The sequence below is a fragment of the Stegostoma tigrinum genome, chromosome 3 (assembly GCF_030684315.1).
Source record: "Stegostoma tigrinum isolate sSteTig4 chromosome 3, sSteTig4.hap1, whole genome shotgun sequence".
Lineage (NCBI taxonomy): Eukaryota > Metazoa > Chordata > Chondrichthyes > Orectolobiformes > Stegostomatidae > Stegostoma > Stegostoma tigrinum.
In genome coordinates this window covers 13,924,039-14,206,130 of record NC_081356.1, presented here as the reverse complement: position 1 = coordinate 14,206,130, position 282,092 = coordinate 13,924,039, and the positions used below count along the sequence as shown (strand labels likewise).

General features: G+C 41.4%; 2 protein-coding genes and 1 non-coding gene across 7 annotated transcripts; 2 read left to right on the top strand and 1 right to left on the bottom strand.

Annotated features, from left to right (window-relative positions):
* The first annotated feature begins 40,312 nt into the window (after nt 1-40,312).
* dusp4 (dual specificity phosphatase 4) lies at nt 40,313-64,978 on the top strand. The gene is made up of 4 exons (XM_048525383.2): nt 40,313-40,720; nt 52,660-52,796; nt 56,386-56,605; nt 61,820-64,978. Exons 1-4 carry the CDS (start codon nt 40,333-40,335, stop codon nt 62,203-62,205), a joined length of 1,131 nt encoding a protein of 376 aa, XP_048381340.1. The 5' UTR covers nt 40,313-40,332; the 3' UTR covers nt 62,206-64,978.
* A 14,109-nt stretch (nt 64,979-79,087) lies between these two features.
* On the bottom strand, nt 79,088-208,953 carry tnksa (tankyrase, TRF1-interacting ankyrin-related ADP-ribose polymerase a). Of its 2 annotated transcripts, XM_048526801.2 has the most exons (28): nt 208,561-208,953; nt 186,036-186,260; nt 170,899-170,994; nt 161,559-161,595; nt 157,308-157,383; nt 151,367-151,414; nt 134,663-134,757; nt 127,871-127,937; nt 126,977-127,163; nt 124,899-125,020; nt 122,747-122,838; nt 122,113-122,191; nt 118,463-118,634; nt 117,308-117,387; nt 114,254-114,399; nt 112,082-112,247; nt 110,414-110,633; nt 107,838-107,947; nt 106,597-106,785; nt 106,190-106,427; nt 104,768-104,850; nt 103,717-103,837; nt 93,988-94,085; nt 89,353-89,427; nt 87,275-87,380; nt 86,053-86,239; nt 84,882-85,038; nt 79,088-83,765 (listed from the first exon to the last, which is right to left on the bottom strand). In XM_048526801.2, exons 1-28 carry the CDS (start codon nt 208,898-208,900, stop codon nt 83,679-83,681), a joined length of 3,699 nt encoding a protein of 1,232 aa, XP_048382758.1. In that variant the 5' UTR covers nt 208,901-208,953; the 3' UTR covers nt 79,088-83,678. The 2 variants fall into 2 exon arrangements, with proteins under 2 accessions (XP_048382758.1, XP_048382759.1); XM_048526802.2 differs by lacking the exon at nt 151,367-151,414.
* Nucleotides 208,954-209,230: 277 nt separating this feature from the next.
* On the top strand, nt 209,231-267,104 carry LOC125451148 (uncharacterized). 4 transcript variants are annotated; one of them, XR_009445627.1, is made up of 4 exons: nt 209,231-209,408; nt 231,611-231,804; nt 240,283-240,368; nt 265,109-267,104. It is a non-coding gene; the product is annotated as an uncharacterized LOC125451148 (transcript). The 4 variants fall into 4 exon arrangements; XR_009445626.1 differs by lacking the exon at nt 265,109-267,104 and adding an exon at nt 241,198-241,281; XR_009445629.1 differs by lacking the exon at nt 240,283-240,368.
* The last annotated feature ends 14,988 nt before the right edge of the window (nt 267,105-282,092 follow it).

Genomic DNA, 282,092 nt, shown 5'->3' with positions numbered 1-282,092 from the left:
CTTTTCTGCTTTGTTTATTTTAAAGTATAAGATAAGCCATTGCTTGTGCGCTAGTTAGCCAATGTGTACCTCCTCCATCCGTATGCATTTAACCTTCGTTTATAAAAATAACACAAGGCAGATGGCTTCATATTTGTCCATTTTGAAATCCATTTGCCAGTTTTGTCAAATCACTTAACCTATCAATATATCTTTGTCATTTTATCTTCTATCTGTTTAACATGCAAGCTATTTTTTGTTATCGGCAAATTTGGACATCTGGCTTTCTAACTCATCATCTAAGTCATTCATAGTTCTGATGAATAGTTCCAATCCCAATATGGATGTTTGTGGGGCATAATATTACTTTAGAGTTTTTGCCCTTTATCTCTAATCTGTTTCCCGGTCACTCAGCCAATTTCCTAACTGTATCAATAACTTGGCATCATTTCCATGAGCTTCAACTTTAGCTAGCATTTGCCTATTGGCGTTATTAAATACTTTTTAGAAGTTCATATACATGATGTCCATTGACATTTCTCTATTCACTATTTTAATCATTTCTTCAAATACATCTTCTAAGAATTAGGGTTTTTAACCCTGAACAAAGGTCTGAAATCAGGAAGCACCTTATTGCACAAAAGGTGGTGAAAATCTGGAATTCTCTTCACCAAAAAGCTGAAGATATTGAGTCAATTGAAAACATTAAGACTGACATTGATTTTGTCTTTGCTTGGTCAAGGATTGAAAGAATATGAATAAAAAAGGATGACTAAGCAACATTGAGGTAAATATCAGATTTGAACAGAATGCCCTGAATAGCTGAGTCATACAATTTCTACAATGTGGAAGCAGGCCATTTAGCCCATCAACTCCATAATGACCCTTTGAAGAGATCCCACCCAGATCACCCCAACCCTGTAACCCTGCAGTTGCCATGGCCAGTCCACCTGACCTACAAATCTTTGGACTGTGGGAGGAAACCAGAGCATCCATACAGAAAATGTCCAGTGCAGTCACAGTCGCATGTGGCCAAGTGATCAGAGACTGGCTTCGGTCCTTGGATTTGCACGAGGTCTGGTGTCATTGATAGCTTCAGGCATGCACTATGGATGTTTCTGGGCCAGCCATAACTACGTTGGCATGTGACGTTTTCTTAAAGTGGAATGTGCTGTATTTGACCCTTCAACCCCAACACAGCCCCTTGTCCCTCAGGCAAACAACAAGTGCTTTGCAATCTATTTTCTAGTATCATGGACTCGCTCAACGCAGAAGATATGAAACCCACCCTGGTTCCAGTTATTCCCAACATTCCCAGTTTCTTTTATCCATTGGAAAGCCTAATGCATCCTTTTACTTCCTCCCTTATCCTCCATCTCCGCCCCCTCTAATCAGCTAGTTTGCTTCAGTAAACAAAGAATTAGCTGCAAATAAACAACGGAAAACATAACTGTGCTCAGAAAACTGCAAGATCAAGTTTGCAATAATGCAGGAACTACACCTTGACAAGGCCCAATGACTCATAAGCTGTTGCCATGGCAACCATGACTCAACATTCCCATTTATCTTGCATGTGTTGCTGGAGGCTCATTGTGAGCAGAAAATAATTTTTCACGTAGGAGTGCTGCCAGGGCCAGATCATTGCTATCAGCTAATGTCAGCCCTTCATTGATGGAGATGTGTTACTGATCACGCTCCCAGCATGTGCAGAGTCCCATTAATATTCAGTGACCCACAGGCAGCATCTTCTGATGGTCTTGTTTGTCAAACTGCCTCTCTGGAAAAGAACCACACAAATTAGCCAGCAGACAGGACTAATTTACCACTTGATTGTGTGCAACTCAGTTTGAAAATAAGATCAACCTAGTTCCTTGGCCTTAACATCTGTACTCCACAGAGCTGTCAGAGTTTATACAATAATCAATATACTTAACCAATGGTTAACTCCAGAAATGGGGTGAGACAGTTTAACATTTAATCATCATTTTTATCATAACATTTTTGAAGCATGAATACTAAACACATTGTCAAATTTCAGGTCAACGATTCCTGGAGGAAATTGTGGTTCAAATTTACTGCTCTGTCACCTTATGATGTAATTTGTGGGTAAGCACCATGACCTGAAGTGTTCTGAGTGCTCACCACTGTTAGCCCTTGTAAATTATACGCTGAAGACTGAGTTCCTGTTGAGACAGATGCCTTGAAATTTATGAAAAACATTATTTACAATGCGATAAGACCTCAAACTTACACATAGGGTGGATTCTAATAGGTACCAGAATGATGTGGGCTATTGCGAGAATGTGGCAGAGTTGCTCAATAAGTTCAAGGAGGACCATCCTTAAGTTGAAAGCAGCTTGCTGCAACCTTTAACTAATTTCTACATATCAAAGTGAGAGCCTTGATAGCCAGCAGCATATTAGGGGGATTACTGCTTGTTGACAACCTTATTAACTGCAGATCTTGCTTCATTAAAACACAGCTTTTTTACTACACCTCTTGCCACATGCAAACTCGTTGCCAAGAATTCACAACATGGAGGTCAGACTGAGCACCCAGGTATTTTAGCTCACTGCTTGTTCCAAAGCACCTCCATATTGGACAACAGGCATTAATGCCTCAGGTTATACTCCACGGGCATTGGCCGTTCACACCCCACAGTCAAAGAGATTAGCATCCAACATATGATAGCCTCTAGGAAACCTAGACATCACCAATCTGCTTACAGGATGGTTCAGCACTTCTGTGCTGTACCTTGGATGCAACAGCATTCCCCATTATAATACTGTCGTCAGGACACTTTGTACTCAATGCATGAACTGGACCAGGCTGCACCTCCAGATTGTTTGCTTGCTCTCTTAGTGCTCACTCACTTTGAGCCGATTTGGATACCCACAGCATCCTTGCCTTGACTTTTTGAGCCTTGCCCTAAGCCAGAGATATCAGGCTGACAGGGCTGCTCCGTTGCTTTGTCATTTAGTCCAGACTCACCTCCTCACTCCCCAGAGCCTGCCCACCATCTACAAGTCACAAGTCAGGACTATGATGGGATATTTCCAACTTGCCTGGATCGATGCAGTTCTCACAACACTGAAGAAGCTTGATTCCATCCGAGCCAAAAGAGCCCACTTGATTGGCACCACATCCACAAACATCCACTCCCTCCACCACTGACGCTCAGTAGCAGCAGAGTGTACTACCTCCAAGATACATTGCAGAAATTCACCAAAGATCCTTAGTCAATATCTTCCAAACCCGCAAACACTTCCATCTAGAAAAACAAGGGAGCAGATGCATGGGAACACCGCTATCAGCAAGCTCTCCTTCAAAACACTCGCCATCCTGAATTGGAAATATTTTGTCCTTTTCTTCAGTGTCGCTGAGTCAAAATCCTGGAACTCCCCCCCAACAGCATTTCGACTCACAGCAGGAGGACTGCAGTGGTTTAAGAAGGCAGCTCACTACCACCTTCTCAAGGGGCAACTAGGGACAGGCAATAGATATTGGCCCAGCCAGAGATGCCCACATCCCACAAGTGAATAAATAAAAAGACATGAGGCCAGGGGCCTTATTGTGGTAGACATAGTATTCTGTTACATCCAGGGAGATAGCCTTCACTCAGGGGATCCTGGCACGGTGAGATGAGAAGGCGGTGGCAGTTACACTGGCAGCGTGGAGAAGTTTATTCATCTTCCTACAGTGTTGTGCATTCTTCAACACAATTAAGATCTGTACTGGGTGGCATTCTTGGACCATGCTGGTATAGTCTGGGGTCACAGCCTTCACTGCTGGTCCTGGGGGAAAAGAACATTTTGGCAAAGCAGCACCACATCCTAGAGGACCTCCACAAAGGGAGGTTCCAGCTCTTCAATGGCTGGGGTAAATGTCAGGAACCAATGCAAGGTTGCTCTAGACTGACAGAGTTTCATAGAATCCCTGCAGTGTGGAAACAGGCCCTTCAGCCCAACGAGTCCACACTAACCCTCACAGCATCCCACCCAGACCAATCACCCCCCCAAACACCCTAATCTACACATCCCTGAACACAATGGGCAATTTAGCATGGCCAATCCACCTAACCTGCACATCTTTGGACTATGGGAGGAAACGCATGCAGACACAGGGAGAATGTGCAAACACCTGAGGGTGGAATCAAAACCGGGTCCCTCATGCTGTGAGGCAGCAGTGCTAACTACTGAGCCACCATGCCGCCCCTCAGCTCCCCAGAACATTAGCTTAGTTTCAAGGGTTAATAGTCTAGCAATAACACCACTCAGCCATCTTCTACCCCAGCTGGGTGCTCAATCACCTTTCAAAGGTGGCACAGGTGTAAGGGTTGCTGGTTCATTCCTGAATATCCTGGCAATGGTCATTTGTTCCAGGTAAGGGAGACTGGTAGAACTGGGTACGCAGTACTCCGCAAAGGCAGGGTGTGTAGTTAATGAGGCCAGTTTGGTAAGATAGCGTGATTTGATGTGATTTATTGTAGTCATATGTACCGAAATACAGTACAAAGCTTTGTTTTGTGAGCAGTACAGACAGATCGTAGGGTGGTCAGACAGAGCGAGGCAAACAGGTTATGTAGCACATGAGGTGCACAAAGCAAGAGCAACATTATTTGAAGTTAGAGAGTCCATTCATCAGTCTAATAATGACAGGAAGAAGCTGTTCTTGAACCTATTGGTCCACGCGTTCAAGCCTCTGTGTCTTCTACCAGATGGAAGAGATTGTGGGAGAGCGTTACCACGGTGGGAGGGGTCTTTGATGATGTTGGCAGGCTTTCTGCAGCAACGAGAAGTGTAAATGGAGTTCATGGATGGGAGGTTGGCTTCCGTGATGGTCTGGGCTCTATCCACCACCTTCTGTAGTTTCTTATGGCCCTGGGCTGAGCAGATGCCATACCAGGCCGTTATGCACCCGGACAGCGTGCTTCCAGTGGTGCATCTGTAAAGGTTGGTGGACTCCTTATGGACATGCTAAATTTCCTAAGCCATCTGAGGAAGAAGAGGCATTTTTGTACCTTCTTTACCATCGCATCTATGTGGGAAATCCCGGACAGTTGTCGGTTATCATCACTGCTGGGAACTTGACGCTCTCGACACCCTCCACCTCCGCTCCGTTAATGTGGATGGGGGTGTGTCCTCCCTCTTTTCTTCTTGAAGTTAATGATCAGTTCTTTTGTCTTGCCAACATTGCGAGAGGCCTTGTTATCCTTGCATCACGACACCAAGCAGTCTATCTCCTTTCTGTATTCTGACTCATTGCTGTTTGACATCCATCCTAGCATTGTGGTGTCATCAGCAAACTTGTAGATGGCGTTCATTTGGAATTTGGCTACACAGTAGTGGGTGCTCACGGAGCACAGTAGGGGGCTGAGGGCACATCCTTTGGAGGCTCCAGTGTTGAGTGTTATTGTGGGAGAGGCTCTATTACCTATCCTCAGATTGTGGCCTGTAGGTCAGGAAGCTGAGGACCCACTTGCAGAGGGCAGAGTTGAGACCTAGGCCTCAGAGTTTTAAGATTAGTCTGGAGGGAATAATAGTGTTGAAGATGGAGCTGTTCACCTACTCAGCCTTGCGTAGGGAAACCATTTTCATAGGTGGCCTAAAATACAGAAAGGATCCACCACATGGTCCTATGCTTACTATTTACGCAGAGCAAAGACACTGTGATACAAGCAAGACCCCAATGTTCTCTCTTTTTTGTCACTGTGTGGTTCTCTGAGATCACAATGACTGCTTAGAGGGACTGTTAGCCACTACAATACTGAAACAGATACTTTTATACTGGAACATCATAACATCATCAAACTGTTATGCACTGCCTATTTGGTTCGGGATCTATGCAACAGTATAACACCCTGCACTTCTCACTCCCAACTCCAGAATGACTCCAGCTTAGCAAATGAACTGACTTAAAATATGTTCATTCTGATCGTGGAAGTATGTAGGATTCTGACGACCATTGTTAGACTGAAGTGGGCAGAATATGGGCTCTGATCTGTATTGATAGGCAGCCCAGCTTAACTTCTGTGGAATGGAAGGAAGTGAAGTGCAAGCACAGTCCCCACAAAGCAAGCTTGGGACGCTGCACTGATTTTATCCTTTATGAAGAGTGCTACCCCACCTCCTTTCCTTTATTCCTGTCTTTCTGAAATGTCAGACCACTGATTATTGAGTTCCCAGCCTCAGTTACTTTTGTCTCTGAGAGGATGTGATATGCTAAACATAAATCAATGTCCTGTTCCTTTTTCTTCATTATTTTTGATAGTTGCAGAAGATTGCTTTGAAAAATCATGCTTCTATCTTAGAGCAGTTCTTCCAAGGAGAGTTTACTCCCATTGAACATATGAGAATAGCTGAGTCAACAGTTTCTCAGAATATTTTAGATCGTTTCAACATTTCCAAATTAAAGTCAGCAATGTTACTCCCCTTCTTTTTAATGAACTTTATAGTTATAGTCAACTACTCTCAAAAGACACCATAATCACAAACAATATTAATCATCATAGAACAAGGACAGGCAATGTTAGCAGAGGACAGGGACTCATCGTAGGGTACATTTATCTCATCACCGGAGATGACAAGTAGGCGTTGGGAGAGGACAGCGCCAACTTACCTTCTCCCTGTTTCAGCAATTAAGTGCAGACTGAGAAGGTCCACTGGGAGCAACTAAAGCCCTTAAGTGATCAATTAACAGCTGCTTAAAAGGGCTTTGACTCACTACTGGTTCAATCACTTGACTAATGCGCTCGGTCATGGTCACCCTCCCATAGGAAGGAGATTGTTAAATTGGAAAGGACGCAGAAAGGATTTGCAAGGCTGTTACTGCGACTAAAAAGTTTGAGTTATAAGGAGAGACTAGATAGGTTGGAACTTTATCCCTAGAGTGTGGAAAGTTGAGGGGTGATTTCTTGATGTTTACAAAGTCATTAGGGGCACAGGTAAGGAGAAGGTTTGTCCCCAGGGCAGGGGAGTTCAAAACTATAGACTGTAGGTTTAAGGTGACAGAGTAAAGATTTAGAAGAGACATGAGGTACAACCTTTTCGCACAGAGTTGTGCTTAAATTGCATGAACAGCAGAGGAATTGCTATAAGCAGGTACAGCTGCAACATTTAAAAGACGTTCGGGTAGGTACATGAATAGTAAAGGTTTCAAGGAATATGGGCCAAATGTAACCAAATGAAATTCGTTGAATACAGAAAATGAAACATCTATGACTCCATGGCCATGACCTGCCTTGCCAACCGCTAAGGAACTAGGATGACCTTTCTGCTGGGCAAGAAGGGGCCTCCATTTACTCCAAATAGGACCAAATGGGGCAGGAATAGAGAAGATTAAACAACTGGTTACAGACAGCCACACCAGAATGTTTGCCTCCATCCCCTTTACCTTTCTTTTCTCATGACCCCTTCTCTGCAAGACACTAAAAACATTATTACCAATTGTCAAATTTCCATGCTTTCTCCCCCATGCACATTGTACATTACTTTGTTTTTATCAAAGTAATTATTCAATTCTCTCTTGAATTCCTTGGTTGAACTTGCCTCCACCACACTTCCAAACAGTCCATTCCATGCCCTAACTACTTGCTGAGAGAAAAGGTTTCTCCCCACTTATTAACAGAAAAAACATCAAAGACAGCACAGTCATATTTGAAGATGCTCTAAAAGCTGTAGATGGTGGATTCTATTTAAGAAGAAATTTAAAATTCTTGAATGAGTAAGATGTAACAAAAGGGAGAATCTGGAGACAAGCTCATTAATGACGTCTACAGATTAGAAGCAATCTGTCAATATGGAGCTTTAAAATCAGAAATTGTAAACAAAAGTAATTTTGGAATACTTGATGAAACCTCATCAAGTTTCTCACAGTCTAAAGAAGATTTAACTTTGGCAAAAACTACTCAAATCACAGGGGAGCCAGAAGCAGAAAGAGAAATAGACAGATTCTGAGAGAAGACCAATAGTACCCTGATAGAGCAACAGAATCTACGAACTTTATATGGTTTGGGTTCTCTCAACAGGCTCATGACAAGCCTTTAAACAGTGGATGCAGAGGGGAAAAAAAAATTAGCACTGTGGCACAAGATGGCCTCACAGGTACAGAGAATGTCTAACCATCACTAAGGAATATATTAGAAAAATTGTAAGGAACAGTGGAACTATCAATCATATATGTTTTAAGGTCTACAGAATAGAAAACAATATTTCAAAAATCCCTGCATTATGTGAGAAGTCACTATTGGAGAAAGAACCAAAGCATGCCTAGGGGAAAAAAAAACTAATCCAGATGAGCAAGGACAGAAATTGTCTATCAAAGGCCATTCTGTCAATTTTCTGTTTGACAATGGAGCAAATGTTACTGTCCTTTGTCAGAACATGCTGAGCACAAATTGATTGATGTGATTCTTCATTTTACAACAGGGATTATACATCAAAAGTAATGCATGGAAAGTATTTTGGACCATGCTGAAAACTCTCTTTAAATGCAAATTTCTCTCCATCTTCCAGGGAATATGTTGTTCCTGGAAACTATTAAAGATCATCTTTTGCAAAGAAAGGAACACAGAGAGAGACAAAAGTTTTCAAGTCCCAAGATCTTGTCTCCTGTTAACTCAGACAATATTATAAAGCAGACAAGACTGACGCCTGCAATGATATTTCTACTAAAGTAAACTCATTGGCATTAGTGTTTGTGCAATAAAAAGTATGTGAATTATACCAATATGTTATAAAGTTAACATAGACCAAACTTTCCTTGATACCTTTAGAAATCTCCTCAAAGTTGCCCAATTGGCAGTACCCTATAGTACCTGTGTAGTACCCTATAGTTCACTGCAATTTCTAAAATAAGGCCCAAATATAGTCAAACGTCAGACTTTCTGGTGTTCATAGCCAATATCAAACCCTGATGTGGAGGTGCTGGTGTTGGACTGGGGTGGACAAAGCCAGAAGTCACATGATACTAGGTTATAGTCCAACAGGTTTATTTGGAATTACACAAACGTTTGGGAGTGCAGCTCCTTTGTCAGGTGCAGCGAGCAAGCAGAGCACACAGACACAAAGTTTATAGGGAGAGAGATTATGGGCAGAGCAATCAAAAGATCATACAATTGGTTTGAGAGGGGTGTCAGATAACAAGTCTCTGTAAGTGACCAAGAGTGTTAGATGGTGAGTAAAGTGTTTATAAAGTCAATGTCACTGTTGTGCAGTCATGACAATCAGGCAGAGCCATAGGAATAGACAAAAGGTGACATCTCAGGTCAGGCACTGAATTGTAGGTGTGAGGCTTTGTTCAGAATCTGTCTCAGAGTTTTAACCTGAAGTCAGGCCGGTTTTATTCCGAAAGCTGGAAATTATACAATGCCACACTAATGCCTCCAGCTTTATTCTCAAGTCAGTGAGGAGTGGTACCTACCAGGGTATCTGCAGGTACTTTTTTTAGAAAAGTGAGATTGAGACTGGGGCTGCTGTAATTTGGACATTGAGGAAGATGGATTAGAAGGACACATACACTTGCAATGTGGTGTTGAGAATAACAAAGCTGCTCTGGTTGCCTCCACAGCTGAGTTTGTAATAAGCACTTACTTTGTTGGTTTCAACTTTCATTCATTCATGGGATATGAGCATCGATATCTCATCCAGCATTTAGTTTCTGTTCCCAGTTGTTCTTGAGAAGGTTGTGAAGGACTGTCTTCTTGAGCTGCTATTGTGTAGGTGCACCCACTCTGCTGTTGACCCCATGACAGTGAAGGGGCAGCAGCGACGTCGTTCCAAATCAGGGTGACTTGTGCAGAGATGTAGATGTTGTTCTTATGCACCTGCTGCTTTTGACCTTCTGAGTTGTGGCAGTTTGGAATGCCGTGTCAGTGGATCCCTGTGCAGGTTCTAGATGATAGACATCACTGTCACTGCTGGATTTCTTGAAGCTGCCTCAGAGCAAACCAGCCTTGACTTCTGAGGAAGGGTCACCAGATCTGAAACATTAACTCTGATTTCTCCTTCACAGATGCTGCCAGACCTGCTGAGCTTTTCCAGCAACTTCTGTTCTTGTTCCAGCCTCACAGTGGAGAGGTCAAACAGGAATCGTGTTCCTTATTTACAATAGCCACGGTTCTAATCCCTATTGCAGGAGCGACATACCGGGATTTGTTTTTTTCTAGCTTTAGGCTTTGGATGCTGTTTAATACCCAAAACAGATACCCTACAAATAGCTGCATTTCTAGGTTAGACTACATCAACAGGCAACTGCCTTATGTCAATCAACAACACACAAGAAAACATTAATTGGTCTTTTCCCTTATTCTCTGTTTGCGGAACTTTGTATTCTGTCATGTTCACTTACCAATGAAGGAAGCTGTATTCCAACCGTTGATTGTGAAGCGCTCAATTTGTCCTGAAGTTAGGGTGAAGCACTGTCTTAATCATGAACGGGCTAGTATCTGTCTACAATCCATTCCATAGCACTGTATTATTGCTTTAGCCTTCCTGCTCCTCTGATGTTGCTTGGCCTCCTGTGTTCATCCAGCTCTACACCTTGTTATCACAGTATTATTGCTGCCCTCTTTACTTGTAGAAGTTCCCAAATATCCCATTGGCACTTGTGAACAGCCAATCCTTTCCTGAATTAATTTGTAGGATGGGATATTACGGTGAGGTTTACACTGATTACCCATTCCCTGGTTTCCCTCAAAATTCAGATGCCTTCTTAAACCGTAAACCTTGTGTGATGAATATAGCTTTCTAAGGCAGTGAGTCCCAGGATTTTGACCAGAAGAGATGGAGACCATCCCTGATATAATTCCTTTTCTTTCTGTGTCTCACTACCTCAGTCTATTGCTCAATGAACAGTTAGAAATTTACATTAATGACTAAATGTTGACAGAGTAGAATTGAAAGTTTTCTGAAAGCTGTCGGAATCCATGTGAATAAACATATCACAAAAAGAAAGCGATGATAACAATGTAAATGAATAGACATGGGAGTAGGCAAGATGATGAAAAAAAGAGAAGAGTTGGCACTGGGATGTAGCCAGTAAGCAGTGATAATGACCTAAAGATAGCAAAACACTGAAGGCTGGAATGACTAATGATTGACAAATTACTGTGGGTAAGATTCCATTCTAGGTAGGTGGTGCAATGAATATTGTAATTGGCATGACTTGGTGTAGTTTCCAGATAAAGTAAATTTTATAAATATCAGGTTGAAGCAAATCATGGAATTCCTAGGCAGTGGAAGCAGGCCATTTGGCCCATTGAGCCCATGCTGACTGCCACCCCCCCAAAAAAAACCTCACCCAGACCTGCCCCCCTACCCTATTCCTACATGCCCACATTTCTCCATGGCTAACCCTCCTAACTGACACGTCCCTGGAAACTTCAGCATAGCTAATAGGATTGTGGGAGGAAACCCACACAGGCACAGGGAGAATGTGCAAACTCCACACAGTCACCCAACAGTGGAATTGAACCCAGGCCCCTAACACTACAAGGCAGCCATGAGCCACTGTTTCACCCTCAGGTCATATATGAGGATCAGGTTAGATCTGTTGTCTGCCTGTAACTATGCCGATCTGCTGCCGAGACTGACAGTATGTTTTTGTTGTTTATTCCAATGTCTGCAAGTCCCCCACTGTCCATAAACATGAGCTGATCCAAAACTCAGCTACAAATATCTTAACTTGCACCAGATCACATCTTCCATCACCCTTGTGTTCTACTGGCACCCAGCCTGGCAACTCCTTAATAGTAATACTCTGGCCCTTATTTTCAAATGAAGATTTTACCCCTCCCTATACATTCGTAACAGTCTCCAATAATATAACTCCCTGATAATTCTGCATTCCTCCAATTCCAAGCTGTTGCACAAGCAGCCATGCTTTCAGTTGTCTAAACTCAGGAATTCCCTCATCAAAACAGTCTGCTTTCCCAAGCCTGAGAATCATTATTATTTAATATAAAGATGATAGCCCCAAATTGCCTGAACTAGGTTGGAATCCCAACTGCTAACCCAGTTCAGACAAAAAGTTGCCTAATTACATTTCTACAATCTTTCAGTCTCAGTTTCTGCTGCAGGAACCATCCCAAAAGATACAGTGCAGCAAATCAGACAGGCAGTATTAGTGTGAATCTTTACAGAAGCTGCATCTTTTTTTGGCAGAAAATACTGAGAGAAAAGCAAAAAGTACCAGTGAGGAAATAGGGTGGTAGCTGGTTGGGTGAGGCACTAAGATGGCTCATGGTTAGGGAGATAGGATGAAGGGAAATAGATGAGGGAGTAAGATTGAAGGTACGTGGGTCAAGGAGTAAGATGGCATTTGTGGAGCCTGCCAGGTTAGGTAAGATGATGGCGGCAGGTGTGACTCCAACCACCAGACAGTTTGCCACCAATACCCACCGATTCCAGTTTTACTCAAGTTTCCTGATGCCACACTTGGTCGAAATCTGCCTTGATGTAAAGATCAGTCACTCTCACCTCACGTCAGCTCAGGAATTCAGCTCTTTCAAACCATTTCTGTAATGAGGCCGGGAGCTGAGAGGATGTCGTCACTGAGCAGGTTATTGCTGAGCAGGTGCTGCTTGATAGCACTGTTGATGACACCTTCCATCACTTTACTGATGATTGAGAGGAGACTGATGGGGCAGTAATTGGTCGGGTTGGATTTGTCTTTCTTTTTATATATAGGATATACCTGGGCAATTTACCACATTGCTGGGTAGGTGCCAGTGTTGTAACTGTACTGGAAAAATTGGGCTAGGGGAGTGGCAAGTTCTGGAGCACAAGCCTTCAGTACCAGTGCTGTAATGATGTCAAGGCCCATAGCCTTTGTAGCATCTGGTTTCTCCAACCATTTCTTGATATCATGTGGAGTGCATTGAATTGGCCGAAGACCGGTATTTGTAATGCTGTGGACCACTGAAGGAAGCCGAGATGGATAATCCACTTGGCATTCTGCTGAAGATTGCTGAGATAACTTCAGCCCTGTCTTTTGCACTGATGTGCAGGGCTCTCCCATCATTGAGGACGGGGATATTTATGGAGACTCCTCCTCCAGTGAGTTGTTTGATTGCCCACCACCATTCACAGCTGGACATGACTATACTGCAGAGCTTAGATCTGATGCACTGCTTGTGGATGCATTGTGCTTAGGCCTGCCTATCACTAAATGCTTGTGCTAACTGGCACACAGGTAGTCCTGTTTGGTGGCTTCACCTGGTTGGCATGTCTTGAACAAGTTAATAAATTTCTCATTATTTTCCACCTAAACATGGATCTTCTGTGATTTATATCACTGGAAGCAAGTTGCTATCTTTTGCTATGATGAAATCTAAGGACGATTTTAATTTGAGCATTCATTTGGCGCAGTAATCAGGTGGAACATCTCTGTTACACTTTATAGATCTTGCTGATTTTTATTCCATTGATTCTACGTTCTACATTACTTTCCACCAGCACTGTTTAGCAAGTAAAATTTATTTGGGGATGAGGTGCAATATTTGGATTTATTTTTGAGTGCCAGTCAGAACCAGCAGAGTTTGGTTGCACTGGTACAGGGTGACTTGGTTAAGAAATGGGAAAGACTGAAACCACGCAAAGGGAAACAATGCAGACACAAAATCAACAGGAATTGCACTCTATCCAATTATGTTAAGTCCCAGGTTTTTTATCCTTCCCTCCTACTGATCTCGTTCCAGTCACACTCTCTCCTACAAAGCTGTTGCAGCCATTACTCCCAGTCTATCTCATAACCAACTCCACTTCAATCCCGGTGCCCTACCTGTCTCTGTGCAGTCTCCAGATGGGCCCAAAGCTCTTATCAAGAGAATTACTCTAAGATTTAGTCTCGCATCACAAGTTCCATAGTTAGATCCAAGTACATCTGATAATATCAAGGCCTGCAGTATGTCCCATAACTCTACAATTCTAACAACAGTGTGATTCAACCATGAAGATGCAGAAAATACATGAATTATTATTCCACCAAGAAGGTTTTACACTGGGACCACCTGTGTAACCCAGAAGGTAACCTGCCAGCTGCTTATGGAAGAGACTTTCAGCAAATTATTTGACCTGTCCCTCAAAAGAATCTCAGAAGAAATTGGTAAATTTTGCAGATTTTTTTAGATATAAAACAGATGAATTCACACGTATGCAACAACGAGATGGGCTGGTGCAATATACACAAGCCTTGGTCCATCTGTTTAATTCATATTCACATTTTTCAGTCATTTCAGGCAAATACCAGCTCCTTGAGTGTTGATGAGATATATACTTCCTGTTTGGAGATTCCCATGGAGAAGTGTGTCAATCCTAAACACAGCAAATGCAGAATCTTGGGATTTCAAGCATTCAGGCTGAGGCCATGCAAGCTTTGAAGAGGAGTAAAGGATTCCCCTTTGGTGCACTGCCCAATATTTATCCCTTAAGCAATATCACTGAAAAAAACAGCAGAACATTCTTTTGTTGTTGTTTGTGGGAACTTGCTGTACACAAACTTGGATGCAGAATTTTCCATATTACAACAGAGCCAACCCTTCAACGAAACTTGGATTTAAAGTTGGTTGGGGCATTATAAAGCCTGATAGTTGAGTAAATGCCATTTCTTTAAAGAAATACAATGCGTCACAATGTTAACGTACCTTGAATTTGAAAAATACAGAAAAAGTTTCCAAGCTCCTTGATATGTTTGTGACTTGCTTTTATCCCACTTGTAGAACCCCCATCATGTCTGCTCATGTACAAAATCTTGCAACATAACCATTGCATGAGGAGGCTGCAAAGGACAGGGTGGGATTGCTGAGGGTGTGATCTAGTTTATTTAACCCAGGCTGACTCAAGAATAGTGGCAGATTCAGAAGTAATATAAAAGGAATGGGCGAAGACTGCTTCTGCCAAATTTTCCTGGCAATGTTAACTAAGGAGGCTTATTGACAGACAACAGGTCTGTAGGTCTGCAAAAGGTTATAATATCTTTATTGTCTCTACTCAAGCTAAACCTAAATGTTTGGGTAGGGCAGTGGTTCCTTCATTAAAATGTTGTATTCTCCTACTGGAATTATTAGGTATACACAGATTGTGGAAGGATGATGACGATGCTTTAACAATAGACTATCAGCTTAAAAGGATCGCTCAGTTTAACTTGCTGTCTTCATGTGGCATATTACATATAGAAATTCTTAATTGAATGATATGTTTTGCATACGACTGTCAATTGAATATAGCTTAATTTGGCACATTTGATATGCATAAAGCACCACACAATTTTGTAGAATCCCTACAGTGCAGAAGTAGACCATTCGGCCCATCAAGTCGACTTTGATCCCCTGAAGAGCATCCCACCACCCATACCCACCCCCTCCTTGTACTGTACTTCCCATGGCTAACCCACGTAGCCTGCACATCTCTGGACACTATGGGTAATTTAGCATGGCCAATCCACGTAACCTGCATGTCTTTGGACTGTGGGAGGAAACCAGAGCTCCCAGAGCAAACCTATATACACGGAGAGAGAATGTGCAAACTCCACACAGAAGGTCGCCCAAGGCTGGAATTGAACCTGGGTCCCTGGCGCTGAGAGTTAACAGTGCTAACAACTGAGCAACCATCATTTCTCAATTTAACACGTTATGTGGAACTGCAGTGGCTATTGTATGATAGGAATAAAGCCCCTATGTTAAATTTACATCCAGCACTCTATTAGATTATGAACCCAAAGCTCTTTACTGTCTTCATAAGTTACACAAATAGCCAATCAGGATATTATTGTTGTTATTATATGAAGTTGAGTTTATAAATAAACATGAGAAATTCCCAGTATGTGTGTGCAATTGCGACAAAAACACTGCAGATGCTAGAATCCAAGGTAGACAAACAGGATACTGGAAGAACACAGCAAGCCAGGCAGCATCTGGAGGAAAGGAGCAGTCAACAATTCAAATATTACCGTAATTCGGGGCTGGATGTGGGGGTAGGGGGAGCTGCTGATAAAGAGATGGGCTGATAGAGGAATGATGGTGATAGGTGGACACTGGTAGTAGGTACGATCTGGTTCGTTAATGGGAGGGATGAATCTGGTTGGTGCCTGGAAGGCAGGGTCAGAACATGGAATGGAAGGGAGGAGGTGGGGCTGGAAAGGGAGCCAGGAGATGGGTCGGAAGATTACTTAAAATTGGAGATCTTACTGCTGAGTTCTCCGGGCTGTGGGGGTGCCCAGGTGGAAGATCAGATGTTGTTCTTCAAACTTGCGTTCTGAGTCATTGCGACACTGGAGGAGGTCGAGGACAGACATGTCAAAAGGGGGCTTGGGGTGGGGGGTAGTGTGGGAGTTGAAATGGGCAGTGACCAGGAGGTTAGGTTAGCCGTTGCGGGCCAGGCAGAGACGCTCAGTGAAACTGTCACTTAGTCTACATTTGGTCTCATAGACGTAGAGAATATCACATTGGGAGCACCAGATGCAATAGGCTAGGGTTGGAGGAGATGCAGGTAAAGCTCTGTTTCACTTGAAAGGGCTGTTTAGGGCACTGGATGGAGGTGAGGGAAGTATTGCATCTTTTATGGTTACGGGGAAAGGTACCGGGTGGGTTGGAGTGGTTGGTGGGGAGTGCGGCAGGAACTAAGGAGTGGTGAAAGGAATGGTCCTCGTGGAAGGCAGAGAGGGGTGGGAGAATGGAAGATGTTCTGGTTGGTGGGGTCTAATTAGAGTTGGCGGAAGTGTTTGAGGATGATACTTTGGGATGTGGAGGCTGGTGGGGTGGAAAGTGAGGACAAGAGGGATCCTATCTTTTTTATGTTTAGGGGAGGAGCTGGTTAAGAGCTGTGGAGAGCAGGGAGCGGACATGGCGGGGTGGAGGGCTAGCTGGATGACAGAGCAGGGGGTTGGTGGAGAGCGTTGTTTGAAAAAGGTAGACATCCAGGATGCTTGGGAGAAATGCATTTTTCATAGTTTCCTTCAGATTCAGTCCGATCTTGTGCTGTATAAAAGAAAGTAAAAACATAACATTCCCTGGAGAGGTATGAGCTACATGAAGAATCTTTTTGGCATTTTCTTGGAGGTGTGTCCAGAAATCTACATGAGCTGCAGGAGTTGACGCTCCCTGCAGAGTAGCAGTAATTTGAATCCACATATCTTCACATGCCTAAACAAGCCTAAGCCATGACTAAACATTATTAGTGATAATGGGAACTGCAGATGCTGGAGAATCCAAGACAACAAAATGTGAGGCTGGATGAACACAGCAGGCCCAGCAGCATCTCAGGAGCACAAAAGCTGACGTTTCGGGCCTAGACCCTTCATCAGAGAGGGGGATGGGGTGAGGGTTCTGGAATAAATAGGGAGAGAGGGGGAGGCGGACCGAAGATGGAGAGAAAAGAAGATAGGTGGAGAGAGTATAGGTGGGGAGGTAGGGAGGGGATAGGTCAGTCCAGGGAAGACGGACAGGTCAAGGAGATGGGATGAGGTTAGTAGGTAGGAGATGGGGGTGCGGCTTGGGGTGGGAGGAAGGGATGGGTGAGAGGAAGAACAGGTTAGGGAGGCAGAGACAGGTTGGACTGGTTTTGGGATGCAGTGGGTGGAGGGGAAGAGCTGGGCTGGTTGTGTGGTGCAGTGGGGGGAGGGGACGAACTGGGCTGGTTTAGGGATGCGGTGGGGGAAGGGGAGATTTTGAAGCTGGTGAAGTCCACATTGATACCATTAGGCTGCAGGGTTCCCAAGCGGAATATGAGTTGCTGTTCCTGCAACCTTCGGGTGGCATCATTGTGGCACTGCAGGAGGCCCATGATGGACATGTCATCTAAAGAATGGGAGGGGGAGTGGAAATGGTTTGCGACTGGGAGGTGCAGTTGTTTGTTGCGAACCGAGCGGAGGTGTTCTGCAGAGCGGTCCCCAAGCCTCCGCTTCTTTTCTCCAATGTAGAGGAAGCCACACCGGGTACAGTGGATGCAGTATACCACATTGGCAGATGTGCAGGTGAACCTCTGCTTAATGTGGAATGTCATCTTGGGGCCGGGGTTAGGGGTGAGGGAGGAGGTGTGGGGGCAAGTGTAGCATTTCCTGCGGTTGCAGGGGAAGGTGCCGGGTGTGGTGGGGTTGGAGGGCAGTGTGGAGCGAACAAGGGAGTCACGGAGAGAGTGTTCTCTCCGGAAAGCAGACAGGGGTGGGGATGGAAAAATGTCTTGGGTGGTGGGGTCGGATTGTAGATGGCGGAAGTGTCGGAGGATGATGCGTTGTATTCGGAGGTTGGTGGGGTGGTGTGTGAGAACGAGGGGGATCCTCTTTGGGCGGTTGTGGCGGGGGCGGGGTGTGAGGGATGTGTCGCGGGAAATGCGGGAGACGCGGTCAAGGGCGTTCTCGATCACTGTGGGGGGAATGTTGCGGTCCTTGAAGAACTTGGACATCTGGGATGTGCGGGAGTGGAATGTCTTATCGTGGAAGCAGATGTGGCGGAGGCGGAGGAATTGGGAATAGGGGATGGAATTTTTGCAGGAGGGTGGGTGAGAGGAGGTGTATTCTAGGTAGCTGTGGGAGATTGTCTTTCTGTACCTTCATTGTTTTCTTTTATGTGAATTTTCAATAAATACTTGACAAGGAATAGAAATGCAGTGATTGATCCACTGCTCTCAGACCTTGGACAATTGGATACATTGAATCTGTGGAATAATATGTTTTGGAAGAGAGAAAGTGAATCTGAGGCAGAAAGCTTTTGAATGGAGGTGAAGAACTTCAAATTTCATAAACACAGTAACTTCAACAGCATGAATAAGGCTGTTAAAAACTGCCAACATCATTGAGACAAATGATTGTCCAGAAGTAAATATTGGGACTCAAGTTGCACACATTCATCATTCATAAAGAAGGTGAATCAAGGGCAGTAGTATAGATTAGTTGTAATGTGGGGATGTTGGTGTTGGGCTGGGGTGGACAAAGTCAGAAGCCACATGACACCAAGTTATAGAACAACAGTTCTATTTAAAATCACAAGCCTTTGGAGCAGTGCTCCTTCGGGAGGTGACAAAGCCCACTGGAAAAGGCTCAATGTTCCACTCTGACCTTTCTGTCCATGCTGCATTGCAATATTCCACAGAAGCTCAGTGCTAGCTCAAGGAACAGGCCCTCAACTTCCAAAGGTCCCTCTATCTTGTGTTTAACATTGGAATCATAGCCTCTGCTGCTGTCTTATTGTACCTTATGTTTCTTTTGGGTGGATTTTTTTGTAGCTTGATCTTATTTTGTTTGTTATTCCTTTGTCACTATGTTACTATTCACTGCTCATATTTTGCATCCATTACCACTCTCCTTGGCTTTTGTACCTTGAAACTTTTGCCAATTAGTCTCTCATGTCCTCTACACCATTCCATACCTTCCCTTTGTTCTTCCAACTACTCTTCGCTCCAGCATACCGTCCCCTTCAGAACTGACGATTGATGTTTTTATCTTTCGTCAGTTCTGATGGAAGGTTATCAACCTGAAAGTTAAATCTGCTGTGGATTTTCACCACAATGACAGACTCTCCAGCTGCAGAGTTGATCAGAAATCATAAGTCATGGCCCTTGAACAAAGTACTTCCCATATTGGGGGTAGGTTTGTGTGGGATTTGTGCATGAGTGGCCAGAGCCAACCTGCCATTTAAATCATCAGTTGCCTTCACTACAATGGAATTTGGTGGCGGTCAGGTGCCCAATGTGGGAGATAAGTCCTTTGAAATAGTTAAAAGTAGGAATGTATCAAAACTAACTCAAAAACTTGTCAGAATACACATGAAACAATATCTCTAGAAGACCAGTCAAATGTGTCAACAGGCCATGCTAAAATGTTAACGGGACTTATCAAATGCATTTTTCAAAGACAGATGTCAAGCTGTTCAGGCAGTTTAATGTTCTGCACTTCATATCATTGAATAATCTCTAGAATGATAACTAAATAGTTGATTGCTATTTGACTGTACTTGTCGATATGAGCCTGTGTGTTTCATTCCTGGATTAATGCTGCATGGCTGATTTCACAACCATCCATTATCACAGAGAGGTTCCTGTAATCTCTCTGTTTGATTGACAGCTATACATCTTTGATGTCGGTCTATTTTTGAATTTCAATGCTTGTTGTTCGAAGGGATTATACACATCAATGAATTATGCTTTCCTTGCAGGAATATAAAGGTCATAAATCAGTTTCATGAATTAGTATTTTTTTCAATATAATGTTGTCTGCCATAGATGCACAGATCTTTACTTGGGAGAACTTTATTCAATCTCATCTCTACATGTGTCCTGATGTCTGCCCATGTGGTTATTAGGTGAGGTTTTGCAGTAAGTGTAAGGGCAGCGTCTTAATTTATGGAGCAAGGGTTAGCATGAAACAAAAACAGAAAGTATTGAAGATACTCATCAGGCGTGGCAGCATCTGTGGAGACAGAAACGAAAGTAACATTTCAAATCCCGTGTATTTATTCTTCAGAACTTTCTAACACTGGTCTCTAAAATACTTTTCATTTACTTAAGGGCTAGCATGATTTGGCACTAATTTGGCACAGGAGCTACAATTATCCATGGGGTATGGGTGGAAGGGCATAGGTGGCATGTTGGTTAGTTAGACAGGCATAGATTTGCATGCAAGATGGGGAGGGGCATAGCGTGCTTGGTGGCATGGAGGGCATGAAGGGCAGTGTTTTGTATGCATGAGCATGAGGAGCATGTAGCTGAGAGGGTATATTTGGGATGAGAGATGAGGGTTTTTTAAAAGGTAAACTTTAACACAGTGCCAGCGCACTGAGGCAAACTTTCTGCATCTACATCTGGCAGCCTCCATTCTCACAGCCAGGTTACCAGCTGATATTCCAGGAAATTCTGCCACCACAAAGCAAGACCCAAACTTTCAGGCCACCTTTTCTTGCGTTGGATTTACACAGCTGAAAATGTCTAAAATCTAAACTAGCATTTGCTTCTCTCAGATGCTGCTGTGTATCTCCAACATTTTCTGTTCTTAATTGCCTTCGCTCAAATGACAGTCATAAAGTTTTTTTTTATTCATTTGCAGGATGTGGGCATCCCTGGCTAAGCCAGCGTTTATTGCCCATTCCTAATTGTCAACCGCATTGCTGTGAGTCTGGAGTTACATGTAGGCCAGACAGGGTAAGGATGGCTGTTTCATTTGCAAAGGATATTTGTGAACCAGATGGGTTTTCAAGAATGAATAGTGGTTTCATGGTCATCATTAGACCCTTAATTCCAAATTCGTTATTGCATGCAAATTCCACCATCAACCATGGCAGGATTTAAACCCCAGACCCCAGCATATTAGCTGAGCTTCTGGGGGATTAACAGTCTATAGATTATGTCACTGGCTAACACCTCCCATCATCCCTCAGCTGCATCTTGTGACAACCTCATATCTCACCTGTAGATTTTAATGTTTAGTGAGGCAGGATATGACTAATCTAAATACCTCTCTTTGATTAAAATGACGTCTTAATTCTGGGACATAGATTCAGAACAATGAGAAAAGAATCTTTTTTAATTCCTATATAGATAACACAGTGTGGAGCTGGAAGAACACAGCAGGTCAGGCTGCATCAGAGGAACAAGGAAGCTGATGTTTCGGGTGGGGCCCTTCTTTCTGAAGGGTCCCAACCTGAAATGTCAGCTTTCCTGTTCCTCTGATGCTGCCTGGCCAGGTGTGTTCCTCCAGCTCCACACTGTGTTATCTCTGACTCCAGCATCAGCAGTTCTTACTATCTTTTCTTTAATCTCCTGTTGTTTGGCTTGACTATAACTGACCACTTCATGTTTGTCTTCTATTTTTCTTACATACTCTTCCCCAATGCTGTGCTGCGTGTGTATCCAGTTTACTTTGAAAAGACAATCTCTCCTTTTCACGTCTTAATTTACGCTCTTGTTACATCTCTTTTTTCTCTTTCACCACTTTTAAAAACCTCTTTATCTTTTGCACTAGGCCTCTACACCATCTGCCCCCTTGTTTCTCCTCTGCATCTGTCAAAAGTGTAAAACATAACCTACTTTCCGACACCTTCCAGTTCTGAAGAAGTCATAACAGAAGCTGTCGGACCTGTTGGAGTTTCTCCAACATTCTCTGTTTATTCAGATTTCCAGTGTCTGCAGTATTTTGCCGTTGTGCTGTTTCGACCAATCTCAGTACAGTTACAATCTCAGTTTGAGGCAGAAGGACATGCCTTTCTGAGGCTGAAAGCATGGCCCAATGTTTAGAGGAAACTTGATTCAAAATGATAAATAATACCTTAGAAACTTAGAGAATTATTAGGGCATATTGACTCAGCATTCTTTAAGTTTAGAAAAATGAGCTATGATTTGAACATAGTGTTTCAGGGTAGGTTAACATAGGACATAGAACATAGAAAAGTACAGCACAGTACAGGCCCTTCGGCCCATGATGTTGTGCCGTGGGTTAATCCTAACCCAAAATTAAAATAACCTAACCTACATTCCCCTCAATTCACTGCTGTCCATGTGCATGTCCAGCAGTCGCTTAAGTGTCACTAATGACTCCGCTTCCATGACTACCACCGGCAAAGTATTCCATGCGCTCACAACTCTCTGGGTGAAGAGCCTCCCTCTGACTTCTCCTCTATGCCTTCCTCTGAATGACTTAAAACTATGACCCCTTGAGGCAGTCAATCCTGCCCTGGGGAAAGTCTCTGGCTATCGACTCTATCTATGCCTCTCATTACCTTGTACACCTCGATCAGGTCACCTCTCTTCATCCTTCTCTCCAGAGAGAAAAGTCAGAGCTCAGTCAACCTCTCCTCAAAAGACAAGCACTCCAGTCCAGGCAGCATCCTGGTAAACCTCCTTTGCACCCTCTCCAAAGCCTCCACATCTTTCCTATATAGGGCGACCAGAACTGGATACAATATTCCAAGTGTGGTCTCACCAGGGTTTAGTAGAGCTGCAGCATAACCTCATGGCTCTTAAACTCGATCCCCCTGTTAACGAAAGCCAAAACACCATATGCTTTCTTTACAACCTTATCCACCGGGGTGGCAACTTTGAGGGAGCTATGCACTTGAACACCAAGATCCTGCTGTTCCTCCACACTGCCGAGAATCCTGCCTTTAATCCTATATTCAGCATTTAAGTTCGACCTTCCAAAATGCATCACTTCGCATTTATCCAGGTTGAACTCCATCTTCCATTTCCCTGCCCAGCTCTGCATTCTGTCAATGTCTCGCTGAAGCCTGCAATAGCCCTCGATACTATCAACAGCACCTCCAACCTTTGTGTCATCAGCAAACGTACTAACCTACCCCTCAACCTCCTCATCCAAGTCATTTATAAAAACTACAAAGAGCAGAAGCCCAAGAACAGAGCCCTGTGGGACACCACTCAGCACTGACCTCCAGGCAGAATACTTACCATCTACAACCACTCTCTGCCTCCTGTCAGCCAACCAATTCTGAATCCAGACAGCCAAATCACCCTGTATCCCATACCTCCTGACTTTATGCATGAGCCTGCCGTGGAGAACATTATCAAATGCCTTGCTGAAGTCCATGTACACCACATCCACTGCTCAACCCTCATCAACCTGTCTCGTGACCTCCTCAAAGAACTCAATAAGATTTGTGAGGCATGACCTGCCCCTCACAAAGCCATGCTGACTCCCTTTAATCACGCTATGCTTTTCCAAATAGTCATAAATCCTATCCCTCAGAATTCTTTCCAAAACCTTGCTGACCACAGACGCAAGACTGACTGGTCTGTAATTTCCAGGGCTTTCCCTATTCCCTTTCTTGAAAAGAGAAACAACATTTGCCTCCCTCCAATCTTCCAGTACGACTCCCGTGGAGAGTGAGGAAGCAAAGATCTTCGCCAGCGGCTTAGCAACCTCCTTTCTCGCATCCCGGAGCAACCTAGGATAAATAAGAGAAATTATTTCCTGTGTTGGAGGAATCAGGAATGAGGGAACTTAATGATAAAGCCAAGTCATCTGGAGAGAAATCAGGGAGCTCTTGTTCACACAAAACAAGGTAGAATTCTAGGATTCTTTCCATAAAAAGTGTGCAGATACTGGGAGGATCGGAACTTTCAAGATTGAGATTGATACGTTTTGTGGAATAACAATATCAAATGATAGTAACCAAATGAAGTTTTTTTCAAACCGAATTGAAATATACATTGAATTTGCTGGGCACGTTTGAACTGCTAAATTATGTGCTGCTGATCCTATTGTTTCTTTCCAACCGTGCTGCTTTGTATCAGGTGTTTGAGTGCTTGTAGTGGACACTGCATATTCATAACGGAAAGGACTCACATCACTGAGCATCAATATATGAAAAGCACGTCTTTAAGAACTGCCGTGTTAAACTGACAGAACCATCTGTGCATAATCTCAAAAAAATTAGATTTAATTAATAACACTGGTTGTCTGAGGCCACTGAAATTTTAGAAGGCAATTCAAACTAGACAAGTCTTGTCACTGACCATTCAGTAGTAAACTGAGGAACCAAATTAACTGGAGACTTTGAGCTTTGGTTAATTAGATCGTGATGTATGCTCTTGAGACACCATCGGCAGTTTACAGCTGCCTCCATACTGATTCATCATTTCCTTCCTGTTTTTCTCCAGCTACTGTCAATGGTTGTTTTAAGCAACAGCTGATGCTTGAGGCATTTGTGCAATTGGAGAAGATGATGAGTATCCACAAAGATATTACATTGTTGAGGCTTGTTTAAACCTGACCTGAAAGCTGTTAATTAATATTTGAAATTGTCATGTGAAACTGCACAGAGGATTTCTTTTTTACTTTTTACAACCCATGATTCTGTCTCAAAAACCAAGTCAGAATTTAGCCTTAAGGTGTCTAAAGATGATCGTATAAAAGTAATGCTATTGGACTTCAAGTATGGAGAAAAGTAAGTGTAAAATAGCAGCCAAAAGCATATCAGTATCTAACCTTTCAAATAAACGGCTAACCTAGCTCACTAATGAAACAAAAATGTAATGGCACCACTCTAATATTATACCTGAATTGTCCAACAAGTTCCAGTAAGGTGGGAACGGGTAGAATGTTCTCTGTTTCCTTTGAAGCTCTCAGAAGAATCCTTGCTTTGGAACTTTCCAAAGAACTTATCTTTATATTGTAACTTTCACAGCCTGAAGATGGTAGATTTCATTGTCTAGTCATTGTTGTAGGTAAATCCTACAGCCACAATTTGTACATGGCGACATTACATAGCATTAAATTAATTGTGTAATTATTCTGTTATCAAAGGTGGTAACATTGGTGAGGCGAACAGCCAAAAATGGTCTTTGACATCTCACTTGAAGACAGATGGAACAGCCCATTTATTGGGAACAGGACATATGAGCAGTAAATGTCATGAGAACTTGCTATTCTATTTCAGCTTACTTTGTGCATGGAGGAATGTTTAGAAGGGAATGCAGGAAACCTGACCACTCATTCTGATGTAGGGGTCACTCATTATGCCCAGTTTGCAGTAGACTGGCCACATTAATCATTTTTTAAGCTGTTAGATTTCATCTGCAAGTGTTCTTGACTTCATCCTGTTCTTCGAAAAATACCCAGGCACCTGTTCTGAGATGCACATCAATCAAACTGCATGCAGAATAGTAACTTGTAACTTCGGGTAATGAATTAAAACCTGCAAACCTTGCTTCTTAATGCTCCGACTTACACAATGTTATGCTCCACTTCAGATGTAACAAGCAATGTAGATTAAGGGGATCCTGTAAATTTAGTTTACCTGGACACCTGGAAGGAATTTGATAAGGTGCTGTACAAAGGGTTATTGTAAGAGGTAAAATCACTCGAGGTTGGGTGTAATTTACTAGCTTGGATAGGGGATTGGCTAGCCAACAAAAAACAGAGAAGTTAGGATTAAGGGGCCTTTTTGTGGTTTGGTGAGACATACATTGTGGGATGCAACAGGGTTCAGTTCTCAGGTCCAAACTATTTAAAATCCACATTGATGATTGGATGTGGGGTTAGAATGTACAATAATCGCATTTGCAGATGACGCTAAAATTGATGAGAAAGTAAGTTGCAATGAAGATATATAAAATTTACACATTGATATGGATAGGTTAGATGAGTGGGTCAAAATTTGGAAAATGAAGTTTAGTGTGGAGAAGTGTGAAGCTTGGTTGGAGGAGTAGAAACGCAACTTTTCATCTGAATGGACAGAAGGGTAGGTGCCATCTTCACCTGATCCGACCCACGTGTGACTCCAATAAGGTGGTTTATTCCAAGCTGCTCTTTTATATGGCCTAGCTATCTACTCAGTTCAAAGGTTAAAAAAAGGGATGGACAATAAATGCTGGACTTTCAGTGTGCCCATCTCCCATGAAAACAAATCTGTGAAATTCCTAAATGTTAGTGAGAATTGTGAGGGTTGATTCCAAGTCGTCTGTCAGATTTTATTTTTATGGAACCTGTTGTAGCAGTATCATAAAACTGGGTGGCTTGTTGGCTGTGTTGCAGATAGCTATTGAGAATCAACTCATTGCTTTAGTTCTGAATTCACATATATAAACCAAACAACCAAAAGTGGAAGACATGGGAGCATGCATAAGTTATTTGAATGGCAAGGTCCTTCACCAAAAGGACATTAATGAACCTGAAGCATCTTGATGACCGTCCTGTAGCTTTATGATTGCTGTTGCTGTTACCAATTTTTATCCCAGATTTATTTAATTAAATATCCATCAACTCCTGTGGTAGTATTTGAACTCAAATTTCAGGTCATCTATTAATGCCTATAGATTACTAGTATGTTATAGGAGTGGACAGGTTTGCTGGGATAGGGAAGGATAATGCATGGAGAAAGTTGAACATAATTTCGAATGTTACAATCAAGGCTTTTATAGGATGTAGAGCTAAATGAGGTCAGCAAGCTCGTTGATAAATATACCAATTCATTAGAATAGCTCAGACTTTCTCTATCTTATGGATTATAGCATTATTATTCTTGCAATGAGACTTTCCAATTTCTCATCTATTTATGAAATTATGCAATTTAGATCTTCAAATGATTCAAAGGATTTAATCATTCATGCTTGATCCTTGTTACCAGTAAAGTAGCTTTGTTTGTTGATTAATGGTGAAGACAAAATTCTTTTCACTTTATTTAAAACAATAGAAAAGTCACAGCACTGAAAGACACCATATTGTCCAGCTGAAGGGTCTAGGCCCGAAACGTCAGCTTTTGTGCTCCTGAGATGCTGCTTGGCCTGCTGTGTTCATCAAGCCCCACACTTTATTATCTTGTCCATTGTGTCTGCATCAATTTAAAATGCTAAAACTAAACCAGCCAGTTATTTTAATCCCACATTCTAGCACCTGAACTGTAGCCTTGCAAGTTACAGCACTTCAGATGAAGATCCAGGTTTATTTTAAACAAGTTGAAGATTTCTGCCTTCACCACCAACCTGGGCAGTGAATTTCAAACACCCAGCACCCTCTGGGTGAAAACGTTCTTCATGTCCCCTCTAATCCTTCGACCACTTTTCCTTCATGTTAAATATGTGACCCCTGTAATTAACCTCTCTGCCAGAGGAAACAGGTCTTCCCTGTCTATATAGACTCCTCATAATTTTGTACACCCCAGTTGTTACTCCTCAGTCACATCTTTAAGGTATCCAACCCTAGCCTGCCCAATCTTTGCTCATGGCTGCTATTTTCAATCTCTGGCAACATTCTTCAGCACTCTCTCCAGAGAAATTACCTCTATTTTTTGAACAGAACAATCCACAAAATTCCAGTCATGGTCAAGTCAGCATTTTATTCTGTTCCAGCATCATATTCTATATCTCATCCAACAAAGCATTTTGCATGTTTTCCTTACCACCTTGTCTATCTGTCCTGCCACCTTCAAAGACCCTGTGGATATGCACCCGAAGTACCCCACTTCCTCTACTCATAGAACATAGAACATTACAGTGCAGTACAGGTCCTTCAGCCCTTGATGCTGCGCCGACCTGTGAAACCAATCTGAAGCCCATCTAATCTACACTATTCCATTATCATCCATATGTTTATCCAATGACCATTTAAATGCCCTTACAGTTGTTGAGTCTGCTACTGTTGCAGGCAGGGCATTCCACACCCTTACTACTCTCTGAGTAAAGAATCTACCTCTGACTTCTGTCCTATATCTATCACCCCTCAGTTTAAAGCTATGCCCCCTCGTGCTAGCCATCACCATCCAAGGAAAAAGGCACTCACTGTCCACCCTATCTAATCCTCTGATCATCTTGTATGTCTCTATTGTCACCTCTCAACCTTCTTCTCTTTAATGAAAACAGCCTCAAATCCCTCAGCACTTCTTCCTAAGACCCTCCCTCCATACCAGGCAACATCCTGGTAAATCTCCTCTGCACCCTTTCCATTGCTTCCACATCCTTCCTATAATGCAGCGACCAGAACTGTACGCGATACTCCAAGTGTGGCCGCGCCAGAGTTTTGTACAGCTGCAACATGACCTTATGGCTCCAAAACTCAATCCCGCTACCAATAAAACCTAACACACAGTACACCTTCTGAACAACCCTATCAACCTGGATGGCAACTTTCAGGGATCTATGCACATGGACACCGAGATCCCTCTGCTCGTCCACACTGCCAAGAGTCTTACAATTAGCCCTCATTCAGATCATTTATAAAAATGACGAACTGCAGTGGTCTCAAAATAGATCCTTGTGATACACCATAGCAACTGAACTCCGGGATGAACATTTCCCATCAACCACCACCCTCTGTCTTCTTACAGCTAGCCAATTTCTGATCCAAACCGCTAAACCACCCTCAATCCCATGCCTCTGAATTTTCTGCAATAGCCTACTGTGGGGAACCTTATCAAACGCTTTACTGAAATCCATATACACCACATCAGCCGCTTTACCATCATCCACCTGTTTAGCCACCTTCTCAAAGAACTCAATAAGGTTTGAGAGGCACGACCTACCTTTCACAGAACTGTGTTGACTATCCCTAATCAAATTATTCCCTTCTAGATTATTATAAATCCTATCTCTTATAATCCTCTCCAACACCTTACCCCCAACCGAAGTAAGGCTCACTGGTCTATAATTACCAGGGTTGTCGCTACTCCCCTTCTTGAAAAACGGGACAACATTTGCTATCCTCCAGTCATCTGGCACTATTCCTGTAGACTCCTCTCCATGTTCTCCTGTCTCTTGTGTATTCCCTAGCTTTGTCCGACTTTCCCAAATGTACTTACTCACATTTCTCTAGCTTGAATTCCCTTTTCGACTTTACCCACACTCAAGCAAACCTTCTGCAGTGGGCAGCAATTCCCTTCTCTGTCAACTCCATGACCAGGATTTGTGTTCTCTGTGCGTATTTCTCAATCATGCCTCCCACTCTGAAGTCCAAACTATTAATGCATACAACAAACAGCACAGGGGACCCATACTTTAAAAAAAGACCTAGCCATTTTTTTTGAATCTTTGAAAAACTAATTAAGTAGCAAAAAATGAGGACTGATTGCATGCTTAATAAGGCCCCTTTTTTGCCTTGATTCTCTGATCCCCGGCCAGTTCTTTTTAAATTTTAAGCGATCTTTGATTCTTATGCAAAATGAGAAGCCAAACGGGTTTGCGGATCCAGTTTCCACACACAAACGGAGGAAATTGTTGACACAATCTCTTCGCCCAGATGTCAGGAAGGGAAATTGGAGAAGGTTCTCTCCTATTGATCTTGCTTTTGTGTTTTTTTTTCCTAAGGAAGGTGCAATTTATCCCAGAAAGGTCTGGAACCGGGTTAGCATGTATGTGACAAGACAACTAGAGAGAAAGCTACCAGCGACATGTGAAGTGAGCTCGAGCGGTGATAGCATCAAACAGATAGGATGGTCTGTGACTAGTGTGAAGTCTGACAGCCCCTTGTTTGTTTGCACCGCTGATCGCTTCCTCTGCTATCTGTCCCAGCATCTCCTGCTGAGTCCGGCTGATCAGCAGGTTCGGGACACAGCTTGAGCTCCTGAGGTAAGCCCTTTAACCTCTTCGTTCTCCCGAATCGACACGAATGATCTACCTGAGAATACTGGTCCCTATCAGAAAACTCAGTTATTATCCAGGCGCTCTCGGCAACATCAGACCCACTTCAAACACAGCACTGGAGTACAAAAGGGACACAAGTAGGAATCCTCTGATGAAGGGTCTAGGCCCGAAACGTCAGCTTTTGTGCTCCTGAGATGCTGCTTGGCCTGCTGTGTTCATCCAGCTTCACACTTTATTATCTTGGATTCTCCAGCATCTGCAGTTCCCATTATCACAAATATGAACCCAAAATCTGTTTACCTTGTGTGTAAACAAAGGCGGCTCACACACAAAAATTGAGGCCGGGGAATCTTATTCGAATCCAGCCACTATAGTGATGCAGAACAGACGGTGCATACTTGTGGGTAACGGGCAGGGATCCTTCCTCAGAATCGGGTCAACGAATCCTGATTTCTCTGCACAGCTGCTGCCAGACCTGCTGAACTTTCCCAGCAATTTCTATTTTTGTCTCTGATTTACAGCATCCTCAGTTGTTGTGCTCCTGAGATGCTGCTTGGCCTGCTGTGTTCATCCAGCTTCACACTTTATTATCTTGGATTCTCCAGCATCTGCAGTTCCCATTATCACAGCATCATCAGTTCTTTTGGCTTTCAGCAAGGGGTAATACTGGGATAATGATGCAGGGCATGGGATAATACTGGTGATAATATAGATAATGTTATAGAGCCGAGGGCAACACACAGATGATGGTAGTATTAGGGATATGGTAATGTAATGGATGGCCATACTGGGAATAATTATATAGAATAACGGTGATACTGTGGATAATATAAAACATACTGTAATGTTGAGCAGTGAACAATATTGGAGACAATGACAAAAAACTGGAGAAAACATAGAACAGACGGATACTGCAGATAACGATACAGAACCGAGGGTAACAATGCAGATTTTGATACAGAACAGAGGGTAATACTGGGGGCAATATTAGAGGGTAAAGCTGTGGGTAATGATTTAGAACAGGGTGTAATCCTGGGGTAATGATGTGGAACAGAGGGTGATGCTGGGGATAAGGTTATAGAACTGAGGGTAAAACTGTGAATAATGATATAGTGCAGAGGGTGATACTGGGGATAATGACAGAGAACAGAAGGTACTGCTGTGAATAATAATACATAATAGAGGGGAATATTGGTGATAGTCCTGAAGAGAGGTTAACACGGCAGATAATAACATAGTACAAAGGGTGATACTGAAGATAAAGATATTGGACAGAGAGTGATCATGAGGATTAAGAAATCGAACAGAGGATAATACTTGGGATAATGATGTAGAATTGGGTAAGACTGCAGATAACATATAGAAAAGAGCATAATCCTGCAGAGAAAGATAGTGGGGATAAGGTTGTAGGACAGATGGTAATTATGGGGATACCGATATAGGTTGAAACTAATAGTGGTGATAATGATTTAGAACAGAGGGTAAAAATGGAGAAAAAATAGAACAGAAGGTAATGCTGGAGAAATGACATTGAAGATTGTGAAATATTGATGATAAAGATATAAAATAGATGATGATATTGTGGAAATATAGAGCATGGGGTAACTGTGGGGATAATAATATAGAACAGAGGGAAATTCTGTGGATAATAATACAGAACAGAGGGTGATATTGTGCAGTAATATAGAATATAAAATAATCATGCAGATAATGAGACAGATGGGGGTTATAGTATGGATAATGATAGAGAATAGACAATAATACTGTGTATAATGATATAGAGCAGTGGGTAATATGGGGGATAAGTACATAGAATAAAGGGTAATGGGAAGCAATGGCCTAGTGGACTGTTAACCCAGACACCCAGATATCATTCTGGGGACCTGGGTTTGAAACCCACCATGACAGATGGTGGAATTTGAATTCAATAAAATATCTAGAATTAAGAATCTAATGATGATTATGAACCCATCAATGATTGTTGGAAAAACCCACCTGGTTCAAAGAAGGAAACTGCCATCCTTACCTGGTCTGGCCTACATGTGGCTCCAGCCCCATAGCAATGTGTTTGACTCTGAACTGCCCTCCGCGCAATTAGGGATGGGCAATAAATGCTGCCTGGCCAGCGACACCCTTGTCCTGTGAATACATAAAAAAAAGGTATACTGATGTAGGTCTGAGGGTCTGGGAGTACTGACATAGAACAGGGTGTAATATTATAGATAATGATTTGGAACAGGGTGTAATTGTGGGACCAAGGCTATAGAACAAAGGTTACTACTCCAGATAATATAGCACAGAGGACAATATTGGCAATAACAATACAGATCAGAGGGTAAAATTAGGGATAATGTTATAGAACAGAGGATAATACTGGGGAGTACTAGGTTTTATAATATCAAACAGGGGGCTATCAATTGGCTACTCATGTATGATAAAGGTATTACTAGGGATGATGTTATAGAATCATTTTAAAATAGAAATGTGGAACAAGAGTAACCCATCAATCCTTTTTCATCACAGGTGATCCTCAATTTCTTTTAAAATTCATTTGTGGGATGTGGGCACCACTGGCTGGCCAGCATTTCTTGCCCATCCCTAATTGCCCTTGAGAAGGTGGTGGTGAGCTGCCTTCTAGAACCAGTCTACCTGCAGTAGGTTGACCCACAAAGCTACAGGGGAGAGAATTCCATGTTCCCATTCTCTCCCCAAACCCCTCACCATTTTGGCGTTTAGAAGGCCATCTCTTTATCTTTGTCAAACAACAGCAACTGGTACAGGAAGATATAATGCAGCCAAACTGCTGTTTCATTTTCCATTTGTTCATTTGTATGCTGGAATGTGAAACTAATGTGTTTGTTTAACAAAAGGTGTACTTAGGTATATTCAATGGCTTCACCTCCACAGTCCTCTATGGTAGGGATTTCCGCAAGTTCACAATTCCCAAGAAATATCTCCTCATCATAGTCTGAATGGCTTATCCTGAGACGGTGACTCCTTGGTCTGGGCTCCCTGATGAATGGAAACATTATCCTTGTAGCTACTCCATACAGTCCTTTCAGAACTTTACAGGCTTTAACAAGATCCCCTGTCATTCTTTTTACCTCCAATGATTCCAGGCCCAGCCGACCCATTCTCTCCCCATATGCCTCATCTGCCATTCCAAGAATCAGTCTGGTGAACTTTAGATGCATTCCCTCGATGGCAAGTCTATCTTCTCTTAGGCAAGGAGACTAAAACTACACACAATACTCTCGGTGTGGTCTGATGAAAGCTCTGCAGTAAGACTTTCCTACTCTTGTATTCAAACCCTCTTGCAATGAAGGCCAACATACCAACTCCCTTTCCAACTGCTTGCTGCTGTTACGTTTACTTTCAATGACCACTGTACAAAGACACCCATTCCCTTTGTAAATAAACCTTCCCCAATCTATCGCTATGTAACCAGTGCTCCCCCACTGAGGTGTCAACATTTATCAATGTTATACTATATCTGCTGTGTATTTTCCCACTCATTCAAATTGTCTCAATCGTTCTGAAGCATCTTAGCACTCTCCTCATGACTCCCACTCCCACCTAGTTTTGTGTCATCAGCAAACTTGTAAATATTACACTTGATTCCCTCACCCACATCATTGATACATGTTGTGAGTAACTGAGGCACTGATCCCTGCAGTAGCCCCGTTGTGACCACCGTCCACTCTGAAAATGGTCCATTTATTCCTACTTGCTGTTTCTTGTACACTAGCCAATGTCATGCCAGAATATTACCACCAATCCCATTTCTTTGATTTTGCACAATACCCTTTTAATCAGGAGTTTATCAAAAGCTTTTCTGAAAATCCAAATACACCACATCTATTAGTTCTCCCTCATCTAGTTATTTCCTCCAAAAACTTCAGTAGAATTATCAAGCATGATTTTCATTTCATAAATCCATGATGGGTTTGTGTAATATCACCGGTATTTTTAAGAGTCCTTGTAATACAAGTGGCTGTTAGTGGGAATATTGAGATAATATAGGGGATATTACTGATGATTATGATACAGAATGAGGGCTATTAGTGGTGACAGTGATTCAGAATGGGAATGTTATTGGGAATAATGATATAAGATAGAGACACATTGCTGGCAATAATGGTATCGATATTGCCATATGACAGAATATTACAGGGAGTAATTATAGAAAACAAGGGGAGCTTTCCTCCATTAAGCCTACATTTACTGGATAGCGTGCATAGATTTTGAAATGGATCATAAAACAGTGGAATCAAAATACTGAGTGCAGTGATGTGAAATTCCCATAAATGATCTTTTATTTATTGCTTTCACATTATAACGCAACGCTTCATGACGTCAAAGTTTGGTTGACCTAGAAATTTGATGATGCCTTTGCTCATTTTTTACATGCTAACTGTATAACTAAACCTTATAAACTATAACCTAAGTCACTATTTTTCTACAGTTCTGTGTGAAATAATGCTTAACCTTTTAACTGACATTTGTCTTACTTTGTTCCCAAACTTTTTTTGTGCCTAGATACTTTGGTACATAAGATAACTCCATGTGTGGTGGAATTATACACTTTTCACTGTACTGTTGTACTCCTGTACTAAAAATTGTACAATCTAATATGTCAAACAGAAAACAGCCCTCTGAAGCTCTGAAGAAGGGTCCAGACCCGAAATGTCAGCTTTCCTGTTCCTCTGATGCTGCTTGGCCTGCTGTGTTCATGCAGCTCTACACCTTGTTACCTCTTTTTAACCCACTTCAGCTCATGCCTCATGCCTAGCATTCAATAACCTCCTAAAGACATTCCTCTGACCAGCTTTGTCCTTAAATTATTTTGCTTCCTTTCCATCCTTCTCAGGTTTCATCCTTAACTTAGTAGCACTCTTGCCTCAAAAATAACAAGATGCTATGGGTCCAAATCCCACACCAGAGATTTGAGCTTATATTCAATGCTGATGCACTAGGGCAGTATCAAAGGAGTACTCAGAAAAACCAAGATCCTCATTTGTGCTCTCACTTGGGACTTTTTAAAGAACAGGAAGGAAGTTCTCCCTAATGCCCCAGCCCTCACATGTCAGAAGCAATGTGAGCAATAGATTATCCAGTCATTAATACATGGTTGTCTGTGGAATCTTGCTGTGCACAGAGTGGCTAGAACGTTTCTTCCATTATAACAATGATCACCCATCACAAGCAAATCATTCACTGTGAAGCATTTGAGTGCCCTAAGGTCATCACAGACTAGGTATCAATGCAAGTCTTTACTTATTTGTCAGGGCATTCTCTGAGGGAGTTTTGGATGATCTTTGTGAACTGCCACAAAAGGATGACTTAAAAATCAGCAGAAGTGATTTGCTGCAACTACCTGGAGATAAGACTATTTCATTTTCAGCCTAGGCTTTGAGCCACATTTTGTAAAGACCAAAATGATAGTGAACAGCAAGGGGGTGTATAAATTCTGGGGCATCCATTATCAGAACTTGTTCAGATATAAAGGGTAAATGTACTAGTCATACGTTATTCATTCAATCAGATATCACATGAACTGCTAACTGATTCCAAAAAATGTAGCCATAGCAACAAGACACAAAATATCAATACTCAGCACTGAACTCATCTCCCTGGTTTGACCAGGTGCTACAGTCTATGTTTGATAGTGTTCATGCCCGTAAATAAGTTGGTAAGCATGGTATATCTGATTGTGACCTGGCCCATTGCTAATCCGCCTATCTCTTTATCATTTATATCTTCCACTGCCTAAATGCGGATCTGCGTTTCTATATGCCTATGCATACCAAAAACAGTTCAGTACCAGTTTCAAATTTAAAAAAACAATTAAATGAAATAAAGCACAATAAAGATGATGGCGTAGGTGAGATATTGCAGCTGTAACATACCTACAATAAGAACCTGCAGCTTGAGAAATTGGAGAGTAGGGATGATAAATTGGAGCTTGAGTTTCAGACACTGCGATATATCAGGGAGGAATAATATTATCTTTCTTTGCTTTCTTAATTTCCTTTAACTTTTAATCCTGTATTCTACACTCATTTAGGCTTTCAGTAGCTTTGAGCTCTCATTATCTGAGAGGTTCCTTTTCTCACTTTATCCTTTTTAATTTTGTCTTTGTTATTTAGGGAGATCCACACTTTTTCTTTGTCTAAATGTACTTGTTCTATATTTCATCCGTTAATTCTTCCCATGTGGCTCACTGATTTAACTTCAATTTGTTGTTTCAATCTACCTTTACCAAATAAGACCTTGGTTTAAGAAAATTGAGTTTTGTCTGATTTAATACTTTTTACTCCCTTTTACTATCTTTGTCATTTTCTACGACTATCTACATTCTGGGGATTACCATTGACCAGATATTGATATGGATCAGCCATGTAAATGCTATGTCTGCAAAAGTAGGCTAGGATATTTGTGGCAAATAACACACTTCCTGACTCTACCATGGCAAAAATCAGCAACACGATGGACTACTATTCACTTCTCTGATGGGTGCAATTTCAACAATCCTCAAGAATCACAGCACAGTTCAGAACAAAACAGTCTGCCTGACTGGCACCTATTGGCCACATTAAACATTTCCTCCCTCCAATTTTCAGTAACAGCAATCAGCATCATTTTACAAGATGCACTGCAGCAGCTCACCCAGGCTTGTTCAAGAGTTCTGTCCGAACTGATAACCTCTATCAGCTAAAAGGACAAGCAGATACGTGGGAGCATGGTCATACAGGTTCCTCTCCAATCCACCATCCAGACTTGGAACTATACCACTGTTTCTTCACTGTCACTGGGTCAAAATCCCAGAAGGTCCTTCACAACAGCACTGCATACTGCCATAGATTGCCGCAGTTCAGTGAAGTCACTGCCTTCTCAATGGCAATCAGAGATGAGCAATAAATGATGCCCAAGCCAGTAATTACATATAACCAGTGGACAGTGAAAGACAATCATGCTAAATCTAAGTGAATTAAGAGTATTTCCTTCCAGCTCCCATGCGGTAGTACTTTGTCACTTGCTGGAATTAACTCCCTAGAACTAAATCCAAATGCCTACTTTGTCTTGTTGCATTTGCCATGCACCAGTCACAGAGGTTCTCCAGAACGCATTTTAAAAATTCTACACCACCGTACTTTTTATACAGATTTTATCCAGTTAATATTAGAGTTGTTCAAATTCCTCACTATTACTGCCCTTGAGATGATCTTTAATGTATGATTATTATGACAGAACTCGGGTTTTAAAGCAAAGGTGTGTTTTTGTTTTACAGTACTGTAAAGACCTGTAAACTTTTCTAAGGGTCAAAAATTCATTTTTTTTTAGTAGTGGGTCAATATAGTATTTCTAAGAAATCATGTGACTTAAGCTGAATGACTAGACAAGCTATTCGCTGAGATAATTGCAGAGTGTTTACTATGTTAAGATTTCTGACCCAGAGAGAGATGGATGGAGAGAGACCACAAGGAGCTCAAGTGCAGAGAGACAGGATCTAAGCCAGTTTTCTCTCCTTGAAGCACTCCTTGATTTGGTTTGATAGCTACCTCAGCAAGGAATTTACAGCTATGGCACAGTATTTCAACATTTATGTTCTTTTTTTTCTGAGCAGAAAATGTCCTCAGGAGCCAGATTCCAGTTTTAACATTGATTCCTATGGGAAAAGATGCTTCACTTTAAGTAGTTTCACTTAAAGTTGCAGTTTTCAGGAAATCAATCCTGAATTTAAGTAAGAACACCATGTATTTGCAAATATTTATCTGTGCCCCCTCTCATCGCTTTCATTCAATATACTCCTTTTTTTATTCACTTGTCGAACATGGGTGTCGCTAACTGGCCAGGATTTCTTGCCCATCACTAGCTGCCCTTGAGAAGGTAATGGTGAGCTGCCTTCTTGAACTGCTGCAGTCCATATGCTGAAGGTGGTCCCACAATGCCCTAAAGGTGGGAATTCCAGGATTTTGATCAGCCATACTATATAATTCTCCCTAGTAATTCCCTCTGTTCTATATTATTCCCAGTATTATGTTCTGTTCTATATTACTGTTCCCAGAATTATACTTTTTTCTGTATTATCATCAGGAGTATCTATATCTAATATTATTATCCCAATATTACCCTCTATAGTGTATCATTACCCCCAGTATTACCCTCTATTGTGTATCATTACCCCCAGTATTACTCTCTGTTGTGTATCATTACCCCCAGTATTACCCTCTATTGTGTATCATTACCCCCAGTATTACTCTCTGTTGTGTATCATTACCCCCAGTATTACTCTCTGTTGTGTATCATTACCCCCAGTATTACCCTCTGTCGTGTATCATTACCCCTGTCGTGTATCATTACCCCCAGTATTACCCTCTGTCGTGTATCATTACCCCTGTCGTGTATCATTACCCCCAGTATTACCCTCTATTGTGTATCATTACCCCCAGTATTACCTTCTATTGTGTATCATTACCCCCAATATTACTCTCTGTTGTGTATCATTACCCCCAGTATTACCCTCTATTGTGTATCATTACCCCCAGTATTACCCTCTGTTGTGTATCATTACCCCCAGTATTACCCTCCGTTGTGTATCATTTTCCAAAAAAGTTGCCCCTTTTTGCTTCGCACCTTTTGACAGACAGAAGTGGCTAACGAGATAACAGTTTCCTCCCTTGTTTCTCAACACAGCTTAAATCCTACAACTGAGATAACACAGTGTGGAGCTGGAGGAACACAGCAGGCCCAGCAGCATCTCAGGAGCACAAAAGCTGACCTTTCGGGCCTAGACCCTTCATCAGAGAGGGGGATGGGGAGAGGGTTCTGGAATAAATAGGGAGAGAGGGGGAGGCGGACCGAAGATGGAGAGAAAAGAAGATAGGTGGAGAGGAGAGTATAGGTGGGGAGGTGGGGAGGGGATAGGTCAGTCCAGGGAAGGCGGACAGTTCAAGGAAATGGGATGCGGTTAATAGGTAGAAGATGGAGGTGCGGCTTGGGGTGGGAGGAAGGGATGGGTTAGAGGAAGAACAGGTTAGGGAGGCAGAGACAGGCTGGGCTGGTTTTGGGATGCAGTGGGGGGAGGGGAAGAGCTGGGCTGGTTGTGTGGTGCAGTGGGGGGAGGGGACAAACTAGGCTGGTTTTGGGATGCGGTGGGGGAAGGGGAGATTTTGAAGCTGGTGAAGTCCACATTGACATCATTGGGCTGCAGGGTTCCCAAGCGGAATATGAGTTGCTGTTCCTGAAACCTTCGGGTGGCATCATTGTGGCACTGCAGGAGACCCATGATGGACATGTCATCTAAAGAATGGGAGGGGGAGTGGAAATGGTTTGCGACTGGGAGGTGCAGTTGTTTATTGCGAACTGAGCGGAGGTGTTCTGCAAAGCGGTCCCCAAGCCTCCGTTTGGTTTACCCAATGTAGAGGATGCCACACCGGGTACAATGGATACAGTATACCACATTGGCAGATGTGCAGGTGAACCTCTGCTTAATGTGGAATGTCATCTTGGGGCCTGAGATAGGGGTGAGGGAGGAGGTGTGGGGGCAAGTGTAGCATTTCCTGCGGTTGCAGGGGAAGGTGCCGGGTGTGGTGGGGTTGGAGGGCAGTGTGGAGCGAACAAGGGAGTCACGGAGAGAGTGGTCTCTCCGGAAAGCAGACAGGGGTGGGGATAGAAAAATGTCTTGGGTGGTGGGGTCGGATTGTAGATGGCGGAAGTGTCGGAGGATGATGCGTTGTATCCGGAGGTTGGTGGGGTGGTGTGTGAGAACGAGGGGGATCCTCTTGGGGCGGTTGTGGCGGGGGCGGGGTGTGAGGGATGTGTTGCGGGAAATACGGGAGACGCGGTCAAGGGTGTTCTCAATCACTGTGGGGGGGAAAGTTGCGGTCCTTAAAGAACTTGGACATCTGAGATGTGCGGGAGAGTAACAATTCAGTTAATCTGTTCCACTCGGAAACCCAGCGGCCTTTTTTTTTAACCGATACTGCCACCCCCAAACCCCGCGCTTGCCTTTCCCCTGCTCTGAAACAGTTGTTCATGTCACCGAGAGCCGGAGCGGGTGTGCCGTATGCCTCTGTGTTTGTATCGGACTGCGGTGTAAGGTGTATGTGTGTGTCTCCGGGTTTATATCTGGCACGTCACTGCCCATACATGGGTCGTGGAGCAATGCTCCATTCATAGGATCCGTGCATAAAAATGAAGGAGTGGCCTGCGGCTCCCTCATGGGACCTTCACAGAGCCTGTGTCACTGGAGTCTGTGAGAGACAGGGGAGGGGGGGGGGGGGTGGTGTATCAGCCTGGCGTCTTCCGTGTCTTCACAAAGCAAGGGGCTAGCAGCCAGATGCGGCTGGATGGGACAGCAGTGAGGATGGAGGTGTCGGATGTCGAGTGTAACCAGGTGAAACGCTTGCTGAAGCAGGGCGGCCGTAAGTCCCTGACCCTGGACTGCCGATCGTTCCTGGCTTACAGCGCGGGTCACATCAGCGGCTCTCTCAACGTCCGCTGTAACACCATCGTCAAACGCAGAGCCAAGGGCTCGGTCAGCCTTCAGCACATCATTCCGGCCGAGAAACCTCGCAGCCGGCTCCAAGCCGGCTTCTACTCGGCCCTCCTTCTCTACGACGACAGGAGCCAACGGTTTGACTTGGTCAGGCACGACAGCACCGTGAACACGGTTCTCAACGCGCTGCTGGCCGCCTCCCACCCACCTCACATCTACTTCCTTAAGGGTAAGGGCGATCACCGTTTCCCCATTCAGGTCAGCTTTCCCCCACCCGCGTCCATCCCGCTTTGTCTCCTGTTCAGGTTAGGACTCAGTGAGCTGCTGAGGGAAATTGCTCTGACATTAACCAACCTTCGTTAAAGCACATCACGAATCTAGGGGGTTATTGTGATGTTTAACAACGAGGTTTTCAGAAACTGCACTACGGTATGAATCTGTGCTGAATTAATGCCTGTGAATGCTGTTCTCCAGGAACGTGTTCCTTGCTAATGATAGAACTTACAAAGGGGTCCGCTGTCCATCTCAGAATGTCTCCTGTTAGTAATTACAGATAAAGGGTAACAATGTTTCCTGGTCAGTTTGCAATGTGGACAGTATTTCTTGGTAACAATAGGGATAGTTTTCATTGTGTGAAGCTGTTCACATTGATAACAGCGGCGCTTTCACTGAATCCTGTTCTTACATCTCTCTGAAATGTCCCAACACCATCTTTTCAGGCAGGCAGCTCGTGTAACAAGCGACGTTTTCCTTCCCTCAGCCAGAAAGCGAAGACCAGGAGACGGAAGAGGGGGCTCGGTAGACGGTGCCGGACTGTCACTGTGCCGGGGGCACCTGCTCCCCCAGTTAGAGCCAGTGTCCTGCCAGCTAGAGCGAGGAAAGCGCACGGGAAGATGCCAGAGATTAGCCTGAAGAGCAGTCCTGGGGGTTGTAGATGGGGAATGAGCTGAACAGGAGATAGAAACCGGCTCTCTCAGTTGGACATTTCATTCTCGGAGGCGGTGTGGGAGGTCTCCCATTCCCTTCATTCATAAGTGTAAGGAATTTTCCCTCTCCCCAGCCGCACACACACCCCACCCCCTTGTTTACAGCTGTACTCCTGCTCTCCTTAGGCATCACAACACCAAGCGGAAAAATGCAGCAAAAATAAACCCACAGCCGTTACAGAAAACACCCCCCAACATGTGAAAGGAAACGATCTTTGCAGTACCACCTCATTCATTCATGAAAACCACATAGCTCCCACCGCGCCCCCATCATCCGTGTTTAATACTGCGGAGTGTGTATCCCTCCTGCTATTACATCTCTCCCCTTTGGGTTACCAAGACTTAACAGCAAATTGCGACCAAGTAGTTACTGGAAAAGAGACACTGATGTTGTTCGTTAACTATTTGGTGAGAATCAATCCACTGGAGTGCGGGCTCTGTGTTTTATTGTTTTGTTTGAATTTGATTCCTATCTGGTCAAGTCTTTATCACAACCCCTTCCCGCTCCCAACTGTGAGCGAATGAGTTGAGGAGCATGGTGTACGTGTGTCTGTAAATATTACGAGTTTGTCTTTTGTGTGTCTGTTTCCCCGCTGTATGCAGGAATCGATCACTGTTCACTGACCATGTATAAAACCTCCCCAGGAAGCTCCAGGCTTTGCTAACACAGTAACAACCCACTCCTTATCGATTTCCTTCCTTAAAGCTGAGAGAGGTCGTCAGCTCAGCTCCGTTGTTCATTTAATGAGCAGTCAAAGGCGACGAAAGCCGATCGCGAAGACCATTTTCAGGAAGGAGAAGCTGGTGATCTGATTGTAATCTCAAATCACCAAATCCTGCCTGCTTCCCGCGAACCGTTCGCCCCTGCCTCACAGTAATCTATTCACCCCCGCCTGAACAATATTCATTACCTGTTTCCACAGCCTGTTCAGGAAGAGATCTTCAAAGACTCAACCCTCTGACGAAAACAAAATTGCTTCATCTCCGTTTTAAGCCTCCTGATCTTTAAATGGAGACTTCTTCCTCTTCTCCCCTCAGAGTAAACACATATACCCCATCAGAGATAATGGGAACTGCAGATGCTGGAGAATCTCAGATAATAAAGTGTGGAGCTGGATGAACACAGCAGGCCAAGCAGCATCTTAGGAGCACAAAAGCTGATGTTTCGGGCCTAGACCTTTCATCAGAAGGTGAAGGGTCGAGGCCCGCTTCATCAGCTTTTGTGCTCCTGAGATGCTGCTGGGCTTGCTGTGTTCATCCAGCTCCACACTTTATTATCTGAGATTCTCCAGCATCTGCAGTTCCCATTATTTATAATCCAGCAGTCGATTTATTCAACAAGTTCCCACGGACGGTAGTGTGATAATGACTGGAGCAAACTACAGCAGAAAGATTGTGTCTCCCTGATAGATCCCACACCATCTCATTCCACGGCAGATTCTGTCACAACACTTCGCGGTTTTCCGGTCTGCATTCTATCCAAATGCTATTTTACAGGCAGCTGGTCCAGAAGGTCAAGCCTGGTGAGGTTTGTAATATAAAAAATAAGGTGAAGTCACCACAGTGCTGTCCGCTCATTAGAGAGAGATGACTGGCTGTCGTTGACCTGAGGGTCGCCACAGCTCAGGCAAGGGGAGAGGCTGAGGAGAGGGTCCTTCATGGCAACATCAGCCTGTGTGGGAATTGAGCCCACTCTACTGGCATCACTCTGCAATGCGAACCAGCCATTCAGCTAAATCAGGTCATAATATTAATGATAACAGTAATAGAGAGGGCTGTGTATAGATGTGTGATACAAAGTTTCATTCCTTCCTTTCCAGCCTCCTGTACTTTTTCTTGTGTAGACATATCCACCCCAAGACTGGAAGAGACAAAATTCCACATTAGTTTAAAGTTTTTACTAGTTCTATAACATTTCATGAAATTAGATTTTCATTTGAGGTTCTTTCAAATTTTCACTTTATCCAGAATTTAAATATCCACCTTCTCTAGCCAAATTCCCCTGAGGCCACTTTTCCATAAGAGTAAACAAATGTGTCAGAGTTTCTCTAAGTCACAATTCTGTGATTCTTAAGATGCGTGCTGTGGGTGGTGGGATTGATCTTCACAGTCATGGCATCAGCATTGTTGACCAGAAAATGACTACTGGAAGTGAAAGCTGCATAGGAAAAATTCAGTGAGCTGGCCATATAGAAAGGAAGCAATGATGGAAATGAGTGATTCGGAAACTCTGGAATCAATAAATCTGTCAGCTCCCCAGAAAGAGGTATCTGTCATCTCCGGAATATCATTATTTCCGTGCTTCAGGCAGGATCAGTCTAATTACCTTCCTGTGGCGTTATCCAAAAAAAGTCTCGGATGTGACTTGAACTGAACCAATATTCACCAAGTACACTGTTGCAGTCTATATGGTCCATGGGTCTACAGCACCAGCTCTCCAACAGCACTCCTTCCCTGTAACTTCCATTACTGAGAAGAACAGGAGCTGTATTGTTGCAGAACAGAATGATTTTCATTTCTATTTTAACATTTGTGATCTCAGGACACGCCAAAGCACTTTACAGCCAAAGAGCCAAACACAATAACTGCAGTAATGTTGGAAACATAGCAGTCAGCTTGTTTTCAGCAAACCCTCTCCAATAACAATGTGACAATGACTGAACAATCTGTTTTTGTGATATTGATTGAGGGATAAATGTTAGCCAGAACACTGAGGATAGCTGCTCTGCTCTTCTTCAAAATGGAATCTCTTACATTCACTTAAGATGGCAGATGAGGCTTGATTCAAGATCTTTTCCAAATGATAGCACCTTCAACAGTTCAACAGCTGCTTGGTACTGCATTGAAGTATCAGCCTGATTCTTGTGTTAAAGATTTGGAATTAGACCTGAACTGACATCCTTCAGATTTGAAGAGCTCTGTCATCTATAACTTTTCTACCAATTTCTATGCCAGCTGTTCTCTGACAGATACTGCTATTTCTTCACCATTCCTGATCAAAATATTGCAACTTGTTCGACTCTGTACTAAATTCATATTTTTTTCTTTTTTTATTTATTCATTCATGGGATGAGGGTGTTGCTGGCTAGGCAGCATTTATTGCCCACCCCTAATTGCCCAGAGGGCAGCTCAAAGTCAACCACATTGCTGCGGGTCTAGAGTGACATGGGCCAAACCAGGTAGGGATGGCAGTCTCCTTCCCTAAAGGACATTGGCCTAGCAAGGCACTTCGAGTGCAAAGATAATCCCAGTTTCTGTTTTGTACGGAAGGCTTTCTTTGTAAACTCTGCTCTCCTGTCGTCTTCACCCTCACCTCCAACAGTTAGTGTGAGTAGCTCATGGATTTCATTCCCAACATGACTGAAAGCATCTAATCAGCTACTTTTGCTACTTCCTTCCCTTTTGCTCGTTCACCAGGGCCAAACTTCCTCTGAAGTTCTCCCTGCCCTCACCTTGAGTATGCATCTGTCTCTCTGTCTCTCTCTCTCTAATTTCTCTCTTATCTCCCTGTAACTCCTCATCTTGTCCATGAGATCCACTTCCTGATTCCTCAACCATCTTTCCACTATATGCTGACAAATCAGCTTCCCTTCTTGGTCCCACGTTAAATTATCCTACTGTTAAGGTTGCTCACATTGGCTCTTACCCTTTTCTTTCAATCTGCCTCCATCACACCTCTTACCTCTAAAAGATGACACTGAACCCATTTATTCCGGGCAACTACAATCCAAAGTCCAGCTTCACCTTCCTCCCCGAGGTCTGTGCAAATATCTACAAAATCTGAGCTGGGCATTCTCAGGACTTTTGAAATATTCCAATTCAGTTTCTTCCCAAGGATCAGCACTGGGATAACTCTAATAACTTGACACTTGTTATCTTGTGTGTCCATGACAAAGATAAACCATCCTTTTTTATCCTTCACAATTTGTCTTAGTCTTTGACAACACTGTCCTACTTGAATACATCTCTGCTGTCATCCAGCAGGACAGTACTGAATTTGTCTGCTTTTATTCTTATTTTACAATAGCCAGAGAATAACCAGCAAAGGCCTCTCTTCCTATTGTCTGTCACCACTGATGTGCCTCAAAGATCTATCCTTGGTCCCCTCCTACTTGGCATCTATATGCTGCCTTTCTGGAACAGCATCCAAAAACACAGTGTTACTTTCAACAGGTACCACTAATGATACTGAACACTACACCAACACCACATCTCTTGGCAATGATACAGTCTCCAAACATCAAGTAAGAATGATTGCTCTTCACACCATGGCACACTCAGCCATGTATGGTATCAGGAAGCCCTGTGAAAGCTGGGCCCAATGGGAACTGGGAGGGAGTCATACACGTTACAAAAGGCTGCGGTTGTTGGAAATGCAGCATCTCAGCCACAGCAATTCCCCAGTGTAGTGATCCAGGGTCAATCATCTTCAGCTGCTTCATCATTGACCTCTCCTCCATCCTAAGGTCAGAAGTCAGGACGTTCTCTGATGATTACATACTGTTCAGCACTATTCCTACCTCCTCCAATGCTGAAACATACACGACACAAATGCCAGGCAATGATCATCTCCAAGAATCTAATCATTGCCCCTTGATATTCAATGGTATTACCAGCACTGAATCATCCACCATCAACATCCAAGCATTTACAATTGACCAGAACTGAACTGGTCTGACCATATAAAACTGACCTAACCAAATACATTCAACCTACAAGAATAGGTTGAATGATTGGAATTCTGTAGTGAGTAATGCACTTCCTGTCTCCCCAAATGCTGTAATACTGTCCTCTTGACTGAATGGTGCAACTTCAACAACATTCAAGGAGGTTAAATTCACCCAGGACAAAGCAGCCTGCCTGACTGACACAGCATCCTCCATCATCAACATTCACACCCTCTACCAGTGGCAGCAATGTATTTTGACTTGATAGAGGTGTACAAAATTATCAGAGGTATAAATAGAGTAGACAGCCAGAGATGTTTTCCTAGGGTGGAGGCAGCTATTACGAGGGGACATAGTTTTAAAGTGAGTGGAGGTAGTTAATAGGGGACACATCAGAGATAGGTTCTTTACTCAGAGGGAGGTAGGGGCATGGAATGCATTGCCGGAGACAGTAGTGGAGTCGGCCTCATTACGGGCATTTAAGTGGCTATTAGATGGGCATATGGATGAAATATAAGGTAGGGGTGGAGGTTAGATAGACCTTAGGATTAGGGTAAAAATTCGGCACAACATTGTGGGCCGAAGGGCCTGTACTGTGCTGTACTCTTCTATGTTCTATGTTCTATACCATTTACAAGATACGCTACAGTATTTCAGTAAGACTTCTCTTCCAAACCCATGACCTCTACCATTATGAAAGACAAGAGCAGCCGATGAATGGAAACACCACTACTGACAAGTTCTCCTCCAAGTTTTACACTGTCCGGAACTTGGAATTATATCGCCATTCCTTCACTCTCATTTGGCCTAAATCCTGGGATGTCCTTCCCAACAGTACTGTGGATGCCTCTACAAATGAAGGAGTGTACCAGTTTAAGAAGGCAGCGCACCATCACCTTCTTCAGAGCAATTAAGGATAAGCAATAAAAGCTATCCACATCAATAACACCCATACCCCATGAACAAATCATTAAAAAGGAGAAAGCCAGACTTGCCATGCATTCAGTACTGAATTATCAGAATTTTTCTCCAACTAAATACTGAGAAGACTAAACAATTTACAGCACCCCACCCCCAACAATCTGCATTTCTTTCCCTCTGACTCCCTTCCACTGCCTGATCACTATCTCTCCATGGCTGAACCAGCCTGTTTTCAACCTTAGTGTTGTATTTGACCTCTGTCACATACGTGCAACAATACAATAGGGAATGGCCTGGTGGTGTTGTTGGACTGTTAATCCAGGGATCCAGGTAATGTTCTGGAGTCCTGGGTTTGAATCCCAACATGGCAGATGGTGGGATTTGAATTCAATAAATACCTGGGATTAAGAATCTAATGATGACTGTGAATCTATTGTCAATTGTTGGGAAAAAACCCATCTGGTTCACTGATGTAGGGAAGGAAACTGTCATCCTTACCTGGTCTAGCTTATGTGACTCCAGGCCCACAGCAATGTGACCCATAACTGCCCTCTGGGCGATTAAGGATTGGCAATAAATGGTGGGCTAGCCAGTGATGCCCTCATCCTGTGAATGAATAAAAAAAACTAAAACCACCTGCATCCACCCTTATTACATTGCCTAACCCCGCACCAGCCTCGGCCCATTGTCAAAGCCCTCACCCACACTTTTACTAACCACTGCACTTTGAGTATTTAAATGCCCTCCTATCTGGCCTCTTATTCTACCCTGCATAAACTGAGGTTATCTAAAATCCTCCTACCTATGTCCTAACTTGCACTAAGTTACATACACCCTTCACCTTTGTACTCTGTTCTACATGGGCTCTCAGCTAAGTATCATCACAAATTTAAATTCTTTATCTTTGAGTTTCAATCCTGGCTCAGTTCATTATCCTGATGCCTCTAAGTTGGAAGGCTGTGAGTACAAATTTGGCTCTAATACTAATATTCTGGATTGATAATTCAGTGTAGTGCTAAAGGGGTACTGCCCTGTCAGAAATCCTGTCTCTTGGATGAAATGTTATTAAGGTCTGTCTGCTTTCTCTGGTGATGCAATTCAATCAGGCGACTCAGTGCAAGATTCATTTACACTATATGTTGGAAAAGAGCGGGAGAATTATGCCTGGCACCTTTACCAATACTTACCACCCAATTAACATCCCAAAACAGATTCTCTGGTCATTTTCACATTGCTGTTAGTGGGAATTTGTTTTGTGTAAATTGGCTGCTGTATTACAGCAGTGACCATACTTCAAAAGTACCAATAAGGTATAAAACATCTTGGAATAGATGGTTGTCATGAAAGAAGCTTCAGAAATGCAAATTGTTTGTTTCATTTTTAATCCCTTCATTGTCTCTCCTTCTCTATTTCTGTAATATCTTTCAGCCCAAAACCCTCCAGGGTGATTGCACTCCTCTAATTCTGGACTCATGACAATCCTACTAATCACTTTGTAACTATTTCTCCAATCCATAAATTTTCTACCTTTCTTTCTTCCTTTAAAATATTCCTTCACCAAGCCTTTGGCCATCTTCCTGATAATTCTCTTAAGTTGGTCAATGTCAAATTTTGTTTAGATTTAGATTCCCTACAGTGTGGAAACAGGCCCTTCGGCCCAACAAGTCCACACTGCCCCTTGAAGTATCCCATCCAGACCCATCCTCCTATAACACACACACCCCTGAACACTGCAGGCAATTTAGCATGGCCAATCCACCTAGCCTGCGCATCTTTGGACTGTGGGAGGAAACCAGAGCACACAGAGGAAACCCATGCAGACACGGGGAGAATGTGCAAACTCCACACAGACAGTCGCCCGAGGCAGGAATCGAACCCGGGTCCCTGGCGCTATGAGGCTGCAGTGCTAACCACTGAGCCACCGTGTCACTGCTTGTTGACATTCCTGTGAAAGGAATTTTACTCATCTTATACAGTAAAGGTGCTATGTAAATGCAGCTGCTTTTGTTGTTAAGGATTTTATCAAATTGTGAATTTTACTTGCCACTCACTTTCCAGGATTGCTCTCTCTTTTTCCTTTTTCAGCCAGCTTAACTCAGTGTGCCTATGGCATTCAGGGTCAGTAAGTCATTATTGTCTATTTTCAGGTGCATAAGTGACACTGCATTGAATCAGGATGCTCAAGGCTTGTTATAAATTCAGTTTTGGCGATTTCTAATTATGGGGTAAAGTGGAAAACTCTTCCAGAATCAATTACATCATCTAATTTTGACTACCTACAACGATCCTCAGGTAAATGGACAGGAGAATGGGAGATCATAGAGTCATGGAGGAGATGTTCTTCAGAGGGTCAGTGTGGACTCGATAGGCTGAGTGACCTGCATCCACATTGTACAGTTTCCAAAATTCTATGATTCATAGACCATGGAAACAGACCGTCTGCTTCAAATATCCCCAACTAAACTAGTCCCATTTGCCTGCATTTGGTGGGAGATTGTAACTTGGCAGTGGTGCTCAGAGGCCGGAAACCAGACTCAACATATGTATTGCCTCAGAGATTCTATGACAGGTATTAGACCCCTTATTTCCATATGCAAGGGGCCTAATCTACATTAGACAGACATGATGGCTGTCCAAGCAATTACCAAAACCAATACAGTGGTGTCTGTATCCTGAACATTTTGGGCTGTAACATTATTCCAAAATGTAGCTTTTTAAATCTTGTTTTGCTGCATTAAAATAGGGGCAATGGGGTCTAATTTCTACCTTACCGCTCCTGAAGTTTCCTGACACTAATCTGGCCACTCTTACTCCTACATTTCTTGCATCTCATGTTCTCCTAACTTGCATTTAAATCCTGCCTTTTTTGCTTTTTTTATTTCTGCCCACTTGATTTCAAAATAATCAGTTACCCATGGGTTCTTTTTCTGAATAGCCCTCTTAATCTATTCAAACAATTTCACATTGATTTAATAAAATGTTGTAGTGTCATAGTATTAATATCCTATATTTCCTGTCACCGATCTTCATGCATATTGAATCCGAAAACTTCTCCCTTAAGGATATATTTAGCCTCTGACAAAGTCAGCTTCTTACAGGCTAATAAAGCAACCCCTCCCCCAACTTATTCAACACAGCCTACAATACGCATTCTGTGGCCACTCTACATCATATTAAATAAAACACACATACTGTTTCCCAAATTCATAAAGAGCACTTCTACTGCACAGCACTAAAGGTGTACTTTGTACCCTCCAGCGTCTGATGAGCGCTTTATGTTTGTTTTCATTCTTTTAGTTTTGAAGCTTATGTCATCTCATTGACAGATGGATTTGAGTGAAGGTAACACACATTAATGCGGGAAGCAGTAGAGATGTGTACAATGAAGGGTATTTATCAATAAAGTGAGGTGATCCAGAAGAGGGAAGCAGAATGACAATGCTGATAGGCCAACATGGGGAAGATCTGCATCAGTGCAGCCACTGCTTTCAGAAGGTGGTGTGCAGAGGTGCTGTTGTCAAGTGACGTGACTAGGGCACTGAACAGCCATTGGGGTTAGCATGCATCTGTGGGGCACAATGCTATGTCAATATCACACCTTCAGCATGTGCCAACAGTCTACATGGCAAATACACCACATGTGCTCCAACCAAATTGTCACATCTGTAAGTCAAGGGAAAGCAGTGCTTGGGAGAGCATTGATGGACTACAGTCAGTCAAGGGTAACGTCACAGTCAGGAAAGTTTGATTCCAGTCGAGGGGGTTAACCACATTCAGTCCGGTGCATGATTCTACCAGAGTCAGGGATAATGGGTCTTTGTTGTCTCAGAATCGGGCCACAGCCCATCCTGCAATCTGGGTATTACATACATCTAGGTCAGGGTGTAACGGAGGCATCATTCCAGGGGCTGGTCAATTTTGCCTGCAGTGAGAAGGAGGGAGGGATTAAGTGTGATGGAAGTCAGTGGGGGAGTCATTGGTGATGATGCAAGAACACGAGAGGTTGTGAGTGAGTAAGAACATGCAGAAGGTCAAATAACGCCTTGGAGGCCAGTATCCCATCTCATCACCAAGTCACCCTTTGTTTACACGTGAAGAGTCTTTGACACTGATCCAGCTCCCTTCCCTCAGAGCCAGCTCTCAGAGTGAACAGGATGTCTGACACTCCTGTTTGTACCTGTCAGCCAGGGCTCCCTGATTGGACCAGATTTATAGCAGTCAAGGAATTCATATTTTGTGAGGTTCACTTGGCTGACCTCATTACAATCAGTATAGAGGGCAGGAAGCATTTGGGAGGATGTGGTGAATGAGATATTTCGAATGGACATGTCATCTGCAACAGTGAGAGTTTCAGTATACGTGTTTTGGTGAGAGGCGTGCCAGTGTTAGAGTGAGTAAGGTTAGCTCTGCGAGTGTGAGGGAGCAGAGAGAACATGGTGGCACTCTTACTCTGGTGGGGCACAAAAGATCATTCACTTTCTTCCTGCCTTGACTGCATATTAACTGGGTCACAACAATGGCCCAGTCTGCTATTTAATTTCAGGCTAGGTTTGGGGGTTGGACTTCCTTTGCCAGTCAGCTGGATATAGCACTGCCCTCCACTACACTAGCCCACATACCATTATTTCAAGGTCCCTTAGGGGTGAAAGTAACTTGCCTTTCTGGGTGATAGCCTCAGTGAAAATAGTTATGTACCACAGTATGAAGGGCAGTTCCTAGCTTGCAGCATCTCATATATATTTTTCTCAAAGGTCAAATTGAAATGACATGAACCAACTCCCGACTAAAGCAAGTGATATACCAACACAGTTGCAAAGTATCTGGATAGGAGATTAAAGTGGTTGATATATCCAAAGAAAATTAAATGCATTTTAAAATGTCAAGGGTGTGAAATTGGTTTGTAAGGTAGCATGAACATTGCCAAGTGAATCTACAGCCCGTTTTGAACCCAACAAAGAGAAAGATGTGTGATTCACTATTTTTGCCCTTTTTTTTCTCCTGCTGAGGACCAGTTTCGATCTCCTTGGGTTCCTCTGTGTCTAGAACAGATAGCAAGCAGGCAGAGATTAGTGAATGGAGAGGTGGTCTGATAAATACCAAGGGACATTTTTTCCGAACTGACACTGACGTGGGGGTGGTACAGCACATGACCAGGCAGGGCACAAAAGGAACTTCATGGGTCAAATAACCATTTCTTACTCTGTCCTGTGAGGAATCCAGGGATGAAACTGGTCTTGCACCATGGCAGAAAATGACACAAAACCAAAAATTGCTGGAGAAACTCAGCACCTGTGGAGAGAAAGCAGAGTTAACACTTTGAGTCCAATGATCCTTCTACAGAACTTTGTCAGAAAATTGCAGCCTGTCTCGCACTTTTCCTGATTTTCATTGTAATCAAAGGAATAAAAATTTGGGTAAAAGGGATACTGCCACCCAGTTTGTACTCATACCCAAATATATCTCACATACTTTTAGTGTTTGGCATTATGTAATGTGTATTGTTATCAGTCCCTCACTCCATGAAGTACAGTCACCTCAGAAAGTTACGTAAAATGAACAGTGTGCACTGACACTATGCTTCGTTACTGATGCAGGAGGATACGAAAGATTTTCTTCCGAGTATCCAGAGTTTTGTGTTAAAGCGAAAAGTCCTTCTGGAATCTTGTCACCATCCAACATTGAGACACCAGGAACAAGTTTAAGTGCCTGTGGGACTCCCCTCCATGACCAGGTAGAATCAGCTTCTCTGTACCCATTGTCTTTCACCTCATTGTTGTCTTTTGGCATTGATAACACGGGGTGGGACCCATACAATATCTGATTTGCTGTGAATGTTCCAATCTTTTGACTAGCTCATTAATAACTTGTAAACAGAGATTGCTGGAAATGTTCAAGTGTCTACACAGAGAGAGAGAGAGGGAGACAACGTTGAGGTTTAAAATATTAGATTTCCAGCATCCCAAATATTTTGGTTTTCTACCAATAGTCTGTCCTTATTTGCAGCTTGTGGTTACTCACAAATGTTTTAATAGTTTTAGCTCTGTTGCAAAGTTGGGTGGAGTACTTGTGGACTGGAAGGCAGGATGTCAGAACTTGTTTGTAGAATGATAGGGAGGAGGAGTGCATCATCCCTTTAAAAGATGATGTGTTTTTCTAGGCTTGGTGATTTTAAAAAAATGTTTGCAGATATACAGAGAGTTCTTGAAATTGAAACATTTTTTTATCAAAGGCTGTATGGTTAGAAAAAAAGCTGTTACCTTGTTTTGTTAGCAAGACAACCAGTTTGAATGTCAACCAATTAATTTAAACCAGGCACTTACAGACCAAAAACCAATTAAATTTTGACAACCTAGGACCAATCCAATTGTATGATATTGATAGGATATCAAGGGTATAAAAGAAGATGGTATTTGAAAATTGGCATGAAGGCAAACTGCCAACAGAAGAGAAACTCACTGGCTCCCACAGAAATCTCAAAGCTCTCAGACTAAGCACCATCCAAATCAAGGTACTACAGCATTCTTAGCTAATATTCCCAACAAAAGAATTTGACGGAGAAAGGCCTTTCTGAGTGGAGGACACCAGAGAAGATGAATAACATTCCGGAGGACACATCCTGACTGTACTTTTGAGAGATAACAAGGAGTAGAGCTGGATGAACACAGCAGGCCAAGCAACATTAGGAGGTGAGGGGGTGGTGGGGGGCCTGGGGGTCAACTTACAGTGAGGCCTACCACTGAGTTCGGATTGTAAGAGGTAATTGGTTGGCAGCTGTCAGGTGTAGGGCATCCTCGTCCTGTCTGCCTCTCTGCTCATTTAGCCCCACTGTTAGTGGGGGGTATTTCCTAACACTGTTGCCCAGTATCTGACTTATCCAAATTGGCTATGAAACCCAGACCCAGACAGAACCACCACTGCCCAAACCCCACCTGCTCTTTTCCTGATAGTACCATGAGGACTTTCATACCACACTGAGAGAGGGTAGAACCAACCTTGGTTTGGCATCTCATCACCACGAACAGCGCAGCAATTTTTTTTATTGGATTGTCAGTGTAGACCAAATGCTAATAGCGTGTGACTTAGACGCACAGCCCTTATGACTCAGAGCTCACAGTGCTGCTATTGACCCAAAACTGATGCCTGACTCACAGACTTGGGAGCGGGTAGGGGGTGGTTAAAAGCGATGGCTTTGACCTAGGTGTAAATGCATTCCACTCCACTGAGTACGCAAGACAGCGAAAGCTGTGCTTCTTAACCAGTTTTGAAAATGCATGCTTTAGAAATAGGAACATGTAAACGTGAAAAGACATATTTTTGCTGAATGATAATGCCTTGGTCTCTCTCAATCCTTTATAGTGGTGGTCTTGGCATGGTAAGTGCTTGTATTTGTTCCTTTAGTTTTTGAATGAAACACTGGGAAGCCAATATGATGTGGAGAATGCAGAAGTAGCCAGCTGGAAGCCAGAAGGTGTTGAACAGACTCATGTCTCAGGGAATGTGACCAGAATTTTCAATCAACATAATGCAACATAATAACTATCACCAGAGGCTGACGTAGGCATGACAGGGTGTACAGGAAGATGATTTTACCAGAGTTCCTTACAGTTCATTGCTTTTACTTTTAATGCTTTTCCCTCAAACCTTCTGACAAACTCTAAGGTGCCAACTGGGTCTGGAGAGACAATGTTTGCAAGGCTGATGGTGTCAGATTGCCTGACGTCATAAAGTAATGATATAATACTTTTCCCATGGAATAGTGACATCAATGCACGGCTGTTGTCCGGTTGCCACTATACTTCAGCATGCATCTGACAGCGTAAAAGAACAGGGTCAAGGCAGATTTTAAAATCTGAAAGGCAGTCACACTGTCACCATCTCCCATTTGCCATTTGCCTGCAGGATTTAGAGAAGCCAAGCAGTCCACATTCAGTCTGTACATTTCCCACAGCAAAAGTGTGAGGCTAATTGGTTAGCATTGAAAGGTTTCACAGCAATTCCTAGCCAGCAACTTGCCAACTCTTACCAAGTATAAAGCTGTGAAGTAGGTACATCAAGCCGGACATGATCAATAATGCAAAAGTTCTTAAACTTTTCTTTAAAGCGTCCAGCAGTTTTCAGCTTTACGCTATACTATAGAGGATTTGGTTCTTTGATGCAATCTTGCTGGTCTCTGTATGATCTGATTTCATTGATCTCCTGGATGATTGAGTGAGCAAACTGAGGTGAAGGAACACCAGATAGAGACTCAAGAATGAGGCAAAGCCATTCCCAAACACACAGAAGTATGGGTAAAGGAACTAAACAGGTTTTCAAAGAGTCTTTTGGGTTCAAGAATGAAGAGAGTGCAAGAAGAAAATTAGGCCGTTCAGCCCCAACAGCATGTTTCACCAGTCAGTTAGATTCTGGCTAATTTGTGGTTTAATTCCATTGATCTAGCTTTGCCTCATACTTTTATTAGCCTTATCCAACTAAAATCTGTCAATCTCAACCTTGAAAGTTTCAATGGACTCAGCAACCAATGTTTTGAGGAATGAGAACTCAAGACAAGAAGCTTTTAAAAGTTGTCCAAGCTGATTGGACCTTACATTGGTCCAATGGACATTCGACAGAGAGGCATTACAAACTGAAAACACACTGCTCATCGTCTCGTAACCTAGGCCTGTGTGAGACCCAGGGATTATGAAGTCAGGTCAACCTGGATCTTTCTCTATTGGATGTAAAATCACTGCCGTCTATTCTTTAATGTTCCATGGTGATGTGTCAGTGTTTCTGTTGTGGCGTGACATAGTTACACTCCAGGTCCAACTGCATTGTGAGCCTTGTTTGTTAGCCATACGTAACATGGAATTAAGGCCCATGGCGGAAAGTGAACTATGTATATCATGTTTGCCACCATTATAGAACATAGAACACAGAAAAGTACAGCACAGTACAGGTCCTTCGGCCCATGATGTTGTGCCGTGGAATAATCCTAATCCAAAAATAAAATAACCTAACCTACGTTCCCCTCAATTCACTGCTGTCCATGTGCATGTCCAGAAGTCGCTTAAATGTCACTAATGACTCCGCTTCCACGACTACCACTGGCAAAGTATTCCATGCGCTCACAACTCTCTGGGTGAAGAACCTCCCTCTGACGTCTCCTCTATACCTTCCTCCTAACACCTTAAAACTATGACCCCTCGTGGCAGTCAATCCTGCCCTGGGGAAAAGTCTCTGGCTATCGACTCTATCCATGCCTCTCATTACCTTGTACACCTTGATCAGGGGGTAAATTATGAAAATGACTTATTTAAACTGATTTGTGTTTTTAAATCTAGGGCGGCCCAGTGGAAATTCTTCCTTTTCTGTACCTTGGAAGTGCGTATCATGCATCTAAAAAGGACACACTCGATGCTATGGGCATTACAGCTCTCTTGAACGTCTCCTCTAATTGTCCAAACCATTTTGAGGATCATTATCAATATAAGTGCATTCCAGTGGAGGATAACCAGAAAACAGACATCAGTTTCTGGTTCATGGAAGCAATAGAGTACATCGGTAAGATACAGGGTTCTAACTTAATGTTCCTCAATGTTTGCTGCTTGGTAACTCATTTGCTTTTACTCAATAGCTAGTGTTTACACCAAATAAAAACCAAAAAAAACTCTTGATGCTGTAAATCAGAAACAAAAACAGAAATTGCTGGAAAAGCTCAGCGGGTCTGAGGAAGGATCCATCGCCCGAAACACTAACTCAGATGTATTTTCCACAGGTCCTGGCAGGACTGCTGAGTTTTTCTAGCAATTTCTGGTTTTGTTCCAGTCAGTGTTTACATGGCAGGGGATTGTTTCTGGCCTAGTTTTTCATTCCAAAATAAAAGGAATAAATATCCCTGAAGCAGGCCTGTGGCAGCAGAACTGGGTCCATCTGGAATACTGAATAAAAATTAAATGGCATTCTCACTCGTTCACTTCCAAATTGTGAACAAATCCTCTCAGTATATGAACTGCAGAGAACAAGCACTAATTTATAAAAAGCATCGACCGTGGTTCAATTTTGTATAGAGTTCCAGAGCTGGAAGACTTCCTGTCTTTAATCTTGTATTTACATTTCAAAACGTGACTGTAATGGGTCTAAAATCATAAGGAATACAGAACATGTTTATTGTGGACTAACTGATGTAGTTCTTACTGGTGCTGTTCTCATCACAACATTGTGCCAGGTCTTGGTTCCACTGCCTTGGCTATTGATCAGTTTAGCCTGTTGTTTTAAGAGACAGTTCAAGGGATCCTCAGCGTCATGTTGCCCAATGGGAACTTGGCATTTTTTTTAATGTCAGCCACATGTGGCTTTTGAAGATTAAATGCTCCACGTTTAATGTGCTCCCGGCTGTAGGTGCTCTAATAATTCTGGCTGCAACTCTGAATATGTGTTTCTCTCTAACTGAGACTTACACATGTACCTCCCCTCCCAAGGTGTTAGCACGTCCAGCCACTACTCAGTTGTGCTGCCTCCTCCCTTTGGGAGTGACAAACTGCCCACCACTGCCCCAATGTGCACACCAATCCAGAATCAATAGACAATAGGTGCTGGAGTAGGCCATTCGGCCCTTCGAGCCAGCATCCAGCCCCTGTTAATCTAATTTCTACATGTTGTAGAAGTTTAAGTGACCTAGGCACCCTCAGAATTGAGGCGGTTGTGTGTTTGAACCAGTATCATATTCCATTGATCATCTGTTATTGGCCACTATCATCATTCTGTAATGTATTCCAATCGAGAATGTAGTTGTTAAGAGACAATGAATGTGAACAGCATCTTGAGGGGGCTAGGAGTGAATAGGCTCAACCCACTGCATAAAGTGCTCTTTGTTGAGCAGCTGTAGCGGAGAAGATTGTGAGGATTCCAAGACCCTGGCTTCATTTAGCTCAGGCAGGAAAGCTACTGCTTGCAAAACAGGATTGAGGCATCATGATTAGGCTGGGTCAGTCACTGGGAACCAGGCCTGGAGAGAGATCCCAGACATGAAAGGGAACAGCCCAGATCAGTTCTATGTGCTCTGCAGGAGAAGAATTCAATACTTAGCTTCCCATCATTCACATCTCCTCCTCCCCCACCATAATATACATTATTCACTACAGTCGCAAACAAAGACTTGAACATTGCATCACTTGCAAGAAAATTCAACTTGCATGACTGTCGTCATCGTATTTCACAAACACAACCCTCATCAAGTATGCAGCCCAAAGACAAGAAGCTGTAAATTACAAATAGTGCAAGCAATATAAAGTTCTTTGTACAACATGCTTCACTCTGAATGTCCCATAATAAGCATCAGGTCACGGTTTGGCTGCTGGTGAGAAAGGCCCTTTCTATCACATCCTTCCTATGAGCCTGGAGTCCCAACAACCCACTTCACCTGCACATCAGGGTGGGGAAGTGACTGTTGTCCATCTCCTTCTGAAATTTATGTACCTCAGCAAAGAAGAGCTAGAGAGAAATGCAGTGGTTCTTTTTGCTGGGCTTCATCCTGAGCAGCTCCATGATGCTGGGCTCACTGCTCTCTGGATAATTCCTGGGAACACACACCGGTGCAAACATCAAAGGTGCCTGAGGGATTAATCTCTCAGAGAAAGTCGCACTTTGATCTGCTAAGTCTGCTTCTCCTGGACCTAATGTTGCAGATTGCCACACTCCAAGGCTCGGGACTATATATTGAGACACAGTCAAACTTTGGGTGAATGTTGTAGAGGCACAATGGGGAAAGCGTGGTGTCAAAGTGCTTTCAGCCAGAGAGTCATAGAGTTTTCCAGCATGGAAACAGGCCCTTCGGCCCAACTCATCCATGCTGACCACGTTTCCTAAACAGACAATTATAACTAATGCCAGCATTTATATAATTACATTTGGAAAATGTAAGATCAATTAAAGATTATATTTGCGATTTATTGGTACAAGAGTTCCAATTCCAAATGCAGGCAAATGGGACCAGTTGAGTTTGGGGATATTTGATCAGCATGGATGAGTTGTGCCAAAGGGCCTGTTTCTGTGCTGTATGACCATGACTCAGTAACTAGTCCCATTTGCCTGCATTTGGACCATATCTCTCTAAACCTTTCCCATCTATGTATGATACACCTTAAGGCTGGAAACTTCAGGCTGTCTACCTCAAAGAATGTATATTGTAAATTAAGAATATCATAAAAGAGATACATTTTTAGTCACATGGCCAAGGTGCTTTGGATACTTTTGAAAAGGAACCTGCCCATAATATTGGATTTAATAGGAGAGGCGATGGCCCAGTGGTAATGCCACTAAACTATTATTCCAGAAACTCAGCTGATGATCTGGGGACCTGGGTTTGAATCCTGTCACGGCAGATGGTGGAATTAAGAATCTACTGATGACCGTGAATCCATTCTCGATTGTAGGAAATACCCATTACGTTCACTAATGTCCTTCGGTGAAGGAAATCTGCCATCCTTACCTGGTCTGGACTACATGTGACTCTAGGCCCACACCAATGTGGTTGACTCTTAACTGCCCCTTGAAATGGCCTAGCAAGCCACTCAGTTCAAGGGCAAGTAGGAACGGGCAGTAAATGCTGCCAATCAGTGACACCTACATCCCATGAGTTAATGAAAGAAAAGGGGTTGAAGTTGCTAGCACCATTTCTGAAGCTGTTGCCACCAGGCATAAGCATTTTAAATTGACTCCAGCGAAATTTGCTCTGTAGCCAAGCTGAAGTAATCCACACAATTGAAATGATGGTGCTGCCAGCAGCCTTAGCATCTGGAGGTGTACCTGCCAGTGGTGGATCATTTAAAAGCAGTGAGGCCCTGTTTGGAGGAACACAGAGATCTCAGTCAGTTGTATAGCTAGAGAAGGTTACAGAGATGGCTGTGCTGAAGCTAAGGAGGTGTTTAAAAGCGAGGATAAGAACTTTAAGGTTGAGCCATTGCCAGACTGGGAGTGAACATTCGTCAGTGAGGGTGAAATGGGACTCAGGATAACAGGAACGGGGTTTTAGATCATCTCAAATTTGTAGATGATGCCGGGTGGGAAATTGGCCAGGAATGTTTGGAATAGTTGAGTGGAGATGTAACAAAGGCGTAGATGAGAATTTCAGTAGCAGATTCATTGAGGCAGTGATGGAAATAGACAATTTCCATTGATGGACAACATTTGGGCTCTGCCAATATGATGCTAGGATTGTGTATAACATCAGACAATGGCCAGGGAGGGTGACAGACTCAGTGAGGTGAGTAGAGGAGAATGCTTTTGGAGAGGTCAAAAACAATGACTTTAGTCTTTGCAGGATTGTGGTGTGAACTGAATTGAATCCAAACAGCTACTGACTGAACTGGCAATGTTTCGGATCAGCACGTTCATATATTCCAGCTGGGTTTTCAAGTTGGCTTTTCATATCCATCCTGCATCTATCGTGTTGCAAAATCTCATCGATAAACAAAACCTATGTCCTATTCCTCTCAGAGGAACCATTTATTGATCCATTTTCTTTTTAAAAATGCCTGGCAATCAATGCTTTGTTTAGATTGTGAAATAAGGATTCAAAGCAGAAAAAGTAACCATAGGAACAGACGAAGAAGGCCATTCAGCTGCTTCAACCTGTTCTGTCATTTAATTAGATCATGACTGAGGTCTACCTCAATTTCATTTATCCATATTTGCTGCCTATCCTTCAATACCCACATGCAAAAGCCTTATCTCAAGGGTCTACAAACCTCTGTGAAAACAGAAACTAATCAATGTCTAATTATCACATACTCAGAACCTGCCAGTATCTGCATTCACAGCGTAATGTGTGCAAGTTTTGTCATCTATAGATACTTATTGAAACATTTCGTGTAATTCCCATAGCATTCGGCTAACCATTCAGTAATCACCAAATTATTCTGTATTCTCTTCTGTATAATTGGAATTGATATATAATCGATAGTTAGATACTATTCTCGTAATCATGGAGATCCTAAAATATTTTTCACACTAAATAATTCACTTTCAAAACTTCCTTAGAGCATGAAGTGTGGTCCATCTGGCCCGGAGGTTGGGGGTTTTCATCATTCATATTTCTGTTTGACACATGGCAGCAAACAGTGAGAATTAACAGTGGGAAGGAGTCCTTCCTGAATGTATTATCTTCAAAATGTTAACAAAGATAATGTCATTTTACTTCAATCCTTTGGGCAGACCAAGACCACAGGTAGAATTATTAAATAGAATGGCGTGAAGAGGCAATGTTTAGGAGGGTCCATGACTGCAAATTTGTCTAACTGTGAAGGATAGGCTAATAAATAACTACTGTACCAATGGCATGATATTTTACATCGGCCACACATTTCAAAAAGGGCTGTTTAGGTTTATATAAGAAAGGCAAACTTAACTGTTAAGGAATTGATTGCTTCAAAATTCTGCATCTGTGTACGTGTGAGAGCGTGTGTCAGGATGTGGGTGTGGGGCTGGACTGGGAGTGTGGGTCTGTGCTGTGACTGTGTGTGTGGGCCTGAGCTGGGTGTGAGTGCAGGCCTGAGCTGGTAGCGCTGTCTGGGTTGGGATGTCTTTGTGTTGAGAAATGTGTGCCTGTGTATTTACTGCACTTGTGTTTGCAAATTAGACCATCTATTCATTCGGGTTCAGTCTTGTTTGGTATTTGTTTATTTCCCCTTTTCGATTATATTCAGACTCAATCTTGCCACACTTGCCAGTTTTTATTTGCTCAAGCTCACCTACATATGATGTTCTTTCTCATTTTAGATTCTGTCAAGAAAGGTGATGGCCGGATCCTTGTTCATTGTCAAGCTGGGATTTCGCGATCTGCCACCATCTGCCTTGCTTATTTAATGATGACTAAACGTGTGCGACTTGAGGAGGCCTTTGAGTTTGTCAAGCAGAAACGCAGCATAATCTCGCCCAACTTCAGCTTCATGGGACAGCTGCTGCAGTTTGAAACTCAGATCCTGGCTCCCTCACGTCCTGTCAAAGCATCCAGTCCTTCAGCAGCCCTCAGGGAGCAGAGCAAATCTTCGTCAACTCCAACATCTCAGTTTGTATTCAGCTTCCCCGTCTCTGTCAGCGTTCACTCAACTCCAAGCAGTCTCAGTTACTTACCCAAACCCATCACAACGTCACCAACTTACTGATGGATGAGTTTACAAACTCAACCAAACATCCATAACTTATTGCTAATAGAGCATCGAGTCAAGTAGTTTGTTAAACAGTCTGAACCTCTTATTTTAAAGGGGCACAAGATTTTCATTCAGTTTTGACAACAATTCACTTGTAAAATTATTGGCTACATTTACACCTCACTTTCTAAATGTCAAGGCTAGAAACCTTCTTTCGCAATAAGTCACTTTTGAATAAACATTAAATTTTCTTTGACTCACTAATTCCTCAGTATTGATATCGCAACTACTGATTAATGCAAGCTTCTTTCTCTGTTGAGCAAGGTGCCAGTGTGGGACTCCCATTTTAACCTGCTGATAGGCACCAAGTTAACATCTCTGCACCTTTGTGTGAATTATACACGCCTTTCTCTCCATCAACGTCAGAATCTAAAATAAACAAAACAAATACAAGGGTCACTCTGAAAATTGTAAAAGCAAGACCTACTGCACACCACTCAGTTCATTTCATTGATGCCAGGCCAATCAAAGGAAGCCTCCCGATCTTCCTGTCACATGCCAAGCAGGAAGCACCACTAGGTGGGACTTTCAGGGAATCTCTTTCCCATTGCATCTTTCAATTTCTCTACTCAAGGGTCAGTTTGGGACTTGGCTGTGATGATCTGCTCTGTTTGTGGAAAAATAAATCCCCACAGTCTATATCAAAACATGGAACTACTTTCTCCCATTATGAGACACAACAGCCCTACACATGCTGGAAAACATCAAAGTGTAGGAACAATCTGGATTTCCCATTTACACAGACAAATCCTCATCCACAAGCCAGGTTAGCTTTGTCTATCAGCATGGACAAGTCATTTAGGAACATGAGACATTTCACAAAGGGACTACCAATACTGTTGTATTTGCCAGAATCCCAAGTAATCCTGTACTCTACCTAGAAGCCAGACTGCACCCTACTCATTTTATTGGTTCTCGTGTTCAAAATACCAGCAGATAACCACGATTCAGACAAAAGATGAAATCGAACTAGCTGAGAGGCGCTGCCCAGCAGCCAGTTTACATGTGACATTTGACAATACGCAATCAGTAAAAAGGGAGAGGTGCCCAGGGTCAGCACAGAAACATGTCAAAGAAACATTGTACCTTTAAAAAAATGCAAAAATAACACAGAATTGAAAGCACAATTTAAAAGAAAAATGATGTGATTCAAGAAAATGACTGGAACCTGTTAATTCACAAAGACGAGAGACTGGACAGTGAATGACCAACTATCAATCTCCAACACTGTGCTTGGCTATTACTGTTTCATTCTGTACTGGCCACAGATCTTTTCTAAGCTGTAATTTGCTTTCAATTAAATTCAATACCGACTGAAACTCGCCCTGGACCATTTTGGAAACTATTTCTGGTTGGCTGGTTTGAAGATCAGAAATGAATCTAATCCATCTTCACTAAATAATACTTTGTAAAGTCTTTGATGCTAAATGGTTTTATCTTAAAAAACACCTTTTCAAAGCAGTTATTACTCTAGTTCCTACGTAGGACAGATTGGCTTGTACAGGACCCTTTAAAAGCACAGTCTTGCTCTTAAAGTTTTATTTAAGTCATCGAACAGAGTGCTGTGGTTATTTTTTGTGTGTGTGCAATATTTGGCGACTGGCCAGGCGTTCTGGAGTTTAAAGCTCCCTGGCTGAGCGTATGCTCGGAAAATTAATCATGTGCCTCAGGTTCATACATTTTCAGTGTTTTTTCTACTTCTCAATATTCCGTCCCAGATTTTGATAGGAAAATAACAGTGAATTTAATGTGTTCGTCGCGTGGTGAGGAAGAGACACACTATAAATTGTGAATCACCACACAAGTTGCTGGATGTTTTGTGCCATTGCGTCTAAAAACTGAAACCTCATCCACAATCTTATCGTGAGTTTAAGGAATTTGTTTCATTTGTGTCGTAAATAAGAATTAAACTCTCAGTGCAGAAAGTGAGGAGTGCTGTTAACGCAGTATAAAGGTCCAGTTAATGATTTATTATCCCAATAGGCCACTCATCCTTGAAAGGCCTGTAAGGAAATAATTGAAAGTAAGGAATCTCCCTCTCACTGGTCATAAGCTGTTCCAATAGAATTTTTGATTTTGTTTTCATCCTTAATGCTTATTTCAGTCCCTTGTTTTTCTCTCTCAATCCAATCATATTTTCCCTCTCTTTATTTCTCTTTTTCTGCATTTTGTTTGACTTCAACATATATGATTCTCTGCTGCCATTTGCTCCTTTTTTTCTCTGCCCTTTGGTGTTATCTCATAGTTCACCACAGCCTCAGAAACCTGTCCGACCACTATTAGTCCACTTCCAAGATGCTCCGCTCCAGCAAATTCTGGGCCAATGAGAATACTGTTTCAATCAGAACTTACGAACCATTGGTGAGATCATTGAGAACCCAGGACTAAAGGGGGATCAAGACACAGAATCAATGTTCAACCATTTTAGCCCTGTCTGCAACCTACACTCCCAACTAGCAATGTTTCACACTGATTCAGAGTGTCAGAAAAATATCCGTAACGCAATATACCTGAGTGAATGTTTTGATATTTGCACATGTTTTATCCAACTATTTATGAATAAGGAGCAGTAAATGTTAGTTCAGAAATTGCTTGAGAAAAATGTACACCAAGAATGTGTTGTGGTATTTTATACTCTATATGTATTTCGTTTCATTTGTCACTCAATGTCAGAACCTCATTCTGATTTATTTATTGCCCATGTTTGTAAAATTTAAGAAATAAAATTAGACCGTTCCAACTTTAATTGGTTGCCATGTGTTGGTACGTTTATTTCAATAACTATTTTCCAATACTACTCTCAATTAAAATGGGCAATTGTGACATGCTGCATTCTTCATTTGGTGTAAAAGTTACAGGAAGAATCACTATAGTCTGAGTAGATCAGTGTAGATAGGTGGGAGCAAACAGGATGGACTGAAGGGCCTGTTCTGTGCAGTATGGCCATTGGGCTGTTCTCTCAATACAGACCAGGAGAGATGACTGGTGGTCGTTTAACCCAAGGGTCACTACACATCAGCCAAGGGGCAGGTTGAAAAGGACTCTAATGGTGACTTTAGCCAATACGGAAATTGAACCCATCACAGTTGTCTGCATCACAAACTAAGTGTCTAACCATCTGAGCTAACCAATTCCTTACATTTAGTGTCCACGGATCTAGAATGCAGTTTTCGATGTTCACAATGGCATAGCTGTGACTTGCATTTATATAGAGCTTTCATGACATCTAGAAGTCTCAAAGCACCCAACATTCAACAAAGTACAACAGTGACCACACTTGCAAAGTAATGTAGGAAATGCCAGTTTGTGGGTTGGGGTAACGTAATTCAGAGGTTCAGGCTAATGATTGAGGACAGAGGTTTGAATTCCACCGTGAGATCCGGCGAAATTTAAATTCATCTGGAAATTGAAAGCTCGCCTCAGTGACCATGCAACTATGATCAATTATTGTAAAAAAAACTTCTGTTCACACATGTTTTTTGAGAAGGAAAATTAGCCATTCATACCTAGTGTCCAAACTCTCAGTAGTGTGGTTGACTCTTGACTGTCCTCTGAACTGGCTAAACAAATTGCTCAGCTCAAGGGCAATTGATGATGGGTTAAAAATGCTGGGTGGAATCACACCCTCCAGAAGAGCAGCAAGTGAACGCTGGCTGCTGGAGCACATTCATCACATACCAGTCATCCAGCCTCCTGAGCTTACAAACTCCCAAAGTATTTTCAAATCAACCTGTTCAGACGTAGAACAGAGCCTAACAGCAACATGTCCACCCCCTTAACTGGTCACTGCAGACAATCAGGATAAGCTGCCTGGCTTAGTGACTATGCTAAAAGGCAGGTCAAAGCAGAAAGTACTCTGAGCCTGTTAGCACAGGCTGAGGAGTGGACAGGCTGTCCAGGTTAGTACAGTACAATTGTTTCAATCTTGTAAGAGCTCTTATCTCGGTTTCTCAAAAGAAATCTAATTTATGTATTCACCGTAATCCCAGTCTTCCAAAAGCAAATTGAATGTCCCGGTTTCCAATAAAATTGCTTCATGTTGCAGAGTTTGTCCTTTTGCTAAAGAGTTTTCTAATAGTTGTGAACTCAAATTGATGAGAACTCACTATATACCATTTGCTTAGTTACCTTCCTGGATGAAGGAGTCTGTTTTTTGAACTTCTTTCATGGGATATGAGTATTGCTATCTAGGCCAGTATTAATTGCCCAATCCTAATTGTACAGAGGACAGTTAGGAGTTAACCACATGAAACTGGAGTTACATGAAAGCCCGACCAGGTAAGGATGGCAGGTTCCCCCTCTGAAATACATTAGCGGACCAGATTTCTATTAAATTCAAATTCCACCATCTGCCGAGGCAGGATTCGAATACAGGTCCCCAGAACATTACCTGGGTCTCCAGATTAACAGTCCAGCAATAATACCACTAGGCTGTCACCTCCCCTGCTAGTAAGAGTCAATGAGGAAAAGTGATTTTAAAGTGGTTTTTACCCCTCTTCATTTGTCTGCAGCATTTGGTGTGTTTGAAAATACCATCCGCTTCAAAGGGTCTCCTCCATAATTCGGCACCTCAGTACTGCCCATCAGCCATGATTTAAATGGCAGAGTGGACTTGATGGGTCGAATGGCCTTACTTCCACTCCTATGTCTTATGGTCTTATGAATCTCAATCCCTAAAACAGATTAAAACTCCTCTAATCGTTCCTCTTTTTCTCCTTATTTTCCCCGACATACACCATGACACTTCCTGGGCTCCATAAGAACGTAGGCTTTATGTCCCCCACCAAGCCCATCCCATCCTAAACTTCATGCAGTGGCTTTGTGGTATTATCCAAAGGCAAAAGCTAAGCCTCTTCATGTGAAACAAGAACAGATACTGCTGGAGAAACTCAGCAGGTCTAGCAGCATCTGTGGAGAGAGGAACAGAGCTCCAGTGACCCTTCCTCTTCCTGTCTCCACTGTTGCTACCAGATCCGCTGAGTTTCTCCAGCAATTTCTGTTTTAGTTTCAGATTTCCAGCATCTGCAGTTGTTTTATTCAAGCCTCTACATGTGCACTGTTCATAGCCTGCTCAAACTTTCCACCATTTCCCATTCCCCCACGACTGTTTCCATGTCAGACTTCTTTCCTGATACCAAATCTCAGGCAGCCACCTTCAGCTCAATGTCAAAGCTAAATCCATTGTCTTTGGCTCCTTCATAAACACTGTTTCCTTGCCTCTGGCTGCAATCAATCCTGGACAATGTTGCAACAAGGAGGGACTACTCACAGTGGCATGGAGATTACAGGCAATATCTCACACATTGAAAGACTGCTTACTACTAACTCCAAACTTTGCAACCCCAGGAAACAAGGCTGCTAATGTCCCTATTCACCTCAATTACTCTATCACTTCACTCCCAACCTCCACCCTGTTGTACCCCACACCTGTAAAGACCATCAACTTTGAAGGAGGACATGATGACCTAAGGCTTAAACCCATCAATAATTGCCTAGTGCAGTAGAACAGAGACACCTAGGGGTTCAGGTTTATAATTGTTTGAAGTTTGTGTCACATATAGGCTATGTGGTTAAGAAAGTGTTTAACACACTTTCCTTCATTGCTCCGACCTTTGAGTTTAGGAGTTGGAATGTCACCTTCAGGTTGTACAGGACGTGGGTGAGGCCTCTTCTGCAGTACTGTGTCCAGTTCTGGTTGCCCTGCTATAGGAAGGATATTATTAAGCTGGAGGAGGTTCAGAAGAAATTTACCAGGATGTGGTTGGGAATGGAACGTTTGAATTATAAGGAGATGCTGGATAGGCTGGGACATTTTTCACTGGAGTGTAGAGGTGACCTTTTAGAGGTTTACAAAATCATGAGGAGCATAGATAAGGTGAATGTTGGGTGTCTTTTCCCTAATGTGGGAGATTTCAAAGTGAGAGGAGAAAGTTTTAGAAAATACATTAGGGGCAATTTTTTTTGCACAGAGAGGTTAGTGTGTGGAATGAACTTTGAGGAAGTGGTGGGTGAGGGTACAGTTACAATATTTAAAAGACGTTTAGATAAGTACTTGAATAACAGGGATATGGATCAAGTACAGGCTGATGGGTCTAGTTTAGTTTGGGATTATTGTTGACATGGAGTGATCAGACTGAGGGGTCTGTTTCTGTGCTGTATGACTCTATGACTCTTCTACTTGGCAGAAACTCTAGAGAGGATTTTAAGTTTAGAGCCCTTGGTGGTATACCAGAGATGCCAACAATTTTGAGAAGCTACTTCAGAGAACATCTGCAGGTGATCTGGCATTCAGAAAGAAAGCCTGAATTATAGGGTTCCTCCTTCAAGAATGGTTTCCCCTCTATGTCATTCCTGCTTGAAAAAGAATATTGTACCAGGGAAGACATTGACTTTAGGAGGTATTGTTTCTTCTTGATAGTGCCCCAAAGTCCACCAATTTTGAATACTAATTGGAAAATGTTAAATTGGGTTCTCTGCCACCCACTGCTACAGCTCAGGGAGCAGGGGTACGAGCGACATTCAAGGCTAATTACTTTCAACGTACCTGTCTGCCAGCTCAATGAAAGGTGGTGAGCATAAGCTGACGATTAGGGACTGTTGAAAAAGCCGTTAAGAGTGCTGACAATATTGCAAATTCATGGGAAAAACGTTTTATTGTTGTGTACAAATAGTATGGGTCAAAAAGCATGGCCCAGGTGTACCTACGGCACTCAAGAAGAAAATCCCATATTGGAACACCATCCACGTGAGTATCACAAACAACTGTCAGGAGCTTTCAAACTGACTGAAAAAATAACGGACATCTTCACCACTCATGATCTGAACAGAGCAATCAATGATGACGTCAACATCTTGATTTTGATACATTTATTTATTGTCACATGTATTTTGTGACAAAATACAGTGAAAAATGTTGCATAGTGTCCTCAACTGTCTGGCGCCATCTTAAAACACAGAAAAATAAACCAAACCATAGAACATAAAGGCAGAAGAATAAAGTGATAAAGAAAATGTGTCCAACTTCAGTCCTTCTTGTTGAGTGCTCTGTTGTGGACTATGGGCCTGGTGGATGGCAGGTGACCACTGGAACAAAAGTCACTCAGTCTTTGGAGCCATCTCGCTGTACCTCACCAATGCAGACAGTACCATTGCCGCAGAGTACTGCAACAGCCCAGACCCAACTCTGCTGCTGCCATGTCCCATTCTTTGGACCCACCTCACCAAAGCACCCACTGCTGATGCCACCAGCTCTCATACTGGGCCCAAACTTGCCTCCACCATCAGTCGGCGCTGGGACTACCGCATCAATGCAGAAGCCACCGAAAGCCCAAAGTTGCCAATGGCATTGCTGCGACTGAGCTATGCAACAAAAGACAAGTGAAATAAAAGGGAAGAAAAAAAGAATGTGAAAGGAGAGACAATAAAGAAAAGAAATGAAAGGAAAAGTGGATAGAGCACAGGGCTCACAAGCCCTCCTCAAGGCGATGCACCTGGATCTGAGCAACAACCTTTGGATACATTTTTCAAGGACATTGTCAATCCTGTTCCGTCATCCCAACAACTCCAACAGGGCCTGGCTGTTCCACCTACATGTTCTCCAATTCCAAACAAAATCACTCCAACTTCCAGCCATTGAGCTCCTCAGACAGAAGATTCCTGTGAGTGCACTCCTTCAGAAGCAGTTACAGCAATGGACCTGTTCACTAAATACCCAGAAATCAAAGATCTACTTCTAATCAGGTCCCCCATTGATTAAGACCAATGTTGAGAACTGGAAAATGTGGACCATTTGCCCCATGTTGTGAGCCTCCTCTCCACAAACATGGAAGAGCAAAATTCACCATTGCCTCCAATGTCCCAAGTCATTTGATCAAAGGTAAGAACATTTGAGGACCTGGGTCATAGTTCCTTGAAAGTGGGGCCCCAGGTAGACAGGGTAGTGAAGAAGGCAAGTGTACACTTGCCTTTACTGGTCAGTGCATTGAGCACATGAGTTAGCGGGTCATGTTGTAGCTCTACAGGACATCGATTAATCCACTTTTGGAACACCGTGTTCAGTTCTGGTCTCCCTGCTATAGGAAAGATGTTGTTAAACTTAAAAGGGTTCAGAAAAGATTTACAAGCATGTTGCCAGGATGGGATGGTTTGAGCTATAGGGAGAGGCTGAAAACACTCAGGTTATTTTCCCTAGATTGCTGGAGGCTGAGGGAAGAACACATAGAAGATAATAAGATCATGAAGGGCATGGATAGGGTGAATAATTCTCCCATGGGATGGGAGTTCAAAACTAGATGGCACCAGTTTAAGGTAAGATGGAAAAAATTTAAAATGGACCTAAGGGGCAACTTTTCATGCAGAGGGTACCATGTGTATGGAATGAGCTGCCAGAGGAGGTAGTGGAGGTTGGTGTGATTACAACATTTAAAAGACAGCTGGATGGATATATGAACAGGAAGGGTTTAGGGGGATATGAGTAACTACTGGCAAATGGGACTAGATTAATTAGGTCGGCATGGACAATATGGAGCGAAGAGTCTGTTTACAGGCTGTACATTCCTCTGACTCTTTGACTCTATGACCAAGATCTCAACCCGAGATGAAAGTCACGGTTTACCTGTCAACAATGATCCAGAGTCTCCTAAATGTTTTGGAGGCTTGGACAAATTAGAGCAAGCATCTGTAAGCACTGGAGAAACCCCACAAACATTGCCTTCACAATGTCCTTCAAATCTGGTGGCAGGAAATGTGCTTCAGCATTAGTGTCCTCTCTCAAGTTGCTATATCCAGCATTAAGACCCAAATGTGTCCACTGAAACACATTGAGGAGGTTGTCAAACCATTTCTCAAGTCAAACGTCCCCACCAACTCATGGAGGTACCTGGCGCGTGACAGACAAAAATGGGGAAGGTTCATTCAGGAAGGTACTGAACACACAGAGAAACCTCCCAAGGAAGACACAGCAGTGAAGTCAAGGCATTGGAGAAAGTTCTGAAACTTCCAAACAACTCAGCTACACAACTACCCAGGCAGCACTTGCCCCAAATGTGGCAGAGTCTGTAGATCACTTTTCAATAACCATGTCAAGACCCACCAAACAAAATGAGAACAAGCTATTCTTATCCTGAGACTACTTGAGAAGAAAACAAGATTGGTGGATGTTCTCATTATAAATTTATACTATATTAATTTCATATTGAATTTGTGTTATTTCGCAAGTTAATTAATTTAGGAATGTACAGTACGTGAACAGTAGTGTTTCAACTTTCGATTATTTTTTCTAGATGAGGTACATCCAAAAAGAACCAAGCTCCACTTTATAAGATGACAAAGTGTGGAGTGGGATGAACATAGCAGGCCAAGCAGCATCTCAGGAGCGCAAAAGCTGATGTTTCGGGCCTAGACCCTTCATCCTCTCAGCCCAAAACGTCAGCTTTTGCGCTCCTGAGATGCTGCTTGGCCTGCTGTGTTCATCCCACTCCACACTTTGTTATCTTGGATTCTACAGCATCTGCAGTTCCCATTATCACAAACTCCACTTTATGTTTTGATTCCTAAGGGAGCCTCTGATGTTGTTTCAGTTAAAGCTGTGGTTTTGAAAAGGAGTAATGCATGAAGAATTTGTGTACTTACCTAACTGTAGATACTAGATTTATTATTTTTAGGGACCAATGAAAAGGCATAGGGTTTGACATTCAATGCCACCCAACCTTCTTGCAAATAAAAACCTATGGAGTACTGGCCCCTAGCCAGAGCTTTGGATAACTTGGAGCTCATTATGGGAATGGGAGCTCATGGTTGGATCAAGTGTTCATTTTGAGAGCAGGACATTTCAAGGATTTGAAGGGGTAGTAGGAACTGCAAATGCTGGAGAATCTAAGATAACAAGGGGTAGAGCTGGGTGGACACAGCAGGCCAAGCAGCATCAGAGGTGCAGGAAAGCTGATGTTTCCGGCCTAGACCCTTCTTCAGAAATCCATTTCTCCTCTGATGCTGCTTGGCTTGCTGTGTTCATCCAGCTCTACACCTTGTTATCTCAAGGATTTGAAGACTGCAAGCAGTGCCTGCCTTCTGTTTATTTTTGTATTCCCCATCTCTATTCTGACTGTGCAATGCTTTGCAGTACTGTGAGAGGTTATACATATTGTCTATACTCTTCAATTGTTTTCAAGTAACCTAGTTGTCAACTGAGCGTCCGAATTGCATTCAATAACCTTCCCTTAAAATATCTTTGAATCCTGATTGACCATTGACTCATCCTTCCCCTAAATTCCTACTGGGCTATGAACACCTCACAGTTTACAATTTGCATTGTTCGGCCAAGTCAATTCTCTTCATTATACTGAAAAGTTCAATTAGAATAGCTGGTGGTGACATAGTGGTAATTTAATCAGATCTAATAAGCTGACATGCAGGGAAAATAGGTTCAAATCCCAACATGGCAGATGGTGATGCTTGAATTAAATCAAAATGTAGAATTAAAAATTAGCCTAATGGAGACTGCATAAACAGTGTCTGATAGTGAAGGAAATCTACCATTCATGTCTGACTGATGTGTGACTCCAGACCCACAGCAATGTGGTTGACTCTGAAGCTGAGAACTGTGGATGCTGTAAACCAGAGACAAAAATAGAAATTGCTGGAAAAGCTCAGCATCTGTGGAGAGAAATCAGAGTTAACATTTCAGGTCGAATGGCCTGAGGAAGGGTCACTGGGCCTGAACGGTTAACTTTGATTTCTCTCCACAGGATACCGCCAGACCTGCTGAGATTTTTCAGCAATTTCCATTTTTGTCTCTGATTGACTCTTATCTGTCTTCCAAAATATGCTAGGAAGCCAAGCAGTTCAAGGGCAATTAGCAAGGGAACCAAAAAAAAGCAGCCCAGCTAGTGACCTACTCATATTATGAATGAATACAAAACAAAATTGCTTCAAAGCTTTTCAAATCTTGTTAACCTAGAAGATCTCTTCAACCTCAGAATACTCTCTCAAAGACAGTATCCTTCCAGTATTACATGAAACAGAGGAGAGATACATTAACAAAGTGGGGAAGTCCAAAATTAGAATGACAATAATGACTTATGATTCAGAGCTTTACCATGAACAAAATAGGCTAATGATAGTCCTAACAACTTGTTATAAATTGTTCTGAATAAACAATAGCTTCTTGCTCGGTACAACGGTATATAAACAAGCTGTTCTGTCCTAAAATTGGATTTGCTACTATTAATGTAAGAGTTCCAAGGATTATTTGTCTCTAAAGATTGGGTGGATTATTTCAGTTTTAATTTAATACATGAATTATATTTTCAGCTTGGTTGCATTACTCAGAGTTCAACATCAAGAAATATATTAAATCAAACAATGCATCTTTTTTAAAAAGGAGTAGCTGTTTGTTTTAATCATGCCACTTGCAGTCAAAATGAACAGAAATAAGATTTAAAAAGTCAAAACATTATTGAATTTCAATAAGTTGCAAAATGCCTATGACTCAAGTATGTGGCTTTTTCCTGCTCTCTAGAACAAATCTAAATTTCTGAAAATAAAACAGAAATTGCTGGAGAAATTCAGCAGGTCTGGCAGAATCTGTGGGCAGAAAGCAGAGTTGGCATTTTGAGTCCAGTGATCCTTTTTGGGGGGGGGGGGGGGGTGTGGGGGCACATGTAAGGAGTAAACGATAGGTGGAGCTGGAGCACAAAGAGAGAGAACAACAGGTGGACACGCCATATAAATGAGCCTTGGAGCATGTGGGAATGGGTGATTGTGCTAAAAGCAATCCATGTCATTAACAGGACTGGGTGTGGAGTAGGCAAATAAAAACATGGATGAATGGAATGAGGCTCTAAAGTTATTCAACTCGATGTTGACACCTAGAAGTTGCAGGGTCTCCAAACGGAAAATGAGATGTTGTCCTTGGGCCTTGCAATGAGGCTCACTGAAACACTGCAGTAGGCCTGTGGCTGAGATGTTGGCATGGGAACATGATGCTGTGATAATTTCTGCTTCTTTGCAGTATGCACAGCATGACTGGGACACTGACTGTAAAGCCTGTGAGGCTATGGATTAGATACAGCAGCTTACTGATGGGAGAAATGAACTGGCTTTCTTTAGCCTTCAGTCACACAGCAACTGTACCTTCAGGAGCCCCTTGTTTCTCCCCATCTATTCACAGAGTCAGTGTTGTACAGCATGGAAACAGAACTTTTGGTCCAACTCGTCCATGCAGATCAGATATCCTGAATTTGGCCCATACCTCTTTAAGCCTTTGCCATCCATGTATCCATCCAGATGTCTTTTAAATGTTGTAACTGTACCAGCCTCCTGCACTTCCTGTGCAGCTCATTCCATAAATGCACCACCCTCTGTGTGAAAAGGAGGCCCCTTTCAAATCTTTGCCCTCTCACCTTAAACCCTTGCCCTCTAATTTTGGACTCCGCTACCCTGGGAAAATGACCTTGTCTAGTCACCCTATCCATTATAAACCTCTATAAGGTCACCTCTCAGCCTCCAACACTACAAGGAAAACAGCCCCAGCCTCTCCCTGTAGCTCAAATCCTCCAACCATGGCAATATCCTTGCAAATCTTTTCTTTACCCTTTCAACTTTAACAGTAGCCTTCTTGTACCGAGGAGACCAGAATGGAACACAGTATTCCAAAAGTGGCCTAACCAATGTCCAGTACAGCCTTTGGTGCTGCAGGGTCAAAATCCTTGAACCTGTTCCCTAACATAATTATTGGTCGATCCAAACCAAACAAACTGCTGTGCTTTAAGATGGTACCAAACCACCACGTTCTCAAAGGCATCAAGGTTGGGCAATAAAACGTGGCCTAGCCAGTGACATCCACATTCTATGGCACCCACATTGTCCTTACCCTAACGCCCACACCCCAGGCCTTGTTGTCACAGACTGCTATTACACACATTATTAGCCACTAACAGCTATCGACTCCTTTGTTTTCTTTCCAAGTGTTCTTCTCTCTCTTTGGGCTCTGTCCCCACCTATCATTTACTCCTCACCCCCTTACGCCCCACCCTATTTTCTGCACATAAATTGACATTTGCCTGCCTATTGTCAGCTTTGCGGAAGGGTCACTCGACCTGAAACATTAACTGATTTCTTTCAACAGATGCTGCCAGACCTGCTGAGCTTTTCCAGCAATTTGTTTTTGTTTGCAACAATATCAATATTTCACCTCCCACCTGAAATGTTCTAGTTATAGAATGACTGTCTGCCCATTCTTTCATTTTCACTCTGCATGCTCCCAAGTCTTTCCAGAAATGTGGACACGTAATCCAAAATTGTGGTTTCATCTTTTTATTATAAGAACATTTCCACAATTAATTTCAATGGACCTCTGACGTCATGGTCATAATTCAATTCAAAGTGACTAAACACAGTATTCATTTGGGGAATTTCTTTTAGGAAACGGTAAGAAATTTACCCCTTTGTCCCAATCCTGTAGATACTCATAACATTTTCTCTTAATTGTGACGTCAAGAATCTGATTGTATCTTGCCAAAACTCCCTACGTTTACAGATGATATACAATTTAATTTAGTTGTTTTATACTCAGCATGAGGATTTCTTGTAAAACTTTAGACATATATTTATAATCTGATCAGAATGTACCTCAATTGGTAATCCATAAATGAGTAGAAGTCTGAATTAACATTTTTCAGAACTAACTTAGCTGTCGTGGCCTTCAAAAGAACAGCTTCTGGAAATCAGGTTTTCATACCCATAACTGTGGGAATAAACTGATTTCCTGTATTTGTTAATGGTCATACACAAACTGCTAATACTTGATTGAATAGTTCTTTGAAATCTGACACAAATATCAAAAGTGATAATGGGAACTGCAGATGCTGGAGAATCCAAGATAATAAAATGTGAGGCTGGATGAACACAGCAGACCCAGCAGCATCTCAGGACCACAAGCTGATGTTTCGGGCCTAGACCCTTCATCAGAGAGGGGGATGGGGTGAGGGTTCTGGAATAAATAGGGAGAGGGGGGAGGCGGACCGAAGATGGAGAGAAAAGAAGATAGGTGGAGAGGAGAGTATAGGCGGGGAGGTAGGGAGGGGATAGGTCAGTCCAGGGAAGACGGACAGGTCAAGGAGGTGGGATGAGGTTAGTAGGTAGGAGATGGAGGTGTGGCTTGGGGTGGGAGGAAGGGATGGGTGAGAGGAAGAACAGGTTAGGGAGGCAGAGACAGGTTGGACTGGTTTTGGGATGCAGTGGGTGGAGGGGAAGAGCTGGGCTGGTTTTGGGATGCAGTGGGGGGGAGGGAACGAACTGGGCTGGTTTGTCCTCCCCGCCTATACTCTCTTCTCCACCTATCTTCTTTTCTCTCCATCTTCGGTCCGCCTCCCCCTCTCTCCCTATTTATTCCAGAACCCTCACCCCATCCCTCTCTGATGAAGGGTCTAGGCCCGAAACGTCAGCTTTTGTACTCCTGAGATGCTGCTGGGCCTGCTGTGTTCATCCAGCCTCACATTTCACAAATATCAAAAGTGCTGGTTTAATAACATGTTGTGGTCTTCATTCTACCTGCCATGCGTGACACATTGCACAGAACTGCACTATGTCCTTAAGTAGTCACGGTCATGTAAAATACCTGTTTACCAATTCACACGCCCTCTATAGTGCTGCATATTGGGGTGAGTTTTACTGCCAGTAGCAAACATCTCCTCACAAGTAGGGTGGGGCACCACTACTTAATAAGCAACTGCCCAATCTTCATCTAAGAGGATATTTCCACTTCAGAATTCCTCAGCAGAATTGTTTTCAATATAATAGTGTTCCATACTTCCTTCAGCCTCAGCACAATCTGTGTGTGTTCATTTATTTTACTTCTGAGCCTAAAACACTTCTTTTGAATTACCACAGTTCTTAAAAAGACAGTTTTGGTCACAGTAACATCTTCTTGACCTCTGGAGATGGACTTTGTTTAGCTATTTCTCTGGTCACTACACACGTTGGAAAAATGTCCTGAACCTGTTCTTATAACTGTTCCACTCCTTTAGCCCCATTTGGACTTTGTGGTTATAGCAAAGTTGTAAGTTTCACTGTTGCGAAACAATTTCTCAGCAGGACATCTATCCAAGAGTATTTTTTTAAAATATAAAAGTATCCCGATTACTAAGAATCCAGATAACAACTCACACTCCAATTAGACTTTGTACAATTATTCCCTACCTATCCTGTTTGGCAACAATTTGGAACCTATTGAACTCTCTGGAAGGAAAACTAAAGCCTTCTTCAGTGAATGAGTTTCAAAAGCTGGTAAGATCATAATTTACTGGAACTAGGCAGGAGGAGACAATAAGCAGAGAACTAATAGCCAGTTAGCTTAATATCAACCACAGGTAATATTTTGGATTCTATTAAGGCCATATGGGGGCACGTAGAACATTTCAAAGCAGTCAGAGTCACCATGGTTTTGTGTAAGGAAGAAACTTATGTTTGATAAATTACTGGAATTTTTTGAGAAAGTAACAAAAGTAATGTCAGTAAAACCCTGGGTGTGCTACATTTAGGTTTCCATACAGAATAATGTAGGAAAATTAACGCACCCACTGCCATCAAAAAAAGAAATTAGCATATGATTAAAGCTGATTCACCACAGAATTTGAAGGTACAGAGGGATCTGGGTGACATGGCATATGAATCACAAACATGGTATTGCACGTGAAGCTCATGATTAGGAAGACAAATGGAATGTGACAATTTATTTAAGGGAATGAAATACAAGAGTAGCAGTAGAGGAGTTGTACAGCAGTATGGTGAGGCCACGTCTGGAGTACCATGTTTTGTGTCTCCACTAAATGCATTAGTAGATCAGAAAAGATTCATTTGATTGATTCCTAGGATGGGGAGAATTATTGACGGAAAAACGTTGGACAGATAAATTATGACTATCCTTGCAAGTTTAGAAGACTGAGAGATGATTCTACTGAACATAAAAGGTCCTGTCAAGTCCTCACAGGATGTTACTTCTTTGCGAGGGGTTAGAACAACAGAACAAAGTTTAAAGTCAGAGGCTACTCAGATAGGGAGAAGAATTTTTTGGAGGGTTATAGATGTTTGGAACACACTGCCTCAGACAGGTCGAAGTGTGAAAGTGAGGCCCTAGGAGATCTGCCATCTGTCAAGTAGCAGAACAGGCTCTGGGGCTGAATGTCCCTTCCTAATTTGCATAAGTATGTTTAGTGCTCCATCAAAATTAAGGTGTTTAGGCTATTGCAGCTCAGAAAAATGTCATAATCATGGGAACAACAGTAGGAGAAACAAAATATTCATGTATTAATAACCTATAGAAATTCATTCTAAAATTATAAAACTTTCAGTACAATTGAAGCAAAGTTCCCTATATAGTAACAGAATGAACACTGAGCAAAAATAAAACAATTTTTTTTTCCTGATGAAGGGTCTAGGCCCGAAATGTCAGCTTTTGTGCTCCTAAGATGCTGCTTGGCCTGCTGTGTTCTTCCAGCACTACACTTTGTTATCTCGGATTCTCCAGCATCTGCAGTTCCCATTATCTCTGATCATAGTTTTATTTGTTCTCACTGGCTTTGAGCCTAGCTAATGAGTCTGAAACATATGCAAGGTAATTGTTCAAACTGGTTTTATTTCAATTCACATTTTTATGAAGCCAAAAATAACTCCCTCCAGAAAATTCAGCACCTGAAATATACATAAATCATGTGCACGTGCTCTGTGGAAAAAAGGTTTATAATTTTAAGTTTAAAATTTCCGCTAGCATTAAAAAACAGAGCATAAAGTACTAGAATTCAGCAAACGTAGGAGGAAAAAAGTCTCAGACAGTAAGGAATTTCATTAAATTGGCATCATTGCAGTTTATTAACAGTTACTTCAGTACCACACACATCACAACCTAGCACATCTTTACAAGTCAAATCTTCCACACAGCTGTACATTCTGAAATCTAAGAATAATCAGAGACTTAAATGAAAGGATAGGGGGGAAAAATAACCAAAATTCTAATTAAAATAAAACATCTATTTATACCAGTCAGGTTTATATCTCTCCTGTCCTTCTTGTTGGTGTAAACATATTCACATTTCCAACATTATTTTCATTGATATTACTACCAATACATTTACAAACTAAAATACATATGTACATTCTCCGTTGTTTATACGTACAATTTCAAGCCACTGGAAAAGTAAATGGCATCTATATTAAATTACTCAACACCCATTTCAAGTGTTCTCCTGCAAAAACATTAGCACCTAGTATTGACAAAATGTGCATATTAAAAATACCATAATTACAAAGTAAAATACAAAACAGAAGGTCACTTGATTTATCAAGTACAATACATAATACATTCCATAACATATACTGCAAATGGTAATCTAGGGCAAAAATACAGCTCACTCGGAAGGAGGAGGAAGCTTGAATAACTTAAACCAACTAATGCATTGATTCTTTAATAAAGAAGGTATGTGATCTGGTGAATTCTCTTATGGACTGAAATCAATCTTTTTTTCCTTGAATTTTGCTTCATATGTTACTTAAATGACAAAAATATTTATTTACCAAATGAACTGATTCATTAAGAATTCAGCAGTGTGTGTTTGGGAGAATCCTATCTAGATATCATTGACAGTCTATGCATGGAACCGTCAGCAACATTTTACAGGCTGCACAGAAACACGTGTTTAAAATTTACAAATACCTCATGCTAACAATTTGGGAAGTGTGGATGCATTTGACAGGAAGCTATCATATTCAATAGTGTCAGGAATAAACCAAAAAAAGGTTAAAGTGTCTGTTTTAAGGAGGATTTATAAAAGTGAAACATACACTGCTTTTCTCCTTCAAAATGTTTTTCAGCTTTAAATAGGGGTTTCTGATGATGCAGCCCTGTTTCCCAGCCAGCAGACGGTAAAACTGCATTACCAATAATGATCTGTGCAATTGTCTTGCATATAACACCATCTGCTGTCTGCTCATTGCTAATTCTTTAAAGGCAAGCAAAAATGTTGCTAGATTTGCAATCTCAAAATGCCAAACCACTAAGTAAAATATGCTAATATAACTCAAATTGCTCTAAAACATGATTATCTGTGCAAAATATAAAATTAATGGATACACTAATGTAGCATTAATGTGAATTGTTAAATATAATAGTAAAACTAATGTGCAAACAAGGTCATCATATCAAAGCTTTACTGCAGTGATGCTGATGGTAAAACAATCATGAAGCAATTATTCTCTGGGCATTAAAGCAGACTCCGTTTAAAAAATAAAGTTTTAACACACTTTCAGTCATGCTGCAAGCAAGCTTTTCAAAATGATCACACCTTTTGATGTAGTTTAACAGTGAGATTTTGAAACACAATTAGTGTAGATTCAATCCCAAAAAGGTTGTTGTCCAATAAACAGGCCAAGTTATGGAACCAAAATTAGGCACACATTCTGAGAAAATAAAACTGGAGGAGACTGCTGGAAAAATTCAAGTACAAAATTCAAGTTCTAACTTCAAGAGTAGCATTTGTATGGAACTTTGCACTTACTTGCAAGCTAGAAGAACACAACTTACAAAATACTTTCAGTTTTCAACTCCAATCTACTTGTATATTCAAAAACTGATTACTGAATAATAGGTACTTAGTTGTGAAATGGGCAAGGATGAACCTAATTGTATTGTGCTGTTATGTTCACTTTATTGCAAAGTACAGATCAAGTAGTGAGGGCTTCCATAAGCAAAAAATAAAAATCAAGAACCCCTTTCAGGATTGCTTAGCTACAATATTATGTTCACAAATTAGCATATATTCTTGCAATAGCTAAGTACAATGAAACTGTAATTCAGAGATGAATCATTTCAGAACACAGACATTACCTTGCGGTGTGACGGTACATTAACACGAATCCTAAGTCCTTATGCAAATGCAGATCAATCATATCAGTCTATCACTTGAATGTCACTAGAACATTGATTTTTAGAAATAAGCTAGTAAACTATTGGCTTTGCAGATCATCACTGTCTAAAAGTTCACATGACTCAAAGATGGATCTGCTATAAGTTTGCATTGAATAATAAATAATGAAAGATTCTTGTATTAACATTTTCCAAATGTCTTTTGCATCAGGTCAAATCACACTATTCCGCTCTATCAAGCCACCCACAGAAACTGAAGATTCACTTTTCACAACATTGCAGCTGGATAGAGCTACAGATCATTATACTACTGCTGCCAAGATGTGGAATGTATGTCACCAGCACACAATTAAACAAAAAAGGAAAGTGATGCCATTTACAAAAGAACTGTCAACAGAATGCGATTAAGACAATTACTTATTGGTTTCACATTGCAATTAAAATCCATTTCTTCTGTAATATGATGTCACCGTGCATCACATCAGATACAAGCAATTCAAACTGTAACAAAATCACACTACTCGGATCAGACGCTGAATGCGAACGGCAAAACAGAGGAGACAGCATCTGACGAGGGAATGAAAAATAAGAGACACTAAAGGGAGCAAAGGCCAAGATTTTAAGTTACAAAGCACAGTAACAACTTTCAAACCAACCAAAACAGCAACAATTATTACCTACTACAAATAGCTAACAGTACATTAGAAGTGTGCGTGGACTGTGGATTCTGAAATGCACAACTAGGTATGGATAAACCTGAATGAAATCACCACACTCCCATATTCTACTCTATTGTTTTCATCCCTCCCCCAATGCCTCCATGAAAAAACACCCAATATCTGAACAGCCCCACTGAACAACAGGTCCATCAGGTTTCCACTTTCCACAATGCAATGAGATATTAAATTTACTTGAGTACACTTGTAAGCGGTCAGTCAGAAACAGAATGAGGATGCAATGACTGCATCTGCTAACGCTTATTTCATGTTGGGGATAATTTGCACACTCTCAAAACAGTAATCATTTAAATAAAAACTATATATTGCACAACTTTTAGCTTGGCTTTAGAACTGAGGAAGTTCCATTGGGCCTACTGAAAAGTTGCATAATTATTCTGCAAGGACTTTATAATAGCTTCAGGGTTAGATCAACTTCAGCATAGTTCTTAAACATTGACATGAATTCAATTTAGGATTAATATTCTGAAAAAAAAAATCCAGAATGCTGTAGTACAAAATTTTAATTTAACGACAGGACTCCAAAGACATCCATAAATTCTCTCTGGTTTCATTTCTGTGGGATATTCCCAGTGTCAATTATAGCTTTGTTCCACACAATTGTCCATAACTGTATTCATAAGCCAAAGAGTTGCATGGTTCTGGAAGCTTCGCAAAGGGAGTAACCTTTTTTGCCATTTCTAATTATCCAACACTCCTCAACCAAGTTGTACAAGAAAACTTCACGCTAGCTTTTGTTCACATCACCAATTCAATGAGCATTACCAACCAGCATCAATCATATCTGTTTGAAATTTATTCCATTTTGTCTACACTGCACATAAGCCAATCTTAGGACTACTTTTAACAGTGCCTGAACGACACCAGCTAACTGTGAAGAATCTTACTTCATACCTAACACACATAACCACTAACCACATCGTTAAAAAGCTACAAAACATTTATATTTATATTCTTGTGTAAATAATACACAAATGTCAAAAATTAAATTTAGGTTATGTGAAAGTATAAAACTTCAGTGTATAACTAAAACTATTAGAACTAATGGAACAAAGATGGGAAAAACAAACTGATATTGTAGATGCTCTTCCCATGCAAATTATCTGCCCCATAAGAACATATGACTTAAATGTTAATTTGCGTGTTGATTATGCATCATTGTGAGCTATTGAGTTTTGCATCACTGATCTTAACTGAAGCCTCAGTATCACCAGTTTATAGAATTTTTAATGGCTGCCCCATATTAAACAGCTTGAGTCTATTTACAAAACAGACTACTTCTTTGCCTTTTTTGTCAGGGTGATACAATACTAACACTACAGTTTTTGTAAGATACACTGATTAATTAAAAAGAAACAGTTCAATGCGAACACTGGTTGTGACAAACTCTTCCAAGATTGGAATTATCACTGGAGGTAACTGCTGCAATCAAAGTTGCTTATCCATTCAACAAAGTTCCCATCCAACAGCGCTTCGGCAGCTCCAGTATATTTGTAAAATGAGCCAAGAGGGAGAAAAGGTGAAAAAAATAAATCCAATGTAGCCCAAAACTAATAAGAAATATTCTTTCTGAGAAAAGGACAGATTGCAACACACAGCTATGGGATCTGGTGGGGAAATCAAAATTGCCTTTTTGAGGGGAAGAACTATAAATTGAAACACCAGTTTTATTGTAAAAGTTTCTCTCAAATAAATACTGTAACAGTCACATGGAAAGGCATTCATCTCACAAGCCTTAGGTCCAAGTTCACTTTGGTGCCAAGGTTTGGCTTGAACTATGACTTCTGTTCACTTGTAGTTATCTGCTGCGATGGACTTTCTGGCTTCAAGATCTGGTACGTGATGAGGTATTCTGGATATGCCTGCATGAAGATGGACAATGGTTAAAAATGATTAAATTGCAAGGGGCAATGAGAAATGTATTATCCCAATAACAACTTGAAACCTGACATCTGATTAGTGAAATGGAGAGTTGCATTTCTCAAACAGTACGGTTAAATCTGTCAGAAGCCATTACAATAAATACATGCCTACTAGGATAACAAACTCTTTTCTGAGGCTGGGTACATCCCCAAAAGTTGCATTACTCTTCTCGTGCCCAGGTACCTATTTATTAGAACAAAAATTGTGCAGGTACAATTATCTGAGTTGATGACTTGAGAGTTTCAGCAAAGTCCCACTGACAGTAAAAACATTGTTCGGTACTTAGTCTGGTTTCTGTTAATTGAGGAAGAAATGCTGGCCCGAAAATTAAGAAAATTTCCAGCTTTCCTTTAATTATTGCCATGAAACTTTTAACACTTATCATAGAATATCACATTCCAATGGGACCCAAGCTGACATTTAGTACTTGCCGAGGAACTAAAAGGTCTTTACAAACTGTGCTGCACAGTGATTTGTCTGGTGTTTCAAAATAGGCATCCAATTTGAACATTCACTTTGTTTAATTGAATATCGAGCCAACATGGCAGCTGTAAAACATTCAACTCTTAAAGAGACAGCATCCTGGGAGAAATTTGCCTTTGACTAGAAGACAGTTTCATGTAAATGAAGGCTGAAATAGTGAGCTGAATCACACTTAAATTATGTTATACATTGTTGTACAGTGATAATAAAGTTTGAATTAAACTTGTGCCTCTGAGGATGCAGTGCCTTTTCTGTAAAATTAGCAGAATGTAACAGAATATTTTCTGATTAATTCAGTTCAACCTGGCTGGACCTCAATTAAAGCATAAAACCTCAAAGTTGTGCATTTAAGATAAATCACAAAAAAACTCTCAAAATTAAGGTTAAAATACATTACCCTCTTTAACAAGATTCACGTGGTTGTTTTACATTCATCAGGTAAACAACTATTATAAAGTTTAACAATGGGAAACTTCAGTCCAATGCTGATATGCCCCAGCAACTGAACCTCTAACTGCTAGATTTGCATTAATTTCTAGAATTGAAGGGCGCATAATCTCTAGATAGATTACCTGTTCTCCTCTATAGATGACATATTCTGCATAGGCAAGTCCATTGACACTAGGCCTCCCAATCACAGAATGATGCCCTGGAGGGGCATGAGCCATCTTCATTGCACTGAACTGTAGGAATGACTTTCCGAGTGTAACTCTACAGAAGAGCATTTGTCTGTAATCAAAATAAGCATTGTCTTATGAACCAAATAAATGATCTAAATTTTATATTATCCTTTAAACACAGGAACACACAAATCAAATCATGTTTACTTGCTACATCACTTGAACAGTGATGATATAATTCAGAAATTTAGTGCATAATTACTAAAAATATACAACACATATTTGCTGCCAATGGAAGATTAGGAGTTGATATTATACGGAAGTAAATGACTCCCTATACAAATTATATTGCAATGTAAACCAAAACACATGGTGAGGGTTTGAGGCAGCTATTCTTAATCTATAATTAACTTTGCAATGCTGGAAAGAAAGAAACAAACAAACAAACACACAGTCAGGAAGCTCCTTCTCTCTGGTAACAAAAAGCATCATTTAATACTGCAGTACCTCCTCCAAGCGTACATATCTTCTGCGTGTAGAGACCGTGGGCAAAATCTGACTAGGGTTAGCAGGATTGAAGCTAATATTTGCATGTCAGTACAGGTTGCAGTTCGGAACAGGAACTTTAACTGACGTTTCCTTTACACGTTAAATAACACCATGCATATCAAGGATTGAACCCTTCAGCTCAGTGGCTTGTCAATACTGGTACCCATGATGTCAATGGAAAAATCCACCAAATGAATTAGGCCTGTAAGCAACCTGAACTTAGCACACAGGTACAAACATTCTTGGAAATACATAGTAGGTACTTCAGCCATCTGGAAAGTGAAAGGATTAATCAAGATGTCAGGTACAGATCAGACAGACCGACTTCAAAAAGGACTAAGAGTGGGGTCCAAAAATGCTCCTCAGGCCTTGGAGAGGCTGCACAGGTGATAAGGTGGAGTAAGAGGGATAAACAACTTCTAATAGATAACAAGCCAGGAACACAGGAGTAACAGCTGGTCATTCAGCTCCTCAAGCCTACTCGGTCATTCTAGACACAAATGATCTTCTCCCTTACTGCCATATTCTCAAATTAAATCTGAAACATATTACATAGACTAAATATCATTTTCACCTGTGACATATGTAGCATGACCTATCCTTATGGGTTGGGCATCCAGTACCTCCACCTATGCCATAGACATACTGATTACTTTTAGAGGAATTTTCAGCAAAATAAATTCCTGCACCAAACATCCCACCGATGTAAGCATGTCTTTCATCAAAACCTTTGTAAATTATTGCATTGATGAATGGAGAACCTAGAACAGAAACAGACAATTTACATATGTACAACAATTCTCACAAATATTTTTTCAGTCACTAGAAAACATAAATCTATGTGAAAAATTAAGATGCGGTTTGCACACATAAATCATTTGTTGCTTGTCAGATAAGTGGCAGAAGCTGTGCTGGAAATACAAACTGAGAAGCTAGTCATTGAAACCTAATAAATCCAAGCAATTCAGCACTGTGCTAAATGGAGTAAAATGCATCTAGGTCTTTGACTGAGCAGGAGGAAGGAGAATTAGTATCAAATTATACCTCATTTTGTCTTCCTGCTATTGAAGTAAGAAGTGTCAATACAGCCTTAGTGTCACTGGTTCCAATGCAACAGGAAGCAATCTTATTCTAAATCTGCTAAGTTTACAAAGCCTAACAAACATCTATAGAGAGAAAATAACCTGCCACCACTCTTATCATGCACCTGGCTGGTCCAAACAAAGAGGTGAAAAATAGACCGCCAAGGAACAAGGATTTTCTTAGCATATAAATAATAGGGAATGAGAAAAAGGTCTAGCAGCAAACTGTTTTAGAACATATTTGAGAAGGGCAACAGGCTGACTAACTTAGTAGGAGACAGTGTCTTATCCTATTTATAGAATAAATATAGAATAAATAGAATTACCTAGTATTTCCTGTTAAGTCAATAGAATAAGTAGAATTCTATTTATACTGGTAAAAGCTCAAAACTATAACAAAGTTTGAATCTGTCTAGTTTTGGAATGCATAACTTTTTTGTAATATCTTCTGATCTTTCTCTTGGTTATGCACTGAATGTGTCTCATAACTGTAATTCGACTATCACAAACTAATGAGCAGCCACTAATTTATTTTGAGAAGGGAAAGAAAGGGTTAAATGAAATAGGGCTCTATCCTTGGAGAAAGCAATAGCGTAGGCAAGTCTAAACAAAGTATTGATCGTCAGTAAGAGGTTATTGCAGATACGTAGGGTGATGCTGGTTTATAAAAAAACATGCAAGTTACATTTCATTTTGAAAACTGTGTTGACTCACCGTGAAAGAGCATTCGTTCATTGTGGTGATTATGATTTTCTTCTGCTACCTCCTTCTGTCGGTGAACGAATCGCTCCCGTAGTTTCTTGTTCACAACTTTTTGAATCTAAAAGGAATTTTATGTATATTTAAGCCAAAAGGGATTTGAATATACCAATGCTAAAGTAAACCATTTTTTTGTCAACATACAGCCTCACTCTAAACCACACTTTCAGTTTTGACTCGCATGTACAGCATGTAGACCCAAAGACAAGAAGTGTTCAGATATTAGGATAAAGCAAGCTTCTTGCTCCAATATTGCTCTTTAACTTATGCACTAACAAGATGCGGGCATCAATGATAAGCTTTTTTTTTTGCTGAAAACTGTAGTTGGTCTGAGTTTTTTTTAAATAAAGTTTTAAATCAAACTTTGCTCAACAGACTGGCTTGCTAAGCACCATCACAGGGAAGCTAAGTGTTAATACTGGTATGGAAAGAGTCACACATAGGTTAGACCAGCTAAGGGTTTCCTTCCCTAAAGAATACTGCTGAATCAGTAGGATGTTAACAGTAATCCAACTCTTCAGTTACTTTTACCAGGACCAGCTCTTTACTTCAAGAAGATATTAGCTATAAATTGAACTCAAATTCTCAGTGTTAAGGTCTGAAAGCAAGCAAGCACTTTTGAGAAGGGGCTTTGCTTATGCAGCTTAAATTTCAAATAAAAAATATTATATCACATATTGGCCCCAAATCTTCTGAAGCAGTGAAGCGTGTTACTGATACAAAACCAGAAATGTCTGGCAAAAGCAACAGGTCTGGCATCAATGGGGAGAAGGAAGAGTAAATATTTCAAGACTGGTGACTCTTCATTAGAACCCTTCATCAGAGATCTGATAAAGTCACTGGACTCAAAGCTGTGACTCTGCTTTCTCCCCACAAATGCTGCCAGACCTGCTGAGTTTCACCAGTAATTTCTGTTTTTGCTACACATCTCCAGAATTTGCAGTTTATGAGCTTTTGGATTAATTTCAGGTTTTAAATGGGTTTATGCTGCTCAACTTAATGCATGGGGTTGGTAGAGGGGGCGGGTGGGTGAAAGAGAAAGTGCGAGCGAGAGAGCGAGGGATGAGGGGGAGGGTGGATATGGACAGCAAGAGGGGAAGGGTGGCTATAGAGAGTGAGAGAGAGTGAGTGAGAAATTTAGGCCTTTTGGCTGTAAATCATTTTTAAACCAGGTCCAACACCTGCAATTAACAAGTGCAAATTCTGTACATTGAATTTCTCACCAGCTTCAGGGCATCTAGTCCAAGTCAAAAACTGCAAAGTGCATTACAAAGTTAGAAGATGCCATGAAGGAATCCAGACAGCATATCCTGTCTTCTCAAAGTTTTCATGCAAAGGGTGGAATGAAGAAAAAAGGGACTCTGCAGAACAGAGCGAAAGAGAAAGATGTCATGGAAGTACAGATGCGGTGCAGCGAACAGGGGAGACTGCATGACGGAAGAGGCTGCAGGGGGTTAAGGGATGGAGTATGCTGCAAGTAGTGATGGGGTAAGTGAGTATATGCTGCAAGGGGGAAGGGTGTGGAAGGTAACTGCACGGGTATGAGAAAGAAAGCTACTGCATATGATTGTTTAATTATGATTGGATAAATAAGAACGGAATCAAACAAATGTTTTCCAACCTTGCTGAATGATGTCAAAGGATTTTGTGGGAGGATAGTACAATTACTTCACCAAAAATTACAGACAGGGCAAAGAGGGAAAGTTCATCTCAGTCACAGAGGGTATTGTTTGTGACTTTGTTAACTACGATCTCAAGACAGTGACAGGGTTCGTGCAAAGGACTCACCGCACAAGGGGATCTGGGAATGACAGACACCCACTGCCACCAACATGGCGCATTAATGCATTCAACTTTCTGTCAGTAATTTGTTTGAAGATAGCAATTGTCTTCATGGCCTATAGAAGCCCTGAAGTAACTTGCTAGAATTTGAAACATCTTTTTCTGAAATACAAATTCTATTTCAATGAAAACAAAAAATAACCATTGCTAAGTACTAAAGCATTAAGGAATGAAAATACAATACAACTTGCCTTGATGATGTTATATCTATTAAAAACTCCACCTGCTGTCCCACCATCTCTGTGTTCACGGATTGTGCTTTGCATCTAAAGAACAACATCAGAGTCAATGTCCATTCCTTCATATGAACAAGGAACAGCTGCAGGAATAGGTCACCTGGCCATGTAAACCTGCTTCAACAAGTAAGATGACAATGGCTCATCTCACTATGTCGTCAACTCCATACACACTACAAATATATGCATGTTTTTTTCACAAGGAAGCACAAGCAAATTAAGCATACATAGCATATGTTAGAAGAAAAAGGGGAGCAGGGGAAAGAGTAGGTCCACTCAAGGACAAAGGAGGAAAGTTAGGTGTGGAGCCACAGGAAGTGGGAGAGATCCTTAATGAATACTTTGTATCAGTATTCACCAATGAGAAAGACATGACTGATATTAAAGTCAGGGATGGCAGTGTGTGAACACGCTACAGAACATTAACATATTGAAGAATGAAGTTTCATGTATCCTAAATGGTCCTATGATAGACAAGTCCCCATGGCCAGATAGGAGCTATCTCAGATTGTTGCGAGGGGAAAGGGAAGAAATAGCTGGGGCATTAGAAGATATCTTAACACCCTCTTTGACAACAGGCAGGGTTCCAGAGGACTGGAGATTAGCCCAATGTTGTTCCCTTCTTTAAGAAAGGAAGCAGAGATAACGCAGGAACTGGATGTGAGTTTGCTCGCTGAGCTGGAAGGTTAGTTTTCAGACGTTTCATCACCATTCTAGGTAACATCATCAGTGAGCCTCCGACGAAGCGCCGGTGTTATATCCCGCTTTCTATTTATCTGTTTATCCTCTGAGAAAAGGAACAGGAAATTGCATCACCAATGCAGGAAATGACACCACCAACGCAAGGAAACCAAAACAGATAAATAGAAAGCGGGACATTATACCAGCGCTTCGTCAGAGGCTCACTGATGATGTTACCTAGAATGGTGACGAAACGTCTGAAAACTAACCTTCCAGCTCAGCGAGCAAACTCACATCCAGAACCTCAACCTGAGCTACAAATCTTCTCAAAACTCGCTATAATGCGGGAAATTATAGACCAGTGAGCCTGGCGCCTGTGGAGGTGAAGCTCTTGGAGAAGATACGGAGGGACAAGCTATATGCAAATTTGGAAGAAAATGGAGTAGTTAGTGACAGGCAGCATGGTTTTGCACAGGAAAGGTTATGTCAACCTGATTGAATTTTTTGAAGAGGTGAAATAATCTTTTTTTATTCATTCACAGATGAGGGCATTGCTGGCTCAGCGCCATTTACTGCTCATCCTTAATTGCCCAGACGGCAGTTAAGAGTCAACCACATTGCTGTGGGTCTGGAGTCACATGTATGCCACACCAGGTAAAGATGGCAGTTTCCTTCCCTAAAGGACATCAGTGAACCAGATGTATTTTTCCAACAATCGGCAACGGATTCATGGTCATCATTAGACTCTTGATTCCAGATATTTATTGAATTCAAATTCCACCATCCGTCATTGCAGGATTCAAATCTGGATCCCTGCATTAACAGTCCAGCAATAATACCACAAGGCCATCGCCTCCCCTAGGGAATGACGAGGGAAGGGCTGTGGATGTAGTTTATATGTTTCTTAGTAAGGTATTTGATAAAGTCCCACGTGGTATAAAAACTAAAACACATGGGATTTGGGGTGGGCTGGCTGGATGGATACAAACCTCGCTTGGTTATAGAAGACAGAGGGTAGTGGTTGAAGAATGTTTTTCAGAATAGAGACCCATAACTACTGTGGTGCTCCACAAGGATCAGTCTCAGGTCGTCCATTGTTTGTAGTATATGTAACTGATCTGCAGGAAAATGTGGGTAGTCTGATGAATTAGTTTGCACACAACATGAAGACTGGTGAGTTGCTGATAGTGCCGATGGTTGTGAAGGGGTACAACAGTATATAGACAGATTGGCGACTCAGGCACAGAAACGGCAGATGCAGTTTAATCCAAATGAGGTGATGCATTTTGGAGGATCGAATTTAGGTGTGAATTATACTGTAAGTGGAAGAACTCTAAGGAACATTAATATATAGAAGAATCTGGGCATGAAGGTCCACACTCTCCCAGAAGTGGCAACACAGGGGGCCAAGGTGATTAAGGCGGCATATGGCACGCTTGCGTTCATCAGCCAGGGCATGGAGTACAAGAGTGGGCAAAACATGATGCAGCTAAACAAAATCCCTGTTAGGCCGTATTTGGAGTACCGTGTGTAGTTCTAGTGACCACAGTACCAGAAGGACGTGGAAGCTTTGGACAGTGTGCAAAGAAGTTTCACTAGAATGTTGCCTGGTTGAGGACATTAGCTATGAGGAAAGGTTAAAAAGGCTAGGATTATTTCCATTGGAAAGATGGCAACTGATAGAAGACCTGATAGAGGTCTATAAAATTAAGAGACATAGACAGGATAGATAGTCAAGAGGCCTTTTTCCCCCAGGGTTGAATTATGAGGGGGCACAGTGAGAGAGGTGGAATGTTTAAGCAAATGTGTAAGGGAAGTTTTATCACTCAAAGTGGTAGGAACCCGGAACACACTGTCAGAAGAGGTAGTGGAAGCAGGCATGTTGGCGACATTTATGATGCATCTGATGGTTCATGAATAGGGAGAAAATAGAGGGATACAGACTGAATAATGGAAGGTGGTTTCTTTTTTAGTTTACTTAGGGTATGATGATCAGCACAGGCTTGGAGGATGAAGGCTGAAGGGCCTGTTCCTGCACAGTATTTCTCTTTTGTTCTATAGATATTTGATTTTACATTTTCTTCACAAAGCATTCAATTAACATTATGGTTTCACTTATTTCCTTACTTAAATGAAGGAGATGGAGTCAGAACAAAAATAAAACGGATCTGTACACCAATGTTTGTGATAGGTCTTGGAAGCGAAGAGTGAAATTACATTACTGCTGCTTAAATGGATTTGCTTTTCAAAGAGTCCTATTCTTGCAAATATGCTTCACAAATGACAATAACCACATCTTTTTTGACACACAGAAAACATGAACAACAGTAGACCATTTGGTTCTAACAGCCTGCCCTGCCATTCAATATGATCATGGCTGTTCATGCATCTGAGTGCCCCGTTCCCACTTTCTCTTTGCACCTTTTGATCCCTTTAGTCTTAAGAACCATACCGAACTCTTGAAAACATTCAACATTTTGTCTGTAGCCACTCTGTGGCAGAAAATTCCACAGGTTCACCACTCCATTGGTCAAAAGAAATTCTCATCTCATTCCTAAATAGTCTACTTTGTATCCTAATTCTTAAGTTATTTGTAGCTTTTTAAAATATTTTCTAATTGGCCTGTTCAAAGATGTTGTTACACACCCCTGCAGCAGGCAGGAATTGAGCCCAAGTCTCCTGGCTCAGAGGTACAGACATGAACACTGCACCACAAGGTCCATCTGTATTCGCATCTATTCTCTTGACTTATAAGCTACCTACAACTCAAAGAACTATACAATTCATGTCAAAGTCTAACACATATTTTTCCCAATTTCAGGAAGTGAAAATTTGCACTTAATTTGTAATTATATTAGTGCATTATTTTCTATTAACTCCCCTTTCCACCACGAGACATGTGAGTTTAAATTTATAATAATCCACATAAGGTAGCTGACCCCTTAACGTGGGGACTGGTGGTGGCAAGTTGCACACAAGTTTGAATAGTACCCTGCATTGATAACTTTTCATAATGCTATCTTAGAGCAAAAAACCTTTCCTTCACTCAGTGCTCAATATAAGATCACTCAACAAAAACACGTGAACAAATGATTAGTGTTCAGAGAATTAAAATGTCAAATTAACTTGGAGGTTCACCCTTTCCATTTCTGTCATTATCCCTGAATTGTGAATAATTGTTCAATACTTTGACTGCAGTTTGTTTAGAGAGTGACAAATTGACCCACAGCAAAATTAATCTGCTCAAATAACAGCACTGTACAGATAAATTAACATATTTACATACACCCTATTTTCACTTCTGTTTTATTCCAGTATAAACTCCTCTTCTGGTCTTCTGAACTCAGCATCAATTTTAAAGTCAGGTTCATCAGAAAAATTTACATCTGCTTGACTGAAAAAAAAAGCCATCAAATGTAGCTCTCCAGCTCTATAAAAATTAAAACTTAAACAGTGATAGTCCTTGTTTAGGTTCTGATTTAATTTTAACAATAATGCAGATGCTAATTAATGAATGTGGCACTCACTGTTAATTACTCAGAAGGTTATTTGGTAATTGCAGATGCACACCTGGATACATGTGTCACAATAAACACAGCAGTGAACATTAGATATCAACCGAAATAAGACGTGTTCAATTATTGTGAGAAGGGACATAAATAGTTAAAAGAACTACTGCAAAACATTTTGCAATTAAATACGATGATTTAGGAAAAGACCCAAACCCATCAAACACTGAAAATGTGCGCTCACCCCATGAAAATATTAAGAGAAGTATGACTTAAAAGCTGGTCAAAGGGGTTAGGTTTTAACCAGAGTTTTGAAGGAGATGACTAAGGTGCCAATGAGATTTATAGCACGAATTCCAGAGCGGACAGAAAAACCCAACAAGCATAAAGTTAATGGTACCTCCTCTTCCACGGACTGGTACTCTTTGTCATCTGGTGCAAGATCAATAAGAATGGTTCCTTGGCTAGCACAATGGAAAGTCAGGTATGGATTTGCACCTGGAAAGACAGGAATCGAGGTTAGCCAAGTAAAATTCAACTAACAATCTTTCTGAGCACAGAAACAGGCATCAGGCACAGTTGATATGATTATACTGAGCAGACATGACAAGAAGTGGTTATAGTTATATCAGTATAGACAAAACAAAGCATATCCAATATCTAATTAAGACTAGGCAAGGTCTTCTGCAAGGAGTGTCCGAATGACAAAGTTCTTATATATGGAGCTTACTTAATAATCAAAAGGGAAGAAATCAAATTAACATCACAAAATCTTTGGCTCATACATACAAACATGTGAATTAGGAGCAGGAAAATAGACCATTTGGTCCCTTGGCCGAGCTATGCCATTTAATAAGACCATAGTTGATCTCACTGTAACCTCAATTCCACACTCCCACATACCCTTGATAATCATTACCCTCTTGCTTACCAAGAATCCATCCACCTTGGACTTAAAAAATATTCAAAGACTCTGCTTCCATTACTTTTATGGAAGAGAGAGTTCCAAAGACCAACGAACCTCTGAGAAAAGAAAATCACCTGTGTCTTAAATGACACATCCCTTATTTTTAAATGATGATCTCTAGTTCTAGATTTACCTCAAACAGAAACATTCTTTCAACATCTATTTTATTTTATCAACTGAGTCACCAATTAATCTTATAAACTCCAGCATATGTAAGCCTAGCCTATCCAAATGTTCTCAAGACACTTGCCCATTCTTGATATTACATCAGCAAACCTCTGAATTGCTTCCAACTCATTTACATACTTCCTTAAGTAAGGTAGCCAATACCATACACTGTAGCCGAGATATGATCTCAACAAGACCCAGCATTGGAAAGCTGGGTACAGTATTTATGGATTGGAAGGCAGGATGTTAGAATCTGATGTTTGTAAAATGATGGGGGTTGGTGGGGGAGAAGAGTGTGTGGCCCCTTTAAAAGATGCTGTGTTTTTGTAGGCTTGGAGATTAAAAGAAAACGTGCAAGTGTACAGAGGGCTCCTGAAATTGAAACACTATCAAAAGGCTGCATGGTCAGCAACCAAGGCAGAAGTTTGTTTTGTTATTAGTGCACCCAGTTTGAAACCATATGACCAATCCTACTATAAGAAATTGATAGGTCATCAAGGGTATAAAAGGGGAGAGTATTTAAAAATTGGTATGAGAGCAATAGCCATCTAATAGGATTAACAACCCATCAACTCTTAAAAAGAAAATCACTGGTTCTCACAGGATTCACTGTGGGAAAGGAAGAAACCGAGCAGCCTGGGTATCAGGCAGAGGTGTTTAGCTCTGAAAGATAAATGGTGTTATAACGAAAAGATGAGGGAATAAAAGATTTATATCATGGAGGCTTCTTGGAAAAGGAATCAAAATGTATTCCAGAATGCTATTACCTTAAGGATAAAATCTTAAGACGGAATGGAGAGTTTGACAGTTACTGCAATTAGGAAATAGGCTGAAGTTCACCAGATAGTGTTGACTGTAGCATACAGACAGGAAGTATTGTGGGCAGCACGCAAATTATCTATAGGTGGTCATCTAGGAGTGCGAAAGACTCAGGCTAAGATACAAAAGCATTTCTATTGGCCTGGATTACATAAGGATGGGATTGAAATTTGCAGTACCTGTCATACATATCAGCTGGTAGCAAAGTCACAGGGCGTAATAAAACCTGCACCTTTGATACCAATTCCTGCAGGTTTACATAGGTTATAATTGATTGTGCATGACTTGTCCCTAAAACCAAAAGAAGGAATCAGCATTTGCTAGCCATAATGGACGTCTAGCAGATTTTCCGAGGCAATTCCATTATGGAATGTCAAGGCAAAAAGAGTTGTAGAAGATTTGTTTGTTTACTTTACCCATTATGGACTACCCAGGAAATTCAGTCAGACCAAAGGTCCAATTTTACTGCCAAATTATTTAAGATGGTCATGGCTAGTTCAGGCATCAAACACTTTAAATCAAGTGTGTACCATCCTGAGTCCCAGGGAGCTTGGAAAAGGTGGCATCAGATCCTAAAGACCATGCTGAGAGTTTATTGCCAGGGTTACCCAGATAAAGGTACCCCATTTATATTATTCGTTCAGAGAGACACTCCAAATGAATCAACTTTGTTTACTCCATCTGAATTGATTAATGGACATGATGTAAGAGGGTCTTTAAAATTAATCTAGTAAAAAGTAGATAGGAAGTGAGACCTCACAGTTGTACTATGTGTCTGAGGTGACAGCAAGATTAAACAGAGTAGGTGAATTACCTAGACAACATCTGAAGATGGCACAGCACATAATGAAGTAGCAGATAAGAAATGTAAAATTTGTACATTGGCTGTGGGGATAAAGGACTGGTGCAGTTACCAGTGGGAGGATATCCTTTCAAAGCAAGGTTTAGTAGTCGTGTGTGCGTGTCTTTGTCAGAAACTCCCAGTTGGCCCTGAGTTCTACCATAATGTCCAGGAATGCGAGCTGTTCATTCCCTTCTTCCTTGGTGAACTTGATACCAGTGAGAGTATTGTTTATAAGTTGGTGAGTCTCCTCTTGTTTGTCGCTTCAGGTTTAATTTATAGGTAGTCTGTTTTGTTGATTTGCCCGGTCTGTTTGAGTCTCTTTAGTGTGTTGATTATTTTATTACCCATTTGTGGTGTTGGGTCTATTTGCATTGGCCAATATGCATTTGTGTCTGCCAGTAGCATGTATGCTTCAATGAGGTAGTCCCATTTGTATTACTGCCATGTGCCTGTTGTCTGCTAGTGGGATTATGATATTTTTATCTTTTTTCAGTCTTTCTAGGGCCTTCTTTTCTGATATGTTAAAGAGAGTGTTCAGTTTGTTCCTTCTGGTCAGTGTCGGGACCACTGTCTGTTTTATGGCTTGTTGTGTCTCCTCATTGATGCCTTTGGTCTTCAGCGTGGATTCTAGTTCTGCTAGGAACTCTGTCTTTATGACACAGTCCTAAAGGAAGTCTGTACCAAACTTTAGTGGCGTGGTGGCACCACTGACAGATCGGTTAAAGAAGAACATGAAATTCCACAGGACTGACCAACATCAGGAGGCATTTGAGAATTTACAAGCAGCATTAGCCACCGCACCACTTTTAGCCATGCCAAATTTCCAGAAGCCCTTTAAAGTGACTTTCAATGCAAGTGATGTAGGGATTGTAGCCGTGTTGAAGCAGAAAGATGACTGTAGAATTGAAAGGCCAGTTAGTTTTCAAAGAAACAATATCTACCAGAGAAAACGCTCAACCACTGAGAAAGAATTATTGAGTTTGGTACTGGCCTTACAATGTTTATGTTGCAAACAAGGTATCAGACAGTTGTGCAACTGATCACAACCCAATTGACATTTTTGGAAGGATTTAAAGATAAGAACACCAGGCTATTTCATTGGAGTCTTCTGTTACAAACATTTAATTTACAAATTACACATGTTGCAGGCCATGAAAATATTATTGCGGATGCATTATGATGGTTTTAATGTTATATAAATATATATATAGAATTAGCATGGAATCTGTAGATTATAGACCTATGGATCTAGTAATAACTGTGTTAAGGATTAGAAAAAAATGTTCTACTCAGAACTTACTTTCCTATCCATTTTTGTTTATTTCAGCAAATTTAGCAAACTTACTTTCAGACTCTTGCTCCAAATCATTTATATATGAGTAAGGCCTGAGGTTAAAAGGGAATATAACTAGGTTACATGGTCAAAGATCTGGCAAATGGAATATCATGCGTGGAAAGGGAGGTGAGAGAAGCTGGAAGGAGATACAGTAAATAGAAATACCAAGCTGAAGAGACAGGTCAGGCAGGAACATGACAGGGAACAAGGAAAGATTGTTGGATTAAATTGCACGTATTTCAATGCAAGAGGGCTGACAGATAATGCCAATGAACTCAGGGTGTGGATAGGTACGTGGGACAGGGATATTTTAGCCATTATAGGAACATGGCTAAGGGAGGGGCAGGACTGGCAGCTTAACATGTCAGAGCACAAGTGCTTTAGTTGGGACAGAGGTAGGGGAAAAGAGGGGGGGAGGAGTTGCATTTTTTGATTAAGGAGAGTATCACAGCAGTAGTCAGAGATGTAAAAACTGAGGGATTAGCCAGTGAGACTTTGTCAGTGGAGCTAAGAAATAAGAAGGGATAGTGGCATTATTGGGGTTGTACTATTGGTACCCAAATAGTTAACGAGGATTAGAGGGGCAAATATATAAGGAGACTTGCAGGAGCATTAGGGTTATCATAGTGGGAGATTTTAATTTTCCTAACATTGACTGGAACTGCCATAGTGTTAAGGGCTTAGATGAGGTGGAATTTGTTAGCTGTGTTCAGGAAAGTTGCCTCAAGCAGTATACAGATAGTCCTTCTTGGGAAGAGGCGAAACTCGATCTATTCTTAGGAAATAAGGCAGGAGAGATGACTGAGGTGGCAGTGCGGAAGCACTTTGGGACCAGTGACCATAGTTCTATGAATTTTAAAACAGTTACAGAGAAGGACAAAACTGGTCCACAGGTTCATGCTCTAAATTGGGGGAAGGTGAATTTTGATGGAATTAGACAGGAGCTTGCAGGAGTTAATTGGAGTAGTTTGTTTGCAGGTAAAGGGACATCTGGTAAGTGGCAGGCCTTTAAAAGTATGAATAACTATAGTTCAAGGTCTATATGTTCCTGTGAGGGTAAAGGGCAAGGTTGGCAGAAGTAGGGAACATTGGATGACAAGAGATATTGAGGCTTTGACCAGAAAAATGGACGAGGCATGGCTAAGGTACAGGTAGCTGGGATCAAGGAAACCCCTGGGAGATATATATGGGAAACTGGAGTTTATTGAAGAAGGAAATCAGGAGGGCACGAGATAGCTTTGGCTGACAAGATTAGGGTGACCCCAAAGAGATTCTTTAAGTATATTAAAGGAAAAAGAATAACTAGAGAGCGAATAGGACCTCTCAAGGTCCAAAACGGGCCTATTTGTGTGGAACTGCAGGAGATGGGTGAGGTCCTCAATGAATACTTCTCCTCTGTGTTTACCGTGGAGAAAGACAAGATGACTTTAGGAAGTTAGTGGCAATATCTTGGGGATAGAGATGTTGGAAGTATTAAAATGTACAAAGGTGGCTAAATCTCCTAGTCCTGACCAGGTATATCTGAGAACCCTGCAAGAGGCTACATAAGAAATTGCCGGGACCCTGGTTGATATATTTGCAGCATCGTTAGACATGGATGAGGTTTCGGAAGACTGGTGGGTAGCAAATGTTGTGCCCTTCTTCAAGAAGGACTGCAAAGAAAAGTCTGGGAATTACAGACCAGTAAACCTAACATCTGTGGTAACTAAGTTACTTGAGAAGATTCCGAGGGATAAGATATACATGCATTTGGAAAGACACAGTTTGATTAGGAGTAGTCAGCATGGCTGTGTGGGAGAGATCATACCTCACAAATTTGTTAGAGTTATTTGATGCAGAGAACAGGAAGGCTGAGAGCAGGGCAGTAAACATAGTTTCTATGGATTTCAGTAAGGTCTTTGATAAGGTTCCACATGGTAGGCTGCTCTAGAACGTTAGTTCGCATGGAATCCAGGGAGAGCTGGCAGATTGGATACCCAACTGGTTTGATGGTAGGAAGCAGACAGTAATAGCAGAAGGATGCTTATCTGACTGGAGGCCTGTGACTAGTGATGTGCCTCAGAGGTCGGTCCTGGGCTCACAGCTGTTTGGAATCTAGATCAATGATTTGGATGAGAATGTACAAGGCGTAATGAGTAAATTTGCAAATGACACTAAAAGAGGCAGTATTGTGGACAGTGAAGAAGGTTATCAAAAATTGCACCAATATCTTGATCAGCTGGGTGAGTGGGCCGAGAAATGGCAAGTGGAGTTTAACACAAACAAGTGTGAGGTGTTGCATTTTGGAAAGTCAAATCAAGGGTGGGAGTTTCATGGTGAATGGTAGGACCTTAAGGATAGTAGTGGAACAGAGAGACCTTGGAGTTCAGGTGCTCAGTTCTCCAAAAGTGGAGACACAGGTAGACAGGGCAGTGAAAGCGGCTTCTGGCACACTGGCCTTCATCAGTCAGGGCAGTGAGTGAAGAAACTGGGAAGTTATGTTGCAGTTGTACAGGATGTTGGTGAGGCTGCAATTGGAGCTGTGTTCAGTTTTGGTCACCTTGCTACAGGGAGCATGTTATTAAACTGTAAAAAACAGCAGAGGACATTTACAAGGATTTGTCAGAACTCAAAAGGACTGTGTTATAGGGAGAGGTTGAACAAGCTAGAACATTTTTCTTTACAGCAAGGAGACTGAGGGGGGAAATCTTATAGAAGTCCATAAAATCATGAGAGGCATGGATAGGGTGAATGCACTTGGTCTTTTTCCCATAGTTAGGGAATCGAGGACTGGAAGGCATCAGTTTAAGGTAAACGGGGAAAGAATACATGGAAACCTGAGGAACAACTTTTATTTTTACACACAAGTTGGTATGCCTATGGAATGAGCTGCAGCAAAAAAGTGGCTGAGGCGGGTACATTAACAACATTTAAAAGGCATCTGTACAAATACATGAAGAGAAAAGGTTGAGAAGGATATAAGCAAAGTGCAGGGAAATAGGGTTAGGATGGATGAACATTTTGGTTGGCATGGACCAGTTTCAGCCGAAGGGCCTGTCTGTGCTGTAAGACTCTAAGCTGTAAAAAGATGAGGTTCTAGCTCTGATCCCTGTGGCATACCAGTCATTACATTTACGGTAATGACTCCTGTTGCGCTCCAATCTTTTATTCACATCAATATAACCCCTACTCCATAAGCCTTCGTTTCCCGCCACAGCCTTTGACATGGCTCCTGATCAAATGTCTTCTGCTATTCAAGGGCAATATATACATAGGTTCCCTTTTAGCCAAAGCAAATGTGACTTCTTCAAAGAACTCTAATACAGTGGTTAAACGTGATTTCCTTTATCACAAAACCGTACTGAATCAGTCTGATTAACTTGAACATTCGCAAATGCTTAGCTGTAAGCTTGTTAATAACAGCTTCTAACATTTTCTTTATGACTGGGTTTAAGCTTGCTGGTCCATAATTTTCAACATTTGACTTCCTTGCTTCTTGAATAAAGAGGTTACATTCATTACTGCCTGAACCAATTGAACGTTCCCTGAATGTAGGAAATGTTGGAAAATTAGAACCAACACATCAATTAACACACTAGCCACCTTTTAAGGTGCTAGGATGAAGTCCAGCAGGCCGGAGACTTGTCAGTACCAAGAAATTATAGTTCTAAAAATTTGCATAGAATCACTTCATGATTTTCTTTAGTTCCTTCCTCTGCTCCATTTCCTGAACCACAGCTATTTCTGGGATTCTCTTTTTCTTCTCAAATATCTTTTAACAATTTTTAAAGAGTGATTTAATATTTCCAGTCAGCTTTCCATTCTTTTAATCATTCATTGCTTTTCAAAACAATCTGTTCAATATTGTCTAATCTGACAATATTGAACAGGGTGGAGATAGCTATTACGAGGGGGCAGAGTTTTAAAGTGAGTGGAGGTAGATATGGGGAGATGTCAGAGGTAGGTTCTTTCCTCAGTGTGTGGTAGGGCCGTGGAATGCATTGCTGGAGAGGGTAGTGGAGTTAGTCTCATTTGGGGCATTTAAGCGGCTATTAGATAGGCATATGGACGTTAGTATAAGGTAGGTGTGGAGGTTAGATAGACCTTCGGTTTAGGGTAGAAGTTCGGCACAACATTGTGGTGTGCAGGGCCTGCACCAGGCTGTACTGTTCTGTGTTCAATGTTCTGACCGGTCAGTTATCTTTATGTTGGATACGTTTTTTCAAAATTAACCATGGATTGTGGATCCTTCCCTTATAAGACTTTTTTCCTTGTTGGAATGCTTCAATTCTGTGCTCTGAAATATCTCCTTTGCTGTCTGTCAATGCATTTTTATTGACCTCTCTCCTTACTTAATTTGCTCATTCACTTCAGCCGGCTCTGCTTTCATACCCTCAAAATTATCCCAAATAGGTTTAAAATACTAGCATGCGACCTACTCTCTTGCTCAAACTGAATGCAAATTTGAATCATATTATGATCATAGTGATCCAAGGGCATATTCACAATGCGATTATTAATTAATCTTACCTTGTTGCACAACATGTCTAGTACAGTTTGGTCTGGTCAGCTCCAGATCATGCTAATCTAAGAAATTATTCTAAGCATTTTATGAAGTCTGGGCTTCTAGGCTACTTTTGCCCATCCGATTTTTCCAGTTTATAAACAGATTAAAACCCTCCAAAATTATGCCAAACATTTCCGATGTGCTCCCATTATTTCTTCCTTTATACTTTATCCTAATGTGAAATTAATGTTAGAGGGCCTACTCAAAAACTCCCACTAGTGACTTCTTGCCTGTTATTCCTCATCTCAGCTCAAACCAGCACTTCTTCCTGGATTCCCAAATTTAGGTCTTCCTTCTCACTTAATTCTTGCATTAGTACAAGAAAATCCACTCCTCCAACATTTTCTAGCTTCCTGTCCTTCCTAATCCCTTCAACATTCAAGTCTCAAGCCACGTCATCCTGCAGTCACATCTCCGTAATGGCTATTAGACCATACTGATTAATTTCTATATGTGCTTTAAGTTAATCTATTTTGTTCCACATTGTGTCATTGAGATGCAGAGCCTTTAGTTTTAGGATTTCATTATTTTTGTAATTTTTAGCCTCATGTTGATTAACTGTTGAATATGTACTTTCTATCTCTTTCTGTCATGGCCTGTTTTTCATTTCCCATATTAACACTTACCTCTTTTTCCTTGACTCGACTCTCTGGTTTATCATATATACCCCAAGTTGATTTCTTACCCTCACTATTAAAATCTGAAAACAGTCAAGGGTGAGTTCAACAATGACTCATCATCCACAGCTCTCTGAAGAGGAGAATTCCAGACACCGAATCCTCAGGAAGACATTTCTCTGCACCCACTTTCAAATGAGAGCCTTTTTACTTGGAAACTGCACTCAAGTTTTGCATTCCCCCACGAAGAGAAACATTCTCTCAGCGTCCACCCTGCCGACCTCCCTTAGAACCTCAGTCCAAAGAGATCATATCTCATTCTTCTAAAATACAAATCTATTTAGGTCCAACTACCACAACTTTTTGTCAAAAGACAACCATGTTATCTTAGGGCTAACACTAGTGAACATTCTCTGAATTGCTTCCAATGCAAATATGCTCTTCCTTACATAAAGTGGCAAAGACTAAACAGTACATTTATTGCAGTGTCATCAATTTTCCATGCTACAAATGTAACTTTGTGATTTGCTGATTTTATTATGTGCGCTTAATGCTAAAACACAGCCAACTCTCTGCAAGACGCAACTGAAAAAACACAAAAACCTGATAGGAATAGGCTAAACTAATGAGCTTAAATTTTGGAAGACCTACTTTTAAATAATTCTTATTCAACAAGGTATTACAGTACACAATAAGTGAAAATGCTTTTAGGTTAACAGACTTGAGTTCCTTCAGGTGAAGCTTAGGCAATTTTGAAATTATGATCAGCAGTCGCATGAAAATACTGTAGTTTCTAAATTAGAATAAGCCAATGTAAGGTAAATCAGTTCACCTTGCTGTCCTCCAAGCAGCCGTTCAACACCCTTGATTAATTTGTGACGGTGCCCATAGGCATTAATTCCAATTTCTTTCAGCTCTTCATGGCCCATGTCTGCAAGCACATCCAATGTGATCTGAAAAATTTCAGCACATTGTCAAATCCTGGAGCTGAGAAAATCGCTATTCAAATTTTTAAACAAGTTGAAAAGGCAGATTTCACATTTTCCTCTAAGTACTTAAGCAACATCATAGCTCACTCCTTATTCACCCCAATAACCCTTCTTCCCGCTTCACCTTCCTGTGTAATTGCAGGAGATGCAACAGCTGCCTTTTTATTTGCTCCTAAGGAGGAAGAGGGGGACACTTAACACAGATTGAATATTCACTTTGAGGAACACTTCTTTAGAATGTTTGGCCTCAGGTATGCTGTCCCTTCTCTTGTGAATTCTCTACACCACTAACTCCTCCAAAATTTAAGGCATATCTTGATAAACACAGGAACAGAGACGAAGAGAGGGACAGAAACCACGTATGGGCAACAAGCAGCAGGTCTAAATAAGGGCTAGGAATTGGCCATCTTGTCCTTAGTTCTTGTTCAATCTCCAACATTGCTCTAATAAAACTCAATGTAAGCTCAAGGAACAGCACCTAATTTTTCGAAGGGGCACATTCTGAACTCAACATGGAAGCAATTTCGGATTTTTAGCTTCTGCCCTCATTTGTTTGGATGAAATCTACTGTTGATGATTCTACTACTCCATTTAAACTTTCCCCAGATCCAAATTTTGTTTTTTCAAATTTGATCTATGATCACCTTCCTTGCCTTCCACCATCATGCCATTTGTCACTGAATCTCTCCTGTCTTTCATCACATCAAATACCATTCCCTTGCTCACCATATTCTCAACCACTTTTTCTATCTCTGTACTTACTTAAGACCTATTTCATCTAACTTCTTCCATTCTGCTGAGAAAGCACTGAGCTAAACATTATTCATTTTTTCTCCACAGATGCTGTCTGACCCAAGCATTCCCAAAATTTCTGTTTTGTTTATTTTCACATACCTGTTCCCTTTCAAATATATCCCGCAAGTGTTCCAAGCCCAGACTTTTAAGGAATTGGTTTATATTCATGTCAAGCACAGTAACTGCAAAACAAAAAATATTTATGTTCCAATATCAGATTAAATGAATGAATGTTAGATGCACAAGGGAAAATGATCTGTATTATTATAGCATTTTATCGCAGCTTCACACTACACTAATGCACTTCATATGTAATGATACAAACAGCTAAATGGTAACAACAGCATTAGAATTCCCATTTTTTGCTTCCATTTGTGTTACGGAATTGTTTCATATACATCTCAACAAGACCAAGACCTCTACGATCTCAAGGATGCCTAGGAACACTATAACCTGAAAATCTCCTTCAAGCCATGCTGACATGGAACTGTACACGTTTCTTACACTTGTTGGGTCATAACTCTGGAACTTCCTGCTTTACAACACTCTGGGTGTACGTAAACGTATGGACTGCAGGAGGAAAAGAAGAAAGCTATATCAGAGCTCCCTAGTGGGAACTGGCATCATTGGAACCTCAACCAGGATTCCACACCACTGTGGTTGATACCCAAGCCCTATCGGAATTATGTCCTCCATTTTCGTCCTCACCTCTTCACTTTCCTCCCAGAGCAACAACAGGACTCCCTCCTGTTTTCCAAGCCTTCACCCCTCGAGCGTCTGCATTAAAAGTTCGTCTGCCATCTCAAGCAGGTTCCCACTCCGAAACATACCACGGATTCAAGACGGTGCCTACAAAGATTGGCTTCTTACAAGCTCTTACAGTAGACCTAACTCATTCCTACACTTTTAAGCCTAATTTTTCACTCTGTTCAAGGTTTCTTCATCCTAATGATCTGTATGTCCTTGTTGACTATGATCTGCCTGTACTGCTTGCAAACAAAGCTTTTCACTGTACTTAGGTAAACGTGACAATAAATCAAATCAAATCTAATGTCTTCCTTTGCCCTCCAAGCATTCTGCAGGGAATGTTCTTTCCATGACACATGAGTCAACTCCTGTCATTTCTAACACTTCTTCAGCCATCTTCCACCATCCTCCAACACACCCTTCTTTTGCCATACAATCTTAGAAAACATAACCACACCCACAAATCTTACCTACGTAGGTCAGGTCTGCTGACATCAAACCTATTTACTGCGTTTGACACCTACTTTTCACCTGGGCTGCTTTACCACCTGTTTAAATTGCTTTGCATCTCACCTTTATCAACAGCACAAAGATGTCAATTTTCTAGCCACTTCAAGGTTCGAAGAGTCAAGGTGAACTCAACACATTAACTCAGTTTCTTGCTCCACAGGTGCTGCCAGACCAGCTTAATTTCTCCAGCACTTGTTTTTATTTCGCATCTCTAGCAGCTGCAGGACTTTGCTTTAAATTTACATCAATTTTTAGTCAGCCTACCTTCCCCTTCTTTTCTTTCATTGCCTGTAGCTCCATCAGCTGCACCAGAGGCACCATTCACAGCTAGCTCTGCAAGTGGGCCAGTCAGGTTATCAACACTGCTAGCAGCAGACAAACAAGAGGGAGTTGAGGCTGGAGAGATCACTGCTGCACTAACAACAGTTGCCTGAGGTTTATAACAGCTTGGGAGGGCTTCTGGTGGCATAGCATCAATAAGCAAGGCCCTGATGTCGTCAGCCTGAAGTAAGAAAAACAAGAACATTTATAAGTTTTCACCCTGGGAAATTTTAAATACACTGACAGCTTTAAAATATCAACTAATTCACACAGGTCACTATGCAATATCGTAAACACACACTAGCTAAATGTAATGTAATACTTGACACTCCCTTGAATTTTGAACGTACTGTAGCCAAATCCAAAGGAGTCTGGCCTTCCTGATTCTTCATGGTCGGGTCTGCCCCATGAGCCAGCAACAGAGCACAAAGTTGTGTCCTTCCTTTCTGTGCTGCTTCATGCAGTGGAGTGAAGGCCCATTTATCAGTTGCGTTGACACAGGTGTTGTATTTGATCAAAAGTGCTGCAATATCAACATGCTGAAAGGAAAGCATAATAAGGACTTAGAAATGTAATTTTACCCATACAGTCCTTACTTAAAGTTCTGACTGTGTTCGTGAAAATTGTAATCTTAAGTGAAACAACTTCAAATGAATCATGACTTCCATAGGAACCAATGGGCTTCTTTTGACATTTATCACCCAGAAAAAGGAGAGATACTAAGTACATAGGCAGTACTACATTCTTAGCTGAAATGATTTACAAAATAAAATGCATCATGAAATGTTTTTAAAACAAAAGATACTCTCAAGATTTCATCTGGTGGCAGTGGCTGGTCAGTGCAGACAGCAGCTGGACATGGAACACAGGACCAGGATGAAGTCATTCAGCTGCACAGGTTGCTTCAATAATTTTAATTGCGGCTGATTATCTACCTCACCGCCATATTCCTGCACTATCCCCATATCCCTTGATGTCATTAGTAACTAGAAATCTAGCAATCTCTAGTTTAAATGTCCTTAATGACTGAGCTTCCTGAACCCTGAATTCCAAAAATTCACAGATCTCTGAGTAATGAATTCCACCTAAATGGCTTGCTTTTGATACGGTGATTGATTCTGGGGGATACTGCATCTATCAGAACTACTTGTGCTGACTGACCTCTGGAGTGCAGCTAATAGCAAAAACAGGAGGTGGTAGGTGAGATTGGGAAGGCAGTGGGACAAGAAGGCGCGCTGAGGCTGGACAAGGCGGAGCGTGAGACAGGTACGGCAGAGGTGGGGATTATGGGGGACAGGGGTATAAAGACCAGACAGCAGAGTGGAAGGAAGGAAATGGCCAGGCAAGAGGAGATGGCAAGGCCTTGTAGTCACACAATTTCCTGGTTAAGAAGGGAGCGAGAAACACTCATGGGCCGATTTAAAGAAAAGAAATCTTTTGACAATCCCACACTACAGTTGGGCTCTAAGAACCAGAGTGACTGAGTGTCAACTACCAATAGGCACAGACAATGGTTTCTCTTGATAACTTATAACATGGAAAAAGATGCTCATGGAGTCCAGTGGCAAGTGACAATGCAGCATTTGCTTACCCCATACGATGCTGCATTATGAAGTGGAATCAGGCCCCCTTTATCTTGGGCGTTAACATCTGCACCATGCTCGAGAAGATAATCAGCAACTTCAAGGTTATTATAGCCAGCTTTGAAATAAAAACAGAATAATTAAAAATGCTACACAGCATACATATTTTATCAGCTAATTACGGGATAGTCCTTGTGCTGCATTTTACAGAATTAGCTATTCAGAACTTTCTGATTAGAAGAAAACCTATGGATAATATACTAATACATCAGCATCAACACACTGAAAAGGCAAACTCATGAACTGTCTATGCTTTCAAATTGCTTAGGGGCTGTGAAAATAAGAGGTGGCCACAGTAGCTGAATTGCTTTGCAGCATCAGGTGATTGCCACAAAGTGTTTCAACACCAGAAACTCCACTTTAAATTATTGAAAAGGAGTGATTTGTTTAGTCATCTGTTGCCAATGAATATTTTATAAAGACAAGGATTCGAATTTGTTGCGTCTTTCATAATGTTAGTGTACCCCAAAAGATTTGATAAGCAATGAAATGTAGTCACTGCTGTAATAGGAAACACCAGTGTCGAGCAACAATGTCCCACAAACACCAATGAGGTAACAATATTCCAACTCATTTTTGAATAACATCGTGTATTTTGTGCCCAGCTGGGGGGCAATAGGTTTCAGTTACGTATATCATCTGAAAGATCGTACAGCAGTCACTCAGTGCTGCATTAGTGTGTCAGCTTTGATTATGCACTCAAATTTCTGTAGTGGAACTTGAATTACTGAACTTTATCACAGAAGCATGAGTGCTACCACTGAAACATGGCACTTTAAATTTAACCAGGATTTTTTATTGAAGGTTTCAATTTGATCTAGTTTTCTGACAATCTGAGACTGCTTCAACTAATTCACCTGAAATAGATTATGCAAGCAGTAAGATGTTTACTTCAAATGATGTACAAATTCAATGCAACTCATAGTGTCTTGCACAAGCTGAAATACTTGAACTGAGTTCCACACAGCAGTTTAAAAAAAAAATCATTATCTGACTGCAGTTCCCACATATCGACCTTTGGAAATAAAAATGAAAACACAGAATTAACAACTGCAACAACTATTTGGGTATACTGTAAATCCAATACAATGCAAAGGTGAGGGTCCAAGAAGTGAAACTGCTTTAGAGATGGACTATATTACCACTGAAGTTCTCAGTTATTCTGAATCATCTCCATGCTGCAACTATTTCTATGAATTAGGTTGTTTGTTTACCTTTTGTCTTCCACAGCTCACCTTTATTCAATTTTTATAATAAAGCACCTTTATCATCCTGATGTTTTTTAGTTTTCCCTAGTAACGTGCTAATTACATGTAATTGCAGTTCTTTTTAAAAACCTAACTGACTTAAGGTTGAATTGAACCCTCTGGCCTCTAGGTGACATGCAGCCAAACAATGCAAAGCCATCTTGGAGACTGCCCTTAAAGATAGGAGTCAAGGTTGAGAGTACTTGCATTCTCCAGGAATATTTCAAGCTTTCAAAGGCCACCCACATTCTCAAAGCCATGCTGGACTGCACCTGCACTGCACACCATTGATGCAGACAATATAGGTTGTGAACCCGATTACTTCTGGCTACAAAGTAAGAAAAGCTGACTGACTGGGATGTTTGGAAGGACAATGGAGGCTGCAGCTAAAATTTGGAGCCAGGAGATCTCTATGCCAAAAACCAATAAGTGCTGTTTATTTGCATTTTCACAGATTTCGACTGTACTTAATTTCAGTGCTTGATATTTTATGCCAGAAGAGCAGGTCCACTTCTTTAAAATTGCAGGTGATTTCTAAAAATCATACCTGTTAGATTGTTCCATACAAAACAAGCTTGGAATTTTGCTATTTTCGGAGGGAATCTGGTCAATCAGAATATTCCTTGCCTTTGTCGGACAGACAGTTAGCTTCAATGCAAGGTACCGAGTCTGGCTGCATTTTTTCTTCTATTTCTTCCAATCACTAGGCTTAGATTTCAATTCTACAATATCCTATAATGGTGGCACTGGTTTGATGTCATATAGGATTGTAGAGCTCAAAAATGAGGCTATTTAGCACATCATGCCTGTGTTGGTTTTTTAAGGAAAGCTGTACAATTAATCACACTCACCTGCTCTTCTTCAACAGATTTAACAGTTTCCTCTTAAATACTTACCTAATGTGATTTTCTTTTTTTGTGTCTGCTTTGACTGCTCTTTTGTTAGCATATTCAAATCAACCTGCTGTACGGCACCTTTGATTTTCCTCAGATAATTATCCCCGCACAGTAAACGACTGATCAACTTCAAAGACCACCAAAATTGATTTAGCTCTCATAAATGAGGTGGGAGAAATAACCACAGTGAATTTTGGAGAACAAGCCGAAAATGGGACGAGCAAGTTTTACCATACAAACCAACAATGAGTTAACAGTTAAAGATTCTGCTGGACTGGAATAATGCAAGTTTCAGAGAGGGAATAAAATTTAGATATAATTAACTGAAGTTTAATAAAAACATTAAATCGATAACAGGACAAAGCCCAGGCCAAGTTTTACCTGCAAGATGAAGGGGTGTTGAGTTCCTTCCTTGAGTATCTCTGCAATTTATGTTCTCGGGGGTACACAGCTTCTGAACTCTGGCTAGGCAGCCTTTCTTAGCAGCATCAAGCAAAGCAGCATCACCTCGTAATAAATCCTGAATATCTGTGTCTCCTTCTTTCACAAGATCCAGAGGTGTGTTCCCATCTCTATTCTTCTTTGTTGGGTCAGCTCCATGCTAAGTAAAATTAGGTCAATCTCAATAACATACTCAGATAAGCTTCTTTTTATGTAAACAGATATATTTTTAACGAATTTTGATGAAGCTTAGGAGCAGCATACATTGCTCAACCCTCGCATCCAACCAAGATTCAAACAGATTGTGACTGACGAATATTTTAATTTCATTTACCTTTCCTGATTCTATAACCTTCATCCACTGATACAAAACTCAAAGTGTCAAACTTTGAATTGGTAATGTTAAACCAACCTCAATAGTTCAAGTTCCAGATAATCACTAATCTGTGTTAAGAAGCACTTTCTAACATCACCCCACCACACAAGTGCTTGGCAATAAGCAAAGCCAACTAGTGTGAATCTAATCATTTCTCCTCAACATTCAATGACATTAACTGAACCACCCATATCAACACGATGGTTGCAAGAAATAGTCAGAGACCGAGAATTATGAGGCGAGTAACTCATTTCTAGACTCTACAGAGCACACTCGCCACCTATACTGCACAAGTCAGCAGTCTGATAGAATATTCTACAATTGACTGGGTAAGCGTGGTCCCCATCAACACAAACTCAACATCATCCAGGACAAAGCAATCCACTGGAATGGCATCCCATTCGCCAACTTAAAACATTCACTTCCTCCAACACTGATACACATTTGCAACTATATGTACTGTATTAGAAAATGCACTGCAACAACCCACCAATGCTGTGGCAGCAGACTGCAAACTTGCAGTTTGCTCCATCCAGAAGGACAAGGGCAGCAGGCACAGCAGAACATCACAATTTCCTCTTTAACTTGCACACGTTCCTGACTTGGAACTATACTGCTATTCTTTCATTGCTTCTGGATCAAAATCCTGAAACTCCTTTCCTAACAGTGCAGTGGGAGGACCTGCAATGGTTCAAAAAATTGCCCACAACTTCAAGGGCCATTAGGCATAAGAAATAAATGCTGACCTAGGCAGTGAAATCCACATCTATGAAAAAAATAACAAAACCTTTCAGGTTATGCTCATTGTCCTGATTTCCCCACTGGAAGAAATAAGTTATTCTTATCTATGCTTTCAACTTCTTGAACAATCTCAAGCACCTCAGTTAGATACCTGAATAAGGCTTTTTAAAAAAATAAACTGACATATTCTCAATGAATTTTGTTGACACTTCGGAACAGCAGCTCATTCAGCTGTTCAACCTTTGAGTCCACTCCAAGATTCAAACAAATTATGACTGATGCACATTTAAATACCACTTATCCTTCTTGATTCTATAACCTTCATACGCGACATAAAACTCAAAGTTTACCTGTGAATATGAAGCTCATCAATAAAACCTGTCCACATACTTTAATTCTTCTAGCCCTGGTATCATTCTGATGAATATTCAATGAACTGCCGCCAAGACCAATACCCTATATACAAGTCTTCCAGACTGAAAACCACATACCTTTAACAGCAGTTTACAAATCTCATATTTGCCTTTGGCTGCTGCTTCATGCAAAGGTGTGAATTTCCATAGGTCAGCAACATTCACTGATGCACCATGCCTCACCAGCAGTTCTGCTACTTCATAATGTCCATATGAACAAGCATTGTGCAAGGGCACTAAACCCCTGGAGGATGAAAAGTTCAAATCTGATCAACATTACATTTGTACAAATTAAACTCAAAAAAGCTATAAATCAAAATTTCAATTAAGAATTGTCAATCAAGCTCAAAGACACCGATGAGTTTGCTCTATTTAACATCTACTACTATTTAGTATCAGTTAAATTCTAATCATAAGAAAACAGCTATGAACTACCAACTTATGACACTGCTTAACACTCTCACCCCTTTTTAAAACAGCTACACACAGACAGAGGCAAACAAAATAATGTTGGCATAAAAACAAAGTACTGCAGACAATGGAAATCTGGCAGTTCAGAACAGTCATAAAGGACTTAAAAATATTGACTTGGTTTCTCTCTCCGTCCTTCCAGATGCTCAGTATTTTGCTGAAGGCACAGGTGGTTTGCGTATTAATTTTTCAGTTTCACAGTCACTGACTAAAAGCAATAGCTTACACCAAATAGTAGAAAATAATAACCGACTGTTTTCAGGCTTGTGTTACTTTGCTACACAAAGATATGGAGACAGACCCTGCATCTCCAGATTAGAGATCTCCAGTTTCTGCCACTGTTTCGTTCAAACACGCCGGCTGTTCATCTGCTAACAAACCAGACTGTTATCATCAGAATGATGAACTATGGAACTGATAACTGCACAAACTGATCAGCTATCTACTGCTGGCCAAATCTCTCACCCTTAGCTCTGCACCCTCAACTGCTTGCAAAGCAGTAATGTAAACACAGCTCACAATGAGTTTCAGTAACCTGTTTTCAAGAGTACAGCAATTCCTTCCAGTCTTCAGTTTAAAAAAAACACCTTTTCACATTTTAGACCATAGTCAAAACTGCAGAAAAATGAAAAGATATGGCTTTTACACAATAAAATAACAGAAAACACCTATTGCCATCTTTCCCTTCCTTGCCTGTAAAATATGATTACTTGTTGGTACACTGGTCATACTGAGAACCTACTTTAGCAGGCACAAATCAAATGAGAGACCTTTGAAACAATGTGATTTTGGGGAGCAGTGAAGATACCACATCCTTATGAAGATAATTCTGGAGGAAACAACAAGGAACAGTGTCTGATCTTCTCTTTGCGTTTCCATAGGTGTTGAGGTCAAGGGCATTACATATGCCAACATCTTGACTGAAACTAGTTAACTCAGTCAGTGAAGAAGTAAAGGAAATTCAATTCTGACTGGCCTGTGCAGCTCACCCAAAACCCTTCGGAGTTTTTCGTAAAAGCTGGTTTCTAAGGTTAGTTTAGCTTACTTCATAAATTTTATCCAAGGATTATGAAAACGGTTTAGTTCTCTTGTGTGACTCAAAACTTATGCCAACTCATTCAATTGTGAATTAAACTATGTGCGGATTGAAATCTGTCTAGCCCTTTGATCTTAATTCAGCAATGCATATACACACACTCAATTAAAAAGATTACCCCCCAGCTGTTCAAATTATTTTGTAATATGAAAATCCAAACTGAATCCAGTTTCAGTTGTTTTCCCACAAATGATATTTTCCCCTACAGTTATACAGGTTCATTTTACTTGGACAGAATCCAAGCTACTTTAAAGTGGTCACTCTGTGTGCAGTGATTTTCCTCGGGTACTGCTTAAGCAGTTTGCGACAAATCTTGAATTTTTACCCAAAAGCAAAGGAGTTCATTTAATTTCAAACAAACACAATTGAGAAACCTTGCTACATCTCAATGGGATACTTATTACAAGCTTGATCCATATAAGATTGACATAGTAGATAGGTCAACTACAACAATAACAAAGACAGCTAGGGCTATCAGCAATTGCAGCAGGATGTGCACTAGCACCAGTAAGCAAAAGTAGGAGGACATGAGAAAGGGAAAAGGGAGAGGTGATAATGTTAAGTGGGGTGAAGAGCAGGGGACAGAAGCAGGGGCCAGGAATGGCAACCAGTAGCTGGACAGGGTAAATAAAGTGTTCTTGTTAGGAGAAACAAATCAAATCCCAATCTGTACACCTACATACCCTTTGTCTTTGGCATGCACATCAGCTCCATGATGAAGTAGATACTCTACTACAGCCACCCGATTGTAACCTGCTGCAAAATGTAATGGGGTGGAGTGCCGTCCTTCCAGGTCCCTGCAGTTCACATTCTGGGTTGTGCACAATTGCTTTAAAATAAAATTACAGCCTTATCAGTAAGCATGATATGATTTTACTTAGTTCTTTTCCTTAAAAATCCCATTAATGTGAAACTATTTTGACTTCCATGAGTAGCTTTATTTTCACTAAACTAGGCAGAACAAAGTGAAAGCTACTCACTAAATTACAGTGATTCAATCAATTGGAAACCATACTTTTGTTTGCTGTTTCACATATTCTAGTTATAAATCCCAACCAAAAATAATCAAGATTGCATTGCTTTTTATATTAATATTTGATGCCTCAGCTGTAATGAGAAGAGAATGTTTTGTAAATCAACTCAGCAAATTAGCTAGGCAACAGACAGCATGATTTCAAATCAACCTAAACTTCAGATCCTCAAACTACTGGCTTTTTATTCCACTCATCTCATCCAAAATATATGATGCAAAGCCTTAATACACAAGGCTTCAGGGTTCCAAACATAGCTATCTTAAAACCTGATTAAATATTGAAATTCATATTACATTGAGAATAAGAACTGTGTATTAGATGTACAGAAAAAATGATCAAGATCAACCAAATGCAGTTGTATCTTGCCATTCCTGTGATATTCAGCTTGGCCATGAAGTGTTATGTTCTCATTCAACAACTTGCATTAATACAGCATCTAAAACATAGTAAACCATTTGAAGATGCTTCATAGGAGAATAACCAGATAAAAGCTGACAGAGTCAAATGAGGAAAAATGAAGACAACTGAAATTTTGTTCAAACAGGCAGGTCATTAGGGTCATCTCAAAGGAAAAGAGGAAGAGGAGAACAGAAGCTTAGTGTTCAAATTCCTAACAAGCTGAAGGCTAATGATGGGGAGAAGGAATTCATATATACAGAAGGTGTGCTGAATTAGAATTTTCCTGGAAGGATTTTAATTCATATGCTACCCAATATTAAGTTTTGTCAGGTATAGGATTGGGCACTGTATCTAAGAAATAGGAGCAGGAATGTTCTCTCCCGCTTGCCCAACCATCCGCCTCCCCTTCGCCCATCCATCCATCTCCTGTTCTTGCTCGCCCATTTGTCCATCCACCTCCTGCTCTCACTCATTTGCCCATTCATCCATCTCCTGCTCTCGCTTGTTCACCCAATCAGGCCATCTGACTTTTTCACCCTCACTTTCCAATCACTTGGCCAACCACTACATCCCTTAAGCCTGTTAAAAACTTGTCCAAGTACAGCAACTCGTTTTGAAAATGGGCCAACACAGTCCATGAATAGCCACAGATAGGAACACTCAAGCTATTGGTTGGTTCGCAGAGCTGACTGGTTTTCATGCAAACATTTCTTTACCCCTTCTAGGTGACACCTTCAATGCTACCTAGCCTCCGCTGAAGCAGTGTTGTTCTGTTCCATGTTGAAATTACATGGTCTGGTCTGTTATTGTGGGTTTTGCTCCTTGGTGGTATGTAGATGGGGTGTATTTCAACATATTGATATGGTTGAAAACCAGGCTTCCAGGAATTCTTGTGCTTGTCTTAGGAAGGGTCAGCAAAGACAGAAATGGGTAACTCTATAATTACCTTCAGACTCACCAGCAATCTTCGCCTCATCGCTGTTGATGGAAGATCTGTTCCCATATTTCATGACTCTCCTATTTCACTTCTACCCGCTTTATGGCTTTAATTTATTTATGATTTGAGGATTTATTTAAAACTTTCTTGTTGCTTAAAACAGTTTCCTTTTCTGATGCCCCATTTACCCAACCGACTATAATTGCTACTTATCAGGAGTACAAATTTGTTTTTACATGTAATGATTTATTTTTCCCACTACAACCGTAGAATATCTAAAGTGGTAAAATAGTTAAAGGTGCTTCATTAGAACATAACTAAATTTTTTTAAAAATTGGACATAGAGCTACGTAAGGAAATATTAGGTAACGCGACAAAAAACTAGAGATTTAGTTTAGCCAGAGTGACTTCTGGTTAATCAATGCCATATGCTTTAAATTGTCTGCTTTTCCACAAACACATTTTATCACAAGAATTTTCACTCCACTTTTTTAGTTTTATTTCCGTTTAACCATCCATATATTTCTCCCTTTATGATGTTCATTATGGTATCACATGTATTATACGTACCAAGTCATGCTAATTAAAAGCAACATGTTCACTTCATTACTAGGTTATAATTTCTGGCATATTATTAATAAACTCATCGTTAATATCCTTAGCATAAGGTGGACATAGGATATGGTCACTTAACCCGATGAAATTCTCAACAACTCAACTAATCAAGGAATTTTTCATATCCCAGAGGTTGTCACAGCAAGCAAATAACCGCCATTATATTTAATTACCAAATTTCTAAAATATGCCAGCTTGATTAAGTTGAGCTAGACTAAACATACTGAATTCCAATGTCATAATCTGTGAACTTTTTAAAAAACGTTAAAATATTTTTGGCACAGGCCAAATGACCCAATTGCAAAGGCACATCTGCAGGATTTGTTGCAGTTTGGGACAGGGAGCTGGTGGGTTTTCATGAATATTAAAAGTAGAAACTCTGCTGAAATAATCCTAAAATGTTATGAAGCAAGAGACTGATCAGTTACTAGCTGACTTGGTCACTCTGAATTACAGCAGATGATTGAGGACTGTCTCAATATGTTTTTAGTATTCCCATGTAAGCCTATGAAGTACCAACAATCTCATGAATGAGGAACACAGTCGGTAATTAGTGCTTCCATTCACGTTCTTATAAATGGACTTCAATCAGCATGTTTACTTTGGACCAGAAGCAGAATGGAACCATTTGACCGGAGTTGGGGTGGAATGAAAAACTGCCAAGTGGCAAATACTTTAACAAACCATTCCTCATTCTGACAAACTGAAGATGCAGAATTTTTTTTAATGCTGAAAATATCAAAACAAAACACCTTCACAGTTTCCAAGTCTCCAGCCTTTGCTGCCTCCAAAAGTCGATAATCAACATCTGAATTGTGTAAGGGGACGTTCTCTAAAAACAAACATTTAAATAAAGGGTTACAATCTTTGTGATTGTTATTACACTTACAGTGCCAAAAGAAAACAATCACTCTGAGCATCCTTGCTTGTTTTTCCTCCATTAATTTGCTCTCTGTTTGAAAAGGTGTAATATATTTTGCGCGAATATAAAATTTATCTACTGTGCTCATATCATAAGATAAAAAACCACAGATGCTAGAAGTCTGAAACAAAAGCAAAGTGCTAGAGAAACTCAGCATATCTGTACAGAGAAAATATTTCAAGTATATTCTGATGAAGGGACTTTAACTCTGCTTCTCTCTGCATTATCATATGCTCAGGGTGTAAAGTGCAATTATTGTTACTTTGAAGGCAAGCAGTGGCCACCCTGTGCATCTCCCAAACCAGAAAATTTAACTATACCATTCACCTCAATCTGTATAATTCAGAGAAGAACAATGGCTTAAATATTGCATTGATTTTTCTCTGGACACAGCGAGGTGATTTACTTTTGTACATCACATGAGCCCATCTACTAACAACGAACTCCCACTAAGTTCAAAACCATTTTATTCAGCTGGGAAGTGTTTGTCAATTTAACAACTCATGTTTTGAAATATGATGTTCTGCTAATTTTTTTTATTCAGATTAGTTCCTCAAATGGAACCTTATTCAATATCATCTGCAAGTACCTGTGCTGTTAGAGAACACTGAACATAGAAGAAAACAATTCTAGAATTAAATTAATTTGGTTTCTTCTTCCCTATGGTGACATAAATTACTGAAAGACATAACATCTGCCCTAAAGCAGGCATACAAAATTTGGACAGTTCTCAACTTACAGATGTGATGATCCATTTCACCCCATGCATAAAATTACAATCCCATCAAGTTGACTTGCACCAAACGAGATAAGGTATTTATTATTTAGAAACCGTAAAGAACCTCCAGTTTATGTAGGTTATCAACTCGTTATACCTGCATGCAAATTTCTTCGGAGCCAATGAAACATTTCCTTATTCAGTCAAAGTATGAGCAAAACCACAGAACTATGAGCCAATGCCATCTGCGTGTTGTATTAAACTTACCATTAAGTATCTGCTGAACAGATTCATTCCCCATTTGCGCAGCTGTAAAACCTTGAAGGGACAAAATGGATGGATCACTGCCATAACTTAGCAACAGACGACATGTCTGTAGGTGACCACCATGAGCTGCTCTATGTAAAGCTGCTTGACCAAGTGTGTCCAAAGCATTGATCTGTGGAAAAAAAAAATCACATTGTTCATGGTGGAAGATTTCTTGTTATATCTTTAATAGCATATTTGAAGCTTCAGTGAATAATATAGCTGTTCATAATTGTAAAATTAAAAGGGAATGGTACAGAAATAAAATCAAATTAGCAAACTGGACAAAACTCCAGTTCTGACAAAGGTCTATCGAACTCAAAATGTTAACTGTGTCATGCTCTACAGATGTTGCCAGACTTGCTGAGTTTCTGAAGCATTTTGTTAATTTAGATGCACAACAGGCATGTTCTGCAGTTTCAGTAAAAGAATTTGTAGAACCGTGGAGACATGGCATATCACACTGTTTTCATTCTGAGTCCTGAGTGAGGTCAGAGTGCCATAAGCGTGCTTGGTGGTTCTGTGATAAGAGATATGCAAAACTGAAAAAAAAAAACAGCTGGCAATCTTCATTTTGAGAGCTGTGTATGACGATCTAGCTTGATATTCCACTTGACATGACCTCTTTACTTTCACTGCATCGATGACACATAAGGCCACCTCTGATTACTTATTTACACATCTACTCATTCTCCTTCCTTCTTTGATCATGTCTGAAAAAATTTCACCTAAGAATCTTACAATAGCTCTTTCAAATTACCAGCTGTCTAGCCCTTATCTTTCCATTCACCATGCCACTGAAATGCAGTTAATGAATAGTTAATTTACGTCTTTATCTCTAACTTTAAGTGTCCTTATCTCTATTAAAATATGTTTCTTTCTCAATCTCAGTGTTTCCACTGGCCTTCACCACGACTCCCTTAAGTCCAGCTAACTTGAATGGCTAAGGCAAACAACAGGCTTTGCCATTCTTCATATCGAGCCAGACTACTGATTCCTACGGGCTTCTGTTAAAATTACTCACTGTTCCTGGAATGCTGAAGCACAAAGGCAATCTCCAACTTCTCGACTAGGAATCATCTGAAACCCTTCACCACTGCCATATGAACCTTTACTCTATTTCCATGTTTCAGAGATAGCGGGAACCGCAGATGCTGGAGAATCTGAGATAACAAGGTGTAGAGCTAGATGAACACAGCAGGCCAAGCAGCATCAGAAGAGCAGGAAGGCCGAGGTTTTGGGCCTACACCCTTCTTCAGAAAAATTTTTCTGAAGATAGATCTAGGCCCGAAACCTCAGCCTTCCTGTTCTTCTGACGCTGCTTGGCCTGCTGTGTTCATCTAGCTCTACACCTTGTTATCTCAATTTCTATGTTTGTCATCCCAGAAATTACAGACTATTCAGTTTAACTTGGGTGATAGGAAAACATGAAAACAATAATTTGGGATAGAATTCATTATCATTACAAAAAAAAAGTCCATTCAGAAGAATAAGCATGGAATTGTTCAGGGAGAACTCTGTCCAACTAACTTGCTAGCATTTTTTGAAGATGTAACTGAAGACTGACGAGAACAAAGGTGTTGCTGTGGTGTACACTGACTTCCAAAAAGGCATCTGGTACAATGCCAAACACAAGCTTCTAAGGGAAATGATAGGACATGGGCCAAAAAAACACAGACAGCAGCAACATGGATTCAAAATTAGACAAGAATAATCAGAGTGTCATGGTTCATTTGTATTTTTCTGGCTGGAAGGTGGTTTGCCATGGAGTTCTCCATGTTAGTACTTGGACCCTTACATTTTACCAAGATCTAGATCTCGGTGTATAAGGGGTAATTTCAAAATGTGTGGGTAAATTGTGAAGATGACAGTAGAGAATGACAAAAAAAACTTTGACAAATTGGTAGAGTTGGTATTAGGTGGTAGATGAAGTTCAATGTGGCAAAGTGAGAGGTGATACATTTGGTACAAAGAACATGACAAATAATACAAAATAAAGGATTCTATCCGAAAGGGTGTGCAGGAGCAGAGATACCGGACTGTATGAGTACCTAAGTTATAGAACGTGGCAGGACAGGTGGAGAGAGTTGTTAATAAACAACGCAATATTCTGGGCTTCATTAATAGCAGTGTAGTGTGCAAGAGCAAGGAGGTTATGCAAAACCTCTATAGGACACCAGTCAGACCTCAGCCAGAGTATTGTGCATAGTTCTGCATGCCTTAGTTCTGAAATAATGTGAATGCACTGGAGCAAGTGCAAGGGAGAGTCACACGAATGGTTGCAGGGATGAGAAATGACAGTTATACATAACAGTGAAGAAGGCGTGAAGAAGTGGTGAGAGTTTGGAAATATTGCCTGTAAGTGTGGTGCATTCAAGGGGCATGGGAAGGTTATTTAAATAAAAACATGTAAAGATTATGGGGAAAAGGCAGGAGTTTGACACAAAGCCAAAATGCTCAGAGAGCCAGCCCAGACACAATGAGTTGAATGGCGTCCTTCTTGCACCATAACAATTCTGTAATTCCATGATATAACATGAATCAGGTGTGCACTCTCTCAGACACAGGCCAGGTTCTACAATCCAGTCCAGATGAACCTGAAATCCCTTTGTTCACTATGCTTCCCATATCAAACTCCTTCACAATTCCAAGTGCCCCTTTTGGATCACACATCTGTGCTCTCTTCTGTAAAAGAGAGTGCCAGGCTGTTTCCAGATTTTCTTGATAGCTAGAAGCTCACGGTTCTGAAATAATTCTTGTACATTTTCTTTTGCATTTTCTCCAGCACCTCTATGGTTCCTTGCACTTGCAATATCAAACCGAAGGTTGCTCCCAGTGCGTGTTAAGAGATTCTGTAATTCACAAGCTGTTCCTCAGTAACATCATCACGATGTTAGCCACAGAAATAGCATCCAGTTTTACTTTGTTGAGCAAGGTGCCAGCAATTTCACCATGTAATGCGTAAGAGAACTTGGCTGACCAGAGCAAAATCTTAACTGAAAACCAGGGAGGCTAAAGCACTGGCATGGCCTCCATCACAAACTGTGTCCCATATTCATCAACACTAATTCTTTCCTTCATCCACCATCAAGTTCTCATCAAAAATTAGATTGCCGGCATTCTAACTTACATTAAGAAATACTTGCCTATCACCTATGCTGTCTGCTCCACATATGATTTTGCCCCAGCAATGCCTCAAGTTTCAAATTCAAATCTTGTTTCCTAACCTCCACTATGTGCCCTCCCATCTCTAACTCTGCAACCTCCTCTACCACTACAATGTGCTCCTTCAATTTTGATCTCATGCCCATCTCTGACTTTAATCAGTCCACCACACTGGTTTGGGTATTCAACTGTCTAGGCCTTAAACAATGCAATTCTTTCCTTAAACTTCACTGCCTCTGTACGTGACTCCTGTATGAAGACGCTCCTTAAAGTTACATCTGGGCCAGTTAACTATCCTTGTATGTGTATGTGTGGTTCAAATAGCTTGATGTGATCCTGTAAAGTATCTTAAAATATTTTGCTATGTTAAAGGTGCTGCCTCAATACAAATTGGACACAGAAGAGGCAATTGGTTTCACTGCTTTATTGTGAAGAAAACCACACACCTTAGCTCCATGCTTGTGAAGGACCTCCACCACATCATTGTGTGCTCTTTCCGCAGCCACATGCAGGGGTGTAAGAAAACTGCAAGAAAAGTAACGAGTTACAAAGTTTCCAATGTTAACACATCTGTTGCCATTCAGCAGGTGTCTACTTCAATTACAAAGAAAGTCTAACAATATTAAACATTCACTTCCAGAAGCTTTTTAGATTTATCAGCATTATTTTAATGCCTCAAGTTACAGATATTTTGTCCTAAAAAATGTGACTACATAACACGTACTAACAAGTCAAAGAGTTAGTTGTTTCTTAAATGGAAGTTTACTATGCTATGCCTCTTAGGGCACAGTAGTTAGACTAAATATCATTACAGATTATCTCACCAGCTTACTTCACAGAGGCACTTGAAGAATCAGCTTATAACCAGTTAGTTAATTTCCACAAACTCTCTGAAGAATTGCTGGGTCACCATCAGCTCCTTCACATAGCACCTTCAAACATGTTTTGTTTTCCACAATGCAACATCTTCAAATATTTTCAAGCTGTGAAATTTTTTTTAAAGAGATGCTGGCATCTACTAAATATTTAACAGCCTAACCTGAAAACAACAAATCCCTGAACAGTAAAACAAAAACTTACTCTTTATTTTTTTCATTGACATTTGCTCCTTTTCTTAAAAGCAACTCTGTTACTTGCTTGCGCTTGGGGTGTTGCGAAGCCACAGCACAATGCTGAAAAAGGAAACCAGACACTAAATTTTAGATACTACTGCATTGAACTATTTGTAGATAAACTACTTTTATTATCATATTACTGAAACCAATTTAGTGTACGTTGAGATAAAAGCTCTCTGCTGTGTTTACATTGGCAGTTAATCAGTAAAGTCTGAGCAGTTCCTCGAAGGGGAGCACGCTAGTTGGTGAACAAAAGTAAATGATTTTTTTAAAAAAATTTAATCATGGGACTTGCTCATCACTGGCAGGCCAGCACTAACTGCTGTCTCTAGTTGACCTTGAGAAGGTGGTGGTGAGCGGCCTTCTTTAACCGGTGCAGTCCACGTACTGTCAGTTAGGGTGACCCACAATACCCTTAGGAAGGGAATTCCAGGATTTTGACCTAGTAACACTTAAGGAACAGTAAGATGGTGAGTGATATGGAGGTAATTTTCAGGTGGTTTTTTCCCCATACATGTGCTGCCCTTGTCCTTCTAGATGGAAGTGTCATAGGCTTGGAAGGTGTTATTGAAGGAGCTTTGGTGATGTTATGCAGTGCATTTGTAGATTGTATGGACTGCTGCTACTCAGCGTCAGTGATTGAGGGAGTGGATGCTTGTGGCTGTGGTGCCAACTAGGCAGGTTACTTTGTCCTGGAAGGTCTCAAGCTTCTTGAGTATTGCTGGAGTCGCACCCAACCAGGCAAGTGGGGAATATACCATCACAATCCTGATTTGTGCCTTGTAAATGGTGAACTTGGGAGTCAGGGGTTAGCTGCTTGCTGTAGTATTCCAAGCCTCTGACCTGTTCCTGTAGCCACCGCATTTATGTGGCAGGTCCAGTTGGGTTTCTGGTCAATGGTAACCCAAAGATGTTGATAGTGGGTGTTTCAATGATGGTGATACCATTGAATGTCAAGGAGCAGTGTTAGATTTTCTTTTATTGAAAATAGTCATTGCCTGGCATTTGTGTAGCACATATATGCCACTTGTCAGTCTAAGCCGAGATATTGTCCAGACCTTGTTGCATTTGAACATGAACTGTTTCAGTATGAGGAGTTCACAAATGGTGCTGAACATTGTTCAATCATTAGCGAACACCTCCAGTTCTGAACTTAAGAGAGTAAAGGTCATCAATTGTTCTTGCTGCTGATATTTAATGTTTTGGAACCTGAACGCCACATAAATAAATACTTGCTTCATCCTACTAACAGGAGGAAGTTGAAGAATAATCATACTCATTCACCATAACCCAAAAACATTTAAAATAAACACTGTTCATGGATGCAAGTGTTGTTGGTTAGGTCAGAATTTATCGCCTATTCCGAAATGCTTTAGAAAAGACGATGATGAGTTGGTGCAATCCTTTTGCTTTGGGGGTGTGGAGATGTGAGACAAGGCAAGGTGACAAAAAGACCAAACACAGACTGAATATTCACTTTGAGGAACACTTCTGTTTCATATATGTGGCCCCAGTCCAAATGGGGCTGGGTCAAATTGGGATGTCTGGTCAGCACAGACAAGTTATGCCTTCATGGTCGTCATCACAGTCCATTTTTGTAGTTGGCATGCACTGCTGGCACAATACAGAAGTAAATCCGAAGGTGACGCAGACTTCAGGAATAAGCTGAGACTAGAGAAACTGGGCTCTTTACTTTAGAACAAAATAATCTCAGAAGAGGTTTTAAAAGAGTTTGAAATTATGTAGGTCACTGGTGACAGAAATATGGAGCAAGTTGCTAGAGGACATATGTTGAAGACCATTTTAACATCGGAGATTTTTTTGTATACATACGCCCTTAGTTCACATATTTTGGCATTATCTGATATAGAATTTGCAAAACGTTTTTACGAGAAGTGGTTCAATATAGGAGAAATGTAATTTCAAATAGTACATGAAGGAAAGGCATAAGGTTGGACTAAGATGTTAGCTCTTTGAGAACGTAAACAGAGTGGACTGAGTTGGCTGTCTGCAACAAAAATTTGAGGATTGTGCATATGGCCATACATTTCTTCCTCAAGGCATTTAAAAACAAACACTAAAATAATGCTTCCACAATACTTAAGAAATATCATTACCAATGGAGTTTCATGGGTCTGCGGATGTTTGAAGTTTATGATCTCTAAAGCAAGACTCTTTTTCACTTTTGTCAAATCTGCTTCTTTGGCAGCTTGTAGTAACGAATGTCCTTTAAATTCATCTGTTTAAAAAAATATAATTTTCAGTGTTAATTTGTCACTTTTTGTTCTCCAGCTGACAACTATTTACTTAATTATTAAAACATATTTTTCAGACTGTAGGGTGAATATATGAGAGAAATTTTTTTTGAAGTGTTAGATAGCAAGGAAACGTTTTGCCAATATAGCTCAGAGTTCCTATCACATGATGGCTGTAAATAAACCCATCTACTCCACGAAATTTAAAAATGAGTCATTTAAAAAACATCAATACAGGGGTTTCAGAACTATAGCCCAAATACAAAACTGACACCAATAATTAAAAAGTATACAACTAAAAAATTTGAGAATCAGCTGAGTACGTGTAAATACAAGTAAAATAAACTGAAGACAATGAAAATCATGTTATTTTAGATAGTGAACGTATCAAATACAATGGGCTAAATATTCTCAAGGAGAACAATAAGTGTCAGTTGTAAGTGGGGAGGATGTACAGCTTTGATTACAACTTGTAAATTGGTTGTCATACTTTAGTTTCTTGGATGAAAGAGATTTATCCTCATGTAGTTTAAATAATAGTAGTGAGATCCTAATTATCAAATACTGTGGCTGTGATCTCTGGAGTAGGGAAGACTTTAGAGTAGTAAAAATCAGACTCATTAGCTTAGTTGCTCAGTGAAGCAAATTTTAAAATGCTTTTCCCTTTTTTGTTGGGATAGTGCAGCTGGTGATGCATCGCCCCTTCTTCCATAATCACTTCTTTCTAACCCATGTGTCACACGAACACACTACAACTTTATGCCCAAGCCCATTTACAAACAGTACAAATCCAGACTGGCTAATTAACATCCCATCAGTCCACTCTCAATCAGCAATAAAGTGATGGAAAGTATTGCAACAGTGCTACTGTTACAGTTTCTCAGCAACAACCTGCTCAGGTATACTTAGTTTGGATTCTGAGCAGGGACATTTAGCTTGACTTCATTATATCCTTGGTCCAAATGTATTCAAAGGAACTGAAACTGGGAGGTGACAATTGGCCAAGTTATACCTAGGAGCCCTAGCATGAACCACCTTCACCTTCTTCATAAATGGTCTTTCTTCCATCCTAAGATAAAAGGTGGAGACGACTGTACAGTATTCAGTATTATTCATGACTCCTCAGGTACTGAAGCAGTTTCTATGTAGAAAGACTTGGAAAGACACAGACTTGTGATAATAAATAGCAAGTAACATTTGCACCATGCAAGTGTCAGACAATGACTCTTGAAAAAGAGAAAACTATCTGATTTCCTTTGACATACAATAGCATTAGCAATGCTGAATACCCAAAGCCCTGGGGGTTACCAATGAACAGAAACTCAACTTGACTAACTAATAAATATTGCATCTACAAAAGCAAGTCAGATGTTGGAAATTTTGTGGCAAGTAACTCACATCGCTACTCCTCAAAGCCTGTTCCACAACAGAAGTGTGTTGGAATATTCTCTACTTGTTTGAATGAGCACATCCAACAAGAAACTCAATTCAACAGAGGTCAAACCAGCCTGCTTAATCAGCACCCCAATAACCACCATAAATGGTTGTTTCCATCATCACTGTTTTGTAGTGACAGCAGTTCATCCAGTCTTTGTCAAAATCTACCACCTAAAGGGTAGCAGGCCTCGAGAACACCACTTGCAAATATCCTTCCAAGCAACAACATCCTGACTTGGAAATATATTCCATTTTTGGTTCAAAACCCCAAAACTTGCTTTCTAACAATACTGTACCTGTATCTAAACTATACATACTACTTTGTTCAAGGAGGTGGCTCACCAAAATCTTCCCAAAGGAAACCAGGGAGCAGCAACTAATACTGGTCAAACAAACAATACTTTCAACCATTAACGGAATTGAAAAAAGTTAAATGCTGTAGCTATTTACTGTGCAAGAAAATATTCACTGCACTAAGATCTCTGTACAGTCCTGATACTTACAAGCAAGCCTCTCTTTTAACTCTGGAGTGGGAGCCATATCCATGGCACTCTTACCATGGCAATTAACTAGAGTGGGATCTGCACCATGGCTTAATAGAAGTGAACAGACTTCCACTCTGTTCTTGGATGCAGCTTCATGTAGTGGTGTGAACTGCCAGAGATCCATGGCATTTACACAGGCTCCATGCTAAAAGACAAAAATTTAAATCTCAATTACAATCATCCACTATTGTACGTAATACATCTTCCAGAGAGGTTTTTGCTTTGTTTCATTTGAAAATCCAAAATAATAAAATGACAGTGCTTCTCAGGTTGTTATAATTTACACATCTTAGCAATATAACACTGATTATCTGATTCAGTTTACTCTGTACTTTCTGAAATACAAATAAGGTGAATTATTGTAACCAATTTTTCCATTAAAATAGCAGCAAATTGGGCTCTATGCTCACATTCAAATAGATAGTCTTGTGTAGCGCCAGGGACCCAGGTTCAATTCCACCCTCCAGCAACAACTTATTTGGAACTTGCACACTGTCCAGGGTTTCCTCCGGGTGCTCCATTTTCCTTCCACAGTCCAAAGATGTGCAGACTGCGAAGGTTAACCATGGGAAATGCAGGTTTACGTGGATTGGGGTGGTGGTGGTGGGATGGTCTTTGGAGGGTCGTTGTGGATTCGATGGCCAAATGGCCTGCTTCCACACTGTAGGGATTCTACAACATTTCTTTAGCAAGTAAATCCCAGAACTGCATACAGTGGGCAAGAAAATGGAAGCACGTATTTCACTCTTAGCAAGTTAAGCAAAAACCCAATATGATATTTTGAACATGACAATTCCCATATAACTTAACATTTATGATCTGAAACCCAAACATCAATGGGGCTGATCTTACCTTAAGCAGAAGTTCAGTGACCTCATAATGGCCATATGAACAGGCATTATGAAGAGGAACAAGGCCACTAAAGAGAGAAAGCAGAGGTTAGTGAAATGACTTTATGTATTAAAATATATAAGCTAATGCTCACAAATTAAAAGCAGTTTTATTTCGGGAAAGTAATCTTATTGATTTGAAATGCCATTGCAGTACTTTCACCGAATTTCACGTACAACTTTCTCCTTACCCTCTTCCTCGCAGGTCTATGGATACACAAGGACCTCAGGTATCTCACCAAAAAGACTGCAGTTCAATTGAATGACCAAGAGACAGAAGTTTAGTAATCGGAGCTTCTTGGCTGTTCTGCCAAGGGGAAGTTCTCTGTATCTAATCAGTTTAAATTTGTAATTGTTACGGACACCTCTATCATGTCTACTTAAAGTTCTCTCTTCCAATCAATCCACTTCACTGGGGATCCTCATCCTTGCAACCATCCTAGTAAATCTTTTCTATACTTTCTCTTATGACTTCATATGCTTCCTACGGTGTGGTGCCCAGAGTTTGACAACACTCCAGGTGAATCAGCATTATAAAAATGTTAACTATAACTTCTTCAATTTTGTAGTCTGTGACTCTATTTAGAATAAAGTGCAGAATCTTAAATATCTTATTTGAAGGCCAATGCTGCCTTCTACGGTTCATGCACTGTTTCAGCCACGTCCCTCTGCTCTACTTTTTAACTGGATCCTTTATTTTTTGTTTTCCTCATTTCTCCTTTCAAAATGAATCACACTACAGTCCTCTGCAATAAATACCACCAGGCATAAGTTCTCACTTTGCAACAATCTATTTCCACTTTATATCTATCAGTATCCTTCTCATAGTTAATAACACTTGAACAGACAGTGGTTAGAAATCTGGAATTAAGGGTCTAACAATTACCATGAATCCGTTGCCGATCGTCGAAAAAACATCTGGTTCACTAATGTCCTTTACGAAATCCCCATTCTTGCCTGGTCTGACCTACATTTGACTCCACACCCACAGCAATGTGATTGACTCTTAACTGCCCACTGGGCACTTGGGTTGGCAATAGATGCTGCCTAGCCTTTGGCACCCATTTCCCATGAAATAATAATAATAACTTCCAAGTTTTAAGTCATTTCCAAAATCTGAAACAGTGCTCCACCCTTCCAAGAGGTCATTAATACAGTTCAAGATAAAGTAGTGTCTCCTAACTGCCTTCGAGGAGACCTACCGTAAACTTCCTTGAACAAATAAAGCTGTACTCTTTACTCTGCTTCTTGTCACTCAGCCAATTTCGCAACGAAATGCCACTGTCCCTTTTATTTCATAGGTTTCAACTTTACTCACAAGACTTACGTCACACTTTAGCAAAGGCCTTTTGAAATTTCACCACTGCAACTGCAATACCTCAATTAATGTCCTCTGTTACATCATTAAGATATTTAAATTAGGTCAGTTCTGAGATGCAGAAGGACTTAGGTGTTCTGATGCACGAGTCACAAAACATTAGTATGCAGGTAGACCAAGTAATCAGGAATACTAATGGGATGCTTTCCTTTATTACGAGGCAAACAACACAAAAGGATGGATGTTATGGTTTAGTTGTATATGGCATTGGCGAGAACAGTTCAAATACTGTGCGCAGTTTTGGCTCCTTAATTAAAGGAGGATATAAATGCATTGAAGGTGGTATGAAGAGTATTTATTACATTGATATGTGGAACGAATAAGTTGGCTTGGGAGGATAAGTTGGTCAGGCTGAGCTCCTACAGCTAAGAAGAGGCAGGGTGACTTGATTAAGATCCTGAATGGTCTTGACAAGGAGGACATGGAAAAGGATATTTCCTATTCTGAGTTAGTCTAAAACTGGGGAGGCATTATTAAAAATTGGGGATTGCCCTTTCAGGACAGAGATGCGGGTTGTGGGGCTTTGGAAGTCTCTACCTTAAAAGGCAGTGGAAGGCGGGGGGGGTCAATAAATATTTTTTTTAAGAGAAGTGGATCGACAGTGGTTAGGCAGAGCAATGGAAATTACTGGGGAAATATGGCATTTGGAACAATAGATCAGCATAATCTTATTGAATAACAGAACTAGCTCGAGTGGCTGCATGGTCCACTTCTACATCTATTCCAAATGCTTGTAATTTGGCTCGGCTTGTCTTGTCTTTAATAAATCAGATAAAATTTAAATTTTAAAGATGACTATATTAATTTTGTCCTGGAGTATCATTGTTGAAAGTTTTCCCAAACATTATATTAATTGATCTGTAACTGCTGGGTTTATCCTCATCTTTTTAACCAAAGGGTAACATATTAGCAATTCTCCAACCCTCTAATTCACATTTGCATCTAAAGAGAACTCGAACAGCATTGACAGTGCCTGTGCAATGTTCATCCTTGTATCGTTTAGCATTCTTGAATGCATCACATTTGGCCATGCTAATTTCTGAATGGCAAGTATGACCAGCCTTTAATTATTCTTTACTAATGTGCAGGCCATCCATTTTCTCTACTACTTTTACCGTGACTTGGACTGTATTTGTCTTTTCGAAGAAGATGCTAAGTTCACTCGTGCCCTCTTCCTCCAATACAATAATCCCTTTTATGTTCTCTAATTGGCTCCAAACCTCATCATCCTTCTACAATTTGTACACCTGTGGAAACACTTGGATTCCCTTTTATGTGAGCTGTCAGACTTTTTTCACATTCTTTGTTTCTCATTTGTTTCACTTCTCAACTTCACCTCTGAACATTCCAGAATAATCCTTGTACACAACTCATATTACTGGCCTGATACCCACAACACAATTTTTTAAAAGATCCACCGAGCTCAAGCTTTGCATCTTTTATCTTTCTCTCCTGTGGGAATGTGCCTTTACATTTTTTAAACGAAGTATGTTATTCTGATACAGTCATGCCTCCCAATAATAAAAAGAACAGGAGCAGGACTGTGCAATTTGGCTATTCTAAGTGTGCATTCAATATTCAATCAAGTCAGGGCTAATGTGACTGTAGCCTCAACTCTCCTTTCCTGCCTGCTCCACTTAACCATGAACTCATTTGTCAAAGTTCTGTACACCTCAGTCTCAAGTATATTCAATAACGCAGCCTTAATTGCTTTCTGTGGAAAAGCATTTCCAACACTAACAATCTTCTAAAAGAAGAGCTTAATAAATGTCCCTATTGTAACTAAATGGCTGTTGCAACTCTCTAATTTCCTTGCAAACATGTTCGTCCATATCTATAACTATTGTTGGTAGTCTAGGAAATACTCCCAGTGATGTAACAACATCTCTATTGTTTATTAGCTCCAACAAAGTAGATTCAGTCCTTGATCCTTCTAGGGTTTCTCTTTCTCAGACTGACATTATCTTTAATCAATACTACCACACATCTCCCTCATTTCCTTAAATTGACTAAATAACTTGCATCTAAGAACATCTAGTACCCTGTTTTGCCCTTTCTAAGTCAGATTTCCACTATCACCCCAATATCATATTCCCGTAAGTCTACTGGTGCTTGCAGGTTGACAACATTAATCATCACACACAAAGCATATATGTGCTATAAATATAATTTAGAACATATTGCATCCCTCCAATATTTTGGCCGCTATAGCTTTATTTCTTACACTGGCACTATCTGCCTTTCCCAGTCCTTTGTTTGCCTTTTTCATTATTACATCCTGGTTCACATCACCTGCCTATTAAACTCTCAAGATCCTGTGTAAACGGCCCCGCAAGCACATTAACCTGGCCCTGCTGAGGTGTAACCCATCTGCCCAGTGCATGTTCCACCATCTCCAGAACTGGTCCAAATGTTCCAAGAATCTAAAGCTTCCCTTCACTCACATTGCTCAAGCCATATATTCATTTATTCTATCCTGCTATTTCTATATTCATTAATGTGAACAAATGGAATCCAGAGATTAACAACTCAAGTTTTATTTGCTCATCTCATTCTTCGCACCTTAAATGGACTGCAAGACCTCATTCTTATTTCTCCTGATGTTGTTGGGTACCAACATGATCCACAATGATTGACTGCAGCCCCTCACATCATCCTCGGCCCTGACAGCAGAGAGGCTTCTTAGATTCATGTCTTCAGTCACACAAGTGTATGTCGGTTCTCCTTACCTATCTAATCTCATGTCATCATTACTTTCCAACCTTTCTTCTGGCTCCCTGTACAGTTGAGGCAAACACTGTAAACTTTGCACGGTTCGTACCTTCCACTTGAGCCATTGTCATCAGTATTCAAAACTGAATATCAGTTGAAGGATGAAACACAAAGTCAGGAGATTCCTGCACAATCTATCTAGTATTCCTTGACTGACTGACAGTCAGTCCCAAACACTCAAATATTATTAATCAAGATTGCCAGACTTTCTCTCCTTTCCTACACATCTTGCATGCAGGCGTTTATTTTTGCTTTTTATTGAGCTAGATCTCCGTTACTGCCATGTCATATTCTCAGTTTATCTGAACCTACAGCTCAGTAACTTTACTTACCACACCATGCATAAAATTATGGTAAATCTATTTTAGATTTTGTTATACTTCTTAGTCTGACCACAACTATTCTTTCATTTCCGAAACCCAGAGCCAGAAATACAGCAATTGCTGACACTTTCTGCACATCTGGTTGTACAAGATATATACAGCATCCCTGAATTCTTAAAGGGAATAAGGCATGAAACTCAAGAGACGATCACATCAGCAGTCTTAACAGAAATAACCATGACTTGTAAAAGTACTAACCAGCTACTCTCCAGTATGTTGCTTGAGCAGACGGTAGTTTTATTTTCTAGATAGATTAATTTAAATGTTTTTATTTACCTCTTATCTACACTCCTTGGATTTTCAAGTAGAAGTAATTGCGCATTGAGCACCCTCAATTGTTTAAATTAAAGGCTGATGAACTGCAGCCCCAGTTATCAACTTCTAGAAAGAAAAACTAAGTCAGCAGAACAACAGTTGTCAGAACATTTCACTGCAGTGCTTTACTTCAGGGTACAAACTCCCTGTAAAAATAAAGCTCTTACATGTTTGGTACGCCTGCCTTTATTGGTCAGTGCACGGAGTGTAGGAGTTGGGAGCTCATGATGCGGCTGTATATGACAGTGGTTAGGCCACTTTTGGAATACTTTGTGCAATTCTGGTCTCCTGCTACAGGAAGGATGTTGTGTACCTTGAAAGGATTCAGAAAAGACTTACAAAGTTGTTGCCAGGTTGGAGGGTTTGAGCCAAAGGGAGATGCTGAATAGATTGGGGCTATTTTCCCTGGAGCATTGGAGGCTGAGGGATGACCTTATAGAGGTTTCTAAAATTATGAGGGGCACGGATAGGGTAAACAAACAAAGTCTTTCCCCTGGGACAGGGGGAGTACAAAACCAGAGAGCATAGATTTAACGTGAGAAGGGAAAGATATAAAAGGGACCCAAGGGGCAACTTCTCCACAGAGTGTGGTAAATGTATGGAACGAGCTACCAGAGGAAGTGGTGCAGGCTGGTACAATTACAACATTTAAAAAGCATCTAGATGGGTATATGAATAGAAAGGTTTTAGAGGGATGTAGGCTGAATGCTAGCAAATGGGGCTAGATTTATTTAGGATATCTGGTTGGTATGGACACATTGGGCTGAAGGGTCTGTTTGTGCTGTACATCTTCATGTAACACATTGCTGATTAACTGTTCACATTTCAGGAGCAAATGTAATGAGAGAAGTTCTCTAATGCCATAGATGTTCAAAAAAAACTTCAAAATCAGTGGATAAAGGTTTGAAACGAAGGCAACGCTAGTAGTGGCATGAAAAGATCAATTTGTTCTGTTATGGTTCCCTCCAGACCATAAATATTATATACCACACAAATAACGCCTCTGCTCAAATTGCTGAGGTCATTTGCAAGGGTGATTAATGGAGTGTCTTGACTTTATACACACATCAAGAAGTTACTTTATGTTATGAAGAATTAAGCTAATTTTCTGTATTCCATATTCTATCAGAGACATTCAAGTTTTTTTGCTTGTAGGCCACAATCGACATTGCAGACCATACACTAAACTAAAATCCACCTTCTCAATCAGATTTACAGCTTACTTCAATTAGGTAGCTAAGCACCCAATTATGTATTTTAAAACAGCAATTCTGCACCAGTTTTAATAATCTTTTTAAGATGGTTCACGTACAGATTAAACTTTAAATATGTCTTTTCTTCCTCAGGCATAGACGTTTGCCGAGTAAAAACTGTTAACTCCAGCTCACACAATACTGATTTTCTAATTTTCAGGATGTCAACAGAAATTGGTGAGGGGATTATATCAAACATAGAAAACTGCACAATGAAGCTTGTCTCAGATAGGAGATGAAACATTATTGCAAGTTTACATCTATTTCAGAACTAAGTTTCAAATAAACTGCAATAAAGAATGGGATACAAAACTGTGCTGGATTTATGGAAAGATTATGGAGGTAAAGTTCTTTGTGACAAGTCAGTGGAATGTGAGCTTATGGTTAGGTTGTGTTGCAGTATCCTTCCACTTAACACACTGTTGTTATCTTCTGCAGAAAAAAAAGTAGACAGCAAAAAATTTTACGCTTGAGAGCAAGCATCTTCTGCAAGACTAAGTGAATATAAGATCAGGTTTTTTAATTGTACTTGAACTTATATTAACAGTTAACATCCCAAGCTATTCAAATTGCGTTTAATTATACAAAGCCGTCAGCAGCTATTAGTGTCATGAAGGCATGCTATACCACATTAAATTCAGCCTTCAACTCACCCTTTGTCTTTCGCGTGTACATCAGCTCCATGCTGGAGGAGGAGTTGAACAATTCGGACACGATTGTAACCAGCAGCCAGGTGTAGAGGAGTAGACTGGAAGCAATAACCAACAATTTAGAAAATAATTAGCATAAATGCTAGCATTTTTGATTAAAAAACCCAAAAGTGACTAAAATAACTAATTTCTACATACAATTTGCAACAGGCAATAATAGCCAAGCAGGGTTTAATGTTTCAGTCTTCAAATTTGTAAGCTCCCTTCCAATGCAACTTTATAGCAACAAGTATTGATAGTAGATGTTAGGTGTAACACAACAACATGGGTAATTCTATACATTCTCTGTTTCAGTGCAAAAGTATACAAAATACAAAGGGACCGGGGTCCGGAATGGGCTGAAGGAAGGGGGCAGAGTGGTGGTGTATGGGCAACAGCCATACTGGCCGGTTCAGGGTCCCCAACGTGTGTGCGTGTGCGTGTGCGTGTGCGTGTGCGTGTGCGTGTGCGTGTGCGTGTGCGTGTGCGTGTGCGTGTGCGTGTGCGTGTGCGTGTGGTTAGAAGTATATATAGACTACCTGAACCTTGGTGTAAAGGGGACAATTTTAAAGTTTGTGGACAGCACAAAATTTCAGAAAAATGTAAACCATGAGGAAAGCATTGACAAGTTGGAGTAAGCTGATATGTGGCAGATGAAGTTTAACATGTGGTCTGAGATGATACACTTTAGTACAAAGAACAATGAGACAGTATAAAATAAGGGGTATTTTCGAAAAGGTGCATTGAAGCAGAGAGACCTATATGTACATAAATCAGAGTGCTTGGATAGGTAGGGGCAGCTGTTAATACACATTGTATTCTACGCTTCATAAAAGGGGCATACAGCATAAGAGCAGGGAGGTTATGATGAGCTTACATAAGACACTAATAGGTTTGCATTCACAATCCTGTGACAGTTGATATATTGTGTACAGTTCTAGGTACGTCATAGCAGGGATGCAAATGCATTGGAGAGAGCAGAAAAGGTTTATGAGAATGATTCCAGGGATAAGATTGAAGAAGCAGAAACTGTTATCCTCTGGGAGGAGAAGACTACAGGCAATTTGAAAATTTTCAAAATCCTGAGAGGTCTCAGAGTGCATGGGGAGAAACTATTCCCATTATTACACAGATCAGAATGCAGAGAACATGGTTTTAAAGCGTTTTGTGAAAGAAGCAAATGTGAGGTGAGAAAAAGAACTTTTTCATACAGCGAGATCCAGTCTAGAATGGACTGCTTGGAAGTGTGGTTGAGGGAGATTTAATTGAAGCATTCAAGAGGGAATTGGATGATTGTTTCACTTGAAACAATGTGCACGTGTACATGGAACAGGGGATTGACACCAAGTTGAAACTTTCAGAAAGCTGGTAGATGAGGGCTGAATGGTCTCTTTCTGCAGTATAACAATTCTGTGCTTCATAGGGAGAGATGCTCGTTTTTGCCAACTGATTGATAAGCTAGTGAAGCAGACTGTCTGATACTATATCGGCTTAATTTGCTTTCTATTGGAAACCTGGCAAGTTCTATAATTGTTGGGAGGCCCACCACAGTGGATTAACACCAGATATAAGGCAAAAATCCACCACAGGTTAACATATGCACAAGATACGTTGTTAATTGCATTTAAGATTAGAATATCTGAATTTATTAGAAAGTTTTTTTAAAAAATGGGATAAATAGTCTAAGGTGTTAAGTAAATTTTTTAATCTGCCAAATAACTATTTATCTTGATATTATCTGTAATTGGTACCACCGTAGCAGAACAAACATTAAATTAATATTTTCTGCTTTATAATTAAGACAGCAACATTAGCCTCAATTACATTCTCTAATCAGCAATACATTCCATGTTTTATACCAGATGTCGTGGTTTAATCAGACATTCCATTAATATAATCCTTTTTACAAACCAAGCATGGGTGTAAATACATGGGAGTAGAGCTTGAAATTACTAATGCTAATTAACTAGGTCAACAGATCAACAATTGCAGCGTAGCTGTTACTCATCTGCTAACTGTACCTTATTGAGAGAGGTCATGAGGGAATTAAACCACAACAAATGAAGGGGAAAACAGACTTTTTCTGTTGGATTCTGTTTTACAAATTAAAATGTGTGGTCCTTGCAGATTCAAGTCTGTAGAACTAATTTTAAAAATTATCACTTAAATATTATTCATCCAACATTCCACTTCTTCTGTAAGAATTAACAATAGTTTTAGAAAAAAAACAATTTACTCATGATTTAAACAAATGGCAAGTGCCCAGCTTGTTTTTCGAGCTAAGAAAATAATTTTGTACAAACAGGTTTCAAAAAAAATAACTGGATCTGATGTAAAAACAATCAAAGAATTTAAGGTTTTGGAGTAGATCTGTAGCTCGTGTTGTGGGTGTTGAGGCTGGTTGGCTCACCGAGCTGTTTCATTGTTACACAGGCGTTTTGTTACTGTGCTGGGTAACATCCTCAGTGCAGCCTCTGATGAAGTGTCAGTGTGTTTTCCCGCTACTACTTAAACTCTGGGGTCCGCTGCGATGGACTGCCTCACTTCCGGGTTTCCTCCATAGCACAACGTATATGGGGTCGAGTTCAATGTGTTTATTAATAGCCTGCTTCGTGGAGTGTCATGCTTCCAGAATTCTCGTGCTTGTCTCTGCCTAGCTTGTCCCAGGATCTTAGTGTTGTCCCAGTCGAAGTCATGGTTCTCCTTGTCCATACGGATTGAGATGAGTGAGTATTGGTTGTGTCTTATTGTAGCTAGTTGGTGTTCATGTACTCTTGTTGTTAGTTTCCTTCCTGTTTGTCCGATGTAGTGTTTCTCGCAGTCTCTGCAAGGGATCTTGTGAATGATATGGGCCCTGTCCACGGTGGGGAGTGGGTCTTTAGTTCGGGTGAGCACTTGTCGTAGGGTTGATGTGGGTTTGTGCGCCACTGACGCCCAGCGGTCGTAGAAATCTTGTGGTGAATTCTGATGTGTCCCTGATGTAGGGTAGTGTGATCAGAGTGTTGGGGCTTGTAGAATCTTCCTGATGCTGTTCCTATCGGCATCTCCTGACCTAGTTCTTTGGATACCCATTATCCTTGAACAGCAGGAAGAGGTATTCCTCCTCCTCTTGACTTATGGAGGAAGCCCGGAAATAAGGCAATCCATCGCAACGGACCCCAGAGTTTAAAAACCAGGCGGGAAAACACACCGACGCTTCAGAGGCTGCACTGAGGATGTTACCCAGCACGGTCATGAAACGCCTGCGGAACCTCAAAACAGCATGGCGAGCCAACCAACCTCAATGATCAAAGAATTTGATGTAGCAGTGATCTGGTTATGAAGATTGTGATAGAAAGTGTGTTTACATTTCAATGAAAACAAATACGTATCTACTGCACAGCACACCCGAAGCAATCCAGCATATGGCACATCAACTGACAGGGTTGGTCTCGCTAACTTTACTGGTTGGCTCATGGTACTAGAAACCAAAGCTTTCTTTCACCAGACAGGTTATGTGGTTTGCCAATAAAACAAACAACAAAACTATCTTAGAACTTAGAACTATAAGCTATAAATTAGATAGCTGAATGAGTTTGTTCTGCAACATTTGTTTTGCCATAAAATTTCCAGAGTCTTATTATTTTGACAGGCACTTCAACCAACCAAGCCATGGCACCACCGATGACTCTATGAATGTGTTGCTACTTTTTGGATATAGGGTAGGCAGCAATTATAGATTCTATTGTTATCCATCACTGCATTCCTTATAGCCCAACAAGCAGCAACAGGGTCAGTCATAAAGCTTGAAACAGACCCTTTGGAACAACTAGACCATGCCAAGTATGATCCCAAATTAAACCAATTCCACTTGCCTGCAATTGGTCCATATCTCTTCAAATCTTTCCTATTCATGTACTCATCCAAATGGCTTTTAAACTTTGTAACTGCACCTGCATCCACCACTGCCATTGGCACTTCATTTCACACACAAGCTAGTCTGTACAAAAAAAGTTACCCTTCATGTCCTTTCTAAAACTTACTCCTTCCTTTCACCTTAAAAATATGCCCCCTAGTCTTGAACTCCCCCACATCAGGGGAAAAAAAAACTTGTGCTGTTCATCTTATCCATACCCCATATGAATTTATAAACCTCTACAAGGTTATCCCTCAGCTTCCTACGCTTCAGTAGAAAGAGTCCTAGCCTATTTCCATAACTCAAAACACTCCACTCCTAATAACATCCAGGTAATTTTTTTACAAACCTCGTCAATTTAAGAATATCCTTCCTGTAGCAGGGCGAACAGAACTGCACACAGTATTCCAGTAAAGGCCTCACCAACATCCTGTATAGTCTCAATATGATGCCTCAACTCCAATCCGCAAAAGGTCTGAACAGTGAGGGTAAATGTCTAAATGCCTTCTTAACCACCCTGTCTACCCATGATGCAAATTTCAAAGAATTATGTGCCTAAACCCCCAAGTCCCTCTGTTCTACAACATTACCCAGTACGCTACCATTAATTGTACAAGTCCTGCTCTTGTTTGTTTTACCAAAATGAAATACCTTACACTTATCCAAAATTAAAATCCATCTGCCATTCTTCAGCTCATTGATCCAATTGATCAAGATCTCTTTGTAATCTTAGATAACCTTCTTCACTGTCTATTATACTACCAATTTTGGTATCACCTGCAAAATTATGAATGACGCCTCCCATATTCTCATCCAAATTGCTTACATGAATGAAAAACGAAAACAACCCTCCATCTGCACCCTGTGTCCTAGCATAAAGCCAATTTTGTATCCAATTTGCAAGTTCTCCTGGATCACATGCCGTCTAACTTTACTAAAATTGTTGACCATGCGGAACTTTAAAAGCTTTTCTAAAGTCCATATACTGTCTCCTGCTCTGCCTTCAATATTTTGGTTACTTCCTTAAAAAAAACTTAAATCAAGTTTGTGAGACACCATTTTCTCACACAAAACCATGCTGACTATGCCTAATCAGTCCTTGCTTCTCCAAATTCATGTAAATCCTATCTTTCAGAATTCCCTCCACCAACTTACCTACCACTGAGGTCATGCTTACAGGTCTATAGTTCCCAGGCTTCTTCCTCACAGCTTTAACACAATGGCAGTTCTAGTCAACGTATGGAAAATTAAAAATCCCCTATTATGACACTAACGTAGTCTTACAAATATCTAGGCTCTCTCACATTTTTGATCCTCAACTTCCCTCTGACTATTGGGAGGCCATCTCCTCAAGGTCGTCATCCTTTTCTTATTTCTACCCATGTAGTTTCACTGGATGATCGCCCAGAAATATCCTTTCTAGCTACAGTAGTAATGTTTTCCTTAATCAAAAATGTCACTCCCCCTCCTCTCTTGCCATTCGTCCTGTAACATCTAAAACCTGTAACATTAAGCTTCAAGTCCGTCCTTCCCTCAGCCAAGTTTTTGTAATGGCTATGACATCCCAGTCCCATGTTCCCACACATGTCCCGAGTTCATCAGTTCTACCAGCACTGAAACAAGTAAAGTTTAATTCTTTAGTCTCACTTCATTCTTTACTAAGCTCATCTGCCTTTTCTGCCTCAGAACCATCTCATCAGCTTTTCTATTCGTACTGATACTTAAGGCCCCCTTCCCCTCCTCAGCAAAACATCTCTCGCTAGTTTAAAGGCTCCGTAAACAAACTAGCAAATCTCTCCACCACACCTAGCTACTGATCTGTTTACTACAGACTTCTCTAAATTTGAACTGCACCCCAGTCAAGATTAGATTGGGCTTGGCCAGTGAAGAGTACGTATCAGAATGGACCCTATTCAAAAGAAAACATAACCAAATTCAAATGGAACTATAAGCAAACTGTATAAGAATTTGACATAAGCTGAGAATTTTGGACAGTTTGCCAGAGTTAAGAAATAAAATATCACAAAAACTACCCTGCTTGCATTTACAATCTACTTAATAAAGCAACAGAACGCTAATACTGCACAATATATCTATAATTTCTCAAAAGTAAAAAGCAAACAAATCCATCTAGTACTATGTCAGAATTGCAGAACACTAAAATTTATAAGCAAAGGAAGCATTTTGAAATGTGCAAATACATACAATCATGCAAGGTTCTGACCTGAAAAACGTACTTCAGCAAAAACTAGCATTTTTTGAGTTTTGCCAATTAAATGGTGCACAATGGATGCAAGAACTGGCTTGATGCTTTTATGATTTTGTCACGTTGCTGATAACAGGAAGTCTGCATGATTTACCAATGTGCAAACAAGAAAGCCAAAGCTTCATGTCACTTAGAAAATGGCAGAAATTTCTTCAAATAGCCCTTTTTTTTGTACACAACATTTTCAGTGCTTCATTTTTTCAAATGCCCAGTTCAATACAAAATCACTAACAACGTTTGATATAAATCCTACAAATGCTAAGGAAGCAAACCAAGGTTTACAGATCCGTATTGTGTTTCCACAAAAATCAAATTTCAACAGTCATCTGAAAACACACAAAATGTCATGATTGAAGGAAATTTAGTTCAGCATTGTATAAGATAAGTGACTAAAGAATAGACTAATTAGACTTTTATTTGAAGACACTGGCACTTCTACTTTCTTCTTTATGACATGATGTTTTAAAAAAATTAACTGTTCACAGGATACAATTGTCACTAACCAGATCAGCATTTATTTATTGCACATCCCAATTGCCCTTGAAAAGGCTATTGAGAGCTCTCTTCTGAACCAATGCAATTCATGTAAGGTAGGTAAAGCCACAGTACTGTTAGGAAGGGAGTTCCAGGCACTGACCCTACAAAAGTGCAGTGATATAGTTCTAAGGCAGAATGGTGGGCAACTTGGAGGAAAAGTGCAGGTAATAGTGGCACTGCTGCCATCGTCCTTCTTGTTAGTAGAGGTCACAGATTTGAAAGGTCACGGTGAGTGATTAGTGTAGATCGGAGAATTGTAGAATCGCTACACGGCTTGTTTCCACACTTCGGCCCAACAAGTCCACACCGACCCTCCAAAGAGCATCCCATCCAGACCTAAACCCCTGCCCTTTCACTGTAACCCTGCATTTACCATGGTCAACACACCTAATCTACACATCCCTGAAAACTATAGCCTATTTAGCATGGCCAATCCACCTGGCCTGCACCTCTTTGGACTATGGGAGGAAACTGGAGCGCCTGGCAGAGTCCCATGCAGACACAGGAAGAACATGCACACTCCACACAGAGTCTCCCAAGGGTGGAATCAAACCCGAGTTCCTGGCACTGTGAGGCAGCAGTGCTAACCAGTGAACCACCATAATGCCCCAAGATCTTATAGAGGGCAAATACTGCTGACAATGTATGCTGGTGGTGGAGTCAGTTGAAGGTGATGGATGGGGTGTCAATCATCTGAACTGCTTTGTCCTGGAGGTGTTGACTTTATGAGTGGTATTTACTGTTTTTAACAGCAGCATTAATCCAGGAAAGTGAAAGGTATTCTATCACACTCGTGACTTCATCCTTGCAGGTGATAAGCAAGGTCTGGGAAGAAAGTGGGTGAGTTAATTGTTAGAGAATTCCAAGCCTCCCTCCTGCTCTTGTAGAATCAATGAATCTCTACAGTGTGGAAGTAGGCCATTCAGCCCATCAAGACCATGCTGACACTCCAAAGAGCATCCCACCCAGACTCACCTCCCGACTCTATCCCTGTAACTCTGCATTTCCCATGGCTAATCCACCTAGCCTGCACATCCTTGAACGCCATGGGCAATTAAGCATGGTTAATCCACTAACTTGCACATCCTTGGACTGTGAAAGGAGACTGAAGCACACGGAAGAAGCCCACACAGACATGACTAGAGTGTGCAAACGGCACACAGACAGTCACCTGAGGATGGGATCAAACCTGAGTCCCTAGCACTGCGAGGCAGCAGTGCCAACCATGCTACCCATGTGATCAATTTATTTATACAGCTGGCCCAGATCAATTCCTGCTCAATATTAATCACCAGGATGCTTAGAGTGGGAGCAATCAGCCTTTGTAAGTAATGCCATTGAATTTCAAAGGAGAGATGGTTAGACTCTTGTTATGATTATTGCCTGACATATTGTAATAGCTTTAAATGATTCAAGACGATATTAGCAGAATGATGGCACTGTCTATTCAACATATCTGACAATGTCAGAATGACATTCAATAATTCTGCTTTCCTATACCATACCTGCCCCAACAAACTAGTACATCAACTTCTCAGAACAATGAGAATCCAACTATCAAGAGAGCTTCCAAGTTGGTGACAGAGTGCCCTGCTTGTGAAAGATGTTTCAATACGGAGTTAACTGTTATTCAAGGTAGGCAACAATTCAACCCTTCAAGAAGGGTCTACCTTTCCGATTCACAAGGCTTAGATTTCATATACAAACTTAAATTCAGGAATAATAAAAATACTAGATTTGAAAGTAGTCAACTTCAAGATCATTCTAAAGATGCTCTACAATGGCTTCTAACATCACACAAAGACTTCTACTTGCCAAAATTCAACTCAGCTGTCTATCTAGAATCAGGAATGGTTAAAACTTCATCCATGTGTCATAAAGCTGCTTCAACAAGAAAATGAGGTATGCAACAAACTAAATATTGCATTCTGCTGTGCAAGGCAAAAAGCAAAAATAGAGGTGACCATGAGGCAATGATATTCTGTGGCTTTGCTTTCCCACCCCCTCAAATAGGCTGCAGTTTGCTCCCAGCATGTCCATCACAAATACCACCTTGCTTCTCACCCTCTGATCTTACCTTAGACCCGCTCTTAATTGTCCATTCTTCAGCTACTCCTCTTCTGGTTTCAGTTCTGAACTTGAGGTTCTAAGCTCTTATCTAGTGGCAATTCATTGTCAGTGCAAGTCATCTTGGGGTTTCAACTGCTATCTGAATTGACTAACCTCTGCTACTAGATGGAGCCTGATTTGTCTCTGCTTTGCATAGATCAGTATATTTTTAAAAATATCTTATATTAATTTTATACTTCGTGATGTGTTTTATTTTGGAATTAATTTAAGCTAGTAAATCATGACTCTGCACAGGTCATTTATTTTAACTTGGGAATTTCATGCTCAGAAAAAGCAAAGGAACTTAATTAACTTTGATATTGATTCCCATGGAAATGATGATTCACTTAATGTCATTACACTCAAAGTTGCAATTTTGAGAAATACAACCACAACTTTGGGTGAGGAATCCTTGTATCTATGAACATTTGAGCTTTTAATTTTATGTTTGGTTTATAAACACTATTTTCTTCCATTACAAGATGTTTGAATCTTCCTCCAATTATAAATTGTTACATACTACTGTCACAAAGAAACTGACACAATGTCACTGACAGGAGGTTGGCATTTCTCAAAGAGTTCAACTGGGATAACAATTTTCTACAATTCTACAGAACAGGCTCCGTATCCTTTTAAGAAGTGTGAACATGAACACTATTGTTTTGCTGCAAATAATCCTTATTGCAAGCTATTGAAATTTTGATACAAAAAAAAACTTACATTGAAGATGTCTACATTCTGAAAACACCATCTGCCTTAGAAGGAACTATGCATCGTCAGGGGGAATTAATAATGGGAAATAAGGAGATAGCCAAGGCTGTGAAGGTAATAGCTTTAAATTGAGGGGTGAAAGATATAGGATAGATGTCAGAGATGGTTTCTTTACTCAGAGTAGTAAGGGAATGGAACGCTTTGCCTGCAACGGTAGTAGATTCACCAACTTTAGGTACATTTGAGTCGTCATTGGATAAGCATATGGAGGTACATGGAATAGTGTAGGTTAGAGGGGCTTCAGATCGGTATGACAGGTCGGCACAACATCGAGGACCGAAGGGCCTGTACTGTGCTGTAATGTTCTATGTTCTATGCCCTTGGGAATAAAACCTAGCTTGACAGATTCATATAAACATCACGCAAGCAGGAAGTGCAACCATTTAAATATTATAGTGGTGCATGATCAGAACAACCTTTTAAAATATGATTTAGAAGGACACACACAATGCTACCAGGGAATTTTTATGCCTATTCTGAAACCAAGTTGGGCTACACACCCATGGTCCTTGGCAGTATTTAAATGATAAAATGGTACTACATGACTCAGGTGAAACATTTTATTGATTTGGAAAGGTTGTTTTACCTATCGGTACTATAAACAGTAAAAGTTCAAAATAATTTATCTGGAAACTATCTTGAATAAATCATCACTCCCTCAAGAACTGCAAAGATTAGTTAAGTGTAGAAAGTAAGCATTTTTTTTGTGCATTCAATCAGGCAAAGAAACTGAACTTTCTTTTTTAAGGCAGCCTACACATTAGCTTCATACTTGCAATATTTACACGACATATACTTCCAGACAGACTGGTTTGACCCGTGGGGATAAAAATCACAAAAGATTTATATAAATGCTAAAGTAACAGCAAAATACTTCAGATTCTGGGTATCTGAAATAATGCAAAAAGATTCAGCGAAATTCAGCAAGTCTAGCATCTGTGGAGTTAAACAAAAGTTAACACTGAATCCAATTGGTCTCTTCTTCTAGAGTTCCAAGTAAAGTCATACTGGACTTTAAATTTTAAAACTGTTTCTCTAACATTGTTTTAATTTCAGAAATGCTGAAATACGGCCCTACCCAGGAGTGAATATGTACCAATATTTGACAGTACAGAATCTGTTTAAAAGCTGACTCAATGGATGATGTCACCTAAGACTTGTCTATAGATACAAAAGACAGGGGCAAGGATAAATAATTTGGTGAACGCATAGATAATGGTGTGATGGCAGGACAATAAATCATTATTGGAGATGTTCTGGTTACGATCAGATAGGAAACTGGAATTAACGAACACAGTCCCACTGATCTTCAACAGACAGGAGCAGGGCTGGCTTTATGACCAACATATCCAAGGGTGTAGAGATGTCAAGGTGGATGAAATATGAAAAACCAAGGTAACAGTTGCACAGTATGAAAGCCCAATCATAGAGATTTAATCATGAAGTTACAGGAAAGATGGGTATGGATTTAGGAGGTCACAGTATCTTCAAGGTCTTCAATGACATAGGTAGTGGCCATTTGGAAATGCAGCAACACTTCACAAGGACAGAGGAATTTTCTTTCTTGAAAAAAGGATGGGTTTTCTTTTAAAAGCATCATACAAAAAAATAATCATCGGGTTGGTCAATATTGTTCAGACAAGGTTCTAGAACTCAGCAGGCTAACAATGGAAATTAGAGTACAAAAACTGCTTAAATGGCTCAGATAAAGACAGAATGTCAACTCCAGGGTGTCTAATAACCATCACTAAACTATGCTAAGGCATTTAACATATTGATTATTGATGGAGGCATCTCATTCATTGCCAAATAAAGTGTAACTGGACAGACTTGCAAAATTTCTTAACATTATCTGTAGAGAATAGCAAGCTGAAACATACTGATGCAGAAAACCACCCTGCTCTCTGGGGAGATCTCCAGAAACTAAACTGCAAGACAACATCCAGTTAAGAGATAGAAGGTTCCAAATATGTCACGTGATTGAATAAATTTACCTAGTAATAGCTGAAGCTTAAGATTTAAAAAGTGGAAGTCAGGTTAGGATTTTGGAAAGACAGCAGCAATTTGATAGTACAGCAAACCTTACTGGAGCAACAATCTAGAGAGTCAGATTAATTGCCCTAGGGAGCTCAAGCTCCACCAAAACAGCTACATTTACTTTATGGGAATGATGAAACTATCATTTGCAATAAAAATCCATCTGGTTCACTAATATAGTGAAAGAAATCTGCCAGTCATTCTTTACCTGTGACCTAGATTTAGTTCAGACCCACTGCAACGTGGCAAACTCTAAACTGCTTTCTGAAATGACCATGCAAGCCACTCAATTCAAGGGCAATTAAGGATAGGCAAATGCTGGCCCTAACCACATCCCATGAAAGGACAGAACAGATTAAAAGACAGAACAGTAACCTAGACCACAAACAAGTTGGCATTCATTTTCAAAATACACTGCAAGTCAAGCATTTTGTCAAAAACAATGGAAATGAAATTAGAGGGCAGACAACAAAAAGATAATCACTGCAATACATAAATGTACATAAAATCAGCTATTTACTTATAAATCCCACATCTAATCAATCATCAACAAAACATTTTTTGAACAAGCCTCAGACAGATAAATGGACATCAGAGGTCACCAGAATCTAGCTGATCTGAAATGGCTCCAATTTCAGCACTTCTACAGTCAATGTCAGAGGCTCATTGACAGAGATAATGACCACCATGGGTTGACTCCAGCAGCTAGAACTTTACACAAAGCAAAGACGTCTGAGGAATACACACTTTCAGAAGAGGCAAAGGGAAGGGGAATCCCTAAAAAGGAATGCAGAGGAGAATTTCCAGAATGACTCAGATTTGTACCTACCAGGTTAGAGGAAAGGAGATTAAAGGGAGATTTAATGAGAAGAGTGCAAAATTATAATGGGTTTGGATAAAGTAGTCACAGAAAAATGGGTGCTACTATCAGATGCCACATGACTTAATGGACATAGATCTAAGGTTTGGTCAAAAGATGCCGTGGGGATGTGAAGAGCACTAACTGCTAATGACTTGGAATTCACTGTCCATTATAGTAATGGAAGGATATGAACAATGATTTCAAAAATAACAAGATGGGCACTTGAAGGAAATAAATGTGCAAGTCTCTGCAGACAGCACAGGAAACGAGACTGACTAGTTTGTTCATCATGGACTTCAGTAACATTTGATTACTCGCCAATTGATTTTCTTATAAATGTTTATAGCACATGAGCATCATGTCCACGCCAGTCAACAAAAGATTAAACAACACTAATTTCATTTTCCAATTTTTGATCTAAAGTCCGGGAGGGTGTATTGCAATATAAATGAATATCTAAATACAGCTTAAATGCCACAAAATATCCCACTAACTTGAAATGAAAACATTTCGTCTCAATTCGCCTCAGCCTTCTAATTCTTACTTTAAAATCTATGTCCGTGGTTAAATGATATCCTCACTAATTGATAAAATGCCTTCATATCCAATCTGTGCCCTTCAATCTTATCAGGTCCTTCGCAACCTTTGTTGCTCCTCAACAACCCCAGTCTATCCAATCTTCCATTATACCCCAGGCCAGGAGCATCCTTGAAAATCTCCTTTTCACCCTCTCTACAGCAATCACATCCTTTGTGGGGACTAGGACCTTGCACAGTATTCTAGATGTGGCCTAGTCAGCATCTTATATAGCTCCAGCATAAACCTTTTGCTCTGCATTCTCTGCCTTGGGTAAGAAAGGCAAATATCCTATGCGCCTTATTGATCACCTTATCTACCTGTCCTGCTACTTTCAAAGACCCATGGGTATGCACATAGAAATACTGAAAATCACAGGGACTTTGAAGGACTTTACCAATAATAATGTAATCCTCAATTGTATTAGCTCACACTTTTCTAGGTTAAATTCTATTTGTTGCTGGTCCGCCCTCCTGACCTGTGCTTTGATACCTCCTGCAATTTACAACTATCCTCCTCACAGTTTACCACCCTACCAATTTTTTTGTCATATGTGAACTACTTGTCATATTCTTAACTGATATGAGTCCAAATCAGCAATGTGCACCACAAACAGCAAGGGATCCAACATAACCCAACATAATCCCTCTGGAGATAAAGTGTGGAGCTGGATGAACACAGCAGGCCAAGCAGCATCTTAGGAGCTTAGAAGCTGACATTTCGGACCCAGACCTTCTGATGAAGGGTCGAGGCCTGAAAAGTCAGCTTCTGTGCTCCGAAGATGCTGCTTGGCCTGATGTGTTTATCCAACTCCACACTTTGTTATCTCAGATTCTCCAGCATCTGCATTTCCCATTATCTGATAACCCCACTGGAAACAGACTTCCATTCAGGAAACATCGCTGTGCTATTCCATGCTGCTTCCTCAGCAAATTTTGGATCCAATGTGCCCATTTGCCTTGGATCCCACAGGCTCTTATTTTCTTGACCAGTCTCCAAAGGATTTTAATTAAAGCCTTGCTCAAGTCCACGTAGACTACATCAAATGCATTACCCGCATCAATGCTCCTGGGTACCTCCTCAAAAGATTCGATCTAATTGTCAAACACAACTGTTTCTTAGTAAATCCATGCTATTGCTGATTAATTTATGTCTTTCCAAGTGCAGATATATCCTATCCCTCAGAATTATTTCTATTAAGTATCCCTGTTAATATTTAGGAAGTTAAAATCCCCTACTTCTCACTTCTTATTCCTATACTCCACTGAAATTTGATTCCACATCTGATTCATTATCTCTCCTTGATTCTTCTGGGGTCCTATGATACACACTTTGTGCACTTGCTCCCTTTCTGTTTTTTACTTCCACCTATATGGCTTCATTTGATGATCTTGCCAAGACATCATCCGTCCTCACTGCTTTAATTGAATATTCGACTAATACTGTGATTCGCTGACTCTTTTATTCCCCTCTCCATGTCATGAAAATACGCTATAACCAGGAATGTTCAGCTGGCAATCCAGGTTGTGTTTCAACCAAGTCTCAGTCACAGCTATACCATTGTATCATTTAGTTAATTAGATCATTTTCCATTCACAAAGAATGAAAGCTGCAAAACCCACCTGCAAATCAGATACAATGATGTTGTTTTAATGAAAGATCAATGTCCTGAGTTTGTTGGTGGTGGTGAAGAAACCCACACTACAACCATCAAGGATGTCAGGCAAAGAAGTGGAAAAACTGAATAAGCATAGTCCAGTGAGGCCAAAGAGTAAAATGGGAAATGTTCAACCAAATGCACATTTAAGAAATAATCGAAACTCACAAAAGCTTTGGCCTCTGTAAGGTTTGAATGTCTGGATGTCCATAAGGAAACAAAAGGTAAGGAAGGAAATGATCTGTATTTAAAAACTTACAGCATGATAGCTGCATATGAATCTGCATTTAAGGTCATAAGTTGACACATCATCCAAAAATCTGTACAAAGAACCCTCAACAACATTCCCAAGATAGGAACTGGATGTAGCCATGATTTTGATGCAGGAATTTCTTCTAAAAGTCTATTTAAATGTAACATAAGATATTTCCTTATTTGCTGCTGCTGCCATCTTGAAAGAAATCCAGTTTGGAGCTACCAAATTTAAATTCTCATAGCATGTGAGATTCCATTGCATAGCTGTTTGTGAAATTTTGCACATAAGCAAAAACAGCATCAATCTATTCAAGCATTATTCCTTTAAGCAGCTAAGAAACTATTTCACATAGGTCCAATTTATTCAGTCTCCAAACTTGCCAGAAAATGTCAAATGAAAGAAATTTTTGTTCTTTTGATAATTATACACCTACCCTCCATCTTTCTACCATCATAGTGACGTTTATCCAGTAAAATGAGCGAATTATAAATTTAAAATTTCCAACAGGACACACCACAAACATCAACTTTTATCTCTGTTCTAGTTTTGACTTGAAATCCATTGAGTGATTTAAGAGGAACTAACAAAGTTTGGCCACGTCAGCCAACAATGCAACAGCAGTCAAGCTAAGGATTTCAAAGTAAAATCTTTGAATGACATTCCAGCACCACATCAATTGATTGCAGGTAATAAGCTTGACCATCCTAAAACTGATTGTGAAAAGGCGATTCTGCAAATAAAGTATATCACACAGATAGTAAGAACAGCCGATGCTGAAGTCTGAGATAACTTAGCGTGGAGCTGGAGGAACACAGCAGGCCAGGCAGCAGAGGAGCAGGAAAGCTGAACTTTCTGAAGAAGGGCCCCTACCTGAAACGTCAGCTTTCCTGCTCCTCTGATGCTGCCTGGCCTGTGTTCCTCCAGCTCCACACTGTCTTATACCTTGTAACTGTTCTACCATGTAGGTGCTTTCTATCTCCTTTCAAGCATTCAGTTAAGAATTGCAATCTTAATGTGCAATTACATAGATTCTCCCAGTCTTGGAAAAACCTACAAAATTTTACCAAATGATTGAGCATTTTCATCAATTTGATTTTTTTTGCAAGAATTTCTAAGACCTTTTCCGCAGTGAAGAATCTAACCCGCTACAACCACAGACTAAAGAAAAGGGTTGCACTGCCAATCATTTCTTATGTACTGAAGTCAATTAAAATGCATCAGCACTATTTAATGATCCAAGCTCATCGAGGACCACGATTCCAAATTTATGAACTCGTTAAAAATCATGTCTATATCAGCTGTGGTCATTGTCTTGAGGCCTAATATTTTGTATGTTTCATACTACAAAAATTGTAGCCAGCAAATCATGCTACTTCAGTAAGCTATCAGCAACATAACTGCAAATAGGTAGCAACCTTATCCAGGCACAAGTAGAATTCATTTCCAAAATGCACTTTACATCGAGCATTTTTCTCAGAAATCATGGAGGTGAAATTAGGACAGAGGGAGGGGAAACAAAAGGGAAGTAATACATGGACTGGCAACACTGCAAGCTGCAATACTTAAACTCTACATATAATTAGTCATTTATTTATATATCCCACATCCATTAAATTTTGGATATAAAATTTTTGAACAAGTCACAGACCGTAGATTTGACACTGCAGTACCAGTAAATAACCATAGTGCATAAGAAGTGTACCATATTTCCATTTCTACATCGTAGACTGATGGGGTGTGGTTCTGCAGTCTGCAATGTCAAAAATGAAAAAAAAATTCTTATTTAGTAAAAGTGATCACTGTATACCACTCTGAGCTTGGGTTTTTCCCAAACATTAGTGATAGTTAACTATGTATAACATTCTTAACACTTAAGTAGTTCATTAAGAAAACATTGTTATTCGAGTCATTGTGGTGGCTATCCTCCGTAACTCATGCAAGTACTTTGTGACCACAAAAAGGTGCAAATCTGAACATATTTGCTTAATGTTGCATTTAATCCAGAGAAACCCAAGCATTATCCTTCAAATGAAAGGGAATAGTGCAAAAGCCACTGATATGGTTTTCCACTACTTAAATTAAAGATTCAAAAATGAATAAAGTATGAACTATTTTTCCCATCTTGACCAAAAGCTTGGACAATGCGACTTCAGATACATCCGTAACATACAGGTTAAAAACTGCAAAATACAGTAACCCAAGAATTGTATGGTAAGCAAAGTAGACATGTGAAACATGAATCAAGTAGAGCAGTCAACTACCAGTTGACCAATGGGAAAAAATGGATTTAATAGCAAAGCAAATTTTCCACAAGTAGTCAATCTTGATTCTGTAACAAAATTAGCATGGGATATTTAGGAACTTTAAATATCAGTGACAAATACACTATTAAGGTTATGAAGACTTATGATTTTAAAAAATCACAGATGTGAAAAAAATTGCAGACTTTCATTGCATTTTAGTAATAGTTCTTTTAATACAAAGATTTCAAGTGTGTTACTTGCATATGGTCAAGTTGGAAACATCAACTTGCTTAATAAATTTAGTGCATGCTATCATCTCTACTTGAGGGATGCCACTGGATTTTCAAAAAGCATCCCCCAATTGTATTTATAGTGATTTCATTCTTCAGTCTTCCTAAGCCATGAGCATTTCGAAAGGCAACAACATTGGACTATGGATTTCACAGTTCATGCGACTGCCATTTTATAGCAAACCAGAAAGTGAAGGAGATGGGATAAGTTGACCGGAAGATTGCTCTTCATCAACTTCTGCTCCCACAGATGGAAACCACTCTACAGAAATGCACTCCATCAAATCAGACTTTACATCTTATAAACAGATATAACAATATGCAAAGCAAATAAAACAGATTCAAATCAAGCGAGGCTCGCTCAAATGAGAGTAATAAAGTCAAGAACAGACCATGCGTGTTACAAGAGCACCATACCTTCCAAAAGTTAAGTGGTTTATCTATTACACCATACTCAATATTGCTTTAATGCAGGAGTGTCAAGTATTGCCTGCGGAACAATTTAAATCGGGTCCACAGAATGCTCTATTTAGGGTTGCCAAATCTCCCAATGTTTGTTTCCCATGGTGTGGGGAGAAAAAAGCCACCTCAACTCTGGGTTACAGCAAGTCCCTAGTCACTTCTCACATCATGTTCCTTCTTTGGCACATAGAGCCGGCATCCAATCAGAAACAAAAACAACAACTGGAAGGGGAGACTGATGAAAAGGGAGCAGTACAGAGTCGGTTTTGGGTTGGGTGAGAACAGAGAGTAGGGTGGCAGGAAATCAAGTTTAGTGCAGTGACAAGGTGAGAACTTTCAGGGGCTGTAATAACATTGGATTAGACAGAAAGAATTAGACTGGGGAGACGCTAACATAAGCCTACGGAGGTGAAAGAGTAGGGTTGGGGAATGTCCATTTGGTCACGGATTGGCAGTCAGAGGGGAAGACAGCTGGAAGTGGGGATGGTGAGGGGTGATGGGGAACCAGAGAACGGGGGAATCAGATTGGTGGTAATGGGCCTCATCATTTTGTGCAGTGCTGAACAAAGCAGATACATAGTTCGAAGTAGTGTTGAGAAACAGAAGAGCAGACAAGTAACGAGCTTAGTGAAACCTAGGGATCTTAACATTAGGTAAAGTTTTTCAGAAGATTTGTAGCTCAGATAGAGCACGAGACTGTAGACTTGCTCACTGAGCTGGTGTGTTTGATTGCAGACATTTCAGCACTCTGCTACGTAACATCACCAGAGCACCTCCAGTGAAGCACAGGTGTTCTGTCCCACTTGTTATTTACATGCCTTGTTTTGCTGGGGTGGTTGACATCACTTCCGGTTCTGTTTTTCAATGGTTTGTACATCGGATCCAGTTCAATGTGTTGGTTGATGGGAATTCCTGTTGGAATGCCAGGCCTCCAGGAATTCCCCAGCATGTCTCTGTTTGGCTTACGTTATTATGGATGCGCTGTCCCAGTAGAATTTCTGTCCTTCTTTGTCCGTGTGTATTGAGACCAGTGAGAATTGGTTGTGTCTCTTGGTCACTAGTTGGTGTTTCCGTATCTTATTGTTCAGTTTTCTTCCAGTTTGGCCTATGTACAGTTTCTCAGTCCTTGCATGGTACTTTGTATATCACAATAGGTTTATTGGTTACGGATATGGAATCCTTTACACTCGTCAGTATCTGTCGCAAGGTGGTTTCTGGTTTATGGCCTGATACATGTGTAGTCTTGTGGTCATCTCTGATGTCTCTAATGTACAGTAGGGTGACTAGTGGGGCTGGCCATGTCATGTCTTCTTGTTGTGGTCTGTTGTCGAGGTAACAATGTATTGTACTTTTTGGGTATCCATTCCTTTTAAAAAGTGCATACAAGTGTTCCTGTTCTGCTTTGGGTAATTCTGGGTTGCTACATGGTGTTGTGGCTCATTTGAATAATGTCCTGAAGTGGCTCCATTTTATTGGTGTTGGGGTGGTTGCTGGTATAATTTAAGTATCTGGTCCAGATGTGTGGTTTCTCTGTATATGCTAGTCTGGAGTTATCCATTGTTCTGACGTTCCATCATTACATCTAGGAAGGGTAGTCAGTTATTGCTCTCTAGTTTTATGCATTTTATTCTAGTGAGAATGCGGTTTGTGTGTAGGTGAGTTTCTTCTAGTCTTGAGCGTTTGATAATCATGAAGATGTCATCTACATAGGAGGCCCAGAGTTTGGGTTAGATAGTTGGGGAGTGTAGTCCGTTCTATTCTTTGCATTACCGCTTCTGCGATCAGTCCTGGTATTGGGATCCCACTGGGTGTTCCTTTTGATTTGTTTGAAGGTGAAGTTGGTTGTGAGGCACAAATCCAGTAGGTTCAGGATGCCGCCATCCTTGTTGATGCTGTTGGTGTCATGGGATGGGTGCCTTCCAGATTCGTCCAGCAGTGTGGAGACTGCCTCTTTGACTAGGTCAATGTTTATGGATGTAAATAGTGCTGTTACATCAAAGGAAATCATTATCTTGTCCTCTCCTGTTCTGGTGTCCTTGAAGATGTTGAGGAATTCTTGGGAGGGCTGGATGGAGTGGGCAGTGTGGTCTACTAACTTTTCCAGTTCCTGTTGTAGTTCTTTCGTTTGTCTATACGCTGGCTTGCCTGGTAGTGAGACAATACGTCTGAGGGGGACCCCTGGCTTGTGTACCTTAGACAGCCCATAGAAGCAGTGTGTGTTGAACCCCTCTGGCTTCACTTTTTGGGTGTCTGTCTTGCTGATATCTCCTGTGTTGTGTAATTTGTTGTTGTAATCCAGTTCTCGAACTGTGGTGTTGGGTCTTTCACTGTCTGTTGGTAGGTATTGGTTTTTGCTTGTAGTGCATTAGCTCTCCCAATATATTAGGCTCTATTAAAGTTTACTGTCATGTGTCCTTTGTCCACTGGTAAGATTACAAGGTTTTTGTCTTTCTTGATACTTTACAGGCTTTCTTCTCTTGTGTTAAATGTGTTCCAGTTACCTTTTCTGCTAAGCGTTGGGACTATCGTCTGTCTGATGGTCTGTTGTAATTCCCGAGAGTCTATTGCTCTTTAGTGTTGATTCCAGTGCAGCCAGCAAGTCAGTTTTTTTTTGGGTCCCTGCAGTTATAATTCAAAGTGTGTACTATGATGGTCTCCTCAGTGTCTGCAAGTGGTCCGAGATGCTCTTGATCCATGTTCTGTGCTGTCCGTGTTGTTGTTGAGTGAGTTTGGACTGTTTTTCTTGATGGGCTATTCTTTTCTTTGTTCTGGTCTTTTGTTGTTGTATGGTGATGGCTAGTTCCAGAATGGCTGTCCATTCTTAGTTGGTTGCATTGTTCTTTTCGGCATGCAATTTCCTGCAATGATCAACTACACCCACTACCACCTCCACAAACATGAGTGAGAACTTGTTCACTTTAGAAAACTTTGCACTCCAATGCAAACAACCAAAATGGAGTTTTTAAAAGGAATGCATACTCAAAAAGCAATCCACCATTACCTCTGCGACAGACTACAACAAGACAACACAACATGGCCAGACACACTCGTCACCCTACCGTATATCAGAGATACAACAGCGATGACCACAAGACTACTCTAATTACGATATATCAGGATAGCCCACAAACCAACATCCACCCTGTGACAGATACTGACCGACGTAAGTTGATACTCACAACCAATAAACCTAAAGTACTACAGAAAATACCAGACAAGGACTGAGAGGAATATTACATAGGCCAAACTGGAAGAAAACTGACAATAACAATATACGAACAGCAACTAGCCACCAAGAGACACACCTATTCTCACTGGTCTCAAAAAAGGATATGAATTCGACCAGGATAACAATCCATAATAGCACAGGCCAAACAGATACATGCTGGGGAATTCCTGGAGGCCTGGATTTCCAAATGGAACTCAATCAACAAACACATCAAACTGGATCTGACGTACAAACCACTGTAAAACAGAACTAGAAGTGAAGTCAACCACCCAGCAAAATGAGGTATATGAACAACAAGTGGGGCAGAACACCAATGTTTCACTGGAAGCACACATGATGTTACCTAGCAGAGTGATGAAATGTCTGCAATCAAACACACCAGCTCAGCGAGCAAGTAGGTAAAGCTTCAAAGACCATTTCCATTGGTGGTCAAATGGGAAACAGGGGATCCTGGCTGAAGCTTTCTACCACACATAGTTAGAGCTCTGAGTTTACATCACTTGATGGAGTGAGATACAAGAGGAGTGACCATGGGCTGGCCTTTGCTGATTCTTGGTCCTTTACAGCAAACATGCTTTTTCTATAATTTCTTTAGTGGCCCAGGCTACCAGTTGAGAAATGTTGTAGAATGAGAAAGACTAGGCAATGATTGCACGACAAATGCTCCATCTAGTCATTCACACGTTTTGTGTTTGGGTCTTAAAACAGTTGCAGCATTCTTCTATGCGTTAATTGATGTAAAATGGACACAACATGCATTAATCTTTAACCCACTGTGCCCCATGGTGAATATGATTCATGCCAAATACTAGGATGGCAGAGCAGGACCATCATATAAAATAAGTTTGATACCCAGGACTTAGCAGACCAACAAAAATATCACTATTGGTGTCGCCACTAAACCAATCAATACATTTCACACTGCTACCCTCTAGGAAATATCAGCACATTTTAACCATACATTTCAAATATTGCGCAATATATGCACTCAGATCTCCTTAATTCAGTACTTCAAGTTGTGCTGGTTATTGCCACAGTTAGCGACAGACCTACACGCATCAGTATTTCACTAGCATTTGTGCACCAGAAGATGTCTCTCCAAGCAAACTGCATGTTCTTCCACCCCGTAGTCCAAATCAACATAATATCTGCACTTTAGGTGAAATCCTAATGACAAGACAAAGGTTAGTTTAAATCTATACCTTCAATATTTGTAAGTGGGGAGACAGTGGAAGGCAGTACGGCAGCAAGAATGCCCTCAAGTTACCTGACAATTTACTGGTACATGCTGTTACAGGTCTGAACACTGAAAAGATATTAGGTTTTTCTTTTAATAAACTAGGAGCTAACTCTTTATTTTGCTTCTATACACCTATGTTTCAGATAATTAAAGGTGCAGACCCATGCACATATTCTTACCTTTCTTCCATCACTTGCGTGACAGTTAACATTTAATGGAGTAAGCAACGCCATAAGCTTTTCTTCATTACCGCTTCTAGAAAGGAAAACATTTACAGTTAGTGAATAAAGTGGGTGATTCAGTGAATTGAACAATGAAAAATCTTAAAAATAAACTAAGGTAGTAAAAAAGGAATTAAGTTTAAGTCTCTGAGCCTGGTCCTGGGAGCTATGGTGGTATATGTTTTTTTATTCTAAGTTTGATCACTGTGACTCCATTTTAAAACACTGCTCCATTTAATGTTGTTCTCTTTAACACAAATAAGTTAACAGGGCCTGTAATCTCGTGGAGTGTCACTAGATTAGTTTTAACATCTTTTGCCACATGATTATTCCCAACTTGGAGTAGACTTTCCTGCGCTCTAAGTCTCCAAGTTGAATCACTCCCATATCCAAACTTCCAGTCAGCCCTCACCTCAACTCTGACTTTCAGCTTCTCCGACAAAGATCAGAGCCCAAGGTCTGCATCAGGAGGCCTTTAATCACCAAGTCCTAGGCTGCCTGCACACGCTGCCACTCATTCAGGGCTATGTTATCCACTGCCTGACAGCATCCTATTGACAAACATCAGCAGAGACTGTGGTCCCTCCTATAGGGCTAATCTCACCTGAAATGTGTTCTATAACAGAGTCACAATTACAAAACAGATAATTAGGTAGAATCATATGGAAGAAAAAAGAAGTCAGAGCTAGCAATGGAAGGGATCTAGAGATCGGGAAAAGAGAATCTCACTGATTCAAGACGGCTAAAATTCAAACTCAACGACCAGGAGAATAACGACTCTGGCCACACTGAAGACCTGAGTTTTAACTGGGAGATCTTCCATGCATAGTCTCATTTAACAATGTTTTTTAGAACAGCTATTAAGCAAAATGATGCTAATGTTGAGATACGAAACATTTTTCTACATTTCAGCAGACCAGAATTGTGATTTGGTATTTTCGATACATAGTAAAACTTGTTATTTCACATCAACTATTGTTTCCATTTACAGCTGCAAAGCAACTTGCCCTGCTAACACCAGTGAGAAGTTTTTATTACAATATTTCAGCTATCCTTATAGCTTACAGCAAGGTAGTTTATTGAGTGCAAAATTTACAAAAAAAAATCAGTTTCTGACTACTTCAACTGCTTTTATGTAAAAATTTTCAATGCAATTCAAATCCATATTCCCAGACTAAAGGACAATGTTTGAACCACATCCCAGTTTCTACTCAATATTAAGGATTACCTGTGTTTCATCTTCCTTAAGAAAATGAAGACAAATTTAGATTACATTAATTTAGAAACATGACCCACAGGACACTTGCCATTGTCAAAATAATGATTCCGCTAAGAATAGGTAATACAGAAATTTAGTATATCCTCCAAAAATTTTAAAATTAGAAACCAAAATACAAGCAGTGATCTCAGACTCAAGATTTCACATATATTGCTTTTAAATTCCCCAAGTAAATGTAACTTTATTTTAAAGCTTATTTTTGTTGCTTAAATAAGGTCCAGCAATTAAAATCCTTAACTAAATAACAGTTTTATTTTTTGATCTTTGCTCCAATCATGAGTGGTGAAGCTAGAAAACTGAAGCCACCTAATCCAGAAAGATGGCTGCCAGCAGATATCCAAAGTTTAACAAAATTAGAAATAGAACATGAATAAAAGCAGAGATTAATTAATGCTGTTGTTGATTGAAATAATAATTGTGGACAGCATGGAGTAAGATCAGTTGGTACAATGATTCATCACTCAGCCGGTTCAAGCCAAATTGGAGAGGATTTCTGAACAAAACTGCCGACCAGCACATCTTTCTGTTTCAAACGCCTTGTTCCCACCAATACCTCTAAAATTTGTCACATTCTTTGTCCAAGATTAAGTAGTGGACGAACAGAAATTTCCTCCAATTAGCTGCTGGAAAGACCAAAGCCAAGGCTTTCACATCCTGTCACAGATATATTTCATTCCCTGGCCATTGGCCAGGGTGAATGTGACACACATCCTATCCTTCACCTAGATCACCTACCTTTATTTCACACATTTCATCCAATTTCCAGGTTCAACTATTCTAATGGTCGTACTTTCCCACTTCCTAGCTTCCACAAACCTATGCTCATTCAAATCTCTTCTGCCTGTATTCTAATTTGTACTAAATCCCATTCTCCCACCATTCCTGCTGTCGCTTTCCAACAATGGCACTGGATCCAGCAATTCCCTAACTATGAAATTCTGATGCTTTTTTTCCATATTCAATAACCGCTTTTCCCAAAAATGTAGAGACAGGGAGGTACAGAAGAAAGTTTGGGTGTTTTGGGACATTAGTCAGTTGAAGTCCAGGTACAAGTTAAGGGATTAATCAAACAGCTACAAAGTATAAAGTTTGACATGAAAGATGTTGATATGCGACAATACAAACAAACAGTCCAAAGTCCAAAACTATTCAATAATGAATAGTTTAAGTCAACACTTGCAAACCTTAAATGGCAACTGCAAGTAGAGATCTGGTCTAATATGAAGTGCAAATTCAGAAATCCTCAAAGAAACAATATTTCTATACTGAGCTGAGAAGGGAAAGCTGCCTCATCATTATGGGTGCCTGTATGTACAAGCCCAAATTTGAAGCAAAGACTGACACCATCACACATCCTAAGATGAATAATTCTGCCACAGTGTCAGAATTAATTTATCGAGATGTGTAGATTTTGTCAAATGTTTCTGCTGACATCTCTGAGACATCTAAACTCCTGATGGGACAGGACTGACTAGATGTGGGAAGAATGCTCCTGACACTGGGGAAGTCCAGAACTAGGGGTCACTTCTAAGAATAAGGGGTAAGCCATTCAGGACTGAGGTGAGAAAGAATTTCTTCACTCAGAGTTGTGACCACATGGAATTCTCTCCCACAGAAAACTGTTGGGGTCAGTCCATTAGGTATAGTCAAGGAGGAACTGGACTTGGCCCTTGCGGCTAAACAGATCAAGAAGTATGGAAAGAAAGTGGGAATGTGATACTGGAATTGGATGATCAGTCATGATCATATTGAATATTTGTGTAGGCTCAAAACGACTGAATGACATACTCCTACACGTATTTTCTATGTTTCTAACATCAATCTAGGCTGGAATGGACTGCTCTTCAGAGAGTTGGTGTCCACTCAATGGGCTGAATGGGTTGATTCCACACTAGGAATTGTATGATTCGATGATTCCTGTGTTACTATAGATTAATTTAGAAACCGGATTTGGGCTGGAGACAATATAGGTGACCTTAAGCATAGATTTCAAATGATTTGCTGCAGTGTCCTCAGTCACATCTAGTCACTTTGGCCAGCTTGTCACTGTTTCTCCATTTCACATGAACCAGAAAGGTATCTGCCACAAAATATTTTGAGAAATGCCCCTTATACAGTGATGACACCATTTGAACATTATACTAGAAAACTAAAAATGCAAGCTAGTTGAAAACAATTCTCTACTATAACAGATTGATTAGGTCAAACACTGAAACTTTCGCGACATTTCAAACATCCATCCACAGTTCTAACCATTGTCCTGCAGTTCACAACATCCACAGGAGGTTATTAAAGACATTTTCTCACTCAGAAGGAAGTTCTAGAAAAAAATTCAGATGATAAGCTTTATTTGGAGAATGCTTCACACAGGGCTCAGTACTTTCAATATTACAAAGAAAATAAACTAGTCAGACACCTGACATCTAATTACTAAAACTTAATGAGAGTCGAGTGAGGATTATCATGGAGAATTATGTCTCTCTCACTCACACACACACACACAGTTGCATAGCTGCCAATGTCAACACTTGCATGCAGGAGAGAGATGCTGACAGGCAGGCTGCGCATGCAGGCCAGACCTGTACAACAGCTAAGAGGAGACCAACTTGGGAACAGAAATCGTAGAAAGAAATATTCAGAATGAAAGCGGTCAAAGAAAATGGTTCTAAATTAAGCTTCACTGTCCAATGCAAAATTAATAAATTGTAAGGGATGAGGACAATTTGGCTGATGTAATTATTCACCAAAACCATGTAGCACATTAGAAACATGACAGTTTTTTGTTAGGCATTTAAAAACTGGATGAAGAGAAACAGTCCCTCCTGCAGTTCAAAACAAAAATCACATTTTATCCATTATAATTTATATGTCAAACAAAGTAAAGCACATTCTAAGAATCTTTACCAGCATTTTGTATAGATATCACTTACCTCGCTGCTTCTAGAAGTTCGTCTTTCTTGTATTCACCTGTGTGATTGCAAAAAAACATTGTTATTGGTGTAAACAGAGAGAAAATACTGCAAGTCCACACCCTACTGTGTAATGAAGCAATGACATTAACAACTGAAGATAGAACATCACAACTGCCTTGGAGACTATATACAAATCCCACGCATTCATTCAAATAGCCAATCACTGTGCGCACACACTGCTTTCAAATGTATTACTCTGGTGACGTTAAGTGCCAGGTTTCCCTCATTTCATCAGCACCACTGGCTTTTGAGTACAAGCAGTTGTGATCGCAGACACATTCATAATGACAATGATTTTTACTGTTTACTGAAGGAATTGCATATTGTGTGGCCTATTCTCAAGCTTGCGGAAGCTACCTATTCAAAACATGTCTGTTAAATTATGTTGCAATTGAGGAAACAATATCACTATCGAATAAGTTATTGTGGTACAAACTTATTCTTTAATCATAATGGAAAATATAAATATTCATTAACATTAGCAAAATTTTCATTGCCATTTTCATGCCTTATGAGCTAAAATGCTAGTCAATGAGATTTCTACATATTCTTGGGACAAACAGGCAGTCTTTGATCATGTTCTTTCTCTCTAACCCCCCACTCCCTCACAGGCACAGAGCTCAGCCAAATATATCACCAGGCTATTAAACGGAGGTATAAGCTCAAGCTGAAGAAAGGACAAATGTTTTAATAATAATAGTGCTAATTGGGACAATAATTCAACCAGGTTTATTTTAGGGAACAGACATCCTCTATTAGAACACTAATGGAAGGCAAGGTAGTGAACTCAGCAGAATAGGGGAAGAGGACATGATTCCATGTACAGCTCAAGTAACATCACTGAGTCTGTGCTGAGTGCAGTAAACAGCTGAAAATGGGGATTGATATCTATTGCTGCATTGCACGTGTGCTGCCACGTTTCCATATGCTTCTGCAGAGGCTGAATATCTAGCAGACATGATGCTTTCTTTACACAAGTACTAGAATTAAGATGGTAACCATGGTGACACTGGCTCAATTCCGAGCAGTGGCTTTGTCAAAAACCAACCCAGAAACTACCTCAGATGTAGAACATACATCTTGAAGATAGATTTTTTTAAAAATAGTGAGCTTGTTCAAGAGAAAAAAAAAGTGAATATGCTCTTAAGTTGAATTCACAACGTCAATGCTACTATATCATTGATAGTTAGTTATATGTCTCCACATAATTTAAGCTTAACTGAATATAGAACATCTTTAAAATTAGTTGAATTGTTTAAAATACAAACTTATTTTATATTTCAATTCATTTTCTATCCAGAACAACTCCATAAATTTCACATTTAATATTATTCACATTCTGAACTCAACAGCATTGAATAATCTTCATTTTTAATACAAGTGCATTTGATTTAATGCCAATTCATACACAATTCAAAAAAGGTTTCCATTTATATAGCGCCTTTCATAACCTATGTTCCAAAATGTTTTACATGATTGCATTGTAGGAACGATGGCAGACAATTAGTGCAGAACACACTCCCAAGAGAGTAATAATGCAATAAATAATAATTACTATATAATCATTTTTTGCCATGTTAATAAGTAATGCTATGAATACTGGGCAGCAGAGCAAGGATAACTCCTGTTATGAATCTTTCATGCCCATATGAAACAACAGAAAATTCCAAAAGGAAAGCATTTCTTCAGGTTTTCCCTAGAGTGCCACTTTAAATGTGTTTATTAAAAAAAAAACAGAAAAATCTAGAGTGGGATCTCTTGACGTAACTCAAGCAGGGCTAATATCAAATCAAACCATGGTTGGCACAACTGAATGTAATGAATTATGTTGTTTACAGCCTGAATAATTTTACATATGAAGTGGCACATTGGACCAATGTTGTGGTGAATGAGCGCTATTATCAGATTGATCATTGATCAGATAACTGTCAGCAAGATCAGGTTGCTGCAGCAGAAGCAGTAGCGCTGAACAGTACCAGGTTGTTTGCGATAGATACTTCTCCACCATGTCGCTATAAGTATCCTCCCACTTCTTCAAACTTTGATTGAAAAGGACTCTCAATTGGGAGAAGCAATGATGCACTCCTTTCCTAGCTTTCTGTGCTGTGATAAATTTGAAATTTGTCAATATTTTTGTTCCTCTAAACCATTCCTGTGCTTGATACTGTTTCAAGCACAATTTGGGATTAACTAGTGCAGTGCTAAGAAATTTGACATTGTCACGTACCAAAATACAGCTAAGTGTTATTTTGCATGCTATACAGGCAGATCATACCATACAAAGTGCATCCACAAAAAAGATGCAGAGAAAGACTAACATTTGAGAGGTCCATTCAAAAGTCTGACAAAAGTGAGGAAGAAACTGTTCTTGAAACTGCCTGACAAAGGAGGGTAGAAGAGAATATAAGAGGTGAGAGAGGTCTTTGATTATGTTGGTTGCTGTATCGAGGGAGCAGGAAGTGTACATGGGAGTCAATGGATGGAAGGCTGGTTTGCATAATGGACTGGGCCATGCTCATGACTCTGTTGTTTCTTGCAGCCTTAGGCAGAGCAGTTGCCATACCCCACTGTAATGCATCCAGATAGGAAACTTTATACCGTGCATCTATAAAGATTGGGAAGAATCTTTGTGGGTAAGCCAAATCTTTACTGGCCTTTTGAGGGAGTGTTGGTATGCTTTCTTGACTGTTGCGTTGGCGTGGGTAGCCAGATTGTTGAATATCATCACTCCCAAGAACCTGATGCCGCTCGACCATTTCCACCATTGATGCAGACAGGGCGTGCCCTTCACTTTGCGTCCTGAGGTCAATAACTAGCTCCTTTGTTATGCTAACATTAATGGATATATTGTTATTTTTACATCAGGCCACTAAGTACTCAATCTCTTTCCTGGACTCTGCCTCATCATTGTCTGAGATCTGACCTTTAATTGTGGTGTTATCAGTAAACTTGTAAGCAGAGTCAGGGCAGAATTTAGCCATGCAGTCATGAGTATTAAAGGTACAGTTTGGGGCTGAGTACACAGCCTTGCAGGGCACCGGTGCTGAGGACAATGGTGGAGGAGGTGGTGTCACGTACCCATACTGACTGTGATCTATGGGTCAGAAAGTCCAACGTCCAGTTACAGAAGTGGGGGCAGAGTTTTAGGCCTGGAGTTTAAGAGATGAATTTATTTGGAATTATGGTGCAATTTCATGCAAATAAAATTAGTTTTATTTGGGGAGTTATGATGGTCAAATTTTATTGTTCTAATGAATGTAGAAATGCATGGTGATCACTTTGGTGCAGCACATCCCACTTTGAAAAGCCCCATTAAAACCATGTACTCCTGTACCAAAACGGTTTTCATTGTCCCTTTATTCATAGGATTATTGCAGCTAAATCAGCACAGGTCATGACAACCATTTTGACGCATCCTACTTCACCTCAAAGCTCCAGTAGGGTTCCACAAAAAGCATACCTCACAAACACATAACTTTACAGAAGATGGACATAGAATCATAGAGTCATACAACACAAAAACAGACCCTTCAGTCTAACTTGTCTCTACCAACCAGGCATCCCTATCTGGCCTAGTCCCATTTGCCAGCATTTGGCCTATATCCCTCTACATCTCTTCTATTCATATATCCATCCAGATACCTTTTAAATGCTGTAATAGTTCCCCTCCCTCCACCATTTCCTCTGGCAACTCGTTCCTTACATTCATCAGCCTCTGCGTGAAAATGTTGCTCCTTTTTAAAATCTTTCCTCATTTAATTTAGTAAGTGCCAGGCGTTGCATTTTGGTGAAGCAAGTCAGAGCAGAACTTATACACTTAATGGTTGGGCCCTGGAGAGTGTTACCAAACAATGGGCCTTTCTCTGTGCTGTAGATCTCAATGACTGTTTGCTTCTTGGACTTCAAGTGGAAATAATCAAGGTGGTAAAATGTGCAGGTGTGTGTCAGGTGAAATGTAATATAAAGACGGGTGACATGCACTTTTTAGGAGCAGTAAGGAGAGGCAATACAAAATAAACAACGCATTTCTAAAGATGGTACAACAGCAAAGTGGTCTGTGGGTACCTGTGCACAAGCTGTTCAGGGCTAGGAAGGCTGGGTTAATAAAGCATATGGGATCTTGAGTTTTATAAATAGAGGTATCAAGTCAAAACCAAGGAAGTTACGCAAAGTATTTTTACAACATAGGTTTGGCCCCAATTGGGGCAGTGCATCCAATCTGGGCACAAGATTTAGTGAATGTGATGATGACGTTATACAGACTACAGAAAATGAGATTGGACCCAGTGATGAGTGACTTTAATTAGGAGATAAACTGGGGCTTTTCTCCTTGCAAAAGTGAAGGCTGAGAGGACTTTAGACATGTGTGTTCCAATTCACTTGTGGTTTGTACTGATTAGATAGGGAGAACCTGTTTTCTATTGGTAGATCTATCAAGAATCAAAAAACTGACATGTCAGCATGACTTTTAGACATGAATTTGTTAAGGTCTAGAATATACTGTTGACAGTATGGTGGAGATGGAATCAATCATCACTTGCAAAGGAAAATTGTGCAATTGTTTTGAACAGAGATATTTTTAGGGCTACAGGAAAAAGACAGGGGAGTGAGAGTAGCTCCATTGCTTTTGTAAAGATCCAGCATGGTCACAACAGACTTAATAGCCTCCTTCTGAGTTGTACTATTTTGCGATTCTAGATACATTTGGTACTTTCCACTGTTTACTAGTAGATTAATTTATTAACCATTCATTCTCATTTATTGTGGTCAGTTTATTTCCCAGCAGAGGTGAGGACAGCATACTTGCTTTCAGCTAACAGGCACCATCAATTAATTTAGCCTTCTAAGCTGCCACAACTTTTTTACCCATTAGCATCAACACCTTTAGGAAGTCTGTGTGCATATTAACAACATTATTGTCATTACCCTTCTGTTGCTTCATCAAAAAATTCATAGCTTTTCCCTTAAATCTAAGCTGATTTGACTCAGAAAAAAGAAATGTTTAATTAAGTGGCTACTAATTCTGCGCTAATTATGGTTTTCTAAAAGGTTTCTTCTTACCACAAAGGATAAACTGGCCTTTGACAACTGTTTCTTCTTGCAACCTTTTATTTGGAACAAAGTTGTAATGCTTAAATTTTCCAGTGATCTGACACCATCTCCGTATTTTAGAGAATTGGGAAAAAAATCCCTTTGTGTTCTCTAAATTTTATTTGGAATATTTTTCCTTCAGCTAAAGTTTTAAAATAGCCTTTAAAGAAAATTTTAAAAATTACTCATGATTTAGATCATTAACCAAAATGTCTTGTCTTCTAATGCCACTGTCCATTTCTTTACTTGAAGGCCTCAGTCTCTCTCAAAAGTTAAGATGTGAAACTTTTCTCCAGAATGAAGTCTGTTATCTGAAAGCAAATAATACAGTCTTCACATCTGCAGAACGCACAATTTCCCAATATTTATCATTTGCATTTAAATTAGCTAAATGATGGAATGCTTCGATGTATAACAAAGTGCATTTAGTTATTTCTCAATTATTTGAAGCCAAGCAAATTTCAAAAGCTCATACATTTAAAATAATGAATGATTAATTGAAGCAGAGAAAGAAAACAGAGCAGACTGTTAATTATACATCTGTTCTGACTTTAATTGGCTTTTGAATATTCTACAACATTAGAGTATCCTAGTTGTCAACAGCATCTGTAATATCTCAATTTATATTTTGTTAAAAAACATAATTTGGGTAGTAAACAGACTGGTAACATCTGTTTTCTTAAAATAATATTCTTACTGGAGCCATCTGCAAAACAGATATACAGGGAAAGAAGGTTGTGGGGGGGGGGGGGGGGGGGGGGAGGGAGGGAGGTTTGGGGAGAGTGACTGAAAATTCAAGAGGTTTCAGAAGTGAACAATGAATGTTTTGTTTCGCATTAGAAAGCTCCATACCAGAGCTGCCAGGTCAGGGACATTCCACACCATCTGTCTTTTGTCCACACACACTGCTCACTGATGGGATAGGTACACTAGAAATCCACCAGTCATATGTCAAGTTTGATAATAACAAAGTGTGGAGCCTGATAAACACAGCAGGCCAAGCAGCATCTTAGGAGCACAAAAGCTGACGTTTCGGGCCTAGATCCTTCATCAGATGAAGGGTCTAGGCTCGAAACGTCAGCTTTTGTGCTCCTAAGATGCTGCTTGGCCTGCTGTGTTCATCGAGCTCCATACTTTGTTATCTCAGATTCTCCAGAATCTGTAGTTCCCATTATCTCTGATACATATGTCAAGTTTGAACTGTTTTACCAGACTCAAGTTTCCTCTTCACATTTATAGAAACCAAGGTTCTTCCACAAAAACCCACAACCCCACTGCAAAGTTCTCTAAACTTTGCTTTGATCCCAATTCTGTCAATATCTAGACACTCTAAAATAGCAAATACCTAATTCTAGCTGTTGATACTGACTACATTCATCAATTGGATGATGGCGTACACCCAAAAGATCTTCTGCAGTGTGAACTAGCCACCAGGTCACAACTCCCAGGTGTCTATACTGTCACAGCAAGGAAGCCTGAAATTGAGATATAATGGGAGACATCCACACTAGCAAATAGAAGCAGGTTGCTGGGAGCCCTGATTTCCAGAGGCCACATGTTAGTAACAGCATTGGAAGAGTGAATAATAACAAAAGGCACAAGTAGTTGAGAACATGGCAAAAAGAAAACTGAGGCCAGTGAATTGTGCACCTTTTCAGGCCATCGTTATTCTCTGCAAATTCAGCACAGACTGCCATGCCAGATGAGAGCTCCTGAGCTTCACCAAAATGCTTAATATGGTGCTGACCACAGCATAAACCATCATCTTATGGCACATAAGACTAATACTAACTCTAATTTACAGATTCTGACTAGCATCTTGTTGTATTGCTGCTTGAGAACTGATGAACAAAAGTCACATGGTTTTCACAGAATGATTGTTACAACTGTACAACGAAATCTAAAGCACTGAAAAAAAAATCCCAGAACAGAATCTTGTCTTAACCATTCACTAAGTTGGGGGACGTGAATATTAACTCCAAAGCAGTCCAAACATTCATTACGGAAGTATACCCATCAACTCACCAAGCAATATCACAAAAGCTAGCAACATATTAAATGCTTTGTGCATAGTGCACACTTTTCTACAAGAACCAAACTATTCCCCACAAATCACCACGACAAAGCTCCATGAAAGGCCTGCACACAAAAGGTTAAACCAATTATAAGTTGTGGATATACAAAATCATTATTAGTTTATTTAAGAAAATAAGCTTTTGGCAGTTGTCTCATCTGAATGGTGGAAAAAAAACAAAAAACTTTAAACAAGTGCTTATTCAATAAAGTTGCACTGTGTTTGTCTTCATTAAAGTTATACAGCATCATACCTTTCAACCAATGTCCGAGAGACTGTCATCATTAATTTCGAGAACGTCCTGTTTGACCAGAAGGGGGAGGATCTGTTGTGTGTGCTGCTATTTGGACCTAAGTGTAGGTGCTCTTTGGGGTTATAATGTTTATGAAGGCAATCACCTTCGGGTAAAATAAATACAATCTTGTAGACTGAACAAAATTAGTATTGCTCATCTGCAACTACATGCAAGTTTTAAGAATAGGCTCTACATCTTGATAAAGACTGCTGGGAGGTCCTGGCTTTTAATTACTTCTCCCCACTGCTCCTAAACTGCTTCAGTACAGTTGCAACACATGGCAATGTGGAAAACTGCCCAGGTATGTCTGGCTCACTGAAAGCAATACAAATCTAATCCAAACAATTACTGTTCCATTGGTCTATTCCCAAATTATCAGCAAATTGATGGAAGGGAGTCATCATGAGTGTTATCAAGCAGACGTTGTTGATTAATAATCTGATCACTGATGCGCACTTAGGATTCCATCTGAATCACTTGGTCTTGGTCTAAACATGAATAGAAGAGCTGATTTCCAGAGGTAAGATGCAAATGATTTTCCTTGATATCAAGGCGCCGCAGCAAAATTAAAATCAATGGACATCAAGGGGGAAAGCTCTCTGTTGGTTGGAGTGATTTCTAGTGTGATAAGCTTGATACTTGAGAGGGCTTGTATTTGTGAAGTGTTCCTTTAAATCCAAAGTGAATCTAAAGAGCATTCTCAGAAGAATGATAATTGCATTCTTAGGTATGGTATCAGCCCTGAAAAGTTTAACTTTGGCTGATGTTGCTATAGGAATGGAAGCTTTATAAAAGGCTGATGTAAACTAATAGGGATACTGAATTACACATAGCATGTGTTAGCAGTAGAGAAGGAGCTTTTTGTGGAGGGTGCTAAAAACCAAACATCTTTGTTCAAGGACAGTGGGATTGGTCCTTGATTCAACCACCTTCAATTATATCACCTAAACAATGAAGAGCTCCAGGTCCAAAAGCTGCAGCATTCTGAACAACATTGAGGCTTCAGTTGGAAAATGGAAAGCAACATTCAAAACGCAAATGTGCCACGTAATGATTTATCCATTAAATCTCTAAACAACATCTTGAATAACCAACAATATGAATATTGTTGAATTCCAACCATGAATATATTGAGGTTCACCAATGATCAGAAATTTAAATGGATTAAGTCAGTACTTACTGTGGTTATCGGAGCAGGCCAGAGGCTAGGTGGACAGCAGTAAGCAGTTAACCTTCCCACTAGTAAATCGTTTCCATCACATATTTTTGGCGAGTCTCGGCTCACACCTAGTAATTTCCAATTTAGGGAAATCTAGCAGTTTTATGTTCATGCGTTAAAGTAGCAGTAACTCTCATGGACGTGTCAGAATGCAGTTATCAGTAATAACAAGCATGCAGCTGCTGACAGAATTCTGTGTAGTCGCATAGGCAATACAACTCAGAGGCGCATAGGAGAATGTCAACAGACCGCAGAGTGGCGAGGGGCAGCAAGGTACAGGGCGGGTCAGGAACCAAAGGGTCACGGGGCAGAGGGGTTCAGGAACTGGGGTCCACGGGTCATGGGTGTCACAAACTGCGGGCTGTGAGGCAGGGCAGGAACCAGGGGCTGTGAAGTGGGGGGCAGAGCAGGATCCAGGGACTGTGAGGTAGAGGGGTCTAGGGGTCTTGATTCATATTTGATGTTGAATGTATATATGTTAATAAAAATAGAATAATAGCTTACTAGGTGTTGACATTGATATAACTGAAGCAGTAAGCTCTCTTGAAAGGAAGGAAATGTGATGGAGAAAGGATGATACAGGGGCACATTGAAATAACACAGTGGCAATTCATCTTACCTGTTAGTACAGCTTTTGCTGATGGGTCTGCCAAGTCTTGAGCTGTCTTTCCATCAGTATTCCGAATGTTGGAATCAGCTCCATGCTGCAGAAGAACTGTACATGGAAAACAGAAGCAATATCTCATATCAGGAACAGAAACACTGCTAACTGGCAAGACTCATCTAAGCATTGTGAATCAAAAGCAACACATTACATCGAACTTGCACTGCAGCATGTGTTCAGAAAAACAAATCAAAAGAATGATTGTATGAGATATGACCGTCATAATATCAAACATTCATGGACCATAGCATTGTCTGAATTTAGAGAGCCAACTGTCATCATTTGTGAAACATTCTTAGTTTTACTACGTTGTCATAGGTTTATGCAAGAATGAGACTTGGCTAAAATCCTTCCGTAATTGACAACTTACATTAAAATAAACTTAGCATAATAATCAGAAACATTGTCTCAAAATATAATATCCTTAAAGCCTGCAGTCAAAACCAGCATAAACAATACTATTACAGTATTGCAATAAACAGGCTTCTGAACACAAATTTCTATTCAAAACACTCAATTTAGCATTTAATCTCACTGTCAATACAGGCTTATTTATTATCACACCGGTTGCTGTTTTTGGAATGCAGTTTGTTATCATCTATACAAAATGTTCATAAATTTAAATTTCAATTCTGGAAATGTCATTATTATAAATGCCTACAAATTGATGATGATTTGCTTCCACTTTATAAATACCTAGTCTGTTTTTTTCCCCGAAATTGTATTCAACATGATAAAAATTGCAAAATTAGATAAATTACTGTAGCTAACCAGTTATCTATTTGGATGCATCACTAGATGTCACAAAGGACGAAGGTCAGAGTCAGAGACAGACAGGATGGAAACAGACTCTACTGTCCAACCCGCCCACGCTGACCAAATGTCCTAAACTAAATCTAGTCCCAATTACCAGCATTTGGCCTATATCTCTCAAAACCCTTCCGATGCACATGCTGGCTTTTAAATTTTGCATTTACACCAGCTTCCACCACTTCCTGTGGAAGCTCATCTCTCTCTCTCTCTCTCTCTCTCACACACACACACACACACCACCCTCAACATGGAGGGGGTTACCTTGCAGGTCCCTTTTAAATCTTTTCCCCTCTCACCTTAATCCTATGCCCTCTAGTTTTGGACTCCCCTACCTTGGGGGAAAAGGCCTTGACTACTGACTCTATCCATGTCCTTCACAATTTTATAAACCTCTAAAGGTCATGCCTCAGCTTCCGACACTTCAGGGAAAACAGCCCCCATTCTATTCAGCCTCTCCCTAGAGCTCAAATACTCCAATTCCATCAACATCCGGAATCTTTTCTCAAACCTTTCATGTCTAACACCATCTTTCCTATAGCAGGGAGACCAGAATTGAATGCAGTATTCTAAAAGTGGCCTAACTAATGTCCTGTATAGTTGCAACATGACATACCAACTCCTATACTTAATGGACTGACCAATGAAGACAAGCGTGCCAAACACTTTTTCACCACCTGTCTATCTAGGACTCCATTTTGAACAAACTATGCACCTACAGCCCTTAAGTCAGCAATGCTCCCCAAGGCCCTACCATTAAATATCTAAACCCTGCCCTGATTTGCCTTACCAAAATGCAACACTCACTTATCTACATTAAACTCTACCTGCCACTACTCAGCCCATTGACCCATCTGATGAAGGTCCCGCTGTACTCAGAAAAACTCTTCACCGTCCACGACATCATCTGTTTTGGTGCAATCTGCAAGTTTACTGACCATACCTTCTAATAATCACATCATTTATATAAATAACAAAAAGCAGTGGACCCAGCAATGATCTTTGCAGCATATTGCTGCTCACAGGCCTCCAGTCTGAGAAACGGCCCCCCACAAACCCAGTCTCCTACTTTCAAGCCAACTTTCTATACAAATGGCTAGCTCACCTGGATAACGTGATCTTACCTTATTAACCAATTTACCATTCAGAACCTTGAAAACCTTGCTGACGTTCATATAATCAATGTCAACTGTTCTTGTTGGGTTGGGCTGAACCTTGGTGTGCAGTAAGACATAACCCCAAGAATGGAGAGCACTCAGGAGGCGGTTGGTATCTGCAATGTCGGCAGATTCCAAAGATCAAGCTAGGAGCAAGTGATCGACATATTGGACAATGGTAGAGCCATCCAGGAGCCGAAGCTCCGAAAGCTGTGGGTGCAACACTTGGGGGAATAAGGTGGGCGAATGGACAAATCCCTGAGGGAGGCGGTTCCAAGTGTACTGCTGGCCCTTGAAGGTAAAGGCAAACAAATATTGGGAATCTGCTGCTAGAGAGATAGCAAAGAAAGCATCCTGTAAGTCAACCAGGGTGAAAATACAGGCACTGGGGGGGATGCTGCTAAGAATCGCCACAGGATTCAGCTCAACCGGATGTAAAGGCTGGGCTATTTTATTGATCTGCCTCAGATCCTGCACTAATCTCCATTCTGGGCCTCCTGGTTTTGAAACAGGTAGAATGGGGGTACTGCAGGGAGATTGGCAGGGAACTAGAATACCTTGCTGGAGGAACGACTCAATCAAGGGCGCTATCCTTTTTATTGGCTCTGGCTTCAGGGGATACTGAGGTATTGAAGGTAGTTTCGTTCCTGGTATAACCTGGATATTTATAGGCTCCACGGGGGTGCATTCTACTTCATGCTTAGAGACTGACCAGAGTTCGGGAGTGGGTTCTTCCGAAGGGTCACGTTAGGGTTGATGGTGGCAGAGCAGGCCCACTATGGTGAAAAGGCTAGGATAATAAGTTAAGCACCCCTCGGTCAGTTGTTGGGGCCTATCAGCGATTCTGGGGTCTGACTGCTGCTCTAAGCGGTGAGCCAAAAATCCCAGGGCCTTTGCTTCATATCCCTTGTTCACAGAAAAGGTGACATGGGGACAAACTAAACCTGGTTGGTGCCAGAGGTGGACGGGAACATCCACCAAGAAGGCTGATCCCTCCTTATCTTCAATGTGTCCTGCAATGGTAACAGCGACAGTCAACCCTAGAAAGGGAGCAAAGGCGGCTAAACAGCTCAGTGGAAGCTCCAGTGGAGTCATAACAAAGCGTTACATGGGGATTAGTGGCCTGCAAAGGAGGAGTAAAATCGTCCGGCCTCAAATCGACTGCCCACCATTGGGGACAGCAATAAATCCAAAACTGCCTGTGGGTGATATTATTTTTAATGGTAATACCCTCGTTAAGACAAAGAATTTCGACTCGGAGGGAACACAACAAATCTCTTCCTGCCAGATTATCCCTAAATGAGGGGTCTGTGTGAAGTGGACAACGCAGGTCTGGGGGCCGAACTGGACAGTTAGTGGTTCAGTCAGGGCGGTTCACACCTGCCCAGTTAGACCGCTACGGTTCACAGCGGCGGGTGAGTGCTTAAACCCATGTTGGAGCACACAGGAGGTTTCAAGAGTTGAAGCTGTGGCTCCGGTACCAATCATAAAGGGGATTTCCTTGCCCTCAACGGTCAGGCATACTATCGGCTCATCCTCAGGGTCCTTAGTCAATGTGGGGAAATTCGGAAGGGAGGATAGTCAGGATGAGAAAGGTTGTCTCCTACCCTGGGGTCTATTTTGTTGCTGTATCTGCAGACAGACAGTCTCACCACCAATGATCCCTGCCACCACAGTTAAAACAGCCCTGTGTTGACTTTGGTGGTGCCAACCGGGACGGGCCACTACGGGGCAGGTAATTGTTATGGTTTTTGGAAGAGTGGGAAGAGGCGTAGGGTGGCTGATAAAGAGGTGCACTGGGACCATTTGGGTGAGTGGTATACCAATGGCCATACCTATAGACCATCCCATGATACAATACTGGGGTTCCACTTGATGGCCGGTGAGGGCGTCAGGGTCTATAACAGGAGTATCTGAGCCCATGACGGGGCTGATGATGAGGGCAGCGTACCGTTTCATATTTGACCTTAGTCGATTTCGATTCTTCATTCCTGGAATAGCAATAAGTAAGCACCCTTCTCATTTGAGGGTGGATGTGCAGCAAATCCTTATTGTTGGTCCCAATAGCGGTGGCAACGTCTTCTGGAGACACTGTTAACAGTAGGGCATTAAATTAAGGAGAAGGGCTCCCCACATTATAAGCGGTGTCATCTGCATAGGTGGTGTCTGTGGAGCAGAACCGATCCCAGAAATCTGAACCCTCCTCTCCCTGCTTTGAACGGCATTCTAATACTTTAGTTATATCCATCGGTTGTTGCAGGGTCCTTTGAAGAGCCCCCCCGATTGCTTGGATTTCGGCCCCTGGCTGGGGAACTGCCCCAGCAAAGGCCACGCGATCATCATGTCCCACATGGACCTTCCATCCAGATCCCTCACTGGGGGACAACGCCATACAGCACAGACTGAAAAGATCCTGAGGCATGGCCTGATACATTTGGATTGTCCCTATAATGTAATCAATAAAACTGTTTTTTCAGTTTGGGGCTTGGGACATGATGAAGCACATCTCTTGAGGTTTCCAAGGTGTGTAAACCTGCATGGTGGCCTGGCCTCCCTGTCCAGGGTTTGGGTTAGGGACTGTCCGCGTAGGGAACTGTCTTTGTCTGCATTTATGAGAACCCCTTCCCTTTCTTCTTTGGTAAGAATTACTGGAATCGACCGGTCCCTCTATAACCTCACCGGACCAGTGTTTGTGTTGAGGCTCGTCATGTTGACTACTACTGTCTGTGTCAGTATTATAGGATAAATTGCTCTGTCCCCTACATGTCTCAAAAGGATTAGTCTCTTGCCTTTTCTGGGTTCCTGATCAGGTTCTGAAACATGACGAGCCTCGACACAAACAATGGTCCGGTGAGGTTAGAGAGGTTCGGATCGGTGAAACCTTCCGAAGTCTGGTTCTGGTCAGCGGGGTGGGTACCATTTCCAGGGGGAACCAGCTGGGTAAGTGGAGTGGGACCTGAGTCAGGTTGTAGATAGGCAGATAGTGGTAGAGAATAGGGTGGGGGTAGTGGTTGCTGGTCCTTGGACTGAGGCTAAGGTCATGGTAGAGGTGGAGGAGGAGGAGTGTTGGCCGAGGGATTAGGGTATTTGGGTTGATGTGGTTTTTGCCAATCCGCCTCCTGGTCATCAGTGTCACTATTTTGGAACAATACTGGCAGATCAGACATGTCAGGAGGTACGTCCATTTTATTCCCACATGATAAACTGGCTTGATACTTCAACCCTGATTCCTTATTTTGTCTCTCCTTTCTCAACCTTTCCTGTTCTGCTTTACTCATATCATAATCCTCACACTGCCACTTCAACACCTCCCACAACTTAGGGTTTCCCTCATGATCGCATACTCTCATCCCTCTCCAACATGCATTATTCTCCCAGCTGGCCTGTTTAGATTTATTATTTCCTCAGCAGTCTTTCTCCACATGGATATTAAAGTTTTCCATTTTGTCCCCGTATTCGGTTTCCAAATTGCCTCTTCCGCTTTTATGCATTTATCTACATCCCAAGTTCCCCCTTTTGGCCAAATTTCATTTCCCAATTTCTTATTGGGACAAGCCAATGGACATCTGAACGATTCTTCATTTTCCGGGTCATTCTGACATAACTGATGCAAAAGGGGTTCCAGCACCCGACTTCCAATGTCTGTCCCACTTTAACGCTTCAACTTCTCACTTATCTCCATATACTAATTCAGTGTCCTTGGTCTCCACACCCACTTCAGGGTCCTGATCTTCGCGTGGGGGATTTCCCCTCTTAACAACTGATCCAAGGCGCGGTGGGTTGACACAGACACTGCAATTATCCTTTACCTTAGATACTACGTTCCAGGGACTCGAACCCTGATATTGGAGGACTCTAACCTCCAAATTCCCGACACTTATAGTTCGGAGGGCTCTAACCTGTGAATTCCAGGGGGACTCAACTCCGTGAGACGACCTCGTCAGGGTACAAGTGCATAAGTTATCTCAGAGATTCCGTCACTACAGAGTTCTAGGGGACGAGGGGTCGACTGAGTGATAGGTTAATGAGAGAGATCAAGGTAAATCTTACCTTGTGGGCCCATCCATCTCAAGTCACTGTCACACAGGCAATCACTTATTCGGTCCGCCTAAAAGTTCTATATATGTTGGAATCCCACCGCTGCCACCAAATGTTGGGTTGCCTTTTAGGGGATTCCTACACGCTTGATACAAACGCATTACGCCGACTTCTGTGAACAGCCAGTTTATTTAAGCAAGTACAAGCTTTTGGAGGATCACTTGATCTTCGCAGGGCTTGCGGAGCCGTATCAAGCGATACTCTCCAGTAAGAGATCCGTCCTCCCTTTATATAGGATTTTACATCACAGTCATGTATGCAAGATACAATTTTTTACTTCCCATAGTCATATGCCTAGCAACAGTGATAGTACATGACTTAATCACCTAACATTAGAATCAAAAGTCAACTGCCCAAAAACAGTGTGTACAGCTAGACAGTTCCTCACTTCTCAATCGCCACTCCAGACAGTTCCGTATCTTTTTAGCCTTAGTTCAACATTTACAGAGAGGAGAGTATAATTAGATTACCACATTTTGTCTGCGAGACAGAGGCGCCCATGCCGCAGGTTAGCACCTAATTTCTTAGGTGTCAGCGGAACAAACATTCACCCTTTAACATTTCACTCTGCCTTCATCAATCTTCTTTTAAGTTATTTGAAGAAGTGGCAGTCAAGTTAGTAAGACACAATTTCCCATGCACAAAGCCATGCTGACTCTTCTTAATCAGTCCTTGTCTTTTAAAATGCATATAAATCTTGTCCCTTAGAATCCCCTCCAATTACTTAGGCACTACTGACTTCAGGTTCACTGATCTCTAGTTCCCTGACTTTTCCTTACCACTTTTCTTAAATAATGGCACCAATTTAGCCAAGCTCCAGTTTTCTGGCACATTACCTGTGGCTATCAATGACACATATTAGTACTAACTCAGTCTAAATATCATTTACAATCTTTAAATTGTCATTGAAATCATGTAGCAGTTTCCTTTTGTCTAAATAAAGAACAAAACTAGCTTTCATCATTTGTATCTTTCAAGGGGAACACCCTTTAGATTATTAATACACAACACTCCAGCTGGAAGCTGACAAACAGCTAAAAAGGCAATAGAACATCTTGTTTTATGTAGTATCTATTACTACTAGTGCAATTCACTATCTTAATTGACATAGAACATAGGAAAGTACAGCACAGTACAGGCCCTTCGGCCCACGATGTTGTGCCGTGGGTTAATCCTAATCCAAAATTAAAATAACCTAACCTACATTCCCCTCAATTCACTGCTGTCCATGTGCATGTCCAGCAGTCGTTTAACTGTCACTAATGACTCCATTTCCAGGACTACCACCAGCAAAGTATTCCATGCGCTCACAACTCTGTGGGTGAAGAGCCTCCCTCTGACGTCTCCTCTATGCCTTCCTCTGAATGACTTAAAACTATGGCCCCATGAGGCAGACAATCCTGCCCTGGGGAAAAGTCTCTGGCTATCGACTCTATCCATGCCTCTCATTACCTTGTACACCTCGATCAGGTCACCTCTCTTCCTCCTTCTCTCCAGAGAGAAAAGTCAGAGCTCAGTCAACCTCTCCTCAAAAGACAAGCACTCCCGTCCAGGCAGCATCCTGGTAAACCTCCTTTGCACCCTCTCCAAAGCCTCCACATCTTTCCTATAATAGGGCGACCAGAACTGGATACAATATTCCAAGTGTGGTCTCACCAGGGTTTTGTAGAGCTGCAGCAAAACCTCTCAGCTCTTTAACTCTATCCCCCTGTTAATGAAAGGCAAAACACCATATGCTTTCTTAACAACCTTATCCACTTGGGTGTCAACTTTGAGGGAGCTATGCACTTGAACACCAAGATCATGCTGTTCCTCCACACTGCCAAGAATCCTGCCTTTAATCCTATATTCAGCATTTAAGTTCGACCTTCCAAAATGCATCACTTCGCATTTATCCAGGTTGAACTCCATCTGCCATTTCCCTGCCCAGCTCTGCATTCTGTCAATGTCTCGCTGAAGCCTGCAATAGCCCTCGATACTATCAACGGCACCTCCAACCTTTGTGTCATCAGCAAACGTACTAACCCACCCCTCAACCTCCTCATCCAAGTCATTTATAAAAACTACAAAGAGCAGAGGCCCAAGAACAGAGCCCTGCAGGACACCACTCAGCACTGACCTCCAGGCAGAGTACTTACCATCTACAACCACTCTCTGCCTCCTGTCAGCCAATCAATTCTGAATCCAGACAGCCAAATCACCCTGTATCCCATACCTCCTGACTTTATGAATGAGTCTGCCGTGGGGAACCTTATCAAACGCCTTGAAGTCCATGTACACCACATCCACTGCTCGATCCTCATCAACCTGTCCTGAGACTTCCTCAAAAGAACTCAATAAGATTTGTAAGGCATGACCTGCCCCCACAAAGCCATGCTGACTCCCTTTAATCACACTATGCTTTTCCAAATAGTCATAAATCCTATCCCTCAGAATTCTTTCCAAAACCTTGCTGACCACAGACGCAAGACTGACTGGTCTATCATTTCCAGGGCTTTCCCTATTCCCTTTCTTGAAAAAAGGAACAACATTTGCCTCCCTCCAATCTTCCGGTACGACTCCCACGGAGAGTGAGGAAGCAAAGATCTTCGCCAGCGGCTTAGTAACCTCCTTTCTTGCTTCCCGGAGCAACCTAGGGTAAATCTGGTCTGGCCCTGGGGATTTATCGATCTTAATGTTTTACAAAATTTCCAGCACATCAACTTCCTCAATCTCGATCTGTTCAAGCCTGTTTTCCTGCTCCTCAAAGTTCTCATTCACAACAAGGTCCCTTTCCTTAGTGAAGATCGGAGCAAAAAACTCATTTAGGGCTTCCCCTATCTGCTCAGGCTCCACGCACCAGTTCCCTACACTATCCCTGATCGGCCCTACCTTCTCCCTGATTCCTCACGTATGAGTAAAATGCCTTCAGGTTCTCCCTAATCCTTCCTGCCAAGCCTTTATCGTGCCCCCTCCTGGCCCTCCTCAGTCCACTTTTGAGCTCCTTCCGAGCAAGCCTGTAACCCTCTAAAGCTGTGCTAGACCCTTGCTTCCTCCACCTTACGTAAGCTGCCTTTTTCTTTTTGACGAGAAGCACCTCTGTTCCCGTCATCCAAGGCTCCTTAATCTTACCCCTTCTTACCTGTCTTAGAGGAACAAATTTATACATCACCTGCAACAACCGCTCCTTAAACAGTCTTCACACGTCTGTTGTGCCCTTTCTGTGGAACAATTGCTCCTAATCTGTACTTCCCAACTCTTGCCTGATAGTGTCATAGTTTCCTTTTACCCAGTTAAATATCTTCCCCTGGTAACTGCTCCTTTCCCTTGCCATGGCTATGGTAAATGTGAGGCTGTTGTGGTCACTGTTGCCAAAGTGTTCTCCCACCGCGAGATCTGACCCCTGTCCTGGCTCATTGCCGAGCACCAAATCCAAAATGGCCTCTCCCCTCGTCAGCCTGTCCACATACTGAGTAAGGAAATCCTCCTGAACACACCTGACAAAAACAGCTCAAAACCAACAGTACTAAGGAGGTTCCAATCAATATTGGGAAAGTTGAAGTCACCCATAACAACCCTGCTACAATCTGCCAGCCTATGAGTTCTTCGATCTCCCAACTGCTATTTGGGGGTCTGTAGAAAACCCCCAATGAGGTGACCGCTCCCTTGCTATTCCTAACTTCCACCCATACTGACTCAGTCAACAAACCTTCCGCAGCAACCTTCATTTCTCTTGCTGTGATGCACTCTCTGATTAGCAACGCTACACCCCCTCCTCTTTTTCCCCCCTCCCTGTTCTTTTTAAATGTTATAAACCCTGGAACATTTAGCAACCATTCCTGCCCCTGTGAAGCCTACATCTCCATTACGGCCACAACATCATAGTCCCAAATACTGATCCATGCTCTAAGTTCGTCACTCTTATTTCTGACACTTCTTGCATTAAAGCAGACAAATTTTAACCGATCCCTTCATTCCATTACATGAAAAACCTTCCCGGTAGATTCACTGTATCTTGCCACTGCCTTATCCACTATTACCCCCCCTCCCCCCTCAGATGTGTAGCTCTGGTTCCTACCCCGCTACCAAACTAGTTTAAACCCTCCCAATTTAAAGGAATCTGAAGCTAAACAGCAACACAAGTCAGCCTTCAAGGTAAACTTTGTAAACAAATTCAACATCGTCGATAAATAATTTCAGATAGATTTTCAAAGAGGTGAACGTATTTTAAAACTCATTCTGCTGTTACGTAATATTAACTTTGCAGCTAGACTGCATAAACACTCCAAATGTCAAGTTCCACTTTCTAATCTATAGAAGTACTTAATTTTCATTTACATTAAATATCTTAAGCGTGGATTACATTTCCAACATTGCCAACACAACTTTGCAGTTATCTTGTTATGCCTCCTTACACTAATGGTCCAATGCTGAATTTGTTGTTTTGTTAACATACTATCTATGGAAGGTTTTTCCATACCAAATAATCAGAGTAAAACATTTTCCAATATAGGTTTTTTGTAGGCTCATCATGGAAGTGCCATTGTAGGACCTTCTGTCTTTCAGAAGCAATGGTTAAAACCAAATTGTCTTTGTTCAATTACTCACAATGTCCACTGAATGTTAGGAAGACCAAATCAATTTTGTCCATATCTGGGAACACATTCTTCTCCTTTGATGCCAAGATTTCATTGCCCTTCAGAGAGTTCGTGTTGTTCCAATTCCACATGACCCATGGAACCCCACTATGAACTTCAAAGCACAAATCACTTAAGCACAACAGTACTCTCTACCTCTGCCCTCATCATCATTCCTTAGCTACTAAATACCTGTCACCTCGAAATCCAGTTATTCCAACAACTTTCTCGCAGCCTTCCTTTCTGACACTATGAACTTCCAACTTGTCCAATACTTTAATACCATTCTTTTATTATTCCTATCCTTTGAAACTACAATGACGGTTCAATTACATTAAATTTAGTATCTTTATCTCATTACTTAACTCTCTCCAGGTCCTCAGACATGCTATCACCCCTGATTTACTTTACCTCATAACTGTGAAACCTCAAAATTACGCATCCAGTGCAACCCACTCCACCTACGTCCTATCATCTTTAACAGAAAATTCAGTCACCTGTGAACTACTCTGGTTCTAAAGTCATCTCTAGTTTAAATAAAAGATCACCTTAAAGATAGCATGCAAATACTGTCTGTACTATTATACTGTACAAAAACAATTCTTGACTTGTGAACACCACTAACAGGACAGAACTGATTGCCCATTCCTATGCTCCGAGGGTATAATGGACATCAACGAACAAGGTGGTACTTACAATGATCAGGTAGTTTCATGGCCATACTTACTGTTGCTGGTTTATAACTTCGCAGATTGAGTGAATTCATAACCTCAAGGTTACTGGCCCAGGCTAACTGAGTGAACACTCCCAAGTGGATTATATTAAAAGGTACTGCAGTCAGTTTTGCAAAGACCACAAATGTTGTTGAGGTGACCGGGAATAGTCTGAAATGCAACTTCACCTCCTTTAAAGGAACAAACTATTCAACTTGCTACAATAAAGACTGCAGACCACTGGAAAACATTTATCATGCTCTCATAGATGAAGTTATAAATTTTGCAACCAGTAATGAATTCAGTACGGAGTGCCCTCTACGCAATTATCTCTGACAAGATAAAATCTAACCATCTCGTCCTGTCAGTCAAGGTCTTGGCTGTTATTCAGACCAGTTCATTCCAACCCAAGTAGAAAAGCAGTTTTAATGACTTTAAAAAAACAGCAGATACTGGAATAAACATAGAAAATAGTGGAAATACTCAAAGCTAGGTAACAACTCTGGAGAAAAACAATTAACTGTTTCCATCAAATCAGAGCTCAAAACATTAACTCCGCTCTTCTCTTTCCACAGTTGCTGTAAGACCTGCTGGACCTCTCCAGCATTCTGTTTTTATTTCAGATCTTCAGCACCCCCAGTATTTTGCTCTTACTAGATTCATAATAGCAACTGACTCTACAGGATTTATCAGTTGGTTGAAATAACGTGAGGTTAGTATGATTGAAAGAGACATTCTGAAACTAAAAGCTAGACGACAGCATTTCTGGAGCAAGTCAGGTACTGAAATAACAAAGGAAAAACTCAGAGCAGACTGACAACCCAGAAAGGAGCATGAAGGGTGACTAGGAAGTAACATTTTGTTGCTTTAATTTTGGTCTCTGGCGATACTGTAAAAGCCAAGACCAATTGTTTTAAAGCAGAACAAAAATCAGATAACAATCATAAATAGAAAATTTGTAAAAATATCATAGTATTTCTACTCACCTGCACAAGGGACAGTAAGCCTAAGCAAAATTCTGCTTTCTCTATTAACACAGTGGCCTGGATGGAGTTAGTTTTCTGAACATTCAAAAAAAATCATCTTAAAAGCAGGTAGGTAGTGCAAACAGGGACTACGTTATTTTCAAACAGCCAAATTCAAGCCTAGGTGCTATCTTGGACTACGCGTGCAAGAGCAACTCATTCAAGGGAGCCAAGTGGGGCATAGATTGTTGGCATATTAGTAAAATTGATTTCCCCACAGTATCTTTTACCCGGTCACTTCACCACACGAGTTGCAGCTCACTTTAAATAAATACAAGTGAAATCTTGGAATCTGTTCAGTTGCTGGAATTGTCAACGTTGGAACTGTTATCGCTCTGAAGAGTTAAAAGGTGCCACAACTGACAATCAACTCAAAGGTTTGCATCCGGTTGTGAAAATTGATGGATAATTAAACATCCTAGTTTTAAAAGATGGAACAGCCAAGTGAATGTAAAGACAAGGCTGAAGCACTTGCACCCACCTTCAGCAAGCAGTGCAGAATGGTTAATATATCTTAGTCTCTTTCTGAGGACTCAGCATGACCAGTGCCAGTCTTCAGATTATTTTATTCACTCCACATGATACTAAAGACATACAAAGGCAATAGCTACAGCCACAGGAGGTGCTACACCTGCCCCTACACCACAACGCCCCCCCACCTCCATCCTAGGCCCCAAGAAAACCTTCCACATTAAACAGATGTTCACGTCCACATCCGCTAATGTGGTATATTGTATCCCCTGTTCCCAGTGTGGCCTCCTCTATATCGGGGAAACCAAGTGGAGGCTTGGAGACTGCTTTATAGAAACGCCTGCACTCTGTTTGTGACAAACGACAATATTTTCCAGCCGCGAACCACTTCAACGCCCCTTCCCACTCCTTGGACAACACGTCCATCCTGGGCCTCTTCAAATGTCACAATGATGCCACCCAAAGGCTGGAGAAACAACACCTCACATTCTGCCTGGAAACCCTGAAGCCCAATGGTCTCAATGTGGACTTTACAAGCTTCAAAATCTCCCCACCCCGACCTCATCCCAAGACCAGCCTCTCTTGTCCCCACCTCCTTGACCTGTCCATCTTTTCTCCCACCTATCCACTCCTCCCACCTCACTGACCAACCCCACCCCCACTTCCTACCTACTAGCCTCATTCCCACCTCATTTACATGTCTGTCTTCCCTCCCACCTATCCGTTCCTCCCTCCTTACTGACCGACCCCCATCCCAACTCCCTACCTACACCCCCCTGTGCTGGCTTCATCCCCGCCTTCTTGACCTGTCCGTCTTCTCTCCACCTATCTGCTCCTCTATCCACCTTATATCATGGCCTCCCCCTTTTTTTTTTTTTAAACTTATTTCAGAGCCCCCTTCCCCTCTTCTGAAGGGGAGTCCAAACCTGAAAGGTCAGTTTTCCTGCTCCTCTGATGTTGCCTGGCATGCTGTGTTCATCCAGGTCCACACCTTGTTATATCAGCAATAATACCAGTAGGTTGATGCCCTCCCCCCATCCGCCCCTAAAATTGTTCCGTTGTTTAAATTAACATGCATTCTTTAAAAATTTTCTAAGCAGCTTGTTCAGATATATTTCCAAAGTAGTTGGGAGATGAACATAGGTCACCATGTCCAGAGATAGGGAAATTACCACTGCACCTCCCTCACTTTCAGCATAAACTGAGTCACAGATCAGACTTCAGCTGGCTGTTTTACCCACAAAGGATTCTTCTTTGAGTACTGAACTTCCAGCAACAATCCTGAATATTCCCTTTTAAGGCAAGAGTCATACAACAGCACTTGAAACATGAACTTGGTTTCCGTCTCCACAGACCGGCTGAGTTTCTCTTTACATTTCTCTTAAGGACAGCATTCAGCCCTCGAGGGCCTTAAAGGAAGGAAATCATTCAATGTCTTAATTCCTTCAGACATTCCAACATTGCCTAGTCTCCAGGGAACTAGCAGAGCTTTTCTTAAAAGCATAAATCCCATTTTCAAATGATTTTAACTACAGTACATTACATTACAGTAGACTGCGCACTGCTATTAAAATGATCGCATGATCCATCTGTGTAAACACAGTTGCACCTGGCGGATGTATTGTCTCCTCTATAAATTGTTGTATAGGCAAAACCAACCTTTTAGTTACTAGTTCTATAAGTGCAGGTTAGATAATAGGGACAGTGCAATAACTTCATGGGATCCAATGTTAACCACATCGCAATCAACACTCTAAGGTATGTATGTGCACAGCCAATCCAAGGGTGATCAGTATGCCCCTTGCTCTTTGCAGCATTGCCTTTGATTCCAGAAGTTGCTCCCATACACAGATGTTGTGTGGAAGGGAAAAGATAGCAGTATTACTGATTGCAATCACTCGCCATCTAATGATCTGGGGACGTGGGTCAAAATCCCACTATGCCGGATGGAGAAATTTGAATATCGGGTGCCGTGCAGCTGTTGTCGATTGTTGTAAAAACCCATCTCGTTCATTAATGTTCTGTAAGAAAGCAAAGCTGCCATCCTTACCTAGTCTGGCCTATGTGTGATTCCAAACCCACAGCAACTCTTAACTACCCTCTGAGCATTTAGGGATGGGTGATAAATGATGGGCCAGTCACTAAACAAACCTGCTAATGGATGTTTAAAAAAAAATTCCAAAAATATCTCAAACTACTTACCAATACAGACATCAATCTTTCCTTTGATTGCTGCTTCATGCAAGGGAGTATAATTCCAGTTGTCTCGAGCATTTGAGTCTGCTCCATGGCACAACAGCAAACTGACCACTTCTGCGTGCCCAAACGAACAGGCGTTATGAAGTGGGATCAGACCACCATCGTCCCGTGCGTGAACATTTGCACCATTTTGTAAGAGATGTTCTACAACATCTTTCCTGCCAAATCCTGCAATAAGATGTAAAATTTAGAGATGGAATCAAAACTGCAATCATGCAACTGCCAAATATTTCAGAAATATCAAAGGAATTCAAATGTTAATGTTACAGTGTTTCACCTTTGGATTTCTAAGCATTCGAGGGAAAAAATTTATTTTCCATACAGGAAAAACTGAAAATTACAAGCAGATTATAAATACAAATAAATATCTTTTCTAAAATATTACATTTCTAAAAAGGAAAATCTGGTTTCAAATTTGATGGCCCACTTTTAATTTTGAACAACCAGAATGCTTTGCATTACATTTCCCTAACACTTCAACAAATACTTTGAAGACATTGCTTCCCACACTTTTTCCCCCACGGTGACCCCAGCTCAAGTCTGAAACGCTGTTGCAACCCCTCAGTGAAAACTGGAAAGCGGCTGAGGAACACCTCCAAAAGTAGCAGTTTAGGGAAAGAGGACACCTTTGACAGTGAGGCAAGAAGGAGGTGAGCCTATTGTTATCTGAGCTTGCAACCCAAAAACGTCAAATCCTGACACACTTGGGGTTCCTGCCCTGTCACTCTGGGAAAATCCTGCCATAGGGCATTACAGAGTAAAGCTGGATAGAAGTGTGAACCAATATAAAACACAGTGCAGTTGAAGTAATAACAAAAGTCACAAAAAAAAAACCCTGACAAATATTCAAGACTTCAAGGATAATCAGGGATGAGTAATGTTGGCCCAGTAAGCAAAGACAACATCCATGTCTGAATTTTATGAAAGCCAAAACATACTGCAGCAGGATCACATGCTCCTCTCCCCCTCACTAAAGTCACTGAAAATTCCAGGCAAAAGTTCATTTTATATTAATCGTACAATCATGCTTCAAATTTAAATACTGATCACACATTAGCATTTTGTGGGGCTCAATTATTGCAAACTGCAAAACAGAGCAACAAGAAATCTCAATCCACAAGATCATAGCCATTCACCGTCTTTCGCTGAAAGAAATGTACTTTCACAAAGGAAACATAGCAAGATTAAAGAAGGAATTGTGTATCTGTTGAAAACACATCACAAAGTATTCAGGCTCACAGGCAGTGGCTTTAGAGTAACAAAAGAGGTACGCTTATGATAGAAATAATTGCCTTTAAGCAATTTCTCTCACTAGACGCTCATCTTAGAATGCGGTTTCACTCCCACTTGTTGATTAACCTCCCTAAACTTACAGCCATTTGTGGATAAGATGCAAGTAAACAGCAGTCATGATTTCAATTTCTGCCGTTAGATCATGTTGCAGCACCACCTATGACAAAACACATTAATTACACAAATCAACAGTCTCCCAAATGAATAACAATTGTTGTTCAAGATTCAAACTCACCCAGCTAGAAACAAACGAAATGGACCGCTCAAAGGTTTGTTTTCTACATTTTCCACTTTGGAGCACATTAGCCATAAAAGCACTGGCTGGTATTTGCCAAACTTACAGTGAATCGTCTTTTACGAAGAGGTTAGCCCCTCGAATTCCACTGACTGACAGCAAATACAACAATTTGGAGGTAAAGACTTAATCAATTTGGTGTGCATAGCTGCCTTACCTCATGACTATAAGGGGGCCCCAGCTTAAGGTCTTGATCAAGTGAGAAGAAAATTAAAAAAAACTTCATTAAACTCCATTTCTATTACATATGCATTAAAAAACGCAAAGCTTTCTGACGCATTAGACAATCTATAGTAAACCCCTTGCTGAAGACTTACAGGTTTGAATTAATTATTTTTCGTTAGTGGTTCATCTTACTGAACTCTTATTAATTACAGGCTCAAGACTTTTGCACTGAAGAAGCTGTATTAATTGGAGCTTGTGACAAAGCTGATGTAATTTCCAATTATCCATTTTTATGTTCAAGTTATTACTGTCAAAAGTTGAAAATAATACTGACCTTTTTAACTATAGATATTAAGAGTACATATGTTCTGCTTTCTATCAGAATTGTTTGAAAATAACCATATTTCTTCAATCATTGCCTTGTGTTAGATTGAAGTGAGGAATGGTGATACATTCTTGTAGTCAGAATACAAGTTAACAAAGGAACATTTTTCACAGATCTTTCAGAAAAGAAAAATATTTAAAAGTCTTGAAGAGCCCATGAAGTTTCTAACAGCAGCATTCTAGCTTCAACTATGAATGAATCGAAATAAATAAAAGTCGACTCAGCTAAAAGTAAAAAATGAGTATAACAAATCGTGACTTACACTGCTGTGTCTCTATAAAACAATAACGTAATTTTGACTGGCTTTTTAAATATGCCCTTGTATTTAGCACAGAACAAATTATGAAATGGTCTCTCCAAGTTATCTTCACTTTGGAAATGGGGGAGGTATTTTTGCACAAACTTTGCAATAAGTGGGACTGGATTAATTGTGAAAACTGGGTGGCATGGACAAGTTGGACAGAAGGGCTTGTTTCCATGCTGTAAATCTCTATGACTTTGTGACTCTGACTTGCAAGAGATTTTAAACAAGACCTTTTTTTAAAAAAAAATATGCAGGGTGGTTTGTTAATAATAATTGTGACATCGATATCGTATATTATGTAAACTAAATTCAAACAAGCAGGCTAACATTAGATCGTGAGAAATAGGAGGAGGTGGTTATTCAGCCCATCAAACCCACCCCACCATTCAACAAGATTGGAGCCAATCTGATTGTGACTTCGTCTTCACTTGCCTAATTTTAAGAAGTACACAAAATTCTCCAATTTACCCGATTTCTACACCCAAGTTGTTAGAAAGTAAGTATAGGCCGGGTTTCCACATTCAACAAGTATTTCAAATTTATTAGAAATAACTGAGGTCTAGTCAAACTTTCAAACTTCAATTACTGATCGTTCAAACAGCTGTTTATATTATGCTTGTTATGGGTGTCAAGTTACTTGCATTTCAAATCATATAACAATCTTTTCCATTTCACCCCAAAATTTTTAACAAACACAATAAAAAGCCATGATCTTTACACTGTGCAAGCAAATTCTTTATAAAATCAACATTTTGACAACATTATTCTGTAGATAGATGAGCTATTTATAAACTGATGACTTTTTACAAAGTAATCTACGCAATTCAGAACTATGTTATCAATTTGGGGAGCAAATTGTTGCATTTTTCACACCCTATACAAATAATGATGTTACATTTCATTGAAAGCACGCTCAATTTTATTATCTAAAAGACATAGATGTTCAAATTGCTGTTATCAAGGGCAAAACTTAATGATTCTAGGCACTGAGTTATGGTTTCACTCAGGTGCTGTCCACTTTCAATAAAACGTCTCCCAAGAACTGCAATTGTTTTCAGCACAATAAAGGTACCTGGGTTATAATGTGTGGAATGAATTTATCTTACACTGGAAGCACTCTTTACATACTGTCAGGAGCAAGACAAGGTCAGCAATAAAAAGGGGAAATTAACCTGTCAAAATATAAACACATCTATCACCTTTGTGGACCATTCAACAAAACAGGTGTAGTAACAGGAAACTTAACAAAGTCTCTTAAAGAAACTGATCTGTGAGACACTGATAATTAGAGGACATTAGCACTGCCTTCCACATAGGCTAAGATTCAAAAGAAGAACTTCTTAGACTACCTTGCATGCCTACAGATGGAGAGAGCTGACAAATTGCTGCCCAATTTGAGGAAAATTATAAAAACACTTGATCTACTTTGGCAAGCAGCAGCTACATGCATGGCATCAAATGTGATAGCTAAAGAGAGACCACAAAGTGATTATAAATATAAGAATAACTGTATCACACTAAAGGAAAGATGAGTATTTGTGAGATATAGAGGAGATTTCCACAATGGTTTCAGGGATGAGAGAAATTAACTACAAGGTTATTTGGGAAAAGTTGGCGCTATCCTCTCTGAAGCACAGGACAGATCTGCTAAATGACAGTTAAATGAAGGAAGACTGTTCTCCCATTAGCTGTTGGTAAAATGTCTGGAAGACAAAGATCTAGGGTCCCGGACAAAGCGTGCTGCGTGTACGTGAGAAAGAACATTTTATGTAACAGGTACTTAATGACCTGGAACTGATTATCCATGAGTCTAGTGAAGCAAGGACCATTGCAGTCTTCAAAAGACAACTGTTTCGAAATAAGGGAAATAAACTTAACATATCTGGCGATAACGCTAGTGGAAAAGGGCTGATTGGATTGTTTTGCAGAGAGACGGCACAGAGTCAATGAGCAGAACGGTCCTGCTTTTCCAGGCTGCATCTCATTAGTTTACTTCACAAGTCATTTTGCTTAGCCATCTTCAGTTTCATATAACATAGACCAAATCTCAGAATTCAGCACAATCTTTTGCACTTCTTGTGGCTGGTTGATCCACCAAATCACTTACATGTTCACTTCTTTTTAAATTTGGCCCATACCTGCAGTTTTTTCCATCATCTCACCTTGGTATCATCTCTTCACCAATTTCTACACAACTTGTATGTACCTTTATATTTACATATAGGATCTCATTAGCCGCTTCTGACTAAACATTAACACAAGTGCCCTGTTCCCCACCCATTCCTCAGACATGTCCATCCTGGGCCTCCTGCAGTGTCATAATGGTGCCACCCGAAGGTTGCAGGAACAGCAACTCATATTCCGCCTGGGAACCCTGCAGCCCAATGATATCAATGTGGATTTCACCAGCTTCAAAATCTCCCCTCCCCCAGTGCATCCCAAAACCAGCCCAGCTTGTCCCAGCCTGCCCAACCTGTTCTTCCTCTCACCTATTCCCTCCTCCAACCTCAACCCGCACCTCCATTTCCTACCTAACCTCGTCCCGTCCCCTTGACCTGTCCGTCCTCCCCAGACTGACCTATCCCCTCCCTACCAATACTCTCCTCTCCACCTATCTTCTCCTCTATCTTCAGTCCACCTCCCCCTCTCTCCCTATTTATTTCAAAATCTTCTCCCCATCCCCCTCTCAAGGGTCTAGGCCCGAAACGTCAGCTTTTGTGCTCCTGAGATGCTGCTTGGCCTGCTGGGTTCATCCAGCTCCACACTTTATTATCTTGGATTCTCCAGCATCTGCAGTTCCCATTATCTCTTACCAGCTCATTCATTCTCCTTGCCTTTGTGCTCTTTTTCTCAATCTTACCAAACTACTTGCTTCGGTCTTCCTATGCATACATAAGCATTACAATTTACTTTTTTTTTGGAAACAATTACAGACTGACCTGCATGCTGTCAGCATTTCCTATAATGACTTTTGCATTTGGAAGATCTCATTTTTCATTTAAATAGTACTTTTCAAGGCTTCAACACCACAGCCTTTGAGCAGGCATTTGTTTTTACAGCCTCAAGTAATTTTTATTTCCTTTTATTGGTATTCAAATGTGTTTTTGCAACATATTTACATGAGCTAGACCTCAAAAGGAGATTAATCCCTTAGATTTCCCACTGGGTACACTGTTGGTTTATATTTCTATTAATAGAGTCAAAGTTGTACAGCATGAAAACAGACCCTTCGGTCCAACTTGTTCATGCCAACCTGATATCCTAAATTATCTAGTGCAATTTGTAAGCATTTGGCCCATATCCCTCTAAACCAAACAGCCAGACGAAACAAGTCTGGCAAATCCACAAAATTTTTCTGTTGTAAAAAAGAACATATTTTATCTTAAAGATGACATGCCAGGTGAATCTTGCTGACATTCAAACTGAACACCACTATTACAGGGCCCAACAACTTATATGATCTTCTATTTCAACCTGCTAAATTTCAAGGTTTTAGGAACAGAAATGATGAGTCTGTTATAAACAACTGAGATAAATAATGGGCTGGGAATTTTAATAACAGTGTGGAACTGGAGGAGCACAGCAGGCCATGGCATTCCTGAAGGGTCCGACCCAAAACTTACCTGCTCCTCTGATACTGCCCTGCCGGCCATGTTCCTCCAGCTCCATTCATATCTCTGACTCCAGTGTCGCAGTTCTCACTATCTCTGGGAATTTTAATAGCCAGGGTGTCACTGAAGCAGTGTACACTGGAGGTGTGGATCGGGACCACGTGGAATTCCCAGGGTAGCAGACTGTTTGAGAATGGCATGGGAAACTGAGAATTCTGATTGGCAATTCCACTGCATCCCTTTGGAAAAAACCCTTAATATAAAACATTTTGGAAGGCTCTGACTCAGCTAAGCTTGGTGGACATCCAAGAAATGTGAGAGGATTAAAAGTTTACTAACCCCTGGATAACTTTTAAACTGATCCCCTAGCTTCTCACTGATCCATCCCAATCTTCCATGGTCCCTTGCAACACCCCAGATCCTTGTCAAGTACCCTCATCCCAACACATCCACCCCCCTAGCCAGTCAGGCTGATCATCCCAGACTGGACAGAACTCCCCAAAATTTCCTAGATATTGGAAAGGTTCGATCAGACCAGTAAGTAAGCAATATAGCTCCTCGATGCACTCAAATGGAGAAAGACTGAAGAATTCTGCGATGCAGATGGATCTGGACGTTCTAGTGTAAGATTCACAAAATGTTAGTATGCAGGCACAACATGTAATCAAAAAAAAGCTAATGGGATGCTATTGTTATATTAAAAGGGGCACTGAATATACAAGTAATGATATCACGCTTCAGTTATCTACGGCATTGGTGAGACCACAAAGGGAGGATGCCAAGTGTGCTGGACACAGTTTTAGAAGAGGTTTGCTACAGTGATACTTTTAATGAGTGTGAGTTGCTCTATGAGCAGAGATTAGATAGGTTGGACTTGTTTCCACTGGAGTTTTGAAGACTGAAGAATGACCTTATTAAAGCATGTAAGATTCTAAACAGTCCTGACAGGGTGAACACGGAAAAGATATTATTTCTTGCAGGTGTATAATACATTTAATACAATGAGGGAATTTAAATGCAACAAAAGTCACGGGCGAGTTTTGAGAAGATTTGTAGCTCAGGTTGAGTTTCTGGATATGAGTTTGCTCGCTGAGCTGGAAGGTTTGTTTTTAGACGTTTCGTCATCATTCTAGGTAACATCATCAGTGAGCCTCCGATGAAGTGCTGGTGTTATGTCCTGCTTTCTATTTATCTGTTTAGGTTTCCTTGGGTTGGTGGTGTCATTTCCTGTGTTGGTGATGTCATTTCCTGTTCTTTTTCTCAGAGGATGGTAGATTGGCTCCAAATCAATGTGTTTGTTGATGGAGTTCCGGTTGGAATGCCATGATTCTAGGATTTCTGGTGCGTGTCTCTGTTTGGCTTGTCCTAGGATGGATGTGTTGTCCCAAAGTGGTGTCCTTCCTCATCTATATGTAAGGATGCTAGTGATAGTGGGTCATGTCGTTTTGTGGCTAGTTGATGTTCATGTATCCCGGTGGCTAGCTTTCTGCCTGTTTGTCCAATGTAGTGTTTGTCACAGTTCTTGCAAGTTATTTTGTAGATGATGTTTGTTTTGCTTGCTGTCTGTATAGGGTCTTTTAAGTTCATTAGCTGCTGTTTTAGTGTGTTGGTGGGTTTGTGGGCTACCCTGATGCCAAGAGGTCCGAGTAGTCTGGCAGTCATTTCAGAAATGTCTTTGATGTAGGGGAGAGTTGTTATGGTTTCTGGGCCCATTTTGTCTGTTTGTTTGGGTTTGTTGCTGAGAAATCGGCGGACTGTGTTCATTGGGTACCCGTTCTTTTTGAATACACTATATAGGTGATTTTCTTCTGCTATTCATTAGTTCCTCTGTGCTGCAGTGTGTGGTGGCTCGTTGGAATAATGTTCTAATGCAGCTTCGTTTGTGGGTGTTGGGATGGTTGCTCCTGTAGTTCAGTATTTGGTCCGTATGTGTTGTTTTCCTGTAGATGCTGGTTTGAAGTTCCCCATTGGCTGTTCACTCTACTGTGACATCTAGGAATGGCAGTTTGTTATTGTTTTCCTCCTCTTTTGTGAATGTTATGCCAGTAAGGGTATTATTGATGGTCTTGAAGGTTTCTTCCAATTTGTTTTGTTTCGTGATGACAAAGGTGTCATCCACGTAGCGGACCCAAAGTTTGGGTTGGATGATTGGTAGAGCTGTTTGTTCGTGTCTCTGCATTACTCCCTCTGCTAAGAACCCTGATATCGGAGATCCTATGGGCGTACCGTTGGTTTGTCTGTAGGTTTTGTTTTGAAAGTGAAGTGGGTGGTAAGGCATAGGTCCACTAGCTTGATGATGTTGTCCTTGCTAATGAGGTTGGTGTCACGGGATTCCAAAGGTTGACGATCTCAAATATCCCATATTTTCAATAAATATTATTGCAAGATATTTGCTGTCATTGGGAATTATCAGATTCGTCAATAAAACTGGTAAGGAGCTTAAGCTTTAAATGCACAATAAACACTACTCCCTATAACTTTGACAAGTGACATAAGGGTACTATGTCCTCAATTTACTTTTCTAAGGAAGTCAAAAAACTAATGAGGCTTGATTACGCTTTCCTCATTTTAAAGTAGTTTGGGAATCAGAGGAAAGAGGGAAGATTTGTTCCCATGGGAACAAATCATCCAGTTTTCACAGGTTGCTAAGAAACAACAGCTAGCTGTTTGTGCCTCCAAACAGACTTATTTTTAGTAACATGGCAATTTCTGAGTCACTGGCGAGTGAGTCACTGGCGAGTGAATCACTGACTCCTGTGGGTGTACCAGTGGCATAGTCAGCTGCTGCACTCCCTATGCTGGATAAGCATTAACTGGAGGAGATTCTGCTGATTTGGTCAAGGAGTAAAACCTCGTTTACAATAAGAATCCCGGCTTTTTTTAAAAAAGAGTTTTAAGCCAGCTGATAGGTTGTTTTTATTCATTCGTAGAATGTGGGCATCACTAGCTGGTCAGTTATTCCCTCCCTAGTCAGCCTTGAGAAAGGGCAGAGGTTAGACTGTCTCTTATTGGTAATGTTCATAGCCTGGCATTTGTGTGGTGCGAATGTTACTTGCCACTTGTCACCCTAAGCCTGGATAATGTCCAAATCTTATTGCTTTTGAATACTGACTACTTCAGTATCTGAAGAGTCAGAAATGGTGAAGAATGTACAATCATCAGTGATTATCCACTTCTGACATAATGATGGAGGGAGGTCACTAATGAAACAGCTGAAGATGGGTAAACCTTGGACACTACCCAGAGGAACTCCTGCAGTGAAGTCCTGGGGCCTAGATGACTGATATCCAACAATCACAACCACTTTCATATGTGCCAGGTATGCCTCCAACCAGTGGAGAGTTGGCCCCCTGATTCCAGTTTTGCCAAGAATGCTTGATGCCACACTCAGTTGAATGCAGCCTTGATGTCAAGAACTGTCAATTTCACCTCACCTCTGTCCATGTTTGAACGAAAGTTGTAATGAAGTCAGGAAGTAGCTGAGTAGCCATGGCAGAACCCAAACAGGGCATCACTGAGCAGATGTTGCTTGATAGCACTGTTGATGACATTTTCCATCACTTTACTGATAATCAAGAGGAGTCTGATGGGGTGATAATTGGCTGGACTTGTGCTGCCTTTTATGTATTGGACAATTGTCAGATATGTGCACATTGTCGGCTAGATGTCAGTGTGGTAACTGTACTGGAAGAGCTTGGCTAGGGGTGCAGCATGTTCTGGAGGACAAGTCACCAGTACTATTGCCAGAATGTTGTCAGGGCCCACAGGTTTTGCAGTATCCAGCATCTCCAAACATTTCTTGATATCATATCATAACAAAAGTTTTTTTTGGAAACACATTCAACTGTCACCATGGGGTTCATTGCTTCCAACACAGTACAGAGCAGGTAAAAAAACATGGAAATGCCATATATTAGCATAATGGTGGGAGAAACAGCATAGCTTGACAAACTAAGTGTTCAGGGGACATCAGACAGCTGGATGGAACTTAGGGAAGGGGCAAGATAAAGGATCCATTCCTATATTTTGCTGATGGAGCAGAAAGCACCTGAGGGGACCTTTTAAAAAGCTAGCCGTTGCAATAAAAACACCTATTCCTGGTCTGAATTTACCCCACCACACCCGGCACCTTCTCCTGCAACCGCAGGAAGTGCTACACTTGCCCCCACACCTCTTCCCTCACCCCCATCCCAGGCCCCAAGATGACTTTCCATATTAAGCCGAGGTTCACCTGCACATCTGCCAATGTGGTATACTGTATCCATTGTACTCGGTGTGGCTTCCTCTACATTGGGGAAACCAAGCGGAGGCTTGGGGACCACTTTGCAGAACACCTCCACTCGGTTCGCAATAAACAACTGCACCTCCCAGCTGCGAACCTTTTCAACTCCCCCTCCCATTCTTTAGATGACATGTCCATCATGGGCCTCCTGCAGTGCCACAATGATGCCACCCGAAGGTTGCAGGAACAGCAACTCCTATTCCGCTTGGGAACCCTGCAGCCCAATGGTATCAATGTGGACTTCACCAGCTTCAAAATCTCCCCTTCCCGCACCGCATCCCAAAACCAGCCCAGTTTGTCCCCTCTCCCCATGCATCACACAACCAGCCCAGCCTGTCTCTGCCTCCCTAACCTGTTCTTCCTCTCACCCATCCCTTCCTCCCACCTCAAGCCGCACCTCCATTTCCTACCTATCAACCTCATCCGACCTCCTTGACCTGTCCATCTTCTCTGGACTGACCTATCCCCTCTCTACCTCCCCACCTATACTCTCCTCTCCACCTATCTTCTTTTCTCTCCATCTTTGGTCCGCCTCCCCCTCTCTCCCTATTTATTCCAGAACCCTCACCGCATCTCCCTCTCTGATGAAGGGTCTAGGCCCGAAACGTCAGCTTTTGTGCTCCTGAGATGCTGCTTGGCCTGCTGTGTTCATCCAGCGTCACACTTTATTATCTTCTGTAGATCAACTAGCCTGACCTTAGCAGATACCCTCTGGCAACAAAAATGTAATCTCTGGAGCCAGTATTTCCCAAGGCAGACACACTCAGCCAAGAATTTTCTCAACTCCTGCTGCCCCAAAGAGATGCCAAGTTAATAAAATGCACAGTTTCCAAAGAGATATTACTAAGGAGAAGTGGATGTGAAAAACATCTCTTCCCTCACCACTTTACCTTGTTCTTATAGTCATAGAGCATGGAAACAGAACCTTCAGTCCAACCAGTCCATGCCAAACATAATCCCAAATTAGACTAGTCCCACCTGCCTGCTCCTGGCCTATAGATCCCCAAACGATTCCTAGTCATGTAATTCTCCAAATGCCTTTTAAACATTCTAACTGTATCCGCACCCACTTCCTCAGGAAATTCATTCTACACGTGAACCACACTTTGTTTAAAACATTTGCCCCTCAGTGTGAGCAGACAGTCCACAAATAAAGTTGAGAATCAGCAGGCATTTTGCCAGGCCATCAGTTTAGAAGAATTACAAGGAGATCTAACTGGGGTATAAAAGATGCTACAGGGGATTGGCAAAGAAGACAGAGCGAATATTTACTATTGTGGGGCAACCTAGAATCAGAGGTCATAGCTCCTTTATTCCCAGCACTGACTGAAAAAACAAGTGACAACACAACTTTCAGTGAATGCTACTCATTTGACTACAGTTTACATCAGCTGCCCCAAAACTATCATACTGGCACTGTTACCAAATTACAATTGGTTAACATTCCTTTTTTGCTGGCATTTCTTATCATCTTTCACGTCTTCCTCTCACTTTTCCATTAAACATTCTCTGTCTACCAAGGAACTCCTGCTACCTCAAACCTTCCACCAGCAGATTTTCATCAAAACTTCATAGCATCTGATTCTTAGTCATGTGTGAAAACAGATCATAAAATTCTTTCCATTAAGACAGATAACCTAAAAATGGATTTGAATTGTACAATGGCAGCTTTAGCCATCTTCACTCTTAAAATGTGCCTGTCCATTCGAATGCCATCAACCAATAACATCCTTTCTTTTAGCCAACACATAACTTCTTGACTGCCTTAATATTTGATATTACAGTAGCTGTTGGACTAAGTGTATTTTCCTGAAAATTTCAATAATGCTTGCATTTCCATATGAACACTGAACAGTCATGGAGCAAATAACTGCTACTGGGATGGAAAACTAACAAAACCACTTTAAAATAAAATCAACATAAATCCAAAACATTCAGATTACCCTCCAGGTTCAGAGCCAAGTTCAACAGATTTTCACATCACAAATATCCTTAATTCAATCCTATCATTCAATCATGACAAGGTATGCTTATTCACAAATGCCCTTTGAACAATGTTACATCACGGCAGCAGTATCATACTGAACAAAATTCAGTTTCTTAATGGGGTATTCAGGCTCCCCAGGAACCAGCGTCAGACATATATCCCCAACAGATATAAGAACAAAAATATCAGACATTTCCGTAAGTTTAAACAAAAATCAGGAGGACAATAATTCTGAAAGCATCGCAATCATATAGATCAAGATCATCTAGAGATTCACCACCACTACAGATTTTCCATACTTGTGCTTTAACTGCTACAGGTGACAGTCACCTACAGTAAACATATTCAGCTATGCTTATTATTCAGGACAAAAGCGTACACATTCTAACTGTAATGCAACGCTCTTTTAATCTCCACTCCACGTCAAATGAGAACTTCTGGGACGAACGAAATAATGAGAATTAAGATTAAGCAATGAGAAAACAGTTTAGGCAGATAAACTGTCCCAATCCACAAAACCTTAAACTCACTCATGCAACCAGATCAATATGTTTCTACCTGGTAAAGAGATATAATGTGGATATGGAGAATGAGGAAAAAGATCCTAATAATAAAAACATACAAAAATTGCATGATAGGATAATTCTGGAAACAATACCACTGGAAATCTCATCTTTTTTAATAAGAATCTAATAGAATTTAAAATAGTTCAGATAGAACAACCTTTAAAATGTTGACTTTAAAAATCTTGTACAGCTAAGCAACGGATCACAATTAGGAACATAGCATGAAAACATCAACTGTCTTCTGCTACATCTTTGCAGCTTTTCTTCCATTTTAATTTTCCCAACCTAGATTCAAATAGAATTCTTAGCATCCAGCAAACCAACAATAGGTCATGAACAACTTTCCCACTAAGTTTGGATGAAGAATTATGCTGGACCTGAAACATTAACTCTGTTTCTCCGTCAACAGATGCTGCCAAACATGCAGTGTATTTTAGTACTTTTTGTTTTTATTCCAGACTTCAGTATCCATAGCACTTTGCTTTCATTCTTCTAATTATTGTTGTGCCTGAATGGGCTTCTGAATAGTAAGAGTAGTGTATTTAAACCAAAGTGCAAGTCATTTGGTGAAAGATGAAGATGTGTTTTTTTTTAAACCTACTGCATGCAGCTTACAGGTAACATGGGTCATGAAATATCGATATATTTGAATTCTATAAGTACCTCTTCTGGTAAGATGGCAGTGGCGCAGGGGTTCCAAGTCCAGGGCTCATCGGTTCCACCAGCTCCTCTTTCATTTTTCTTTTTTTTTTCCCCCTCTCATCTCTCACTTCTTTCTTCTCCTCTATTTAATTTTACTTACCTCTAGGTGAAGGTCTCTGTCGTGGCAACGGTATTGCTGGTGGTGTATTGGTCCAGCAGTGCTGACTCTACAGAGTTGTGGCGGTGACTTTGATGATGAATGTGGGTCCCCAACATCTTCTACATCGCCGAGCCCTAGCGCCAACTCGTGGTTGCGGCTGCGGAGGCAAGTTTGGGATCCTGGAGGGGTCTGCAACCAGCACAGATTGATGGAGGTGGCAACGGAGGCAAGCTTGGGCCTAATACAAGCCTGGCAGCATTAGCAGCAGCTTCATCTTCATCAGTAAAGCAGAACTATGACAGCAGCAGAGTCAAGCTTGGGCTGGAAAGGGACCCCAAAGCATTGGTGGCGTCTGCGTTGGCAAGATACAGCAAGGACATTGGTGGAGGCATGATAGCGCTGAAGAATAGCAACTTTTGTTCCAGCAACAGTGGTGCAACAAAGGGGACTTGTGTCTGGCCCCCAGGCCCATGATGGGGCATTGAACAAGGAGGACTAAGTTGAACACTTTCATTATTTCTTCACATTTCTGCCTTTACATTCTCGGTTTTGGTTGGCTTTTCTGTGTTTTAAGATGGCGCCAGAGACCGGCAACACAATACAATACTTTTCACTGTATTTTGTAACAAGACACATGACAATAAATAAATCAAACAAAATTGTATTGTCGCATGAAGATTTTGACAAAATATACGCAAAAATAAATGAACATTCTGCTATAACTCTATATTTTAAAGAGGATAAGCTCAAACAATATAATTAAATCCAAAGAAACTGAAAGAGGAAAATCAACATCCAGCTTTATTTAAAATGCTGCTGCATACTGACAATGCCAATTTCAATCACGTGACAAAGGCCCTGAAAGCTCAACGAGTTAGTGTGCTGCAGAGTATGGTACTGTTTATACCAGGCAGACCCTAGAGTTCCTACCTGTACTCATATTTAAATAAACAAACAATCTCAACAGCAGCTTTAAAACATTTTGTATCCATGGGCTAAGGGAAGGGAAAGGAAACTATGAGACCTAGGGCAAACAGCTGCTGTAAATGTATCTCCTCAGTACTAAAAACATTTTAAAACTTAATCATGGGACATAAGCTAAATATAAATAACGGCACATTATGGACAAAATAAACTGTGGGTATAGTCATAAAATTCAGTATATAAAGCCAGGAGGCCCAGGTTCAAGCCCCATCTGCTTTAGGCACAAGTTGTTACATGTCTCAAAAGGTGACTGTAAATACCTATGGAACCTTGCTGAGGAGTCACCAGAGGTAAAAGGCTCTTGTGGCAAAGAGACACACTCTACACCAGAGACTCGGGTTTACGTCCCATCTGCTCCACAAGTTTGCAAATTTTAAATTGGTTAATTAGAAATATCTATAAAGGCAATCCAAATTGTTGCTGAATTACAGTTTCTCAGCATGCCAGACATTTCAAACTGCTAAGTTAGTAACAACATCTCACTATATTTTGAAATGTGATGAATAATAGAATAATTCGAGTAGATAATACATTGATCCAAAAAGGCATTCAGTGTAATCTACGGACAATGAGGGGGTACGGGACACACTGAGAAAATAACAGATTTAAATCATGAACAATTTGGTTCAATGGTGAATGGCCAAAGAACACACAGTTCTTGCTACGCTTATAAGCAGCCAACTTCACCCCAGCAGCTGCTGAACCTCAACATGTATTTGCGATGAACTAAAGAGGTTGCTTACAGCTGCTAGCAACACAAAACATACCTCACCTTATATTTTATACACAAAGACTTTAGTTGGCTCATTACGCTAGTTCAATTCCCTGAATTGTAACCAGATTACAGTACTAGCCAGCATCCGGATATCAAGCACATCAGGGAATGTCTGATGACACTCTCTGATAAGGGTGCTATCAATTTAGTTTAAAACAATCACTCAAAATTCAACCACATGAATGCGTACAATGTCTTTATATGAAATGACTGAAAGATCTTAACATTCATAACCAAACACCAGTGAAGGACAGAGCTAAACTGCAATGTCTGAAGACATCAACTCTTAGTTGTAGAACTTCGAAGCTGTCAAACAGTGCTAGATATGATTCAATAAGCATCAAGTGAAAATTAAAGTGCCAAAGCTGCATGTCTTAAAAGCTAACTGGCTGACAAATAGAAAATGAACACAATACTGCACTTTGTATCACAGGATGAAAACAAACTTGAAGCAGCTGCAAAACAAATGGAATTTTTTTTTGATAGCTGCAGGGGCTAGGTAAAATACTACTGCTCTCAAAGCATTTACAAACCAAAGCAGACTAATCAACCCAACAGCTCAATACCAGTGTTCAGGAGCAATAAAAACTTCCTCATACTCTACTTCATCTCATCCTGTCAGCATATCCTTCCGTACAATTCTCCCCCCATATACGTATTAAAATTCCCCTTAAAATATTTATACTAATCATCTCAACCACACTCAGTATCAAGTTCTGCATTCGAAGTATTCCCCTACAAAAAGTTCTCCTGCATCTGTTTTGGATCTGTTGATGACCAACTCACATTAAATCACCTTTAGTTGCGGGCAACCCAACAGTCAAAACGCCTTCTCTTCTTCCCCCTATTACTTCATTATTTTAAGATGTCTCTCTGGTCTCCTCCCAAACTTCTCTTATCTAGGGATATTAAAAAAGGAGCTCAACCATTCAGTTTTCCCCGACAGTTCCAATCTCTGGAGTTTTAGTAGCATTTTTGGAAATCTTTTGTCCTTTATGCCTTTTAGCAATAGGAACAACATAATTGAGAATACTACTCAAACATTTTATATGGGCTCCACATACAGAGAAAACCATATGCCAATTTCAAATACTGATCCAAAATTTGTACTGTTAAGTTTATAGCATGTTACAATTAGTTACCCTGACCCAAATTTCCAAATACTTTAAAATCTTTTTTAAAAAAATTATTCTTGGGCATAGGTGTTGTTGCAACACCAGCACTTATTGCCTGGCACTAACTGCCTGGAAAGGAGATGGTGACCCACCTCAGCAGCTTACTAGATTATTTAAGAAGATAATGAAATGTCAACATGCTGCTGTGGGTCTGGAGTCAAGTTTAGGCCAGACTGAGAAAGGACAACAGGAATTCTTCTCTGAAAAATATTGATGAAGCAGATGGGTTTCTACAACACAATCTGGTAATTTCATGGACACAATTACTGACGGCTATTCACTCCAGATTCACTTGATAAATTTGAGGTTTGTAGCTAGCGAAATTTGATCTGTCTCCAGATCATTAATCCTGACCGCTAGACTCCCAGTTATGTTACTGAACTATCATTAATGCAGAACCTCTTCAAAACTCTAATTCTACTTCAATCTATTTATCTATTCAAACATAAAATTAACGTTACCTATTTTTGCTACAATCAGACAGTAATGTGGAAGTATCACCATTCAAGCAGTTGACAACAGAATACTGCAAATCTAATGCATCGTGACATCAACTTTTGTGATTTAAATCTCATGTAGTGTAAAACCTAATGTCATTTGATCCATCAAGTTTCCCATCAAATAAAGGTAAAATACTGTGGAAAATGGAAATCTAAAACAAACAGGGAATGCCGGAGTAACACAGCTGGTTGAACAGCATCTGTGGAGAGAGTGGAAAAAAAAAGTTAACATTTCAACTCTGACTTGAAATGTTCACTTTTCTCTCCACAGATGTTGTCAGGCCTGTTGAGTTTCTGTAGCATTCTCTGTTTTTGTTTCAAATTTCCCATCAGCTGGGTACTGTTTTGATTACCCCCAATAACAATCCTTTGGAGAAGGCAGGGGGACACCCAATTGCAACTACCATAGATGCAAATGATAAAATTAAACTTGGCAATATAACTTAAAAATGGGATGAATTTTGGCAATAGCTTTGTCTGGTGAATGCTAGACAGTTTACCATCTTGACCCCACTGCTCTGTCTCAGCTATGGACAGCAGGCATTGGCATTTGAAAACTAGGGTATACAGTGAGGTACAGGGCCCATGGCAAAAGAAAACAAGTCTGAAACTAGATCTCTGCTAAAAAGATAAATTTTCTTTCTATCAAATGTTTCATTGGCCAATTCTGCCCCATTCCAATGGAACAACATGCAAAAACATCTGAACCGAACACTCAGTTCAGGATAAATTAAAAACTAGCTTTACTAATTCACAAACTTCATCCTTAAAATGGAGGATCATGATGATCATCATTCAATCAATATCTCTTAGTGCCTCAAACAGCTTATTAACAATTGTGAAAGAGGAATTTCCTAATTTTACAGATTACATTCCAAATAATCTATTCTAGTACTAAATTTTCAGCAATATTTGCCAATCATACATGAGCTGAATTCAAAACAGAAACTTTTGACCAAATAGTCAATTGCTAAGAAGTAATTTGAAGGAGAAACTTTGATAGAGCAAAGAAATGGGACTAATTAGATATTCTTTCAAAGGGCTGGGATCCCTCTGTGCTACATCCTTCTATATTCTATGAACAGGCAGTTTGAAAAGTCTAAAGCAAACCATTGAACATTCTAGCATCATGTTTTTCTTGATGGAAAAAAAGAAACTAAGTCCATACAATGTCTCCAAAGTGTGAATGGCTCTTTTCACAGTAAAATGAGGTCACGAGTATTTGTCTATATGTGATGTGTTTGAGAACAGCTGTCAACAACATATTCTCCTCCTGGCTGAGGAAACATTCAGTCCCCAATCACCTCTTGCCTCACTATTTCCATTAAAAAAGTAAATACAAGTCCCTGAAGCCCCATGACAGCCTCTATTTTTCATTTAAATATCATTAGCCTTTAAAATACCATTTTGGAACTGCTGAAAATTGAGTCGTAAATTCTCCCAGCAACATGAAGGCCTTGCTGACTTTGAAATATACAGGATATCAGCACAATCTCATTTCCTATCCCGTAGCAAACCATGTAATTCACATCAGTCACAGGTCTTAACTGCTTCAATTGCATGGGGACAGAAGCCTTTTCAACACCTTGTACCTCTCCTTTCATTCTACAGCATAATGGTTGATCTACGTCTTAAGAAATCGTCAGTTGTTTACAAACATGTCCAAAGCTGTCCAAATTATTTTCACTCCAGTTGACCTAGTATTAATGTATTCCTTGCTAAATAAATATTTTATACAGCAGAATAAAAATGTGTTTTAAAAAACCTGAAGGCACTGAAAAATGAACACTCACCTCAAAGGTACAACTGTTTTATAGACTACATAAATGCTTCAGCCAGAGGCAATGATGCTGTATAATTGAGTTCACTTAGCCAAAAGTATCTATTTAATCAGTAAAGTAGTCGTCATACTTGGACTTAAGTTTCCTACCGAATGCAAGAATATTTCAAGTCAAAGATCCACTAATTCTAAACACACTTAAGAAGCCAAATTTCCTTCTCTGTGGCAAAAATGGAGGAAAATAAAACTCCAAATCAAGTGAAATCTTCAAGCTTACCTCAAAGTAACAAAATCCAAACAAAAAAGTTTACTTAAATTCACTTCTCATAAATATTTCAGCTAGCTGATGCCAAGAGAATAACGTCCCATTCAACCAAATGTTAATCTGATTCAATTTAAAATGATAAGGTATCAATACAATTAAATATAAATGATGGCTCTGGTCTCCATATTATTAGAAATATTCACTGACAGCTTGCTGGGTTAAAATGTTGCAATATCTCACCAGAACACTGATAAAAAGGAAGATCTGCAATAAACAGAAAGATAAAGTACAACAACTGAAGTTACTGTTAATTCCTGATGAGGCAAATTTAAGTTAAAAATGGGAATTGGCTTGGACTTATTTACAATAATTAACATCACAGAATCAAGTCACAGTATCAACTTTATTCATTTCTGATTTGGTATTTTAGAAAGGTCACCTTTGCAAGGCATATTTTAAGTTGCGAAGATTCACTGCATTCAAAAACTCTATCAGAATCAACAAAACTAAAGGGACTCAGAGGAGTCAGAGATAATGGGAACTGCAGATGCTGGAGAGTCCTAGATAACGAAGTGTGCAGCTGGATGAACACAGCAGGCCAAGCAGCATCTGAGGAGCACAAAAGCTGACGTTTCGAAAGGGTCTAGGCCCGAAACGTCAGCTTTTGTGCTCCTCAGATGCTGCTTGGCCTGCTGTGTTCATCCAGCTCCACACTTTGTGCTCAGAGGAGTACTTTGACTATTTTAGTTATAACCCACACTGCTGTATCGGCTTTTCAGAGAGGGACCTTACATTTATCACTTATAACGTTAGTCAAGAACAAAAAGTACTACATTACAAGAACATACAATCAATATGGTGTCTTCTACATTGTGAATAAATACTATTACGACACAGAGACAGAAAGCTAAATCAAACCAGCTTTTCCACATCTGTATTCACAACATAGTGAAATTAAAACCTTCAAAAACTCTCAAAGTAGACCCCAACGATTCCTGGCCAGACTTTTTGAATAACCAATCCTAAACTGTGAATAATCAATTCTTGACACCGGGTTTACAAACTTAAACAAAAGATAACAATTTATTAACACAGCAAGTAATCTCATTCATGTTGATGATTGAAACCCAAAAACCTTTGTTGCAGCCTCCTTTCATACAAAGAGATACACAGACAGAGTTAAGGCATGAATAAAAATAACAAAACTGGCCAGATTACTTATGGGGTTTTCACAATGTCTGTTCTGCAGGCATAAACAAAGGTTTCTCGGTTGACATTCCTAAGACATCAATGTCATCTTTTCAGTTCATGCTAAAGGAAGGCATTACTTATTTACATTTTCTGAACTTCCAAGAATTGATAAGAGGAGGTTAGGCAAGGAGCTTTCCAACTTTCATGCTGTAACATCAACAAACTCCTCCTCTCATAAACCAGTCCAAAAACCAGTTCAAACTCTGGCCCTCCCTCTGTTTGCCAATCATGTTCCCTTGCAGACTTGCTGGTAAGAATTCCCAGGTATTGACATTGTCAATGGCCAAACATCTGCTGTCTGGTTAGACAGACAGCTTTCCCCAGTGTCAAATAGTCTATAGAATCCTTTTGATCAAGAATCAACCTGTAATTAACTTTCATACTTGACGTCACAAACAAACAATGGCTTATTTTTGTTTCTAACAGCTTCAGTTCACAGTTCTCAGCAATAAACCAAAATTAATAAAAGAATAACACAAAAATAAATTTTAAAAATCAGTGAGTTCTAACAATACTTCTGGATTCCTTTCACTCCCCAAACCGGGGGGAAAAAAAAAGCAAAACCACAAAATACTTATCCAGTCTATGCATCCTCTTAAACCAGGACACGCGATCTATGTATTCGCCAGTCACACCAAGGAAATTCTTAGCAACCATTTGGTCCATTGTAGGTGGGCAGCATGGTACCACTGTAGTTCGCACTGCTGCCTCATGGCATCAGGGACCAAGGTACAACTGAGTGACTGTGTGGAGTTTGCACGTTCTCCCTGTATCTGTGTATGTTTCCAAAGGGGAATTCAGTTTCCTCCACACAACCCAAAGATGCACAGGTTAGGTGGATTGGCCATACTAAATTGCCCCGCAGTGTTCAGGCTATGTGGATTACCCATGGTAAACATAGGATAGAATGGGTCAGTGCAGACCTGACAGCTGAATTGCCTCTACTTGCACTGTACAGATGCTATGATTCATTGTGTATCACAAAGCCCTTTTATTAATTTGGACATGGGACGTGGGCATCACTGGCTGGACCAGCATTCATCACTGCAGAGCCATCAATTAGGAATCACATACAGCTCGACCAGGTAAGGATGATAGATTCCTTCCCTAAAGGACACGAAAAAACAAGGTGGCTTTTTACAAGTCAACAATGGTTATATGGTTGTCATTAGGCCAGCTTCAATTAATTCCAGATTTTTTACTGAATTAAAATTCACCTGCCGTGGTTGGATTTGATCCTATGTCCTCACTATTAGTCTCTTCTGGTTCACTAATCCAGTGACATTACCACTACACTGCTGCCTCTCCTTAATGTTATGGCCTCCAAACCTTTTACCAATTAGATATGCACTTTTAAGCTAATGGGGAGCAGTTCAGAAGACAGGAAAAGACCTATTTTATCGAGACTAAACCTTCCTTTCTTGGGAATATCCTCTCCAAGCTCCTCAGATCCGAGCCATCCCGACGGTGGAGGAGGTTAGTGGGCGAGTTGGTTGGCCTTGTCACTACCACCATTTTCAAATGCTCCAAAATTGACAAGGTACTTTTACTTGAGAACAGACTTGTGTGCAACAAAATTTCGACACAGCCGCCGCTGCTGTTACAAATGACCCAATAATGAAACTAATGTTTACATCGTCAACGCGAAATGAAGATTTATCCTCCCCGTACCATTCCCGTTAACACGTTCTCCAGCTCCCGATCTCTGTGAAGTCCATTTAAATAATATGAATTACTGCCACACGATAATTGACAAAGATCGTATGGGGCTATCACTCTTTTAATGCAGTATCCGCAGTTTGAAGAGGGCCCATGTTCGGACTCTGATTTTAAGCCATCCTTGTTCCTACCCTTGTTCAAACCCATGGCAACATCTTCATCCCTCACCCCGCCCCGATCCCAAAGTTGTTGCGTTGTTTTGACGGCGACGAGTCCAGGCCTCTTGAGGTTCTTGATCTCAGCCCCGGACTCCCATCCGCACACTAGGAGATCATTGACCGCCCCACCTCCTATAGGCCCCGCTCTAAAAGCCTGATCGACGTACAAACCTGCGGCGAAGTGCAGCGGCGTGGATTTCCTGCCGGCCATGTCCTTGGCGTTCACATTGCCCGAATCCACCAGTCGCTTCACCCGCAAAACATCGCCGTTCCTGCAGGCCTCGAACAGTTCTCGGCCCGAGTCATTCACCGCCCCCCCTCCACCTCCTGTTGTTGTAGTTGTTGGTGGTGGTGGCGGCGGCGGCACCGCTGCCCCGGAAGGCGGGGAGGTGGCGTTGCCGCCGGTGAATCCTGGCGAATCAGGCCTGTCGGAGGCCGGTGTCGGGGTTGGGGTGGAGCTCGGGCCGGGGTCCGAGGCGCTGGGAGAGAGCTGGCTCCGCCGCGCCGCCATCTTCGACCGTCACTGCAGCAACGCCGGCTTACGTCACTGAGGCACTGAGCGCGCACGCCGACACCAAGCGGCGGCGCCCGTCGGGAGGTGGGGGTGGAGTGGAGTGAAGCGCACGCGCATCGTGCACGTACCCAGCACCGGCCCTACGGACGGGCATGTTTCGGGGATGGGGGGGGGATCGGGGGGTGGTGGTGAGGCTGACGCGGGGTGACACCTCCTCACGCCAATGGACAGCTTTTCGCTACCTGATTGGTCATTCTTCAGGGCCTTTTGATTGGCCCGAACTCTGATTGGCCGATTTGGGAACTCCTTGCATGCGCTCACCTGTGCTCGTGGGCGGGTCAAAAGCTGGAGCCTGTCATAGTGACGCGTTGCTGAAGAGTTGTCGGGTTGAGAAGCTGGCCTAGAAACAGCCTCTGAGTCGAAAATAGAAATTGGTGGATAAACCTGAATTTCAGTTGTATCAGTGGCAGGAGTCTGGGAGAAAGCACAAGGGCATCCTGGGAAGGTAAGCTTCCACCCAATGAATCTGGGAGTTAACTAATACCCAAGATACTACACGTGTAACCTAACCTAATAATAATGATTAAGTGTGGTGAGCAGGTAAGCTATTTGCATTTTTTTTTCCTCATCTCTTTGTTATCTTTTGGGTTGGTCACCTAGACACCAAATCCTCTGGGAGCAGGTTGGAAGGCAAAGCCGGAGTCTGTTTGAGTATATAACGGAGAAAACTGGTGCAGAGAACACTGCAAAATTACAAAAAATCTAATTAATTTTAAATAATTAACTAAGTAGAGGTGGCAGGCCAGGTGATGTGTTGTAGCTGTATGATGTGGGAGCTAGCTGATCTGATTGAGAACGGCAGTGACCACATCTGCAGTAAGTGTTGGCTGCTTGAGGAGATCTGGCTCAAAATTGATGAGCTGAAATCCAAATTCCAAACGCCGTGACACATCCGGAAGGGGGAGAAATACCTGCATGCTGTGTTCCAGGAGGCAGTCACACCTGGTAGATTAACTAATGTTAATTTGATCAGCGGGCAGGGACAGCAGTGTGTGACTGAGTGAGGCAGGTAGAGGGACTGTGCAGACAGGAACACAGGAGCCTTGACATTGTCCCACAGGTGTGAGGCACTTGCCCCCTGTGTGGATGAGGAACAGGGCTGCAGGAACTGACCATGGCCCAGGAGGCCATTCAAGAGGGAGGAGCAAAAAGACAGTTTGTAGTTGTGGGGGATTCCATCATCAGGGGGATGGACAGTATCCTTTGTGAGCAGGATAGACAATCCCACATGGTGTGTTGCTTGCCCGGTGCCAGGGTGCGAAGAATTCCTGACTGGCTTGAGAGGATACTAGAGAGGGAGGGGGAGGATCCAGTTGTTGTGGTCCATGTAGAGACCAACGACATAGGCAGGAATGGGGAAAAGATTTGTTTCGGGATTATGAAAAGCTAGGAACAAAAGTTTAAAAAAACAGGTCTTCAAGGGTCATAATCTCTGGATTGCTACCCGAGCCACGTGCAAATTGCCTTAGGGAGGCGAGGATCGGGGAAGTAAACATGTGACTAAAAGAGTGGTGTGAGAAAGAAGGTTTCTTTTTCATGGAGCACTAGCATCAGTTCTGGGGCGGGAGGGATCTATACCACTGGGATGGACTCCACTTGAACAGGGCCGGGTCCAGAGTTCCAGCGAAAATAGTAAATAGGGTGGTTAATAGGACTTTGGACTAGTAAGTAGTGGGGACGGGAGAAGTGAGCATAGAGGGAGAATAAGAATTAATGTAAGGCAAAGCAACAGGTTAGCAGGTGACAAAGAAGCTTCAACTCCATTGAAAATTAGGAAAAAAATTAAAGGGAAGGAGAACTCGAGAGCTGTTAGTAATGAAGGTGATAGGACCCAAAAAGAAGGTGCAAAAACTTACATAAGGAAATTTTATTTGAATGCTCGGAGCATTCGAAATAAGTTGGATGAGTTGACAGCACAAATCATGGCAAATGGGTATGATTTAGTGGCCATTATAGAGATATGGATACAGGATGGTCATAACTGGGAGTTAAATATCCAGGGGTATCAAACTGTTCAGAAGGACTGACAGGAAGGTAAGGGAGGTGGTGTTGCTCTGATTTGTTAAGGATGATATTAGGGCGGTAGTTAGAGATGATTATAGGTTCTACTGAACAAAACGTTTGGGTGGAAAGTAGGAATAGTAGGGAGAAGAAGTCATTGATAGGTGTGGTCTATAGGTCACCAAATAATGACATTGTGGTGGGGCGGACCATAAACATAGAAATAGCTAATGCATGTAAAAATGGTACAGCAATTATCATTGGGGATTTTAATCTACATATCGATTGATCAAACCAGGTCGTTCATGGCACCCTTGAGGAGGTGTTTGTAGAATGCATCCGCGATAATTTCCTTGAACAATATGTAATGGAACCTACGAGGGAGGAAGCTATCCTAGATCTAATCCTGTGTAATGAGACAGGAATAATTAATGATCTGACAGTTCGGGACCCCCTCGGAAGGAGCGATCACAGTATGGTTGAATTGAAAATACAGATGGAACATGAGAACGTTAAATCCAGTACCTATGTCCTGTGCTTAAACAAAGGAAACTATGAAGGAATGAGGGAGGAGTTAGCTAAGGTAGAATGGGAGCAAAAACTTTATGGTGGATCAATTGAGGAACATTGGAGGACTTGCAGTGTTCAGCAGAAGTATATTCTAGTGATAAAGAAGAACTGCAGGAAAAGAGAGAGCCAGCCATGGATGTCTAAGGAAACAAAGCATCAGATTGAAAAAAAAACACATACGACAAAGCAAAGAGTAGTGGGAAATTAGTAGACTGGAAAATCTTTAAAGGCCAACAGAAAGCCACAAAAAAAAGTTATAAAGAAAAGTAATATAGATTACGAGAATACAATAGCTCAGAATATGAAACCAGGCTGCAAAAGTTTCTTAAATATGTAAATTGTAAAAGACTGGTGAAGGTAAACATTGGTCCTTTGGAGGATGAGAAGGCCAATTTCATAACGGGGTATGAGGAAATAGCTGAGACATTAAACAGTTATTTCATGTCGGTCTTCATAGTGGAAGATACAAATAACATTCCGAAAACTAATGGCAAGATGGTTATAGCAGGTGAGGACCTAGAAATTATCATTATCACTAAGGAGGCAGTGCTGGGCAAGCTAATGGAACTAAAGGTAGACAAGTCTCCTGGCCCTGATGAAATGCATCCCAGGGTACTAAAAGAGATGATGGGGGAAATAGCAAATGCACTAGTAATTAGTTACAAAATTCACTGGACTCAGGGGTAGTTCCCGCAGATTGGAAAATAGCCAATGTGACACCACTGTTTAAAAAAGAAAGCAGACAAAAACAGATAACTATAGGCCAGTTAGCTTAACTTCAGTAGTGGGGAAATTGCTTGAATCTATCATTAAGGAAGAAATAGCAAGACATCTGAATATAAATTGTCCCATTGGGAACACCCAGCATGAGTTCATGAAGGGTAGGTCATGTTTAATTGATTTGGTGGAATTCTTTGAGGACATTAATTGCAATGGGGAACCTGTGGATGTGGTGTATTTGGATTTCCAGAAGGCATTTCACAAGGTGCCACACCAAAGGCTGCAAAATAAGATAAAGTTGCACATTATTACAGGTAATAGCATGGATAATAAAGCATGGATAGAGGATTGGTTGACCAGTAGAAAACAGAGTAGGGGTAAATGGGTGTTTTTCTGGTTGGCGGCCAGTGGCTAGTTGTGTGCCTCTGGGATCAGTGTTGGGACCGCAATTGTTTACAATTTACATAGATGATTTGGAGTTTAGACTAGGTGTGGTGTGTCAAAATTTGCAGATGACACTAAGGAGAGTGGTAGATCAAAGTGTGCAGAAAACGCTGAAAGTCTGCAGAGGGATTTAGATAGTCTAAATGATTGGGCAAAGGTCTGGCAGATGGAGTACAATGTTGTTAAGTGTGAGGTCATCCATTTTGGTAGGAATAACAGCAAAATATATTATGTTTTAAATGGTAAAAAATTATAGCACGCTGCTGTACAAAGGGACTTGGGTGTCCTTGTGCATGAATCGCTAAAAGTAGGATTGCAGGTGCAGCAGGTAATTAAAAAGGCAAATGGAATTTTGTCTGCCATTGCTAGAGGGATGGAGTTTAAAAACAGGGAGGCTATGCTGCAGCTGTATAGGGTCCTGGTGAGGCCACACCTGGAGTACTGTGTGCAGTTTTGGTCTCCTTACTTAAGAAGAGATATAGTAGCACTGGAGGGGGTGCAGAGGAGATTCACTCAGTTGATTCCAGAGTTGAGAGGGTAGGATTATGAGGAGAGACTGAGTAGACTGGGATTATATTCATTGGAATTCAGAAGAATGAGGGGAGATCTTATAGAGACATATAAGATTTTGAAGGGAATAGATAAGGTGGAGGCAGGGAGGTTGTTACCACTAGCAGGTGAAACTAGCACTAGAGGGCATCACCTCAAAATAAAGGGAAGCAGATATAGGCCTGAGGGCAGGAGGAACTTCTTCACCCAAAGAGTTGTGAATCTGTGGAATTCCCTGCCCAGTGAAGCGGTTGAAGCTACCTCGTTGAATGTCTTTAAGGTAAGGCTAGATAAATTTTTGAACAGTAAAGGAATTAAGGGTTATTATGGTGAGTGGGTGAGTAAGTGGAGCTGAGTCTCAAAAAGATCAGCCATGGTCTCATTAAATGGCGGGGTAAGCTCAAGGGGCCATGTGGCCTACTCCTGCTCCTAATTCTTATGTAAGCTCAGCAGGCCTGGCAGCATCTGTGGAGAGAAATCAGCATCTGCAGTTTTTGTCAGTTCTAACAGCCTCTGAGTATTTAACTTGCAATTTGACACAGGCTTGAGATCAGGGAAAGTAAAACTCAGACCTCCAGAAAGTCTGCAAGGGAAGTAAACTGGTCTCTATCTGAGAGTCAAAATAAAAAGTCCACACTGCAAGACCCTGGTAGCAACTTACAACTCAAGTAAAATCGTACATCCATTGACCTCCTGCCAAAATGAGGATCTTCTATCATTCTGGAGTTGATCGTAACATGATACAATTGCCAAAAAACAAACTATAAAGGCATCTCATTCCCACCCGTGGAACTGACTGTTGAACCACAGAACACTTTTTTTGTCAATACTTTCCACCAATCATATTTCTGCAGAGCCATGTGTCCCATTTGTGAATTATTGTATGCAGGTTTGGGTTTAAAGGAGACATTGCTTAAGATTGCTTAGTAGCAGCTTTTAACGTGTGTTGCTAACTGTTAAGGAATAAATTTGGCTTTTAATTTTCTTTTGTTTGTTGATAAATCCGGTGGGAGTTTCTGACCTAGATATCAATCAAAGTCAGACAGATTAATCAGCTTGGTGATTCAGAGAGTTCTAGAGCCTTATTGCATTGACAGAGGTTGTTTGGCTCTTCGTGTTTGTGTCTGCCATCAAGCAACTATCTATTTTGCAGCATCGTGCCTGTCGCCTTGTACATTATGGTGTTTCAAGTGTTAATCTTGAATTTACAGCTAGTGCATCCCATATTCTTAACTGCTCACTGTGTGGAAAAGTTATCTCTCACATCACAAAAGCTTCAGTTACACAACACTCTCTAAATCTTTGCCTTCTTGTTCTGTTTCTTTTACAACTAACTTAAAATCTCATCTACAGCTATAATGTTTTAGCAAAGATCTGCAGCTTGGTCTAGGCCTGAACCATCAGCTTTCCCGCTCCCCTGATGCAGCTTGGCCTGCTGTGTTCATCCAGCTTTACACCTTGTGATCTCAGCTTGGGTTGTGGTTGGTGTTGTTGGTTTGTTCGCTGAGCTATCTGGTTTTCCCTGTGACATCTTCAGCACTGTATAGCTTCAGTTGAAGCTGTGTTACTCTGACCCACCCTGAATGTATATGGTCCGGTTTGGTTTGACTAGTCACCAGGGGAATAGAGAACAACAATCAACTCTAGACATAATGTTGGAATGAATAAACAATGGTGAATTCCTCACCAGTGTATATAGAAAAAGACAACATACACAGAACAAATCCTGAATTACAACAGTAACAGTGACCACAAACAGAGCTGTGTCAAGACTCTGTTTAAACGAGCGATTAACACACTGCAATACCCTGGAGCTGTGCAAAAACAAAGAGGAACATCTGTACAAAATCTTTACAAATAATGAGTATCCTAACAGCTTTATCCACCGATGCCTAGCAAGTAAACAACACCAACACACTGGTCACCCTACCTTATATTAGAAATATATCAGAACTGACTATGAGATTCCTACGCCCTGTTGGAATAATGATAGCACACAAACCAGCAGCCACACTTTGCCAGTTACACTCAAAGACGAAAGACCCTATACCCACAATGAGCAGGAGAAATGTGATATGCAAAATACCATGCAGCAACTGCGAGAAGCACCACATAGGCCAGATGGGCAGGAAACTTGCCACCAGGATACACGAACACCAACTCACAGCAAAACAGCATGGCCAACTCTCCTTCATTCTATTACATTCTAGTTTAACTGGACAAAGTAACAATGGACAAGCAAAACAAAGACGAATTCCTGGAGGCCTGGTTTTCAACCACCAGTGTGATAAACAAATATATTGAAATAGACCCCATCTACGTACCACTGCAGTGCAAAACCTTTATTTTGTCCATCAGTTTTCTTGCATGCCTCCTCTTTGTTCTGTACCTTATTCTTGAGATAACTTCCTGCGATTTCTACACTCTTTTAGGGCTTCTGCTATTTTGAGTCCCCAGTATCAGCCCTAACCTTACCTATTTTCCTAATCCATATATATTAGTCGACATCAGGGTTCTCTAGCCTTCTTGGTCCTACCCTTCACCCTTAGTAAAGTGCAGGTTATTTTCATATGTCCATTTCAAATGACTCACACTGCTCTTATGTACATTTCCTACAAGCATCTCCTCCCACTCTGTTTTGGCCATTGCTGTCTTATTAAAATTGGCCTTTCCCAATTCAGAACCTTTATTTTTGGTCCACGTTTATCATGTACCATAAATACCGTAAGTTTTACTGAGTTATGGTCAGGTCATCAAAATGCATCCCAATTGATACTTCTACCTCTTGCCAGCTTTGTTCCATAAAATTTGGTTCGACACCACCTGTGGGACTTACCACATCTTGACCCAAGATGTTCTCCTGGATACATTCTAAGAGTTCCACCTCTCTAAGCCTTTCACATTTCTATCCCAGTTAAGAGTAAAAAAGTTGAAATCCCCTACTATTATTACCTTAATAATTTTCACTTGAGATGTGTCCACAAATCTGCCTTTTTATCTCTTTCTAACTGTTTATTTGGGAACCTATACTACACTCCTAACTGGAGGACTTCCACTTTTTGTTTTTAACTTCTATCATGTGGCTTCAATTTGGGATTCTTCAAAGATATCGTCCCTCCATATTGCCAGAATTAACTCCTTGATCATTGCTGCAACACTACCTCTTTTACAACTCCCTGCTCCACCACTTGACTGGCCTGAAGTTTCCGTACCCTGGGTAGTAATTATATCCCCATTTAGTAAGCAGCATCCTCAACTCATCTGCCTTACACCTTGCATTCAGTTAAATGTTATCTAACCTTACCGTGCTCTTTGTGCCTTAACTAGATTATGAAGACTCCGTCTTCCAGACTGATTTGGTCTTCTCTATGTGTGGATCACTCTGTATTGTACCTCTATTCTGTATTCTATTGCCCTGGCAAACTAGTTTCAATCCCCACCAACAGCACCAGCATACCCCCCACTCCATCCTTGTAGGGATGTTGGTCTGGTGCAATCTGTCACCCTTGTCCAGGTGTCACCTTCTCTATGACATCAAATCAGAATGGATGTGAGTGAAGGACTGTCAGTCCTTTAAATGTCCTCAACATGAATTAGATAGCAGGCAAAAGAAGGGACTTAAAGTCAAAGTTGAAACAATTACAGTGGAAGTAAATTGGAGGCTAAATGGTGAACCAATGACCAGTTGTCTATGTTTGGACAAGGGTGAAACAAGTAAAAACCAGAAACGGAGGGTAAAGTAACGGAGGGGTGGCATGGTGGCTCAGTGGCTAGCACGGCTGCCTCACAACGCCAAAGATCCGGGTTCGATTCCAACCTTGGGGGACTGCCTTTGTGGAGTTAGGGACGTTTAGATTAGGTGAGTTAGACATGGGTAATTCAGGGATAGGGCAATGGGTCTGGGTGGGATGCTGTTTGGCGGGGTGATGTACACTTCTTGGGCTGAATGGCCTGTTTCCACACTGTAGGGATTCCATGGAAATGTTTTAAAGTAAGTGACTTTGTAAACCACTCCTGAATGAAGATCCAGGAGGTGTACAAAATCAGTTGGAAGGCAGAAATATGATCAAGTTGGAAATGATCATTAAATTCACAGAAGCAACCAGGGCTTGTACCTTAATACAGCTGAATGACCAGGAACAAACTATAGCTGAAGCCAAGAAACTAGTGCAACCGGTCTCCAGTCACAGGCACAGCAGGAACTGAAGTCTTTTGCTCACAGCAGCTTGGGGGAAGGGCTGAAAATTTGAGAACATTACTTCAAATTAAAACAGTAGATCAGAGAAAGAATCTCACTCTTAAGATTTAATTAATATTGTCTTGTGGAAATCCAGAAAACTGGTGGCCTAAAGAAGGATTCTGATTGATTAGGAGTAGTACTATGGAAATCAAACCTGAATGGTTGAAGTCTTAGACTACAGTTTCAGTGGTGATAGGATAAAGGTAAAATTAGAAAACAAATTGATTTGATGTTTTTAATTACAGTCATGTGTAATTTGTTACAAAATACAGTGAAAAGTGTTGTCATGTTGCCACTTTCTGGTGCCACCTTTAAAGTACAGAAAAATATACCAAAACATAGAATATAAAGACAGAAAAGTTTTTTAAGAAAAAGGAAGGGTGTTCAACTTTACAATCCTTGTTCAGTGCTCCATCATGGGCCTGATGGCCAGTCATGAGTCCCCTTCGCTGTACCGCTGGGATGAAAGTTGCAGTTCTTCGATGCCATCTCACCTCCATGAAACCCTTGCTGAACATTGCCAGCGCACACAAGTTATGGGAGAGGAAGCTGAGTTCATGGCCAGGTAGAATACCACAGCTGTTTAATCAACTTGAGGTAGCAGTAGTGAACATTGCCATCAATCAATACCATGCCAAAGGAGAGGAGGTGTATACAATGGCGTCAGCTTTACAAAAATTATTCCCAATGAGTGAAATGTGATTGGACTCTCCATTTCAATACTTTTCTGGCTGGAAGCTAAAGAAACATATCTGTTTTAGAAAAGAGATAGCAGGTACTGCAGATGCTGGAGAATCTGAGATAACAAGGTGTAGAGCTGGATGAACACAGCAGGCCAAGAAGCATCAGAGGAGCAGGCACACTGATGTTTCAGGCCTAGACAGGTCTAGAAGGTTCTAGGCCTGAAACATCAGCCTTCCTGCTCCTCTGATGCTGTTTGGCTTGCTGTGTTCATCCAGCTCTACACCTTGTTATCTCTGTTTTAAAGAAGTAATCTTTGAAATAACTGCTGGGTGTTTTTATAAAAAGATTGCCTAACATTAAAGAGCAAGGCATTTCGTAAAAAAGTATGAGAAAAAAAAAACTTGAGGCAGCAGAAAATTAGGAAAAATTGCCAAAATGTTGGACCTTGAAGTTTTTTTTTAAAAAAGAGAGGAAAATAAAGTGGACAAGTTTCAGAAGCAAGTTGCACTTAGTTTTGTACATCATATTTCTGAAAGAATATATTAGCTGTGCAGAGATAATAAGCACCACCGATCCTGGAGTCTGAAATAACACAGTGTGGAGCTGGAGGAACATAGCTGGCCAGGCAGCATCAGAGGAGCAGGAAAGTTGATGTTTCAGATTGGGATCCCTCTTCAGAAATCTGAAACTGATTTCTGAAGAAGGATCCCGATCTGAAACATCAACTTTCCTGGTCCTCTGATGCTGCCTGGCCTGCTGTGTTCCTCCAGCTCCATACTTATTATTAGCTGTGAAGACTCTACAAACTGGTCAAGCCACCATGGGCCCAAAACTGGACATTTTAAATCAACCAACAGTCAGAGAAATTGAGCCTAACAGAAAAGCAGTCAAACCAAATTAAACAGCAGTCAACAGCTATCAGCTGCAGAGAATGGTGAAAAATAAATCTAGGGAGATCACAAAGGTGCTGTAGGATCCAGTTATAACCAGCTTGAAGGGTGTGTGTTGGGAAAGTTTCAGTCAGACGTCAAGTGTCTTGACTTCCAGGTACTGCCTGAGGAAGTGCACTTCACACCTTCCCCTCGTGTCAACAGTGAAGGGTGTTGATGCAACCCCATTGGATGCTTTGAACGCCACTCATGATCCCATTGGCCAAAGGACACAGTACACTTGGGAAGACCCAGATTGAGGAGGGATCAAAGCACACACCTAGAAGTCAGTCCACAGCACAACCCATGGCAAAAGACAGTGCAGAAACTCAAGAAGACTCAGGAAAATATACACGTTGACCCCTCCAAGACCTACCTTTGTGAAAGAAAGCCAGCATAATGTCAGAGAGGAAGGAGATTCCAACAGCCCAGCTCAAATATGCTTTCTTTTTTTCTCAGATGGTTAGAGCAATGTATAGAGTATATATTGTGGGAATTTGGGAAATGCTCATGTCTTCACCATTTTGGGTTCTTGATCTGCAAAATATCCTGCTGTTCTGGCAGGGACAATTTCTTAAAGGGCGCACCCTCAAAAATCTTAAAATTGTAGCTGAGACATTCAGGAACAAGTTCAAAAAGCACATTTTCACACAAAGGATTGAAGAATTAGAGTCATAGAGTCGCACATCATGGAAACAGACCCTTCAGCCCAGCTTGCCTATGCTGACCAGATATCCTAAATTAATCTAGTCCCATTTTCCAGCATTTGACCAGTATCTTTCTAAACCAAAACATTCCTATTCATGCACCTATCCAGATGCCTTTTAAATGCTGTAATTGCACCAGCCTCCACCACTACCATTGACAGCTCATTCCAGAAACACGTGAAAAAGTTGTCCTTTAGGTCCCTTTTATATCTTTCCCACCTCACCTTTAACCTATGCCCTTTAGTTTTGGACTCCCCTACCCTGGGAAAAAGACCTTGCCTACTTACCTATCCATGCCCCTTATGATTTTATAAACTTCTATAAAATAACCCATCAGCCTCCAACACTCTAGGAAAAATAGCCTTTCCCTGTAGTTCAACCCCTCCAACCCTGGTAACATCCTTGTAAATCTTTTCTGAACCCTTTCAAGTTTAACAACAACCTTCCTATAGCATGGAGAACAAAATTGCATGTAGTATTCCAAAAGTGGCCTAATCAATTTCTTGTACAACCACGACCCGCATTCCAACTCCTATACTCAATGCACTGACCAACAAAGTCAGGTCTCCCAAACGTCTTCTTCATTACCCTATTTGTGACTTCACCTTTAATAAAATATGAACCTGTATCCCAGTCCCTTTGTTCAGCCACCCCCTTCCCCAGGGCCCTACCGTTAAGTGTATAAATCATGTCCTGATTTATCTTACCAAAATGCAACACCTCATATTTATCTAAATTAGACACCATCTGGCACTCCTGAGACCATTGGCCAACCTGATCAAGGTCCCATTGTACTGAGACAACCTTCTTCTCTGTCCACTACACCACCAATTTTGGTGTCATCTGCAAATTTACCAACCATACCTCCTATATTCACATCCAAATCATTTATATAAGTGATTTAAAAAAAAACAATGGAGCCAGCACCGATCCTGACAATCTTTCTACTGAAAGACTGAGGAGACTCGGGCAAATGGAGCTTTCCACCTGGAAAGAGATTTCTGTCAGGTAACAGAATCAAGGGATAAAGAGAAACAATAGGAGCATGTAGCTGAGGTACAGATCACCTATTACGTAATTTATCAGTTTAACAAGCTCAGAAGGCTGAAAAGTTGACAAACCTTTGTGCACAAAACTCATAACAAAATGTAGTTAGCCTAAAAATAAAGAGACAGATGTTTATCTTAAGGAAGAAAATATTTAGCCTATTACACTTCGTTGGGCTTTTGCCATAGAGAATTAATTTTGTAGGAAGTTAGGAACAAAAATAGAGTAAATTGGGCAAGTATTGGTAACAGAAGTAAGGCAATATCCTGTTTAATGGAGAAAATGACTTGTGGATTTATTGGTAACTGAAGTAGCAATACATGGAGAAAGGGCATCGTGGTGAAATTAATTCTCTATGGCAAAAGGCCAAAGAAGTGTAATAGGCTGAATATTTTCTTGCTATGTTATAAAAGACACCAAATCCAAAGATTGAATTCCTTTTTATGTTCTTTCTCAATTAATGTCAGGTTTCATGCTTCAAAGAGAAATCCTAGTGTATGTCCAGAAGGTAATATTTTTAAAAATTACAGTTTTAAGACAAACTGCAGAAAAATATAAACACCAAAATTACTGTCAGTACTACAAAGAGTACAGAAGAAATAAAACAGCTTGCATTCAGTTCAAAGAAGTGCATTTGCACTGCAGACTCTCTGTTCTGCATGTGCAATTTGAGAGCTGTGGGTTTATTACAAAGCAGAAAGAATTCATTTAGCCCATCGTGTCTGTACCAGCTCTTTGAATGAGCATTTCACCTAGTGTCATTCCTTAATACGTACTCACTGTAACCCTACAGATTTGTTGTTTTTGAAATAATTATCCAATTCTCTATTAAATGCCTCAATTGAACTCACCTAAACATTCTCAAGCAATGTATTTCAGACCCTAATTACTCACTGCACAAGAAGATTTTTTTTGTTGAATTACCTTTTATTCTTTTGCCAATTATTTTAACTGTGCTCACTCACTCTCAATCAAAAGTAAAAATATATCAGAGATACTGGGAACTGCAGATGCTGGAGAATCCAAGATAACAAAGTGTGAAGCTGGATGAACACAGCAGGCTAAACAGCATCTCAGGAGCAAACATTGCACACTTCAGAATGAGGAGAGGAGGGTGCTGATTGGTTGTGCCATCATTGATGTGGAATGCAATAAGAACAGTTAACTGTCAATCTTAATTCTCTGACCAGGCAAGTAGATTCTGATTGGTCAGGACATTAGGACAATTAGGGAGAACACTAAATTTGCGCTAAAGCAGGACACCTTGGCAGACTCATCCAATTTGGTCAAATGGGTACAGCTCAGGAATAGGAAGGGTGCAATCACTTTAATGAGATTGTACTACAGTCAGTTCGTGGTAGAAGAATGGAAATATGGACAGGTTATGGAAATATATAAAATAATAGAGTTGTTATGATTTGTGATTTTTAATTTCCCTTGCATTGACTGGGACTCCCTTGGTGCCAGAGCTTTTATTGTGGTGAGGAAGGAGGAAGTGCAGTTAGTTAGGTATGCTCAGGGGGTTTCTTGAAGTAATAATTAAATAGCCCATTAAGGGAGGGTGTCGTACTAGACATGGTATTGGGGAATGATCCCAGCCAGGTGATTGAAGTTTCAGTGGGAGAGCATTTTGAGAACAGTAATCATAATTCAGTAAGTTTTAAATTACTTTTGGATAAGGATAAGAGTAGTCCTTAGGTGGAAGTACTAAACTGGGGAAGACTAACTATGACAACATTAGGCAGGAACTGAGAAATGAGGATGGAGGTAGCTGTTAGAGGCTAAATCCATATCTGGCATGTGGGAATATTTTAAAGGCCATTTGGTCACTGTTAGGAACCAGCATCTTCCTGTGAAGATGAAGAATAGACGTGGAAAGATTCAGGAACCTTGGATGACAAGAGAAATTGTGAACTTAGTAAGAAAAGATAAATGAGGCATACGTAAGGTTTAGGAAATCGAAGACAGACAGATCCCTCAAAGAATATAAAGAAAGCAGAAATGAACTTAAACAAGGAGTCAAGAGGGCTAAAGGGGCCATGAAATGTCCTTGGCAAACAGGATAGAGGAAAATCCGAAGGCATGTTATACGCACAGTATATAAGGAGCAAGAGGTTACTTGGGGAAAGGGTAGGTTCACTCAAGGACAAAGAACTGAATTTATATGTAAAGGCAGAGGAAATGGATGAGATCCTTAATGAATACTGGTATTCATAGAGGAGAACTACATGGTGGATGGTGAACCTAGAGTGGGATATGTTGATATTTTACGGCATGCCAATATAAAAAATGTGGCGTTGGATGTTTTGAAAAGCATTAAGCTAGACAAGGATGGCATGTTGGCTCAGTGGTTAGCACTGCTGCCTCACAGTGCCAAGGATCTGGGTTTAATTCCAGCGTTGGGTGATTGTATGGAATTTGCATGTTCTCCCCATGTCTGCATGGGTCTCTGGATGCTCTAGTTTCCTCCCACCATCCAAAGATGTGCTGATTAGGTGGATTGGCCATGTTAAATTGTCCATCATGTCTTGGAATATGTAAACTCGGTGCATTGGCTGTGGGGAAATACAGGCTGGCGCTAGGTGGGATGCTCTTCAGAGGATTGGTGCAGAATTGTTAGGTTGGCAATTGCCGGCACTACTTAGTATGGCTATTACTTACCACTTTTGGCCCAACCATAAACATTGTCTAACTCTTGCTGCATATGGGAACAGTCTGCTTTCGTATCTGAAATATCATAAATAAAACTGAACACTGGAAATAACAATGAACTATCTCACTTCTGATCTTTTATTTGTAGGTGGCCCATTGATAAAGAAGCTGAGGTTGATTAGGCTTGCAACATAATTTTGTTGAATTCTTGAACCATGCCATAGTGTTGAAGTGATTGTCCTTCAACAGCCACAACAATCATCCATTGAGCCACATACCACTCCAACCAGATATTTCCACCTCATTCCCATTGTCTTCAATTTTGCCAGGGCTCATTGATGCTGCACTTGACTAAATACTAGCATAGTGTCCAGACCGGAGGACTTTAGCTGTTTTGTCTATGCTAGGATCAGAGCCATTGTAATTTGTAGTTGAGTGGCCTTTGTGGGAAAAGTAAAGCACTTGTAAGATGTTTATTGTTTAAAATGTGCTGCTTGATCACACCTTCCATCATTTTGCTGATGATCTAGAGTTGACTGATTGGATGGCAATAGGCTGGCTTGGATTTGACTTTTAGTTTGCGGACAGGGCACATCTGGGCCATTATCTATATTAGTGGTTTGATGCCAGTTTACAGTTGTACTCTGACAACTTGGCTAGGGACGTGGCTAGTGCTGGAATACAAGTCTTCCGTACTGGTGCCAGGATGTGTTAAGGCCCATACCCTTTTCTGTTATTCATCAAACATATCTTGCTGTCGTGCAAAATTAATTGACAGGTGTTTGTGAAACTATGAACGTCAGGAGAAGGATAAGCTCCATTCAGCACTTCTGCTTGAATATGGTTGTAATAATTACAACCTTGTATTTTACACTAACGTGCTGGGCTTCCCCATCATTGACGATGTGGATATTTATGGAAATTTCAACATTTGTATTTTTCAGATCAATGGATGTGATAGGAATGCAGACCTTCAATCTAACCTGTTTGTGGGATTGCTTTGCTCTGTCAATGACACTGTTTCTGCCACTTGGTGTGGATAAAACCCTGTGTTGTAGTTTGACCAGACTAACACCATTTTTAGATATACCACCAGTTGTTCCTGACATTCTCTCCTGCATTTATCATTGAACCAATGTTGATTCTCTGATTTGATTGTGGTGGAAGAGGGAAGAATATGCTGCACCACGAGATCACAGATAGGGGTTGAATACAATTCTGCAGCTGGCTCACAACGCCTCGCGGGGGCTGAGTTTTGGACTGCTAGATCTGTTCTGAATCATTTCTATTTAGCATGGAAATCTGGAAGTTGGAAATAAAACAGTTTAAAAAAAAGAAACTGCTTGAAACATTCAGGGTCAGCAGCATCTGCAGAAGGAGAAAGAAACAGTTATCATCATCAGCTTGGCATCAGAACTTTTAGCCAGCATTTTTGTTTGAGTTCAGGACTGGTGCAACCACTTAATCATAAATGCAATACCTGGTCACACAATCTCCTGGGGAAAAATCCTAAAAACAGAATGAAGACCATAAGCTAGGAAAGCAAACTTTGAATTCCTTCTCAAACTTCAAAAGATTATAGTATGATTAATTTCAGCTACACCATAATCAACCTTTCATAATTTAAAAAGTCCTTCTCCTCTTGTCCTCTTGACTCTTACAAAGGCCTTTAAAGAATTCATACTTACCATATGTTTCAGTAATCTATCGCAGTAAAACAAAATAATTCTTAGTCTTACTTTACTCTTTGCTTACTGATATTATAATAAAGTCCCTTCATTCTCCATCCTTTTACAAACAAACAATTAATTGATCCAGCTAGAAGATATTTAACTCCTTGCATTATTTTTAAATTCTCAAATGGTACCATCCATAAACTTACATTTTATTCATGGAAGAATTATTCTTAAGCCTATCTTCACAGCTAAATTCTCTTGAATTGCATATTATTTTGCTTGGATTTTCTCCAGGGTCTCTATGTTCTCTGCTTCTGGTGATAAGCAGAATGTTTCCATGGAGGTTTCACCACAGAAGATGAAAACAGATGTAATCAAACTAGAGGATTATGGGCTTAATTACTTGCTCTGCCTTATTTTCAGAGGCAGTTAAAAATAGGATGATGTTCTGATATACAAAACGATGGAAAACAGTTAACATTTCATGTCCAGTCACCCTTCAGCCAGTCGAGCCTGTCCTACCATTCATACAATCATGGCTGATTGAAATATTCAATCCCTTTTGCTCACCTCACCCCCACCCACCCCCATAATCTTGTGTTATGGATCAGAGCAAACTTTCTCTTAATTTACAGGTAGGTGTAAGCTATTGCATCTAGAATACAACTTGATTGGTCAAACTACTTGACATTAAGCAAAACACACTTTATCCATTCAATATAGGTAAAATACAACAAAAATATATTTCTTAAAAATTGGCTTAGCTGTAACTCTATCAAAATGCTTAACAAAATACATTAACTATTAACTGTTCCAATATAGTAACAGCTCATAAACACCCACTTTGGGAAATTCAGAGAAACAAAGTATTTCATATACTCCAACAGGAAAACACCAAAAGAAAACCCAGTATAGCAGAGAGAGACATACTGCAGTTTCCAATTCATCGAACACCCCAGCAACAAATGCTACTACTGAAAAACTAAACTAAAAAAGTCCTGGTTCTGAGAGACCTTGACTATACCCATTCAAGCTGCTTCTATTGTTCCAACCTAAACAAAAAGACAAGGCCATAGAAGCCATTTATTTTATGATTTTTCAATAGACAGCTTTGCTCCTCAGCCTTAAAACCTCCATTCAATTAAAAAAAGAACAAAATACACCTCTTAAAAGCGTTAGTATCACCACACTTGTACATCAGTGATAGATGTCTGATTACCAATCTTTACCTTAAACTGAGCTTCCAAACCGTCCGTGGTAGAGCATTCCAAAGAATCATCTTGGACCTAAGTAGTATCCAACTTACTTCAAATGTTGTTCCCGATTTTTAGATTCCATCAGGAGAAACATATTATCTGCAGTTAACCTGTCTGTCCATTTAAGTGTCTCCTGTAGGTTTCAATTAGATTGCCTCTCACTCTTCAAAACCCAAAGACAATAAAAGCCCAGCTTGTCTGATATCTCTTCACAGGATAATCCTGCCATCCTGGAAACAAGTCTGCTGAGTGTCACAAACTTTGAGCTTTCTCTAAAGATATACTTAACAATTTATGTTGAAAAATAAGTTGCTTCCAGACATAGGTAGCCTTGTAGATTTCTCTCTTGATTTGACCTTAGATGGAAGAATGAACAGAGACCATACAGAATAGAGCAAGCTACTAGAAGAGGGATAAAGAAGGGGAAAAGGGCAGTAAGCCATGTACACAAGAGAATTTAGGGAGCAATTTCTTCAGTGAAGATCAGTGCTATCTTCACTTCATGAAAGAGATTGCGACTAAAATCTATCAACTTCGCAGCACAAGTAGAATCTTAAAGCAGGGCAAAAACTGCAATTTGAGACTTACAAGATGATGATGGATCTTGCCTCGTATGTATCTTGCCTCTTTCAATTACTATTGGAGATATGTACAATGTTTGGGCTGAACATAGCAGCCTTGTCTTGTTCACCGCAGAGGAGAGAAAGAGAGTTTCATCTTGCAGAAGCCAGGAGGTGGAGTGAGCACAGAGAGAGAAGTGCAATAGAAAATAGAGAACATTAGAGGAGGATAAAACACAAATAGCCCTTTTGTGCCTGGTCCCTCGGTGATCAAGTAATTCTTGAGTGATACAAGTCAACACGATCACCTCCCCTATCATAATGGTCCCACACTACCTATCACTGACCATTTTTGTCCTTCTATATGATTTAGCAGAGTCCTGCTGGGCAGCCTCAAAACGATTTGATTTTCATCTGCCAACAGCTATTATCCTTACTAAGGATAAAGAGGCTGGCAAAACTCAACTAGGGAGAGAAACTGAGTTAACATTTCAGGTCAACATCCTGTTATCAGGATCTGATGGCGGGGGGGGTGGAATCACTGGCCTGAAACATTGATTCTGTTTCTCTGCACAGGTACTACCTGACTGCTGCATTTCCCCTAATGCCTACAATCGTCACTACTCTACCATCAATTATAACCATCATTGTCCTGCTCCTTTTCAAGTTCAGTCAAAATTCATGAACCTTGTTCTTTTAATTGTACTCAAGTTACCAATTACTCAGGAGTACAATCCCTCTTGTGTGGCTAACTAATCCTGCCTGTGGTTACTCTAGACATCATAACCCCTTACTGAAACAGAGGTTTCTTATGGTTCAAGAATTATACCTGCGACAATGAATATTGTAAACACCTCCTGCTCTTGATTGTACTTTCTTACACCTTGCAAAAATCCCATAATAATCCATTAACATATGAAGGTGTTTTATTGGTTTAATTTGTGGTTCATCAGCGTCATCAGATTGCTGGCTGAAGTTTTCTCCAATGGACAGTTTTTGCGCTGAGCATTTCCAAGGCGTGTGGGTCACACCCAAACATACAGAATCGATGGGTCATCAGCTTTTAAGCACTATTTATAATTCCACAATTTGTGCACAGAATTTCAGTGGCCAGGGAAAATCTTTTAAAACTTGGGACTTAAATGGATACCAATCATTGTGTTCTGATTACCTCCACCATCTCTTTACTGGTATATTCACTTTGTTCTGTCTGTGTTTCATTTCAAGGTTTTTTTAAGAAAGGTCTAAATTCCTGTGGAGATAGCAAGAACTGCAGATATTGGAGTCCGAATCTAACACTGTGTGGGGCTGGAAAAGCACAGCAGGCCAGATAGCATCAGAGGAACACGAATGTTGGCATTTTGGATCAGGACCTTTCTTCAAAACTTCACTTCTGAAGAAGGGTCCCGAACCAAAATGTTGACTTTCCTACTCCTCTGATGCTGCCTGATCTGCTGTGTTCCTCCAGCCCCATACTGTGTTAGACTAAATTCCTGTGGATGCTGGGAAGCATTACTTAGTCAATTTCTGACAGCTGTCAATTTGAAATTTAAATGTTGGCTCTCTTTCAAGGTCAACATATTATTTTCTGTTTGTGACAAAACTTGGTGTGAATTGCTTTAGTCATGAATAGCAGTCACTGAGGCAAATTGGACACTTTGTTGGTTTAAATGGTGTTTTATACATTTTGAAATGATGTGGGAAAAGTGGCACCTCTTCCCAGATAAGTTAACGCAATATCAATCCATTTGTTTACATGAAGTTACAGTTATGAAGAGAAACTTGCAAAGTTAGGGGCTTTACATTCAAACTGAGTATTAAAAGATTATCAGATTTGTAGACTTCAAAATCATACAGGGGTTTGAGATGGTTTCAGCTGCTTTCTTAGACAATAATGAAAAGGAACAAAGTTTAAGCTAATTAGTAAAATAAATAAAGGAATGCTAGAAAATATTGCTTTCAATAGTGGATAATTAGAGGTTGGAATTCCCCACTATAAATCACTCTTGAAACCAAATCCACTGTGTTTTTTAAGAAAAGCAAGAAATTAAAGTGCTGTTTGAAAGAAGAGGAATGTTAAAGGGCATGGGAAGTGGCACTTGGATGAGACACAGTGGTTCCTCTGGAGATAAACATTAATGCAGACTCAATTATGCGCTGTAACATTCTGTAATTCTAGGGAAGAGGTCACAGACTGAAGTAAACAAATGAAGACCACAGCTGAAGGGAAGAGGTAACCTGTTGTGTTCTCAGCCAAAACTTCCAGGTCATCCTCAGCAGCCACCTATACTTTGGAACCTTGACCAACAGTCCAGCTGATTACTAAGGTCACCTTCATCTCAAAGAATGAACAACAAAGACAAACGAGTGATCAGTTGTTTTTTCTGGCTGTCACAATGCAAGACTTTTTAACTGTTTTCCATAGAAATGATTTTAATTTATAGATTTATTTATTGACTATCAGTCACCTCGTCTTATTTAATTAACTAGCTCATTAGCAACTTATATTTTCCCATAGATTACAAGTGAATGTCCAGCAATTGAAAAACACATTATACTCACTAAATGAGGAAAATCTTGAGCCCATTATGTAAAGGATGGATGTGACAGTAAGGCTTCCGATGCAAGTTCCTGTGTGGGTCAGATTTTTAACAGAAACTGCAAGAGTGGAAACTGCACCCCAGGTCTTGTCATGGAGCTATGCAGCACAGAAGCAGACCCTTCGGTCCAACACATCCTTGCTGATCAAGTATCTTAAATTGAACTAGTCCCATTTGCCAGCGTTTGGCCCATATCCCTCTTAAACCCTTCCAATTCATGTACCCATCCAAATGCCTTTTAAATGTTGTAATTATACCAAACTCCATCAATTTCTATTGTGGCTGGTTCCACACACGTGCCACCCTGTGTGAAAAAGTTGACCCTTGGGTCCCTTTCAAATCTCTCCCCTCTCACCTTAAATCTATGCTGCCTAGTTTTGGACTCTGCTGCCCTGGGTTAAAAAACAAAACCTTGGCTATTCACCCTATCAGTGCCCCTCATAATTTTATAAGTCTCTATAACATCACCCCTCAGTCTCCAACACTCCAGGAGAAGAAAGTTCCATCTTTTTCAGCTTCTCACTATAGCTCAGACTCTTCAGTCCCAGCGATATCCCACCAGGCACCCAAAAGTAGCATGCCTGTTTCACAATGATGGAACTGTTATAGCTGCCGCTCAGACAGGAAAGTTCTGGGAAAACTAATACACTGTGCTCCATCCATTAGGTGCAACATTCAGCTCCTTTGTGCTGTAATTTTCAAGCATTTAAATTACTTCATTGGCAACAAGTATTTCAAGAGAGTCAGCACTAGGCTTGTAAACACGTGTAACTCAAACTGGTAAATTACACCTTGTCGTTCAACAGCATTTCATCGTGCATCTTCATTTGCTACCATAGTTCCAACGACTGCAACTATCTTCTGTTTGTAGTGATTGGAATGATGGCCAGGTGGATCTCAATAAGTATGCTATTCCTGATTGGTCGTGGTAACCATCCCAATCAGGGAACCCTGCTGACAGTTATTGTCAGGAGTCTCAGAGTCTTATTACTCTAAGTACTGGTTCCGCCCTAGCTGGTTAGAGTCCATGTACTGTGCACATGTAAATAGAGAGTGACGTGGTGATGGGCTACTGGCCTTTATGCAGTTATTTCAAGTCATACCGGGCATCAGTGAGGCCACGTCTCTAATATTGTGTGCACTTTAACCCTCTCTATTTCAGGAAGGATGTAAAGGGGTTGAAGGTTGTTCAGAGAAAGTTCATGAGATTTTTCTCTCTCAGAAGGGTTATGTAATTTTGGAACTCTGCTTCAGAAGGCAATAGAACAGGGTAATTGAATATTTTTAAGACAGAGATGGATAGATTCTTGTTAGGCAGGGGAATCAAAGGTTACTGAGGATAAATGGGAATGTGGAATTCAAAACACAAATAGATCAACCATGAACTTATTAGATGGAAGAGCAAGCTTGAGAGGGGGATTGGTTTCTGTTGCTCTTGTTTCCTGTGTTCGTACAAAACCATAATTTTGTGCAAGTGTAGAGCTAGACTCTTCAAACAAATCTGTTTACCTTATGCCATGAAAATGTCAACACAATATAGGACATTTGTAACACTCTTTAAAACTATCCCATGTAAGCACATCCACATAACACATAAATGTAAGCAATTCAATCAAGCTATAAGCAGTGATAATGGGAACTGCAGATGCTGTAGAATCCAAGATAACAAAGTGTGGAGCTGGATGAACACAGCAGGCCAAGCAGCATCTCAGGAGCACAAAAGCTGATGTTTCTGGCCTAGACCCTTCATCAGATGACCCTCTCTGATGAAGGGTCTAGGCTCAAAACGTCAGCTTTTGTGCTCCTAAGATGCTGCTTGGCCTGCTGTGTTCATCCAGCTCCACACTTTGTTAAGCTATAAGCAGGAAATGTGCACTGTCCTCCATTATAATGTGACATGAGCATCATTAGCCACAACAGAAGTTTGTTTGTGATATTTTGAAAAGCTGCACATTTATTCAGAGAAAGCTTATGTATTGATAAAACCATTATTCAAGTTTTGTTTCTTCCAGACAGCGGACCCCAGATAATCCACTGGTGCAAGATGAAGACAGAAGGAGAGGTGTTCTCTATCCTCAGGAGACCAGGAAGAGTGGAAGATGTATGATGAGGTGGCAGATAGTAAAAGCAGCAGCAGAAATCAATGTCTGGGGTTTGGACATCGGATGTGGTGTGGAAGAAACTTAACAATTTGACACACATCAAAGTGAGTGATTTCAGCCTTCAAATGGCACATCATACTAGGTACATTATTAGCTTCAGCCACTCCTCAATTTCCTGCAGTCTCCGTCAGTGGTGAACCCGTCAGTCCACTCTTGGCAATCCTCAAACCCACAACTCAATACGCCAGCAGCTCCTGACACCCCACATCACCCAAACATTTTGCTGCACATCACAGCATAACAAATAGATACACGTCGACACAGGACAGATCCTAATGCCCATTTTTCATCTTATATTCTTTTATGCAGGAGGTCTGCCAAAATCATAGAATCATAGAGCTATACAGCACAGAAACACACTTTTCTGCCTGACTTGTCCATGCTGACCAACTTTCCTAAATAAATCTAGTTCCATTTGCCAGTATTTGATCCAAATTCCTCCAAATCCTTTCTATTCATATACCCATCCAGATGCCTTTTACACGTTGTAGTTGTACCAGTCTCCACCACTTCTTCTGGAAGCTCGTTCAATACACGCGCCACCCTCTGCATGAAAATATTGACCTTTAGGTCCTTTTTATATCTTTACTGTCTCATGTTAAACCTACGTCCTTTAGTTTTGGACTCCCCCACTTTGGGAAATAGACCTGGGCTATTCTGCTCATCCAAGACCCTCCTATAAACCTCTGGTAAGGTCACTCGTCAGCCTCTGAGACTTCAGGGAAAATACCCCAGCCTTTCAGCCTCTCCTTATAGTTCAAACCCACCTCCAACCCCAGCACCATCCTTGCAAATCTTTTCTGAACCCTTTCAAGTTTCACAACATCTTTCCTGTCAAAGGGAGACCAGGAATGAACGCAGTGTTCCAAAAGTAGCCCAACCAATGTCCTGTACAGTCACAACATGACACCCCAACTACTATACTCAATGCACTGACCAATAAAGGCAAGCATACCGAATGTCTTCTATGCTACCCTGTCTATTTGGGAGTCCACCTTCAAGGAATTATGAACCTGGAATCCAGTCTCTCTTTTTGGTAACACTCCCAGGACCTTACCATTAAGTGTATAAGTCCTGGCCTGATTTGCCTTTCCCAAATGCAACACCTCACGTTTATCTAAATTAAATTCAATCTATCAATCAGGTGAGAACTTTGGGAAATTGGAAAACGGTTGGCTACATTTTCTATGTCTTGGATCATTAACCAAATTGTAAAAACTAAGGTTCCTTCTGCATTGTTGAAACAAGTTCACTATTTTTGAGCTTTGTAGCTGGTTCATTGTTGGCATTTTCCTGTTGATATGAAGTTCCGACCCCAAGTAATTCAGTGGATCAAGTTTCAGTTTGAATTGACTCTGTTGTTGTGAGGGTAAAAGAATGACATTGTACAGAAGGAGACCATGTGACCTATTGCCATGTGACAACTTAATGCAACTGTTGCAGTTAGTCCCCACAATACAGCAAATGCTTCCCTTCAAATAATTATATATTCCCTTTTCAGAGTTATTACTTAATCTGTTTCCTCCACCCTTTCAGGTACTGCATTTGGGGAATAAAAACCTAAAGAGTTCCTAAGGTTTTGGAGTAGATTTGTAGCTCAGGTTGTGTGTGTTGAGATTGGTGTTGAGCGAACCAACCTCAAAACCTAAAGAGTTTGTGGAAAGAAGCCAATCCAGTTTGGTGAAACATGAGAACAACAGTAGGCTATTCGGCCTCTCAGGCTTGCTCCATCCTTCATTTGGATTCTGGGCAATATTTATCACAACTGCAATTGCATGTCTGTACTCCATAATTCATGATACTGTTAATTACAATAAAATCTACCTCACTCTTTTAAGATCCAAGTACACAACACCTGTTTGGGATATAATTGTGATAATGTTTCTCTTAGCTTGCATAGTCGTGTGACCCCCATGTTGCCCCTCTCAGTGTAGGTCCTTTTCAGGCAGCTCAATAAAGACACAGCGCAGGCTAAACTAACATTCATTCATAACATGGTGTCAGAGTGGAGCTGACAATTAGTGTTAAAAAGTTGCCAAGAAGCGTAGTTGCTACAACAGGAACCGAAAGAACCTGCAGATGCTGTAAATCGGGAGCAAAAACAAAGTTGCTGGAAAAACTCAGCAGGCCTGGCAGCGTCTGTGAAGCCTTGAATGCGCATCATGAACAGTACGTGAACACAACTTGTGAATACTGATGTTCAATATTAAGGCTCAATGTGAACGTAACATTGAAGGTGGCAAAGTAGCTCAATGGTTAGTGCTGCTGCCTCATAGCACCAGGGACCTGGGTTCAATTCCACCCTCAGGAGTTTACACATTTCCCTATATCTAGGTGGGCAAACTCCCACAGTCCAAAGATGTGTAGGTTGTGTGGATTGGCCATGGGAAATGCAGGTTTACAGCGGTGGAGTGGGGGTAGGGGTGTGCGTCTGGGTGGGGTGCTCTATGGCAGGTCAGTATGGATGCAATGGGCCAAATGGCCTGGTCCCACACTGTAGGGATTCTATGATTAATCAATGGAGTTGCTTTCACAACTGAAAGAAAATCTATTTAATGAGATCCTGCAGTGAAAACATGTCTACTGAGAGAGGAAAGATACACTTTCAGAAAAGCAACTAACATACGCAGATGTGTTGTGATGCAATGATCAAGAGTTATCAAGCTAGTGCAACAATTTATTGAACTCAACAACAATTTAGCAGAAGTCTTGCTCAATTTGCTGTTGGAGTGTGAACCAATACATTAATCCAGCCAAGGATGTATGAGATACAATGTGTTGGGGCATGAAACATGAAGTAGCATTAACTAAAATTGAACAACTAGTGACAGAATACCAGTAACCTAGTACCCTGTTTTTATCAGTCCTTCACGGGATGAGGGTGTTGCTGGCTAGGCCAGCATTTATTGCCCATCCCTTATTGCCCAGAGGGCAGTTAAAAGTCAACCACATTGCTGTGGGTCTGGAGTCACATGTCGGCCAGACCAGGTAAGGATGGCAGTTTCCTTCGCTAAAGGTCATTAGTGAACCAGATGGGTTTTTCCTGACAATCGATTCTTGGTCATCATTTAGTGTCTTAATGACAGACATTTATTGAATTCAAATTTCACCATCTGCTGTGGTGGGATTTGAACCCTGATCCACCAGGACATTACCTGGGTCTCTGGATTAACAGTCCAGTGATAATACCACTAGGCCATCACCTCCCCCACAATGCAAATGATGAAGTCACCTTGTGATCTAATGCCAGTGAGACAGAAATTAGAGCAGCCCTAATGTTGTTACATGTACATCCGGGATGGTAAAGCAAATGGAATGACATTATGCTCAGATTGAGAAAAAGTGCCTGACCAGTGCCGTTGATTATGAACGTTTTTATCAATACCTACCTGGAGCGGACAAAGTGACGGTTGAATCCAGCCACAAACTGCTTCACAGATTTCCTCAGGCCACAACTTTTTGCTATAAAATCTGACAAGTCCAACCATGAATTTTCGTTTCCAGTCAGCAAAAGCAAACCAAAGTGGCCGATGCAGCTAGAGCTGTCACACACAAAGAGGGGCACCTTCTCTCTGATTGGATGACTGTTCCCATTCTCCCAGCATCCAGTGTATCCCCTTGTTGCCTGCTCCAATTGTGCAGAGCACAGTTGACAGGATGAAATTAATTCAATGAAGGATCATAGATTCTCTACAGTGTGGAAACAGGCCCTTTGGCCCAACAAATCCACACTGGCATTCAGAGCATCCTACCCAGACCCACCTCCCTATAAACCACCTAATCTACACACCCCTGAACACTACAGGCAATTTAGCATGGCCAATCCCCCTAGCCTGTACATCTCTGGACTGTGGGAGCACCTGAAGGAAATGCACTGAGGCAACAGTGCTAACCACTGAGCCACTGTGTTGCCCCACATGTTGAGACACATTCCGTCTGGATTATATTGGCTTCCCCCAGACCGGTCCACGCAGTAGAACTGCACCTTCAGCAGTCCTAGTGTCTGCCTCGCCGGGGCCCTGGTCACAGCGTGTACACTAACTTGGTGAATGTGCCTCACCTGCTGAGTGAATGGCACATTGCAGCTAAAACTGACACATTACAGCACATTACAGCTGCATTCTGACCCTGCTCCTGTTCTAGACCCGACTCAATCATTGACGAGTTTATTGTATCCATCACTGTCCATAGTCATATTTAAATGGCATACGATGAAACGATGTTCCCCTTGTCTCACAGCACCTTTGGAAGTTTCACACATGGTAGGACACATTTAGCCAGCATTCACTTCTTTTTAAGTCACTGCCGCTAACTCTTGCATTGTTGAGATGCCAGTGTTAGCTTTACAAGGACTAAAGGCCGAAACATCAGCCTTCCTGCTCCTCTGATGCTGCTTGGCCTGCTGTGTTCATCCAGCTCTACACCTTGTTATCTCTGGTCCAAATTGCCTTTGATCAGCATTTGATCCCAAAGTACATTCACTCTGCACACACTGCAAATCAAAGATGAAATGTTTGCAGGTGACAAGTAGCAAGAGTTTGCAAATGCCTACTTCATGCATATAGTTCCATCAATATCCTACTGTCCAGCAGACATAGATTCCATGCTTGTGCCTATCAATCTGATACCAAGTCCACCCATTCTGGGTGTTGTCCCAGCCACTTTCCAATTTCATTTCACATCTAGACACACAGAAACATAGAAAATAGGAGCAGGAGGAGACCATTTAAGTCTGCTCCACCATTCTATATGATCATGGACGATCATTCAACTCAGAATCCTGTTCCCACTTTAGCCCCGTACCATTGATCCATTTTGCCGTGAGAACTATATCTGTCTTCTTGAAAATATTCAATGTTTTGGCCTCAACAGCTTTCCTGTGGCAGGGAATTCCACAGGCTCACCACTCTGAGTGACAATATTTCTCCTAATTTCAGCCCTAAATGGCCTATCCCGTATCATTAGACTGTCACACCTGTGCGTCTATGATTCTGCTCTTGATAAATGAATACACATCTATTCACATGTCAGTTGCATCTTGTTTGCAATCCTGAATTCACATTACATTGCTGAGATGTTTACGATATTGGTGTATTAGGAGACATAACCGTGATGCAATGTGGTAAGAACTCACAACATTCATAATGTGTATAATTAAAAATTTACACTGTATAAATTAAAAGATATTAAGACTTTGAAAAGGAAACTTGTTTCAGATGAATGTAAGTTGGGACTGAAAGGAAATGGTAAGAAGAGATGTACTGTGAATTATTGCGTTACTGGGACTTCTGCCTGAATCAGAGTGGATCAGAAATGGATTTACTAAATTAATCAGTTTGGACAGCAGGGGGCACCAGATACTATCAAGCAAGTGGACATGAAAAAGTTTGCTGCTTCTATTTCCCTGTTCTTTTCTGTTGTTGCTTTTATTTTGACGCACTCAAATGCTCCACTATTCCAAACTAATGTAAATTCCTTGGATGGCCGGTGTCAGACTTGATCCTGGGATGACCATCCAATATCATACTCGCACCATCAGTAAGACCACAAACTGTTGTCCAGCTCTGTTTCTGCAATCTGCATCTGTGTGTTTGTGACGTGGAAGACTGATTATTCCACTGCGCGCGTGACTGACATTGCACATTCACCCATCTATAAACCTGAGTTCAACCAAAACTCTGCTGCCCGTGATCATCTTTGCAGCCAGTCTGCTTAAACCATCACACCATTTCCACTTCCCCTCCCATTCTTTAGATGACATGTCCATCATGGGCCTCCTGCAGTGCCACAATGATGCCACCCGAAGGTTGCAGGAACAGCAACTCATATTCCGCTTGGGAACCCTGCAGCCCAATGGTATCAGTGTGGACTTCACCAGCTTCAAAATCTCCCCTTCCCCCACCGCATCCCAAAACCAGCCCAGTTCGTCCCCTCCCCCCACTGCACCACACAACCAGCCCAGCTCTTCCCCTCCACCCACTGCATCCCAAAACCAGTCCAGCCTGTCTCTGCCTCCCTAACCGGTTCTTCCTCTCACCCATCCCTTCCTCCCACCCCAAGCCGCACCTCCATTTCCTACCTACTAACCTCATCCCACCTCCTTGACCTGTCCATCTTCCCTGGACTGACCTATCCCCTCCCTACCTCCCCACCTATACTCTCCTCTCCACCTATCTTCTTTACTCTCCATCTTCGGTCCGCCTCCCCCTCTCTCCCTATTTATTCCAGTTCCCTCTCCCCATCCCCCTCTCTGATGAAGGGTCTAGGCTCGAAACGTCAGCTTTTGTGCTCCTGAGATGCTGCTTGGCCTGCTGTGTTCATCCAGCTTCACACTTTATTACCTCATTGTGCTCACTGGTTAACATTAGCAATTGGTAAAGCAGTGCTTTGGTTTAAAAACTCCCATTTTTGTTTACAAATTTCTAAAATAGTCTCAATCTTCCTTCTTTATATAACCTCAATCAGACCCACAATCCTGTAGAACACCTATGCTCCTCTAATTCTGATTTCTTGAGCATCCCTGACTGTAATTGTTTCACTATTGTGATATAGTTGCCAAAATCCTGCACTCTGGAATGGCTTCCACCTTCCTTTCCCTTTTTAAAACACTTAGTACCTATTTCTTTGACCAAATCTTTCCACCATCTGCCAAATATTACTTTATGTGACTTGCTGTTCAGTTTTCCTTCATCAAGCACCTTTGAAGAATCTTTGAGTGTTCTATTACATTAAAGGTACTACATAAATACAAGTTATGAAAATAGTTAAATAATAAAAAGAAGCTGAATGCATTTACACAGGTCTGTAAAATATTCTGAGAATGTCATGTTCAAATAAAGACTCTAATTGAATAGGTGGAAAGGAAACTTATATGTTTATGGGGTGTTACATTTCAAGATAAAATAGTGGGCAGATTCGAGACCTTTAGACATCCAAATGGAGTGCGACCGTGATTAACATTAATTTGGCAAAAAGCTGTTTATATTGAGTGTGTGTGTGTGCATGTGTCTACATATATCTGTGTGTGTGTGTGTGTGTGTGTGTTTGTGGGGGGGGGGACATGTGACACAACGGACAGACTCTAACCATAATGAAAACATAGTGCCAGTGATCATTTATCTCTGATGTGTCTGGTCTGTCTCATCATTGCCTACATCAGTGAATAATTCTCAAATTGCTGCTTTAAGTAAATACCTGTTTCCTTAGAAGCACTTTTAAAACACTGTTTACACACAGCACTTGCCTATTATGAGTATTGTATAGTGCTATAATTTAAATGGGTGTTGATCGTTCCTAATCCACTTGAAAAATGTCCTTCAGCCAAAAGCAATATGAAAACAGTTGTAGCAGTAAAGCCGTCCACATGAATGAGCTCACTAAAACCTGTGGGTGAGGTTGTGTTATTGGTACATTGTTCTAGAGGGCAGGGCCAGACGGTGCACCCCTTCCGCTCTATTGATTTTCCTTGTTACTCACATGATGACAATTAAAACTTAAACACAGCCAGCATGCTCCTGAAACAGGCCCAATTCTGCTGCAGGCGCAAGTTTTCCATAGTCACACTCACCATCAGCTGACGATGATGTAGCCGTGGCTGCCTCCAGCAGCGGCTCTGCATTACCGTCCAAACAGCCCTGCCCAACTCCACAGCCATTAACAGAAAAATGGCTGAGAACTCAAAGGTGTTTCTTTCAAATTTACACTTCACTCATAAATAAATTACACTCCATTAGTTTCACTTTCTTCAAAGGTGCACCGTCATGATTTGTTGAGACTAGCCTAGTCAGAGATCTAATTGCAGCCTTACACCTCAAGGCTGGCACACTTGGATGGTTTCTGGAGAGTTCTGTGTATCTCTTTATTGTGGAAAAATGATAATGTTTTTGTACACTCTATCTTGAATATTCACACTTGCCACACTTGCCTCTCTGTGTGCCCAGAATGAACGAACCGTTCTTGTGTGTTTTGTAACAGAGGTTGTCCAAGATCACCCTCAGCGGAGAGCATTCACACGAAGTAGCATGAATTCAAAGCCCTTGTAAAGCTACTTGACACCCTGAGGTGGACCACCATTTGGATGGCACTGCCAATGTCCTATAGGCTCCTCACTTTCTTAAGTTGTTAGCAGTATCCCCCACCTCACCCAACAGACAAAACCCTTCCCATTCCTACTTCACTCCTTTGTGCCACAACCTTACCACCTATCCTCTCCATGATTCTTTTCAACTCCTCCATACCCTGATACCATCCCCTACCTCCCCCCCAACTCAACACTCCTTCTTAACCCTGAGCCTCCCTGCCATACTCCTGCTCCCCATGCTGTCTGACAAAGGGAACCACTGATGTCAAAGATAATTGTGCCAAGCTGATTTGGTGCACACCACCGTTAAGCAAATGTGAACCAGATTCTTGTGCACTGCCAACTTTGTCTTGAAAGTTGAACTATATTAAAACCAAAGTGACTGAGAACCAGCTCACACAGCGTAAGCTATTTAGTAAGTATCTGTATTTACCATTAACAGGCTTTTCCATTCCACCGACTTCCGCTTCCCAGTTCAGTATAACCTTCGCTGGATCTCTGAACCCAGGGATTTGTTAAGGCTCCTTGGTGAGTGTTCTAGTTTGTAAATATGGCTGTGTATTGTCCCCTTTCTGGGGAAGTGAGCTCACTTGTCCCTGCACTGTTAATGATTGACAGGAGATTGCAAGGAACCAAGCAGCAGGATGTTCCATTTGAAGTCACGGCCTCAACGTCAGGCCAGTTTTGTGTTTTGCTCCGAGGGAAGCAGTCACAGATTCTGATTTTTGCCCAACATTGATCCTAATTGAGTGGAGGGTAGGCTTGCTGCCCCAACTGGTGACAGAAGCCACAGGAATGAGCCAGGGTCCAATTTAAAGGCATGATGTTGCCTTACTGTGACTGCTGCCTGGTAACTCCATGGAAAGCAGCAGTCAACGGGGGAGGAGACTGAGGCCAGTCAGCTCAGGCAGGGCTGCTTACAGATTTAGCAAACCCCTTCTAGTGGAGACTTTTCACGAAAGGTGAGGCACATTGTTCCTAGAAGGTGGCAATAAAAGGTCATATTCCCTGGACAAATTAAACAGACCTGATGGTGTACACAGGCTGCAGTGCAGTCAGGAAGGATCTGGAAGGGTTCCAATGCTGGAGAAGGTTTAATTACCTTCTGGCATGGTGAGAGCATCACAATACGCAGGGGACAGTTCTATAGCCATTAGCAGATAAAGCATTAAGCATCCTAAAGGTGGCTGGTGCTCTTGACCATGAGAGAACTATATACCCTGGGAAATCACTGACTTGTCAGGAAGGGTCAAGGTCCTTGTGCTATTGAGTAGCTGGCAGTGCTGATGAATGAAGCATCTTTTAAAGCAACTTCTGGAGGGCAGTATTCACTTAGCTCACTCTCTGTCCTATGCAGGAAAAGATGGCCCACAGTGTGAAGGAGAGAGCTCAGTCCCTCAGTTTACCATCATTTCTGCAATGGAGGTTTCAGCATTTGGCACTATCCTGTTGGAGAAGGTCATGGAAAGGTATTGAATTCATTGCAGGAAGAGGATGGAGAGCCCTCTTCCTTGTGTGACAGTGTGCTGATTGGTTAAATAGGCTCCAAAATTGACAAGTCATGATATCCAACAGCATTTTACAGCCCTATAGTTTAATCAAAAGGAAGTCACAATGGGGAAGTGGCCACTTCATGACAAGGCTGTGTCACAATTAATAAGAGAGAATGGACAGAAAAAACATATAATGACCTTGATTCAGCATTTACCAGGGAAACAGGACTGGTGAACGTAGCATCAGAAAGTGAGAATCAAAATAAGATCACTGCATTTCAAGTTAAAAGAGATGAGATATTAAATGAACTCATCAAACCCAAAAAGAAAACATCTGTGGTCTCACTAAATTATATCCACAATTTAAAAAGAATCTAGTGGATAAGTGGCAGAGACATTGCCACATATTTCAGTCATATACTGGCGGGTGGGAGGGGAGAAAAGTATAGTGCTGGAAGCCAGGCATATAGCTAACATCATAACTACACAGTGAGTTGATTAAGAAGAAAGGCAGAGTCCTATGGATAAGGTGGGAGAATGGCATGAAGTGAATGATCATTCAGAGAGCTAGTGTACACACTATAGGCTGAAAGGACTTCATCTGTGCTGCAACAATTCTGTGATTATTAAAGCAGAGAGTAAACAGGTCCAGGGCACTGAACCTATCCACTTAACATCAGTGATTGGTAAAAATTGAACTCTGAACAATTCCTAGCGGAAGACCACTTATGTGGTGAACATAAATATTGTAGTCAACAAACAGAAAAATCTACCCTGGCTGATTTCTTTCAAGTTTTTGAAGAGGCAGTTGAGACAGCTGTCTTGGGTAATGTAGTAATTTGTAAGATGAAATTTATTTAGAGCTTCAAAAAGCCTTTGATAAAACAATAGAGGATAGACTAATGAATGAGGTTAGAGAATATGGAATCAGGTGGCAAATGGCAGAACAGTTTGTAACCTGGCTTTGATACAGAAACCGGAGCATGGGTTTATTATTCAAAAAGACAGAAGGTAGGAAGTGATGTTCCGCATGGATCTGTGCTCAAACCACTACTGCTCACTATTTACATTAATCATTCAGATTTTTTAATCAAAAAATAATTTGAACATGATGTCAAGTACTACATTCTGGCAAGAAAGAAAAAAGGAACTGCATATTACTTCGAACATGCCAGTCTGGGTTGGGTACATGAACAAGGTGATTTGGAATATGAATAAGCAAATCATTTAAAGTAGCAACTCAAATTAAGAACATGATCAAAAGCATTAAAGTTTAAAATGTTGATTAGACTGCAGTTAGAATATTTTGGCCAATGATGCTATGCTTTTAAATCTGGAATATGTCACCTCTAACACCAGTATTCCCTGTATAACACTGGATGGTCAGCCTGACTATCTGCTCATGCATTTGGCATCAAACTAGAAACTATAGTCAAGCTGACTAACAAAAGTATCTCATAAACTATGAAATGTTTTAGGATGCTCAGAAGACATAAAAAGTACAGTAAAACTGAAAGATTCTCTTTTGTCAACTGAACCTATGTTCATAATGAATTAACTTTTTAAATTGCAGTTACATACTCACAACAGAGCTCCATGGGGACAATTGAGACACACATGGGGAATTTGGACTTTAGGCAACTTGTATTTGGCTTGAGGTACACTTGGTCCTCAGATAGTACAACCTGGAACAAGACAGGTTAAACTCAGAGCATGGCTGACAGTAGAGAATAAACACCCTCTGTACTCACCATCCACCCTTTGATTCCAATTCAAATCCTGTTCCCCTTCGTGATAAATCCATCCACACTCCCAAAGATAATTAGGTTCCAGTAGCCAGACAACTGCCGGAATCTATCCAGTCCAATGAGGAAAACAACCTTTAGCCATTTGGAAACTATTTCATTCTGCAAAATGTTTGTGGATTTGTTATCATTGACATTAGTTAAACACTAATTAGAATTTGTTCACCAACTATATAAGTGCCACAACCCACAATTTGGAGTCAGACAGGCGCCTTCGTTCACTGGGGCCCAGTAGTAAATAGAGCTGTATAAAGAATGTAAATGACTGGCTATGTTCTGGATAAACATTTTCCTGCCAAATTCCATTCTTCCAAATATTTAAAGCACCACTTGCTCTCATTCTACCTCACACCTCCTTTCCGATTTGTGGAATTGCTCTGTCTATCACTTGCATCTTATGCTGTTTTTTGCCACACAAGTAGTCCTGGGTTACAGCTTCACCAGGTTGACGCCTCATTTCAGGTATATCCTGTGCTGCCCCTGGCATGCCCTCCTGCACTCTCCATTGAACCAGGGTTAATCCCCTGGCTTGATGGTAATGGTGGAGTGGGGGATATATCAGGCCTTGAATTGCAGATTGTGCTGATGGACAGGTCTATGGCTTCTGATGGTCCATTGTGCCTCATAGTTGCCCAATCTTGAGCAGTTAGATTGTTTAAAATCTATTTAACAATTATAACGCAATGGAGACTAGGCTCAGGTGAAGATGAGATTTTGTCTCTGCTAGGACTGCGCATTTGTCTCTCTTACCGATACTGCCGTGGACAGACACAGCTGAGGCAGACAGATTGGTAAAGATGGGGTTTTTGGTTCTCTCACCTCCAGCTGCAGACCCAGTCTAGCAGCAACATTCTTTAGGACTAGATCACCTTGGAATACTGCGGCGATTGACTCACCTCCTGACTCCTCAAAGCCTGACTGCCATCTACAAGGCACAAGCCAGGAGTGGGCTGGAATACTCCCCACTTGCCTGGATGAGTGCAGCCCCAACAACACTCAAGAAGCTTGACACCATCCAGGTTAAAGCAGCCCACTTGATTGGCACCACATTCACAAACATTCACTCCTTCCACCACTGATGCTCAGTAGCAGCAGTGCGTACTATCTCCAAGATGCACTGCAGAAATTCACCAAACATCCCCAGACAGCACCTTCCAAACCCATAACCACTTCCATCTAGAAGGACAAGGGCATCACACATATAAGAACACCACCACCTCCAAGTTCCCCTCCAAGCCACTCACCATTCTGACTTGGAAATATGTCACCGTTCCTTCACTGTCACTGGGTCAAAATCCTGGAATTCCCTCTCTAATAGCATTGTGGGTCAACCCACAGTAGGAGGACTGCAGCGGTTCACGATGGCGGCTCACCACCACCTTCTCAAGGGCAACTAGAGATGGGCAAGAAATGCTGGCCGGCCAGCGACACCCACATCCTACAGATGAATAGGAAAGAAAGCTCAGTCAGTAGTGCTGCTGCTGAGCCTCTCTTGCTGGTGGACAGTGAAGACCGCAAACCAGGATACATTCACACTCTTACTCAGTGCTTCCTCCAAGAAGTGTTCAACATGGAGGAGCACTGATTCATCAGCTGAGGGAGGGCATTTTCTCACTCATGTTCAACCGTTTGCTGTAAAACTTTATGGAGTCTGGACTCAATGTTAAGGATTCCCAAGGCAACTCCCTCCTGAGTATAAACCTCAGACCTTCACCTTTGCGGTACATAGGACACACCCGGGGATTGTGATGGTGCTATTTGGGACACAGTGTGCAATCTATAAAGTTTGTAAGTATAAGTATGTCAGGCTATTGCTTGACTAGTTTTTTTTAATCATAGAATCCCTACAGTGTGTAAACAGGCCCTTTAGCCCAACAAGTCCACACCGATCCTTGGAGCATCTCAGTCAGACCCATCCCCCTATAACCCACCTAAGCTACACATCCCTGAACACTACGGGCAATTTAGCATGGCCAATTCACCCTAACCTGCACATCTTTGGGCTGTGGGAGGAAACTGGGGCCTCCAGAGGAAACCCAGGCAGACACAGGGAGAATGTGCAAGCTCCACATTGTCACCTGAGGGTGGAATCGAACCCAGGTCCCTGGCGCTGTGAGGCAGCACTGCTAACCACTGAGTCACCGTGCCACCCCATTGAGACAGCCCTCCCAACTTTGGCAATAGCCCCCACTTGTTAGTAAGGAGGATGCTGCAGCGTCGACAGGGCTGAGTGTTTTTGGTGCCTATATTGATGCTATGTCAATATTTGGTTTCATCCTTTTGTGATTATTTTTAAGTATTTTTAATTCAAATGAGTAGCTTGTTAGACCATTTCAGAGAGCATTAAAAACTCAATCACATTGCTTAGGTTTTGGAATCATACACCAGCCAAACCAGCAGATTTCCTTCCTAAAGGACATTAGTAAACCACATGGGTTTTTACAACAACTGATATTGTTGCCATTCACCACAATTCTAATTCCAGAATCATTTTTTAAACATTTAAGTTCTTGCGCCAGCTGAGGCAGTGATCAAAACTCAGGACCCCTGGCTCTCTGGGTTGCTGGGGTGACAATATTAGCAGCAAGAACTGCAGATGCTCGGGTCAGAGTCAATACAGTGTGGAGCTAAAGGAACACAACAGGCCAGGCAGCATCAGAGGAGCAAGAGAATCGATATTTCGGGCCAAGACCCACCGTCAGGACCTTCATCGAAAGGGTCTAGGCTAAAAATGTTGGCTCTACTGCTCCTCTGATGCTGCCTGACCTGCTGTTTCCTCCAGCTCTACACTGTATTGAAAATATCACAATGCTCTCATCTCCTCACAGTCACGTAAATATTGATGTTTACTTCTAGCGTCTTTTCTCATTTTATGTGGCCCTATGAAAATGTTTAGTTAGTTCGTCATTTTTTATCTGAGCAGCAAATCCACGACTAACCCACTGATTGGCTTTACTGACCTGCTGTGCATCCTCTGAATTTACACTTTATTAATGTCACTGTTGTTGGAAAGTTGCTACAGTGACACCATTCTTTTGAATAATTCATTATTTGTATGGTGAAACTACTGTAGTCTTGTTTGTTAAAATAAGAGTGCTGAATGTTGTATAAAGTAATGGCCCTGAAGGGGTTAGTTTCATGTTACAATAGCTCCAGCCATTTTGCTGTATCACACGCACTGTGGCTGGAGTGGAGGAATATTCCTGCGAGATTTCCACTTTAGCTTTTAGACAGAGCCCATGCATTGGCCAGATCTTATCCCTGACCGTATGTGCTTGTACTTATTTCTATCGCGCAGTACAACCTCCTTGTTATCTAAGAACAGTACCTCTTTTATAGATACACTATTATGGAGTATGCAACAATTATTAGATATTCCCAATATTGAGGAATGTATTATGACTATGAATCAGACCCCAATGTGTTTATAAACATTTTTACCCTTAATTCCAAAACGTGTTGCTTTCAAAAGGAAGACTGCTGTGGAAAAGAAAATGCAGATTTAAGTTTGATGATGTCTGTTAAAGTTCTGTGCAAATCACAGGTTGCATATGTAACACCTAAAGCTGTGAAAGAGACTTCAAACAAACTGAACTGAGATCTCTCAGGTACACAAGGGCAATGAGAGCCTGACAGCTCCTTGCTCAACTGCAGGTCACCCTCTGCAGATCATGTCCAAAAATTCCGATACTTTTGTGTTTTCCCCTTTGAGAAATACACATGGGCAGTGGTTAAATAGCCAGTCTCCACTCTGCTGAAGTGAACTAGTGGAACTGAACCCTCTTGTTCAAGAATTAGTATGTGGTGTAGATCACAGTTAAAGAACTATCCTCTAGTTAGCCCTATGTAGCAGGGCAACAAAAGGGAGACCCTGTCTCATACTGAGTGCTGCAAGCCAATTTAATTAGAGGAATCAGGACAAAGGAAAGCCAATCAGCCTACAAAACCAAACCTCCCAACACCAATGTTACTGGTAACTTCCACTGCAATGGCCATAACATTCAAATACATACTCTTCACAAAACAGTTCCAAAACTAATCCATCTACCTCTTCTTACAATTTTATCTTTTTGAGCCCACCACTTATTTTTAATCTGTGTGTAGGTGTTTTGTGAACTAATTCTTCAAACAAGTTGCTGGCGAGGCCATATCTGCAGTGCTGTGACCAGTTTTGGTCTCCTTGTTTCAAAAAACATCATTTCATTGGGGGCAGTTCAGAGAAAATGCATTGGTATGATTCCGGTATGGAGGGTTTGATTTATGAGCAACCGATAAACAGGTTAGAACTCTGCTCAGCAGAATTTAGAAGAATGGAAGGTGTTCTCATTGCAAGGTACAGAATTCTTAAGGGCCATGACTGTTTAAATGTTGAGAGGATGGTTACCTTCATGGGAGAGTTTAGGACCAGGGAGCACAGTCTCAGAATAGAGGGTAGCAATTTAAGACTGAGAGGAGGAGGGATTTTTTTTCTCAGAAGATTATGAGTCTTACGAACCCCAAAGAGAGCTGTGGGGCAGACACCTTGTGTATATTTGTCTGTCTGAGATAGATAGATTCTTGATCAGTTGGGGAATCACGGGTTATTGGGAAACGGAGGAAGACTGGACATGAGCTGTGTTGGATCAGCCACGATCCTACTGAATGGCAGGGTGGGCTTGAGAAGCTAAATTGCCTTTTCCTGTTCCTAATTCTTTTGGTATTATGCTCATCTTGTGATTAATAAGCTCAGCCTTTATGTTCATTGAAGAAAACTTGGTTAACATGTCTCCTTTTAAAGCATACGTTTGTTTGACTCAGGGAGAAAGATACTGACCAGGGAAGGGATCCTTTCAAAGTAAATTATGTTGTGACCAAATGAGAGAGTGCATGAATAAGAAGGGGAGCAGGTTCATCCCTCCTCTAGCAGGAGCTTAACAGTTTGGTGTATCCCCTTTGGAATCAGAGTGAATTGGAGAACATTGCCCACGATCTGGTAGTAGCAGCAAACAAAAGAGGATTAGTGACAGTGATCCATATAAACAGTACAACCATATAATGGTAAAGGTGGCCAAATAATGATAACTTACCAGGAGTGATCATCTGGAAAATACAATATGGATAGATTATAGAATCCCAACAGTGTGGAAGCAGGCCATTTAGCCCATCAACTGCACACCAGTCCTCCAAAGAATATCCCACCAGACCCACACGCCTACTCTATAACCTGGCATTTCCCAAGGCCAATCCAACTAACAGGCACATCTTTGGACTGGGGGAAGAAACTAGAGCACCTGAAGGAAACACACACAGACTCAGGGAGAAAGTGTGAACTCCAAACAGGCAGTTGCTTGAGGCTGGAAGTGGACCTGGGTCCCTGGTGTTGTGAGGTAGCAGTGCTAACCGCTGAGCCACTGTGCCGCCTGAACTGGCAGTGAAGCAATCCAGAAGACCCAGAAGAAAGGAAAACTTTTCAAGCGAGTACAATTTGGGAGAGTTACCACTTTATGAAGATCCATATGGTAGTTATGAAGGCAATTTATATTTATTGTTTCTTAAGTTTTAAATAATTGTTGAAAAGTGGATTTCTTTTAAATTTTGTGGAAATGAGTGCTTTCCCCAAAAGAGGAGTTGAAAGGGCACTGTGGACTTTGGAGGTTATTTTTCGCAATAAGCCTTTCTAAAAATCCAGGCTATGACGAGGACCAGAACCGGTGTCAACAGTCTTCAGGTAAAGACCTACTGTTCATCCAAAACAGAAGAGAATGCTCCTACAAAAAGTGTGTAACCTTCAAATCACCAGCATTTGAAAAGTCAGAGACTCAGGGCAAGATGGCATAGAGGTAAATATAGTTATATACATGATACAACTATTGTACGATGAATTAGCATAGTGAGAAAATCACAGGGGAGGAGGGAGGTGTCATCTCAGATAATGATTCTGATGTGTTTAATGATCATGTTACATTGGTCCAGCCTTTCTACTGACGTCACACACAGTCCTTGGGTGGATTCCAGAGTTCGACATTAGCTATTGGAGGGAGCAGATATCTCTGCAACAGCTCCCAGAAGTCCTAGTAAGTATGACTAAAAAAAATGTAGTTATACTTGTTGCCATCATGCAAAAAACCTTCCTGTTATCTAAGAACAGTGACTTACTCATAGATACGCAGTGGTATATTGTCTATCAGTAATCACTAGTTACGCCCCGTAAGAGAAGAGAGAATTGATATCACCATTTTACCTCAAACAACTCTTACCCAATGCCACACGTTCCCCAAATCGTTTTGTCATTTTTTTTTGTCAACTACTTTGCAACACCCTTGGGCAGTTTCAGGTCACCATATCAATGCAGTAAATTCCAGAAATACAGAGCAGGACATTTAGCATTATGAGAAGGAACAGAGAGATTAATGTCGCTGCTGGTAGATTGCAATAGTTTCGCCTTCACATTGAGTGGCCCAGCACTCACCCAAATTTAATTTGGGTTTGATTTCTTTAAGAGGATAACTGGCTTGTTGTACATTCCAGCATTTGCTTTGTTTACGTCATTCTCAAAGAAAAATATACAGTATCATTCATATTGCACCTTTCATCTAGCCTCAGGATTACTAAAGCATTTCCCAAACAATTAAGTATTTTTCAATTACTGTAATGTAAGAGAAAAGGGGCAGCAGTTTGCACACAGCAAGATCCTGCATCCGGTAAAGTTTGTTCAGAGATCACTATTGGCTGGGGTGGGGGGTTAGCTTAGTTAGCTGGCTGCCAAACTTGTAATGTTGAGTTATTAAACCAAGAAAAGAGTTACCAGGATGCTGCCAGGAATGGAGGACGAGTTATAAAGTAGGTTGGATAAGCTGGTCTTTTTCCACTGGAGTGTAGGAAGTTGAGGGGTGACCTTACAGAGGTTTGTAAAGTTATGAGGGGCACAGCAAAGGTCCTTATCCTAAGGTTATGGGGGTTCAGAAATAGGGGGCATATTTTAAAGTGAGAGGAGAAAGATTTAAAAAGGACATGAGGTCAACTTTTTGGTGTAGAGAGTGGTTTATGGGTGGAATGAATTTCCAGAGAAAGTGGTGGATGCAGGTACAGTTACAACATTTAAAAGATATTTTAGAAGATAATTTAAAATGTAAAAGATAAGTACATGAATAGGAAACATTTGAAGGGATGTGGGTCAAATACAGGCAAGTAGGACTAGTTTAGTTTGGTAATACAATCAAGTGTGGTCTACTTGGACTGTAGGGTCTGTTTCCATGTTGTATGTCTCTGTAATGCCAGCGATCACAGGTTCAGTTCCCACACTGGCTAAGGTTACCATAAAGGTCCTACTTTTTCGCTTGCCTGAGAATGTAGTGACTCTCAAATTAAACTCACTTCCACTACCCTCCCGCTATCAGGAAAGCAGAAATATGGAGGCCTTACTTCAAATATTGGCCAGAACACAATTTTTTTTATAGAAGTAGATTGTCTGTTCCATCGATCTGGATGAGCCTTACTTTAACATCTCAGTTCTTCATTATCAAGAAGGATAATGGACTTAAAACATTAGGGTGGGATTATGAACCCATGACCTAGTGGTCAGAGTGTTTACACTGAGCCAATGTGACGCTCTATCAATACAAGTTGTAATTATTGGCAACAAAGAAAAATGAAGAATAATCAATGCAATCAGTTATACATATCCCTTTGTACTTGTGCTGTAAATGACCAAACATGTGATTGCTCTAATGCATCCCAATCTCAAACTCTCCACATTTCGTGGGTTAGGGGTATTTGACTGGGAAGGCTGTTGTGGACTCCCTCTGGTGGTAGAGAGAGAGATAATGGGAACTGCAGATGCTGGAGATTCCAAGATAATAAAATGTGAGGCTGGATGAACACAGCAGGCCAAGCAGCATCCCAGGAGCACAAAAGCTGACGTTTCGGGCCTAGACCCTTCACCAGAGAGGGGGATGGGGGGAGGGAACTGGAATAAATAGGGAGAGAGGGGGAGGCGGACCGAAGATGGAGAGTAAAGAAGATAGGTGGAGAGAGTGTAGGTGGGGAGGTAGGGAGGGGATAGGTCAGTCCAGGGAAGACGGACAGGTCAAGGAGGTGGGATGAGGTTAGTAGGTAGCGGGGGGTGCGGCTTGGGGTGGGAGGAAGGGATGGGTGAGAGGAAGAACCGGTTAGGGAGGCAGAGACAGGTTGGACTGGTTTTGGGATGCAGTGGGTGGGGGGGAAGAGCTGGGCTGGTTGTGTGGTGCAGTGGGGGGAGGGGATGAACTGGGCTGGTTTAGGGATGCAGTAGGGGAAGGGGAGATTTTGAAACTGGTGAAGTCCACATTGATACCATATGGCTGCAGGGTTCCCAGGCGGAATATGAGTTGCTGTTCCTGCAACCTTCGGGTGGCATCATTGTGGCAGTGCAGGAGGCCCATGATGGACATGTCATCAAGAGAATGGGAGGGGGAGTGGAAATGGTTTGCGACTGGGAGGTGCAGTTGTTTGTTGCGAACTGAGCGGAGGTGTTCTGCAAAGCGGTCCCCAAGCCTCCGCTTGGTTTCCCCAATGTAGAGGAAGCCGCACCGGGTACAGTGGATGCAGTATACCACATTGGCAGATGTGCAGGTGAACCTCTGCTTGATGTGGAATGTCATCTTGGGGCCTGGGATGGGGGTGAGGGAGGAGGTGTGGGGACAGGTGTAGCATTTCCTGCGGTTGCAGGGGAAGGTGCCGGGTGTGGTGGGGTTGGAGGGCAGTGTGGAGCGAACAAGGGAGTCACGGAGAGAGTGGTCTCTCCGGAAAGCAGACAGGGGAGGGGATGGAAAAATGTCTTGGGTGGTGGGGTCGGATTGTAAATGGCGGAAGTGTCGGAGGATAATGCGTTGTATCCGGAGGTTGGTAGGGTGGTGTGTGAGAACGAGGGGGATCCTCTTGGGGCGGTTGTGGCGGGGGCGGGGTGTGAGGAATGTGTCGCGGGAAATGCGGGAGACGCGGTCAAGGGTGTTCTCGATCACCGTGGGGGGAAAGTTGCGGTCCTTAAAGAACTTGGACATCTGGGATGTGCGGGAGTGGAATGTCTTATCGTGGGAGCAGATGTGGCGGAGGCGGAGGAATTGGGAATAGGGGATGGAATTTTTGCAGGAGGGTGGGTGGGAGGAGGTGTATTCTAGGTAGCTGTGGGAGTCGGTGGGCTTGAAATGGACATCAGTTACAAGCTGGTTGCCTGAGATGGAGACTGAGAGGTCCAGGAAGGTGAGGGATGTGCTGGAGATGGCCCAGGTGAACTGAAGGTTGGGGTGGAAGGTGTTGGTGAAGTAGATGAACTGTTCGAGCTCCACTGGGGAGCAAGAGGCGGCGCCGATACAGTCATCAATGTACCGGAGGAAGAGGTGGGGTTTGGGGCCTGTGTAGGTGCGGAAGAGGGACTGTTCCACGTAACCTACAAAGAGGCAGGCATAGCTGGGGCCCATGCGGGTGCTCATGGCCACCCCCTTAGTCTGTAGGAAGTGGGAGGAGTCAAAAGAGAAGTTGTTGAGTGTGAGGACGAGTTCAGCTAGGCGGATGAGAGTGTCGGTGGAGGGGGACTGGTCGGGCCTGCGGGACAGGAAGAAGCGGAGGGCCTTGAGGCCATCTCCATGCGGAATGCAGGTGTACAGGGACTGGACGTCCATGGTGAATATGAGGTGTTGGGGGCCAGGGAATTGGAAGTCCTGGAGGAGGTGGAGGGCGTGGGTGGTGTCACGGACGTAGGTGGGGAGTTCCTGGACCAAAGGGGAGAAAATGGAGTCCAGATAGGTGGAGATGAGTTCGGTGGGGCAGGAGCAGGCTGAGACGATGGGTCGACCAGGGCAGGCAGGTTTGTGGATTTTGGGAAGGAGATAGAAACGGGCCGTGCGGGGTTGGGGAACAATGAGGTTGGAGGCTGTGGGTGGGAGGTCCCCTGAGGTGATGAGGTCGTGAATGGTCTTGGAGATGATGGTTTGGTGCTCGGGTGTGGGGTCATGATCGAGGAGGCGGTAGGAGGTGGTGTCGGAGAGTTGGCGTCTGGCCTCAGCGATGTAGAGGTCAGTGCGCCATACTACCACTGCGCCACCCTTGTCTGCGGGTTTGATGGTGAGGTTGGGGTTGGAGCGGAGGGCTGCCCGTTCTGCGGGGGAGAGGTTGGAGTGGGTGAGAGGGGTGGAGAGGTTGAGGCGGTTGATGTCTCGACGGCAGTTGGAGATGAAGAGGTCGAGGGAGGGTAGGAGGCCTGGGGGTGGTGTCCAGGAGGAGGACTTGTGTTGGAAGCGGGTGAAGGGGTCAGTGGAAGGAGGGTTGGGTTCCCGGTTGAAGAAGTAGGCATGGAGGCGAAGACGGCGGAAAAACTGCTCTATGCCTTGTTCGCTCCACACTGCCCTCCAACCCCACCACACCCGGCACCTTCCCCTGCAACCGCAGGAAATGCTACACTTGTCCCCACACCTCCTCCCTCACCCCCATCCCAGGCCCCAAGATGACATTCCACATCAAGCAGAGGTTCACCTGCACATCTGCCAATGTGGTATACTGCATCCACTGTACCCGGTGCGGCTTCCTCTACATTGGGGAAACCAAGCGGAGGCTTGGGGACCGCTTTGCAGAACACCTCCGCTCAGTTCGCAACAAACAACTGCACCTCCCAGTCGCAAACCATTTCCACTCCCCCTCCCATTCTCTTGATGACATGTCCATCATGGGCCTCCTGCACTGCCACAATGATGCCACCCGAAGGTTGCAGGAACAGCAACTCATATTCCGCCTGGGAACCCTGCAGCCATATGGTATCAATGTGGACTTCACCAGTTTCAAAATCTCCCCTTCCCCTACTGCATCCCTAAACCAGCCCAGTTCATCCCCTCCCCCCACTGCACCACACAACCAGCCCAGCTCTTCCCCCCCACCCACTGCATCCCAAAACCAGTCCAACCTGTCTCTGCCTCCCTAACCGGTTCTTCCTCTCACCCATCCCTTCCTCCCACCCCAAGCCGCACCCCCCGCTACCTACTAACCTCATCCCACCTCCTTGACCTGTCCGTCTTCCCTGGACTGACCTATCCCCTCCCTACCTCCCCACCTACACTCTCTCCACCTATCTTCTTTACTCTCCATCTTCGGTCCGCCTCCCCCTCTCTCCCTATTTATTCCAGTTCCCTCCCCCCATCCCCCTCTCTGATGAAGGGTCTAGGCCCGAAACGTCAGGTTTTGTGCTCCTGAGATGCTGCTTGGCCTGCTGTGTTCATCCAGCCTCACATTTTATTATCCCTCTGGTGGTAGGTTACTTTCTAACATACAATTACTGCTCTCTCCTTTCGTTGATTGAAAGGTGACTCCAGCTTAGACTCTGTGAAAAGTTTGCAATTCTACAACAAATGGCTTATTCTAGCAGTGTCATTGTCATTAACACAAAGAGAGCACTACTGATAGACAGGCGATGAGACTGAAAGGAGGCGATGGAGCAGTTCAGGGGAGACAGAAAGACCAAGGTAAATGTGAGGCGTAAAGAGAGGGAGAAGTGGAGAAATGGTCACAGAAAATAAATGAGAGAAAAAGGAAAAGGGTGACAGAAAGTGATAGAGAGAAATTAAGAGGAAGTGGAGAGAGATAGAGACAAAAACAGGAGGATTCACACCTTGCCTCATTTTAAACCTTGATGGCCTGGTTATAAATGTGTTTGGCAGCTCCCAGCAGCAGTCTGGGGTTCAGATTCTGCAGCTCAAGGATGGGACCAAGGACAGGAAAGGCAGCACCTGCAACCCCAGAGGGCTAGCCCTATGACCTAAAATACTTTTCTTTCAACATATCTCTCTTACGCTTTGGGTCTTTTCCACTCCATTGTGGTGCCCACCCCTCCCCATAGGCTGTTGGGTCCAGAAAACTACTGTCCTTCTGATCTACCATCCTCAATGAGGCACTGGGTCCTGTGGCAGTCAGTCAGAAAATGCCAGTCCCAAAACTAGTGCACAGCCACGTTCGGCTGGCACCACAAACCAAAAACCAAAGTGGCTGGAAAGGCTCGTCTGGCAGCATCTGTGAAGAAAAAAAGTTAGAGTTAATGTTTCGGGTCTGGTGACCCCTCCTCAGAACCCAGCTGCCATCACATCGTGGGACCTGCTTTTGACCCTGACATTGGAGCCCAATTTCCTCCTTGTAGAATTCTCCCCATTGTCTCCCATAACTGAAAAGTTTAAAATTAGATGCTGTAGTTCCTGGAGGCGATGGCCAAGTGGCATTATTGCCGGACAATTAATCTAGGGACCCTGGTAATGTCTTGGGGACCATGGCTTGAATCCTGCCATGGCAGATAGTTGAATTTGAATTCAATAAGTATCTGGAATTAAGAGCCTAATGATGGCCATGAAGCCATTGTTAATTATTAATGGAAAAAAAACCTATTGGTTCATTAACATCTTTTAAGGAAGGAAACTTCCATCCTTACCTGCTCTGATCTACATGTGACACCAGACCCACAGCAATATGGCTGACATTTAAATAGCGTCTGGGCAATTAGGCATGTGCAATAAATGCTGGCCTAGCCAGTAATGTCCTCATCCCATGAATGAATAAAAAAAAGTGTCAACTATCTAGTACAGCTCTAACCCAGAGAGCTCAATCATCATGGATATTCAAGTTGATAAACTGTTGGCCACAAAGAGAATGAAGGCTTATGGGGGTAGGAGAGGAAGGTGGAGTGATTTTATGAGTTGTAAAATCAATGATGAATGCCGGGAATGGAGGAGTAGGCTTTAAGAATCCCACACCCTACTCCCACTACTGTTCTTCGATTCTCTTATGATCTTAGGTTGAGTGGGGCAGCAAAGGGCATGAAGAGTGAAGAGGACAATGGAATTTGCTGGGATATTAAAGGATGTGGATACTTAGCAGGAGAGTGGATTGGATTGGAGGAGGTACAATGAGATTGGGGTGTGAAAAGGAGAGTCAGATTAGTCTGAATGGGACAGCCAAGCTTCTAGTCTTAGTCACAGAGTTTTACAGCACAGAAACAGTCTCTCCAGTCCAACTCATCCGCACCGACCAGATATCCTAAACTGATCTGGTCCCATTTGCCAGCATTTGACCTATATCCTTTTAAATCCTTCCTAATCATGTACCCATCCAAATACCTTTTCACTGTTGTAATTGTACTCACCTCCACCACTTCCTCTGACAGCTTGTTCCATACTCGCACCACTCTCTGCATAAAGAAGATGCCCCTCAGGTCCCTTATAAATCTTTTCCCTGTTGCATAAAACCTATGCGTTCCAGTTTTAGACTCCCAAACCTTGAGAAAAGGACCTTGTTATCAGCCCATCCATACTCCTCATGATCTTATAAACCTTTTTAAGGTCACTGCTCAGCTTCCCACACTCCGGGGGGAAAGCCTAGTTGGCCTCTCCTTAGGATTCCTTCACAAGAGGAACTATCCTCTCACCATTTACACCTCTTTCCAAATTTTATATGCATCAATAAAATTACATTTCATTCTTTTAATCTCCTCGATGTGCAGAGTGGACCTAATCAATGTTTCATCTATAGATAATCACTTTGTCCCAAGAATCAACATGGTGATTGTCCTCTGAACCATTTCCAATACAATTATATCCCTTCCTAAGTAAAGAGACCAAAACTATACACAACAATCTAAGCGTGGTATTACCAATGCCCCATGGAATTCCATATATTTATACAAATAAAGGCCAACGTTCCATTTGTCTTCTGAATTACATGCTATATTAATTTTTTGTTCTTTACTCACAAGGAGACTAAAATCTCTCTGTATTGTAATCTTCTGTGATCTCTCTCCATTTAAGTAATATTCTGCTTTTCTATTTGTGATGAAAGCTTATAAAATAATATTTTTGAGAACTTCGATTCTAATTCAATGGGTTTCTGGTTTTCAATACTTTTTAAAAGAAATGGTCAGAAAGTCATTTGGAACAGTGAGCTAAAGACAGCTGTTCCAAGAAATCAAATGACTTAAGCTAACTCACTTCTCCAGCCACTTGTTGAGATAATTCCTGCTTATTACTGATTTGATCTTTTACAACCAAAGAAAGGGAAAGCAGAAAAGAAAGATCCTTACCAGGAGGAGGAGAGTTGAGTTGATGGCAGCCTCCAGGCAATCAGAGGTGGAAAGATTTTTAAACTGCTTTAGCAACCCTTAGTTTCCTCTTTTGAGTTTAGTGAGATATTGCATTCCAAGTCCTAAATACTTGAGGCTGATCCCTGTCATAAATGCATTGTTATAGTTCATCGATTAACTCACTAAATCCAATGCTATTTCATGGCAGTTAGTCAATCCTCTACCAATGTTAATGTATCACCCAGCACCATAATCTTTTGACTTGTTAAGTATCCTTTTAAGAGGCACTTTATCAAAAGTGTTTTGGATATCCAAATATACTAGATCGAGTCACCCTCCTTTGTTCACCCTACTCTTTACATCCTCAAACACCTCTAATAAACTGGTTAAGCACAATTTCCCATTTGCACGGCCATGTTGACTCTGCCTGATTGTATTATGATTTCTTTTAAAAAATCCTGATACTATTTCTGTAATAGTGGAGTTTGACATTTCCTTAGCAAGATTGTCCAAAGTTTCCTGCCCTCTATCTCCCTCCTGTCTTGATGAGACTTCTTTTGAATTGTGAACATCACTAGCTGAGCAGAAAAAGAAGAATTGTTTGGTGGGACAACTTTGTTAGTATGAGATGGCATCAGAATAATCACAAGAAATGATCTAGGATTGGATTGTGCAGAATCTATATGGGGGTAGTTAAGAAATAAGAAAAGGAGGAAGATGCTAGAGGGAGCAGTCTGTAGGACCCCTAACAGTAGCTGTTCAGTATGACAGGGAATAAAACAGAAGATAACAAGGGCATGTAAAAAAGAAGGCAGAATGGTAATCATGATTGACTTTAACCTCCTCTTAGATTGTAAAAATTGGAAAAGATCGTGATGATGAAGAATTGATAGAGCATAATCAGGACAGTTACCTACAGCAATATGTTAGACCATAAGACTTAGGAGCAGAAATTAGGCCATTCAGCCCTTCGGGTCTGATCCACTATTCGATCATGGTTGATAAGTTTCTTAACCCAATTTTCCCACTTTCTCTCTATAACCCTCAATCCCCTTAACAATCAAGAACCTATCCACCTCCATCTTAAATGTACTCAGTGACCTGGCCTCCACAGCCTTCTGTGGCAGTGAATCCCATAGATTAACCACTCTCTGGCTAAACAAGCTTTTCCTTATTTCTGTTCTAAAAGGTTTTCCCTTTACTCTAAGGCTACACCTTTGGGTCTCAGTCTCTCCTGCCAATGGAAACATCTTCCCAACGTCCACTCTAGCCCGGCCATTCAGTATTCTGTCAGTTTCAATTAGATCCTTCTCATCCTTCTAAACACCATCAAATATAGATCCAGAATCCTCAAAAGTTCTTCATATGTTCAACCTTTCATTCCTGGGATCATTCTTGTTAACCTCCTCTGGATCTACTCCAGGGCCAGTACATCTTTCCTGAGGAATGGGGCCCAAAATTGACCACAATACTCTAAATGTGGTCTGACCAAAGCTGTATAAAGCCTCAGAAGTACATCCCTGCTTTTATATCCTGTTTTTATATTCTAGTCCTCTCGAAATAAATGGTAAATAAATCAAAAATTGTTCATGCCTCACAGCAAAGTTATACTGCAGTGAGAAAGAAGGATCTTAAGAAGGGGATAAACTGCTAATGATTAACCAAGGAAGTTCAAGATAGTAACAAATTGTAAGAAAAACATGCAGTGTGGAAAAGAGATTTGTGGTAAGCCAGAGGACTGGGAAAGTTTTGAAAGCCAATTAAAGATGACCCAAAAAAAAGTAGAGAGAGGAATTAAGTTATAAGGACAAACTGGCATGTAAACTAAAAATGGACAGTAAGCACTTCTTTAAGTATATTTTAAAAAATACCAAAAAGATAGAGGCTTATTATTTTTCTTTCTTCTTTGTTTGTGGGATATGGGCATCACTGGCTGGAACAGTATTTATTTCTCAGCATTTATTACCCAAGTTGTCTTTGAGAAGAGGGTGCTGAGCTGCATTCTTGAACCACTGTAGCCCATGTACTATAGGTAAATCCACAATTTTGTTCAGGAGGAAGTTCCAAGATTTTGTCTTAACGGCACTGAAGGAATGGTGATACATTTCGAAGTCAGGAAGGTAAGGCACTTAGAGGGGAACTTGCACGTTGGGTTGTTCCCATGTATCTGCTGCCCTTATCCTTCTAGATGGAAGGAGTCACAGGTTTGTAAGGTGCTATCTAAGGATCATTGGTGAATTTCTGCAGTGCATTTTGTAAATATTCCAAATATTGCTATTGAAACTCAGTAGTGGAGGGAGCAGACATTTGTTGATATGGTGCCAAACATGTGGGCTGCTTTGTCCTGGATGGTGTCAAGCTTCTTGAGTATTATTGGAGCTGTATTAAAACAGGCAATTGGAGAGTATTGCATTGCACCCCTGTTCTGTGAACAGACTTTGGGGAAGGTGAGTTACTTGCTACAGGATTCCTAGCCTCTATCCTGGTCTTGGAGCCACTGTATTTAAAGGCTAGTGCAGTTCAATTTCTGGTTAGAGTTGGGATAAATGAGTCATTTTTAGAATGGCAACCTGTAACTAGTGGAATTCCACAGGAGTCAGTGCTCCTGACCACAGTTGTTTACAATATACATTAATGACTTGGATGAGAGAAGTCAGCGTCCAATCACCAAGTATGACTCCTTTATCCTGGGGGCATGGCTGGTGTTGTGGCCTCCACTGCTTCTCCTGGAGAAGAGGGAATCTTATATTGGCATCGCATCCAGCAGGACCTCCAAGACCCTGCCTACAAAGTGCCAGATTGACTTCCTCCATCTGCCATGTCTGTGGAAAATGCCAGAAACCATGCAGGGCAGGGGTCCAGACTGACAGTACTTGTTTGGGTACGTAAAGGGTTTTTCAAGATTGCATGGGCGCAAGGGATGCTGGTCAATTCCTGCATATTTGCTGAGTGGCAATCTATTTAAGGAATAGCGTGTGGTAAAATGGCACAGAAATTTGTCAGGAGAGATACTATAGGACTGTGGCAGGCAGTTATTGAGGCAAGCTTGGTAAGATACAATGAGAGGACTTGCTAGGCCCTGTGGTGACAAATCCACCAAAATCTCAACACAACTTGAACTTAGCCAAAAAATGTAAGAGTCAGCCCAGAACCTTGTGTTCCTGAGGGGCAGAAATCTAACCATTCTTCACCTGGACAGGTTTTGGTCTTTAGCAGGAACATGGGGAGTCAAGGGCCTAGTGGTATTATCACTGGACGGTTAATCCAGAGACCTGGATAACGTTCCGGGTACCTGGGTTCAAATCCTACCATGGCAGATGGTTGAATGTGAATTCAGTAAATAACTGGAATTAAGAATCCAATAATGACCATTAACCCATTGTTGGAAAAGCCCATCTGGTTCACTAATGTCCTTTAGGGGAAGAAAACCGCTGTCCTACCTGGTCTGGCCTACATGCGACTCTAAGCCCATAGCAATGTATTTGAATCTGAACTGCCTGAATTAAAGATGGGCGATAAATGCAACCTGGTCAATGAATGAATTAAATAAAAAGGACCATGGGGGCTATGGCGTCACATATACATCAGCCCATTGGCAACATATGGCAAGCAGGAAAAAAGGCTGAAGAGTTGTCCTTTCACTATATTAAACACACTTCCTGCACCTTTCAGTAAGGTAAAGCCCCTAATTCAGAGATCCTGGACTGTATTAATTCCATCAGCACACACTCATGGCTAAGTCAATAAAGTCTGGACTGACTTGGCAATGTTCATCAGATGGATGATGGCCATATACCTGATGACCTTTGTCTGCTGAACTGGCTGAAAAGTGATCTCCTGTCTGCACTTGCAACTGACATGAAGATGTTGACTTGATACTGACAACTGGAAGTGAGTCACTGATGGCTGGGGAGGACTGTTTGGAAGGGCATTGGAAGAGATTAACAGAAACAAAAAGCTCATTGGCCAAGAAGAAGACCCCGAGACAAATAAATTGTGCATCTTCTGCATCAATGTCTTACTTTGGAGCAAATGAAACAGAGTGGAACTCCTCCTGAGCTACATCAAAGGATTTTTAACACTGAGTTGGTCCCAATAGTACAAGCTCATGCCTTACAAACAGGAAGGCTGCCACTTTGTGGCTGGAGACTTGGTGAATTACAGCAGTACACATTCTAAGTGCTACGCATGGCTGTCACTATGCACAACGGGAGAGGGCAGGGTGAATGTTTAAGCTGAGGGATAGTCGGCCAAACAAGCAGGCTGTATTACTCTGATTAGTGATGAGCATCTGGAGTGCTTTTGGAGCAGCAATCTTCCAGGCGAGCGGAGAGAATTTCATCACACTGCCGACTTCTGCCTGACGTGTGAAGAGACTTACATTAACCTCATTTCACGGGAATCTTCAGTTAGCTTTCCAGTTGCTGCAGAACTCCCAATGTCAGCTTTTGTGCTCCTGAGATGCTGCTTGGCCTGCTGTGTTCATCCAGCTTCACACTTTGTTATCTTGGATTCTCCAGCATCTGCAGTTCCCATCATCTCTGATCCCAATCTATGACTTGCTCTTGTAGTCTCAATATTTATATGGCTACTCAGATTGCAGTAATGCACATCAAGGTTTGATGGTTAGGTTCACTCTTTTTGGAAATAGCCAAGGCTGCACAAGTCAGAGGAGGATAAAGGAGGATAAAGTGAATGTTTTGATACCTTTGCTTGTGGGTCAAGAGGAGGAGGAGCACAAAAACCAGGGTCGACAAGGTAACTCTTGTAATTCAACCATCCACCTCCAGATTTCCCCTGACAGTGCCATGATCACTAATGCCCTTCTAACAATAATGGAGTGTATTAATTTAGACCCTTCGTCGCTGTTGTGCAGAACCAGACCAATTCAACAGCGGTGATATTACAGGGTGGATATTCAAGCCATAGAGAGTGCATTGCACAGATTCTCAAAGATGGGGAACCATGCTGACTTCATATATTGTGACTGTTTAAGATTATTCAGACAGGTTATTTACTCTGGTTGCAAGAGAGAGCAATGAGGGTTAAAATTGCCACCAAATTAGCGAGGCGTGAGATTTAGGGAAATTATTCGCAGGGCTGTTGCAGCAAGAAATCATTTGCCACTTGCGAGCAGTTGAGATAAAGATGATTTTAGAACATTTAAAAGGACATTTGATAAATATTTCTAGTGAAGGAAGTTGGTGGAAGTCAGTGGGAATTGTGTTGCATTTTTTAAGTAAAGACCTGAGTTTGAATAGATGGATTTTTATGTTGTAAACTTCCATGAGTAACAGCCTGTACAAGCCGGGTTATACGACCCAAAAGAAATAGATTTCAAAATATTGTTTTGAAATTCATTGCTCTTGGATTCATTGTTTGGCTAAAGATCCACCTGGCACGGCATTTTACTCAGGTTAGATATTTGTAAGTGTTGCAATAAACCCAACTCATGGATGTCTAGAAAAGCAGATATTCACTAAGGAAACCTAACACCTTTGCTTCTTTGAAGTCTGAGTTGCAGCTAAGCAAGATCAAAGGGGTAGTTTTCACTATTAAATAAAGCTGTCATCGTAACTTATTATCAGAGGTATCACAGAGACTGTCTCAGACCTTTCATTCACTTTCAGAATAAAGCTAAACTGGCATCTGGTAAGCATGCCTCCTACTGATGGGAAGAACAGTCCAACTCTTTCTTGCAGTCTCAGTATTGACAATCAACGGTTTTGAAATGGGTGGACTGTGGGCCTTATCAGAGCTCATTGAGACAAAGATTACCTGATCTGTACTTTGACATGGATTTGGCACACGAGACGGGTAATGTGTATTCTGTGTCGACATAGATGGGTTAATCAAACACCTATAAAATTAAAGCTGTCATAAGCTGAGCAAGAACCGAAATCCAACAACAATAAAATTCAAGAACTGAGTTCCCTGAAACTAAAATACTGGACCACCAGCACTCTGGACTTCTGAACATACAGTATGGACAATTCCAAATACAAGGGCAAACATCTTGGGAAAAAAAAACAAGAATAACTAATCCCTACAATTAAAATACTTACATTAACCTCATCTCCACTGAACATGAAAATATTTCATGGGAAATCCTCAGTTAGCTTTCCAGCTAATGATGAAATGTATCACATGTAAGATTTCAGGCAGTGCTTAATCTCCAATGAAACAGTGGACAGATAAGATACATAATTCTCCTTTGTGATAGTTTGTGTAGGAGTGAGACAATAGGTTCATTTGTAGATTTCTCCATGCACCCTAATTAGGTTAATTTATGGGGTGCATAAATATTTTACTACATTGATCATTCTATCAAAGGCATGGACTCACTGGATGCTGAGTGTGACAGGTACAGGCCAACAATGAAAACAATAGGAAAATGAATCTTCAGCAGCTGATAGCCCCCTAGAGAGATTTTGTACTAGCTCAGGCAAATTGGGCTGATAACCTCTCCAGTGGCTTTTTTAAATGAAATATAATTACGTAGAATGCACAGCTCAGAAAAAGGCTATTCATTCCAAATGATCTACTCCAGTAATTACATTCCATGTAAGCCTCCTTCCTCCCCTCTTCGCCAATTTCAGCATACTTCTCTGTTCCTTTTCCCCCTCACATGTAGCTTCCCCTTAAATGTGTCTATGCTACTTATTCCCACTATTTCTTGTGGCAGCAGGTTTTGCAATTCCACCATTCCCTAGGTAAAGACCTTTCTTCTGCATTCCTTATTTGGATTGTTAGCTACTGCTTACAACAACTGCCGCCCCCAACAAATGGGAAATCTTCTCCACAACTATCCCATCAAACCTTTTCATTACTCATTAGGTTGAGCCTCGGGTCATTTCTTTTCTTGAGAAAAATCTTTTGTGTAGATCTTGATAGTTGTATGCTCACAACTTTGGCTCTATTCTTTTAAATCTTTCTTTTGCCCTTTCCATTGCCTCCACATTTCTTTTGCAACGTGGGGTCCAGAATGAACCACAGTACAGTAAATTGCACAGTTTCAAAGCCTGCAAAGGGTAAAAAAGCTGGACATTCCAGATTAAATGTGTTTTTTTTAACGTTAGGGTACATTGCATGTACAAGAGGTCTCTTGCACAGATTCCGAAAAGTAGCTTGATGGAATACAAAGCGCATAAATGTCCATAGTTAATTATTCCACATTTTGGTTTAAAATATGGTGCAAAGGCCATGTGTGTTAGGCAGCCGATTGGGAAAATCTTTGAGTTGCATAATGTTTTTAGAGTCTATGCTGATAACAGAAAATAGTGTTTGTTAATCACACCAGACATTGATCCAGCCTTGTGAATTTCTTTTTGCAATTTGTTTTATTACAACACAATGATGACTTTACAGCAGTATTGGAAGCTACTCTTAATTCGAGTTTGTGGAGAGAGAATGATGGCTTTGAATTGATGTTGTGTAGGACAGCATGTCCCGCTAGAAAAGTAACTAATTCCGACCTTTTAATGGTTCAGTTGAATTCAGAATCCTGACTCAAAATCCATGAATTCTGTTACTTAATCCAAGAGCTAGCCTGTGATTAACATCCAGATTGGGATAAATGGTTATGTAATGATGTTCCCAATCTCTCACTGTCACAGAAGATGAACACAACTCTGGAGCTGCAGTGTGTCACTGACCAGACTAACATGGTGCCCTGGCCCCCTACAGAAAGTATTGTGACTCTTTGCCTTGAATTGTAGGCCACGTGGTGTAGGTATTCCCACAGTGTGGTTGCATAAGTGGCTGAGTGATGGAACATGTATTCTGTGTATTTAATATGTGACTTGGAGGTCCTAGAGCCAGGACAGAAACTGTCTCATGTAAAAACAAATCTGTATGTGGACAGATTTCCAACTGGGTGTGTGATAACTTCTGAAATCTTTTCATTAGTCTGCAGATATCCTCAATGCTGAGAAAAGTTGCCTTTTATACAGGCAATAAACAACGATGCCAGCCGGAAACTGAAGGAACAGCGCCTCACATTCTGCCTTGGAAGCCTACAACCCAATGGTCTCAATGTGGACTTTACTACCTTCAAAATCTCCCCACCCCGGACCTCATCCCAAGATCGGCACCCCCCATCCCTACCTCATTGACCTGTCCGTCTTCTCTCCCATCTATCCGCTCCTCTCACCTCACTCACCAATCCTCACCACTACCTACCTACACTCACCTTTACTAGCTCCATCCCCACCTCCTTGATCTGTCCGTCTTCTCTCCCACCTATCTGCTCCACTATCTACCTGCTATCACCGCGACTCCCCTCTCTATTTATTTCAGAGTCACCTTCCTCTGCCCATTTCTAAAGATGGGTTCTGACCCGAAACATCAGCTTTCCTGCTCCTCTGATGCTGCCTGGCCTGCTGTGCTCATCCAGCTCCACACTTTGTTATCTCAGACTCCAGACTATCTCTAAGCAAATTGTTAGCCTGCCTCAATGAAAAATGAGAGGAGAGAGCAACCAAGCAGCAAATTTACCCTGCCATAGCGAAGGAACCAAGAAATCCCTTTGTAGTTTGAAACTCCACGGCCTGCACTGCCCAATATTTTCGTGGTGCAGTTATTCTGCAGGCTGTCCAGTGAGGAAGCACTCTATCACTTTAACTAAGGCATCACAAAACAAAAACGCTGCAGTAGCAGCTCAAAACCACAAGCCTTGTTTGATGTACTACTGGTGAAGTCAATGTTTCTCCCATCACTGCAGTGTATGCTGTTGTAAATTGGACTATAAATTAGCTACAAGTATCAAGCTTGGTCCTGCTGTTAACATCGTTCCATCTGGGTTGAACTTAAGCTTGTATAGCACTGAAGGAAGTGATACCTTTTAGATCAGATATTAAACCACGTGTTTTCTCTCAGTTGGGTGCAAGCATACTTTGGTATTCCTTTCAAAAAGAGCAGGAAGTTCTCCCCAGTATCCTAACCAATTTTTGTCACCTAACTAACGGGACTGAACCCATTTTCCTGGTCATGATCACAAATTGTTGCTAATGAGGTATTTCTGTGAGCAAATTGGCTGTAGCATTTCCAGCGTTACAAGAATGACCACTTTTCGAAAAGTCTGCCAATAACTGTGAGGCACTAGTGGACATTTAGGATGTCGAAAAGCACTGTATAAATGTAAGGACTTTATTTCTTTAGCAGAACTGGCCAGAGTAAACAATGAATAAACAGCTGTGGTAGATGTACTGTTCTGATTGGATGTCCTATGGCAAACCACATGACCAGTTGAAAATTAGGAGGAGCTGAAGTCGAGACCAATGGGCAGCTGTTTTTGATGCAACTCACCTCATCACCTCAATTCATTATTGCTGCTGAAACCTTCATCCAACAAGAACAGCTTCATTTGTAATGATGTACCTCCTTTGACACCTTACTGCTCAAACTTCTTTCTTCACAAAATACAACACTGAGCCACATGAGGAGATATTCGGTCAGAAGATATACGTTTGGGTTCAGGAGCAAATTTTAAGAAGAATCTAAAAGAAGGAAAGATAGGTGGAGGAATGGAGACATTTAGGGAGTGAATTCCAGAGAGGGGTCCAGGCTCCTAAAGGAACAGCCAGTAGTGGTGGGACGACTAAAACCAGGAATACTCTAGAGGCCAGAACTTGATGAGAGTGGATATCCCAGAGCATTGTGCACCTGCACTGGCCATCAAGGGTAACAACTGGATCTGACACAGCTGAGAATTCCAGCCATTAGCACCCATGGGTGATAGAGAAACAGCAAACCTCTTTCAGGATGGGACAGAGTTTTATGATTCTTTGCTGGTGGTTTTACAGATGCAGGGGGTTGAGATGGGGTGGAAAGGGAGGAGCCCATAAAATTGCCCAGGCGGCCTTCCCAACATCCTCTACCTCATTATCTGTAACTTTACACAGAACAAGTGAGCGCAAGGGACTCCCTAGCTTCTTAAGCTTCCCTCCTTGTCTTATTTCTGAGCCTGCCAGGAGGTAATCGGATCTCAGAAAGGAAATTGATGGCCCCCAAAAAGGGCGCTTTTGACAGCCCCCTCCCTCCACATAGCTTACATCCCTACAGCGCTCCCACTCCCCCCCACCAATCCCCACCTTTCTATTAAGACCGTCAACCCCATCTCTCCAGGCCTCCCCTCCCAGCTGTGAGACCTCCTGTACTTACTTGTTCCTGGACTTTGAATCTAGGGACTGCTTCAAGGACAACTCCTAACCACTGCTGCCATGGATCTTGCTGGAATTACAGATTAATCAGAGTGTTGGAATTTCTACCTCCAGCTAATTCATGTTCAAAGCAGCATCAAATGGCTCTGGGCATGCTGTCTGTGATCTGACTTTTCAGGTGGTGGGGAATATGAGCTTTTAATTGTGATCACCAAGACGTACTAGTCCTGTCTGTATTGACATTTATAGAGACATCCTGATGTCAACACTGCTGATTATTTTAGAACTGCTCGATGCTATGTGTGACGTTGCTGAAGCTCATAATGTCAAGAATACATTCCACTTGAACTAGCCCTGATTAATTGAGTAAAACAGAGATACAGGGTAATACAGTGTCCTTGGCTTTATTAATAGGGGTGTAGAGTACAAAAGCAAGAGGCGATTTTGAAAATGTACAAGACATTTGTTAAACCTCAGTTGGAATATTGTGTACGGTAATGAGCACCGCATTATAGGAATGATGTGAATGCATTGTAGAGAGTGCAGAGTCGACTTACAATAATTTTTTTTATTCATTCAAGGAATTTGTGTGCAACTGGCTGGGCCAGCATTTATTGTGACAATAAAACTAATTCAATTCAACTTAGTGTTGCCCCTTGAGAAGGTGGTTGTGAGCTGCCTCCTTGAAACGCTGGGATTGATCCACAATACTATTAGGGAGGGAATTCCAAGATTTTGATCCAGCAACAGTGAAGGAATGGCACTATATTTCCAAGTTAGGAAGGTGAGTGGCTTGCACGGCAACTTGCAGGTGAGGGTGTTCCCATGTATCTGCTGCCTCTGTCGTTCTCGATGGAAGTGGTCATGGGTTTGGAAGGTGCTAAAGGTGTTTACTGAATTTAGGCAGTGCACTTTGTAGATATCACACACTGCGGTATTGAGCATCGGTGGTGGAGGGAGTGGATGTGATGCCAATCAAATGGGTTACTTTGTCTTGGATGGTGTCAAACTTCTTGACTGCTATTGGAATTGCACCCCTCCAGACAAGTGGGAGTATTCCATCACACTCCTGACTTGCGCTTTGTAGATGATGGACCGACTTTAGGGAGTCAGGAGGCGAGTTCCTTGCTGCGGTATTCCTAGCCTCTAACTTGCTCTTGTAGCCATTGCATTTATGTGGTGAATCCAGTTGAGTTTTTAGGTCAATGGTTACCCCCAGGATATTGATAGTGAGATTTGATGATGGTAACACCACTGAATGTCAAGGGGTAGGGTTAGATTGTCTCTTACTGGCGATGTTCATTGCCTGGCATTTGTATGGCACAAATATGATGGCACTGAAGGAGGAAGGAGAAAGTTTGATTAGGAAGATAAATTGAAGAAATTGGGACTGTTTTCCTTCAGTGAAGAAGGCTGAGAGGAGATTTGAGAATATCACGAATAGGCTGGATCAGGCAGATTGGGAGAAGCTGTTAATAAAGTGAGAAGCTGGATGAACACAGCAGGCCCAGCAGCATCTCAGGAGCTCAAAAGCTGACGTTTCGGGCCTAGACCCTTCATCAGAGAGGGGGATGGGGTGAGGGAACTGGAATAAATAGGGAGAGAGGGGGAGGCAGACCGAAGATGGAGAGAAGATAGTTGGAGAGGACAGTATAGGTGGGGAGGTAGGCAGGGGATAGGTCAGTCCAGGGAAGACGAACAGGTCAAGGAGGTGGGATGAGGTTAGTAGGTAGGAGATGGAGGTGCGGCTTGGGGTGGGAGGAAGGGATGGGTGAGAGGAAGAACAGGTTAGGGAGGCAGAGACAGGCTGGACTGGTTTTGGGATGCAGTGGGTGGAGGGGAAGAGCTGGGCTGGTTGTGTGGTGCAGTGGGGGGAGGGGACGAACTGGGCTGGTTTTGGGATGCGGTGGGGGAAGGGGAGATTTTGAAGCTGGTGAAGTCCACATTGATACCATTGGGCTGCAGGGTTCCCAAGCGGAATATGAGTTGCTGTTCCTGCAATCTTCGCGTGGCATCATTGTGGCACTGCAGGAGGCCCATGATGGACATGTCATCTAAAGAATGGGAGGGGGAGTTGAAATGGTTCGCGACTGGGAGGTGCAGTTGTTTATTGCGAACTGAGCGGAGGTGTTCTGCAAAGCGGTCCCCAGGCCTCTGCTTGGTTTCCCCAATGTAGAGGAAGCCACACCGGGTACAATGGATACAGTATACCACATTGGCAGATGTGCAGGTGAACCTCTGCTTAATATGGAAAGTCATCTTGGGGCCTGGGATAGGGGTGAGGGAGGAGGTGTGGGGGCAAGTGTAGCATTTCCTGTGGTTGCAGGGGAAGGTGCTGGGTGTGGTGGGGTTGGAGGGCAGTGTGGAGTGAACAAGGGAGTCACGGAGAGAGTGGTCTCTCCGGAAAGCAGACAAGGGTGGGGATGGAAAAATGTCTTGGGTGGTGGGGTCGGATTGTAGATGGCAGAAGTGTCGGAGGATGATGTGTTGTATCTGGAGGTTGGTGGGATGGTGTGTGAGAGGGGGATCCTCTTGGAGCGGTTGTGGCAGGGGGCGGGGTGTGAGGGATGTGTTGCGAGAAATGCAGGAGACGCGGTCAAGGGCGTTCTCGACCACTGTGGAGGGAAAGTTGCGGTCCTTGAAGAACTTGGACATCTGGGATGTGCGGGAGTGGAATGCCTCATCCTGGGAGCAGATGCGGTAGAGGCGGAGGAATTGGGAATAGGGGATGGAATTTTTGCAGGAGGATGGGTGGGACCAGCCCAGCCTGTGTCTGCCTCCCTAACCTGTTCTTCCTCTCACCCATCCCTTCCTCCCACCCTAAGCCGCACCTCCATTTCCTACCTACTAACCTCATCCCACCTCCTTGACCTGTCCATCTTCCCTGGACTGACCTATCCCCTCCCTACCTCCCCACCTACACTCTCCTCTCCACCTATCTTCTTTTCTCTCCATCTTCGGTCTGCCTCCCCCTCTCTCCCTATTTATTCCAGAACCCTCACCCCATCCCCCTCTCTGTTGAAGGGTCTAGGCCCGAAACGTCAGCTTTTGTGCTCCTGAGATGCTGCTTGGCCTGCTGTGTTCATCCAGCTTCACACTTTATTATCTTGGATTCTCCAGCATCTGCAGTTCCTATTATCTCTGGGAGAAGCTGTTCCTGCTTTAAAGGAGAAAGAGTGAGAGAGGATAGATTTAAACTGCTACACAAGAGGAGCAAGGGTGATGTGAGATCTTTTTTGTGAAAAGGCAGTGGAATGCACTGCCTGGAAATGTGGTGTAGATAAGTTCAACAGGGGCAGTCAAGAGAGTATTGTATGGTTATTTGGACAGAAATAGTGTGCAAGTGTTTGGGGGTTAAGCAGAAGATTGGGACCAGCCAACGATGCTCGGTTGAAGAGCTGGCACACGGTTAATGGTTGAATGGTCTCATTCTGTGATTCTGTAAAAGCCATCAGTTGTACCAATCAGCTACATTGTCTCACTAAGCTATGGTGCCAGGTCCTGTCACACACTCACCATTCTACAGCATAGCTTGGTCTTGTCAAAATGTCAATTAAAAATTGACCTGAAGGTAAATGTCCATCTTGTGTTGGACAAACCTGCTTTTCTGGGCTTGATCACCACAAACAATAGAATTCCTGCCAATTTTCATTATCTTTTCAGTTTGCAAGATGAAAGGTGTGTCCAAACTCAACTGAGTCAATATGTTGCAACATGAAGCAATTTCTCAACATTTTCACATTGTCCAACACACCCGAAAAATCTTCACAGCACTTACAGTTTAGAGAGGGACAAACTAGGCAGTGAGCTGAAGCTGGACTCAAAATCCATTAGGGAAGAATGATGAAAGATTTACATTTACCTGGCACCTTTATAAACCTCAGAATATCCTTTTGATATGAAGTCACTAATTGTAGTGTAGGAAACGGTAACCGCTTAATTCGAGGATTGGGCACACAAACAACGAGATAAATGGTCAAATAATCTGCTCTAATGATTGGATGATATAGTAATATTAGCCAGAATACCACAAGAACACCCCTGGTCTTCTTCAACTAATGCAACAAAATCTGTTCGATACACTTGCTGGAATAAGCAGAACCTGAGTTTAATATCTGACACAAGAAATGGTACTTTTAATAGTGCTGTACTTCTGCATGGAAGTTTCAGATTCAGTCTCTGGAGAGAGGGTCAAGCACATAGGGCAGAATCTTATAGGGGTCTGAGCAATGTGGGCTATGACAAGATGTGTGGCAGTATCAGATGGGAGGTTCAGTGAGGTCCATCTTAATGTCAGGAGCAACTCGCACCATCTTTAATTCTTTTCACAAGCAACGATGGCAATTGAATGGGGATTATTGCTTATTAAATGCGTTATTGTTGGCCCAGCTCGCTTCATTACTGTCCAGCTTCCTATCTTAGCAAATGTGCTAGACAATGAGAAAATCCAGCATGGAAACCAGAATGTGTACCTGACCTGTTCAATTTGCTGCTTTCTCTGAACAACCTCCATGTTGGACTTGGCATTGGCCAACATCTTAGGGTATGATCCCTGGGTACCAGCCTACATGGGCCACACGACCATTGATATGTGTTAGTATTTAAGGACTCTCACAGCAACACATTGATCTACTCACACAGGTCACTTCTGCATTTTAGTGTTCCACAGAGGCTGCCCCAGTAACTATCATTGTCTTGCTGCAGACAAAGACACTGTGTGTTCAGGGACACATACCCAGCTCCTGGACTGGACCAGGCTGCATTTCTGGCTCTTAGATCACTGTCATAGTGCTCACTTACTCTGAACCTACTTGGATTCTCATACCACCCCTTGAGTTGCCTTCTTTGCCGTTTTGCATGGGTTCCCTCAGTTAGAGATGGGAATCATGCAATGACAATCTAGTTGCCTGATGTTGTTACTACATTACAGTGGAGAAAGGTTATAGAACCTCATGGATCATAATTCAACCTGTATAAGCTCAATCTGTACCTGACCATCAAAATTGTTGGACTGGGAGGATACAGACCTTACAATAATTTCTAGAATCATTAAAGACTGTGCCAGATCGACAAACATGATGGGTTTTCATCCTGATACGGAATATGAATGGTTAACTGGTTAGAAACCAAGAATGTGTTGGATTGTCTTGGTGTTGAACATTGACCTTTCACCTCTAGAGCCCTGCCTCAGGGAGTCAAGCCCTGCTTGGATTGATGGGATGGAAGTACTCTGTGACTACTATTGGGCTGGGTTAACTTGATCCTGATCCCAAAGCATAAGCTGTCTGTATTTCAACATCGATTGATGATCTCAGTCAAATTGGCCCCATGAGAAATGTAACCGAGATGCCAGATTAATGCAACAGGGGGAGCTGTTCTGAGGTTGGGGCTGTGACATATTGTTGAGGCAGGGTTGGGAACCTTGGTGAGAAATTGCCGGGATTACTTGATGCTGAAACGTAAGGCAGAAACTTCAGGATGCGGAGGCAGCAAGTGAATTTAATTGGGCAGGATGTTGGTGGACCAGAATGCTGTCACACTCCTGCTTTTGCTTGAATTTAGTCCTGAGCTGCTAGTTGGAAGTCAGTGGCCTGGCCGCTTATGTTACTTGTCCCCTGCCTGCAGATAGGCCAATGGATGGATGGGGGTAAATTGTGAAACTCCCCACATAAGTTGGAATTTTAACTCTTTGGACTTTCACGGAGTGGGACCTTGAAGACAAAAGCTCCAACAGTTCAATACTGTCAGTGCTGCACTGAGCTGTCAATCTGGGTTAAATACTTAGGCCTCTGTAATGGAACTTGAACTCTCTGCCTTCTGTGTCAAAGATCAGAGTGACTCAACTGAGGTGTGGTTGACACCCGTAAGAAAACAAAAGAATCTGATCCTAACATTGATGTCTCAGACATATTTAAACTCTGCTATTAATGGAACCTCTAATTAACAATGATATGATATAATAGATGTAAATTTTGAGGATAGAGAATCAGGAACTAAGGTGTTAAATTCAGGCAAAATTGACATTGTAGAGATAAGATATTAATTGACTACAATAGTCTGGGAAAAACTATTAACAGCTAAACTACAGACGAATAATAGGAAATGTTCAAAGAAGAATTTTGTGAAACAAAACTATATGTAATTTTAAACAGTACTTAAGTGAACAAGCAAAGTGAGATATAGCAAGAATCTAAAAGACAAAGTTTATCTAGAGTCAAAGAACAAGATCCCAGAGGCTGAAACAGATGGAAAGAACAGGAAGAGGTACAAATAAGATGATAAGTGCTCTCAGGAAAAGCCTGCAAGCGATATCAAGCATTTTATAAATGCATTTAGTGAAAGAGTTTTGTGAAGTGTAGTGTACATCCCTCTATCACAAGATGTAAGAATTATTGGAAATCAGAAAATGACAGGCTTATTAAATATCTACTTTGTATCAATCTTCACAAAGGAGGATGAGGATAAAGTACCAGAGGGAGAAGCAAAAGTGCATTTATAGCAACATGACAAGCTAATTAGCTTTCGAGTTTTGAGAAGATTTGTAGCTCAGGCTGAGGTTCTGGATGTGAGTTTGCTCGCTGAGCTGGAAGGTTAGTTTTCAGACGTTTCGTCACCATTCTAGGTAACATCATCAGTGAGCCTCCGACGAAGCGCTGGTATAATGTCCCGCTTTCTATTTCTATTCAAATAGAAAGCGGGACATAACACCAGCACTTCGTCAGAGGCTCACTGATGATGTTACCTAGAATGGTGACGAAACGTCTGAAAACTAACCTTCCAGCTCAGCGAGCAAACTCACATCCTAATTAGCTTTATTGTAAGATAAAAACATGGTCATAGAGAAACTAATGAAATGAAAGACAAATCTCCAGAATGTAATGATTTGCATGTGGGGTGTTAAGGATGTAAATTATTCAATTGTTCTTGCAATAGTCAGGAATAACTCTCAAACTTCTCTTTTGATTGTAAAGCAACCAATATCACTCCTCCCATGCCATAACACTGATGGTCTAGTGTCTGCTATTCTTGAGCTCTGAGTGTGCATCTGATTAACAGAGGGAAGGTAAGTGTGGTTCTGTTGGCAAATCTGTCCTCAAAGCGATTGCTAGAACTGAGAGAGTGGCAGTGAACTCCAAAGAGCAGGATCCTGGTGTCCTTTGTCAGGGAGACAACATTTGTTCTCCTACACTTCCCAGATCTGTGATTGCTTCTGCCTATTAGCAAGCCAGAAAACCATAAGATATAGGAATGGAATTGGGCCATTCAGCCTTTCCAGTCTGCTTTGCCATTCAATGATGACTGATATGTTTCTCAGCCCCATTCTCCTCTCTTCTCCCTGTAACCCTTGATTCCTTTACCAATCTAGACCAATTTATCTCCGTCTTAAAAACCCTCAGTGACTTGCCTTCCGTAGCAGAGAGTTCTACAGATTAACCAACCTCCGACTGAAGAAATTCCTCCTCAGCAACACAGCCAATCCAGACAACTCCCACACAGGCTGACAAAGAAAGCTCAGCTGGAGTCTGCATTAAATCCAGGAAAGCTTGAGCTCATGCTCTAAGGCCATCTACAATCTCCTCATTTTTTTCTATCTCCCAAATGAGTAATTGGGCTTGTTTTTACTGATACTGCACTCGGTTGGGTTCCAAATAGGTGAGCAGCCTGAGAAAAAGCTGTCTACGTATTGTCATCCCTGCCTCTTCCTCTTCACGCTGCTCCCCCTTCTCATCTTCCCTCTCCTGATATCCCTATTCCTCAACTTGTGGCAGATTATCCTCTTATGATGGCAAGCCTGTGTGACATTTGGTAAGTCACTATGAATTCAGACTCCCTTGGTGTCTAGTTCAGTAGAGCTCCCTAGAATGATCCAGATCGCAAAGGCATTGTTTCAGTCTGCTGTATCACATTTTATGTGGCAACCTGGGGGTTTTTATTGTATGCTGGATCAAAAACTGACTTGTCAGTCTACATGACAGCAGATAGCTCCTGCCATCCTATCCTCATAAAAATCTGTTTGCCTTGGTGGCTTAAATGTAGGTGGCAAAGGAATGTGCATTCAATCAATGAAGCCTTGGAACATAGAGAAACCTGCAAATTTACTGACATGTGTCCTTACTCCACTGCCTTCTTTCTGGCCAAAGAGGATAACACACAGTTAGCCAACAGTGGGCAGCAAATATCTCCAACTCCAACCTGGAAGACATGTTCACCCTCACAGCCTCTGGCAATACGGTTTTTCTTTGCTCTTCTCCGAGTTTGTGGCTGCAAATGGTGAAGATTCCGGTGAGGACATCTTTACAGATGCACAGATGTTTCATGCAATGTTGATTCTAGCTGCAGTTCATGGAGAGGAACTGCTCTGTGAACATCCTGGGCAGATACGGCCCCATTGAGGAGCCCTTCTCCTCCTACTCCCTCTTCCAGCAGCTCGTTCTGCTCTGCCAGGCATTTATTCCTTCTTCAAATTCAAGCAAATGCTTGCTGAAGCACCCATGTTTGGCAGTAACTGGAGAAATCTTGAAATCAGCTAAAATGTCCCTAAATGCTGGTTGCACAGATCTTTGCTAATTTAAGAGATTATGGAAATCAGCAGTCACTTGTAGACTCAATGGCACAACCTGAAGAAATCAGGTAGCAAATGACGTGCGTAGTCAATGGTCCCTTTAAACGGTGCCAATCATGGGCATATGTTTAGTGATGCAGGAATAAGAGAGGGGAGAGTTGTGCTCCAAACTGTGGGATCAAAACAACAGTTAGCACAGCTGCTTCACAGTGCTGCCAGGGACCCACATTCGATTCCAGCCCTTGGCCAACAGTCTGGTTTTGCACGTTCTCCCCGTGTTTGTTTGGGTTCCCTCCCAGTGCTCTAGTTTCCTGCCACAGTCCAAAGATGTACAGGTTAGGTGGATTGGCCATGGGGAATGCATGGTTACAAGAATGGGATGGGGGTGAATCTGGGTGGGATGCTCTGCAGAAGGTCAGTGTGGACTCGATGGGCTGAATTGCCTGCTTCCACACTGTAGGCATTCTATGATTGTATGAACATTATGCATTGATTGATACAGTGATCTGCCTACTTTGTACATGCAGTACCCCCTGGTAATTCATTGCACATCTGCTAATGCAGTTCTGATGTACAGCACAATCCTCCGCAAAAATATGTACACAAGCGAACAACTGTGTCCATTGGGCCTGATGTGTCAACCTGTATTCAATTATACAATTCTTCTGAAATAGACAAAAGGAGGATCATGGGAGAAATGTGCCATACTTCCACGAGCAGAACAGAGAAAATCAATAAAGACATCACGAATTGTTTCCACATATTGAGTATGTGTTTGTTTAATTGCTTAAATCCATTGCACAACTCTTGCAGGTTATCCCAGTAAGCAAGAAAGAAATATGTTATCGTATAAAGAGCAAAAAACAGCCCAGAGTAAAGCAATGTGGGCAGAGACCTTTCTTATTTGGGACAACCTGAGAGCGGATTGATCTGCTGATTGATAGAACCACCTCCCAACATTTAAAATCAGATAGAGTGCATCAGGTAAGACTTGAGATGTTATGATACTTTCTTTGACACTCTGTATCTAATATTAAAATGCTCAGCTCAACTTCCCAGCACATGAAGCCAATTTATTGTGTGCCTGATGGGCTAAAGGTGGAGACAGTTTTCTATGGTTTGTACTGATGATGACAGAAAGCAAAATGTTATAGCCTTTTAAGCAGCCTTTACTCTAGGTGTGTTCAAATACCACCACAGCACTTTGCAAATTTGATGTTCAATTTATTAAAATCTGAAAGTAGAAGACAGCAACCATGTGACCAACATTAAAGCCCAACTAATTAACCCACGTCTTTCCAGGAAAGAACATTGCCATCTTTGCTCAGGTGTATCTGTATAAAACTCTAGTTCTATACTGAGATGGTTGACTCTTAAACACCCCAATGTAGTAGGCTTAGTAATCTCTTCAGTTTGGTATGGTCAATAAGTACTATGTTTGCCAGCAACATTTCATAGAATCCTTAGAGTGTGGAAACAGGCCATTCAGCCCATCAAGTCCACACTGACCCTCTGAAGAACATCCCACCCAGGCCCAGCCTTTCTTATGACTAATCCACCAAGCCTGCACATCGCTGGACACTATGGGCATTTTAGCACAGCCAACCCACCTAATCCGCACACTTTTAGACTGTGGTAGGAAACCAGCACCCAGAGGAACCCTACACAGACAATGGAGAGAACATGCAAACTCCATACAGACAGTTGCCTGAGCTAGAATTGAACCTAGGCCCCTAGCTCTGTGAGGCAGCAGTGCTAACCACTGAGCCACTGTGCCATTCCATGTCAGCATCTGGCAGATCTGGAGATTTAGAAGGCTGCTGTTGCAAAGAAGCTTAATGGAGTTGAAATTCTGTGGGCACCACAAAGACAGATCTCTATTAATATGTCTATTTCCAAATGGCATCGTTGGTATAAACACAAATCCTTGAGTATTGATTGGATAGAGCATATAGCCTGAAGCACCTTAAAAATTGATCTTCCTCATCCAATTTACTCAGCAATTTGGGACCAGCAAGAACGATTTGCACCATCCTGTTTGTTAGCTCATTGCCTAATAAGTGAATTTGATTTAAAACAAAAAGAGAAATGAACCCAAAGTACAGTCATCATTATGTCCCTCAGAAAGAAAAGCAAAACTCATATGCCATGAATTGTATTGAACTAGCTAATTATGAAATTGACAAAGATTCAGATGCAGTGGTCACCATGGAAAAAAGAATGCTCAGCTATAAATTTTAACTGGTTGAGCACCAGAAGTAAGTCATTAGTCTCCACTCTAGTTTCAATGTATTCAGGCCTTCAATGAAGAAGAGCAACATTTAAAAAACAGGAGGTAGTTTAGAAAAATGTCATGATATTGAGCTCTGCCCACAGGAGGAATGATACATGATATTTGGGTTATTGAAACTTAGGGATATATAGAGAAAGGAACTCAGAGATGGCCAACTGGCTTCCCTTCTGTACCATTACACTTCTATGATTCTTCTGTAAATTGTTAAGAAGGAACTGACAGCTGCATACCAGGTTACATGTTCACACTGGCATAAAAGCAAATCACAGACAAATCAGCAAATGCTTCCTCCCTCTGAAATGAAGTTCATTCTGGATGCATTCATCTGGCCTTAGTAGGTGGTCACAAATTGACATTGTTCTCCTCAATACTCTATTAACAACAGCGATATGGCCAGTGACATTTGCAAAGGGGTACAGCACCAGGTTTCCAAATTACCTGGCAGATATGCCAATGGACTCCTTATATGTCTGAGGCTTTCTGATGTACGTATTAGATAAGATTAATTGTAATCAAGGAATGCCATGGATGATGATATAGAAAAGGCCTAATAAAGATAAGTCTTGAGGTAATTTTGTGAATCCTGGAGAAGCATGAAAACACCTCTGGGCCCTGTAAAAACATAGACTTGGGGTTTGAAAGGCCTGTTCCTGTGCTGTACTGTTCTTTGAAACGCACTTGTCAACCTGTGATTTCTGTCTTCAAAATTTGCCTTCTTGAACTTCTGGCCAGTTCACCTACTGGTGAATCCATGGAATTGCATAGGTGATCAGAGATAATGGGAACTGCAGATGCTGGAGAATCCAAGATAATGAAGTGTGAAGCTGGATGAACACAGCAGGCCAAGCAGCATCTCAGGAGCACAAAAGCTGACATTTCAGGCCTAGACCCTTCATCAGAGAGAGGATGAAGGGTCTAGGCCCGAAACATCAGCTTTTGTGCTCCTGAGATGCTGCTTGGCCTGCTGTGTTCATCCAGCTTCACACTTCGTTCTCTTGAATTGCATAGGTGCCTGTGTTTGGCGCACCGCAACTCGCCTGGTGAGTACAGATGAGGCAATTGTCTCAAAATCAATCCATTGGAAAGGGAGGGGAGGAGAGGAGGGGAAATATTGCTGCAGGAATGTGTGACTAACTAGCGCGCTCTCTCAATCAGCTACCTGATGGTGAAAATCTTTCTCCAAGTGAATTGAATAAGTGGGATGATTGTGAAATGAAGATGAATAAACCATAGAATTACATATGATCAAATTGTTCGCTATGTTGCAAGGAGTGGTGAGTTTTATTTTCGATGATAGTCCTGATTTTAAGCCAGCCTCTAGTTATATGACAACTGGCACATAAAATTCCAGCTGTGGCATATAACTCTTCTTTCAAAGGTATATAACCTTGACTCGAGCTATTCAAACTGTTAGCTGTGTTTTTATTTGTTCTGATCTCTCTTATGTTTGCACATTTTATAAACCATGTTGAAACATATCTTGTTCTGCTGATATCTTTTTTGGCTGCATCCAACCTCACAAGCCTGGCCTAATTGCAAATTTGTACTAAAAATAAGTGCAGTGTTGACCAATTAAGTATTGATCTGAATTGCTTAATTGTCGGCAGTGAAAATATGTGGCCCATGTGAGGTACTACTCCAGGCACTGAGCAACCATTTTAAAAAGCTATCTGTTCCATGAAAGGTAAACTAGCATTTCAATTATGCTACTAAAAAATGCAAAATATGTTCAAAACTAATTATATACACCCTTGAAAAGTAAAATAATATGGGGGAAGAGCAAGCAAGTGGAACTAATTGGAAAGCTTTATCAAGGAGTGGGCACAGTCAAAATGGGTAAGTATACCTTCAAAAAACAATATTTATCAATCTACATTTAAGAGATGTGCTTAGGAGCTCATGATACCATCATTCTATGTTGAATGTCATTTGTGCGTATTTAAGTCTCAGACTTAGTTTTAACATGGGCCACCCAAAGTATGATGTACTGATGTTAGAATACTCTTCTACAAATAACTTAATGCTGGGCCAAAAGGCGGAAGCCAGGCAAAAATAATGAAAGGAACCTCACTCACGCCTTCCCACTACCACCTTCTCCCCCAAGTGTAACAGACTTTGGTAGCTGTGTTGGTCTGTACAGCTACCTGCAGACTCACCCTGAGAGTAGAAGAGAGTCATCCTCGTTTGCAAGGGACTACCAATGAATGCTAGCCCAAATACAAAGTGATTGTGAATGTAATATTTGTACTTATTAGTGCACTGTAAGGAATGATTGTTGGATCTTTCAATACCATGTTACCCACATCTAGATCTTAAGTTACAAGTAATAACCTAGACATTGCAAATCAACATTGAATAACCTGTCCATGGCAAGCTACACATCAGGCAGCATAGTTCAGGAATTTATAAAGTGAGTCTATATCCTGTGTCTCTGAGTAGACTTATTAACAATATCAGACTTATTAATGTATCTTGTACCTGATTGAAATTGTACAATATATTACCTTTTGTTTAAGACAAGAGCATCTTCTCCCTACATATCCCTAGTGGTTTTCCTCTATCACTGGAAACCAAGAGGCCCTTAGACTGTATTATGTAAAGAGGTGACAGTAAACTATCCCAACCACAAACTGTAATGGTTGGCATTGCAGCAATACAGCAATGTGGGAATTATTACTTAATGCCAAGAATCTTTAAATTCTGGAAAAATCGTAAAGGATTGGAAAACTGCCAGTGCAACACTTTTATTTACAAATGGAAGGAGACAAAAACAGATTTCCAGAGGCCAGTTAGCCCAACATCTTTCATTGGGAAAATGTTAGAGTCCATTATTAAGGATGTAATAGCAGGGCATTTAGAAATACTTAATACAACTCAAGGAGAGTCAATGTGGCTTAATGAAGTGAAAATCATGCCTGTCAAATTTACTAGAATTCTTTGAGGAGACAACAAGTAGGATAGATAAAGGGGAAGCAGTGGATCTAATATCCTTGAATTTTCAGAAGATTTTAGTCTACTTAATAAGAGTTCATGGTGCTCGGGGTGATGCATTAGCTGTGATAGAGGATTGGCTAATGAATAGAAGACAAATAGTTGGGATGAGGAAGTGTGTTTTTAGGATGGCAGCCTGTAAACAGTGGGATGGCACAGGGATCAGTGCTGGGGACACAATTACTCGCAAAAAATATGAATGATTCGGATGAGGAAAGTGAATATACGTTAGCCAGTTTTGCTGATGAGACGAAAACATGTCAGAAGGCAAGCAAGGTTGTGTCCAGTTGTGGGAGAGTCTCAGAGCAGAGGGCATCATCTCAACATTAGGCATTGCACATTTAAAGCAGAGGTGAGGAGGAATTTCTTCTCTCAGAGGAGACTGAATCTGTGGAATTCTTTACTACAGAGGGCTGTCAAAGTGGGATCACTAGGTATATTCAAGAATAGATTTTTAAGCAGTAAGGGAATCAAGGATTATTGGGGAGAGACAGGAAAGTGGAGTTCAGGATTATCAGGTCAGCCATGATTTTATTGAATGGCAGTGCAGACTCAATGGAGTGAATGGCCTGATCTGCTCCTATGTTCTACGCCTTATGGTAACAATGGTGAGAACTCCGGTGGATCCAGGATTAACGATGGAAGTTCATGGCTTCAAAAACTTTATAGCATTGAGAACCACTCACAGACAGCTTGCAGGGAAATGTGTGGAAAGATTAACAAGGGAAAACAACAGTTAACGATAAAATGTTTTGATTCAGATCTGGTAAGAGAATCATAGAAGCAAATGTGAGCTAGAAACTAGTCACAGCTGGCAGCTAGACTCCGTCAGGAAATGTGAATCTGTGGGAACAGCCCTGACTAGAGATTCAGCCAGGAATCAAA

Bases quoted from the DNA above. Each gene is read 5' to 3' on its own strand.
- tnksa (XM_048526801.2), bottom strand. From the start codon at position 208,900: ATGGCGGCGCGGCGGAGCCAGCTCTCTCCCAGCGCCTCGGACCCCGGC. The intron at 127,938-134,662 runs GTGAGTTGAAGG...TTCTCTCTTTAG, and splicing joins GTACACGCGAAAGACAAAGG to TGGCCTTGTTCCTCTTCATA. The intron at 87,381-89,352 runs GCAAGTTGTATT...AATTCCTTTTAG, and splicing joins ATAGATATAACATCATCAAG to ATTCAAAAAGTTGTGAACAA.
- dusp4 (XM_048525383.2), top strand. From the start codon at position 40,333: ATGCGGCTGGATGGGACAGCAGTGAGGATGGAGGTGTCGGATGTCGAG. The intron at 52,797-56,385 runs GTAGAATCAGCT...TTTTAAATCTAG, and splicing joins GGACTCCCCTCCATGACCAG to GGCGGCCCAGTGGAAATTCT. The intron at 56,606-61,819 runs GTAAGATACAGG...TTCTCATTTTAG, and splicing joins GGAAGCAATAGAGTACATCG to ATTCTGTCAAGAAAGGTGAT.